Source organism: Crocodylus siamensis, chromosome 10 (genome assembly GCF_052110815.1).
Source record: "Crocodylus siamensis isolate JL-2025a chromosome 10, ASM5211081v1, whole genome shotgun sequence".
Lineage (NCBI taxonomy): Eukaryota > Metazoa > Chordata > Crocodylia > Crocodylidae > Crocodylus > Crocodylus siamensis.
Window position 1 is genome coordinate 42,385,796 of NC_143404.1, and position 220,861 is coordinate 42,606,656.

General features: G+C 48.7%; 2 protein-coding genes and 2 long non-coding RNA genes across 29 annotated transcripts; all 4 read right to left on the reverse strand.

The window, feature by feature from the left end:
* Positions 1-1,979: 1,979 nt before the first annotated feature.
* SLA2 (Src like adaptor 2) lies at positions 1,980-31,143 on the reverse strand. Of its 2 annotated transcripts, XM_090020385.1 has the most exons (9): positions 28,135-31,143; positions 26,627-26,816; positions 15,830-15,979; positions 15,572-15,671; positions 14,485-14,571; positions 12,032-12,135; positions 4,501-4,650; positions 3,892-4,024; positions 1,980-3,480 (listed from the first exon to the last, which is right to left on the reverse strand). In XM_090020385.1, the coding sequence occupies exons 2-9, from the start codon at positions 26,646-26,648 to the stop codon at positions 3,351-3,353; spliced, it is 876 nt and encodes a 291-aa protein (XP_089876511.1). In that variant the 5' UTR covers positions 26,649-26,816; positions 28,135-31,143; the 3' UTR covers positions 1,980-3,350. The 2 variants fall into 2 exon arrangements, with proteins under 2 accessions (XP_089876511.1, XP_089876512.1); XM_090020386.1 differs by lacking the exons at positions 26,627-26,816; positions 28,135-31,143 and adding an exon at positions 21,200-21,431.
* A 10,773-nt stretch (positions 31,144-41,916) lies between these two features.
* On the reverse strand, positions 41,917-129,584 carry NDRG3 (NDRG family member 3). Of its 25 annotated transcripts, none has more exons than XM_090065187.1 (20): positions 129,306-129,444; positions 125,996-126,096; positions 99,539-99,644; positions 97,513-97,614; positions 96,309-96,445; positions 90,620-90,659; positions 85,471-85,506; positions 73,870-73,975; positions 72,424-72,544; positions 70,561-70,623; positions 69,613-69,673; positions 65,874-65,960; positions 65,267-65,323; positions 57,451-57,554; positions 56,675-56,740; positions 53,214-53,265; positions 51,401-51,448; positions 50,395-50,575; positions 45,917-45,955; positions 41,917-45,361 (listed from the first exon to the last, which is right to left on the reverse strand). In XM_090065187.1, exons 5-20 carry the CDS (start codon positions 96,359-96,361, stop codon positions 45,183-45,185), a joined length of 1,293 nt encoding a protein of 430 aa, XP_089921313.1. In that variant the 5' UTR covers positions 96,362-96,445; positions 97,513-97,614; positions 99,539-99,644; positions 125,996-126,096; positions 129,306-129,444; the 3' UTR covers positions 41,917-45,182. The 25 variants fall into 25 exon arrangements, with proteins under 25 accessions (XP_089921313.1, XP_089921331.1, XP_089921310.1 ...); XM_090065205.1 differs by lacking the exons at positions 90,620-90,659; positions 97,513-97,614 and adding an exon at positions 100,853-100,993 and having other exon boundaries at positions 50,395-50,446; positions 50,540-50,575; XM_090065184.1 differs by lacking the exon at positions 97,513-97,614 and adding an exon at positions 100,853-100,993.
* Positions 129,585-141,819: 12,235 nt separating this feature from the next.
* Positions 141,820-151,936, reverse strand: LOC149856513 (uncharacterized). The gene is made up of 3 exons (XR_016438372.1): positions 151,855-151,936; positions 148,608-148,692; positions 141,820-141,929 (listed from the first exon to the last, which is right to left on the reverse strand). It is a non-coding gene; the product is annotated as an uncharacterized LOC149856513 (long non-coding RNA).
* Positions 151,937-211,199: 59,263 nt separating this feature from the next.
* LOC149856514 (uncharacterized) lies at positions 211,200-220,853 on the reverse strand. Its single transcript, XR_016438356.1, has 3 exons — positions 220,218-220,853; positions 217,955-218,258; positions 211,200-213,201 (listed from the first exon to the last, which is right to left on the reverse strand). It is a non-coding gene; the product is annotated as an uncharacterized LOC149856514 (long non-coding RNA).
* Positions 220,854-220,861: the final 8 nt, after the last annotated feature.

The following is a 220,861-nucleotide window of genomic DNA, read 5'->3' on the forward strand; positions in this document are numbered from 1 at the left end:
GAGGGAGCAGGTTTCCCCCTTCCCTGAGGAATGTAACCAGCTCAGGTTACCTAAAGAGATAGGTTAAAGGTGTGTCTCCTCTGCTGGGCCCATCCTAATCAAAGTGTCACAGCACAGAGACACACGAAGTCACGTGTCATGAGTTTTGCTTTGAACAGTTTGAGGTGCAGTTTCACAGAAACCCCTGCCTGCACCTGCCTCCTTGAAACCTACCAGGCTTCATGGCCTCAGAAGGGGCTACCATCCCTGCTTTTTTCATCTCACTCTGCCTTAACACACACAGGTGACATGAGTTTTGCTTTGAACAATTTGAGGTGCAGTTTCACAGAAACCGCTGTACCTATCTCATTGCAACTTGGCAGGCTTCATGCCCTGCAATTTTCATCCGAATCAGGCAAGAAATGACTATTTCCCCAGACTCCTTCCCTGCTGCTTTCCAGCACAAAGGAAAGTGGCGCTGCCCTGCCCTGTGGCCAGTGCTCCCTGCTGCAGCCACTTGCAGTCTGCACAGGCACAGCCGGAGCAGGCACAGGCAGCCCCAGGCGGGCTGTGAGTGGCTGCGGTGTAGGGCATCGGGCCTGGGGTGGGCGAGGGGCCGCTTCCCCACTCCCGCACTCAGCACCAGCTTGTAACCCGGCCCTGCTGCCAGCCTAGGCTCTGTGCCGGCTCCGGGCTCACCCGTCGGGGACTACCCAGTGCGAAAGTTCCGGGCAGGCAGCAGTGGCCAACACTGCTTAGTGCAGGAAGTGGGGGGGGGGCCACAGCTGCTGCTGCCACGCGTAGCCCTGACGGGTGAGCCTGGAGCTGGCACAGAGCCCAGGCTGGCAGCAGGGGCAAGTTACAAGAGGGTGCTGAGCATGGGGAAAAGCAGCCCCTCGCTTGCCCCATACCCTGCACTGTAGCCACTTGCAGCCCATGTGGGGTTGCCTGTGCCTGCTCCAAACAGCCCCATGTGGGTTGTGAGCACCTGCAGCAGGGAGTGCCAGCCACGGGGTGGGCAAGGGGCCGCTTTTCCCTGTGCTCAGCACCAGCTTCTTCCCTGCCAGCAAGCAGGGGTCAGGGTTGTGTGCTGCCCCCTGCCTGTACCACGGGGCTGGGAGGCACTGAGAGTGAGCAGATGTAGGAGCCAGTGGGAGTGTGGGGCCCGCACCGGTGTCCCAGGGCCAGTGCCAGTGGGGCCCAAAGCAGGGTGGCAGGAGCGCAGGGTCCCACCCAGCACGGGCTCTATGGAGCCAGGCCAGCTCTCCCCTCTCCCTGCTCATGCAGCCCAGCCCAGCTCCACAGACCCCTGCCAACCTGTGCCCCACTTTGGGCCCCACCAGTACTGGCCCTGGGTCATTGGTCCCATGACATTGGGACATTGGTCCCAAGATGGTGTCCAGGGGGTGGGGCACCTGTCAAGGGGCGGGGCTACCCATGCGGCCCTCGACAGCCTGCCAAAACTGGGTAAGCAGCCCTCTGCCCAAAATAATTGTCCACCCCTGGAATACACTGATGACATGGCAGGAAAGCAGCCTGCTGCAGGGCCATAGCAGCAGCAGGAAGATACAGAGCAGTGGCATGAAGGCAGGACTGCTGGAGAACTGAAGACATGATGCTGGGAAGACAGTGTAGGGAGATTTGAATGACACCACAAGGGCCAGGGCCCAGCTTGTCACTACCACTAAAGCTGCAGGAGCTCTGTGGCCCTCTTGCTCCCAGATAGACTTTTTTTATAGAAGGAGTTCCCTGTTAGAATCGGGCTCTGTCTGATTCTGTATTCTTGCTCATTATCTACTGCGCTCAAAGCAAATTTATTTTTCTGTCCTAGAGGCTGAGATCTATTAAAGCTCTGGAGAGAAGAGACCTGCCAAAATAAGGAAATTAACCTCAAAGAAGCCTTCTTAACTCCATCACCTTTTCTAGCTCATCCAGCTGATGAGCATTTTGTGCAGAGGAACCCCTAGCTTTGTACAGACCTTAGAACATGTAGCCCAAGTCTTCAGACAGTTTAAATAGGTCCAAATTTTGCATATAGCCTTTTCATGAAATGAGGGAACTCAGCCTGTATATAGTTCATTGGATACATTAAATGAGCTAAATTGGGTGAAACTCCTACCTTGTTGCTAGCACCCATCTCAGAGGGAGGAGAGGTACGCAGGTGCCATTTCCACAGTTCACTCTTCAGCTGGTTAAATATTTGGATTTCATTTTATTTGGCAGCTACACAAAACTCCTGGTTCCATTTCTTGGGCTGGGCTCCTAGCACTTTTATTTTGTGAACCACTTGAACTGGGCCATTGTTTTATCAAAGAAAAGCACTGAGATAGACATTTGGCTTGATGGACTAGATTCAGAAGAGGGAATTTTCTGCAGTATATAGGATGATTTGTTGTTGCTGCCACAAACCTAGATTATGACAGGCTGGAGACTTTAGACATCCCTTGATGTAAACCATAAGACAGGGCTGTCCAGCCTCAGAGGGACCAGGGACTGCATGAGCTATATAGCTGGGTGGGCCACCCCAGCTCCAGAGGCAGAGGAAAGAAACTAAAGCCACAGGAGCAGCTAGGGTAGTGGTGCCTGGGCAGGACCCTACAGGCCACAAATTAATTTGTTGCAGGCCTCGTGTGACCCATGGGCTGCAAGTTGACCAGTAGTGCCATGAGAGGCCCCTGACTGCTGAAATAAGGACAGGGGCTGGCAACATGGAGCAGATGGGGCCGCAAGTCCAGATTGAAGGACAGCAGAAAAGCTGTGTATGGACCCAAAGGCCACAATAGCATGGGAGTCAGGATTAAGGTACAGACTCTGGCTCTCTCTCATTCAACATAACACAGAGCCAAGCAGTCACCATGGAAGTCTTAAGTAGCCTGCATAGAAACAGCCTTCTGTTGACTATGCACTTTTGTTCTCAGCAACATCAGAGGAACACCTGGATAGTACTGAGTCTCCATCTGCTATGTGGCCCAGAGTGAAGTGCCCAGTCAGATATCGCAAGCAAGCACACCGCTCTGTAGGAGCTTACCCAATGGTGGGGGCTGAGATTTCCAGATAGCATCTTGCTCAGCCAGACTCCTACATTCATGGGGAGAAGAATTCAACCAGCAGGCACCAGGTATTTTTCAGTGAAAGGGTAAGGCCAGGGGTATGGAAGCAGCTTGGACACAGCCAGCCAGCCAAGTCAGAACAGAGACATGTTTCTGGCCATGCAGGTAATAAATTACCTTAGCTAGAGTATTGGACCAATAATTTAAATTGGGAGCATGGGAATGGGATAAATATCATAGGGTTGCAGACATGCCAGGGCAGACCAGCCCTGGCCTACCCTCTTCCACATGAGTGTAGCACTCTCGGGGGCTCTTCCATTGTCATGTCTTCTCATTCTCCAAGGGTAGCTCTTCTGTCATGAAGAGGTAGGAGCTGATGGCTTCCCGCAGGCCCAGGCTGACAGGGGAGTCCTCCTTCCCTGCAGATGGAGCCTCTGTAAGCAGCATGGAGCTACAGACACAAGAAAGGATGCTCAGCCTCAGACAGTCTACTTGCCCTCCCCCCAAATATACACTTGCACCCATCCTGCCTAACACCCAGGTCACACTGGTCTTACTACCAAAATATTCAGCCTGGAGACAGCCCAACCTCCAGTGTGAATGTCTGCCCCCCTCCACCACCTCTTTGCCTGCTGGAACTTTGGGCCCTAGCGCTCTCCAGTCCCAAGTCAGACTTCCCACCCACCCCCAGCTCAGCATCCAGATGCCGGCTCTCTGGGCACCCTGCCTGGCTACAGCTGATCCTGCTGGGCACTCTATGACTTTACTGGTGTTTATTTGGCAGAAGTAAAGTGGGATGCCCAGAGTAACTGCAGAGAAGAACAGGGCCCCTCTGTGTTCCCATCTGTAAACTGCTTCCTACCTGTCAAGCTCTTTCCAGTCAAGAGCTGGCTTCTTGATAATCACAGGTGGAGGGAGGTTCTGCAGAGGTGCTGAGCCGGCCCCTTGGATGAAGCAGGGCTCCTTCAGGAGGCAACACAGCCCACCCCCGATTTCTAGGCAATGAAGCAAGGAAAGTTAAATGGTTTTCCCATGGTCTCTGCTAAAGAGTACATGTTCCACAGAGGCATAGAATGACATGCACAGCCTATATTCACTGTATGCTTATGCACACGTACAGCCTGTGCTTACTGCACACAAGCACACAGCCTGCACTTGCTCAGTCTGCTTGTACTGTTACACCGCAAACCCATGCACAAACATTGCACATGCACAGCCTGCCTAAGATCTTAGGTTGAGAATTGAGGGTTGTGCAATGGCTACTGAGATCCACAAACTTCCTGTGTAGCCCAGGACAGAGGGGACTCTAATGAGACACCATTCTCTTCCATGTGCATGGTACCATTGTAGGGGGCTACCCTTTTGGGAAAGATTACTCCCTGTGCTGTAAACATCACACACATACTAAAGGCAGGCAGCCCCAATGTTGTGCAGCCATTAAAGATACGTAAATGTAGGACAGAGTTGTTACCAGAGTAATAGTCTACCAGGTCCTGGAGGCTGGGGAATGTGAGACACGGAGAGATGTACAGCCAGCCATTCTCCAAACGGTTAATGCGATAGTGTTTGACAGAATCCCAGGAAGAGTGGTTTGTGCGCCTGACGGACAAGGAGTAGAAGCCTGCAGAAGGAGAGCACAGGGTCACTGCTGGGTCCTAGGGATGAGAAGAGACTAAGGCCCTACAGGACAGCTCTGTGCTGAAAGTGGTAGCCTGTGGTGTTCCATGGCACTGCTGTTGCACTGCAATACACAAGCTGGACATGGCTCCAAGCACAGGGCAACAAGTGGTGCTCTGGGACATGAACTGTACCTAGGGGCCCCAGCTCCTTATCTCTGGAGGATGCTTCCTATAAATATCACAAGCAAGCTGTATTCTGATTGACTTTGGAATTTCATGGCCCAGCCAACTGAAGAGCAACATAGCACAACCAGCTGGAGAAATGTAGGCTTGACAAAATTATAAGGTGGATAGACAACTGGCTCAATAGCCACAGGCAAATGAGGTTTTGAACCGAGTCCCACAGGGGTCTCCCCTGGACCATTTAATGTTTATTAATGATTTGGAAGCTGTCACAAAATGCTTGTTGAACAAGTTTTGCAGTTGACAGAAAACAGGCTAAAATACGTAGCATGTTCAGCTTGCAGAAAAATCAATTAAGAGGGGCCACAATAGAAGTCTTGAAGTGTCTGAGGGGCTGCCACATACACGAGAAAGAATACCTTTTCTCTTGCTGCAGGGCGTAGGACACATACCAATGGCTTGAAATTGTAGTAAAGTAGGTTTGGACTAGCTATCACTGAATAATTTCTTCATTGTTAGAAGTGAGGCATCTGCCTAGGCGAGTTGTCTAAGTCTTGTTTACTGGAGTTGTTCAAGAAGCATATGGATAAGCACTGGATGCAGCATCCAGCATGTGTTGTAACGAACTGGAAACCCAGGAACTTCCTTGCCCCCCAGAATGGGATGAGCAAACTATGGCCCGCAGGCCAGATCCAGCCCACCAACTGACTGCACCCAGCCTGCAGCTGCCCTCGCAGCACTCCGGAGGGGGGTGAGCTCCACCCGTGCTGCGGTCCTGCCTGTGCTCCACAGCCCAGGCCCTGGCCAGCGTGCGCAGCTTGTGGCGGGGCTGTTCCTGGTGCTGCTCTGCTCTCACCTCCAGTAGGAGCCGCCCGCCACCCACCTGCCCAGAGCAGCGCAGCAGGAGCCACTGCCGGATACCACGGGAGCAGAGCGGCACCCAGCCAGCTGCAGCCACACCAGGGGCAGCCCCGCCAGAAACTGCACATCCAGGCTGGCAGGGCTGTTCTGCCCCCTTGCCGCCAGCCGCAGTCCCTGCCCCTGCTGCACCACTCCCAGCGAGAGAGAGCTTCAGCCAGGCGGCTCCTGCCCCGGCGCGTTTCGCCCAGCTCCAGCTCCTGGCCGCCTCCCACCCACTCCGCACCCAGCCGACGCTCTGCTCTGCTCGGAGGGCGCGGCAGCGGCGGGAGAAGAGCAGTCGCAGAACAGCCGCAGCGGCTCAGACCCCCCCCGCGAGCGCGCGAAGCTTCTGGCGGGCTGCCTCAGGCCGCGGGTGCGGCTCCGCTCCCGTCGCCTCTGGCGGCGGCTGCCTCTTGAGCCGCCCTGGGCATGTGGGGGAGGGAGGAAGGAAGCAGGCAGGCAGCTCCCGCTGGAGGCAAAGGGACCAGAGCAGCGTCTAGGAGACTACAGCATTGCCAGAAGCTGCACACGGGCCGGGGCCGGGCTGTGGGTGCGGGCTGCCCCAGGCGGGGCTCAGCCCCACGCAGATCACCGCAGGGACAGCCTCGGACTGAGTGAGCTCTGCTGCACGCGCCCCGTCTCCCCTCCTTCTCCTCACCCCAGCTGGTTCCCAAGAATTAGTGCCCAGGCAGCTCCCCCCAACCCCTGACGGGGTGCAGGGCATGGACTGCATCCATCCTGCACCCAAACACAGCTCCCTGACCACTGAACCCCATAGGCGGTTTTGGAGAGTTGTTGCATGGCAGTGGGGTCCTGACCCGGCCCACAACAGCTCATCAAAACTCCCTGTATCAGGGCAGCCCATGGGCTGCCAGTTAGAGAGCCCTCCCCTGTAACACAACTGTATGCTATTTAGACAGTAAAAAACAAACAAATGAAAAAACTAACAAAAAGCCTAAAATGTGACACAGGAATAGCAGGAGAGAAGGGTATCAGTAATTCTTTAAAGCAGATCTTCAGTCACTTAGAAGACTTGATTTTATAAATTCATAGTGCATCCACACCTTGAATACTGTGCCCAGTTTTGGTCCCCACACCTGGAGGGGTTTCCACATGAAGAGAGCCTAAGGAGGCTAGGTCTATTCTGTTTAGGAGAGAGATGCCTGAAGGGGGGCATGATAAGGGTTTACAAAATACTAAATGGTGAAGCAAAAGTAAATATGAATTTATTATTTACGCTGTCTCACAATATAAGAACTAGGGGTCATAAAATGAAAGTAGTAGATAATAAGTTTTATGATAATAACAAAAGAAGTTATTTTTTACACAACCTGTAATTAATATGTGGAACTCATTGCCACTAAATGTTGCAGAAGCTGACAGTTTAGCTAAATTCAAAAACAGATTGGACAAGTTCTTGGAGTAAAGGTGCATCAGTAGCTATTGAACAAGAAGTTAGGGGTACAGACTCTGAATCAACACTTCTTGGACCCTAAATGCTGGAGGCTGCACTTTGGAGAGGAACAGTAGGGAAAGAAGCCCTGTTCACTCTCCCTTCAGCATTTGCTCTTTGCCACTAGGTGACACAACATAGTGTGCAAGACAGACCTCTGGACTGACCCAGTAAATGGCAGTTGTTATGTTCTTATGCCTCAACAGAAGTGCCTTGGAGATTTAAGTTCCTATTAGGATTAGCTGGCAAATAAGCAAGGGTTCTGAGACTAAAATTTGGACTTGGGCACCAAAATGAGCAGTGACATGCTTATGAGTTTAGCGCAAAGCAACCTGCTTAGCTGCTGCTGATTCTATTTGGAAGAGCCCCCTGGAAGCCTTTGCCTGATGCAGGTAGGGAGGGCATCACAGGCTCCCTGGAGAAGGAGGAGCAAAGTGAGAAACCTGGTTTCCTTCATAGTTGCAGCTCCACCGCTGCCTAAACCTGGCATTCAGCTGAGTCAAGCCAGAAGGAAAAGAGGGAACTAGGGCTCAGATTAAGCTCTCTGGTGTGTTAAACTCCTGTCCTGTGGGGATGAGTGACTCAGAGGGTACATTTACATGTGCACTTTAATGTGCAGTAGACTATGTAAAAAAACCCCCATGACATTATACTAATGCACAGTAAAATAGTCTACTGTGCATTGCGCATCACTAAAAAAAACATGCAAATGTGCTACTGTGCATTAGCGCAGCCTTATGCACATAAATTTAGTACCTCACATTGGAGGTACTAAATGCACATTAGAAAAGGCATATTAATGCACATGTAAACACACTCAGAGGGAGCCAAACTGCTTCTTACAGAGTCTAAAATAGCAAACAGGCCTGGGAAAGAAGCATGTCTGAGACAGAAGCTCAGTGCAAAGGGCGACACTAGCAGATTCCCAGAAAGTCGGGGTACATGGTGTTACAAGGAACATCAGGAAAGGCGAGAACAGGTTTCTCTGCAAGTGTATCATCTTACTACAGATTGCGCTCTGCTGGGGAGCCATGGTAAGGGCAGAGGAAAGAGAATTATTTACTATGATGTCCAGGGCAGCAGTATATGTAGGGAGATAAGATTAAAAAAAGAAAAGCCGGGCCTGACAATCTGCACCCCAGGGTACTCAAGGAGCTGGCAAGCGTCATAGCCCAGCCCTTGGCACGGATCTTTAAAAACTCCTGGCGCTCTGGTGTAGTGCCCGAAGACTGGAAGAAGGCCAATGTGGTGCCGATCTTCAAGAAAGGGAGGAGAGTGGATCCAGCTAACTACAGGCCCATTAGCCTGACTTCTATCCTGGGGAAGATCTTAGAAAAGTTTATTAAGGAGGCCATCCTTGATGGACTGGCCCAGGCTAACATTCTAAGGGACAGCCAGCACGGGTTTGTTGCGGGTAGGTCTTGTTTGACCAATCTCATTTCCTTCTATGACCAGGTGACCTATCACCTGGACGAGGGAGAAGAGATTGATGTCATATATCTTGACTTCAAAAAAGCCTTTGATCTGGTATCCCACGATCACCTCTTGGCCAAACTGGCCAGTTGTGGCCTTGGCTCCACCACGATCCGCTGGCTGGGAAATTGGCTTCGTGGTCGGACCCAGAGGGTTGTGATTGATGGCAGTCACTCATCGTGGTGCCCTGTGACCAGTGGGGTCCCTCAAGGCTCTGTCCTGGGACCCATCCTGTTCAACATCTTCATTAATGATGTGGACATTGGAGTCAGGAGTGGACTGGCCAAGTTCGCCGATGACACCAAACTTTGGGGCAAAGCATCCACGCCAGAAGACAGGCGGGTGATCCAGGCTGACCTGGACAAGCTCAGCAAATGTGCGGACAAGAACCTGATGGTGTTTAACACCGAAAAATGCAAGGTTCTCCACCTTGGGAGGAAAAACCTGCAGCTTCCTTATAGGCTCGGCAGTGCTACGTTGGATAGCACTACAGAAGAAAGAGACTTGGGGGTCATCATTGACCACAAGATGAACATGAGCCTGCAATGCGATGCTGCGGCTAGTAAAGTGACCAAAACGCTGGCTTGCATCCATAGATGCTTCTCGAGCAAATCCCGGGACGTCATTCTCCCCTTGTACTCGGCCTTGGTGAGGCCACACCTGGAGTACTGCATCCAGTTTTGGGCTCCACAATTCAAAAAGGATGTGGAGAAGCTTGAGAGAGTCCAGAGGAGAGCCACGCACATGATCAGAGGTCAGGAAAACAGATCTTACGATGACAGGCTGAGAGCCATGGGACTCTTTAGCCTGGAAAAGCGTAGGCTCAGGGGTGATCTGATGGCCACCTATAAGTTTATCAGGGGTGACCACCAGGATCTGGGGGAACGTTTGTTCACCAGAGCGCCCCAAGGGATGACGAGGTCGAACGGTCACAAACTCCTGCAAGACCGTTTCAAGGCTGGACATAAGGAAGAATTTCTTTACTGTCCGAGCCCCCAAGGTCTGGAACAGTCTGCCAGCGGAGGTGGTTCAAGCACCTACATTGAACACCTTCAAGAGTAAATTGGATGCTTATCTTGCTGGGATCCTATGACCCCAGCTGACTTCCTGCCCTTTGGGCAGGGGGCTGGACTCGATGATCTCCTGAGGTCCCTTCCAGCCCTAATGTCTATGAAATTTATGAAATCTATGAAAAAAGGTAGGATAAGGGTCAGGAACTAAATCTGACTCCAGAGGTACAAGGTACTGATTGCTCTCATGCCAGACAAAGGCAGGTCAGGCTGTCAACAAGTTGTCACTTGGAAAGGGTTGCAGATGAAAGTGTTTCCCATCTGTGGCAGTTTCAAGAAGAGGAGATCTTGGTCCTTAGTACCTTATCTTGTCATTGAGGGATACCTGACTTAGCTTTCTGAGTTTGGAAAGATTTCAAGAGCATAGTCCAAATCAATGGATGGATGGTTCTCTCATGTGTCACAATTTTCATTGCAAAAAGTGGTCTTTTTTGGAGCTGAAATAGCTTGTCTCTGCTTAACCAAAAGATACAGGAAGTTTTCTGCCTGGGGACTGTACAGTGGGGGAAGAGGGTTAGCAAGAAACAGAAAACATAATATGTGTGCAGGAAGCCACAGTTCAAGGCAGGCAGTTAAGGCTACAGGTGTGAATGATCAGAGATAAGACTAATAACACCATGTCTCTCCTGCAGTGCATCGTACATTGATATACTAGTGATACCTTCAATCAGTAACTGCTTGCTTCAGTCTTTGGACTTTTGTATCTAAAATTTGGCCACCCTGGCTCCTATGCCAGCAGGCACTCACTCCTGAAGAGAATTCTTCCCATTTGATGTTAATGACACAGTAAAACAACACACCGGAGGTGGAGCTTATGGGGAATACTCATGGTTTTAAGTGGTTCATACATCAGGTTCCAGTGCTTCCATTTGGAAGGGTGAAGGAACTTGATGAGCTTAGTCTATTATGTTCCCACTCAGCCTCCTTTTTCTAAATTTAATATCAAAAGATCATTAATAAAGAGCATTTTACCATGCCCAGCTAGTGAAGGTAAAAATAAATTAGTTTAATTTGCTTAAAAAAAAATTGGTGTCGGAAAAATGGTCACAGTAGCATATTTGCATATGAAGAAAAACTTTCTGACTATATGGGTAGGGAAGCATTTAGCTCAAGTTACCTAGGGAGGATGAGAAATCTCTACTGGTAGGTTTAAGAGCAGTTCAAACATGTCTCTCAGGGACGATCCACATATGTTAGATCTTGCCTCACTGCAGGGTCTGCATTAGATGATTGCTTGAAGTATTTTCCAAAGCCATTGTTTTATGATTTATGGCAAACAGAAAATATTCTATAAGAAATTTGCCATTATGGGCCCTGGCAGTCCTAGTCTGTGCCTGAGCACTCACCTCTCAGGATGACATGGGTCGTCATTACAAGGCAGATAATAAGTCACTGTGTGCTATGGTGGGAGGCCGCTGGTAGAAATGCAGAACATGCCATTTCCCCCAACAAGTATTTTCTTCTGTTAGGTCCATTGCTAATAAAATCACCACTTTCACTGGATGTTACAGGTCAGTTCCTGGGCTGTAGCTCTACATTTTCTGTACAGGTGGGACACAACGTTTCCTGGACTTTTGTAAGGCTTAAATTGTGCCCCAGGGCTGCTTTCAGTCATGCTGGGGACCATTTTAGCTGCAGCCTGCTTTGAAGGACCCAGACATTTCAGGCTCAGCTTGCTTCCAGCCCAAGGAATGGAAAAGTAGTTTAGAACTATCCTTCTACCAGGGAGCAGGAATCTGCCCTTCACTGGAACAGTAGCCAGCTGTGTGCAGCTTAGCTTCCCTTTCCTCCCTTCACTTCCCTGAGCTGGCAGGGCTGTGAGGGGATCTGGAGCTGATTCCCCTGTCTATGTACTTCTGGAGTGTTCATGGATCAGTTTGGTTTGGTGTGCATGGAGGATTTTAAGCCCTGAGGCCAATTAATGAACAACCTTTTTCAACAATTCCTATAATAACTGCAGCACTGTGTTCTGGGCACATACAGCCAGGTGTTGCCCTTCACAGTCGTTCACCCCCAAGAGCAGAGAGCAGCCCTCTGGGAAGGTAAGCAGCTTTGTGGGGTGGAGAAAGGATGGAGAATGCCCAGCCTCAGCCAGACAATTCCCTGCAGTCCTTCAGTGGTATGGGACAGAGCACACCGCTGGACTCTCATGAGTCTGGTACCTGTGGGAAAGAGGGTGCTTAAGCTTCTGGCTCCAGGGCACCCTGTTGCAAATCTGAAGCATCCACATTATCCTCAGCCCCTCCCTCCTCTTCAGTTGACAGTTATGATGGGCCTGTCCCATGGTTTGGCAAACTCCCCTACCTTTCCTTGTCTGGCTCTCTCTGATCAGGAAGGAACCACTGCGATTGTAAGGCAGAAAAAGCAGTTCCTCAGCCTTCTCTCGGCTAATGCCCTCGTACAGCCACCTGTAAAAGATAACAGGTCCCTGACTGCTGTGCATCTGGCAACAGGCAGGTTTCTTGCTTTTAATCTCAGGGCAGCAGCCCTGTCCAAAGTGACAGTTCCCCCTGAACAAAGAGACAGGACGGAGCACGGTGTGGGGGCAGTAGTGCCTTGGCAGGGGATGCAGTGGTGGGGATCCAAGTGTTTTTCATCTCTCTTGGTTACATTAAGGCTTCACCTTTTACCCTGGGAAGTACCTAAAGAGCTCACTAGCTGGGATGTAGAGAAAGGTAGATAGCTGTGTTAGCCCAGAGTCAGGCAGAAAGCAGCCTAGAGTGGCATCTCATAGACTAATTCGGAGAGGTATAAGGTTTTGTAAGCAGCTGTTTAATTGGTTAGGTGCTAGACTAGACTATATGCATAACCAGATCTGAAGTGCAGTTTCCCTTTGCCTGGAACATGGTTCTGGCCTGACGAGAAGCATACAACAACACAATGAGCAGGACAATGAGCCCCTCTTTTGTGAGTCAGCAGAGCCATGTTGCCTCTTCCTGGTAAAGGGGCAGACAGGAAACAGCACCATGTCATGAAGCTGTAGGGCTTGAGCCCAGTTCTTGGTTGCTTAGACTCTCATACATTTTTATAGCGTTATTTGTTCTGGGAGGTTCCTGGTGCTTCAGGGAAAGACAAAATGGTGGGAGGAAACCTCAGTCCAGCATGCAACTGCAGTAACCATGACTGCACTGCAAGTCCCGCCATTACATGCACAGGAGCCTCTAATTTCCAATGGATGGAAGTAGCAGCCAGGCCTTAAGCTCACTATCTGTTGAGGGGAATGTCAGCAGTCAGATTCATGGCTGCAGAAACATGCATGCCAAACATGTTTTAGCCCTGTACCAGGAACAGTAAGGCCAGAGCCATGCACTAGGCTATATCAGCACCCAGAAAGATCAAGGAATTCAGACAAAAAAGGAAGAAGGCCCATTCTTACAGGCTTCCCAGAGAAAATGTATTATATTAAATATTCAAAATGCCTAAAACCATTGGCATTGTGTCTGTTCACAAACTGGTTGAACTGTGCAATTAACCAACAAAAGCCTGAATGTTAAGTTGCTCTTACAGGTGCAAAACCACTCCTGGGTAGGTTTTCAATTCAAATTTTATTTCAGGGAAAATTTGACCTAAAATTGCTTTTTCTAAATGATGGGCCAGCAATACTGCATGCATTTGTACAGAACCTGCTCAGAGGTTCTACAAGGACAGCATTGAGGTGATGCCACAGTACCAAAATATAGAAATAAAGTAGGTCTGAAGATCTAGTGGAAAGGATCACACTGAAAGTTGTTGAAATAGAATGCATGGGAATTGAAGGTCATGTTTGCATGTCTTCCTCCTGCTCTGTTGAAAGGAGCAAGAGACAGCAGCTGCAGTAGGATGGTACCTGGGGGAGGAGGGGTGAGGGAGGGGGCATCACATGTATATGGGCAATACGTTTTGCTCAGGGGCCTCAGATGCTTCAGGAATCTTCTGCAGCCCAGAGACCTCTGAGTTACTCCTGTGCACCACCAGAGCTCATGCCAAGACATGTTTGCCTTAGACCGAAAGTCCATCTCCCCCTTCTGCAACCCCAAATTGGTCAGTCAGAAAGGACTCTTGTCTTTGCCATCTGACCACTGAAGGAGATCCCCTAGGCCCTGAACAAACCACCAGCACAAAGGGACAACGGGTATGACTGGATGGCTTGGGGACAGCTCCAGAAGGAACACAGAGAACAGCTTAGCATGTGAATCCTGCTTTCTGGTGCTGAGATCTTCTGGAACACCATTGAGGGCAAAGTATAACCCTGACACCTCCTGACTTGCATGGGGATGAGAGGGAAGGAGTCTGGGCCATTGATAGCTACAGCCTGCACAGCAATGGCTGTCTTCGCCCTACATGTTTCCCATTCATCTCTTCCTGTCTGTCTGGCTATGGCCTTGGGCTGTAATGCAGACATTTGCCCAAGAGTATTAGTCTCCTGTGCATTGCCAAGTGTAGGAATGGAGGCAGGATGGCACTTTAGAGACTGACTGGTTCAGAGGCATAAGCTTTTGTAAGCAACAGCCTACTGCATCAGATGCCGTAGCTGTCACCTATAAAAGTGTATGCTTCTCTGAACCAGTTAGTCTTTAAGGTGACTGGCTTTACCAGGTAGAGAAATGTACAGGGACTGTGCCCTTCTTTGTGTTTGCACATACCATCACAGTGGGTACCCAGCCACAACTGTGGGCACTGCTGCAATACAAATATGATGTCATAACTTCTGCCTCAGGGTTTGCAGCCTTACTCCAGTCAGTGCTGTGCCCTTTCAGACAGAGAGCAGGAGCACCTACCTGTGCCACACTTTGGCCACATAGCTGCTGGGCACATAGCACTCTTGGCCAGATGCTAAAGACACCACTTTCCACCACTCACCGTCCCTGCAAGGAAAATAGTCTTCCATTAATTGCAATTCCACATGCCTCCAGCAGGGGAGGCTAGGTTGGTTTCTGGTGCTGAGATATTCTGGAACACTGTTGAGGGCATGTCTCCGGAGGCTAAGCTGCTGTTACCCCCTTCTGGGGAGCCACTGTCTTCACTAGGTGATGGCTCCTATTGCCCCTGCCAGCAGCCAGCCATCTGCCATCTCAGCCTGTTGTGCTGATCATGCTCCCCAATGGCAGTTGGGAGTTCCTGAACCTGAAGCCATGAGGTCACAATGCTGTGGCAGCTGCAGGCCACATGTAGCAAACCAGTACTGAATGAACACTTGCACTTTCATGCCAGTGGGCACAAGGCTTGATCTGAAGTAAGGCCTGGACTCACTGAGTCAGGTCTCCATTACAACTCCAGTCCTCAGCCAGGGCAGGAACCCAGTAGAGGGGAGAGGATCCTCTCTGAGCCAGAGAACATGTGCATGCCCTAGAGAGCTTTCAGTAAGGACTGTGGAAGATATACAATAGCTTGCAGAAATATCTTCTAGAAGTTTTGAAGGGACTGGAAGCCAGACAATAGAGAACTGACAGCCACTTCTCACTCCAGAGTCATTCTTAAAGAGGCCCTGTACACCAGGTGTGGGCAAAATGCGTCCCATGGGCCAGATGTGGCCCGCCAGGCCACGCTATCCAGCCTTCCGGGCCCCTAAAAAATTTAGAAAATTAATGTTTATCTGCCCCTGGCTGCCTGTCCTGTGGCCCTCAATGGCTTGCCAAAACTCAGTAAGCAGCCCTCCACCCGAAATAATTGCCCACCCCTGCCGTTCACCGAGTTCTGAGTTCATGGGCATGCTGCAGAGCCTGTTGCCTACCACAGAAAGAAGGTAACTCTCAAAAGACCTAAGTACCTGAGCTCTGTGGAGGGACAGGGGCCTAGGTCTGGGAAGAGTAGCACTGACAACAACTGAGCCTTTGCAGCTTCCACATCATTTTTGATCTGACTTACTCTGAAAGGACATTCAGCAACTCCCCCATCCTCAGGATGGTCTCTGTCCCCTCCCCTGAGGGGAAATTGCACAAGGCAACAGCCACATAGCTGTTCTGACCTGCAAAGAGAGGCACAGAGATATTGACATTGGAGCATTGCTCTCTGGAACAGCATCTCGTAGACAGCTGCCTTTCCCTGCTAGTGCTGGTGCAGGTGGATGTGTACGTAGAAGGCTCAGCCTTCTTGCATAGGGTATAAAGGAGTAGCAACTCCTACCTTCCTGAATAGGCACCGGAGACTGCATGGGGGTGGATGGACTGGGTTGGCCGACAATCTGCTTGCTCCTGCTGGGCAAACTCCCCATCACTTCAGGCAGACAGTAGGGATCAACACACAGCTCTGATGCCCTGTAGCAGGAAGCATAATCTGAAAAACCAACAAGAAATTTGAGAAAATATTGGTCACTTATGAAACACACAGGTGTATTGTCTATATTATATAAAGCAATTTAAAATAGCCATCTAGAAGAAAAAACAGTACTGATGACACAATAAGCTATTGATGTTGGTTCAAAAATTAGTGCTGAAGAATGAGAGGCTATCTGGAACAGTGGTCCTTACATATAGTGGTAATAAATTTAATCAGGCTCCTAACTACTTGACTTAGAAAACAGACAGAGACCAGAAGTACTGACTGCTTATTTCAGTTAAATGTTCTGAGATAAGGAATCCTGCATGCCTTGTTTTGTCTTGATATATTACCCTGTGTTTTCCTTTTCTTTAAGTAAACTGTCTGTGTAATTTGCTTCTATTTTGTTTCTCCAAGGTTGTATTTTTTTCTCTTTCTCTGTCTTAAGTATAAATATGCTTGTAAACTTATGGAGTTCGAGAAATCCTTTGAAACAGACAAGTGGGTGATTCCTCTTGCTGTATGAAATCCTCCCTGTGATCACAGTATAGCCCTAAATAAACAAAGGCTGGCTCTGTCAGTTCTGATTCAATCACAACACGAAATTTGATTTCTTCCACAATATCCATCTGCATCCTATATCAATGGAATTTCACCCCAATTAAAATTAAACATATGTAAGGTATAGGAACAGGCAAATGTTGGAGGGAGTGTGGTCTGTTTGGGGGATTCTGTCATATACGGTGGATGTGTCCCAGAATCAAACTTCTAGAAGGTTGAAGTGAAGGAAATGACAGGTGATGAGGAAAATAACAGCTATCAGATAATACTTCAGTGTTTTTACTGAACCTTCCTCAAAACTCTGTAGCCTGTAAGAGTCTTAAGGAATTGATGACTCACCTTCCAGTAGCTGCAAGAATTTCAGTTACAAAAGCCTGGAAGAGAAGTGGCACCCCTAAAATTACTGACTGATTGGGAAGTTTTAGTAATGGAAAAGTTGTCCTATCAACTCAATATTCTACAGGGGAGAAGGAAAAAAGATGCTGACTTAGAAATTTGATAGAAATTCTTGGAATTTGCTAAAAAAAAGAAAGACTCTTCTGTCTCCAAACCAGACACTTAAAAAGAAAATTGAATATCAAAGGAAAGTCCAAGGTCTATGAATTAAGACTCATGAAATGGGCGGACAAGAACCTGATGGTGTTCAAGAACCTGAAAAATGCAAGGTTCTCCACCTTGGGAAGAAAAACCTGCACCATGCTTATAGGCTTGGTAGTGCTACACTGGTTAGCACTACAAAGGAAAGGGACTTGGGGGTCATGGTTGACCACAAGATGAACATGAGCCTTCAGTGTGATGCTGCAGCTAGTAAAGCGAGCAAAACACTGGCTTGCATCCATAGATGCTTCTTAAGTAAATCCTGGGACACATTCTCCCGCTGTACTTGGCCTTGGTGAGGCCACAGCTGGAGTACAGCGTCCAGTTTTGGGCTCTGCAATTAAAAAAGGATGTGGAGAAGCTTGAGAGGGTGCAGAGGAGAGCCATGTGCATGATCAGAGGTCAGGAAAACAGATGTTATGATGATAGGCTGAGAGCAATGGAGCTATTCAGCCTAGAAAAGTGAAGGCTCAGGGGTGATCTGATGGCCACCTATAAGTTTATCAGGGGTGCTCATCAAGATCTGGGGGAACATCTGTTCACCAGAGCCCCCCAAAGGATGACAAGATCAAACTGTCACAAACTCCACTGTGACCGATTCAGGATGGACATAAGAAAGAACTTCTTCACTGTCCGGGCCCCCAAGGTTTGGAACAGCCTGCCACTGGAGGTGGTTCAAGCACCCACATTGAAGACCTTCAAGAGTAAATTGGATGCTTATCTTTCTGGGATACTATGATCCCTGCTGACTTCCTGCCCTTGGGGTAGGGGGCTGGACTTAATGATCCTCTGGGGTCCCTTCCAGCCCAAATGTCTATGAAATCTGTGAAATCTATGAAAAACAATTTGGCATAAATTGAAAAATTAAAACGCAAAGTTAAGTAGAAGATAATGAGATCAATATTATGTAGCATTCTGAAGAAAAGGAGGGGGTGAATTATTATATAGAAATGGAAACAAAAATTTAACATCAACTGAAACATAAAGAAACTGTCAGAGACTGGAAGGAAGAGAAAAAAAACACAAGATTCCTGTGGACATTGACTTGAAATAAGATAGCACTCTGGATGGAAAGTAAAGATCTTTCTTTATGTCAATTTAAAGGGTCTAAATGTATATTTAAATGTTTCATTTAGGTCATAAGCTGGATTTCTTAATAAAGGTCAAAAAAAGAAAAACCAACAAACAAATCAGTGCTCCAAGCTTTTGGGCTGCTGTCTGTAGGCTCACTCCTAGGGCTCTTCAACTGCTCCCCTCTGCTCCAGCCAGAGCTTCCCACAGTGCTCTCTCTCAGCACTGCAGGCTCTGCAGCATGCCCATGAACTCTCAGCATGTGCAGCCTTCTCAGATGCCGTATACCCTCTACCCCACTCCTAGGGTTAAACCCCTAGGCTAGGGCCCTTCCCCTTCTCCCACATCCCACCTTGCTGCTCAAATTCCCTGCTGTCAAGCCTACCTTGCTCTTATCTGGCACTGTGATACTGCCCAGCACCACCCTGCCTCCAGAGTACACACTGCAAGCCCTGCTTTCCCTTAGCTAAAGAAATCAGCTTCCCACACAAATGTGGAAGGGGTGGCTGCCCTATGCAAGCAGAGAGCAAGGGCCTGCACAAGCTGAGTGGCCAGCTGATGCAGTACCATTTCCTGCACTCCATACAGGGAAGGGCCTGTGCATGAGCTATGAAGAACAGCTTGCTGAACCCTTGGGATTGCCTGGCTATTGGAACAGCAACAGGCCATTGGCTAGGAACACTTTCCTCTCACTTCCAGTCCTCAGCCACAGTCACACACATATGTAATTTAGGATACTGTTGCCTAACTACTATACTCTAGTTGGTATAGTACACAGTGGGCCTATAGTAAATGCATGGCTGGGGTTTCCAATCCACTGGGTCCTCTGAGCATTGAGAATTGGTGTGAGGAGTCCAATATGGCTTCTTACTGCTTTGAGAAGGAGTGAAAAATAACCCCCAAACTCCTCAGTAAAACTAATTCTGTCAGGTGCAGGGACAGCAAAGCAGCCCTGAGTTGCCTGCTTCATGCAAATCAGATTGAACAGCAGAAGGCAGGCCTGCCCCACAGGGGTCAAGGCACCAGATCTTGCACTCAGCACCAGGGAGAACATGGTGCTGAGGGACATCAGAGAGAACACAGAATCCTTGTAACACTTGGTGAAGGCAATTCCCCTGGTAACAGGGAAAAGAGCAAAGAAGGGCATGACTGCGATGCCACAAATAAGTATGTCTTGAAGTGGCTCATTTTCAAGCACATGGGAGAGACTGCATTTCATCTTAAGGAGGACAGCAGCTGGTCCAAGGGTTTATTGTTGCCGAGCCTCTACTGGATAGAGATGAGGAAGGAGAACTCCCTCCCATCTTGCGTGTAAAATGAGTTCGAGGGAGAAAGGGTTAGCAAAATGAATTTCCTTGGCTTCAATCTGAAGGTCTGCCAAGGTCTCCTTCCACAGAAAATCAGCATAAAAAAGGGGAGAGAACTACACACTTACAAAGGATACCTTCCTTTGCCACATCCGGTGCACATCCAGTGCACAGGGCTGGGCCAATGCATGGGGTTGCACCCATGAACTAACCCTGCATGCTGCCTCTATGATGGATCTGGCCTGTGAACTGACTCCAGTCCACTCATCCAGCCCAGGGTCCAGAAGGTTGAGCACCACTGGGTTAAGAGGTATTCTTCCACACACCTGAGGAAATGCTGCTCTCTCATGTCCTACAAGATACAAAGGGAGGGTAAGGCTGGCCACAGAAATGAACCTCTTCTTTACGTCTGAGCTACATTTAGATCTTATGGCTTTGCTCTTCATGCACAGACTTAGCAGATGTCTTGTATTTGAGTCAGAGCAGATGCTTCCAGGGAGCCTTGGACACTGGTTTTGTACTTTCCTGTTTTATAGCTGACAGTTTAACCTGCAGTGTAATCACTGTGCTGGTGCTGTAAGAGGAGGCAAACCTAACTGTTGGTCACCTGGCCAAGTGGGCTTTTGAAACACTGTTGAACCCATCTTCAGCTGCCAGCAAGGGGCAATTGGCAGCTTAAGGCAAGAAGGCCAGTGTTCAGCTTCCAGAGAAGGTGACAGAGAAGGCAAGTTTGAAATCTTTGTTCAGGGCCTCACCATGAACCGTTTCAGGGAAACCATAGCCCCTGTTAAATATCTTGAGTGGCAAACCCCTGCACCAGCTCAGTCCTAAGCAGACAAGATGGAAGGCCGGCAGAGAGAGCTGTGCAGAACAATCAGGGCCAGCACAAAGTGCTGTTCTTAGAACCAGAACTGATGCAGTGCCTCAGTGCAATATTAGAAAACACCCAAGAACTGGAGGGAGCATGCAAGAACCGTTCCTCTTGAGTGCTCCCTCCCAAGAACCAGCCCTCTTGGAAGCTGCAAATTGAATAACTCTGACTATTTGTACTAATTAAAGAATAAACCATAACTCTTAAAAAAGCAAAGGTGCTGTTCATATGCCAGCATGGGTTACTGCCATTTCTAAGTTAAATTCCCATCACAGGATTGCTGAAGACTCTATCATACTTCCAATTGCACACTAAAACACCCCTTTCAACCCATCCAAATGCTTTATTTAAAAAACAATGACCCACTTGCTCAGTATTTCTTACTGCCTGTGTTAGGCACTGGTGCCATATGCTGGGAGGTTTTTAAAGAGCTGCTGTGCTCTGCGCCAGAGATGGCTGCATTTCAGTGGTAGGTGAAACAACCCCCAATGTGAAAGCTTTATTTCACCACCATTGTAAAGTGCTTTGAGCTCCTTGCCCAGAAGGGACAATGGGAGAGTTGTATTATCCTGGCTTTCCAACGTATGCTCACAATCCTCCCTCTTGTCTGACCTTAACTCAGTAACAGATTCACAGAATGTGTGCTGGAGGGAAGCTTGTTGGGAAACTTCTAATGCCTCCCTTGAGGAATGGGATGAGTGGCAGGATGGAGGTATTACAGAGAGGCATTATATTTAAAGCCCTTCTTTAGTTATGTGCCTTCCACCCCTTCTTGTTCAGATCATCCCTGTAGACTGGAGGGCCCTAGTCCCAATGTCTAGCTCTACTTACTTGATTCTCATTACAGTGAAGGCTCTGTGGGACTCTTCAGAACCAAGAAGATCTCATCCAACGTATGCAGTGTGAAATCTGCTGCTGCCTATGGCAGTGGGTCACTCTTGGCAGTGCAGAATCTCCCTCAGCATAGGAGTGGTCTAGCACTGAATGCTCTCCAGGTGATAGATTCCTTTGCTCAGCACCCTGGTAATGGGTTCCTCATATCTCTCCCAGGGGCAGCTGTATTCTGCTACCAGAAGTGTCAGCCAAGCCTTTTGCTGCTATTGGTTATATTGAGCATGCAGTGTTTAAGAGAGAAGGGAGCTGGCTGATGCCTCAGAGCCCACAAACCATTTACATTTCCTGTGATGTGTGCAAGTGGTGAAGAGGAGTCAAGAACGATATGTTTCTCTTTTTGTTCAGACAGCAGCTATTACAACATCCTGCTTCAAATGTGCCCCTAGAAAATGGAACACAGATCCCAATGGATCTATGTCTACTAGGCTTGGTTGGGGATCCCAGGAAAGGGAGTAAAGGAGGACAGACTTTCATCTGAAAATGGCTTGCAGAGCATAGTCAGTAAAGACCCCTCTGCACCATCAGGCTGATGAATTTCTTTGCTGCAGACCCAGCTGCTGGGTCTAAATAAATGCAATGACTTAGAAATGAGCACAGGCATACACACATGCATGCACATGTTCACTCTTTCTATGTTAATACCCATCAACATGGGTGTGCACATACCTACATGTAGACTTATGTGTGTATGCTCATGCACACATATGTGAATACCAACAGAAACCTGCATCGGAAAACACACACACAGCTGTGTGTCTATTTATATACACATTTACTTCCCTCATACTGGTAAATCCATGTACATGCATGTATACACACAGCAACATGCATCTATACCAGGGCTTCCCAAACTTTTCCTCAGCATGACCCCATTTAAACACTGGAAATTTTTTGCAACCCCAAAATAATGTAAACAAGATCAGCAAGTCAAAACTATGGCTTTACACTGTTTATGTTCTTTATAGATTTAATTTAAAACATTTACAATTATTTAAACTTATTTTTAGATTTAAAAAACAACATGGAATACAAAGACTAAAAAGGCATTTATTTCAGTTGCTTTTGTTGTGATCACTATGTTTGTTAAGTGGCCATGTTCGCCAATCAGAAAAGTTATACAGAGTTATGTAACAATTGCTAGGCAGACCATAGTTATTTTTCTGCCAGCAATGTAAGAGATAAGCGGTAGCTAGAACTTTCCACAAGGCGGAGTCCAGCGCCAGTCAGTCAGTGCCATGGGCCTATCGAAAGGTGCCTCACACAAACACACCACTGCATGTCACCTAAGCTATAAAAGGAGCCTGCACCTGATCATCAGGGTCCTTTCTGCGTCCAACGGACTCAGAACGATTCACGGCAGATTAATACGGACACGGCTCGGCCTTTGGTGTGGCCAACCGAAGAAGGACGCAGAGACCCGCCTGATCCTGGCGACCTGAAACCCCAGAAACCACTTACCAGCCAGGTTCATCGGTCTCGCGCACCATTAGGGCGCGTGACGTGTGGTGAGTTCTAGCCGCTGCACGGCTACGTTAATAGTCGCTAATAAAAGCTACCAAACCTGTTCACTGTTCTCCCGCCTATTCGTGATCTGTGGTAAGCCTGACCAGGGAAAGATCCTATAACAGCTTTAACTGTAGATTACATTTGCTGTGTTGTCATATTGTTAAACAACTGTAGCTGTCACGTATTTCAGCCATCCAGAATCAATGTGCTGATTTTACGTCAGCTTCCTGAAACATACAGGCACCTTGCTTTGGAGCTGCAACTGTCATGTGGGGATGAATAACATGAGAGTTATGTATTTATAAACAGGACATAGATTCATCATAATCAGTCAGCACTGTAAAGTGTCTTTGCAACCCCACTTTTCAATCACTGAGACCGCAAATGGGGTCAAGAGCCCAAGGCTGGGAACTGCTGCTCTATATCCTCATCCTCCTCATCATACACATTTGAACAGAACACCCCAGTGTGATGTATCTGCCAAAAGAACTAATGCAGTCTTGGAGTAGCTGTATTGAGATCATAGTCCTTCTGTATTTGTTTCCAATGGGACCACTTCAGAAATTCTGTCATGAGTTATTGTCCACAATTCAAAACAAGGTATCAATATATTGAAAAAGGGCCACAAAAATCATTAAAGGACTGGAACGTATCCATTATGGTGAAACAGTGCAGGAACTTTGGTTAATTCAAAAAATTAAGGGATGATTTGATCAATGTCTATAAGTGCCACAAAAATCATTAAAGGACTGGAACGTATCCATTATGGTGAAACAGTGCAGGAACTTTGGTTAATTCAAAAAATTAAGGGATGATTTGATCAATGTCTATAAGTACCTCCAGGGTAAATAAAAATATGCTACTGGTGTGTGCTTCAGTATAGCAAACAAGAATATAGTGGGCACATAGACTAATTTTCTCCACAATAAAGTATCACTGTCACATGTGTGTCACTATTAGGGCACAGTAGACTAATTTACTCTCCCATAGGATACTCCTGTCAGACACAAATACTATCTGATAGCGGAGTAAATTAGTGCAATTAAATGCACGTATAGACGGTAATGTGGGTGCAAATTGCGCCCAGTCAGCCAAGCTAGCAGGGGGCCTGCTGCCTGCCTGCTGCCAAGCTGGGTGGCTTGCCTTCAGGAGCCTTGTGGCCTAGGCACCTACTTCGCCACCCAATGCTGCCACCCAGAGCCCAGGACTGCCTGCCTCCCAGGCACCGGGCCCCAGTGCTGCAGGCACCTGTTGCCCAGGCCTGACCTGCCAAGGCCCCTGCCAGCTGCTGCCACCTTGGGCCCCACACCAACTGACACAAAGGGACAGGGGCTTGACTGGAGCTGTGAGGCGATAGTGGGCCTCATGGCCATGTCGAGGGACATTGATGTTCAGCGGCAGTTTGCCCAAATGACAAGGGCTAATGCCCATGAGTGCAAGGATATAGCCTGGTGAATGTAAGAGCATGGACACCAGCAGCCTGACCAGCAGTGCCAGGTCAAGGCTAAGGCCCTGAGGGTGCAGTGGGTCTGTGTTTGAGACCACAACAGGTGGTGTAGGGCAGGGGTGGGCAATTATTTTGGGTGGAATGCCACTTAACAAGTTTTGGTGAACTGTTGAGAGTCACCTGGGTAACCCTGCCCCTTGACAGTTGCCCCACCCACTGATCACCATCTTGGGAGTGGAAGTCCCACCCCTAACCCCTGACCTCTACCACTAGAAGTCTCTCCTCTTGCCCCTGGAAAGACTCCTTTTGGGAGGGGGGGATTGCCATCTTAGAACCAGGAAAAAAAACAACTCATACACTAAAAATCAAACACCTACCATATTTTAATTTTATTACAAAAAAATATTTTTGTCATGATTTGTATTTGCATACTAGAGATGATTGCATATGCCTATTGTATGTGTGTGTGTGTGTATGGTGGGGTGTATATGGTGCATGTGGAGGGGGCAGTGTGTGGTGCATGTGTGTATGGTGGGTTGCATGCATGTGTGTATGCTGTGATGTGTGTATGCTGGCTGTGTGTGGATGGTGTGTGTGTGTATAGGGGGTGTTGTGGGTCTGTGGCTGGTAGGTTGTGGGGGGTTATGAGGGGTGTGGTGGTGTGTGGGAGTGCATAGGTTATGTTGGGGGTTCTGTATATGTGGGTGCTTTTGGGGCAGGGTGTGGGTCTGTAGGGTTTGTGGGGTGTGAGGGAAGGTGGAGACGTGGGGACCCCCATACTTCCCCCCATGGTGCAGCAGCAAGCGGGGCACTCAGGGCGCTCGTGCTGGTACCTGGTGGGGCGCAGCTCTGGCCAACACTGCATATCATGGCAAGGGGTGCAGCCTCTGCCGGGTAGTCTGTATTGCTGGCACTCCCTGCATTTGCATTTGCTTGGCAGGGGAGGGAAGCCCCAGATGCTGTGCCAGCCTCCACAGATACCACCTCTGCTCCAGATGTTATGGTGAGCCCGATGAGCCAGGTCCTGGCCCAGGGGGCCAGGGCAGGTGCTGTCCAACCAACTCAGGTTGCTCCCCATCCTCCTCCATGGGGCTGGGGCCAGCAGGTCCCACACGGGGAGCTGGCTCCAGGCTAGCCCATGCTCACCCACAACACATGCCGCCACCTGTAGGGGTATCTTTGCTTATGCTACGAGTGCCTGACCCCTGCAGCCAAGGAGATCACCACTGCCATTGACAGGTTTCTCTGCATGTGTCAGGCCCCTGGCTGCCTAGCTGGGAGCTGCTGGGTACCCAATAAAGTCTTCAACTGCCTCCCACATCCCTGCATGTTTGGGGGTAGGGGGAACTCCAGTGGACGGGGGAAAGCTCAGCCAGGCAGGGCTGGGAGGGGAGACAGTGTCCATGGGGGATCAGGATGCTGTTCAGCTGTCCAGCTCTCACAGAAAGGACATGGATCTGCTGGTGGCCCTAGACCAGAGGTGGGCAAAATATGGCCCATGGGGGCCAAGCATTTTCATCCAGCTTGCGGCACCCACCAACAAAGTGTGCTCTGCCCAGCCCTTCCACCCATGAGGGTGGGACCAAGCTCCCCATATGTGTACCCCACTCTTCCTAAACACCCCTAATGCTCCTCACTCCCACCCTGATGGGCAGAAGGGCACAGCACAGCCAGCACAGATTCCAGATGGGACTGTTGCTGCTGCTGCCTGCAACCCCCAGGGACCTGCTCCGCTTCCCCAGTCTCCTGCTGGCTCCTAGCAGCTAGTAGGGAAGTACCAGGGGCAGGACTGCAGCTAGGCAGGAATGCAGAGTATGGGGGCTGGGGCTGGGGGGCTGGTGCCAGCGCAGAGCCTGCACCCAGTGGGACAGTGGCAGTGCAGAGCTTGGATGGATAGTGTGTGAGTGTGACTACTCAGGGACTAGATGGAGGTGGGGGGAGCGGTGGGTGGTAGATGAGGTTTTGGCATTGGCCACTGAGAAGCTAGGATCTGAAGTAGGGGCTGGAGGCCCTGGCCACTTCAGGTGGCACTGCACTTTCTCTCATGCCCATTGTGGGCTCTTAGGCAGGCCTGTGGTTGTCTGCCTAGGTGCATTGGTCATCCTTGGTGGCTTCCACCTCCTGTTAGACCATGACATGCTCCTGCTCCTCCTGGGTCTCCACCTCCCCCTGCAAGAGGGTGAGGTACACCGTGTGGTCCTCATAATCCACCTGGTCCATGTTGTGGCACTCAGAGCGCTAGGCCCGACTCTCCTTGAGCCAGGCCTCAGAGACAATGACCAATCACTTGAGGAGAGGCATCCAGTCTTGGCTCCAGAGATATTCATGGATGAAAAGTCATCAGGAGGGAAGTAGAATACAAAAGCAGAGACTTGAGAGTAACAAAGGATCCCACCTGGGTTTCTCCTTACCTCGTCCCTCATCCCTCATCATCCTCTGCCTGGGTCCTCCTCCTTCTCCCCGAGAACGGTCCTGGGCCGTATCCCCATGGACACCTCGAGGCCACCATGGACAGAAGGCACACCACCAGTCCGTCTCATCTACCACACTGGAAGGGGAGAGGGTGGGCCCTCACACTGCTGACACACTGACATCTGAGACCTAAAAGAGAGCCTCAGAGTAAAGACTGCATCTTGGCTAGATGTACTTTGACTCTGATGATAGATGGTAGATATATAGAATTGCTTGATTATTTGTATTTTCTTTTTCTGTTATTATTGTGTATCAATAAATTTGCCTATTATCAAATAGAAAGGTCATGGTCGTTCTGAGGGTGGGTCATCCTCTCCCCTGCCCCTCCCTCTCCCCCGGAACAAGGTATCTGGGTCTTAAATCCAGGGCCAACACCCCATACAGAAAGGATTTGGACAAATTGGAGAGTCCAGCAGAGGGCAACAAAAACGGTGAGGGGGCTGGGGAACATGACTTATGAGGAGAGGCTGAGAGACCTGGGCTTATTCAGTTTGGAGAAGAGAAGACTGAGAGGGGATTTAATAGCAGCCTTCAACTACCTGAAGGGAGGTTTGAAAGAGGATGGAGCTGGACTGTTCTCAGTGGTGGCAGATGACAGAACAGCAGCAATGGTCTCAAGTTGCAGCAAGGGAAGTTGAGGTTAGATATTAGGAAGAATTTTCTCACTAGGAAGGTAGTAAAACACTGGAACAGGTTACCCAGAGAGGTGGTGGAAGCTCCATCCTTGGAGGTTTTCAAAACCTGGCTAGACAAAGCTTTGGCTGGGATGATGTAGTTGGGGATGCTCTGCTTTAATCAGGGGTTTCCCTAGATGATCTCATAAGGTCCCTTCCAAAACTAATTGTCTATGATTCAGAGGCTCTCCTCTGGCCTGGGGCCTCAGAGATGGAGGTAATGTCCCTACCACAGGCCTGCCTAGAGATCCCGCCTGTTTGCCCAGTAGCCCTGGCTTCCTTGGGCCTAGAAGCTGTTGGCTTTTCCAGGGCAGTCTAACTCTGCCCCCATGCAATCCTCTACCGTCTGTGTAGCTTCTTCCAGGCTAGCCAGCCAGTGGCAATACACACACCTTTGGGCTTTTACTAGGATAGAGCAGAACTGTTCTAAAGTCACCAGTTCCATGATCTCTGCATCCAACTGGGAGTCTAGATTTATCCAGTAACTGTACCAGTCTTTTAGTTTTTGGGCCTCTACCATGAAACCCAACTACTCTAGTATGGCCATTTTGAGTATCTTGTAATCCTGGGTGGAATCTGTTCCCAGGATCCGGTACATGGCCTGTGCCTTCTCAGTTAATAGCAGGGCCACCCTCACAGCCCACATGTCCTCTAGCCACTGATAGGTCTCTGCCACCCACTCAAAGTTCACAAGAAAAGCCTCTGGGTCATCTGCAGGTCCCATCTTGGTGAGGACCCCACCCTCTATCCTTGGGGAACTCTGACTCACTCACTTGCATGGGGATGTGTCTCAACTCTGAGTGCTGCTTCAGGAACTCCTGCTGCTTCCTTTGGAACTGCTGCTGTTGCTGCTGCTGCAGGCCCTCTATCCATTTTAACAGGGCTCCTGTCTTCATGGCTGGATTCATCCAATGTTCTCCACCACATATAGCAGGGTGTCCCTCTGTTAGCCTGACTCAGGAGCCAACTTCCTCATGAAGGCTAGGCAGCACTTAGGCTCCATTTCCAGTCTGTTTCTTTTTACATGGAAAATGCTTGTCCCCATAGTAAACAAAGCAAACAAAATCATAAGAAAGTGTACAAATAGCAAACAAAAGTAAAACCCCAGGTCTTTCCTCAGACCTAGAGAGAGAGGTCACCCAGGCTTGGTGCTTTTCTGTCAGTATACTAGCCTTCTCTCTCACCCCTTCTCTCCTTGTATGACTCTGGGTCCCCCAGCTCTTGTTTCTAGCCCTGGTGGCCTGTCCACTAGGCAAGGCTGTCTATGACCCAGCGCTTACAACTTTTGATCCTGAAATGTATCAGAGAACTGTATGCATGATTTATGAGCATATCATGGTGTGGACATTTCTATGGATTATGTCATTATCTAGGATTCCATCAAAGAAGAACATGACTGTAAGCTTTGAGGAGTGTTTGGAGACTACTAGACCTGCAAATCTGAAATTGAACAGAGTTCATGCTGAACTCTTATATAGGATATAATCTCTACAGAAGGGGTGAAACCTGACAAAAAGAAAGTGAAGGCCATCGAAATGATGCCACACCCCCAGTCAAAGAAAGAAGTGCACTGTCTTCTGGGAATGGTAAACTGTATAGGGAAATTCATACCTAATTTGGCAGTAAAAACAATGCCATTGAGGACACTCCTTGAGGATAAAAATGAATAGTGCCAATAGGAGGAATCATGGCTTGCTTTGAAGCAACAGCTGATACAAGAGTCCATTTTAAAATGTTATACTCTTGAAAAAAAATCTATAAACATTTCAGCAGATGCACCAGAGTTGCGGGTTGGTGTAGTGATTTTGCAAAACTATGGTTATAACTGGCAACAAGTGGCGTATACATCCAGATCAATGACTAAGGCAGAAACCAGATATGCACAGATTGAAAAGCAATTATTGGGAATATTCTTTGCCTCTGAGAGATTTCACCAGTATACTTATGACCAGTGTCAAAATATACCACAAACCCCTAATAGCATTCTTTAGTGAAACATTAAATGATTTAACTTTGAGATGCTCAAGCTACAAAAATATGGTTGCAACCTACGTGCCAGGTAAATTTACGTTTGCTGGGGAAGCACTCTTTAGCTGTGCATCCTACTATGACATTATAAAGGACTTTTGAGACTGAGGTGCAAGCCTACATAGATATAATTAGCAAGTCACTCCCTACAGCAGATATAGTATTGCAAATAAAACAAATGGAGAAAGACAACTTGTGCAGACTTTTGAAAACAAAAATGGTTAAAGTTTGGCCAGAGTACAAAAGTGACTACAGTGTAGTTATAACAAATTACTGGAAATACAGGCATGAACTTTTGGTGGTAAAACAGATATTTTTAAAAAGAGAGTAAGTCAGTGATATTGAGGAAGCTCCAAAAGGAAATGCTGCAGAAGATCCATGAGGACCATTTAGGAATTGAGAAGTGTAAACAGCAAGCATGCAAACTGATGTACTGGCCTAGGATTAATAACAATATTGTAAAAAGGTAACTGGTAACTGTTTAATGTTTCAGCCACATCAACAGGCCAAGCTGCTACAGCCTCATCCAGTTCCATCCAGGACATATGAAAAGGCTGTCATTGATTTATTTGTGTGTGTTGACTGCAGGTGCTATAGGGCTTGTTCCCTTTCTGGGATGACATCTTCTCATCTGCTATGCAGGATAAGGAGTCCTATAGCACCCTTAGTCCCTCCCAGTTGGTTCATATCTCACCTGTCATGACTTTGATGGTAAGTATATATATTTTTATTACAATGATAAGTATATACTTTTCCCAATGGGAGGATGTTTACCAAGAAAACAAAGGCAGAAGAAAGATGTCTACCAGCTCTAAAAACAAAAAAAGACCATCCCTTTCTCCCCATCCTGATGCCACCTGACACCCAGGATTCCTTTTAGGGTATTTAAAACCAATCTGCAGAAAAAGAAAAAAACAAAGTCCAACTTTATCGCTTCCCATGGCTCTCACTATACTTAAAACAATGCCACTGTTTAGTTTCCAGCTCGCAATCATTGCTGCCTGGCTGCCACTCTCCCTGGATAGCTTCATGTGTGTCCCTTGCCCTCCCTGGGAATTCCTCTTGGCGTCCAGCTACAGCCTCCATCTCCAAGTTCTCCCTGTCTTCATTTTTCTGTTCCTGGGAACTCTCTAGCAGCTTCCCTCCCGGCTGTTTTCCTGCACTCTGGGTGTTCCCTCCTGTGCTGCTTATCTCTACCCTCTTGGTGTTTCCTGCTGCGCCACTTCTCTTCATGCCCTACTCACCTTCCCCAGGACCAGAAATCACTCTCCCTGAGCTCCCTCAGTGCATCTGGAGCCACCACTTGCTCCTGAAAAGCCTCTTGTTCCCCACTGTCTGCCAGTTTTCTCAGGTAAGTGTGGGGAAGAATGATTTCCCTGTGGGAAATCCCTTTTGACACTTTCTCTCTCCCGCATAATGTGCAATTTTGAGACTATCATTCCCTGTATCCAGAAGGATGCATTTTTCCCAGTAGTACTGAGAAATCAGTGATAACTAGTAGGTCTGTGTGAAGCTTCAGGTGCTGATTCGATTTGGAGGAGATTCAGCCCGATTTGTTGGTTGAATCTCCAAATCTGAATTGAATCAGGGGACTAATTAAAAGGTCCGAATCAATTTGAAGCTCTTCGAATCAATTCAGAAAAGATTTGGAGAGCTTCAATGATTTGGGAAGTCCACACCCACTGCAGCAGGGAGCTGGAGCCAAACTTGGAGCTGGTAAGTAGGGGGCAGGGGAGGGGAGGCTGGAGGAGTGGGGAGGGGACAATGGGGGGACCCCTTCCAGGCCCCATCCCCTGCCTTTTCCCGAAGCCCCCCTGAGCACCCTCCAACCCCCACCTGCTGTCCTAGCCCCCCCTCATGGCTGCCCCACCCACCCCAGCTCCCGGCCCTTTAAAAAAAGCCCAGAGTCACGGGGTGCTGCCTGGCAAAGGGGCAATCCCTGCTGCTCTCCACCACCCCATGCTGCATGTGGGGCTCTGCACGAGCTCCCTGAGCCCCCCTGAGCCCCCAGCACCCCTCCCATGGCTTCCCCGCCTGGCCCAGCTCCCACCCCTTTAAGAACCTGCCCCCCCAAAAAAAACAAAACAAACCCCAGACTCACCAACTTCCGCAGACGCCTTGGGGCTTTGGGAGGGCTCATGGCACAGCCCCCCACACAGTGAGGGGTGGGGGGGGGCAGCAGGGATCCCCTCTCTGCTGGGCAATAGTTAGTGAGTGGGGCTTTTTTTTCAAAGTGCTAGGAGCTGGGTTGGGTGGGGCAGCCATTGCTGGGGCTGGGAGAGTGGGCAGGGGATGGGCCTGTGTGATTTGGAGATTGGGCAACAGCACTGAGCCAAATCACTGTCACCCCGAATTGGCTGAATCTGAATCCGAAGCAAATACTAGCTGCTTCGCGCAGGCGTTATAACTAGCCTGAAGGCCATATTTTACAAGACATCGTATTCTAGAGGAAGTTTTTAGTGGCAATGGGCCTCAGTTCTCTAGTACTAGGCTTATGCAATTTGCTGAGGATTGGGACTTTCAGTATAGTACATCAAGTCCTAATTATCCCCAATCAAATGGCTTTGTGGAATGGTCTGTTCAGACCATAAAAAATCTACCGAAGAAATCATTTGACAGTAGGGGTGATTTTCTGAAAGCATTATTGGCAAATTGAACTACACGCCTGGCCAACGGCTGGTCACCAAGACAGCTATTAATAAGTTGATGGATATGATCTAATCTACCAAAAGATCATGGTAACAAGGCTGAGAAAAAATAAACTTGGAAGCAGAAACAAAAACGGTATTTTGACAAAGGAGCCTGGAGCATGCAGTACTCAAGTCTGGTAATAGAGTGAGTCTGAAGAATAACAGTTCAGATACATAGGAGCAGTAGGGTACTATGAAGTGCTTAGCAAATCCATGGTTGTACCAGGGCAGGGGTGAATCCAGAGGGGGCACAGTGGCATGGCCATGCCCCACTTTCTGACTGCAGGTAGGAGCAGCAGCTAGGGTCTTTTTTAAGTCCCCAAAGTAAGAATTTCCTGCTTCCCCACCCTGTTCAGAGGCATGTCCCCTCCTCTCCCTTTTCCATCTCCTTCCATGCTCCCCTCCCCTGCCTGCGGCTGCCGCTGCCTCTGGTATCCTGAGTGCAAGCGGAGCTCCTGCCTTGCTGCATGAGAGCTGGGCTCAGCCTGGAACAGCAACAGCAGTGACAGGTGGGCAGGTTCCCTTTTCCTGCCTGGTTCCCTCTGAATGTTTCTAGCCAGCCCAGGAGCAGCATCTTGAGTCAGGGCCACAGAGTCCCAGGGAAGGTGGAAGACCAAAAGACTGGGGCATCCAAGTAGGGAGGACCTTGGGATAACCTGGCAATTGGCTGTGAATTAAGTGAGTGGCAGCCATTGAGATAAGGTGGCAGCTCTTTTTGCTGTATATGACCAATTTCAGGCTCCCCTCTATAAACAAAAGAATATTTCACCCTGAAACTGGGAGAAAGGCCAAGAAAGAATTCTTCAGTGAAATTTATTTTTTTGAGAATTTGCTATTAATTGCCCAAAGGCCATATAGAAGTAATTATGACTCCACAGGTTTCAAGAGAGGTATCCATGTTAGTCTGAAATCAGGCAAAGGCACCTTACAAACTTAACTAAATTAGAGATGTATAGCATAAACTTTTGTAAACAGCAAACTTACTTCAGAGCATCTTTGATTTAGCTGGTCTATAAGGTTCAACTCTACCTTGCATTCTTCCCAGGTTCAGCCAGCCGTGATGAAAGCCTGGTATTCAGGGACTGCTTCAAGAAGAGCTCCATGTATTATGGACTGTAGCTGTGAGTTACTAACATTTCAAATATAAGACTTCTAGGTTATAGTTCAGCTCTTCAGAAGGCAGATGTGAGCAAACACATACAAATAAGGAAAGGTTTGCACAGGGTTTCTGACCACACATATTAAAGCACAACTTATAACAGAGGGCATCAGGCAATGTAGGGCCCTTGCAAGATGCAAACAGTAATCTTGTGGCTACCAGACAAAAAAGCTGGTATTTTTAACAGTTTCTTTGCCCCTGTTTTCTTGAACAGGGACCAGGATATCCCACTTACCAGAGGTAAGGACAATCTTGGGGATAGCTCTGTTAGGCCTTCAGTCAGTGCAGATGTAGTTAGGGATCTTCTGGAAGGCCTAGACATTTTTAAATCTGCAGGTCCAGATGCCCTCCACCCAAGGGTGTTGAAGGAACTGGCAGGGGTCATCATGGAGCCCTTGGCCTGGCTGTATGAGTATTTGTGGTCATCTGGCCAGGTGCTGGGGGATTGGAAACTGGCTAATGTGGTCCCAGTTTTCAAGAAGGGGAGGAAGGAGGACCCAAGTAAATATAGGCCTGTAAGCCTTACCTCGGTGCTCGGGAAGATCTTGGAGAGAATCCTCAAGGAGCACATCTGTGGGGGGCCAGCAGGGGAGATCATGCTTGGGGCAACCAGCATGGATTCATGAAAAGCAGGTCCTGCCTGACCAACCTGATGGCCTTTTATGACCAAGTAACTAAATCCTTGGATGATGGTGTTGCTGTGGATGTAGTCTTTCTGGACTTTAAGAAGACCTTTGCCACTGTCTCTCACCCCATCCTCTTCAATAAATTAAGTAACTGGGGGATTGATGCCTGCACAGTTGGATGGGTCAAAAATTGGTTGATGGGGTGGACCCAGAGAGTAGTGGTGGACGGGTTGTACTCAGCCTGGTGAGATGTGAGCAGTGGGGTCCCCCAGGGCTTGGTCCTTGGGCCTGCAGTGTTTAAGATCTTCATCAGCAACTTGGACAAGGGGGTGGAAAGCATGCGGTCCAAGTTTGCTGGTAACACTAAAATGTGGGGTGAGGTGGACAAACTTGAAGGGAGAGAGAGGCTGCAACTAAATTTAGACAAAAGTGGGCAAATGAGAATAGGATGGGGTTCAAACATAGACAAATGCAGGGTGCTGCACGAGGGAAGAAGGAATCCACAGCATACATACAGGCTGGGGAGTTCCCCTCTTAAAAGCACAGAGGCGAAACAAGATCTTGGAGTCATTATTGACTCCAAGATGAACATGAGCTGCCCATGCCAGACTGCAGCCAGCAAGGCCAGCCATACCTTGTCATGCATCCAAACATGCATCCCAAGCTGGTCCAGAAAGGCGATACTTCCCCTCTGTGCAACTTTGGTTAGGCCGCAGTTGCAGTACTGCGTCCAGTACTGGGCGCCACACTTTAAGAGGGATGTGGCCAGCCTGCAGAGAGTTCAGAGGAGGGCCACCTGCTTGGTGAGAGGGCAGCAGGACAGGCCCTATGAGGGACCTGAACCTGTTTAGTCTCAGCAAGAGGAGACTGAGGGGGGACCTGGTGGCTGCCTACAAACCATCAGGGGACATCAACAGCAAATAGGTAGAGCCCTATTCCCCCCAGCACCACTTGATGTGACAAGGAACAATGGTAATAAGCTGATGGTGAATAAATAGGTTTAAGTTAGAGATCAGAAGGCAATATTTTACAGTTAGGGTGGCCAAAATCTGGAACCAATTTCCCAGGGAAGCAGTGCTTACCCCTACCTTGGGCAAATTCAAGAGGAGGTTGGATGATCACCTGTCTGGGGTCTTGTGAACCCAGCATTCATTCCTGCCTGTGGCAGGGGGTCAGGCTAGGTGATCTGTTCAGGTCCCTCCTGACCCTAGCTACTATGAAACTCTTTAGAAAACTTTACTCCAGCACACCCTTCTCACAGGAATCCCTGAGAGGTCTAAAATACAAGGCTCCCTGTAGGACACGTAAGTCCTCTCAGTTTGAAGATAGCTGAGTGAATCAGTTCCTGCCCTTGTGTAACCTTCCAGGCCCTCTGTCAAGTGACTCCCCAATCAGATCGCTGTCAGGTGATTTTGTGTCAGGGCAACCTTCCTCTTACCTCTCTCTACTGTTCTAGGTTTGAGTCCCAGGAGTCCTAAAGGTAGGTCCCTGTGACAGCCTTTATGTGCCTTTCACATACACTAAGTCCCCACATTGACTTACATTTCTTAATACTGCCTGCTAAGCACCTTCCCCCTCCCCCCGCTTCTGTTGTTTTGTAGAATGCTACCTATACCAGCAGGCTGTGGGTGCACATCCTGCTTCTATTTGTGTTTCTTTGAAACCTATTGGTCAGTCACTGAGATAAACAGTGTGAACCGCAAGCAGAGAGCAACCGCTTTCACAGAAACAGCAGTCAGAAGGGCTTGGACTGTTTTTGAGGTTTGGGGCCTCACTGACTTCTAGGCTACTACTCCTGTGCACCCAAACCCAATCATTCTCTTCATTCTCTCTTTAAGATGCAGCACTGAGGCCTGGAGAAAGCATATTCTACTATGACCCATGGGAGTAGGTATAATATTGGTGCACAGCAGTTCAGCATGCAACTAGCTCAGCATCTTACCAGCCAGACTGTATTTGTGACTGATCAATTTTATGTTTACTGATAATGAAAAGAAGGAGCAAGTAGTATCTGGTATCCAGGAGGAAAAGGGAATTCAGGTACTGTACATGTATCCCACAATTACAGCTCTGCTATTGCTCTGCACTGCAAAGGTACCTGCTATCCAGCCCTGGGGTTGTGTGCATTTTGGCAGACTTCCTGCATTGTGACTGGGGACTAGACAAAGATAAAACTATCAAAAGGCCCCCAGGCAACCGCCAGCTAAATCCTTACAAGCACAGAATTTGAGCAAAGGACCTTTTCCTTACTGCTACTGAAACTGCATGAACAAGCTCTCTGCTTTTACAGAATAACAGACAAATACATATGAACCTTGGGCACAGCAGAGGGTGTCAGCTAAGCCTAGGGTTCTCAACTCCTGGTGGTTAGTAGGGCAGTGTGAAGCTTTGCTCCCTGGTTCAATTTAGTAGAGATTCGTCCCTAATTGGTGGCTGAATCTCCGAATTTGAATCGAATCAAAGGACCCTTTAATCTCTCCGAATTGAATGGGAACACTCCGAATTGATTCAGAGAGATTTGGAAAGATTCAGTGATTCAGACATAGACACAGCTTTAAATGTTTTTTCTACATACTTCTAGGTAGCAGGCTGCGTGAATGCTGCAATGGTGGGGTACATGGATCATCCCACAGAAGCATGGGGGGCTTCCCCGCACACTCAGCAGCAGACCTGGAAATGGACCAGAGGCACTTCTGGTCCACTTCCAGGTCTGCCGAGAAGCGTGCTGGGGGCTGCCTTTGTGCTCCCCCAGCTTGGTGACTGGTGCCTCCTGGGTCTGGGAGGGGGCACCCGGGTCCCCCCATGGCTGATCGCTGAGCCCCCCACATGCTCCCCAAAGGACCTGGAAGTGGACCGAAAATACTTCGTCGCCAAGCACATGGAGGGCCCTCCTGCACTCCTGTGGGACGCTCCATCCACCCCAGGATGGGGTTCTCTACCCTGTTCACAAGCCACGCTGGCATCTCGAGGTATGTAGAAAAAACTTTCAGAGCTGTGTCTATGTCCAAATTGCTGATTCTCTAAATCAGTATCAAATCTTCAGATTCAGATTTGGCTGAATCAAATCAGGGACAGTGATCCAAATCAATTAATTGAATCACTGTTCCCGATTCGGAGTGAATCCAAATCAAATAGGGCCTGCTTTGTACACCCCTAGTAGTTAGGGGTGAAGGGAGCAGCTGTAATTTATGCCACAGTCATAAAGCTTCTTAGGTGAAAGCAGCACAGAAGAAAACTGCTAATTTTTTAACAAAGGTGTCCAAGGCAGTCATAGTGCAAACTTTCTATACTAACAGACAGGGTTTGCCAGATCAGTTACTTGAAATGGCCAGGTTGTGGTCTTTAGTCCTATGGAATAGTCCCTGCTGGAGTTAATAGGACTGACATCATAAAATGCTAGTCAGCATGAGAAAGAGGGAGAAGCATATTCTGTCAGAGAACTTAATTCTGCCCCTACTGTCAATATGAAATCCACTGTTGCTGTCATGTCATCTCAGACACTAACTCAAGAACTTGGCAGAATCAAAACTTAAAAAAGAAACAATTTCCTAGCTTGGGACTCTAAACTGATTTGGACGTTTTAACTAAGAGCTGCCAACCTTAAAGAGTAGTTCAGGGACCTAGAGCATCTCTGAAGAGATGCAGGAAACTAGCTCCATGCCCTGGTCAAAATCACATTCATCCTTCCCAAAATTCTGTTTGGCTTCCACTTGGATGGCATTTTGTACTTCCTGTCCAAGCAATCTAATGTTACTGTGCCCTGACAAAACCTGACACCTTTTTCCTAGAAGCTGCACTTCAATGATGGTTACAATTATCTAGTAGATACTTTAAAATTAGGAGCACAGTGTAGGCAAGAATTAGCTTTTTCCTTCCTTTCTGACTTAAGATGAAATAGTGACTGCTTCTTCACTATAAAGCAGCTTGCAAAAATGCATTAATACAATCCCTGACATGTAGAGGCAAAACTGCCCTTTGCAAGAGTTAGGCCCAAATCTTTAGTGTAACTAAACTTGAGCATTTTTATTAAAGTTTTATAGCATCCTCCAATACAGGAACCACATTAAGATCCATCACAACAGAGAGTTCTTGGGATAACACAAGACAAAACTTTGCTTTTAATATTAGTAATTTCTGTACTGAATTCTTCTTTAACACTCATCACACTGGTATGGACAAAGGAAGAAGATACACATTCTTAAGAACACAAAATATGAGAAATGTCACATAGCACTAGATTTTCAAAAGACCTCAGCTTACTGGGCTCTACTGCCTTAGGAGCTGAGCTCCTTTGAAAACCTGGCTTCAGCTAGAAATCTGGTCCTAAATGTCTAGCAAAGCTCTGAACTGCAACCTCCCCTCAGTCTTCCCTTAAACTTACAGCCTGTCATCGAAAAGTCCTAGCAGGTACTGGTCCCATGGAAGATGCATCCAAAAGCTGCCTATTCCTCCCTCTTATTATGACTCCCTTACCAAAGAGAAGTGTTGTAAAATAGTATTGTTTCTAGTTTAAGACTGCTCTCCAATGGCAACATTAGGAGTAACACCTAAAGTTATGCTCAGAGCAACTGCACAGATTTGGGTTCCCCTCTGTCTGCGATCCTCTTTGACAGTTATGTTCTCCTCCTTTGCCAGAGTAACTAGTTGGGTGGATTAAAGAACACAGTGGAAATAGTATACTTGGACTTCAGTAAGGCTTTTGATAAAATCTCACCTGACACTTGCATAAGTAAGCTGGAGACGTGGGCGACATAAAATTGCTACTGGTTCAATAACCGTATACAAAGGGTAATTATAGACTATCGAAATGGCAGGAAGTTTCTAGTGGGGTTCCACAGACATCTGTTCTGGGTCTGGGCTACTTCATAGATTCATAGACATTAGGTCTGGAAGGGACCTCGGAAGATCATCAAGTCTGGCCCCCTGTCCCAGAGGCAGGAAGTCAGCTGGGGTCATAGGATCCCAGCAAGATAAATGTCCAATTGACTCTTAAAGGAGTCCACAGTAGGTTCTTACACCACTGCTGGCAGCAGTCTGTTCCAGGCCTTGGACAATAAAGACGTTTTTCCTTATGTCTGGCTGAAATAGTCTTGGAGGAGTTTGTGACCATTTGACCTTGTCATACCATGGGGTGCTCTGGTGAACAGGCACTCCCCCAGATCCTGATGTACACCCCTTATATACTTATAGGCAGCCACCAGGTCCCCCTTGAGCCTGCGCTTTCCCAGGCTGAAGAGTCCCATAGCTCTCAGCCTCTCATCATAAGGCCTATTTTCTTGCCCTCTGATCATGCGTGTGGCTCTCCTCTGGACTCTTTCAAGCTTCTCCACATCCTTTTTAAATTGTGGAGCCCAGAATTGGATGCAGTACTCCAGATGCGGCCTCACCAAGGTCAAGTACAGGGGGAGGATGACATCCTGAGATTTGCTAGAGAAGCATTTATGGATGCAAGCCAGGGTTCACTTTGCCGGCTGCAACATCACACTGGTGGTTTATATTCATCTTGTGGTCAACCACGACCCCCAAGTCCCTTTCGGTCATGGTGCTAGCAAGTGTAGTACTGCTGAGCCTATAAGCATGCAGTGGGTTTTTTTTCACAAGGTGGAGTACCTTGCATTTTTCGGTGTCGAAGGCCATCAGGTTTTTGTTCACCCATTTTCTGAGCCTCTCAAGGTTGGCCTGGATCACCAACCATCCCATCCTCGGGTGTGGATGCTTTACCTCAAAGTTCGGTGTCATCAGTGAACTTGGCCAGTCCACTTCTGATACCAATGTCCACATCATTAATGAAGATGTTGAAAAGAATAGGTCCAAGGACAGAGCCTTGGAGGACCCCACTGGTCACAGCGCACCACAATGATTGACTTCCATCAACTACCACTCTCTGGGTCTGACCTCAGAGCCAATTCCTCAGCCAGTGGACTGTGATGTAGCCAAGGCTGCAGTTGGCCAGTTTCTCTATGAGATGATCATGGGATACCAGATTGAAAGCTTTTTAAAAATCAAGATATATGACATCAATCTCTTCTTCCTTGTCCAGGTGAAATGTCACCTTGTCGTAGAAGGAGAGGAGATTGGTCAGGCAAGACCTACCCACAACAAACAAACCCACAACATACTTAACACGTTTATTAAATTATCTGGATGCTGGAATAGAGAGCTTTGTGAACAGTTCTGCAGATGATGCTCAAGCAGCGCTTCCCAAAACTTTTCCTCAGCATGACTCCGTTTATGGCCCCATTTCCTCAGACTGGCCCCTCACTCCCAACCCACAGTCCCCCCTCCCCTGTGATCCCATCTGCTGATGTTGTGACCCCATTTGGGGTCACAACCCACAGTTTGGGAACCACTGCACTAAAGGAAAGATTGTAAACACATTGGAATATAGGAGTAGAATTCAGAAAGACATTGGAAAGCTGAGCTAGAACCTACAGGATGAAGTTTAGTGAAGACAAATGTAAAGCCTAAGGAAGAATAATTATAAGCACAGATACAAAATAGGAGATATCTGACTGGATGGCGGCATCGCTGAGATGGATTGAGGGGTTATGGTGGATCCCAGACCCACCACAAGTCAGCAATGTGATGCAGTGGCAAGAAAAGCAAATGTAATTTGGGACTGCATTTAACAGGAGGAAAACATGAAAGAACTAGCCATATTTAGCTTGGAAAAAGGGTGATTAAGGGAGGGACATGATAACAATCTTTAAATACCTGAAAGGCTGCCATAAAGAAAAGGGTGAACAACTATTTTCCCTTTCTACAGAGAACAAGACACAAAGCAATGGCATTAAATTGCAGTGAGGTAGATTTCAGGAAAAGCTTCCTTACTGTTAGAACAATAAGGCAGTGAAATAAACTACCCAAGAAGTTGTGGACCTGCTTCATTGGAGGTTTTCAAGAGGATGCTGGGTAAGTATTCAACAGGGATGCTTTAGGAGTAGCATTCATGTAGTGTGTTGGACCAGATGACCCTTAAGCTCCTTTTCCACACTATAACTCTATTCAAATGTTTATATAACTCTTCACTATAGCAGCTAGCAATGCCCACAACCAGCTACTTTGTCAGATTGTAGGAAGGTAGGGATGGAAGGGACCTCACAAAGTTGTCTAATCCAGCCCCCTGCCACTCCAACCTACTCTTGAAAATGTCCAAGGATGGAGATTCCACAATTTCTCTAGAAAGTTTGACCATCCTCAGAGTCAGAAAGCTTCTCCAAATCCCCAACCTAAATTTCCTCTGCAACAGCTTAAGGTCACAGCTCCTAGTCTTGTGCCCTACAGCCACAGAGAAAAGCCTGTCTCCATCCCTTCTATTAATCACTTGTCAGGTATTTGAAGACTGATATCAAATCCCTCACCAGTCTTCTCTTCCCCATACTAAATACCCAAGGCAGAGGCTTGCAGTTTATAGTGGGGGATGGGTTGCAAAGGTTGCCAACTCTCAATTATAAGATTTAGTTAAACCAGCAAAACTTATTAACATAGCTAGTAATCTCCTTTACCTCATAAGCAGCTACCAGTATTAACTGTTTGGCAAGTCTTTTATTAGATTTTCTCCTTTTTCAGAGGTGAAGGCTTCATTTAACGGAACTTTCTGGTATTCTGCATATGAGCAGTGCATGACCAGATTGCTATCTATCCACCTCGGTGTGCCAGTGGGAAAGCTCAGTTCCTCTCCACAACTCCTCTGTAAAGTGCTCTAAGTTATATGGCAGGAAAGCATTAGAGAAGATGAGAATAACAGTCCTGTCAGTACCGTGAAATAGCAGATAGGCTTCGGGAAGTGCCTGATGAAGTGCAACACTTGGCCCAGTTCCCAGAGCATGATATAGGAGCTATCCATAAAAGATTTGCGTCTGGCATACTAATGCATGTGTAAGTGCTTGTGGTAGTTTCCCAGGGTCAAGATACATTAACAACTCATGGCTCATATGATGGCAAGCCACCAGGGTGCATCTCTTTTTCAGGCTCCGCAGGATTATAAGCATACCAACAGCAACTACATTACTAAAATGCCAACAAAAATAACATAATGAGACAGACTAACAATGAGACTCAGTTATAGCTTTATTTCATAACTGGTATAAAGTCTCCATCAGGCAGTCTCACTGTTCCATTTCCTGCCTAAAATGGAGCCGACCATGAATGTAACATTTAGAGTAGCTGGTTCCCTATGAGTCAGGACTGCACAACAGCTGGAATAGGACATTTTGCCTTGCCTCTATCAAGAGATTTGTAGCAACCTAATTACTTATCCCTTTTCTACCAATTAACAGCTTGCCTGCTGCTTGTCTAGGTCATTTGCCTTTTGCCTTGTAGCCCCACCACATGCAAAAAACAACAGACTTGTGATTTAAATGAAGACAAACAGCATATCTGCATTTCCAAGCCATTTATGATCTACACACAAAACAGGCCTAAGTGATACAGGAGTAGTCTCCGATCAGAGCCTTTTATATTCACTGGCATTTTTGCAGCCATGGTTGGAATATTCTACTCTGACAAACCATCTGGGAAGCATGGAGTCGTTCATGGATGCCAACACCATAGGAATGGTAGGGACTAGATCTGTATTATTGACCACTTCTCAACCTATTTAGTGCTAAATATTTCTACAAGTTATATCAAATGCCCAGCAACTAAGAGAAGCAACCAAGTGCTAACAAGTATCCTGCCTGTATCTGGCCCTCCTGCAAAACTGCTTCTGTAACATCTTTATGGATTAGCAAAGCCACTCTAGTAAGCCAAGGCTGCTGTAAAATAGTTTAATCCAGGGGCAGGCAAAATACAGCCTGCAAGCTGCATCCAGCACACCAGGCCATTCTATTTGGCCTGCGGGACCCCTAAAAAATTTACAAGATTCAAATATATTTGCTCCTGGCTGCCTGTCAAAGATGACAGGAACCAGGGGTAGTAGGAGCCAGGGGAAGCCGGCAGCACTCGGTAGCAAGGCCAGCCCGGCCCCACCTCTAGCCCTCTATCCCTGCATCCCCAGTTGGACACCTCTGCCTGCCACAGCTTTCACTGCTTCCCTGCATGCCAGCTGGCCGCTCTGGCACTACGTGGCCCCCAGATGCATCACTGGACTGTGGGAGCATAGGACAAGCGCCGGTACCCCGGGACCAGGAGTGACAGACAGAGAGAGCGAAAGAGAGTGTGTGTGCAGTGTGCATGCAATGAGGGAGTGAGGAGAGACTCTGTGTGTGTGTCTATGTGTGTGTGTGTGTGTGTGCGCGTGCATGTGTAATGAGGGAGGGAGAGACTGTGTGCAATGAGGGAAAGAGGGAGAAACAGTGTGCATGTGTTCACAGGGCGAGTCCCACATGCACACCCCACCATATACATACACCCAGGCCCCCAGACCCACACCCCCTCACGTACCCCATATCCACATACTCCCACACTCCCTCACCCCACACTCACACCCCCACACAACTCTACCTACCCCTCCATGCCCCCATCCCACCACAATATACAAGAATAAGACTTCATTTTAAGCTATTGTGCAATCACCGCTATGTACACTACATAAACATATGTAAATCAGGACAAAAATATTTTTCAAAATCAAATTAATGAATGTTGTAGATGTTCAATTTTTACAATATAATTTAGCATTTTTCTGGTTCTGAGAGAGCAAAACCTCTTGCTGAAAGAACTATTTCTGAGGGAAAGGGGAGGGCCTTCTGGTGGCAAAGGTCAGGTGTTAGGGGGCAGGAATTTGATCACAAGATGGCGACCAGGGAGCAGGCCACTTGTCAAGGGGCGGGGCTACTGATGTGGCCTGGACAGCTTGCCTAAACTTGGTAAGTGGCCCTTCACCTGAAATAACCGCCCACCCCTGGTTTAATCTTTTGCACCTTGCTGAACAGTGTCTCTTAATTAGTGAGAATTAATGTGTTAAGTGCTTTGACTTTTCTTGAGGCCCAGGTAAAAAAAATGACTCTGCACCTTCTGACACACAGATGATAATTATGACTATCCAGGGGTGGATGCAGAGAGGGTGCAGTGGCCAGTCACACGTGCTTTTCAAACCATGCTTCAGGAACAGTAACTGGGGACTTTAAGTCCCCACATCAGATAAGAATCTCCCACTTCCTTCCCCTATGTGCCCAGTAGTAATGCCCCTCTCCTCCCATTCCCTCTCCTCCCCTGCCAATCACTACCCCTGTCCCTGGCTGCTCTGGGGATGGGGGAAGTTCCTCTCCTCCCATTCCCTCTCCTCCCCTGCCAATCACTGCCCCTGTCTCTGGCTGCTCTGGGGATGGGGGAAGCCCCTCCTGCACTGCTCTAGCTGGACTGTATGAGGAACTAGGCTTAGCCTGGGACAGCAACAGCTATGACAGTGGGTGGATTCCTCTTCCCTGGTAGATAGCCCCACGTGTTCCCTGCCAGCCCAGGAGCAGACTCAGGGAGACAGAACCTTTCCTGTATCCTGTTGTCTGTAGCAGCACTGCATTTCACAATAGCATGCAAAGTGGCAGTGGCAGGTGAGAAAGGGGGTGGGGAGGGGATGGGAAGGGAGAGCCCACTGAGCATGAAGGGGAAGGAAGCAGGTGCCAAGAGTGGGGAGTGGAGCAGGGGGAGAAGAGAAATTCTCACCTGATTTAGGGATTTAAAAAAAGTCCTCAGCTGCTGCTCCTGTGGTGTGGTCTGTCTGTCCTGGCTAGAGGGGGGAGAGAGCTACCCCTACAGTGCCAGTTGCTACTCCTGCACCCACCCTTCCTGGATCCCTCCATTTGACTATTTAGGTTACCCAGGCATGCTGCAAATACCAAATATCCTGGGAATACAAGAAACCTTTGACATAGTTTGTACTCCATGCGTAACTTTGCAGTAGAACATGACTTGCTTTCCTCGCCCAGAGTTTTACATCACTGAGTCTCATCTGTGTTCCTGAATCTCACCATATCTCATCTGTGTTCCTAATTTCCTTCAGCAGAAGCCCAACTACGAAGCAATTATAAAACTTCACAAAACCACAAAAATATTTGAAATAAAGAGGGACACAGTGGCTGCCATCTGGACTGACATACAGCACAGATGGCACTGGAAAGAGATAGTACTAACATATACAGTAATTGGATTTGCTAAGACTATGGAATGATGACAACTTTTAAACAGGTTCTGATGGCAAAGACATACAAAAAGGACCAAAGTAATGCCAAGTACAGACTACCAAGGGGACAGTGATGGCTCTGATGAACATACACAAGTTAGACAAAAGAACGCATTTTGTTGGACAAAACGCTAGATTTTGGATGGATTCAGTGGTGAAGGATTGAGTTGTTCAGATCCAGAAGCGAAGCTCCTGCTTAGCAGTATACTTCCATGGTTTGAGGTGCATCCTGGATATCAGCTGCTTCCAGGGTTCCAGTAGGTCCCTCACCTTGGTGGGTGGTGTGAGACCAGCTGCGGACACTTTCCCCAGAGCCCACACTAGAAGAGGACTGGGTACGGGAGTGGATGAGCCTGGTCATGCTAGCTGTTGGCACTACAAGAAAGAATGAAAAGTTGCTTAAAAAGGCAGTAAGATGACAGAACTGATTAATCATAGTTGACTACTGGGGATCATTCAAGTGCAATACCTCATTAAGTAAGAACAACAAGAACTACACATCCAATCAGAAGAGTCACTATTAGCTGCCCAAACCAGTTTTCTACACCTGAAGTAGGATGTTTAAGGCCTTACTTCAAAAGGTCTGAGGTAGGGAAATGCCAGCCACATGACTGTCCATTTGCAAATGCAGCATTGAAATTGCAAATTAGAATTATGATTGCACATGTGACCTTTTGAATCAAGCCCTTAGTTCCAGGCAACTAATGAGAGCTGCACACCATGCAACAGTCAGGAACAAGGGTGAAAACCAGACTATACATGTTGCACTATAGATTAGCTTCAGCACACGGTGGGCCAGCAGGGCGTGCCATAAAAATGGATCAGCCTAGCAGAACATGCCAGAAACAGCCACAGTAATGCACCCGAGAACAAAGGGGCCATTCCACTCTACGCAGACTTGGGCAGAGCTAGATGCGCATTTGCAGGTACCTGATTCAGTGCTCAGGTGGTTGAGTTGCATATAAGGGACTGGAAACAACACAAGACCGCAAAAAGAATAAACACAGAAGAGTACCAATTACTTTTACAGTGCAACTGGGATCTGCTGTAGTGGTTGAATAGCTCTAGTGTGTCAAATCTGCAAACCAGCAGCACTTCATTCTACTCTCAGGCTTATGGCTTGTACACTGCAGTGAATGCTTTGATGTTTGTACACAAAAGCCTCTAAAAAGCCTCCTCATGGAGAAGAAATCACCCCAAAATTACATAAGACCAGGGAAAAATTTTACCCAGCTCTCTGCCAGTTAGAAAGATAGGAATTAGATCACATAAATAATATAATATCCTATGTCTCTAATGGCTCAAATCCTTTGCTAGGCTTCCAAAACAGCCGAGCAGCTTAATAAAACACTGCACTCATTTGTTTGCAGCCATCAGATTCTACTTCCCTTGAGAAAGGGGCCAAGGAGCACATTTAGTGATACTAAAGCCTTGACATGGGTTAGAGCATCATTTCCTGGTCTGCTACAGGTTTGTGGCACAGAGCTTTCCCTCCTCCTAAATGGCTGATGTCTGTGAGGTAGGGACAATAACTACAGCAGCACAGACAGTTTTAGTTAAGAAGTTTAGAGGCAGAAGTGCACAGGAAGGATCCCTCAGTGGAGATGGCTGCTGCAGTCATTGCTTCTAGGTACGTCCCGGTCATCTTTTCTGGCAGGAAGGCATTTGCTCTTAGCTCTGAAGCCTTTTAAAAAACTGTCACTCCTAAAGGTTGGGAGAACAACTCTTCCTGAGGACAGCTCAGTTCACTCGGAAGTAGAGAACATCCTCTCTCACCGATTCCTTAGCACTCCAGGCTTTGCCAGGAGATCTCTAACACTTACTTTGCAGTGTTTGCTTTAATGACTGTACTTGCTGTAAGATCTGACTCAAGCCCACAAAACCCTAATCTCAGTCTATGTAGGAGCCAACGAGGCTTTGAGAGCATGCTGAGTCTTGTGGTTAATGAAAGACAACAGCCACTCCATGTATTACACATCTTCACAGGCCAGTCTTACCTGGCAAGTAGAGGGGACTAACAAAGAGCCAGAGGCTCCCGTTACTTTAAAGGGATACTGCAGCAGGATAAACTTGCTGGGTGGCTAGTATCAGCTGGAGCTTGCTGTGTGAGGCTGCTAGAAGATAAGCAGCTAATGGGCAAACATCTAAGCAGCCCAGAAGTAGAAGCTGTGAGTAGCTGAACCAAGCCGCAGAAGAGAAGGACAGGTTGGCCAAAATGGACCACCCAGTCCCTATGGGTGGCTAGAGAGCCACCTGACATGAGGGTTAGGAGGCACATAAGACCTGTGCCTGAGACTAGGCATTCAGCCTGGATCTGTAAACAGTAAGGAAAAGAGCTCCTGGGTAAGATGGCTGCAGGAGATGGGATATCCAGCACCTGGGCTGTCTCCAAAAGCTGCGAGTAAAGAACTAAGGGAGACTTACAGCTTGCAGGGAATTTATGACTAGGGATTCAGGTTTTCTGTTTGCTGCAGAAAAAATGCAGATTTTCTCCTTTAAAGGAGGAAAACATAGGAAACCATGGGTTTCCCCTTGCAGGCTGGCACAGTTCCCCGCCCCAAATCAAAGCATTTCGGACTTTTTAACAGAGAAAACCAGGATCCTTGGTTGTCACCCAGTGTGGGGAGAGTTTGTTATATAGCTGGTGGCCCTGCATTTGTGTTTTGATTAAGAACTGGAGGACTGGATTGGACAGGGGGGTGATGTGGGGAGAGGGGTGGAAGCCACACAGGAGTGCCTGGCACAGCACTATGAAGCAGGCAGCCTAGCTGAGGGTCAGAGACCCAGAGGAGTAAGGCTGGTGTGATGTGTTAGGCCAAGGCCAGAAGGGTTAAGGCCAGGGTCAGGTAGCCTAGCCAGAGGCTTGTGGGCTGGGGCAGGTTGAGCCTAGGGGAGCTAAGACCAGTGGGAGCAGTCCAGACCAGGTGAGGGAGCCTGAGTGCAGAAGACTGGTGTAGCAGAAGCAGGCTGGCTTGGGGTTGGGGACCTAGAAGGCTGAGAGATGGGATAGAACTACAGTAGCTCTGCAAGGGCCCAGGGGTCCAAAGAGCGGAGAGCTGAGACCAGAGTAGGCTTAAGATGAGAGGGCCAAAGCCTGGGGAGGGTTAGGGGCAGGGGCCCAGAGAAAAGAAAGCCTTGCCAGGGCCAGAGGCCCTGCAGGCTGACTAAAGTGTGGGCCTCTGGATGGGCCAGAAGGCCCAGTGGACAACTAAAGTACCAACAGCAAGGCACGGGCATGGATACAGGGGTGGAAGGCCACAAATAGCCCTTAAGGCAACTGATGGCCTGGGATACCAGAGGGCCCTCCATCTAGTGCTTGAAGGACAGGACTAGGGTCAGCTGGGTATAGGAGGGGTACACTGGCCAAAGCAGGCTAGGGCTTGCTCTGGGACCCTGGGGCACCCTGCTTTTTACAACTGAACAATTCAATCAAGGCATGGCAGGGAAGAGGAGAGGGTACACCGAGGAACCAGAGTGGGGCAGGAATTGCGTGGCCACCAGGGGTCTCATGGCTACCCCTGGGGCCTGGTCCTGCTACAGAGATAGGTGTTGTAGGAGAATATTGGCCTGCCTATGTCAGCAGAACTCCAGAGTACTGTAGGCCCAGCCAACTTCTTTTAGGGGTGCACTGATAAAAATTTTCTTGGATAATACTGATGGCCGATTTATTAACCAGCCATGTTGGCTGATATCAATCTGATAGCCATTTACAGGAATGCAGTCTGGCAGCTTGGAGAGCAGTGTCCTGCTGGTAGGTGTGTGTGTGGGGGGCAGATCAAGGCCCCCATGGTGAGGGAGGGAGTGGGGCAGAGGCAGGTGATGCCCAGCTCGGACAGTGAATGCAACCCCAGGGCCGGAAGCAGGATGGAGCCGTGGGAAGTTTGTTTGGAGGGGGGCAGGACTTGGCTCCCCACTACGGCGCACACCCCTGAGGGAGGTGTGGGGGGCATGTGCCTCCCCAGATTTTGTGTGCAGGCTTGGGACCAGGGACTATCCCAGCTTCTTCCTGGGATGGGGCTGTGCTCAGGGCAAGTGGGGGTAGGGCAGGCTCAGCTGCAGCAGAGCAGAGTGCCCTGAGCAGGGGCAGCACTGGGGGATTCTGGGGAGAGCTATGGCCATCCCAAAATGTTTCCCCATAGTTCTCTCCCCCCACCCAGTAGGCACCCCTCTCAGCACTGTTGCTGCCACCTGCCCTGTGCAGCTCAGCCCTCCCTACACCCACCCACCTGAAACGCAGCTCTGGCCTAGTCCCCCTGGCAGGAAGAGTCTGGCACAGCCCCTGGCCCCGAGCTTGCAGCTCATCCTATGCATAAGACAGGGGCAGGAAAGGGCATATGCCACCCATGCCCTTCCTGGGGGGCCGCATAGCAGCTGGTAGCTGACATGTGCCCTTCCCCTCCCTGCAAGATGAGCCGCCTGCTGCTCTGTCCTGGCTGGGTAGCACCTGCCCCTGACCCCCACTCTCCCTCACAGTGGGGACCTCAACCTGTCCCCTCCCCATGCACCCTGCCTCCCACATCTTACTGGCCAGATGCTGCTCTCCCAAGCTGCTGCGCTGTATTCCTGGCTGTATGTATGCTGTTTAAGATGAACCAGAGTTGCATTCCAACAAGTCTGCAAATTATCCTAAATATCTTGTCATGAGGGCAAAGGAAAGGAAAGGATGGGGGTTACATAATAAACTGTCTTTCAACCTGACCTACTCATCTGGGAACAAGGTAAGAGAGTAATTTGAGGCCAGGATAAGCCTAACATCAAGACAATGCTCTGCCCAGGGTCTATTGGATAACGGGGGCCAATTTCTTTAGATGTCTAGGGAAGTAAGCAGCTCTAATGCCTGGCAATTGGTGAGTTTGGCTCTGAAGCTTCACTGGCATCTGCACAGTGAAAACTCGTAAGGAAGCAAATTGTGTCCCAGGAGGGAAGAGCAGCACATGCAGAGTAGTGCATGTCTTGCAGCACCACTGTTGTAAAGCATACTGCACAGCAAGCCTTGTCCCCCTCCCTGGACCAAAATTACATTGGTAGGAGGCAGCCTAGTCTGCTCTCTCAAGGACTTCCTTTGGGACCTAGCACAAAGGACCAACTACCCCACTAGAACCCAGACTGTTTCTAAACTGGGACAAATAGATGGCCCTAGAGCTGATGATCACTTTATCTATACCAAGTGCTTAACTGGTAGTTAAACTATGGTATATAACAAGCATGTGTTTTCACACCACTCATTTTCCGTTCTTGACAAAAGCCATGGAGCTCAGTAGCTGTATGGTCTATACTAAGAGAGGGGGACACTGCTCCTATGATACAAAGATGACTTATGTATCCTTGAGAGCTCAGCACAATCCACAGGTAGTCTGAGCTCCCTCAAACCAAACCTGCTCCAGAATGGGGAGTTGTTGGTTACTTACTATAGCCCATTCCCTGAACAAAATACTTGAAGGCTTCTGTCAGCTTCCCTGGCTGCAGAGAAAAACACAAGGCATTACTGCAAGTGGAATAAAGCATGTGTTTTAAGACAACTCTAATCTGCTCAACCAGGAAATGAGTTCTTACCTGAACTACCTGAGGCAGCCCCCCACAGTCTGCCATCTGCAAGAGAGAAGAGAAGGATTTTGAATCATTCTGTATAGCCAATCCTCGTGCTAGCCCAATTCCACTAATAGCTGCTTGGATGGGAGCCTGGCTAGCAAAAATGGAATAGACTACCACCTTTAAAATGAGGTGAAGCCCACATAAAGCATGTAGTACATCACTGTGAGTTCTCTCTGCTTGGCTCTGAGAACACACTGGAGCTGGTAACTTTTGGGGGTGTATCTCTGTTACCAATGAGCTGCTCCAGGTCATTTTTAGGCCTCAATGAGCAGCTCTTTCCCTACCCCAACTCTTTCCACTAACAGGACCAAGTTCTTCCTATCTGTGTCCCCTTCATATTTTAGCTTTCTGACATGCTAAGAAGTCGTCTTGATATAGACAGATGAGATGAGGTGAATGCTGAGCTGGTATAAAGGTGATAAAATTGCATCCAACGAAAGCCCCCCTCTGAAATTGGAGCAGAGTGTAGGACAGGAGGAGGGTGTGACTGGACCACCTCTGCAATTGCTAACTTTCTTATTAGATGGCTCCCTGGAGACCATTTGCCCTTGGTACAAACTCAAGCAGCCCCTAGGCTACCCATTTTTTATCAAGGCCAGAAGCATACAGTTTAGAAAACCAGGGAATTGGAACTAGTTTCTTGACCACATGCTCCCCTCTCCTACTCTGAATAATCTTGGCACCAGAAAGCCTACAGTCCAGAATACCTATCTAGACCCCTCTGAATGTTAGATTCATAGAAGGAGATTAATCTTTAAGATGGGCTTTTAGCACAGATAACATTTCTAAGACATCTGTAACAACTCTAGAGCTGCTGCTTACCTTTAAGAGTGTAGTCTTGGTTGGGTCCAGCCGTGAGTTGCATTCAACCTGAAGGGCAAAAGGGAAGATCAGATGACATCCAAAGTGTCAAATACAGAGCAGCAACCACCTTCAGCACCAGAACCATCCAGATAAGCAAATAGCCACTAGTATATTCCTCTTCCTTCGTGGAAGGGAGAAGAATGAATCAGATGACAAGGTAGCAGGTGCAGAATGGTAAAAAAGAAGGGCAGATTGAATGAATGAAAAGCAGCAGAAGACCACTAGAATAACTTCTTACAAGGACAAACTCCTCAACCTGATCTTTAAACATGCTTCTGTGTCACTTTGCCATAAGGAGAACATTACAGAACTGTGAGAATGGGCTGTGGCTGGGAAGGCGGGTGTCCATGAGACTGCTACAGCATAGTTTTCGCTCTAAAATATTTGGGAAGCCCTTTGTTGCAGCAGCAGAGTCTGAGTGGGAAAGGTTGTTGCACAATGACATGGAGGGGGAAATCATAGTCTGGATCTTGATCGGCCCAGTTCACCAACTCAAATATATTTCTTTAGGCCAGTTGAGTTCAGAAGAGTGGGTAAGGAGAGCATGTAGTGTAAGGCAGTAAAAGAGTATCTTGTGGAACAGCTAAATTGGATGAACGAGTTATAATGAAGTCCAGGAGCTGGGACCCAGATTATTTCGTGCTTTGTCACAGCCAGGAAAGCTGAGGTCTGACAGCATGCCTCCTCTGCTATAGACTGAAAAGTAACTGGACTTTTTGGAGAGTTTATCCCAGGTTCACAGTAGCAAAATCAAGGAACTGGACTCCTGTTATTTTGTTTTGGAAGAGGGCAGGTTTTTAACTGGGGGGAAAAAAACAGAAAATAGAGTGGCCAGGATGAGCTTCGCAAGGATCTAATGGCTTTCTTCAGGGTACTTGGAATTTCCCAGGTTTTTGCAAGCTTTCTTAAAACAGCAGTGAGGCTATTCCTCCAGTAATTCCTATTGTTTACATAGTGCTACCACAGAGTCCCAGGCCTGCTCACACTTGATGACTCGGGGACAAGAGACATGCCTACCCCCACTCTCCCCATCATCTCTCAGCTCCTCTATGCTGCACAAACCCTATTTAGAGCTGTCCTCAAAACAGGGTGGAGAAGAAAAGGTTAGTGTGGGTTTGCAGAGGCCAAGTCAGGCCTGAAGGCAAATAGCTCCCTCTCCTGCATCAGAGTCTGTGACCAGAAAGCTTGTATTCAGCTTACAAACATTTGTCCAAAGAGGAAGGCTGAGGAGCTCTGCCAGCCTGAAATCCCCAGCTGGTCTTGATACAGTACCAAAGGAACAGTAATTCATGATCATGTGAACCAGAAGTCCACACACCAGTCTTACAGATCTCAAGGGATAGCACCCTGCAGACACCTGGTCCTTGAAAGAATAATGGCCTTAACGGAGCAAGCTCTAAGATGTTCAGGTATAAGGACTTTAGTCAGTTCCTATCAGAAGTGAACAAGTAGCTTCTTCACTTAGCGGTCTAGCTGATAGGACTTGTATATCTGTTTCTGAGAGAGCATTAATTCTCTCAAGGGTCAAGAGGGTTAACTGATAACACTCTTGACATCCAGAGTATATAGTTGACTTCCCCTGGAAGACCACAGGGCTTCGGGAAACAGGCAGAAGCATTGGCTTTGACAAAGAACAAGCATTTCTTGTGAAAAGGCTCTGGATGACCCTAGAATATCAGTTGGTACCATGGTTCACTGAATAAGGTGGCTTTGCCAACTGCTCACTGGGATATTGGGAGAACTCTGAGTAAAAGAGGCCATATACACTTACCACAGCTTCCACAGCAGGTGAGCTGTCACCAACCACTAGCAAGGCTGGGCATCTAGGCAAAAACCAAAAGAGAAATGTATTCCTTGGAGTAGAGGTGCATTGATACATCAGTCTGATATTGGATTGTCACTGATTTAAAGAAAATTGACTATCGGAATTCACCCCCCACCCCCAGGGATTCCCTGCACGTGGGGATCTAGTACACTGGATGATATATACAATATTTTGGGTTAAGAATGTATAGGATCTATGGATTCTGATGGGTCTGCTATTGGATGGCATTGATTATTGTAGCATGAGAGATGTGTTGACAGGTTTGGCATCTATTGTTATGCAAGGCTGTGTCCCATTTGATGTCTGTTGAACAGTGGAATGTTTGCTTCTAATGATGAGTTGAAGTTAAGGGGATATTTAAAAGCTAGGAATGGAGGACCTGGGAATCTCTCTCTCAAGGTCTGATCTTTATTGAGTAGAGTATAGGTTATAATGGGTTGATGATGATTCTTGTTAGTTCAAGTGTGACATGGCTGGTGACCACCAGGAATGTGTGGTCTTTTTGTATTGTAACAGGTTCCTGCGGGGTACTTAGATGGCTCTTTCAAAGATGAACTCTATTTCTCTGTCGGTGTGTCCTTGTATAAAGTCAGATTTCAGGATGGCAAAATGGGTATCATGAGTACAGGTTTCTCTTGCTTTATGCGGGTTCTGTACGTGCAAATTTGCTCTTATGCGACGACCTTTTTATACCAAAAATTTGTTATATGCGAGGCAAATTCACTCTTAGGTGATCGGTGTGGTAGAAGCCCGCAGTCAGCTGCCTTGTGTGGTGCATTGTGGGAGTGATGTACACCAAAATACAGTCTCCTGTGTGGATCTGTGCTCCTCGCTCATTGTCTGTGACACGTGTTTCTGTAGTTGCCATCCCTAGTGTGGTAACATTCACCACCACCCTGTGCTTGTGTGTACTGTCTGCTGTTGGTGAGTACCAAAACTGTCTTGTAAAAGTGGTAGAAATGGGTCTGAGGGTCAGTACTGTCGTGGTCTTGGAACATATCCCTATTTGTTACATTGTAAAGTGAGTTCCCTTTATGCAAACTTGAGTTATGCACTGTTTTCCAGGAACACATGTACAGCATAAAGCAAGGGAAACCTGTATTTTCCTCAGAGCAGTTGTGGTGGTATCTGAGGGCTTTACTGTAGATTACCATTTTTTTAGTAAGTTTGGGATGATTGCTGGTTTTGTGGATGTAAGTATGAGGTCTGTGGCTTTTTGTATATAATGGTTTGTAGGATGCCATCCTGTACGTAGATCAGGGGTAGGCAAGATACAGCCCAACAAGCATTCTACCTGGCCCCTGGGGCCCCTAAAAATGAATATATAATATGTAATGCAGGTAAAGTGCAGGTTTAATGGAGCAGTTTTCTAAAAATTCCTTCTCCAGATGGCTCATGAAGTTGGCATTTGGAGGGGCCATATTTGTACCCATAACTGTGCCTGTTTTGGAGGAAGTGTTGACTGATGAAAGTGAAGTTGAGTGAGGATGAAGTGGATACATTGTGCAACTTGTTGCAAATCTGTGTACCAAATGTTCATATAAGTATTTCATGCAGGCAACTATGTCTTCTTGGTATGGGATATCTACAGGCTGGTGACACTGAAAGTTCCAGGTACAGCTTTCTTAGGGAGGTGGTTAATGTTCTGGACCTTGTTGAGCAAGTCTGTTGGCTTGTAGAAAACTGTGTTTGAGTGACAGGTCATTTCAGGGTGGTTTCTATGAATCCTGATAGCTCTTTAATGAGGATACTGCAGTTGGGTATGATGGGTCTGTGTGTAATTTGAGTTTGGTATGCTTTGTTCACAACCAAAGGCTGCTAGAAAGGGCTGCTTCTGAAAGTCCAGATTCTGGAATATTAATTTAATGACAAACTTATCAGACAAGAGGTCACATTTTGTAGCTTCAAAGGGACCTAGTAATTTGTCAGTGATGTCCCCTGATTTTTGTGGTCTGAGTGCAGTGCTGGTCGCCATTTTTGCAGTAGAGTGCAGGGGGTCTCCCCTTTGCCTCTGGCCAAGAGACCTCAGAAGTCCCACCCCTCCCTGGAGATTGACAGATGGCCATCTGTCAATCTCCAGGGAGAGGTGGGACTTCTGGGGCCCCTCAGCTAATTGGGGAGGTGGGGCAGCTACCGTGTTGCACCATGAAAACTGCCCTCTTCGCTTCAGGATACCAAGGCTTCCTACTTCTGTTTTCAGATCCCTTCCCTACTTGCTGGCCATTTTATAGCTTTTTTACGGTCCCTGTGCTTTTTTGCTGGGACCAGCTTTTTCATAGGGGACCCACCAAATTTCCAGTTTCTGTGAAAATTGTCATAGGAGAAAAACATATTAAGTTTCTTCCTGTGAAGTGTGGGCAGCAAAAGGGGGAACTAGAGCTTCTGCCTGTAGCACTTAAGTAGGTGGGTATTGTCTGGGTTGGATTCTCTTCTTGCTTACAGTAGTGGTGGTGGTGAAGTTTTCCATTGAAGTTAATAGGGTTCAGCCCCTAGACGCCTACAGCATTTTCTGGAATCGATCATCTGCAGTTTCACAGTTCACAGAATACTCAAGCCTACAACAGTTCTACCCCTTGGCAGATCTTAGGGGTCTGTACACATCTGAATGCTGAGGGAAGTGTGAATCAGTACAGTTAGTTCTACTTCTTGGACATGATCCTCCCTTAGCTACTGACCTCCTCTGACCACCCATGATTTAATTTTTACATTCCTCTACAGCAGTGGTTCTCAACATTTTTTGTACCAGGATCAATTTATAAACATCAGTGGCCAGTCCCAAGTCAGTACTCCTCACTACCAGCCTGCTGCCCCTAGGCCCCAGCTCCTCAGTGTTTTTAAAGTTTGTTGATCCATTTTTAAAGTTTGCTCATGACCCTTCCATTTTTCCTTGTGACCCATGGGTTGAGAAACACTGCTCTACAACATCCTGCTTTCAGCTCACTCAGGCTGCCACAGGGTTCCTCTCTGTTCTCCATATCTACCTGTCCCTGGAAAAAAATCCTGCTCCTTGCCTTGAACATTCCCTGCAGCTGCCTTCTCTCCCCAGTGGGCTACTGTGAAGATCTCCATGCTCCCTGCCATTCTTCTCTACAGACCTCAGCCCTTGCTAGAGGTAAACAAACAACTGATTTTTGTTTTATTAGGAAAAAAAGCATTTCAAGTTCACTTGAATTAAACTATTTTTCATTTTCCCCCCCTCACATAAATAGAAAAAAAATTGTTACATATCAAACAAAATCATTCTGTTCAACTGGAATCAGAATATTTGGATTCAGCAAGTGTTTTTTGATGTTTTTCTTGAAAAAAGTCAAGTTACATTTAGAAAGCAGACATACATTTTTAAACAATGTTTTGTTGTTGGGGTGTTTGTTTAAGACGCATAGAAAGACTGATGCAGAGCAACTTACTTGAGTGTTTTTGCTGTGTTTTCATTGATGCCCAAAACTGGTCTCTCAATTTCCAGGTCTCTACGACTGGAAGACGAAACAGAACAATTTTCCATCACACTACACAGGGAACCCTGCCATGGTAAAAGGGCAGTTCTCTGGAAGAGGGGCTGTGGAAGGAGATGACCCAGCTATCTCCCAGTTGAGGTCTGTATAAAAAAGTGACTAACATCTCCCAAGAGGATTCTGATGGTAAAACCTAGCAGAATGCTTTAAACCACAGGCAGGGCCTACTGCTCAGGGTTAGCACCAAATCAGAAAATGGTCTCTCCAGGCTTTAGTAACAACATAGGCCTGGTTCAAAAAGGAACAGTCTACTACTGCCACCCAGTTTATTCAGCAGAGCAAAGAGAAAACATTGATTTGCATTTTCAAGTCATAAGCTGTGGAGAACAGGAAGGAGACTCAAGGTATAATGTTAGCACTTTTGTCCCAAGGACTAGGCAAAAGGCTACTGAGACACTGTATTTAAATAGAAACAGCACTCTTCTGAGCTGGCTTTGTTTACTGATCCAGGGATAGAACACAGCTCAGCTGCAGATAAATAAAGGCTAAGGAAACTAGACCTATGGTGGTAGGAGTCATTATGAGATGCTTCAGAGTACAGCAGGTGGAAGGCTGTACATATTAGATGAGTACTTCCTTGTCTTGGGACTGTCTCCTGTGCCTTGTGCACCTAGGGGGTGCAGTAACTGTAAAACTGGCTGTGTACACACAGGCAAAATAGAGTTCTGTACCTGTTATATGAATTAAGAAACAGCTGAAGGTTATCTTGGTTAATGTCCTGTGCAATGTGAAGTGTGTATGTCTGAATAAGGTCCAGATTTGCCTGCAGTTCCTCCTATGGAGAAAGGATACAGTTAAAAAAGGCACAAAACAACATTTTGTTAAACATTTAAAAATCCTACCTGGGAAATTAACTTTGTTGAATATGCAACAGTGTACAAATCCCACATAAATCATTCACCCACCATCCCATCCCCAACAACCAAAATGCACAGATCTGCATTAAGTTCTGGGTTACACTGAAAAGACTGGCAGTGAACTTCATCTTGTTAGCTCTAACACTGCTTTCCAATTTGTCAGGATTCTTCTGAATTCTGCTTCTGAGCTCAGTGTGTTCCTTCCCAGTTTCTTGTCACCTACAAATATACTCGAGAATCTCTCCATTACAACATTCAAATTGTTAATAAACATGGGCCCAAGACAGACCTCTTCGGAGCTCCACTCAAAACCTTCTGCTATTTTGACATGGATTTGTTTATAATTGCCCCTTGATTGCAGCTATTGAGTCAGTTGTCGGTCCATCTTGTAGTATGTTATTTACTCAAATACAAGATGACTGAAGATAAGATGACTCCTCAGTAATTAGATTTCATATATGGACAATGTATAAATTTGTTACAATTGTCCAGGTACAAAATCTAAGTATTGGAGGGTTGTTTTGAATCCCCACCCCCACTGCTACAGCAGGGAAAGTGGTAGCTGGGGGGGAGGGGAGGGTTGTCAGGTGTCCCCCTTGCCCTCTGCCCCAACCTGCTTCTGACCCCTGCGGCCTTCCTGCTCCACCTGCACCTGCCCACCCCAGCTCTCCACAGCCTTTGCCCTTCCCCCTGCTTCCCAGTCTCTGCCCCCCTGTGGTTCTCTTCAGTCTCTGCCTCTTCCCCCCACCCCCAACTCAACTTTATTGTCAGATGCTGCTCAGGCTGCTCCATCCTGGAACACAACAGATGGAAACTCAGCTCTTGCTTGGCCATCCAGCAGTGTTCGCGCCGCTGACTGGCCAGGCAGGCAATGAAACAGTGTCAGCACTGATGATCAGCTTGACAGAGGAAGGACGACTCCTTGGGAAGAACTCCTCTGCTAGTTCCTTCAGTACCCTGGGATGAAATTTTTCATATGCTCTGTGCCGGGAGAGACTCCAGGCCAAGTTGGAGCCAAGCTGCTCCTGACGGGAAGGAGGAGGGGAGAGGAGGCGGCTCTGGCCCCAACCTGGGCTCAGAGCCAGTCAGTTGCAGCAGCTGCCTGCATCTCCTTCATTTCATATGCAAATATAAGAGGAGGGGCTTTTCCTCCCATGCTAGTTGGGGGCAAAAACCCCTCATCCTGTATTCAAGTAAATGCAGTAGCTTTCTCTAGCCCACATTTCTCCAATTTGCTTATGAGAAGGTCATGTGGGACTGTCAAAAGCTGTACTTAAATCCAGCTACAGTGATACACTATATACACTGCCTACCTTTCATCCACCTAGCTAGTTTGTCAAACAAGATGATCAAGGTTGTTTGGCATGATTTTTTCTTAGTAAATCCATGTTGGCTGCTTGTGATCAGCCCTTCCTTCTCCAGATGCTTGCAAGTAAACTTCCTTATGATATGCTTCAGTAACTTCCTAGGTATCAAGGCAAGGCTAACTGCTCTTAATTCTCCAGGTCCTCCCTTGTGCCTTTTTTTTAAAGAGGAGCACTACATTGGCTTTCTTCCCAGACCTCTGCTACCTTACCTGTTTCCCACGACTTCATAAATTTTATCGCCTAGGGTTCAGAGATCTCTTCTGCTAGTTCCTTCAGTACCCTAGGATGAAATTTATCAGGCCCTGCTGACTTGAGTAGAGAATGTTGTTCCTGGGAGAAAGGAGTGGATGGAGTCCAAGTAAGGACAGAGAACTGGAACGGCACAATAAAGGTTGCTGGAGTGAAACTGTTTGTGGTGCTGTTTGGGACACTGGCACTCTGCCTCCACCCCTTCTCCCCCTCTTGGAAGGTGAAAAGAAGATTTCTGAGAGGGGTGCTATGAATTTCTGGGAAAGCTAGGGATAAAGAAGAGCAAATGTCTCAAGCTCCTTGCCGCTTATGAAAGCACACCAGTGCTGGCTTCAAAGCCATACTACTGGAGAAAAACTAAATAAGCCATTGTCTTTGTGAGTCCAGAGGCAGAGCTTTCCAAGAAATGGGCAAAATCCATGACACCTTTACATCCTCCAAACAATTCTTCCCTATTAGTCAAGACAAGATTCAAGATAGATGGTTCCCTAGTTGTACCCTCAACTTCCTGTATTTTAAAGGTGTCCTCCACATGAGTCACGAACTTGCTCAATATTTTATGTTTGCTGTATAATTCTTCCAGCAAATACCTGACATATTGTATTAATACAATCTAATACCATTGCACAACTTTTGGATAGCTGTCACCTCCTTGAAGAGCTCCTCATCTACCTCTTTTTCCTGACTTGGTTGTCTATAACAATCCCCCACCATTATATATTATATACCTTTCTTTTTTATCGTCACCCGAATACATTCTGATATTCTACCTTCTTCCTCCTGAATCAGGGAACAAGTGTTTGCATTTTTGTGGTATATAACACCACCACCATTCTTCCTCCAAATCCTGTCCTTCCAAATCACAATGTACCTTTTAATGTTGAACTTTCAGTCATAATAATTGTCCAACAAAGTCTGTTATACCAATCAGGTCATAGTTCTTTTCACAGGCTGCGACTTCCAGCTCATCTTGTTTGTTTCCCATACTTCTCATGTTTGCATATATTGGGCATGTTTTGTACTTAGACCTACTTGTTTCTCTTTTGCATTTCTTACTGCTGTCCAGTGGCTCTGTGGCCCTTCCCCTGAGCTCAGCTTTTCTGGTCCTCTCCTCTCTGGATTTTTTGCTTTGCTGCTGGAGGGATTTTTTCACCATCCCCCATGGAATCTAGTTAAAGCCCTTCTTACTAGGTTGGCCACATGATGCCCAAAGATGCTTTTTCCAGTTCTGGGCCAATTAGTACCCATCTCTTGGTAGCTGTCTTCCTCCCCAGAACATCTGCCCATTGTCAAAGGATCCAAAGCCTTCATGTTGACAACACTTTCATGATGTGATGGTGCCTGCCTGGGCCCTTACTTTGAACTGGGAGGATTGATGAGAATACCATTTGTGTTCCAAGCTACTTAATCTTCCTGCTCAGTGTCCAGGGAAGCAGAAAGAGGAATTCCTGGCAAATTTTTCTGTGACATCTTGAATATGGACTCCAGGCAAAGAGCATACCTGGGACCCCAAATCCAGGTGACAAATTGGTAATTATGTCCTCTGCAGAAAGGAGTCACCAACCACCACCCCTCTCTCTTCTTCCTTCTTGGTGAAGTGGTCTTAGAGCCCTCCCATCCCTGGGGCCCTGCACTTCTTTCCTTTTAGACTCCTGGGCCCTCTAATCCTTGCCTGCCAGTGTCTTCACTTCTGCTTTTTTTCCAGCTGCAATACTGCAGAGTGCCTGAATCAATCTGTTCCTTTTGAATTCAGGGGACCTCACCTTCTGGCAGGCACAGGCTGATACTTCTTTTCTCTTTGGCCTCTCCTTTGCCAGCTTCTCATGACTTCTATCCAAGAATTCTTCATTTTCCCTGATAGTATGTAGCATAGACAGCTGTGTTTCCAGCTCTTCAGCCTTTTCCTCCAGGATGGGACACCAGCTTACTCTCAGTGCAAATGAAATGTTTCTAGACTCCCTGGGAGGAACACAAACACAGTACATCCTGTGCAAGTAACAACTGCTGATCCCATCTCTATTTATGCCTCTTATGCTACCTAGAGCAGGGGTTCTCAACCGTTTTCTTCCTGAGGCTTCCCCTAGAATGCTTTAAAAACTCCATGGCCCATCTGTGTCAGAACAACTGTCAGACTCCCCAAGCCCACACACAGAGCCCAGGTGCAGCGGGTGGGGCTCAGTGGCAGGGAGCCCGAGGCCCTAATCACCTGAGCAGCAGCAGCGTGGAGCCTCGCCCACAGCGCTGCCTGCAAGATGGAGGCTGTGGGCCTAGGTGGGGTGGACCTGGGCCCACCCCTGCTCCTTCCTTGGGACCCACCTCAGCCCCAGGGGTATGAGGCGGCTCCCCCCTGCGCCACGCCGAACTGGGCTGACCCCCTTGAAACCTGTTCACAGCCCCCCAGGGGGCCACAGACCCCCATTTAAGAACTGCTGCTCTAGAGGACACCTATGCTGTAGAAAACAAAACAAACAATAAAATCTGTGCACGTGCAGTGCATACCCACACACAGCCCCCTGTCCCCTGGGACCCTCCTATGCAGAGCCGGCCTTAGGTGTGGGCAATGTTGGGCAACTGCCCAAGGAGGGCAAAGGGGCACCACACGCACACAAATGGGTGCCATGAACCACAGGTAAGAGTGCAGGTCTGGGATGTTGCTCAGGGCCTCACACAATGCTGAGGTAGGTGGAGGGGGCCTTGGTGGGGCATAGTGGGATGCCTATGATTCTGTGTGTGTGTGTGGGGGGGGGGGGGCCAGCAGCAGTACCTGCCCCCACCCAGGGGGGCAGGGTGGGGCAAGGCAGAGCATGCAAAAAGCCCTGGGCTGGAGCCAGCAGCCTGTAGAGGTTAGCACGGGAGGGCTCAGGCTGAGTCTTGCCTGCACACAGCCAGTTGCATGTCAGGCCACGGATGAGTCCTGTGGTAGATGCACAGCGCCAGAACCTCTGTGCCAGCATTCGCTGGCTACCCATCATGGGCTCCTTCCCCCTCCACTTTGGTTCCATGGGACTGCAGCCAGTAGTTCCTGCCACAGACAGACGTCCTGCCCAGCTCTCTGGCTGGTTGGACAGAGCCCCTTTGTGGCAGGGCAGCAGTACTGGTGACTGGGGGGGAGGCATTAATGAGGGAGGTAGGGGGAAGTTCTCACCATTTTCCTGTAAACCAGCTCTGTTCTTGTGGTGAACTTCCAGGAAAACCTAGTCTCTATTAGCTGCTCCTCTGTTCGCAAGAGGCTGCCTTTTATAACGCTGCCTAATCTGGTCTTACTTGGCTCCACCTCTCAATTAGCTAGACCAGCCCCAGCTTAAGAAAAGCACTCAACACAGAGCTACAAGCACAAAGCCTGTCAATTAGTCACTCCATAACAAGAACATGTCAACTGCACAGACACCACAGATCAGGCACCTAGAATTTCTGGTCTTCAGACCACCAACTCCCAGAAAAGCCTTCTTATGGCAGAGTCCCACTGCTGAGCTGCTCCTTTCCTCTCCTCACAGCAGGTCCTCAGGCAAACTCCCTCTCAGTTGGTTCATGTTATTTCACTGTCACCCTAATACCTCTGGATTACACAAATACCTCTACTTGTCCCTCAGTATATCTGTCCGGAGAAATGCCATGGCAAGCATGCACAAAGCACATGATTATCTGAGACTCCCTTGGTAAGCCAACAACATGTTGAGTTTTGGGGCAACTTTAATCACTGGCTAAACAACTTCTATGGCCTTGGGCAGGTCTTAAAGCCCAACCCAACTTACCACTCCTATCTACAGCAGCTTGTTAGTCCAAAAAGAGAAATATTATAGCAACTTTCCATTTACCAAACAGCTGTTAAAGCAGTCATGCCTGGAATCAAGAGATTGTTTTCTAATGCCAGAGACCAGAAGGAAAAAATCTGGATACAAGAACCTCCATCAGAATGCTGTTTTAGAATACCTTTATTTACCAGGACATTTATTTTCAGAACTTGCCCCGATCACTCCATTTCTGAAGGAAACAAGCGATGGAAAGCCAAGAAACAAGCCAAAGAAATAAGTGATAGGAAAGCCAAGTGATTTAGCTGTGTAACAGGGAGCCAGAGGCTCCTGTTACTTTAAGGGGAGAAGCAGCAACAGGGAGGTTTCCCAGGTGGCAGAAACATTGCCCTTGTTGAGCTGGCTGCAGGAGAAGAGGCAGCCAGGGGAAAAACCAGAGGATATGAGTACCTATTGTAGGGCTAGTTGCTCTGCAATAGGAAGTTGGGCAGATCCCTGCTACAGGCAGATAAAACTGCTAAAGCAGTCAGAGCAGCAGTTGCAAGCTGCCCAGGAGTTAGCCATCAGGTCCTAATTGTAAAGCCCTGTGGGTGACTGGAGGGCCACCTGACTGGAAAGGGCAGGGCTTGAGAGCTATATAAGCCCAGGGCTTGAGTCAAGCAAACCGTCTGTCCCTGCACGCAGAACAGCTCTGCAGCAAGACGGCTGTTGCTGGGTGACTGGCTGCAATCGTGCTATGTCTAGAAACAGAAAATAAGGAGATGTGGGCTGGCAGAGGACTAGGACCCAGGATGGTATACAGAGGACTAGGACCCAGGGTTTTGGTATACAGACAGTGAGTTGAGAGTTTTAGTTATAGCCAGACTGCTTATATTGTTTGTTTGATTCACCAGTGGGCCGGCTCATGACTGGTAGTGGAGGTCAGAGATCACAGTGCAGGGAGCACAAGGGCTTGCACCTGCCCAGGGACAGGGGCTCAAACCACAGTGGTGATTGAGGGGCTGGGCTCAAGGTGAAGGCAGGCAGAGGCTGAGAGGGCCAAAACCTAGGCAAAAGGGATAGGGAGAAGAAAGGTCGCCTGAAGCCAAGAAGGCTAGGGCTGGAGCCTAAGAAGGGTAGAGACATGGCTAGGGGCCAGTGCCTAAGGAGGTCAGAGTTAGGGTCAGAGGCCCAGAGTCCGATACAGCAAGACAGGGGTTGGAGCGCAGAAGCCAGGTACAGTACACTAGGCCTAGGCTAAAAGGAACAAGCAAAAGAAAAGGAGCAGAGGCTGAGATGGCTAAGGCTTCAACAAGAGTGTGGAGGCCTGAAGTGACTGGACACTGACTGGGGAACAAAGTGCTCCACCTAAATATTAACTGGTAACAGCTGTGAGGCATGGATTTAACTATGGGGGTGGCTGGAGGTCACAAAGCCCATAAAGCAACAGATGCCCTGGGGCATAGACTAGCCAGGAGGGCCCATGGTCCACTTAGCTCGAGTGGGGTCTGAGGGGGCCCTGCTGGATGCAGTGCCACAGAGGGCTTGCTTTGGGACTCTGGGGCAACCTCCCTTTTTGCAATCACTATTCCAACAAAGATACAGCAGGTGGGGAAAAAGGGGAGAATACCTAGAGACCCAGAGCAGGGCAGGAGATGCGTGGCCACCCCTAAGGGGCTGGATCCTGTTATAGGCTAAAACAAGAAAACTTCCTAACTCCACCCAAATTCAGAGATGTTCCTTAGGTAAATTCCTGGAACGTAAAGGTTTCATAGTAAGAAGCAGGGAGAGAACTGAACATTATATTTTTTCTGCTTTTGCCAGAAGCCAGTGGAGACTTGTTTTGCACTGGAAATCACAGAAAGATGGAAGATGAGATTTTTGTCTTTAAGACTCAAATTTGCATTGGTGGCCAATAAACTGCTGCTTCTCCGCCAGTTCCTAAATGCAGACAAAATTTCAGCTGTGAGAGTGGCATCTGTATGTGGTAATTGCTTCTTAGATGCAAGCAAGGCATTAGGGATGTTTACGAGAGAGTGGAATTTTCATTTCATTTCCTTCCCTGATCTAGGGAATGGACTAAATCAGCAGGGCAGATGATAGGATGTGGATAGATGCCAAGGGCACAAAGTCTTAGTTGCAGGGTTGTCCAGTTGAGAAGCTAGGCCTGGTCTGTGGTAACCCCCTCTTTGGAGGAGTAGATACAAGTACAAAGGACAAAGCATACATTTCACTAGTACTGGCAACTCTGTAGTAAAAAAAAAAAAAAAAAAAAAAAAAACTTACATGACCAAAATGGTGAGCCAAGACTATGTCCACTATGTTGGTTGTCCAGCCTGAAAGCTAAAGAGGAAACAAAGCCATTTCAAGCTATTTTGCTACAAATATCTACATAAATCTTGAAAAGTAAACACAGTGAAATAATAAAATCCAGAACTAGCTGTAAAGGATGGGAAATGATATACCAAAAATTTGAGAGAAGTTTGGTTCATGTAAGAGGAGTACACAGAATATAGCTGTCTGGAGAAGGCTAGATCTTTAAAAAAAACCCCAGCAACTGCAGACTAATACCATGGTCAAAAGAGATGTTGCATATCCCTCCTGCCACACAAGACCTTGAGTGCAGCACTAACCCAAAGGAAAGCTAACCGCTGAATAACTACCTTGCTTCCTGTTGTATTCCATGCTTTCCCATTTATGTGTGACCAAACCTATCCTGCCTGATCATGTGAACAGTAGCAAACTTGGCCTCCACGGAAGCTGCAAGGTAGCAGCACGAGGGACTGCAGTCTACAATCTGACAAACTTCCTGACAGGTCTATTTTCTTTGTGTTCTACACATCCCCCTTCAGGCACTACAAGGAGGGTACACTTAGAGAAAGAAGCGTCTCACCTTGGCTACTGCCCAGTCAATCCAGCCTTTTGCACATGGATCAATATTAATAAGCACAATCCCTTCCACCAAGTCTGGGTGATTAAGCTGAAACGAGACAGCATGTGCATACTGAGCAGTGTGCGAGGAATTTTTAAGTCAGGGAGCGAAAAAATAGGTCTGAAGGCAAGGAAACTCGTGAAATGAAGATGCAACAAAATAAGAAATAAAACTGTAACTGAAAACCTGTGTGGGATGGTCATGATCAGTATTCCTCAGCACCTCTCTCAAAGCTAAGCAGTAGCTTTGCCTCATTTAGCTGAGGGGAAACTGAAACACAGAAATATGTAGTAACCTTCTGAAAGTCAAGCCTGGAAGCCAGAAACAAAACTAGAAGAGAAACCCAGTTCTTGACATTGCATCATTCCACTTCCTGTGACTGCAGGCCCAAAGCAGAAGGGGACCCTGTACATGCCATGGGGTTTAATCCTAATTAACTTAAACGGGTTTATGACATTTAAACTTGTTTATTTTGGAGCACTGCGTCAGTGTCTGCAAGCACTAGACTTTCAAACAAATTAAGCCCGATATGCAATTCCCATGTAAATTCCAGCAGGGGGAGCCAAATTCCAAATCTACCCAGGTACTGTCTTCCATACTGAATTCCAGAGGGTGCATGTTCACCACAATGTGTGATCAGTAATCACAGTCTTCAACAGAGACCTAAATTTCTTCATTGTAGAACAGTTAGAAGAAGTGAAATGGATTTAAATCAGGCATGGGGACAGCAGGCAGTACATGCACAATGTCTACACTGCTCTGCTAGTGTGTATGTCTCTGACTGGAAGAGACTACAATATGTTAAAACCATTTAATAAGTATATTTTATACGGCAGCCAGACATGCCCCTCATACCTGTGACCAATATTAAGTTAGAATTTAAATCACTGGTAGCAAGAAGCAAATGCAGCCATCTGCTGCTCCCTGATATCTTTCCCAGCCTGCTTGGACTATTGGTCTTTCACCACAGCAAAGCTGCTTATATTGTTTTAAAATATGAATTGCAGGATTTAAAAACTGGATTTTTTCTTCAAAGATTAAATTAAATATTTAATTTAAATATTTAATCTTGGCTTATGCCAAGATTCCACAACATTACTGCTACCTATCATGAGAATGGGATATGGCAGGGATTTTCAACCTTCTGGTGGAGCAGGTAGGAGGTGGGAGTCTTGCATTCGGTGCTGGCATGGGGTGGTGGATGGTGGCAGTGGCCACCGTGTGCAAACTCCCCGACCACCCCCATGTCTGGACGGGCAGGCAGCACCTGTGCGGCTTGCAGAGGGGAGCCGCTGCCCTCGCCCCACTCCTACCCCTGCTCCTGGGAGGCAACGCTTCAGGGTGGTGGGTGGCAGTGCTCCATCCCTACCCACCTGCGTGTACCCTGTCAGACCTTCCCAAGTACCCCTGGCGATACAGTTGACAACTTCTGGGATATGAAATTTAACGGGAAACAGTAAGCTTTCTGTAGGGTTTTGAACAGTTCTAGAGAACTTTAATAGAGAATTATAAACTGCCAATCTATAAGATGATTGAAATTTAACTATAAGCTTTTTTATTCTCTATTCAATTTTATAGATTCCAATTTTCATAGAATTCTATTGTTTCCATCACTATTCCATTTGAACAAATATTCTGTAAGAAAAAGACATAAAACTAATAAAAAAATCCACTGCTCTCAGCAGGGAAGAGCTGCCAACTACAGTGGCACAAAAGAGACTTCCAACTGTTCAAGGGACAATAGCACTCAGGACTGCTCTGTGCCCTGGTTGCCCCAGCTAGTGATCCTTTGCACTGGGCAAGACTGTTTCATGTATAGGTTGCTGGCAATGAAGCCATTTTCAAAATAGGTAGCACTACAGGTACACCAATATATTGGTTCCATATCGGATTGGTACCGATATAAAGAAAATTGTCTATATTGAATATTGACCTGACAGGGCCAATAATTTGGCTGATAAATGCCCGTGCTGCATGCAGCCGCAGCGCAGCATGGAGCAGAGCCGGCAGCATGGAAAGCTGCCTCCAGCTGGTAAGTCAGAAAGGGAGGGGTGAGGGAAGGGGCATGGAGGGCAGATCAACACCCCTTGTGGTGATGGAGGGGGCAGGGGCTGTCCAGCAAGGGCAGGGGAGGGGTGGGGGGGAGTGTGGGACAGAAGCGTGGTTTGTGGGGTGGGGACAGCTCCCGTCACTGCTTGCACCCGGGTGGGGGAGGGGCGTGTGCCCCTGGATCTGCGCGAGGGGTGAGCTGCAGCTGTGCAGGGCTTTTCTTGCCAAGGGCTGGGCTCGGAGTGGGCTCTGGCAGCGGTGGGAGGAGGCTACAGCCAGCCCAAATTTCACTGCAGATCTGCTCCCAGCCCCACACTACTGCCCGGTGCAGCACCAGCTTTTCCCAGCACTTGGGTGGAGGTGGGGTTTTCAGCTAGGGCTGTGGTGGGTGACAGTAAGGGGCTGGGAGCTGCAGTGAAATTTGGGGTGGCTGCCACCTCCTCCCAGCACCACCAGAGCCCACTCTGAGCCCAGGTCTTGGCAAGAAAAGCCACATGCAGTGCCGGCTGCAGCTCCATCCTGCAGCTGCAGCCTACCCTGCTCCACGCAGAGCTGGGGCCACACAGCCCCCCACCCCCCTGGGGTGCAAGCATCAGCAGGAGCTGCCCCCACCGCACAAGCTGCACCTGTGTCCTGCACCCCCCCCCGACCCCAGCTGGCCAGCGCCTGTCCCTGCCCCCTCCTTCACCATGGGGGGGTGTTGATCTGAGTTCCACTACGCCCCTTCCCTCGCCTTCCACCACACAGGACTTACCACCTGATGGCAGCTGCATCAGATATCGGATTGGTATCAGCTGATATGTCTCCTTAAATATCAGCTATCAATATTGGACCTCAAAATCTCTATCGATGCACCCCTAGTAGCAACATGCCAACTTCTGTACAGGGTGAGAGGTGGCCATAAGAGGTGCTAAGTGGCAGACGATATTCATTTCAAAGCCTTCTTCGTTTAGGGCCTTAAAGTGAGTTTTTCTGTAAACTTTGCACTTTGCCTTTGTTTTTACTTATAACCCTGAAATGTTCACCCAAGGGTTACTAAAGCTTTATTTAATAATTTTACATATAGGTACAAATACTCAAATAATCAGCAGTCTTATTTATAACATAATAGTAAAGCTAACCACCTCCACTGGTTTCCAACCGAGAGGAATAGTCCCTTCCCTGAGCTGGTTAAAAAATACGTATTCAGCAATGAGGCTGCAACTAAGGGTCAGTTTCTTCCATTCTGTGTTTGTAGTAAGCCCATCACCGTGTCAATTGTTTTGTCCAAGACACACCATCAGTGCCAGACTACTGTGAACAGAAGACATCAGACAAGCCTTCAGATAGGTACAGTGACTGTTTATTTCTTCTCCTGTAAGTGCCAGTGGTCAGTTCCTTACTCAAATGACCTCTTCAGTAGCCAAAAATAAAGGCTTCTCATACAGAGGGGCTTACCCAGAGAGGCTCTGAATTTAGTAAAGCTTCAGAGGAATTCTTGCTGTTTAACCTCTCTGTTTAGGCCCTGTGGAACTTGAAGCCATTCTCACTTGGCCATCTGGAGACATGCTGTGCTTTCTCCTCGTCTGTCTGGGCCCTGCAGAAGGGCTGTGTGGTCACAGGGGAATGGAAAGACAAAGAAGTCACCACAAGGAGCTGAAAAGCTACTTACTGCAAATCTGCTGAGGATGTATGCACCAGCTCCAACTCCAATTCCAATGATGCTTTTCAGGCTGAAATACAGACACTTCAGAATCAGCAGGGTTAATTTAAGCTCAAATCCCAAGTACTTGTGAGTTCTCTAGTCCAGTGGCTCTCAAACTTTTTGTATGAGGACCCATTTGTAAACATCAGTGGCCAGTCCCGACCCAGTGCCCCTCAATTCCCAACCCACTGCCCCCCATACCCAGGCGCCAGCCCCCTAGAGAGTGAGGGAGGGGGGCTAACGGCCCCTTGCAGGCTGAAGCTCTGACAGCCTGCAAGGGAAAAGCCACAATTTCCCATGTTTTTCTCCTTTAAAGGAGAATCCATTTTTAAAGTTTGCTCATGACCCTTTCATATGGTTTTGCAACTCACTTTTGGGTTGTGACCCACAGGTTGAGAAATGCTGATGCCAAGCTTTTTGGCAGACAAGCCACAAATTAACCCTGTACCTTCTGATCCCTTTCCCCTGTCCAATCTGCTACTTTGATTTCTGTTCCCCAACCAATTTGCTGCTCTGCTTTCCACTCCCTGCCCAATGCTCCTAGCCTGACCTGCTGCTCTGCTTTCTGCTCCCCACCCTGTATACCACTGTGCTTCCTGTTTCCTCCCCAATCCATGACATACCACACACAGAGGCTGCCTGTGTCACTTTTGGCACCTATGGTGCAGGTTGGCCACCCTCCTCAAGCCTCACTCTTCAGATTGGCCACAGTTCATTTCCCCTTTTACTCTGCTATGGGACATCAACTGCAACTGCCAGTAGAACATGTTTTCCAAAAGAAGTACACCCCAGCTGAGGCTGTGTGAGCTACGAGTTGGACAAGCCTCTTTAGGGCAACCACTGATTGCAGCAGATCCTCCATGGGTGCACATGCAGTAACCAAACAAGTAATTCTGAGTTCCACTACAGACTTACCTCAGGTGTGTTAGAACAGCAGGCAGCATTTCAGCCAGCTCATCCATGCTAGAGTACTGGTATCTAAAACCCAAGGCAGAAAGAAAGAGTCAGAGAACCTCAAAATATGTGATCAGATCTTAAATTAGAATCTACAAAGGTCATTCAAAGATAAGAAAGTCAAAGATGGTCCACTTAACACAGGGGTGGCCAAAATATGGCCTGTGAGGCCATTCTATCTGGTCTGCGGGGCCCCTAAAAAATTTAGAAAATTAATATTTATCTGTCCTTGGTTCCTGTCAAAAATGACAGGAGACAGGAGCATTAGGACCCAGGGGGAGCCCTGGAGAACTCCTGCAGCAGCAGGGCCTACCTGGCCCCACCTCCCCAGCTGGAAGACCCAGCAGCACTGGGAAACTCAAGGGGGAAGGGCAAGGGAGGACCCTGGGCAGGGAAGGAGCTGGTGCTGAGCATGGGAAAAGCAGCATGGCTGGCACCCCACATGCTACAGCTGCTCGCAGCCCGTGTGGGGCTGCCTGTGCCTGCTCAGCACAGCCCCGCACTGGCTGAGAGTGGCTGCAGCAAGGAGTGCTGGCCATGGGGCAGGGGAGGGGCATCTTTTCCCTGCACTCAGCACGAGCTCCTTCCTTGCTGGTAAGCAGGATGTCAGGGCAGCATGCTGTCCCCTACCTGTATCGTGGGGCTGGGGGGGGCACTGGGAGTGAGTGGGTGCAAAAGTCAGTGGGAGCACTGGGCCTGCATCGATGTCCTGGGGCCAGTGCCGGTGGGGCCCAGAGCAGGATGGCAGGAGTACAGGGGTCCCGGCTGGCAGGGGCTCTATGGAGCTGGGCCAGCTCCCCCCTCTCCCTGCTCGTGCAGCCCAGCCTGGCTCCACAGTCCCGTCAGCCTGCACCCCGCTCTGGGCTCCACCGGTGCTGGCCCTGGGACGCTGATCCCAAGATGATAACCAGGGGCAGGGCACCTGTCAAAGGGCGGGGCTACCCACGCAGCCCTCGACAGCTTGCTAAAACTGGGTAAGCGGCCCTCTGCCTGAAATAATTGCCTGCCCCTGACTTAGCACACACTCAAATGATCTTTTTGCAGGGACTCTGCAGAATGTCTATACATTATGAATCGTATTCCTTGAAGCCACAATGTAGAGAGAACTGTAGGGCGTGGCATATATATCAGAGGAAGAAAGGACAGAGCACAGGTAGAGCTGTGGTACTCAGTGGTACTCAACCTTCCTACCCTGCATGCTAGGTAAGTGGCATGGGGTCAGTTTGTGGGCCAGATTTTATGCATGGGGTTGGTCCACAGGCTCGATCCAGCATGAAGTTGGCAAGTGGGGTTGGTTCACAGATGCAGTCTGCCACACAAGCCCAGCCTGGTCCCACCTGCTGGATCTGGCTGTGGAGTGATCCTGAATGCTGGCCTGGCCCCCCACACAGGATTTGGTCACAGAGTGACTCTGTGCACTGGCTTGGCCCCACGTGCTAAATCTGGGTGTGGACCAACAGCTTTAATTGCTGTCACTGCTCCCTCAGTGCCAAATATTTGTACTCATGGGGAGCCCCATGAACTAGATAATACAGTCCTGTGGGCTGGAGGTGAAGCACCTTGCTTTATACCATTTGTACAATATTTGAGGTCTATTAAGAGCATGCTCTAAATCAGAAAGCTACCACCAGCATTAGCTATTACTGATGTAATCAACTTCTCTGCCTCAGACAGCACAAGTCCTGTAAGGCTGTAGTGATCCCTCTCCTCCAGTGGCTGGGCATGCACCCATTTCTGCCAGTGTGGGGAGGAATGTTGGCATCTCAACAAAATTGGGCTTTGAGAAATCTCTAGACATGACAAGGGGCTTCCTAAAGTTCTTACCCAGATGGGAAAGGGGGAGCCCCTTCCTGCTGGCCTGGTGCATCCACATGGCATACAGCAAAGTGCCGAGTGATTTCCTGCATGTCTTCAAAGTTGAAGAATGCATTAAAACAGGATTTGTCTGCAAGAGATAATAACAAATCATGAGCCCCTATCACTGCCCTAAACCCCACTACGATGCACCTTTCAAACAGCAGTACCATCTACCTACACCAATTCCCCAATGCACTGCTCTGCTCTGCATCATTTGGATGCTTAACAGCTTGGGGCATGCTGTGACTTAAGAATAAGTTAAATTCCAAGCAACTGCAATCTACAAAGCGAACAGTGCCAAAACAGCAGCCAGGACAGCTACAGTGGAGTCTAGAGGGCAGAAATAATCCCTCACCAGTACCACTGTCCAGCCAACTCCACTGTACAGCATACATCAGTGCAAACAGATACCCTGTCTATAGCAGCAGTTCTCAATCTTTTCAGTCAGGGCACCCCTCCATTACATTTTTAATATGGCAGCACCACTATTGGTTCTGTCTCAGCTTCTCAACTGGATGCTGCTGCTGCCAGATAAATTGCCCCATATGCCTGCTGCACAGCCAATCCAGAAAGGGCATGTGCCATGTGCATGCTCCTCTTGCATTAGGGCTCTCTAATAAACCTAAAGCAGACAGAGCTGGCTCAGACTGTAGATTATCCTGGCCTGACCCTCCCCATGCTCCTCCCTAAAGCAAAGGCGCAAATGTAGAACTGTCCTATATGCCTCTGCTTCTTGGAGAAAGGAATCAGAACTCATAGTTTCATAGATGTTAGGGTTAGAAGAGACCTATTAGATCATCAAGTCTGACCCCCTGCCCCAGGCAGGAAAGATTGCTGCCAGATGACCCCAGCCAGGTTTCTGTCCAATCTCCTTTTAAATACCTCCAAGGAAGGGGACAGCACCCCCTCCTTTGGAAGCGTATTCCATATTTTGGCAACTCACACGGTAAAAATTTTTTTTTCCTGATGTCCTGATGATTCTTGGAAAAAAAAAAAAATTAATTGCAAGCTTTTGGGCACAAGCACCCTTCTTCAGGCATAGAAGAAGAGATCATAAAAGTTCTGCTTCTTCGGAGAACCATTTGGGTGGGGGAGGGGGAGGAGCTAGACTGGGAAAGGCCTTAGCCAACTCTGTCTACTTTCGAGTTATTAGAGAGCCTTAATGCAGCAAAAGTGTGTGTGTGCTGCACTTTTACCTGGCTGTCACCACTACTATGGCAGTGTCTGCATCGCAGCACCCCTGAGGGGGTTTCGTGGCACCCCTGCAGTGCATTGTCTTCTAGTGGGACTCAGTTTTGCCCCACTGGACTGTAACTGGTGTCTGACCAGCTGCCACATGAAACTGGACCTTCACATGCCTGATGAAACAATGTAAGCAAGTGCACGTGAGTCTTTTAGTGCAGGAAGACTTACGGTTAAGGCCAATGTCATGGTAAGTAAGGATAACAGGTCTGTTCCCTTTTGGGGTGCCCCGCATGGTGACATGCACAACTCCAAAAGCAGTTTCAATGTTGTGCTCCTGCAGAGAGACAAGAACAGAAGCCTAGCTACTCTGTATGATGAACAATGCTAGTAGACTCCTGCCGAGAGCTGCAGGGAGTCCCAAACATGGACAGTAGCCCTCGGGCCATGGAGGAGACTTGGGCCATGTTTCACATTTAAATGGTTCTCTCCATAACTTGTCACTAGTACAGGCTAAAACCCAAACCTAGCTTGCAGCTCCTCTGAGTACACAGGCAGACTACTGACTGAAATGTTTCCAAGTGAAACGTTTGTTATGGGTTATAAGTTTGCACAACATGTAGCATTATGAGGCTCTGGCCTCTACATACTACTGCAATATTAACTTATAAAGTCTCTTGCTGTGTCAACAACTGAACTGTTCCAAAATGTCACTGGGGCAGGGGGAAAGGGGATTATTGGTGAGTTTTAAGTTGGCTGAAGAGTCAAAACCGTGCTTTGCAAGTTTTTCCACAGATACAATAGGTGGTGCCTTGAGGGAGGCATAGCTGTTGTCTAGGATGCCCTTCTTGAGGTATGCTTTCAGGGTGTCCTTGTAGCACTTCCACGAGTCCTCTTACCATGACTGAGTTAACAAAAGAGGACTTGCTTCAGGAGACAAGTATCAGCCATCCAGACACAGCAGCCAACCCAGCAGAGTTAATGTCTCACGATCTTTGTCTCAATGCTAGTTATGTTAGCTGCAGAGAGGATGCTGGCATTGGTGCAGTGGTCTTCCCATCTAATGTGAAGGATCTTCCTGAGGCAACGCTGGTGGAACCACTCCAGACGCTTAAGATGGCTTCAGTATGTCACCCACGTCTCAAACCCATAGAGGAGCATGGAGATAACCACTGCATTGTAGTGATCTTAGTTTCCATCTGTAGATCTCAGTCATTAAAGACACAGCTAAGCATCTTTCGGAAGGATACACTGGCACAGCTATGTTTGATTTCTACATCAAGACTGACTGACTAAGAGAGGTGGCTGTCAAGGTATGGGAAGTGCTTGACATTTTCCAGGGGCTCTCCACCAATGGCAATTTACTGGGGGAGGGGGCAGCTTGTGCTGGGGCAGGCTGATGAAGCACCTTGGTTTTGCCAATATTAAGGGAGACTCTCAGGCTATGACAGGCACCTGACAAAAGGTCAAGGGTGAGCTGCAGATCAGTCTCAGTGTGCACAAGGATAAGTCATCAGCACCTGAAGGTTGCTGATGCCAGTCTTGGTAACTTTAAATTTTGCTGTGAAGGAGCTGCAGGTTGAAAAACTGACCGTCCATTCAATACTCAACCCCAATTCTGGGAGAAAGGTGGTCATGGATGATAACCAAAATCACAGCAAGATAGATGGAGAATAGGATTGAGGCGGTGATGTAGCCCCGCTTAACACCAGTATAGATGGTAAATGGGTCCATGTCTGATCCACTGCCAAGGATGGTGGTGGTCCCATCATGGAGTAGCCTGAGGATGCTGATGAATTTCAGTGGACAACCAAACCTAGCCAGTACCTTACAGTAGCTTGTAACTGACTAAACTCTGCAGTGTGCTTACCTGACTTGGGATCAGGGAGAGTGCTTGGACTCATGCTTTGGGGGTCCCAGGGACTGGGGCATGATGAGTGTTTGTGGTTGACTAAGGGAGTGAGAATACAACTGGTTGCTAGAAAGATTGCTTTTATTGAACAAGCAACATAAGGCAGTTCTTTGATAAAAAGTACCAACAAAATGAAAGAAAAAGAGACAGCAGAGTTTGGCTGCATGCCAGAGTGGCCAGCTGGAGCAGTTGGGAGAGGGAAGAGGGGGAGTGAAGAACAATGGAGGTTCCTGGAAGATTGACTAGGGTGTGATAATGATGACAAAATGACAGAGTTCAAGATCCTAAGGGATGGACTGGATTGCAAAAAAGCAGACTTACAAACTTCAGGACTAGGGGGACAGAGTCCCCTGGGAGGCAAGTCTGAGGGGGAAAGACTTCAGAAGAGGTAGTTGTACTTTAAGGAAGCTGTACTAAGGGCACGGGAATTATCCTGATGTGATGGAAGAATGAAAAGCGCAACAGGAGACCAGCCTGGCTAACCAGCAATCTCTTCAATGAGTTGAAACTCAAAAAGAAATTCTAAAGAAAGTGGAAACTATGTCATATTACAGGCAATCGTGACTTACGGCATTTCGACTTACGGCGATTTGCACTTGCGGTGCTCTGCCATTTACACCCATGTTATTACTTATGGCACTGGATTCTCACACTTATGGCACTACAGGGAAATTTACGATGAGAAAAGTAGGGCAGCAAAACAAACATCCCTGGAACAGTTTCTCAAGAAGCCATCAAGTGGCCCTAAATTTCCCCAAAAATCTCCCCAAAGAAGCCCTTCTGAATTCCATGACCCTCATGAAGAAGTTCCTTCACCTTCTGATTAAATAACATTTTATTTGATTAGTTACTGTATTGCCCTGTTTAATCGATTTATATACAGTACACTTTAGAATGCTTTGTACTGTACAGTGTATATTATTTATAGTGGATTAAATAGTTGATTTAAATATGGCGTTTATGGTCATTTTTATAAAAAGTTGGGCATCTGGCCCTTGGTCAGGAACGTAACCCCTTATTATAACATTATTTCTATGGGAAAATCATAGATTTCATAGACATTAGGGCTGGAAGGGACCTCGGAAGATCATCGAGTCCAGCCCCCTGCCCAAAGGGCAGGAAGTCAGCTGGGGTCATAGGATCCCAGCAAGATAAGCATCCAATTTACTCTTGAAGGTGTTCAACGTAGGTGCTTGAACCACCTCCAATGGCAGACTGTTCCAGACCTTGGGGGCTCGGACAGTAAAGAAATTCTTCCTTATGTCCAGCCTGAAACGGTCTTGCAGGAGTTTGTGACCGTTCGACCTCGTCATCCCTTGGGGCGCTCTGGTGAACAAACGTTCCCCCAGATCCTGGTGGTCACCCCTGATAAACTTATAGGTGGCCATCAGATCACCCCTGAGCCTACGCTTTTCCAGGCTAAAGAGTCCCATGGCTCTCAGCCTGTCATCATAAGATCTGTTTTCTTGACCTCTGATCATGCGCGTGGCTCTCCTCTGGACTCTCTCAAGCTTCTCTACATCCTTTTGAATTGTGGAGCCCAAAACTGGACGCAGTACTCCAGCTGCGGCCTCACCAAGGCCGAGTACAAGGGGAGAATGACGTCCCGGGATTTGCTCGAGAAGCATCTATGGATGCAAGCCAGTGTTTTGGTCGCTTTACTAGCCGCAGCATCGCATTGCAGGCTCATGTTCATCTTGTGGTCAATGATGACCCCCAAGTCTCTTTCTTCTGTAGTGCTAACCAACGTAGCACTGCCGAGCCTATAAGGGTGCCGCAGGTTTTTCCTCCCAAGGTGGAGAACCTTGCATTTTTTGGTGTTAAACACCATCAGGTTTTCGTCTGCCCATTTGCTGAGCTTGTCCAGGTCAGCCTGGATCACCCGCCTGTCCTCTGGCGTGGATGCTTTGCCCCAAAGTTTGGTGTCATCGGCGAACTTGGCCAGTCCACTCCTGACTCCAATGTCCACATCGTTAATGAAGATGTTGAACAGTATGGGTCCCAGGACAGAGCCTTGAGGGACCCCACTGGTCACAGGGCACCACGATGAGTGACTGCCATCAATTACAACCCTCTGGGTCCCACCACGGAGCCAATTTCCCAGCCAGTGGATCGTGGTGGAGCCAAGGCCACAACTGGGCAGTTTGGCCAAGAGGTGATCATGGGATACCAGATCAAAAGCTTTTTTGAAGTCAAGATATATGACATCAACCTCTTCTCCCTTGTCCAGGTGATAGGTCACCTTGTCATAGAAGGAAATGAGATTGGTCAAACAAGACCTACCCGCAACAAACCCGTGCTGGCTGTCCCTTAGAATGTTAGCCTGGGCCAGTCCCTCAAGGATGGCCTCCTTAATAAACTTTCTAGGATCTTCCCCAGGATAGAAGTCAGGCTAATGGGCCTGGAGTTAGCCGGATCCACTCTCCTCCCTTTTTTGAAGATCGGCACCACATTGGCCTTCTTCCAGTCTTTGGGCACTACACCAGAGCGCCAGGAGTTTTCAAAGATCCGTGCCAGGGGCTGGGCTATGACGCTCGCCAGCTCCTTGAGTACCCTGGGGTGCAGATTGTCAGGGCCAGCTGACTTGAAGGTATCCAGCTTCTCAAGGTGTTCCTTCACGAGGTCAGCATTTATGGAGGGTAGGGGATCCCCCTCACCCAGATTTCCCTGTCCATAGCAGGCATGGGCATCCCATGTGACTGATGAAAGACTGACGCAAAGTACCTATTTAATAGGTTGGCTTTTTCCTGGGCGTCAGTTGTCAGTTGCCCCATCTGGTTTAGCAGGGGTCCAACACTGCCCTTGCTTTTCCTCCAGCTCCCCACATATCTGAAAAAGGACTTTTTGTTGTCCTTGATGCTTGAAGCTAGTTGGAGTTCAGTTGCAGCCTTGGCTTTCCTGGTTTGCTCCCTGCAGGACCAGACCAGCACGGAGTAATCCTCCTTGGAGGTGAATCCCGTCCTCCATCCTTTGTAGGCTTTCCTTTTTAGCCACAGGAGGTCCGCTAGGTCCCTGGAGAACCAGGGGGGCTGCTGTGCCTTCTTGCTGCCTTTCCTCCTTGTTGGGATAGATTTAACTTGTGCATTGAGGATCGCTTCCATGAGAAGCAACCACTCTTCTTGAACTCCCATCTTCCTGGGGTCATTGTCCCTGAGGGCCTGACCGACAAGCCTCTTGAGCTTGTCAAAGTCGGCTTTTCTGAAGTCAAGGACTTCTGTGTTGCTGACTGACTTGCCAGCTTTACAGTGGATGGTGAAGGTGATCAGCTCGTGGTTGCTGTCACCCAGCTTCCCATCGATCACTAGGGATCATGGAGTAGAACCTGAAATAATCTATTGTGAGGCACCTAGAGGAGAACAAGGTGATCAGCAGGGATCCTAGTTCTCTCTGTTTAAAAATAGCATATTATCTGATAAAAACTCAGCAAATTATTTGATTAAACCCCCCCAAAACTGCATTTTTCCATGATTAAAATGAAACATCAGTATATATGTATGTATTAGCTGAACACAATGTTTTATTGACATATTTACAATTTTAAAGCAATTTGGAAGCCTGCCAGTGCTCCAATCACTATAATAAAATAAACTGTAAATTCCTATACATTTTGGCATTTGATTTTGGATTTTTAAATCATGGAAAAATCATAGCTCCTCCTGTCCCTTTCACTCACCAGGATGCAGGTCCAGCTGCAGCTGTCCCCTCCCTACTTCTTGTGGTGCTTGTGGCAGGAAGCCACCTTTGTTTCTCCCCCAAAATCTCTACTCTGTGACAATTTGGTTAGGATGGGCCCACCTTTACCCTATACCCTTAGGTAACCTGAGCTGGCTACACTCCTGAGGGAGGGGGGAAACCTGCTCCCTCTGCCTACATGACTGGTATCAGCTACCTGGGTGAGGGGCTTCTGCCTGGTGGGCTAAAGTCTGCCCGGCAACTAGTGATGCATTTCAAATTGGTTGGCCGACAGCCGACAGGTGCTGGCCTCCATGGGACCAGGTGAATGAGGTCACAGGGGCTATATAAGTTAAGACTGCCCAGGAGGAGGGGGCAGCAGCCATGTGTGGGACTCAGACTTAGGAGTTTTACCATCTGAAACTGGCTCTCTCCCCCATAACTCATGAGCTAGGAACAGCCTGCCTCCAGAGGGAATCTCCAACAGCCTCTGGATGATGCTTGTGAGTAAGCTATTCGAGATCTGATTAGATATATAGCTGGCAGTAACTCAGATGCATGATCAAAAGGCTACCTCAGCCAGACTGTTTTGCTCTATGGGATGTCTATGAGATTGCTCTCTCTTGTACCCTATTTTCACCCTACCCCTGTAATCAATAAAGTTCTCCTTTGTGATTGGTGCAGGAGACTTATTGAGGGGTGGGTCTAAATTATGCCTAAGAGGCCTCTTAGGTCTGCGGACTAAGGGAGACTTTCCTTTTTGGCCCCTGATTTGGGGAAGTGCCCCAAGTGCCTGTACAGGGTTGAGTACCTGTAGGACTATTAGGCCTGTGTTTCCCCGAGGACACAGAGCTGAGAGAGTCCCTTCTCGGGGTGGTGGCATCTTACGTTACCCCCAGGCTAGTGAGTGTGCTCCAGGAAGGGGGTCAGCCGGATGCGAGGCACCCCTAAGGGAGGCACTTAGAGCCTGAAAGGTGGTCAGGCACAGTGAGGTGGGTGGCTCAATGCAGGAGTGCCCCCTACGGGCCCGCCACAGTGCTTAGCAGCTCTGATATGCCAGTACCCTGCCTATGCCATTGCCTCTCACTCCCCAACCACAGACCCCCCCTCACTCCTGCTGGTGCTCCTCAGTCCCCAGCCCTGCCAGTACCCCTCACTCTCTACCTACAGTCCCCTAGGCCCTGCTAGTGTCCTTCACTCACCACCCATGGTCTCCTGGACCCTGCTGGTGTTCTTCACTCCCCACCCACATCCCCCTGGCCCTGATGATGCCCCTCACTCACCATCCAAAGCTCCCCCTTGCCGTTGATGCTCCACACTCCCCATCCACAACCCTGCTAGTGCCACTCATTCACTACCCATGGCTTCCTGGACCCTGGTGGTGCCCCTCCCCACCCACAGCTCCCAACACCCTCAGCCATCCCAGAGGGGACTCACAGCTTCCAGAGCTATGGGGCCAGGGACTAGGGTCTGTAGCACCCTATCCCCCCAGAGCAGTGCCTAAGACCCAGCTGCCACCCATGGGAGGTGGTGGCTGCTGTGCAGAGTGGGGCATGGAGCCAGGTTTCTCTTCCCCTATGGGTAGCATGGCAGAAGTGAAGCCTGTGGGACAGGGGGGTGGGTGTGGGCTGCTCACTGTGGGGTCAGGGCTCCCCGCCCTGCTGTCCTCCCTCTGGGGCCTCCATGGCCCAGCAAGTGAGACTTGGTATGTCAGGGCAGAGTGGGACCAGGCGGGAATTAAGAAGCCATGGTGTAGTATAGATGGGGTATAAGGAAGGGAGGAGCCCCATAGAGAGGTTTTGCCTGGCAATCTGAGGTCATCGCCCTGGTGAACCAACTCCCAAGCAAAAGGAAAAAAAAAAGGAACACCAAAGTCATGGCAGAAAAGAAGGCAACATAGGAGAGTGGCTAAATGAGGTAACAATAGCGCCTCCTTAGCCCAACCACACATGGGGAAGACATCACCACACTGAGGACCTAGGCCTTACAGCACCTCTCATCAACAAACAGGAACTGGAAATAAACTAGTTTACCTTTTTTGAAAAGAAGTATTTATCCCAAACATTTATACCAAGCCCAACACCAAACATTCTCTTGCCCAACCTCATGCTCTCTTTTCTGGCCTGTGCTCTTTGCTGATCTGCTTTTTGATTCCTGTCCTTTCTGCTGCTATGTTGCCTGTCCCTTCCCCACTCTGATGTGTGCCACAGCTTGGGTGGTCAGAGAATGCGCACATGCCACTTGTGGCATGTGTACCACAGGTTGGCCATCCGTGGTCTAGGAAGCCCTTATTCCTAAGGAACAATTTTCTGGTCTTGTCCATCATCTGGAGAGGTAGAATGATATGATGGCAGCTAGCAGGATCATTAGCTGGGGAAACCAACTGGAGAAATTGCTGTTACTGTTCTAGATCAGAAAAGCAGGGAGAACTTTTTTCCAGTTTTTCATTTCTTTTGCAATCTGGCTTCCAACCTTGTGCTTGTATACAGCCCTTTGTAGGGCTGTAAATTATTAAAGAAAATTAAACACAGAGTTTTACTGTTGGCTATGGTGTATATGAAAAATCAGATTTGAGACCCGTTTCATAGATTCTATGAACATTAGGGCTGGAAGGGACCTTGGAAGATCATTGAGTCCAGCCCCCTGCCAAGGGCAGGGGTCATAGGATCCCAGAAAGATAAACATCTGAATTTCTCTTGAAGGTGTTCAAAGTAGGTGTTCGAACCACCTCCGGAAGCAGCCTATTCCAGAACTTGGGGGCTCGGACTATAAAGAAGTTCTTCCTTGTGTCCACCAGCCTGATATGGTCCTGGAGGAGTTTGTGACCATTTGACCTTGTCATCCCATGGGGCGCTCTGGTGAACAGATGTTCCCTTACATCCTGGTAAGCACCCCAGATAAACTTATAGGTGGCCACCAAATCATCCCTGAGCCTGTGTTTTTCCAGGCCGAAGAGTCCCATAGCTCTTAGCCTTTCATCATAAGGTCTGTTTTCCTGACCCCTGATCATGCGCGTGGCTCTCCTCTGCACTCTCTCAAGCTTCTTCAGGTCCTTTTCGAATTGCGGAGCTAAAAACTGGTCGCAGTACTCCAGCTGCGGCCTCACCAAGGCCAAGTACAATGGGAGAATGACATCTTGGGATTTGCTTGAGAAGCATCTATGGATGCAAGCCAGCATTCTGTTCACTTTACTAGCCGCAGCATCACATTGAAGGCTCATGTTCATCTTGTGGTCAATCATGACCCCCAAGTCCTTTTTGTCCGTGGTGCTAGCCAGTGTAGCACTGCCAAGACTATAAGCATGCTGCAGATTTTTCTTCCCTTGCATTTTTCAGTGTTAAACACCATCAGGTTCTCCGTCTGCCCATTTCCTGACCCTGTCAAAGTCAGCCTGGATCGTCCTGCTATCCTCAGGTGTGGACGCTTTACCCCAGAGTTTGGTGTCATCGGTGAACTTGGCCAGTCCACTCCTGACACCACGGTCCACATCATTAATGAAGATGTTGAATAGCGGTGACCGAAGGACAGAGCCTTGACGGACACCACTGGCCACAGGGCACCGTGACGATTGACTTCCGTCAACCTCTAGGTCCAACCCTGGAGCCAATTCTGCAGCCAGCGGATCATGGGGAAACCAAGGCCGCAGTTGGCCAGTTTTGCCAAGAGGTGATTATGGGATATCAGATCGAAGGCTTTTTTAAAGTCAAGATATATGACATCAATCTCTTCTCCTTTGTCCAGGTGATAGGTCACTTGGTCGTAAAAGGAAATAAGATTCGTCAAGCAAGACCTACCCACAACAAACCTATGCTGACTATCCCTCAGGATGCTGACATCGGCCAGTCTGTTAAGAATGGCCTCTTAGAAAAGATTATCAAAGACCTTCCCCAGGATAGAGGTCAAGCTAATGGGCCTGTAGTTTGCCGGATCCACTTTCCTCCCCTTCGTGAAGATAGGCACCACACTGGCCTTCTTCCAGTCTTCAGGCACTTCATCAGAGCACCAGGAGTTCTCGAAGATCCATGCCAGCGGCTGAGCTATGATGCTTGCCAGCTCCTTGAGTACCCTAGGGTGTAAGCTGTCAGGGCCAGCTGACTTGAAGGTGTCCAGCCTCTCAAGGTGTTCCTTCACAAGGTCAGCATTGATGGAGGGTAAAGAATCATCCTCACCCAGGTGTTCCTGTCCTGTAATTGGCAGGGGTGCCCCTTGGGACTAGTGAAAAACTAATGCAAAGTACCCATTTAGCAAGTTGACTTTTTCCTGGGCACTGGTTGTCAGTTGTCCCATCTGGTTTAGCAGGGGTCTGACGTTGCCCTCGCTTTTCCTCCGGCTCCCCACATATCTAAAAAAGGACTTTTTATTGTCCTTGATACTTGTAGCTAGTTGGAGTTCAGTTGCAGCCTTGGCTTCCCTGGTTTGCTCCCTGTAAGTCCGGACCAGCACAGAATATTCCTCCTCGGAGGTGGATCTGGTCTTCCGTCCTTTGTAGGTCTTTCTTTTTAGCCGCAGGAGGTCCGCTAGTTCCCTGCAGAGCCAAGTGGGCTGCTGTGCCCTGCTGCTGCCTTTCCTCCGAGATGGAATAGGCTTTGCTTGTGCATCCAGGATCACTCCCTTGAGGAGCAACCACTCATCCTGAACTCCCCTCCCCCCTGGGTCGTGGTCCCTTAGGGCCTCACCTACAAGCCTCCTGAGCTTGTCCTCGGCTTCAGGAAAGCTGACTTTGACTTCTGTATTGCTAACTGACTTGCCAGCTTTATGGTGGATGGTGAAGGTGATCAGCTCATGGTCAGTCACCCAGCTTCCCTTCAATTGTTAGGTCACTGATTAGGTCATCCCCTGTAGCAGAGTCATTTGCCTGTTCCCCTACCACTGTCATATATGTCAGCAATCATTTTCAGTGCCCCTCTACTGTTTACATTGGAGAGAGAGGGTGATCTCTATATAAAAGAATGATTGGACACTGACATCACCAATTCCAAAAAGACAAAAGCCTGTATAAACACATTTTAACCTTCCTGGACATACCATAACTGGCCTCAGACTAGCTGTTCTTGAACAACAATACCTTTAAACAATGTTATTCTTTTCTATTTAGTACCCTTGCTCTCTGCAACTCCATTTATAGCATCTGATGAAATAGACTGAAAATACAAGGTGTTACCTAGCCCTTTTCTGCATAATAAAAGTATTTAATACACATCTTATGTAGCACCGCAACCACCCTTGTGAGAAAAAAAGTGCTAGTGAAGCTCAAGGAAAAGAAGTGACTTTCTTGCATTTATCCAATGAATTCCTAGGAAAGATGGAAATAGAATCAAGGTCTCTTACTCCAGACATCTGTTGCATCCATCAGACTAGCTTGCTGATTAGCTGAGCATGCCGTAGCCCAGGAAAAGTGCACTCCTCCTTCTCCATTCTTCCTTCCACTCAAGCCAGCCTTCAAGTCAAATGGTTAGCACTGCATAAGTATGCATTTCTAAAAGCCAAAGCACCTGAGCGTAGCGAAGAAATGTAGGAAGGAGGACACATTGTCAAACTGTGAGGGTGCACCAGTGGAATACACATGGAACATATTCAGATGTCCAACAATTTGTCTGTGATACTTTTTCAGTCCTGAAAGTGTCTATTGGTAACAGGAATTCCCTTGTCAGCTCACTAGCTCTTCCAGTTCATTCTTCCACTACTCTTACACTAACATTCCTGAATTCTGCTGCATCACCACTTAGCATTGTGAATTTTAAGGGAAAAGTTGAACTGAGGAGATAGGCTGGTCAGCACATAATAAAACAGCTGGAAAGAGGGAGGGTGGAAAGCTGGCAACAGGAGCTGCTTCTCTAAATTGAGACTTTCAGTTCTGCTCAGTGACATCTTCAAAGACTTGGATTGACATTGTGTTTTCCAGGTCCAGTTTAGCTTCAGTGCATCACCCCAGACCAGCGCTGCTTTTCACCTAGACCATGGGTCAGCAACCTACAGCATGGAGAGTCATTTTATCTGAGCCAGGGGGACTTCCGAGGCATTTTGGCAGTTGGGACTTTTCTTGCATGGCAGAAGCACTGTTAGGGGACAGAGTTATGGTGGTGCTGTAGACTAGGCTGTAAGTGATCCTTGCTTGGAGCTAAACTGATTAAGCAAAGCCCTTCCTTCCTCTGCCCTGTTGCACAATGTTGTTGACCCCTGACCTAGATCAAACATTTTTTTTTGTACAAAGGCTGTCAACAGGTACCCTGTAGCTGCATCCTCCTTACCTGACAGTTAAAGTCCTGAAAGTTTCCGGAAGCATTCTGTCAACAAAAAATAAGACAGAATCAGCATTCAGTGTGATTTCTCCAAAACAACTGAAAAATTCAGCATCAAAACTAATGTAAGGGCATCTCTTGGAGGGCTACACTCCATCACATCAATCTGGTCTGCCAGTATTCCATCAGAAAACAAGTTAACAAAAGAAAGGATTGGCACCACACAGAAAAGTCTCTGGAAACCCATCAATTCATAGAACTGTGTGGATTAACCTGTGGCTCACTAAGCTTCTGGACAGAGATGCATGTAAAACATTTTAAATCCTACCTTTATTTGAAATGCATAAAGACCACATAAACATACAGATCCCTCCTAACAAATGCACTTCAAAATATGCTGGAGCCAATGCTGTTGTGCTGCTCCACAGCTAGTGTCTGGAGAGCAGAGTTCTACAACTGAACCGGTTGTCTGGGAAGTGTGCTGCATCACCCAGAAGGAGCTAGCATCACAGTTCCTCTGCCTCTCCAAACCACAGCCAGCTTTGCCCATACAGGATTTCAGAATTGCACTGGAGTCATCAACAGCATGCATATTGTATTCCTGTGTCCTCTAAGGTATGATGTACATAAGCCAGAAACGGTATTTTTCCATTGTGCTGCACAGCATTCATATATGAGAGTACTGGGTGGTTGGTCAAGGTCTCTGAGATAGATACTGTGAACTTTGGCCTGCTGCCTTGAGGACAAATGGAGCATTTGGTGGCAGTGCTTCCAGCATGGAACTAGAAGGAATGATTATTTCACAGCTTCTCCCATGACTCACAAAGTTCTATGCTAGTCACCTGAATGCCATGAAGGAGCTCTTTAACAAGCTGCTAAACAGTTACCCATTTACTAGGGGATACACCTTTCGACTACATCAAGACACAGTAGAGATAGTGCGTCTGAATGTTAGTAAGCAGTACCTATTCTGGGTGGCTGTTTCAGCCTGTGCGCTGCATAACTGTTTGATAGACCAAAGGCAGTGGAACCCCATAAGATTTCTAGCTGGTACCAGGCCCCAGAAACTGAGCCTCTTAAGCACCACAACTGTTGGGCTGTTCTTTTGAGAGATGGTCTGGTGAACTACTCCAATCATTTTATGCCACATGGCAGGACAAAGACTTGTGCCTTTGACTGAAGTTTATGTCAATGCACTGAAAAATTATTTGAAGACAAAGAGTCTTTATTAAGTATTACAAGTATTCAAATGATGTGTCCTGTGATCTTGAAAGAAAATGCTTTGCAAACTGTGGTAGGGCATCCTAGGGGTGGTTTGTGATCTCAAAGAAAGATAAAGTATTCTGAAGATGGCTGGCAGGCAGCTGTGTCTTGCAAGGTCAGACTCATCATGCCCCTGGGGATGGGGTAGGGGTCTGTGGGAAGGAAGCGTCTTGGGAGCTGAGTGCATTGTCACTGGGCAGAGGGACTGAAGAGCTGTTTTCCCTGGATAAGTGCTGTTGAAGACTTTCTGATGTGCATCCTGGACGCACAACTCCAAATACTCCTGGAAGGACACCACTCTAAAACTTATACCTATGCTGGTGAAAAGGTTATGTGACCTTACAGCAGAAAAGGCTGGCATGAGAATGCAGTAGAACTGAATGACAGACAAGGTTGGGGGGCTGTGACAGTGTTTGAGAAGGCCTGAGACCTGTTCACAGTATGGCTAACAGCTTGAGGAATGTTTGGAAATGCAATGGAAGGGACTAGGATTAGGCATGAGTTAGGAACTCTTGGGGGCATGGAGAATGAAGGTGTGTCTCTGTAGAGGGAATTATTTGGGACATGTGGGTTGCCCTGGCTGAGGTTGCATATACAGACCCCTGAGCTCCCTCCCCAGTGGGAGAGAGACGTATGTCTGTTGAACAAAACAGAGCGTGGCTTGGAAGATCTTCACATGCCTGTTAAGGGTGGCTATGAAAATCTAGTGTCCCTCTCCATATGAAGCTTCTCCATCCACATCTCCATACTGTTTTCCCATGTCACAGCCTCATCATTCTTCCGTCTTGCTCTTCTTCCTTATCCCTCCTCAGCCTGACAATTCAGTGAGCTGCAGTCACATGCAGAGACCTTGGAACGTCAACAGCAACACCAGTAAGAGCAGTGACAGCTGTGGGTGCTGACCCTAGAAAGACAGTAGGCAAGCTGACCCTCGAAAGACAGTAGGCAAGGAATCTTTGTTACATGACCTAGTGATAAATGAATTCCCAAATAATTTTTGCATTCCATCTTGAAAGCCTCTTCACATTTGCTCTAGGTTCCCTAAATGGTAAGCATATCTGCCTCAAGATGCTGGGATGGAAATCAAACCTCATCTGCCGACCACAAGCACTTAGGATGTTTTTGGTAGCCCCGAGATATAGGATCAACCTGAAAAAGGTGCCTTTCACTTGGGCTGCCCAGATTCTGGGGTTGACTGGAGAGCTGGGTACTTTGGTTGACCCCTCAATCCCTGAGGCTCTTGATATTTTCTTCAGTTTTACAGATCATGATCATGTGAGGGGCTGTGACCCTCCTGCATGTATCATCTGCAAGACATAGGAGCTATATGCCATGGTGGAAGGAAGCCCTGCAGCCTACTTTCTTTTATTTCTGAAGATAGGCAAGTCAGAAAGAAAAGAGTAACTTTTCAACATCAGAGTAAGGCTACGTGAGTACTTTACCCCAGGACACCAGGGAATAATAAGGCACTCTATAGATAGCTACTGGAATATCTTCAGCACCCATACGGAGAAAACTAACTGCAAGGAAGATATGAATGAATGAACAAAACACAGGCCTTACCTGCATGCTCTAAAAAGTGCAAATCACCCTGACCCATTACCTTCTTCCCTTTTTCACATGACATACCAGTGCTTTTCTGCCCATTTGGCTATGTGGAGTTTCTGTTATGAACTTCATTTTTGAAAGGACTCAAGTCTGCTGTTGCTACAGAGACACATGAATGGTGGGGATGAGGGGAGAAAGGGTGCATATGGCACCACAGGCAAGCTCTGGTAAGTGTTCCTTCCACCTAGAACCTAGCTGCATTGCTTGAACTTGTCTATATTTTCAACTACAAACACTACTTTGGCTAAAAAGGTCTTTTTTTCCCTTCAAGTTGCCTTCCCAGGGAGCTTTGCACATGTCTTAGAATACTGAAGGATGGTGAGGGTGAGGGAAAAGTGGCTGTGATCCCAAAGCCAGCATAGAGGGAAACAAGGGGGCACAAACAGGATGATGGAGCACATTGAGGGTTGAGGTCCTGCCAGTCCAGAGACTGGAGTAGGGAAGAGAGAAGCAGCTCTATTCTTACAGCTAGACATAACATCAACAGAAGGGAAGAGGTATGAGCATGCAAAAGTTAACTTTGGCTCAGAGTTGGGAGGGTCCTGTCAATCAGCAGTTGGAAGAGGGGAGGGTCCTGCTTCTGGACCACCACTTCAAAAAAAATCAAGCAGATCTGACTCGCCCCCTAAGGGGTGGGCACACAATCACGTATGATGGGAGAAACTGGGGGAGGGAGAGTGGGGAAAAGGAGGAAAGGGAGAAACTGGGGGAGGGAGAGTGGGGAAGAGGAGGAAAGGGAGGAGGACATGACCTCCTACGGATTGGCAGCCCCTCAGGTTTACATGGGGGGGGGGGGGGTTCAAGCTAACCACTACAAGGAGAGATATAACAGAGTGATGATGCAAATTACCATTGACTGAATGACTCAAAACAAGTCTCTTAATGGCCTCAGTTGTCACTGTCAAAAGAACCCTGCCTTCCCAGGGTGCATGATAGGACCCTCTTGGCATGATAGGGTAGGACCCTCTTGGCAACCCTATTGGCCTGTGGCTGAAACTGACAGTTAATTCCTTTACAGCAGACCACAATAGGCTATGTTAGCAGTTTGGTCTTCTAGTGGCCCAGGATATAGGAACAATCCCCTAAGGCTCAGAAAATAGGAACAATTCCCTAAGCTCACTGACTACCCCACAGGCTGCCTGTAGCTACTTCTGTCCTCTGCTTGGGGCCAATATTGGGCTTCCCCTTCTGTACTGACTATCTTGATACCATGAATCTGCAAATGGACATTTGCAGGTCCAGCCATACACCAAGCTCCATGCAAAGCAGGGCACTGGGTGCCTTTGACTATTTGGAGAGAGGAAAAGAGGGGGTAGTGATGCTGCCAGAGTGAGGGTTACACTGTTACTTACCAGCTGGTTTGGTGTCTGGCCATGCAGGCATTCCCTCCAAACAGCTGGCCTGGGTGCTGAGAAAATGAGGGCAGGGTAGTCAAATGGGAAGAGGACAGGAAGGTCACATGGTCCTTCATGATGTCAGCGTCATCCAAGATGTCCTGTCCCAATGGCTGCTATATCTCCTGCTTGGCAGTCCCCCATAGGATGGATTTTTTTGGATCCTCCTGAGTCCGAGTCGGAGCCAGAGCCGGAGCCCAGTCCTTGTCTTCTGTATCTTTGCTGTCAGATGGCTTTGGGTTCATCCCGAAATTGGCAATGAAATGTGGTTCTGTCACCACCCACAAGTATCTGATAGAGTTCTTCACAGTAAAGGCATTTTACCCCTCAACAGGCACCTGAGATTCAGTTGACATTACAAGTTCTTCCGTACTATGTTTTCAGGACATTTGGCCTGGGTCTGGGACTGCTGACAATGCTGGTTGTTCCTGTGAGCTGACATATATGCTGTGATCTGTTCATATATGATCTGTGGTCTGGTTCTAATGGCTCTTGATAGACTGCTGGGTACTCTCCTCATCCGGAATAGAGAAAGGAGGTCCAGGACCTCCATTCTCCTCCAGCAGGTAAAACGGAGATTGCAGAGGAAGATGAAAGTACCTTGGAATGAGTAATGGTGGAATATTCTACCCATAAGGGCCAGGTAATCAAAGAGCATTAGTTTCTGATCATCTGATGGTTATACCTGTTGTTACCATTTGAATGGAGATATCTTTAACTAAATATTGCTAAATCTTAGCTGAAAAAATTCTCTGTTTCCCTTACCTCCTAAATGACACAAAATCCATTTCTCAAGAGACAGTGGATATTTAGAAATTCAGTTTTAAATCCAGAAGGTACCACAGTGATCAGTAATCCTGACATGATACAAAATACAGTCCAGAGAATCTTACCCAGTGATTCTTGCAGGAAGCCTGATTGTTTGAACAAGATCTGATAAGAGATGAGATAGATACTGTTTATAAAAACTGAAATGTTGTAGCCATGGTGGTCCAGGAAATGTATAAGCAGCAGTTTTTTGTTATATCTTTTACTGGACCAACTGCATTTTTTTTTTTTTGACTACAGAAAAATAATAAACAACTCTTTTCTTGCACAAGGCTCCGAAAAACCAAAGCAGGTCAGAAGGCTTGGCACACTATGGATTCCTATTTGAAATTTCTGTTTTATCTAGTGAATCATGTGAGGCTGTTCATGCACCTAACAGCAGTAATATTGGGCTGCACTCCATGGGAGGCTTAAAGGATCTTGTGGCACCCTGAGGTGTGGCTGAATACTGGGTGAAAATCACTGATTTAGAAAAATATTCAGGTTTGATGATTTCAAGTTATGGACAACTTACCAAACCCTTTGTTCAGTTATTACAGTGGTTAATAATACTCTCATTAAAAAGATGTACCTTGTTTTTAGTGTGAATTGGTCTTAGCTTCAGTTTCTAGCTAGGAGATCTTAGAATGCCTTTGTCTGCAGGATTATAAAATCTATTACAGACTAAGAAATTCAGTTCTTTATTTTTTCTAATTAGAGGCAGAGTTGGTAGCAACACCTAAATTTAAACTTGCTAACATTTTCTCTTAAAGTCCACTTAAATTGCTCACTGAGTTTTCCAAACTATACTAGTCAGACTGAAGATGTCTACCTATAGGCTCAACATTTTTTTTTAATAAAGTTTTAGCTAAAACAGCTCTGTTGTTTCTAAGAGTAAATATTGTGGGCAAGGAGTGATGTTCTGGTCACCCTCAAAATACAAAACAGTCATTTTGTCAGATTCTCTACTGCCTCTATACTTTGGAGGAGAAACTCAGAATTTGGCAGGTATATTGTCCTAGGGTCAGGAAGGTGTCTTTTCCTGACCTGTAAAAATCAACTCAGATTTGGTTATATTGTAAGCTTCTGAAGCTTGCTGTTTATATGTGGTCAGTACAGGGATGACAGAAGTTAGCAGCATTTTTTTCTGCAGATTTGGCTAAAACAGACAACCAGCTTGGTTTGCAGTTAAGTGCCTTGTCTCTCAGCAAACCCCAGATCTTACAAACAGATAAGCCTACTGTCCCATATAAGTACTTAATTTTTTGAATTAACACTCTGCCTCCAAATAGTACCAGCTGATTTGACTTGCTTGCAGTTTAAGCCTAGCGTGTAAATGGTTGGGTCCTGCCTGTTTTGGTTCATTCAGATCCCTATCTAATCAGGACTGTATCAAACCCATTGTCTGTTTTTAGCATTTGACAGGAACTAGGCATAATCCAAGCCAGAGCTTCAGGGACAGTGTTTTTCATGGTCTCAATACTTTCTTTACTGGTAGTACTTTAGGGTCTTGTTACACCTTATACTGAGCCACACTAAAGTTGATGCGTGTTTAGCACTAGCTCGAGTTTGAAGCAGTAACACTGAAGGCTAGCAGGGGCCCGGAAGACTGAAAGGTACAAATTCTGCCCCCATTCCAGGTTTCTCTGTACCCTGTTTTCTCTTTTGTTGCCCCCCGTAATTTATTGGTGTTTTTAAGGCGCTGGTCGCTCTACCCAGTGGTGGCCCCGTGGTGGTTTTAGGCTTTTAGCTTTTTATGCTTTTAAGCTTTTATCCTTTTTAACCTCCAGAAGACAGCAAGCGCCGGACGCCAAGAAGGATCCCCATTCTGAATTGTTTTACTTGATGTCTTCTGGTGCTGGTCGTCCTTCGCCACAGCAATGTCGATGACCAGCGGGACTCACCCCTTCGGAGATGGTTTTCACTTCAGGTCCCTGCCCACACCCCATCAGGGGTACGGGTGCTACGCTCACCGCCAGCTGCCATCCGCAGGCGGCCCAAAGAGACTGCAATACATCGAGAACATCAAATAGTCCCGGGCTCTGCCTTCCTCCTTCCCCGCCTCTGGGGCATTACTTATTTGGGGCTGCTTGCACTGTGTCCCAGGGGAGCAGGCAGAGAAGAGTTAAACTTCCTGCCTTGCCACTGCTGATGCTGGGCTGCTACTTTTCTGACCTAGGAAGCAGCAGCAGCACCACCACCACAACCTGGGCAGGCAGTTTAATCCTTCCCTGCCTGCTCTCTTGGGACAGACACCACAGGCAACTACAAGTAAGCAAGGGATGGGGGAGGCAGTGAGAAGAAATCTGGGTGCTGGGGAAGGGGGCAGGTGGGGTGTTTACACTAGGTATAGCCTAGCACAGCTTGGATCCATTTACCATGGATCAAAGATAATCCTGCTCTGAAGTGGTGTAATTGAGCTGCATAATGAGTGCTTAAAACCATTTTCACATGTTAACATGTGGACAATCCAGGGGTTAAGAGCTCCAGGAGCCACCCAAAATTCTGTGTAACAAGACCCTCAGCCACAAAGAGAAGGAAGCAACTTGATTCAAATACAGAGGGGTGGGAACAGATTGGGAACATGCTACAGGACAGGGACAGTAGAGGGAAAGACAAAGGTAGTAAAGTTTAACCACTAGACTACAGAACCACCACTGCACTCCAGACTGTGTAAAAAAACAACCAGTTATGTACTCAATGTAGCATTCTTGACTGCCATGCAAACCATCTTCACTACCTAGTCCTACTGCTCTGATTTCTGGTCTCAAGTAGAAGTGCACTGGTCCAATACATTGGTCTAATATTGGATCAGTACCGATATGAAGAAAAGTGTCTATATCAGGTATCGGCTGGCCCTATGGGGCCGCTAATTTGGCTGATAAATGCCCATTCTGTGCGCAACTGCAGCGCAGATCAAGTCCCCCCATTGTAAGGGAGGGGGGCAGGGGCAGGTACAGGCACTGTCCAGCTGGGATGGGTGGGTGGGGCAGCCATCCCAAATTTCGCTGCAATTCTGCTCCCAGTTCCACGCCGCCACAAGGCACAGCCCTGGCTGAATGCCCTGCCTCCACCCAAGCACTGGGAAAAGCTGGGGCTGCAGCGCCGCAGGCTGGGACCGGAACCACAGCAAGATTTGGGGTGGTTGCAGCTTCCTCCCAGTGCTGCCGGAGCCCATTTCGAGCTCAGCTCCTGGTAAGAAGAGCCCTGTGCAGTGCCAGCTCCACCCTGCAGCTGCAGCCTGCTCCAAGCCACACACATCTGGGGGTATACGCCCTTGCCTTCCCAGGGTACAAGCAGCAGCAGGAGCTGTCCCCACCCCATGACACATGCCTCCATCCCACATTCCCCCCCAATGCCTGTCCCTGCCCCATCCCTCACTGCGGGGGGCATTGATCTGTCCCCACACCCCTTCCCTCCCCCCTCCTCTTCCACCACACCAGACTTACCACCTGGGAGGCAGCTGTATTGGATATCGGCTCCATATTGGCCGATATGCCTCTTTAAATATCACTACTGACCCCCAAAAATCTCTAGCGGTGCACCCCTAGTATCAAGATCTCTGAGATTAAAGGTCAAGGGATACAAACTATGGTAAGAGCTACAGATTTTCACATCACCTTGTTATGAATTACGCTCTTAAAGCCACGTGCAGTTCACTCTAGGCTGGGGCAATGATCACGCAGAGCAAGTATTCAAAGTCAAATACAGAATCTTTATTTGCTCGAGCGAGGTGCCTCTACAGAGAGGGACCTCGCTTATTAGTTATACTACTTTTTTATACTTTCTAAAAGCCAAAGCGTAAGTTCGTGATTAGCGTGTGCTCGTAAAAATACCCAATCATCTATTAACTAAATCACTATTCTATCCAATCAAGCGGCACTGTGGGTGCGAACACTGAAGTTTAACTCTCGTGAATTACATGCTCCCTATATTTTGTCTTAAGATGTTTCTTTATCTAACAAAAACAAATTATGCTCGACTTTCAAGGTTCTCCTGTTGACGAGACTCCCCTGCTGACTGGATTCAGCTAGTTTCATATCTTATTAGTAACCCTCACACAGTACCCCTTTTCCCTCCCCGCCATCTTGTAAGCGCTGTGTCTGCTTTTATGAAATGGAGGCGAAAGGAAAAAGAAATGGCCTCACTTTTAGCATTACAAAACCTTGCTTTAACCCTACAAGATTCATATACAACAACCTTCAGTTTGCAGGTAAAAAGGAGCATAGTGGATTGGAAGGAACATATTTGTTAGAAGCATCGTTTTCAAAGAGAAGATTCTCTTCTACGTTTATGTTGCTTAATGTTTGTCAAAGTTCACTAGGGTGCAATGGGGGAAGACTAATCAATTTAGTAAATATCACATTCCTGCAATCACTGCAGGACAAATTTACATCCAAACAGTAAAAAAGTGCTTGGGTTGTTTAAATAACCTTTTTACAACCTCACCAGGTTACCTTGAGATTTCAGGAAAAAGAAATGGAGCTCTGGAGATGCCCAAACTTTGGCAGTTTTCCATTTTCCAGTCAGCCCCACTACTTTCAAAACATGAATATTAAGTTGCCTGTCTCCATTTAAATTCTACTGTACCTTCTTCTCCCAAATGCTGAACCTTTCCCTATCTCCCAAACCAGGGAGAAGCCACATCCAAAAGCCCTGACAGTTGTGGCAGGAAGCCACCTTTGTTTCTCCCCAAAATCTCTGCTCTGTGACAATTTGATTAGGATGGGCCCAGCAGAGGAGACACACCCTTACCCTATCTCTTTAGGTAACCTGAGCTGGCTACATTCCTAAGGGAGGGGGGAAACCTGCTCCCTCTGCCTACATGACTGGTATCAGCTACTTGGGTGAGTGGCTCCTGCCTGGTGGGCTAGAGTCTGCCCGGCAACTAGTGATGTATTTCAAATTGGTTGGCCGACAGCCAACAGGTGCTGGCCTCCATGGGACCAGGTGAATGAGGTCACAGGGGCTATATAAGTTAAGACTGCCCAGGAGGAGGAGGCAGCAGCCATGCGGGGGACTCAGACTTAGAGAGGAGCTTTTTCATCTGAAACCAGCTCTCTCCCCCATAACTCATGAGCTGGGAATGTCCTGCCTCCATAGGGAATCTCCAGCAGCCTCTGGATGATGCTTGTGAGTAAGCTACTTGAGATCTGGTTAGATATATAGCTGGCAGTAACTCAGATGCGTGATCAAAAGGCTACCTCAGCCAGACTGTTTTGCTCTATGGGATGTCTATGAGATTGCTCTCTCTTGTACCCTATTTTCACCCTACCCCTGTAATCAATAAAGTTCTCCTTTGTGACCGGTGTAGGAGACTTATTGAGGGGTGGGTCTAAATTATGCCTAAGAGGCCTCTTAGGTCTGCAGACTAAGGGAGACTTTCCTTTTTGGCCCCCGACTTGGGGAAGTGCCCCAAGTGCCTGTACTGGGTCAACTACCTGTAGGACTATTAGGCCTGTGTTTCCCCAAGGACACAGGGCTGAGAGAGTCCCTTCTCGGGGTGGTGGCAGCTTTCATTACCCCCAGGCTAGTAAGTGTGCCCCAGGAAGGGGGTCAGCCAGATGTGAGGCGCCCTTAGGGAGGCACTCGGAGCCTGGAAAGTCGTCGACCGCAGTGAGGTGGGTGGCTCAACACAGGAGTGTCCCCTACTGGCCCGCCACAAGTTGTATTGTAATTTGTTGGGTTTTGCTATTGCGTTTACATTGCAGCTAGGACTTCAGTTGCCAGAGGAGATGGCTGTGAGAAGAAAATTGGCCACTTGTGACATAGTACCTCTGCATGCTGTTTACTGGGTAAAAGGGCATTCCTCCATTAACTCTAAACATTCAAGCTACCAGATGAACCTTCATCAGAGATAAGACTTCCTTAAGACATTTCATTGTTGAAAGAACATCAGCACCATGGAGGACCTGCAGGAGGAAGGAGCAAAAGAAAAGGCAATGCTCACTACAGCTAAAGGAAAAGTTCAAAAAGGGGCAGCCACCATTGGTTCTTTGCTCAGGAATATATTTGAGGAACAAAGCTCCTGACTTAACACAGCTCTAAAGCACTGTCAGGAAGAGACAGCTAATCATAGCTCTAAAGCAGGGGTAGGCAACATTTTTTGACCAGAGTGCCAAAAAAACCACAATGTCTACCTTGGAAGGTGCCAGAATGCTGACATGCCAGAGCCCAGAGCAGCTGTTTGCAGCCTCCCAGCTACAGTCGGCCCAAGGAGCCCAGTCTGCTTGCAGCCTCCCAGCCACCTGCTGGGAGCAGCCTGGGCTCCACAGCTGGCAGCAGCTACTTAAGAGCCCAGGCTGGCAGTGGTGTGCCAAGAAAAATGGCTTTGCATGCCGGGGGTTGCTGACCCCTGCTCTAAAGCACTGCCTGTTCCACCCATTTCTTCTCATTCTAATTGTACTTTCTATAACTGACCCCAATAAGTTAGGTGTCTGAAACCCTGTGCTCAGAATCATGGTGTAACTTGAAGGGTGAACCAAGCACAATGTACTGCCATAGTATCAGAATCAAAGAGTTCACCCACGCCTGAAGGGCATTAAAGAATGGAGATTCTCTTAGGAGTGACATCATTTTCTGCCCTAACAGCATGAATCCCAATGTCATTATGTAGGGAATTGTTCTGCACAGCCTACAACTTTGTGTGAGGTTAACTCTATGCATCCTACCAAGTTGCTAACTACACTTTCAACATGTAAACTTTTTCCATGTTGGGTTGAAACTTCTCATGGGCACTGGCACAGGGCTGACAAAAGCAGACAGTTTATTTCATTGCTATACCATGAGAATGTAAGGGTGGTATAACAGGTTACTTTTAAACCATCATTATGGCACTTAAAACAAGGTGTTAACCTGTTCTAACTACCCTCAAAACCAGGGGTGGGCAATTATTTGGGCCAGAGGGCCACACAGAGTTTTGGCGAGCTGTTGTGGGCTGGGTCAGCACCTGCCCCCTCTCCCCCCAAAAACAACTCACCAAAACTTCCTAGGTGGCTGCACTCTGCACTCAGCTAGGCGGCTGGGATGGGGTCATGGGTGGGCAGGGAGAAGCATCCAGGAGCGGGATGGGCAGGTGAGCCTGGGAACACAGGGCAGGATGGCAGGGTAGTGACAGTGTCGGCCCAGAGCCCGGAGCAGAGCTGCAATCTGCTACCCACACATCGCTGTGACGGTTACCAGTTCCGTGGGCAGGGGCATGAGATGATTGGGTCATAGCTCTGCCCCAGTCCCACAATCCCAGTGAGGCAGATGGGTCGGGGTGCCTGGGCACTAGGGTTAGTTCCGACAGCAGTAGCCACTGGAAAGAGCAGCCATTGCTGGGGTGCCAGGAAGCAAGTCTGGCCACTGTTCTGTCCCAGACTTGCTCCACACCCAGTAGTGGGGGTACCAGCTGTATGCGCCTTAGCCTAGGCTGCACCCTGCACCTGGGCCAGGCAGGACCAAGGGACCTTCTGTGTGCCAGATCCAGCCCATAAGCCATATTTTTCCCACCCCTGCTCTAAACATTCTAAAAAGTTATGCCAGCTCAAGTGATGCTTATCTCTGATCTGTTTTACACAGACTGGGCCATGGTACTATTAGTTTGCTCCAAGGAGATAAAAAGATCTACTTCCATTCCTTCAGCATCCCTGGATGCACCATTCCCAGACCTTCCCACTGCTTTGCTCTGTGGGCAAACTTTCAATCCTCTTAAATTCAGTTTCTCTGTGGGGTGGTGCTGGCCCCAAGCCAACACTCCTTGCCACTCTCAAAGATGCAATTCCAGCACACCCTGACCACTCTGAGCATGCACATGCAGCTTACCAGTTTGCTGCTTGCTCTAGCACTCCATTGGTTCAAGGAGAATAGTTAAAAGTCAACTAACTGCTAATGAGCATAGGCTTTTAGTGCTTAGACTGCAGCAAGCCCACTGGGTTTCAGATTTGCCCTGATGTGACATGCATATAGGGAGTCTACTGGGTTTCAGCTCTGCCCTGGTGTGGCATGCAGTGAGCTTCCCAGGTCTCCGCTCTGCCCTAGCATGACATACATGAAGCAATCTTGGTTGGTCTCAGCTGTCCCAGTGTGCCACAGTTGGGTTGCAGCTCTGTCCTAGTGTCAGTATTAACCCAACTTCCCCCAACCCAATCAAATTGAGTGAAACACATGCAAGATTTTGGTCCTTTATTTATTTATTTATTTTTTACTCCTTTATCCTTACAGGGCAGTTGGAGAGATGTGGTTGGCAAGTGAACCCCATGCAGGGAAGGAGCTAGTGCTGAGCATGGGGAAAAGTGGCCCCTTCCCCACACCATGGCTAGCACCCCACGCTGCAGCCACTCACAGCCACTGTGGGGCTGCCTGTGCCTGCTCAGGACAGCCCCATGCAGGCTGTGAGCAGCTGCAGCAAGGAGTGCCAGCCACAGGGCAGGGGAGGGGCTGCTTTTCCCTGCACTCAGCACCAGCTCCTTCCCTGCTGGCGAGCAGGGGGTCAGGGCTGCATGCTGTCCACCACCTGTACCATGGGCCTGGGGGGGGGGGACTGGGAGTGAGTGGGTGTGGGAGTCAGTGGGAGCACTGGGCCAGCACCGGTGGGGCCCAGAGCAGGGCAGCAGGAGTACAGGGTCCCAGCCGGCAGGGGCTCTGTGATGCTGAGGCAGCTCCCCCCCTCTCCCTGCTAGTGCAGCCTGCACTCCACTCTGGGCCCCACCAGTGCTTGCCCTGGGACACTGGTCTTAAGACATTAGGACATTGGTCCCAAGATGGTGAACAGGGGGTGGGGAACCTGCCAAGGGGCAGGGCTACCCACATGGCAGCTTGCTAGAACTGGGTAAGCAGCCTTCCACCCAAAACAATCGCCCGCCTCTGAACTAAGTCAACAGAAAGAATTTGTTATCCAGAATGTATTTTATCATTTGAGGATGGACTTGCTAGAGATTTCTCACAGCCCATGGTTCTTGCTGGCTACACAGAGATAGTTAGCTATGGTCCTTGAGTCTGAGTCAAGGAGCAGCAAATGTTACCTTATCATTCAAGAGAGGTTTGACCTCTGTCAGCTGAACATCCTGAAGTTCATCCATGGCAACAGATATGGAGCCACGTAATCTTCAAAGTAACAAACCAGTGACACTGAAACAGAAGATATGATAAAAATGACATTTTAAAATGTGCTTCCCCAAGAAAATGATAGTTGATTAAGTTCACAGCAGAACTTCCTGGATACTTTCAAACTAAAACCTAAGAGTGCCTATACACATGCTCCAATGTGCTGCAGTATCTCATGTACTCAGCATCCCACATTTCAAAATAGCAGCAGGGGTGCTTTAACTAAAGCTCATCAAAAGAACTTTAGTTAAAGCATTCTCCACCATCATTCTGAAATGCGGGACACTAACTGCACGAGACGCTGCAGTGTTTTAATTACAGAATCTCCCTAGAGCTGCTCTAATTAAAATGTACCTCCACCCCCATCCCAGAGCGCATGTATAGGCACCTTAAGCGCCTGAAACCTCCTGCTGTGTTCTCAGTGTTACAAGGTATGCTAGCAGTGAGGGGAGCCAAGTTTGTGTTTGGCTGAATCTCAGTGTGGTCCCACACTGTAAAGATACCTCATTACTAAGAATGCACAACACTCTGGCCTCTCCAATAACAGAGACTGTGTTGCAATGAATTCTCACTTAAAGGATCTGAGGGTAGAGTTCTAATGCTGGTGGCTTCCTTTTTATGCAATACCACAGAATTTAACTTAACAGGGGTTCACGTCCCCAAGCATTTTGTATGGATGAGCTCATTTAAAGATATGGCATTTTGGGACCATCCAGCTCGACACAATGCAATTTAGATATAACATAAAGAAAGGAACAAGACAGTATAAAGAAGGGAACAGTTAAGCTGTTGCTCAACTGGGATCAAATCCCAGCAAGTTCTGAAAAAAAAAAGAACAACTTGAATGGTGTTCAGCATGGTGCTGCCACTACTGGCCAAGGCAATGTCAAGAGAGAGCAGACTAAGTAACTTCAAGCTCCTCAAGGCAGAAACCATGTTTTAATTTTGTTTGCAGAAGCCCAGAAAAACGGGATCCAGGTCTATAATTTGAGTTCCTTACACACTACTCATAATATGAACAACTCACAAAATAGGTGACTGACAATACAATGGCCAACAAAAACAGATGGTGACAAGTGCAAAGTAACAATACATGAAGGGAAATTAATTACTTGTTAGGCTTTCCTGTGTTCTCCAGCTATAGCTACTCAATATAACCTTGAAAATGTTACTACTGTAACCACCAGGTTCAATAAATGCAGGCAGACAGACAATGAACAAAAAGAACTGACAATAAACTGTACTGTGGAGCAGTAAGCAACCTCAGCAGCCCATGAGTATGGTCTCCAACTCATTCAGTTACACAGCAGTGGCAGCAGTCCCCTGACACGAAGATGACAGTCTTCCAGTTAAAAAGGAAGTCATTGGTGAATCTAGAGATAACGAAAGAGGCCAAATTGAGATCCGCATGCTCAACTGCAGACGTGGCAAACAGTTGTGAGAAGAAAGAGTGGATCCTGGTGACATCAGGTTACAGCTCTTTCCCTTTGTCTCTCTCATCTATCTGCCTCCATAACGAGGCAAGTTTACTCAAAATGACTAATGCCTTGTCATATGTCATAGTGCCACTGGGGACAACTTAGTTCTTGAGTCTCACAAGTATTGATGTTAATATCTTCCCCATGAAAAACCCTGGTAATTGATTACATTTACAGAAGAGCTTCCTGGATGCACTTGAACCAAAACCCAAGAACCTAGCTCTTAGTCTAGCCTAGCCTTGACATGCCTGCAGTGAGCATTGCCAAGTTTGTTAGGTGATATTATCAACAATATTAACTAAATGCTTAACTCCAGACACCATCTCCCAAAAACACACTGCAGGAGTAGAAGCCAGGGACTTTTTTTTCTTTTTTATGTCACCACACCAGTTAAAAATTTCTCCCCTTCCCTTCCTTGCTCAGAGGCACATCCTCTACATTCTCCTCCCCTGCCCTGCCCACCACTGTTGTTGTCCTCATTGACCCAGAGGGAGGCTCCACACCTGCTCCTGCCTGCTCCAGTGACAGTCCCAGGCAGGTTTCCCTACTGCATCTATCTCCGAGGCTGGCAGGGAACACAGAGAAACTAGGCAGAGAGGGGATACCCACCTACCACTATCCTGGGGTTAAGGCATTTTTGTTCCAAAAATGCAGAATCAAATTCTGATGATGAATGAAGGTTACAGGCACTAAATGAGTTTTGAGATGACAGCAGCAGCCTCAATACTATACATCAGGTGACAAGTAGTCCTGTAAAAGTCACCTTATTAACATACGTTTACTACACTGCAGCCAGCAACCAGTTTATTCGTATATATGAAAATGTCACTGGAGCACATCTCCTAGGAGAAAGGTAATTTCTTTCCCCAGCCAAAGTTTTCATTTCCAAAATTTAACTTTGTACATAAGAGCAAACAAGGCCACTCATCCAGGCTTACCAGCCTATGGCTGACCACCCAGACTGGGCAAGGCTGGCTTCAAGTCTCTTGGAGGACCTAACCCTCTTCCCACTCCCTCTCACCAGAGTGTCTGGTCAGGGTCAGCTGACCCTTTACACCCCACATATAAACCCCCTGCACAGGAACAGAAAGAGTCTGAGCAGCGGAGTTCAATCTGACCCAAGGCTGCTTTGCTGTTCTCTCCAGCTTGCTCTCTGCTTCCACTCTCTACCTGATCTCATGGCTTTTCAACCTGGCTTGCTCTCAGACTCCATTCCCTGCTTGACCTCCTGGCTTCCTAACCCTGCTTGTCCCTGGATTCTGCTCACCCTTCTTGAACATTGTTGACAACTCAATCCCCAAGAGACTCCAGACCTGGTCACGAACATCCTGACGTGACAAGTATGACTATTAGAAAGTTAAATGAGTTAACTTGGTACATCTATTTTCAAGGTTTCCACTTCATGAAATGCACAGAAGGAATCCTTGCCATTAACTAGGGGTGTGCCAATAAAGATTATTAAGCAACCCTATCAGCCAATGCCAATCCAGTAGCCAGTTTACTTTAAAATGCAAGGTATTAAATCTTTTTTTTTTTTTTTGGCAGGCTCCACCAGCCTCCTGTAGTCACACGTATCAGCATCCCGGTGCTTAAAAATTGTGGCAGGAGTGCTTGAAGCACCTCTGCCGCCATTTTTAAGTGCGGGGAATGCTTTTAAGCAGAGCAGAGCCGAGTGGAGTGAGGGTGGATGCGGGCTGCCCGCTGTGGGCTAGGGGTTCTCTGCTCTGCCACCTTTGCCCTGGGAGCCCCATGCCAGCTGAACACCCCTTTCTGGCAGCGGGCAGCACAACTTGCTGCCCCCCCCGCTGCTCCCAGGAGACACATGGTCGGCGTGGGGCTCCCAAGGGAAGAGGCAGGAGAGCAGAGAGCCCCAAGCCCACAGCAGGTATACTGCATCCACCCCATGCACAAAACTTGGGGCGCACATGCCCTCCCCAAGGGGTATGCACAGCGGCAAGGAGCTGCTGCCCTTCCCCTACCTCCTAGACGAGCCACCCATGGCTCCAACCTGCTACCTGTCCTCAGCTCCAGGTCCCATTCACCACCCTGACTAGGCAGAACCCCCAGCCCCAGCACCCCACCCCACCCCGCTTCCCTTCCATAGCCACATGCACATGGCACCTCCTGCATCTCACTCCCAGCAACCTCAAGCAGGACTCCTTGCAGGTTTCCTCTTTCAGGTGGGCAGCATTCTAGCCTGCAGTTTCCTGAGAGAACCCAGGCATCCAGGGGCCCTGACCCCATGGGGAAGAGGAAATCCAGGTGGTCCAGGATCCTGGCCAGAAGGCATAATTATTGGTAAGTATTATTCGCTATAACAACCTAAATAAGCCAATAGCTGATAACATCATCCCCCCCCCCCTTTAAAAAAAATCAGTGCTGATCCAATAGGCAGCCAATATATTGGAGCACCTCCACCATTAACCCTCAAAATCCTCCCCTTAATATACTATAGATATTATGTGCAATATGATGTGCAGAAATGTGATATGATTCATGACCACTAAACTTTTTTTCCCCCAAAATCTTCTGCTACAAGGGCTAAAACCATGTCCGATTCCAGTGGTCAACAAAAGATGATTTTAGTTCAAATTTAGCTTTATCTTGTTATTACAGTCTACATCCTCATTAAACTTATATAGTCATTATAAAAGGAAGATTTTTAAACACCTCTTGTGGATCCTCACTGCTTTCCACACACAGTAGTTTCATATACCTGCCCAACTTTGTGTCCTTGTTTTTAGCAGACATATTTCTTTAATAAGGTTCTGCAAAGTATCTTTCTAGAACATGCAGAAATAGACTAAGTTGAAATATGGCTAGGTATAACAGGCTTCCTTCAATCCTCACTAGAGGCAAAGGGTTCTGGTACCCTGAAAGGAGAAACCACATGGGCTGGAGGCCAAGCCCTGGAGAACAGTATAAAGGAAGGGCCCCCGCAACACAAGAGGCAGACAGGCTCTGCCTGGAGAGAGAGCGAGCCATAGGAACTGACTGGGGTAAGCCTGGGGAAAACCGAGGGAGGCCTAATAAGGTGCAGGAAAGGCCAGGTTGCTGCTGGGCCTGTTCAGGAAGATTGAAGCTTCAAGAGAAAGAAACTGGCCTGAAGAAGAAAGAACCCAGAGGCCTTACCAGATGGAAGCAGGCCCAGGCTAAGAATCCAGCATACCATGCTGTCCAGCAAAGCCATAAGCCCTGTCCTTCTCTCCTACATGGAGTAAAATCAAGACATGGCAGGTGAAAGAACCAGCGACATCTGGAGAAAAAAAGTCTGGCTAGGGTGGAGCAGGGAATGGAGGCCATACTGTACCTGGAATAGAGAGAGGGTGTGAGCTATTACGCTGGGCCAGTAATGCCCAACCTTCTGGCCCTGCAGGTCAGATAAGTGGCATGGGGTTGGTCTACAGGTGCAATCTAGTATGCCACCCCAACCCTGTGCACTGGATCTGATCACACACTGGTACAACCCTATGTACAGCTTGATCCCCCACACCCAGATCTAACCATGAAGCAGCTCCATGTGCTCGTTTGACTGTATGCTGGCATAACCTGCTGTACAGGGCCATATTATCCAGCCGATGGCGTTCCCTACAGGTCTGGAAATTTAGCAGCAGGGGAGTGATGGCTAGAGAATGATATTTAGACATTTGCTTTTAGAAGCTGGCAAATGATGGTCCAGGCAAACAGCAAGGATTAACTGGTTTCTAAAGTTTGTTTGTGGTAAAGTTTCATGTCTTCACATTTTAGCATCTAAGAGTCCAAAGTCAGCATACAGGCAGGCACATACATCCTGGGAAATTAAAACATGCAGCAGCAAAAACAACGACAATGTTCCCTGAAAACCCTTAACAAGACAAGAACATGCAAAAATAAGCATTAGGTCACAATGTCTAGCTGTAACATGGCAAACAATCCCTGTTTTTGGTGAAATAACTAAATTAGGAGACTGGGAACGACCAAATTATGGTACTGGCAAACAAGCAAATTAAACTGCGTACACACGATGTGTTTAAAGAAACAAAGGGTTAGGCTAACAGGGCAGAACATGGGCAGTATGACAACCACAGGAAAACTAATCAACAGTACCCAGAAATGAAGAGTGATCAGGAGAAAAAGAATAGAAAAGGAGGGCTTCATAGATGTTAGGGGCTGGAAGGGACCTCATGAGATCATCAGGTCCAGCCCCTCTTTGCTTGGGCAGGAAAAACTACTGGAGTCATGTAACTTGAGCAAGGTGAGTGTCCAGATGCATTTTAAAGATTTCCAGAATAGGTGATTGTACCACCTCTGGGGAAGTCTGTTCCAAACCCTGGACACTTGGACTGTAAAGAAGTTTTTCCTTATGTCTAATTTAAAGTGATCCTCTAGTAATTTATGACCGTTATTCCTAATCTTCCTCTGGGGTGCCCTGCTGAACAGATGCTCCCCCAGGTCCTGATGTGCATGCCTCATATACTTATAGGCTGCCACCAAGTCCCCTTTAAGTCTTCTCTTCTCCAGGCTGAACAGTCCCATGTCTTTCAGCCTCTCCTTGTATGGCCTGCTCTCCAGACCTCTAATTAAATGCATAGCCCTCCTTTGGACTCTCTCAAGCTTCTCCACATCCTTCTTGAAGTGCAGCGCCCAGAACCAGACACAGTACTCCAGCTGCGGCCCCACCAAAGCAGAGCAGAGCAGAGCAGAGCAGAAGACTGCATCCCAAGCAAGACTAAGGATGTCACCAGTAGATGTATGTCAGTGTCTTGTCTGCTTTGCTGGCTACGGCATCGCATTGATGACTCATGTTCATTTTCTGGTCTATCACACTGCCCCCCCACACCCCCAGGGCTCTTTCAGATGTGGTGCTAGCAAGTGTAGCACCACCAAGCCTGTGTGTTGTGGATAATTTTTTTCCCCAAATGGAGCACATTACATTTCTCGGTGTTAAATGTCATCAGATTTTGATCCACCTACCTTACAAGCCTTTCCGGGTCAGCCTGTATCCTCAGCCTATCCTCCAGCATGACCGCACTTCCCTATAATTTGGTGTCATCCACAAACTTTGCCAGTACGCTTTTAACACTCAAATCCAAATCATTGATATGTTGAAAAGCACTGGTCCAAGTACTGAAACCCGAGGCACGCCACTGGTCACCATGTGCCACGCTGACTCAGTTCCGTCTACTAATACTCTCTGGGTCCTGCCTCAGAGCCAGTTTTATAGCCACCAGACCATTAAGTTGCTGAGGCTGCAGTTCCCCAACTTTACCATAAGGACATTATGGGAGACCAAGTCAAAGGCCTTTCTGAAATCCAAGTATATGACATCGTGAGCAGGTTGCGATTGCTAATTCTGTCATCCTCTGTACTCGCCTGCCACAACTTAGATTGAAAGATAACAAGAGGGATTCAGTGACATTGCCCTGCACAGAGTTAGTAAAGTCACCCAGATAGTGATTTCTCACACTTTAGCTTTATTGCGCAGCAGGAGATTTGGTGAACAGCAAGAGCCTTGCTAGTTACTTCACTAGCAAGGGAAGCCCAGGCTGCCAATAAGGGAACCAGTGCCAGATGCCTCAAAGATGCATTATAATCACTACAGTCCTGGTTGCTAATTGCCTCATTAGTGCGGCACATTCTGCACATCTGCAGCTTATGCCTTGTGCTGGAAGTGGCCCCAGCTGCTCCCTCACTGTCTGTGCCGCCATGCTCAAGGCTGCTGTTTTATCCCACCGAGTAGGGGCGTAGTCTAGTTCTTCTAGCCACCTCCAGCCTCGGGGACCTCTACTTTTCTCCTGGCTTCCCACCAAGCCACTTCAAAGAGCCACGGCTCTTCTCTGGACAGATGCTGCTGTTTCCAGGTAAGTACCTAGTCCTGTTGCTGATCCTCCACCATCCAGAGTCCTGTGGTCCTGGTGTGCTGCAGTCATGAGTCCAGCTCCTTGCACTCTTCTCTTCTGAGTCTTGGTTGCCTCATGCAAGTCTTCTGGTGCCCGAAGACAAAATGCCTATGCCCCACCACCAAATTTATCCTGGCCATGCTGGGCTAATCACTCAGCCTTCAACCCGGTGTGTGATTCTTACCTTCTGTTTGACCTGACTCAGTAACAGGGCTCCCACCTAAGACATAGAAGACAATATTTCTACCCTATTCAGCACTGCTTAGGCCTTGCCTAGAGCAGGGGTGACCAACCTGTAGCAGGACTGCCACAAGAGGCATGGGTAGCCTTGTTTGGCACAACTGATTGTGATCAGGGGGCAGTGGTACTGCTTCCCTGATGCCAAATTTCCATACCTATAGGAAGCCCTGTGCCCTGAATTTTGGATTGGATACCTGATCCTAGCACAGGGCCAGGTGGGGGCAGCACTGACCCCCACGATGCAATTCTGACATGTGAGGGCAGCACTGAGCCCCAGGGCTCAAATCTGGTTGGGGCTAAGGAGAGGCTGAGGGACCTGAATCTCTTCAGTCTCTGCAAGAGGAGACTGAGGGGGGGGGGATCTTGTGGCTGCCTACAACCTTATCAGGGACCACCAGCAGGGACTCGGGGAAAGTCTGTTCACCAGGGCCCCCCTTGGAGTCACCAGGAACAATGGCCACAAGCTGAGGGAGGATAGGTTTAGGTTAGATATTAGGAAGAACTACTTCACTGTAAGGGTGGCCAGAGCCTGGAATAGGCTTCCCAGAAAGGTGGTGCTCTCACCTTCCCTGGAGAGCCTGGATAGGCACCTGGCTGGGGTCTTATGACCCCTGCCACCCCCAGTGCTCCTTCCTGCCCATGGCAGGGGGCCAGACTAGATGATCTGTCTAGGTCCCTTACAACTCATTGATTCTGCGATTCTATAATTCTATGATAAGGAACGTAGGGAAGTGGCAGAAGGGCAGTGGTGGAAGACAGGATTGGGGGAGGGAAGAAGAGCACAGGGCCCACACTGGCACCCCCGGGGCAAGAGGTGGCAGGAGCGCTGGTAGAGGCTTCACTTGCTGTGGGCCCTGAGCACCCCGAGGCCTCACAGCCTGCTGCAGGGGCTGTAGGCAACCACACTCCCCATGCACATACCACGCTCCCTCACACACCCCGGTCATCCTCCTCCTCCAGACATGCCAGAACCTTCCCCACACACGTCACAGCCCCCCACAGCCTACATATCAACACAACTCCACATGCTCCCCAACCCCATACACACACCCCAAACAGCGACACCCACCCCCTATACCTATCCATTCCCCCACAAGCCCACCTCCACACCCTCCCCCACATACTCACATACCCACAGCCCTCCACAAACCTACATTCCCCCCCCAACAACACACACACACACACACACACACATGCAAGAGTAAGACTTCATTTCAAGGTATTATACAAATCACCTCTATGCATACTACACAAACAAATCAGGACAATATTTTTTAAAAATCAAATTAATGTCATAGTAGATGTTTGATTTTTAGAATATAATTTGGTATTTTTCTGGTTCTGATGGCAAACCCCTTGCCAAAAGAAGTACTTTCGGGGACAAAAGGAGAGACTTATGGTGGCAAAGGTCAGTGGTTAGGGGGAAGGGTCCCAAGACTTTCATAGGTTGGAAGGGACCTCGGAAGATCACCAGGTCCAGCCCCTTGCACCAAGCAGGAAAGATAACTGGGGGTCAGGTGACCCCAGCAAGGTGACTGTCTAGTCTCCTCTTGAGAATTTACAGGGTAGGTGATTGCACCACCTCTGAAGAGAGCTTATTCCACAGTCTGGATACCCGGACTGTGAAGAATTTTTTTTCCTAATGTTAAGCTTGATCAGTCTTCCAGGAGTGTGTGGCCATTACTCCTGGTTTTCCCCTTGGGTGCCCTGGTGAACAGTTCCTCATCGAACTCTTGATATACTCCCCTAGTATAGCAGTAAGCTGCTACCAGGTCCCCTCTCAGCCTTCTTTGAATTCTCTCAAGCTTGTCCACATTCTTGTTAAAGTGTGGTGCCCAGAACTGGACACAGTACTCCAGCTGTGGTCTCACGAGTGCTGAGTAGAGCAGAAGAATCACCTCCTTGGTTTTGCTGGAGATGCATCGACTGATGCGTGCCAGAGTATTATTTGCCCTCCTGGCTACAGCATCGCACTGACAGCTCATATTCATACTGTGGTCTATTATTACCCCCAGGTCCCTTTCATTCGTGATGCTAGCCAGTTTGATGTCACCAAGCCTTGATGTGGAAATTCAGACAGGATCACTGTTTGGCTAATAGAAGCGCTTTATTTTGCATGGCCATGGAAGAACAGCAAGGGGCAGCTCGTTCTCAACAGAAGCAAAGCATAGACTTCTTTATATACTAACAAATCACATACAGATCAGCCTGCCAGCCCATGTTCATCTTGGAGTCAATGATGACCCCCAGATCCCTTTCCGCCTCCATGCTGACAAGAGGGGAGTTCCCTAACCTGTAGGTATAGTGCCAGTTGTTCCTCCCGAGGTGCATCACCTTGCATTTGTCTGTGTTGAAATCCATCCTATTCTCGTCCGCCCACATCTTAGTGTCATCAGCAAATTTGAACAGGGTGCTTTTTACCCCCTCATCCAAATCACTGATGACGATGTTGAACAGTGCAGGCCCAAGCCCTGTGGAACCCCACTGCCCACGTCCTTCCAGGTTGAGAAGGACCCATCCACTACCACCCTCTGGGTGCGGCCCACCAGCCAGTTGGCAACCCATTTGACTATGTGGGTGTCTACACCACAGCCCCCCAGTTTCTTAATGAGAACGGGGTGAGAGACAGTGTCAAAAGCCTTCCAGAAGTCCAGGAAGACTATATCCACTGCTACCCCTGCATCTAGTGATCCGGTGATCTGATCGTAAAAGGCCACTAGGTTGGTCTGACAGGACCTGCCACTGATGAACCCATGTTGGTTGCCCCTAAGCATGCAGTCCCCTGCTGGCCCCTCCCGGATGCGTGCCAGCATAATTTTCTCGAACAGCTTGCCTAGGATTGCGGTAAGACTAACCGGCCTATAGTTTCCCGGGTCCTCCTTCCTCCCTTTTTTGAAGATGGGGACCACGTTGGCACTCTTCCAGTCCTCCGGTACCTCACCAGAGCACCGTGAGTGCTCATAAAGTTGTGCCTGGGGACTTGCAATGACCTCGGCCAGTTCCTTTAGAACTCTAGGGTGGAGATCATCCGGGCCGGCTGACTTGAATACGTCCAACCCCTCCAGAAGCTCCCCAACTAAATCCTTGCTAACCTGTGGCCCAGGTGTGCCTCCCCCAGGGCCTGAGGGGGGCCCAGCAGGGAGGTGGCTGTTCTGGTCCCTACTTAGGAAGACGGATGCAAAGAAATCGTTAAACATGTTAGCTTTGCCGTCTGGTGTGACAACCAAGTTTCCCATGGCGTCCTGCAAGGGCCCTACATTACCCGGGACCTTCTTTTTACCCCCTACTTATTTAAAAAATGGACTTCTTATTGTCCTTGATCTGGGAAGCTAGTCCCAGTTCCATCTCTGCCTTGGCCTTCCTAACTACCCCCCTACATCCCCGAGCAACTACAGAATAGTCCTCCCTGGTGATGAACCCTTCTTTCCATTGGGTGTAAGCCTCCTTTTTAGCAAGGAGACATTCCCAGATGCTTTTGGTAAGCCACGGAGGCTCATGTGCTCTCCTGCTCCCCTTGATCCTTGTTGGGATTACCTTCCTTTGGGCTTGGAGGATCGTCTCCTTAAGGAGTGACCACTCTCCTTGGATACTTGGCTCCCCTCCCCTCCGGCACCTCAGCGCTTCTCCAACTATCCTCCTTAGCTTGTTGAAGTCTGCCCTCCTAAAATCTAGGGCCGCTGCCTTACTGCATGTCTTTGCCACCTTGCGCTGAATGGTGAATTCCAGCAGGCGATGATCGCTGTCGCCCAGGTGGTCGAGCACCCGCATCAATTCTGCTGTCCTCTGCTTCTCCAAGTTTCTGATAGCCAAGTTCCCACCAGCCATTTGCAGAGGCTTGATCATTTCCCATATTTACATATCTTTGCTAACACAGTAAACTTTCAGCTAGGAAGGTCAAGATCTAAATACACATCCAAGTTTAATGCTCTCTTTTTATTGTCCTCATAATCCCTCTTATAACAGCTATAATTCCAGTGGGAAGAGATGCACTAACATTAGAGTTCTCTCACAGGCAAACACCACGAGCATTGAGGTGATGATCACCTGACATCAACTTCTCTGGGCTGGCCACATCATCCGGATGCCTGGCTCCAGATTCTTGAAACAAGTTTTATTCTCCCTGCTCAGTCAAGGTATACACTCAAAAAGAGGGCAGAGAAAGCACTTCAACAATATCTTCAAGGCTAACTTGAAAAAAACGCAACATTGACATCAACTCGTGGAAGACTATGACCCAGGACCAACCCAAATGCTGGAAGAGTCCGCTTGCAAGGATCTCAGTTCTTTGAAACCTTACAATGACAACAGGAGACGGAAAAGTGGGAGTGGAAAAAGCAGACAGAATCAAGAACCCAGAGCCTACCCATCTTGCATGGAAACACGTGCCCGAGGTACAACAAAGCCTATCAATCACAGATAGGCCTCATCAGCCATCTTTGGATTCACAGATAAGACAATCATCCTCAATTGCAAGGAACTGCCAATAACATTTTGGAGGCTGTAGCACAACAGAATCTGTATATTCCACCCACAAGTCAAAGTGTAAGCCTTCAAAAGACAGAACCAAAATTCCATCTACTTCACCACCCAAGCAACTGTTAATAAACCAAGAAGGGCTCTTTAAAACATTAAGCTTTGCTCCTCTAAATTTTGGATACTCCCAACATGGAGCCTAAAACAGATCTGCAATTCACACATTTTAGAGGAAAGTATTCATGCTCAGTTGTCAATCAATTTCTGGAGAATAAAAGTGTCAAATTCTAAGTATGAAAATTATTACACTGCCTTGGTATAAGCTACGAGAAGTCCCATAAACAGAACATCACCCTTAGGTCACCCATGTGAAGGGACAGGGTCTCATTATATGACTGATTAAACATAAAAAAAAATGCCAAGGGCCAGCGATCCTGAGAATTACGGACTGTTGGCACTGGGTTTATGAACCAGTCCTGATAGCTTGTTCCAGGCAGGCCCAACCTATTTAAATTTGACCATGACACCTCCGTTAGATATGAGAATTTTACTGATACACAGCAATAGCAAATAAGATTAATGCAAGCAAAGTAAGCAAAATGATTACACAATACTACTTGTCTACCAGTCTTAAGGTTTCACAGGGAGTCTGTACATCTGGCCAGTATGTGAGTGCTACCTCGTCCTTCAAACAAGAACTACAATCAGCAGCCTCAGAGGTTGGGGGTTGATGCCCACCCCCTCAACGGGTTGGGCAAGATGGGCTGGTGGTGTGCCCACTGCCCATGGTGGCCTCAGGATCCCACCTGTAGTCTCCTTCTCCAGATGAATCTTCATAAACCAGGTACCACTGATTGGTGGTCATGAACATGAGCCACCAATGCCAGACCACAGCCAGCAAGGCCAGCCATACCTTGTCATGCATCCAAACATGCATCTCAAGCCAGTCCAGAGAGGTGATACTCCCCCTCTACGAGACTGTGGTCAGGCCGCAGTTGCAGTACTGCATCCAGTACCAGGCACCATACTTTAAGAGGGATGTGGCCAGCCTGCAGAGGGTTCAGAGGAGGGCCACCTGCTTGGTGAGAGGGCAACAGGACAGGCTCTATGAGGAGAGACTGAGCGACCTGAACCTGTTTAGTCTCAGCAAGAGGAGGCTGAGGGGGGACTTGGTGGCCGCCTACAAACTCATCAGGCGGCATCAACAGCAAATAGATAGAGCCCTTGTTTCCCCAGCGCCACCTGGGATGACAAGGAACAATGGTAATAAGCTGATGGAGAATAGGTTTAGGTTAGTGATCAGAAAGCAATATTTTACAGTTAGGGTGGCCAAGATATGGAACCAACTTCCCAGGGAAGTAGTCCTCACTCCTACCTTGGGCAAATTCAAGAGGGGGTTGGATGATCACCTGTCTGGGGTCTTGTGAACCCAGCATTCATTCCTGCCTGTGGCAGGGGGTCAGGCTAGATGATCTGTTCAGGTCCCTCCTGACCCTAGCTACTATGAAACTATGCTGTTCATGTTCTGTCCCATCAGCATAATCCTCTGTTTCCCTAAACCCATCACATGCATGCATCTTAATTTAGTCATTTGCTGGTACCTTAATTTGGGCATCTCTGGTCGAACTTGGTCATTCTATCAAAGTCGGGGATTTCTCCACAAGTCACAGCTGGTCACTATAACCTGATGCTAAGTCTGCATGTTCCTATTTTGTTGTGGGTTCTAAGGTAACACAGTGCCTGTTTTGTCGCTACATTTAAAATTTTCCAGGATGTATGTGCCCCTTTGTCTGACAGTGATGAGAATGTGAATCTTTGCCACAAACAGATTTTAGAAACCTATTAACCCTTGCCACTCCCCTGCACCACTGTTCTGCAAGCCAATTTCTAAAAGCAAATTTCTAAATATCATTCTCTAGTCATCATGGACCAACAATAATAGGTGACATTAAGCCAAGCTGAAACTCCCTTAATATTACCAAAACTATAAGGCAGGGATTGGCAACCTTTTGCTGATGTGGGCCACCTATTGTGACCTAGCCCCACCCACTTCTTCTTTTCTTCTGTTGTTGTGCAGATCTAAATAAAACGGGAATGTGCTTGCAAAACCTCACATGGGGCAGTGTAACAGAATGCCATCTCTGGGGGTGGCCGTGAAGCCCCTGGAGGCCAAGAAAATTCCTTGCACCCTGTTCTTGGGACAGTCTACCCTTCTTTTGCCTGCCACACACTTGATGCACATGTTTATTAAAGTACGGGAGGTTGCCCTGATATTATACTTAGAATCCCCTGGTGTCGGGGGTTCAATGCCTTACGGTTAATGGCATGGCTCCATTCCACCTCTACACCATGACCCATGCCTTGCAGGTGTTTTGAGTCACCCATCGAGTGGGAAACTTGTCCCTACATCTTCAGGCCTTCCTTCACTTTGATGGAGTTTTAGCCTTCCCAGGTTCCACAGCAAAGGCCCGCTGTTCTAGGCCTGGCCTCTGGTCTTGCTCCTCAAGTGCTTGGTTTCTGACCCGTCTCCACCCTGCTCCAGGCTCTGGGCTTATAGCCTCAAGCTCTCTCTTGCTTCAGCCTCTGCAGCCCCACGCTTTGCCAGCTTCAGCACCTGCTTTACCTTGAGCCAGGTCCCAGTAGGGCTTAAGAAAATCAAGTGCCCCTCGGACACTAATGGGGTCTTCAAACCACCCTTTTAGTCCCAAACTATCCCTTTAACTTAAATTAAAATGCTTCAGCCTTCTGCTAGGCACACAAATCCTCATTGGGCTTAACATAAAATAAAGACCACTGCATAAAACAAAGACCACTTGTCTGCAAGTCTCTCTCTCTGCCTAAGATAGCTCTTCCTTGTTCCCAGGCCAGCAGAGCTGCTTACTTCTAGTCCCATTTTAGATTTGGGGGCCCTGCCGTGCTGCTGTCAGGAGCTCTGCACTTCACAACTATCAGGGCTGGCTTCCTTAACTGTCTCAAGGCCAGGGTTTATATAAACTCTGGCCCGAGCCCTCTTCTGGTCACATGAAGCCCCAGGCAGCTAACCTGACTGCAAGATTGTCCTTTATCCACCCTTTGTGTTGGCTGCCTGTGCTATAAAGACTCTGCCTTTAAAGAGGCTTTAAAGGGGCTGTCCTGCTCTTTAGTAACAGGGCCAGGATTCCCTGTTACAGGCAGGAATGGTGGTGGCCTGATTCCATTGCGTGGAGGAAGAACCAGGGGGCAGCCTGGCCTCAATCTGGCCATGCTGGACTTGGAAATTTGGCAACAGGGGAGGGCTGGCAGGATTGCCACTGTCCCCCTGCTGCCAAGTTTCCCAACCCATGGGGAGCCCCATAGCCAGATGCCATGACTCTGCCTGATTTGAGAGGTTTGGGGGGTTGAGGCCTCCTGCCATAGACAGTTATAATGCTCCATGTCATGCAAGTAACCAGTGCCACAAGTTAAGATCTAATACATATCCCCAGCAGCATGTGGGATTCCAGCTTCAGCTGCACACTGCTCCAGATGGGACAGACCCGCCCAGATCGGCACCAGACAGCAGAAGCAGTGGTGAAGCCTCCTGCCTTTTTGGAACCAGCTGGCACAGGTAGGAGGAAAGTGTAGCAGCACATGGGGTAGCCACCGCTTGATAGGGCATGGGATGGGCTGGCCGTGCTGCACCAGGGAGAGAAAGCTGTGGCAAAGCCCCCTGCAGCTGAGCTATATGCTCCTTTAAGACTGAACAATATTGTTGGTGTCACTGGGCATAACCCTAGGTAACTCAGAGGGATGGAAGACCATGAGTGTCGATGAAGCCCCTCTGCTCTAGGCCCAGGCGAGCCAGGCCTCCCCCTTCCTGAACCTTTGTAACCCTTTCTTTAAACTTTTTGTAACCTCCTGTAATACTGGAAAAACAGGATGAGTAGCAGACAAGCTGAAACTCCCTAAAACTGTTATCTGTGGAATGCAAGGATACCGCTCAGAGAGAGAAGGGAGGAGGGAAGGGGGTGGTAGAAGCTAACTAGTGGAAAACTACTGCAGAAAGTGACCAGGGTATAAATATACACAGTTGCAGGGCTAGGGGCGCAGGATTTGAGACCATACAGTCTCCCTGCGCCTTTTACTTGAGCTCAAATAAACTCTGTCTACTTCTCCCCCCAGTGTGTTTATTGGGATGACGCACACCGGGCAACGAACCCAATTGTTGCCTCCCTCGGGCACCTTGCGCCGGCAACAATATGCTCAAGAATAAAGCATGAATGATCTGGGCTCCAACTCAAATTTGGAGCAGGTAAAAGTCTTTGTAAAAGTACTGTCTAGAGTTTGGATTGTGTTTGCTTCTGTTTCTCCTTGTGGGGGACTGGGGGTTCAACTTGTTAAAGATATGTTACTAACAAGTTATTAATTCAATAAATGTAAATCTTCTTGAAGATTATTCTCAAAAATGCCCATATTTTGTTGCTTTGATTCGTTTCCACTCTGGCTGATATCTTTTCCACATTTGATCCGTCAACTTGCATTATGCTTCTATCATTCATTGAGAAGTGAATAGAAGCAAAAGTGTTTATTTTAGTCAAGTGTTTGATATTATTTTATTCTTGCTTTTATATTGTTTTTATTTTGGATTTTAAGCCACGCTTCCAGACCCATTTGATTGTCACTTCCTGCAACTTCATTGGTGTCAAAGGTCACGTGACATCACTTCCTGATGTGATACCACTTCCTGTGAGGTTGCTGACTATGGCTGGCAGGCCCGGTGGGTGATAAGAAGTTCATGATCTGGCCCCACATTCAAAAAGGTTGGACACTTCATCTTCTTTTGAACCACGATTTATGTAGTTGAAGGCTGCTATTCAATCCCCTCTTAGTCTCCTTTTCCTTAGACTAAATAAGCTCAGTTCCCTCAGTCTTTCCTCACAAGTCATGTCCCCCAACCCCATCACCATTTTTGTTGCCTTCCTCTGAACTCTCTCCAATTTGTCCACATCCTTTCTGTAGTGGGGGGCCCAAAACTAAATACAGTACTTCAGATGTGGCCTCACCACATCTGAGTGCAGCAGGAAACTAGCAATGGCAGATGGGAATGAGCATGATGAGAGACTGACTGTACGCTGGACCTGGAAGAACTGAGGCAGTAAAGTGGACAATCTGACTCGAGGTTGGTGACCCTGCACCAAGAGAGTGTGTCCCACTGTAATGGAAGCCTCTGGTCCTGGACAGTGGGCCCAGAGCTAACTGGCATAGCTAAAGCAAACTTGGGGTACCCATGAGCAGACACAGACCTGGTGTTCAAAAGCTACAATGCCGCAAGAGGCTGAGCTTGTGTCAGTTTATCCTGTCAAGACATGGCTGGCAAGTCGCTGAAAGGCATCACAGAAAAGAAAGGCAGCAAGACGAAGCTCTGGAGAACAAGCCCAACCCTTTCCTGGGGAGGCACACATGGTGCAATGCATGTGGCAGGAATGGACACAGCAGGGCTGTGTGCATAGTGGGAAGGGAGTAGCCTCTGAGGTGTGCAGCCCCCAGGTCTGCAGCCCATACTGCATGCTCTCCTGGCTACCTAGAAGTTGGATAGCCCTGATTAAGAGAAATGTCTGACTAGAATTAAAGCTACTTCATTACACAGTAATAACAGCCTATACCAAGATGACGACAGTGTTGCTATTCATGCATGATTTTTCAACACATGGCTTCTCATAAGGACCCAGCAATATATCACAATCCTTTGAGGTTACAAAGGACTCTTATTTTGGGTCATAGTAAGTATTTACAAATTAATTCCAGAAGAGGGACCCTGAAGTCCTATCACTGGAGGGACCTTTTTCCAACACAGTCTGCTTCACAGCTACACCTGTAGATGCTGTGAAGCTACAGTTGTAGAGCTGTTCACCTACAGAACCAGCTGAACAAGCTCTTGGCATGTTGCTGCCATCTTCAAGAAGAGCGTGTACAGGTGAAGGCCAGAGAAGCTGCGCTGGGGCTTGTTTGAGAAGGGAGCTGGAACAGCAGGCTTCAGCAAGCTGCTTCTCCAGCAAAAGCACCCATAAAAGACTTACAGTAGAATAATTTAATAAATTCCAGAAACCAAATTTGTTCAAGTGTGTAAGTTCCTGTGCAAGACAACTCAACTAGGGGAAAAATTCTCTTGCAGTGATCCTAGGGAGATGAACTGTAGAGTGATAAAAGACCATAATCTCTAGCTTCTGGCTCTAATTTACAGAGCAACAAAGAACAGACATCAGGAGATTTACAGCACCTGTAGTCTAGTTTAAAAGGAAAAAAATCAGAAGTCAAGAGACAGAGTTCAATTTTAGCTACTGACAGCTGTGGAGATCCTGAGCATGACTAGCTTACAAGAACAATGCAGTTGGTCCAACAAAATATCACAAGTCAAAAAAAGTTGCTTCTCTTCTTTTAGAATTCCAAATAAACCAGGTATTCCCTGAGAATAAAACCCGTTGTCACCACAGCTTAGATTTGAACTAAAAACTTAGACTCTACATAAATAGTGAAACAAAACAAAGGTTTACAAACCCAATAAGAATACAAATGGACTTACGTAACTGAATCAAATTGTAAGCTTCCCCTGAATCCTCACTGATCATAAGTCAGAGCAGATAAGTAAGATAGAGCCAGAGATGAAATGGACCAGTCTAGTCTCCCTTTCCTGGTGAACAACATTCAAAGCCCACAGAGAAAGAGTGCAATTAGATTTTAACCCTTCAGTGTTAAATATATATGACTTTGCTGGCTTATTTATTAGATTTATGCCATGCTCTGCAAAAAAACTGAAGGTAGCTTACAATAAAAGTAAAAACAGATAAAATTACTAAAATAAAACAGTACAACATAGAACAAATTCCCCAGAACGCCTAAAGGTTAAGTGTGCCTGCTGGAGGCCTGCCCAAATAAAAAGCCCCTCTGCAGAAAATATTATTCCTTGTGAATGGGCTAACTTCCAGAACACGCTCCTCTTGAAGATGGCAGCAACATGCCAAGAGCTTGTTCAGCTGGTTCTGTAGGTGAACAGCTCTACAACTGTAGCTTCACAGCATCTACAGGTGCAGCTGTGAAGCAGACTGTGTTGGAAAAAGGTCCCTCCAGTGATAGGACTTCAGGGTCCCTCTTCTGGAGGTGACACAAAGTTAATGGCACAAAGTCAGTGACTTCAAGCTGTGGTCTTAATGGTACTCAATCTTTTACTGATTGTCACACAGCTTTCCCAAGTAGAGCAGTTGCCAAGTATACAGTCCAATACTGGCATGCAACAAGACACAACACAAGCTGAAGTTCATAATTTGGCAGAGATGTGTCCCCATTAAATTTGCCCCATATTCACTACCTGGAATGAGTAAGCTGCAAGTGATTAATTTAATGGCAGGTAAGAGACCATGCATTTTTTAACTTGAAAAAAAAAGACAACAAAAGCTTTTGAAGGACCACATTTTTAACTCTACTTTCAGTAGAGGTGCATCAATACATCGGTCCCATATCAGATCAGCACTGATATACGGAAAATTGACAGCATCGGCAATCAGCCTTTTTGGGCTGATGTGGTCGATAATCACCGATAAATGCCACGAGCGCAGCCCCAGTGCAGCATGCAAGTGGCCAGGAACACAGCCCAGCAGTGTAGAGATCAGATGGGTTTGACTGGTAAATCTGTTGTGAGGGAAGGGTCATGGGAGGGGCAGATCGAGGCCCCTGCAGTGAGGGAGGGAGTGGGGTTGGGGCTGAGGCAGGGGCTGCACAGCTGCGGCAGGGTACAGGACAAAGCTGCAAGTGGTTTGTCCTAGGGGCACGGGGTGGGGTTCCCGCCACTGCATGCGCTCTGGGAGGGCATGGGGGACATGTGCCCCTGGATCTGCATGTGGGATGAGGGTAGACTGCCACTGCAGGCTAGGGCCAGGGGCAGTGCTACGCTCTTCCCAGCAAGGGGGCTGGGCTGTGCTCAGGGCAGGCAGAGGTGGCACTGGGAGAAAGGGTTGTGGGGACTACAGCAAATTTTGGGATAGTTGTAGCCCGGCCCCCTCCCCCCAGCCCCTATTCCAGTGTGGCTGCTGCCCGCCCCGAGCACAGCCTGGCCCAGTCCCCCACTGGGAAAAGCCAAGTGCCACCCCTGGCCCCAGCCAACAGCAGCAGCCAGCCTTCACCCCACATGCAGATCCATACCCTCCCATGTGCCCCCCCAGGGAGCAGCTCACAGCTCCACCCTGCGGGACACCCTGGCTGTGCAGTGCCTGCCCCAGCCCCACTTCCTCCTTCACCACCGGAGCCTCAATATGCCCCCCCTCACCCCTTCCCTCATCCCCTACAACAGACTTACCAGCAGCCCACACTGCTCTCCAAGCTGCCCATCTGCATACTGGCAATTGGTATCATACAACATGGCTTTTTAAAAATTGGCCATCTGTACCAGCCCAAAAAAATCTCTATCCCCTAGTTTTCAGTCCTGTAGCGGAGGTGAACAGTGATCCTTGTGGATGGAGAGGTACCACCAAGGTTCTAACTTAGTGTGTATATATTGAACTTTTTGAGCTGAAAAAATCAGACTTACAGCCTCTTACTTGCATTATTTAAAGATTCTGTTTCTAAGAGTATCTAGTTGCTTTGTTTAAAAGAAAGACAAGGAAATATGTCAGCTACTTTATATGAAAGGTATAAGAGAGTAAAAATCATCTGCAAGCAGCTTTTTGCAAGGACAATACAGCAAGTGTAACAAAGTTTTCTTTTGTGACGTTCTGAACTATTTTCAGTTGTTTCAAAAGGGCCCTTAACTTTTATCCCAAGAAAACTCATTTTAGAAGGCTAGAAATATCTCCTGGGCTTCTTATCAGTCAGAAGCTCTGCTCTTATCTAAGATTAGATGTTGCTACAGTTGGGCCCCTAGTTGCTGTGGTAGACAATATTCATCAAAGCATGTGGTATGGCACTGGGATGCCCTCTCTACTGTGCACATAACTGAACAAATCTATCAGGTACACAAACTTCATAAAGAAGCCCAACAACATCCAATACCAATATCCAGTTCAAAGTGAGGCTCTGGCTATAGCACAGATTGGCTCTTTTTCTATAGGCCAAGACAGTAACTAGGAATATCAGGAACCCTCAAGACAAATAGTGAGAGTGCAGCTTGCTGGGAATGAGCTTTTCCCCTATACAGGGATGTCTAATTTACACTTGACAGCTGGGGTCCAGAGCAGAGAGTTCAGTGAGAACTCTGTGAAGAGAGACAGGGTCTGGTTGACTGAAACAGACAGTCCTTTTAAAAGTAAAAATAAAAACAGTGATGCATCAGGGCTGGGTGAGCTCTGTCTCCTGGCAGAGGGGTAACACATCTATCCAGTGTTCCAGGAAAAAGCAATTAAGGGGCATTTTTCATGACTTTCTTAACCAGAGAATGTGCATCCTGCTATGAGCACCTGCTGGGAGAAATATAACAAGTGTGTTAGATTCATCCAGAGGTTCCAGGGGAGGCAGATTCAATCTGTGTTAAATGAGAGCTGCTCTCAGATTTGAATAGCCACACTAAGAGCAATGAATCCTGCATAAACTGGAGTCTCAGGTGCAAACGTCAAGAACTGAGCATTTAGACCTGAAATGGAGAAGAATTTTCCAGGAACAGCTTCCCCCCTCCATCCTCCCCTTTTCTGCTCCCTTTTCACGAACTCAAAATATAAGTAGTTCCAATGGAGGTGGCAGCTGATTTGCAGTTTATTCACCACAGAGGAAGAATATAATGCATATATATTGTGGTCTTTCATATTTACCTTGTAAGTTTTTCATTTATTGCTTACTATCCATTTGTTGTTATAGTAAAAAATAAAAAGACGATAGAATTTTGGACCTTTTTTTTCCCCATTAGTCACTGAGGTGCTGCTGATATTTTTATACAGTGAAGCCAGAGGGGTTGGATACTTAATACTGCAGAATCCTTACAGAAAATGGTGTCTGATCAGCAGGGATCCTGGTTTCCCCCGATAAGAAAATTGCAAATTCTAATATTATAAAAGTCTTAGTCTGTCCACAACTCTTTATCTGCACTCTGATCTGTTGTCCTGACAGCCAATCACAATGCTTACTGAAACAACTAACCAGAGTGCTCTGCACAGACAGAAGTGCCGCCATGACAGCAGGGACTGAGAGACTGGAGTGGGGGGCACGAGACCAGCAGCACTGGCTCACCCCCTGCCCAGCCCATCAGTCCTCACTGTCATGGCAGTGCCATCCCCCTCTGCCTCCAAGGAGTGTGGGTGGTAAGCCCAGCGCTGCTGTCCTCACCCCTCTCCCTGGCCCTGGCCTTGCTCCTGGGAGGCAGAGGGGGACGGAGAGGGTGAAACGGGGCTCAGTGAGAAGTAATGGTGGAGTTCCATCCCCGCTCCCCTCCCTCCCATAACAATAGCAGGGACTGAGGCACTGGAGTGGATGGGCAAGGAGGGGGTGCGCATGGAGCCAGATTGGGGGGGGGGGGGGAGGGGGGAGCACAGGGCCAGAGGCAGAATGGTGGCAGCTCCATGGCTGGCCAGCAGCACAGGGGCACTGTGCTCTAGACCCAAACAGTCACAAGACACTGCAAGGGGGTGAGGCAGTGGGAAGGAAGGAAGGGGAGGGGGCCGTGGCCAGGCTGCCTGGTGTGGTACGGTAGCCTCATCCCAAAGCAAGTACAGCCACAAGCCTCCCCTCCTCTTCCCTTGGCCCGTGCTGGGGCCAGACACGTTCCACTGCCACCTGTATGAATCGGTGCCACTGTGCTCCAGCTGGGTCAGGCCAGGGACAGCTAGGGCCCCTCCAGCAGGGCTGACGGGGCAGGTGACTCTTGGTTGGGAATGCAGGGGGCAATGGCAGTGCCAGGGGGCTGTGGGTCAAGAGTGAGGGGTACCAGCGGGGCCCAAGGGGGAAGGTACTGCAGTTTGGCACCAGAGGGGCACTGGCAGAGCTGGGGTCAGAGGGCTGGGGGTGAGCAGCAGCAGGGCTGGGGGAGCTGTGGTTTGGCAGTGAGAGGCAACAGAAAGGGGAGGGGCAGGGCCACCCTTTGGGGTCAGCCATGTAAGCGGTCCTTTGAAATTTGTCATTCATGACAGGCATTTGGCTAGTTCTCTGATAACCCCCCCCCCCCCCAATTCATGGTTAAAATGAAAGGCCCCCCACACCCATCCTGGGACCCCTCACTCCCCCTCCCCCCTCTGGCCCTGCTGATGCAGCTGCCCTAGCAAGGAGTCCCCTGCCTGAACATCAGAGTGGAGTTGCACACAGGGGATGTGAGCAGCGCAGAGCTTGCAGTGGCAGCTGGGTCACACATGCCAGACCACAGAGGTTCCAAGGGAGGACAACAGGGTGGGAGCATAAGCCCAAATCAGGCAGCACACGCCTGCCCCATGCACACATCTGGAGGACACAGGTCCCCCCTGCTCCGCAGGAGTGCACAACAGTGGGGAGCAGCCCCCCAGCTTGAGCCCACCCTGCACAAAGATCTGGGGGGCATGGGTCTCCCCCAGGAATGCACACAGCAGCGGAGAGTAGCCCCCACCCCACCCGAGCCTCTGTATGGGGGTCTCAATCCCCCTCCCCTCCTTACCCGTGACAGCTACTCTCCAACCTGCCTGGCAGCTATGTGCATTAGGGCTGTGCGAAATTTTGCCACCAGTTTTTTTCGATGCTGTTTTGACGCATTTCAAGGTTGAAACACCAAAATTGAAACAAAACAGATATGGTCGAAACAGCCTCTAAACAAAATGAGGCAAGCAGAAACGTTTCGCCATTAGGCTATAATGGGGAAGGTTGAAACAGCCTATAATTTTTGTCATTTCTGGGGTTAAAGGCACAGTGGGGTTAAACCTTGCAGAAATGCAGTACTAGCCCCTGTGGAGGTCACAAAGCCTGCTAAGTTTCAAAGAGATAGGTGCAGGGGTTTGGGGGAAACTACACCTCAAGCTGTGGACAAGCAAGACTCATGTTATGGGTGACACTGTGCATTAAGGCGCAGCAGGGTGAAAGCTGCAGGGATGGTGCCCCTGCTGAGGCCATAAAACCTGCTAGCTGTCAACGAGATAGGTTCAGGGGTTCTGGGGTCCTGCACCTCTGGCTGCTGACAGGCAAAACTCGTGACATGGGTGCTTATGCAACTGTGTTTGTCTTGGGGCATGGGGGAGGGGACGCTACTGCAGGCCTGGCTGCTAGGACCTGCTGCGGCCACAATGCCTGCCAGCTGTCAAGGAGATAGGTGCAGGGGTGTTCTGGGGCCCTGCACCCCTAGCTGCGGACAGGCAAAACTCATGTCATGGGTGCTTGTGCAACTGCTGCCTCTCATCAAGCAGCAGGACTGATGATCCCCCATTACCTGCCACCACAGACCTGGGGGTAATAATTGACCACAGTATGAACATAAGCCAGCAGTGCAATGCTGTAGCCAGCAGAGCCAACAATACACTGGCATGCATCAATTGATGCATCTCCAGCAAAACCATTGCAAAGAAGTGATTGTCCTGCTCTACTTGGCTCTTCGCAGCATTGGTTAAACTGCAGCTGGAGTACTGCGTCCAGTTCTGGGCTCCACACCTTAACAAGGATGTGGTAAAACCTGAGAGTGTCCAGAGAAGGGCTCCCATATGATCAGAGACTTGCACAGCAAGCCATACAAGGAAAGGCTGAGGGACCTGGGACTCTTCAGCCTGAAAAAGAGAAGGCTGAGAGGGGACTTGGTAGCAGCTTACCACTACATCAGAAGCTTACATTTAGGGCTCGGTTCACCAGGGCACCCTTGGGAAAAGCTTGGAGTAATGGTCACAGTCTGGACACCTTAGTTGTGAAGTATTGTTGCCTAATGTTGAGCCTGAAATCATCTCCCAGGACTTCGTGACCATTATTCCTAGTTTTCCCCAAGGGTGCCATGGTGAACAGTTGCTCACCAAGCCCTAGATGTATGCTTCTGATGTAGCAGTAAGCTGCTACCAAGTCCCCTCTCAGCAGTGGAGCAGCTAGGGGTGCAAGGCCCGAGAACCCCCCTGCACCTATCCTCTTGACAGCTGGCAGGCTTTGTGGCCACAGCAGGCCTAGCAGCCAGGCCTGCAGTGGTCCCCCCCCACCCCAAAACAGACACGAGTTTTGCTTCCCAGTGGCCAGAGGTGCAGGGCCCCAAAACCCAGAACTTCTCCTTGACAGCTGGCAGGCTTTGTGGTCTCAGCAGGGGCTAGCAGGCCTGCAGCTTTCACCCTGCTACGCCTTAACACACACAGTGTCACCCATGTCATGGGTTTTGTTTATCCACAGCTTGAGGTGCAGTTTCCCTAAAGCCATGCACCCATCTCCTTGAAACTTGGCAGGTTTTGTGGCCTCCACAGGGGCTAACATGCCTGCAGTTTTCACCCTGCTGTGGCTTAACACATACAGTTTTTCCAGTCCCCCTGCACGTATCTTCTTGAAACTTGGCATGCTTTATACCCTCAGAAGGGGCTACCATTCCTACAAGATTCATCCAAATCTGGCCAGAAATTACGAAGTTATAGCCTGTTTCAACCTTCCCTTTTATATCCTATGGGCAAAACATCGAAATGGCAAAGTGTTTCGACAGAATGGAACGTGTAGCAGCGTGGGGTCCTAGGGGTGGCCATGATCTCCCCTAGCGCCCCCTACCATGCCAATGTGATATTAAAAGCACCCTCACATCTCGCCCACCATGTCTTTGACGTTGACTATGTACAAGGGAGGATGCCTTTTGGTCCCCTCTGACACAGTGCTCTGATGGATCTCGGTCTCTGTTCTAGTTTGGGTGACTTGGTGCACCCCAGCCTTATGGGCTATGCATGGCTCCAACCACCCCTGTACCACACCCCAAGCCTCGCAGATGTATGGGACATTGTTTGGTCAATTTCACTCTCCGCACCCCACGGGCACTTCAGGCTTGCCTCGCAACCGTGTTCTCTGGCACTCGTCAATCTCTGCCCCCGCTCTGGGGCTTCCTGCACTGCCCACTCTGGAGCCTTGGGGCTCAGGTGGCCATACCCGTGCCTGCCCCCATCCCCACAAAATCTCCTCCTCCAGTCTTAAAAGCTCCTGTAGGGCTCAGGCGGCCTTGGCCTTACCCGGCCCCCCCTAATCCTCTGCTCCCCATCTCAGGGCTGGGGTCAATGCATCCCTGAATGTTGTGCCCTCTCTGGCACCAGGGTCCCCACACTACTGTGGAGCCCCTATGAGGCCTCCTCCAACCCCTAATAGCCTCACCCAGTCCTCTGGTGCAACAACAATAAAAACAACAACACAAGCCCCTGGGCTATAACACAAAGCTAAACCTCATGGCTAAATGTTCTCCAAACCACACTGCATCTCTCACCTGTGTAACTAGCGGCTCATACATCCAGGCCTTTTTCCTCTTTCCCACATTCACAGCCGATCTCTTTCCCTTAGTCAGGCAGTACTCCTCCTGCTTCCTGGCTGCCAACAGAGAGAAAGAGAGCACTCACAGCATCCCGTCTGTGTCTTATAGTAGTCAAGTACCAGGCACCTTAGTGCCCTGCTACAAAACAGAACAGCCGTTTTGACTCTAAACAAAAGTTGAAATGAAATGCTGTTCTGTTGAAATGGAATGCTTCCATTTCATACAGCCCTAGTGTGCATGTACATGTTAACAACACACCCTCCCTCCTGACTCCCTCCCCAACCCCTGCAGGCTGGAACTTTGCCAGCTTCCAGCAAGCATGCTGCAAAACTGCAAAGTTGCCAGGTTTCTCCAGTAAAAGGAGAAATACGCATTTCCCTCTGGTAAAAGGTAAAATCCACAGTTTACTCTGTTTTTCTGTGGGAAACAGAAAACACAGATCCCTGTAGCAAGGAAATACTACCAAATTTATCCTGAAAGGTCTGTTTTGCTTAATGGCGTAAACATGGGTATAATCACTTGTATCACACGATGAAGTTACCATGTTAAATTCTTAAAGGTTAATTTTCAGAAAGTCATCTATATGAATTTGCAGAGCTCAGATCAGTTAGTTCTCAGATTAAGCACTAATATTCCACAGGGATTACACCTGCACAAACCTTGCTTCCCACTCTCCTGCCAATGACCATGTTCATTAAGGCCGGGTTTACCAACTGTCCATAAATTTACAGACAGTAAGATTCAGAGTTAGAATCAGTCAGAAGCACCACTAGTGAAGAAGATGCAGTGTGATAAGTTGCCCTTGCCCAGACTCACTTGAGCCACCTTCTCTTTTGCTAAAGGATGGTTTTACAAGTAGCTCCGAATCAGATTTGCCTCAACCTGATTCTGAAATGGAACTAATAAGTAGTGCAAGTGATTCTACAGGTAGCAACAGTGAATCTGGAGATGCCGCAATGACCTCAGTGCAAGAGACTTAAACTCTGCTGAAGTACATGAATGGACAACCATGGCACATCACGCAGTTTTTTGGGTGTGCTTAAATTAGCGTGCCAATAAATTTTCAGTGCCTTCATTTTTTTTTTCACCTTACATTTAAACAAACAGCATAAGACAAGTAGATACTATTGTATATTGTCTTTACATATTCACAAGCATTCCAATAAAACTTAAATTTCTTTCCACATAAAGCTCTGAATGCAACATTTAAACCACATTAAGTGTGTTATTTTTTTTCCCTACTCAAATATTTCAGTTCAAATACTTGTGGCTATTGGGACATAAAATTAACATGGGGTACTTCTTTAGTTTTGTTTACTAAAAATAAGTCAAATAAACATGCTAAATCAGATCATGCTTTATTCAGGGCATTGGAAAATTTTCCAATTCAAAATTCTACAGAAAACCTACATCTCTAAAAAGCATTGAAATCTTACCCTCTGGAAACACATTTACTGCTTGTGGTAGGATGGATTCTTTGAATATGGATTTTAAAAAGTGGGATTTTGGAACTTTTGAAAAGTGATGCAAGCTCCTAGGTTTAGACTTATGGGGGCGGGGGGGGGGGAGGGGGACTCTGGAACCTAGTCAAACCTTTAGATGGCAACACAAAGCCCATGGTAAGCTGTCATCTAACCATGCAGATGCCTGAACTACCAAAAAACCCCACAAGTTTCTACTGAAAAGATAAAAGGGGGGAAAAAAACCCCCAAACAAGTGCCTACATTTTTTGCTTGTAAATGTTCAAAGAACCACTGAAGTCTTGTCAACACCAAAAAACTTAGCACCTCCCTCATGTACAAAGTAGCAGGATTCACAAAACAAGAAATTTCTACAGGTACCTCGCATGGGAGAACCAGTCTAATAGGTGTGCTCAGTGCATGCCCAACCCCTTTGCAAGAGACAGGAACAGGTGCATGGATGAAGGAAGAGAGAAACACACTTAGATGACTACCCCAACAGTCACACTGAGACATCTAGATTTCTCTTCCTGGCTCAATGTTTTCAAGGACTGGAATTCATAGAAATAAAAAAAACCCCTCTCATACCAAACCTACCCAATGGCCTGGTGGTTAAGGTATGCAGAGTGGAAAACTTGTATCCAAGGTCCTATTCCAACCCAGGAAGAGGTGGAATTTGAATCCAGGCTTCCCACATCCAAGTATCCAAGTGCAGTGTTCAATCTAAGGGGGGGGGGGGGAGGGGGGAAGGCTGTCAGGGCAGCAACACACCTTCCAATACTGTTGCTTAGCCCTCTAAATAGAATTTTCTGTTTTATTCATCCCTTACTTTTAACTGCAGCTACTACCTTCTTGTACAGAAACATCTCTAGATACTAAATAATTATATATCGGCCCATTTAATACTTTATATCAGTCGGGATACTAGATAGCCAACAAATTCCCCAGCCAAGGTAAGTACGTTTGAGCCAGAATCAAAATGAAGTCTTCCAACAACGCTCCTGGAGACAGGGGCCAGGAAAATTCCTGCAACAGAAGCTCAGCTGAACTGTGTCCAGCTTCATTCTCTCTCTCACCCCTTCTTTACCTAAATGAAGCCATCTCCTACCCCGTGCAGCCACACTACTACAGCTCTGCACAGCCATTTTTCCATACACCTGACTGAAGAGGAGCCCAACACTTCCCCTGACACACAACAGCAACCAGGAACCAGGATGCTGCTCAGGCCTGGGTACTGCAGGGGCCAGACTACACAGAGAACACTGGGGCCTCAGCGCTTCACGGTTCGCCTCCCGGGACCCGAGACGGGCCGGGCCGGGCCGGGCCGGGCCAGGCCCCGGGCGAGGGAAGCGCCGGCTCAGGAGTCACACGCGGGCAAAGCCGCGAGCGGCACCGGCTCCCTCCAGCTGCGCTCCGCCTGCTCTCAACTCCGCCCTCCCGCCGCCCGAGGCCCCCCTCACCCCTCAGAACACGGGCCAGGTCGGCCGCTGCCGGGCGGAGGCACGGCCGGCTACGGCCCAGGGCCCTGGACCCCCGCACCCTCTGCTCCGAAGGGGCGCGAGCGGCAGCCGCAGGAGGTGGCGCGGGGAGCTGGTCCCGCCGCTGCCCCGGAACAAAGCAGCTGCCGCCGCGCGGGCCCCTCTAAACCCGCCGCCTCGTGTCAGAGCCCCGAGCCCGGCGCGGGGGAGGGGGGGCGCAGAGGGAGGAGCGGATGAAGCCTCCTCGGGCGGCGCCCAGGCGCTGCAGGCCGCGCCGAACGGAGGGGCCGAGCGGGGCCTACGCGGACGGGTCTCGGCCGCCGTTACCTGCGCCAATGGGACCGGCGGGCATGTCGGGTGCAGAGACGCCGCTTCACCCTCAGCCTTCCGGCTCCATGGTGCTCGCAGGAGATGAGGCGACAGGGTCGGAACCTCGGTCTTTGATCGCACTTCCGGCAGCGCCGGAGAACTCACCACAAGCGACCAGGCCTTGCCTGTACTGCGCATCCGCACCTCCACGTGCCCCGCCCCGCGAAATTCCTTCCCTTTCGCACGCCCTCTCAGCCCGGATTGCGCGTGCGCCTGAGGCTTGGGCGTTTAATAAATCTCCGGAGTTAAATTGTGCGCATGTGCGTTTTGTTTCGGCACTTACTTTCTCGGCCCCCGTCTTCTGGTTTTAATGGAGCTGTGTCTCTATTGAACGATCTGCTCGCAGGATGCAAAACGTCTTCCTCCTTGCCTACACCATCCAGCCAAAGAGTTGAAAATCCCTTGCTTGCTGCTGTGCGAGCCCAGCACAGAAAGATTCCTCAGGCACGCTTTGAATTAACTGACAAAATAGAGGTGAATTTGCTTAATAGCCCTATGGGCCTGTATCGGTCTAAGTCAGGGGTAGGCAACGGTTTTGGCTGGAGTGCCAAAAAAGCCGGAAAGTCTACCTTGTAAGGTGCTGGCATGCCACAAAAAGAAAACTGGGGCAGAGGGTACATGGCAAGGTGCACTGCATAAATGTTGCTTTTTATGGTAAATACCAGGTTTTCTAAAAATGCTGAACCTGATGACAATAAATTAAACTTCATATACTAGTTCATACTAGTTTATACTCGCCTAGGGGCGAGCTACTTGCATTTCTTGACTGTGACTACACATGGCGGTCTGCCAGCAAGGTGCAGCTCACCTTGGACTGCTGGGAGATTTTGACAGTGTCCTTGCCACTGCGAGGGTGCTGGTGGGGGAAGGCAAGAAGACCAAGAGCTGCAACCCCCCAAGTTTATAGGCAGTCCTGCAGTTTCATAGACATTGTCTATGCTTATGGGAGGATGCCATGTGAGCCAGTGTGTCTTACACCGTGCTTTGAGACATGAGAGGACCCTGCTGAACATCTACTCCACCCTCCCAGCCATGAGGTCATTTAAAAACATGACCCTCAATGTCCATGGCTGCAGGAAGGGTCTCTGGAGATGCTGGGTGCTCTCCTTCCTTCAGGAGGAGGGGTACATCATGGTATTCTTGCAGAAGACCCTGATGATTCCAGCCAATGAGCCTAACTGGTGGCTGGACTGGGGAGTCAGGGTCTTTTTTAGTTACCTCTCGGCCACCTCTTGTGGGGTGGCCACCCTGTTTTCCACAGGCCTGCAGCCAGAGGTTCTCCAGGATGTTGAGGTGGTGTCAGGCCGCATGCTGCATTTCCAGCTCCAAGTGCAGGGGCTGGTCCCGAACCTTCTGAATGTGCACGCCCCTGCAAAGGACCCGGAGTTGGTGGATTTTTTCCACTAGGTGGCCACTTACAGTGGCACCCTCAGCCCTCTTTAGTTTCTGGTCCTTGGCGGGGACTTTATCATCACCCTGGCCACACAAGGCAGGGAGCAGAACCAGGTCACCGAGGTCATACTCAGGGAGATCCTGACAGAATACTCCCTGGTGGACGTCTGACATGCCTGTCACCCTAATGGTCCCCTGCCTTCACCGGGTGGGGGGAGGAGCAGGCATGCCACTCCTGGTTGAACCAAATTTATACCTCGTTGCCACACTTTACCCAGGCCTACTACTCTGGCATCCGGCCGATCCACTTCAGCAATCACCACCTTGTCTGGGCCCAGAAAAAAACATTCCAAAAACATTTATAAAACAATTCACAACAGACCTCCAAAAGTTGGATGTGCACGACACAAACAGATTGATGGTGCACCTGGCCTGGGAACTGGAGTCTTTCCCATTGGAAACTGTAAAGAATATCAATTATCTCGGGAATGCTGTGAAATGTAGTCCAAAAAGAAAGGAAAAAAAAAAGACAAAAGACCACCAACATATAAGCAGAAGACCATGAACATATATGTAGATAGCAATCACCTGTCAACCAGGTGGCAAGAAGCACTCACCCAATACTCTTGTGGTAGATAATTATTAAGCCTCTATATTAATAAAAAAGTCCACAGTGGAATGGAAAGGGAAAGGAATGAATTGAAGGGAAGTATTCACCCATGTGGCTTGTCTTTGGGACTGGGACGGGCTCCTTTTGATCATGTACTGATGGACAGAGAGACCAGACTGAATGAACATAGGCGGGTGTGAGTGACAACGATTTTGACGTGACCATGACCGTGACCAGGGGAGACTCTCAGACAGTCAGGACTACCCAATGAGAGTCCAGGGACTGAGGAGCCTGGGTGGCTCACATGCACCTCCTGCTGTAATGCATTAGGAAAGACATTCTAGAGGGTTAATTGGTATCTGACTCCTTTTACTGACATCTGCAGGGAATGACACACAGAGGCTTAAGTCACTTGAAAGTGCCATTCATGCAAACATGAATGCTGTGTTGTGCAAACAGAACTATACCACACCCAAAAAAAGCCTCATTTAAATTCTGTGGCAGTCTACATTAAATCCCATGTTGTGTACACATGCCCTATGATGTCATACGGGCATGTGATGGGGCAGGACTTCTGGTAGGTGGGCAATAAGGCCGCCAACATGATGGCTGGGGTAGAGCCTTATGAGGTCGCAGATCATGTGATGGAACAGGGTGTTCTGGGATGTAACACGGCAGTCAAGATGGCCACCGACATGGCAGCCAAGATGTCTGTCAGCATGGCAACCAGGATTTGGGCCTTCAGATGTCATAGGGGCATGTGATGGGGTGGTACTGTGGAAGAAATCAAACTTCGCGTTGTGGTTGAATCAGAACTGACAGAGCCAGCTTTTCTTTATTTAAGGCTATACTGTGATCACAGGGAGAATTCCATACAGCAAGGGGAATCACCCACTTGTCTGTTTCAAAGGATTTCTCAGACTCTCTAAGGTTACAAGCGTATTTATACCTAAGACAGAGAAAGAGATAAAAAATACACCTTGAAGAAACAAAACAATAGTAAATTACACAGAAACTTAGAAAGTTTACTTAAACAAACTATCTATGCATAGGGCAAGATATCAAGATAACCCAAGGCATGCAGGAATACACAGGGCAAGATATCAAGATAACCCAAGGAATGCAGGAATGCGGATTCCTTATCTCAGAACATTTGAATTAAGCAGTATCAGCACGTCTGGTCTTTGTCTGTTTTTCAATTACTTCTACAGGTACTTCCTGTTCCAAGGACAGAAGCACCCCAAACAGAGTAGTCCTGGGACAAGGGGTGGGGTTTCTGGTGGCAAAGATCAGGGGTTAGGGGCGGGACTTCTGGTCCCAATATGGCAACCAAAATGGTGGCCAACATGGCAGCCAGGGGGCAGAGCAAGGGGCGGGGCAAGGGGCAGGGCACCTGTCAGGTGGCAGTTGCACCCTGTAGTACCACTACACATACTACTTCCATGTAACTACTTGTTTGGATGAAAGGTAATGTAAATTTGTGTGAGCCAGTAGAAGGTAAACATGTTTCGTATGTATGATGTTATGAATATTTATTGGATAAAAGTTGTTAAATTTTGGTGGTAGACAGTATGTGTGAGCAAGTCTGTGAGTGAGACTGTGTGAAAGCAAGGAAGTGCTTGTGAGTCTTTCTGGCCTTTCCTGTTAATCATTTGTACTGCAGAACTTCTCAGTGCCTGACCAACACCCAGAGGGTTGAGTTCCAAAGTAGAAGGTAACAAACATAGCGTTGTGGTGATCTTTCTCTTGCCAAAGTACATTTTATAGAGTGGAACTTTTGAATCCCCTTGTATGTCTCAACCCTGACCACATCTTAAGCATAACTATTCAGGTAATAAGGTGGGCATATGGCATAGCAGATAGGAGAAGTATCCAGTGGCCCATGCCTTGCCTAGAGTGGCCTGCATAGTGAACATGTTGCTTTTTATGGTAAATACCAGGTTTTCTAAAAATGCTGAACCTGATGACAATAAATTAAACTTCATATACTACCTTTGTTGGTGTATATTCTTTTTTGTTAAGCATGTTGTGATGGGGAGGGAGGGAGGGAAGAGAAAGGAGAAAGAGAGGGGAAAAAAGACAAAAGGGGAGAGAGAAAGAGGAGAGGGGGGAAAAAGGGGAGAAAGAAGAGACAAAAACACAAAAGAAGAAAGAGGATGTGTCCCTCTGCCCACATCTCCCACCACTACTGGCTGCGGCTTGGGCCTGCTGGTCCAGGGCAGTGTCCAGTGGAGGGAGGCAGCGAGCGACACCCCAACAGCAGCCCGCCAGAGCCAAGGCGCTCAGGCCTCTCATCAGGCACGGCTCGAGCAGATGGACACCCTGTCCAACCCTGGGGCCCAGCCATGCAGAAAGCAACAGGCACAGAGGAGGCACTGCAGATAGGCCAACCCAGCTGGGCCCTTGGGAAAACAGCAGCCAGAGTAGAGCAGGGGCTGGGCGGGAAGTGGGGGCTGCCCTTAGGCTCTTTTGACTTGGGGTGCAGCAGGCAGGCGGGGGCGCCCAGTGGCACCCAAGGTGTCCCCTTGTGGGCAGGACGGCTGTGCAGGCTCATGCCTACAGAGCTGCATAGGGCAAGCTGGACCCCACCTTGAGTGCCACGAGGCACCCCTGCCCACCCACAGCGACCCAAGCCCACGGGGGTCCAGGGCAGTCCCTGCCTTCCTATGCCTGCCTGTGGCACCTTCCCCCACGCCTACCCAGACCCAGCTCTGAGCCCCCAGCCCCAGCCGCAGCGGTCAGCTGGGAAATACCTGTGACTTCTGCAAAGCTAAGTTCATTGAGACCCCCTGGGTACTTCTTTTTGTTCAATCTGTTTCTTTTTAATGCTGCAGAACATTATCCAGTTTCTTAAAGGATCTTCAGTGTCAGACTCCACATCACTGGTAGGAGGTACAGGCAGGGGAACATCCATAGGAAATAAGCTAGTGGGATGCTTAGAAGCCATAATGGGGATGGCAACTACAGAAACACGTGTCTCAGACAATGAGTGAGGAGCACAGATCCACACAGGAGACTATATTTTGGAGCACGTCGCTCCCACAACGTACCGTACAAAGCAGCTGACTGCGGGCTCCACCACACCAATTGCATAAGAGTGAATTTACCTTGCATATAACAAATTTTTGGTATAAAAAGGGTCATTGCATAAGAGCGAATTTGTACATACAGAACTCCCATAAAGTAAGGGACACCTGTAGTCAGGTCCGTGGGGTCTTGTTTGCAAAACTGAAACTACTTCACCAGCATGAAGTCTTAGGCATAAAATCCTTCATTGTTTTCATGGGGTAGCAGTCCTATCTAATGGCTTTACTCAACTATTCTGGATTTTTAAAAGATCTTTAATTCTAGGTTAATCACAGTAGCCAAATTTTACATCTATTACAGTAGGCACACTGTTAATCAATCACTCTTGATGTGCTCAAAAATGTGTAGTTATGCCATCCAACTGAGTCTACTTTGACTCTATTCCTTGGTGTTTATCAGATTCTATGTGCATGTCCAGACAAGCACGCATGTGCCTCTTGTGGCTTCTCAAAACAGTTTAAGATGCCACAAAAGGCACTCTGGGAACAAAAAAATGTTCCCTGCACTGCATATTTGCAGCACAGTCTCTAAATTTGAAACCTGGAAATCAAAAAAAAGGTATCAAAGAAGTATCAAGATACCAAAAAGGTATCCAAAAAAACCCCAACCCCGCAGAAAAAAGCGGGGCAAAGCACAGTCCAGAACTGTGTCCAGAGGCAACCCAGAGAGTGGGGGGGAGTGAGCGAGCACACCTGCCACCTGTCACTCACTGTCAGGCCAACACTCTTGACCCAGTTGCCTCAGACAGGGGAGACAGCTGAGTACAATGTCTGACAGGTTGCCACACTGCCAGCTCCTGGAGCACCAACCCCGCTACCTGCCTCTGCAGGAGGACAAGGAAGGGCTCCAGGGCCAAGGCATACAGCTGGCCCAACAGCAGGCTGCCTTGATGCACTCCTCGCCTGAACAAGATGGGCTCCATCAGGGTCCAGTTGAGCTTAATCAAACACTCTGCAGAGGCATACAGCACCTAGAGAGCCCACAAGAAGCGGGGCCCAAATCCAAAGGCCTGCAGCATGCCTGTGAGGTCCCCATGATCCACCCCATTGAAGCCTTCTCCAGGTCCAGGGACAGGAGGGCAAAAGACAGGCCTTCCCAGCACACTAGCTCCAGGAGGTCCCGAACCAGGTACAGGTTATCAAAGATGGAACATCTGGCCACTGTGTACATCTGGTCAGGATGGATCACATCTGCCCGCATGGACCGCAGGCACAGCCAACCAGCCTTCGCTGCCACCTCATAGTCCATGCAGAGGAGGGATATGGGACACCAGTTCCTCAAGTCCCAGTGATCCCCCTTCAGCAGGAGGGTCAGCACGGCCCTCTGGCACAACAAGGGGAGCTCCCACTTCCCTCGGATTCAGCCCAAACCGCAGCAAAGTCCAGGCCGAGGATGTCCCAGAAAGCCCAGTAAGAGTCTGCAGTCAGCCAGGCATCAGGCGGAGGATGACCAATAACTCGGCCAGTGTGAGAAGAGCCTCCTGCCACTCTTGGTTGCCCATGCTGACCTGCAAGAGTCTCTTATAGTTTCATAGTTGGTAGGGTCGAAAGGGACCTGAGCAGATCATCTAGTCTGACCCCCTGCCATGGCAGGAAAGATAACTGGGGTCAAACAACCCCAGCAAGGTGTTCATCTAACCTCCTCTGAAAGACCCCCAGGGTAGGAGCCGGCACCACTTCTCTTGGAAGTTGGTTCCAGATCCTAGCCGCCCTGACCGTGAAGTAGCGCCTCCTGATGTCTAGCCTAAATCTACCCTCTGCCAGCTTGTGACCATTATTCCTGGTCACTCCTGGCAGTGCTCAGGGGAACGGGGACTTCCCCAGCACCTGCTGATCCCCCCTGACTAGTTTGTAACAGGCCACTAGATCCCCCCTCAGCCTTCTCTTGTGGAGGCTGAACAGGTTCAGGTCTCATAGCCTTTCCTCATAAGGCCTGCCCTGCTGCCCCCTGATCATGTGAGTGGCCCTCCTCTGAACCCTCTTCATGTTGCCCACATTCCTCTTGAAGTGCGGCACCCAGAACTGGACGCAGTACTCCAGCTGCAGCCTGACCAGTGCCGCATAGAGGGGGAGGATCACCTCTTTGGACCTGCTCAAGATGCATCTGTGGATGCATGACAAGGTACGGTTGGCCTTCCTGACTGCATCCCCACCCTGCCAGCCCATGTTCATCTTGGAGTCAGTGATGACTCCAAGATCCTTTTCTGCCTTTGTACTGACAAGAAGGGAGTTCCCCAGCCTGTAGGTATGGTGCTGGTTGTTCCTCCCCAGGTGCATCACTTTGCACTTGTCAATGTTGAATCCCATCCTATTTTCATCTGCCCACCCTTGTAACCTGTCTAGGTCCAATTGTAGCCTATTCCTCCCTTCTAGCATGCCCACATCCCCCCACATCTTAGTGTCATCAGCAAATCTGAACAGGGTGCTTTTTACCTCCTCATCCAAGTCGCTGATGAAGAACAGCAATGTTGAACAGTGCAGGCCCAAGGATCCCCACTGCTCACATCCCTCCAGGTTGAAAATGACCCATCCACCACCACTCTCTGGGTGCGGCCCTCCAGCCAGTTGGTGACCCAATTGACTGTGTGGGTGTCTACACCACAGCCCCCCAGTTTCTTAATGAGAACAGGGTGAGAGACAGTGTCAAAGGCCTTCCAAAAGTCCAGGAAGACTACGTCCACTGCTACCCCTGCAGCTAATGATTTGGTGATCTGATCATAGATGGCCACCAGGTCAGTCTGACAGGACCTGCCACTGATGAACCCATGTTGGTTGCCCCTAAGCACAAAATCCTCTGCTGGCCCCTTGTGGATGTGTGCCAGCATAATTTTCTCGAACAGCTTGCCTAGGACTGAAGTAAGACTAACTGGCCTATAGTTTCCCGAGTCCTCCTTCTTACCCTTTTTGAAGATGGGAACCACATTGGCATGGTCCAGTCCTCTGGCACCACACCAGAGCACCACAAGTGCTCGTAAAGCCGTGCCAGGGGTCCTGCAATGACCTCAGCCAATTCCTTTAGTACTCTAGGGTGGAGATCATCTGGACCGGCTGACTTGAATACATCCAGTCCCTCCAGAAGCTCCCTAACTAGTTCCTCACTAACCCTTGGCCTAGGCGCGTCTCCCCTGGGGCCTGAAGGGGGCCCAGCAGGGGGGGGTGGCTGTTCCGGTCCCTGCTTAGGAAGATGGAGGCAAAGAAATCATTAAATATGTTGGCTTTGTCATCTGGTGTGACGACCAAATTTCCTAACGTGTCCTGCAAGGGCCCCACATTACCCAGAACCTTCTTTTTTACCTCCTATGTATTTAAAGGACTTCTTATTGTCCTTAATCTGGGAAGCTAGTCCCAATTCCATCTCTGCCTTGGCCTTCCTGACTGCCCCCCTACATCCCCGAGCAACTGCAGTATAGTCATCCCTGGTGATGTCCCCTCCTTTCCATTGGGTGTACACCTCCCTTTTAGCTAGGAGACATTCCCACATGCTTCTGGGATCTTGTGGGGCTTGTGAGCCCTCCTGCTCCCTTTGATCCTCATTGGGATTACCTCCCTTTGGGCTTGGAAGATCGTCTCCTTGAGAAGCAACCACTCTCCTTGGACGCCTGGCTCCCCTCCCCTCTGGGACCTCAGTGCTTCCCTGACTATTCTCCTTAGCTCATTGAAGTCTGCCCTCCTGAAATCTAGGGCTGCTGCCTTGCTGCAGGCCTTTGCCACCTTGCGCTGGATAGTGAATTCCAGCAGGCGATGATCACTGTTGCCCAGGTGGTCAAGCACCTGCAGCCCCCTCACCAGGTCATCTCCCGTGGCCAACACCAGGTCCAACAAGGCGTCTCCCCTGGTGGGGCTGTGCACCTCCTGGGTTAGATGGAGGTCCTGCATTCTGGCTAAGAACCTACGTGAGCGGTCAGACCTGGCTGACTGCTCTTCCCAGATGCCCAGGAAGTTCAGGTCCCCCATGACTACCACATCCTTAGACTTCACTACCTCCATGAGCTGACCTAAGAATTCCTGGTTGAGCTCTTCCCCTTGGTTGGGAGGTCTGTAGTAGACCCCCCACTGTTAAGTCTCCTTCCCCTCGACTGCCTTGTAATCTAACTCAAAGCACTTCAGAGTGCCCTTCCTCTGATTCCTTATTAATTGATGAGGATGGGTATTCCTCCTTAATATAGAGTGCCACACCCCCACCTTTCCTTCCTATCCTGTCCCTCCTGTACAGCCTATAGCCCTTGATATTCACTGCCCAGTCATGCGTTGAGTCCCACCATGTTTCAGTGATCCCCACTATGTCCGGGTTGGTGTCAGCTAGCAGGAGGGCGAGTTCCTCCTGCTTGTTTCCCATACTATGAGTGTTTGTGTAGAGGCATTTGAGGCCTCCTGTGGATGTGTGTACTGGCCCCCTAATCACAGCACTGCCCTGGCCCCTGTCACTACACATCCACACAGCACACACACCTCCACATACAATATACAACAGTAAGACTTTATTTTGAACTATTATGCAATCGCCTTTATATACACTATGCAAGCATACATGAATAAGAATGATTTCTTTTTTAAAATAAAATTAAAATATGTCATAATATATGTTTGATTTTTGGTATATGAGTGTGGGGGAAGGTGTGGGTGAGTGGGCGTGGTGTTTGTGGGAAGTGTATTTTAGTTTGCTACATAAAAAAGTCACTTAAATTGAAATATACCACCAAACGTTTACACTGTTACAAAATTTAATCGTAACATGCTGCCAAATGTGTACACTATTATGCAATTAAATTGTTAAAAAGAACAATTAAACCACTAAATGGTGCAATTTCCTCACATGTACAAGGGCCCTTTCCTATGCCAATGTTTACATGTGGACAGCTTTATGTATCCTTTTCAGTCGTGAGAAGTTTTGATTCCATTAAAGTATTTGGTCAAAGAATAACTAAAAATCCTGTATTTAAAGAAATACTTTTGCAATTAAAATTTAATTGCAAATGTTTTGCAGGTTTCAGCTAGTAAATAAAGTAATTTGTTTGCAAATATCTAGTTGGTCTAATAAAAGATAGCACCTCCTCCACGCGTTTCGATTCCTTTTGGCCCTAAACCAGTACAGCTACATCCTGGATACCTGGCATAATAAAATTGGGACACAAGGAATGACATTTCCTGCCATTGCTGTGAGCTAAAAGCATACAACAAAGAATAGTAGTTATTAAAAAGCTAAAGGTGTCACACAGAAAGTTAAGTCCCAAGTGTCTCAAATGTGAATTTACAGTCACATAGGAAGACCATGAATCCTGGCCCCCACTGGACTCTTTGTGAAGAGTTTGTCTTCCTGTTTGTAAGTTTTATGCTGCAAAGTAACCTAAAAGAGAGCTGCAAACTTGTGTCTGTGTGTTTTATGTGGCCTCATGAGGCGTTAACTTGTGGCCTGACTTCTGCTCCTCCTACCAGGTTCCCCCTTCCTCCTCTGGATGCTGTTTCCTGCCTCTGCCCCAGCGGGGAGAGCAGTGCTGCACACTTTGTGGGGAGCTAAGGGTGAATCTGTGACTGCACGTGGGAAGAAGGAGACAGGGATGGTATGGAGGCTATCCAGACCACTGGTGCAGAGGTACCCAAACAGATGCATGGTTCAGCAGTGGGGGGCGAGAGCACAAAGTGCAGCAGTGGAGGGGTGCCCCATGTAGCAAGGGAGATGGAGAAGCTACCAAGTTGTAACCCAACCCCTTGCTGCCATATTGGCAGCTATCTTTGGTGCCCATCTTGGCTGCCATGTTACATCCCAGAACACCCTGTTCCCATCACTTGGTTGTGATCTCATAAGTCCCAACCCCTGGCCACATGTTGGTGGTCATCTTGGCCGCCATGTTATGTCCAAGAGCACCCTCTTCCCATCACATGGTCTGTGACTCTGTGACCTCATAAGGCCCAACCCATCCCAGAATACTCTGTTCCCATCACATGCCCCTCTGACATCAGAAGGCCTGCTCCTTGATCAGGAAACCCCACCCCTCAAGCTACATGGCCCACCCTGGGACCCTAAAAGTTCAGCCCCCCCCTTGGCTGTGAGGTGGAGGCATAGGCTATCAGGTAGCAAGGGGCTGTGACCCCTCTAACAACTTGCCCTACCCACCTTGACCAATCTGTGGGGTAGGGAGATTTCGGGGCATCAAAGTTCCCCAAGCACGGCACCGAACCAATCAGGGCAAATATATGGAGGGGGGGATCTAGGCTGGAAGTCCCTGGCCTACCTCTTTTCTAAATCCTGGTGGGAAACCCTCCAAACCAGGCCACATGTTTTCTGAGACCACGCTAATGCAGACAAAACCAATATGGATTCTTACATTTTGTAAGCCTCAGACACTGTTCAGATCTCTCTCAGCAGCACTATGGATGAGAGCTCAATGGTTGAGACAGGCTCCCAGACTCCCAAAACAGATCTGGGGACCGTGGCAGACCCCCAACAGACCGCATCAGAGCCAAAGGCAGAGAGCATGGAAGTGGCAGACAAGCTAAACTCCAAGGGCTCTGCTGAGGTAACTAACATAGATTTTTTATTTTTTTTTGGAGGGAGCGAGTTTCTACCGTGACAGGGTGGGTCTGCGTTAACTATATAATCTTTTTGCAAGTAGGTGGTTGCCTTTATAGAGAGCTTTCAAAACTTACGGATTGGTGGATCTGTGAGAATGAAGGTATCTTGTGTAAACTATTTTTGTTCATATCTAAAAGAGAGGAGTTCAAGACAAGGCCGATGATGGATTGTAACAGGGGGGCCTGCTCGGGGTCTGTCTACTGGTAGGCCCGCCCACCTGTTATGGGCCAACCGCCTGCCTTCTTGTCTGCCATGCCTTGTTATTAATTGTTGTTAATTAAGTGGGAGGCTGCCCATTGTATGCCCCAATGCCAGGGGGCGCTATCTGTGGCTCCGTTCCTCCCCTACACTGCAGCCCAAGCCTCACAGATGGTATTAGTAAAGTCCTCTTTCTATTGGGGTCTCGGCACTTCTCTCTCTAGCTAGGCCTGTCAGTCAAAAAAACCCCACTAATCAGGGTTTGACTCCCAAGCTCTAACTCTCAAAAAAAAAATCACTTGGGCTCCTGAACCCTCTGTGGCACTGGGATCTACTCACCCCCAAATACTGCGCCCTCTCTGGCACTGGGGTCTGCTCACCCACAAATACTGAGCCCTCTCTAGCACTGCACTGGGCCCGCACTGAGGCCTCCTCCTTCCCCAAATAACCTCACCCAAACCACCGCTTTTAACATTCAACACAACATAGGCTTCTAAGGCAATATAATAGAAAAATGATAATACAGAAACAAGAGAGGCAGCATGCCTGTGTTGAGGAGTTCGTGACCCCTTGCGGAGCTGTTCCCAAAGATACAGAGTCGCTGTCTGTCTCAAAATTTATTCAGCATGCTGGGCACCCGGAGCGAACTCAGAGGCCCCGAATAAAACTATTAGAGGCAATTTATAGTCTACAGACGAGATGCGTGCGCAGGTGGGAATTTTCCACTGTGAAGGAAAACAAGATGTTAGGTCAGTGCGGGAAAATTCTTAATTGTTTCAAAACTGGTTTTTGGCTGCGTGTTAACTAATGGAGGGGGGGTTGTATCTCTGCTTCAGACTTTAAGGCGATGAGGCCTGTGTCTTATCGGCCTGTCCTTGAAGCACTGAGTCTGCTACACTATTATTTATGATTTTGTTAGTAAATTTCTACACCTGCTTACTTTAGATGTTCATGAGGATCGCTCACAGCATGGCGTAGTCTTCTGACAGAGACTGAGGCACCGTGGTCACTGGGAGTCCCCCTCCCTGCTGCCCCTCTGGCCTTCTCCACTTGCCATTTGTAGAATCCTGGCCTTCCTCTTCCTGTCACCTGACCCACTGGCAGGGCTTGAGCCTTATCCCCTACTTGACCTGCCGGCCATGACTAGAAGGTTCTGGATTTAAAGGAACCACCCTGTCTCTTAGTAACAGGGCTAGGGTTCCCTGTTACATGGATGTATCAGTTTGGTCTGAGTTTTGTCTGAGTCTCTGGAGCCCATGGAGCAGGCGTATGAACTTATGAAGGTTACAGAGCTGGGGCATGAACCTGTGGAGCTCACTGAAGAGGGGCACGAACTTATGGAGGTTACGGAGCACCTCTGTTCGGAGAGGATTTTCTGTGCATCTAAAAGATAGGTGTTCGAGACATGACCAAATAATCCTGTATGTGCTGCTTTTCTTTACCTGATTAATAAACCTGGTTTTACCACAGTTTAAATTTGTCTGGCATTTAAATATGCCATATGCATGTTGGCGAGGAGGGTACCATGGTTACCAGCTACATCTACATGGGAGGCTTTGTTATTACACTCCTGGAGCAGCGGGGAGTTTTGGTGGGGTGAACTCACTTTTTGAAGTGGCCAAAAGTCTGAATAAGAATCTGAACAGAAGTCAGGTGACTGCCTGGCTTTCAGATGAGGATGCTTACATCCTACACAAGTTGGCAAGAAGACATTTTAAAAGAAACAAGACTGTTGTTTCAGATGTGGATGCGCAAGGGAAGGCAAATTTCAGGGATATGGAACAGTTCTCTAAACACAACAGTGGTTTTAAGTATAGGCAGTCCTCGACTTATGATTTTTCAAATTACAATGGATGTCACTTATGAGGTTTATAAATTGACACCCTGTTTTGATGTTCTGACCTGGGTTTTGACTTTACGATGGTCAATATAGCTGCATCCAGCTGGTAAGTCTGTTGTGGTAGAAGTAGAGGGGGAAGGAAAGGGGCATGGGGGCACAGATTGATGTCCCCCACTGTGAGGGAGGGACTGGGGCTGGGGCAAGCACTGTGGCAAGCACTGCCCAGCTGGGGCCAGGCGGGCGCAGGACTGAGCTACAGTTCCTTGGGACAGCGTGGGGAGGGAAGAGGTGGCAGCTCCTGCTGCTGCGTGCTGCTTGTTTGGTGGCTCGTCCAGCGGCTCCCAGCACTGCTTCTGCCACCTGTCCAAGAGGGAATGGGAGGGTATGTCCCCCCAGACCTCTTCAGGGTAGGGCAGGCAGGGTGGCAAGGGCTGCACCAGGCTGTGCTCCGGGTGGGTGGTGGGGGCTATGGTGAATTTTTGGGTGGCTGCAGCCCCCCCCAGCCCATGCTCCGTCATCTGCCCCACCCTGATCTGGAAGCACACGCCCCCACCATGCCCTCCTGCCGCTTACCCAGCTGAGGCAGAGCGAGCGCAAGATGAAGCTGTGCCTGGTCCAGAGTGCACAGGGAGGGTGGGGAGGCTCCTGCCACTGCATGCCGCTTGTCCAGAGGCAGAACAGTGGCTCCGTCCTGTGTCCACCCCATCCCAGCTGGGCAAGTGATGGGAGGGCATAGCCCCTGCTCCCAGCCCCTGGAGGCAGCCCTAGCCCCACCCGCCCCATGTCACCCAGATCTGGGGGCACCGACAAGCGGCTGGTGCAGTGGTAGGAACAGCTGGACGAGTTGCCAGATAAGCAGCATGCAGCAGCAGGAGCCACCTCCCCCTCCCTCCCCATGCTCCCCCAATGAGCCACAGCTCAATCCCGTGCCCACCCGGCCCTGGCTGGGCAGCACTTGCCCTACCCCTTGTACCACCCCCAGTCCCTCCCTCACCACCAATTCCCATTTATAACACTGTTCCTATGGGAAAATTGTTTCTGACTTCTGACATTTCAACTTAAGACATGGTTTTCAGGAATTGTGTCGTAAGTCTGAGGACTGCCTGTACATCTTAACAGCAATAGATATTTTATCCAAGCATGCCTGGAACTTGCGGCTAAAAGACAGCTTGGCAGGTGAAATATTCAAGGCCTTTAAAAGCATATTCTCAGTGGGTCGTGTACCTCAAAAACTACAGAGTGACTGGGGGAAAGAATTTTTAAATAAACCTTTAAGCACGCTGCTAAAGCAGTATAATATCCACCATTTTGTTACAAATAACGACATGAAAGCAGCAGTTGTAAAGCAGTTTAACAGAACATTAAGATCAAAGATGTAGAGGTATTTAACAGCCCACAACACGTTTCGCTACATTGATGCATTACCAGAGTTTCTAAAGAGCTTTCACAGAACTATCCCATGCCCTCCCATCGCTCGCCCAGTCAGGGTGGGATGGACGCAGGACGGAGCCACTGTGCTGCCTCTGGACAAGCAGCGTGCAGTGACAGGAGCCGCCCCACCCACCCTGTGCATTCTGGACTATCAGTTCTGTGAAATCCATTCTGTTTCACAGAACTATCCATGCCAGGCCTGTTGATGTGAACTCCTCAACCACTCCCTAGCTATGGAAAACTGTGTACGGTGGCTATTTTAAAACAAAAGCAGCAACACCCCTGTTCAGAAAAGGAGACCACATGAGGGTGTCTAGAACCAAAGGGAGATTTGAAAAAGGTTATGAACAAACATTCACCGATGAAATTTTCATAGTGGATGAAGTCATTAAGCGAGTAAAGACCCCCCTCTATGATTACAAAAATGAACCTATCAAGGGTTCTTTTTATCTTGAAGAACTACAGAAAGTGAACCCCAAACAGGACAGAGTTTGCAGGACTGAAAAAAGTCCTAGCAAGGAGAGGAAAAGGAAAAAAGAAGCAGTTACTGGTGAAATGGATGGGGTGCCCAGCTAAATTTAATAGCTGGGTAGAAGCTTCCCAAGTCTGTAACGTTTAGAGCAAAAGAGAAATCATTTCCACCACTAGAAGGGCAAGATGAGCAATGGCGGTTTTTACATCACTTTACCCAATAATGCCTGCACTAGGATTTTCCTACAGAACACCAGCTTGAACTTTACCATACAACTTCTTAAACCTCTGGATCTCCTGGGGAGCCATGATAACACTGAAACTCGTGCTAAACTGGGGCCTACTTACAAAAGTTAGAATAAAAAATACTGATGCTAACTGCATAGTGAAAAAGGATGTGAATTCATGGCTAGGCCATCTGAAAAGAAATAATGAGGTATCTCTTTCAGCTTATCTTACTATATTCATGATGATTTTAAGCAGGCTTCTAGTTGTCTAGTATGTAACCACGTGAAATGTCTATCCTTGATTAATTAGTACGGTAAATATTCTTTTGCAGTTAACTCATGCTAAGTACAGGAAGAGTCATTCTCCACATGTGATAGATGTCTCCTCCTGAGTCACTTCTGTGTGCGCTAGTGGTTCCCTTGATTTTCCAAGGACACTCCCCAAAACCTTGTGTTTTTACTGGTTGTTAATCAGTTTCTTGATATGTTCCTAACTGAGAGCCCGGGGGACACTCATAGTTTCATAGTAGCTAGGATCAGGAGGGACCTGAAGAGATCACCTAGACTAACCCCCTGCCACAGGCAGGAAGGAATGCTGGGTTCACAAGACCCCAGACAGGTGATCATCCAAACTCCTCTTGAATTTGCCCAAGGTAGAGGTGAGGACTGCTTCCCTGGGAAGTTGGTTCCAGATTTTGGCCACCCTAACTGTAAAATACTGCCTTCAGATCTCTAACCTAAACCTATTCTCCATCAGCTTATTACCATTGTTCCTTGTCACCCCAGGTGGTGCTGGGGAGAAAAGGGCTCTACCTATTTGCTGTTGATCTCCCCTGATGAATTTATAGGCAGCCACCAAGTCCCCCCTCAGCCTTCTCTTGCTGAGGCTGAACAGGTTCAGGTCCCTCAGTCTCTCCTTATAGGGCCTGTCCTGCTGCCCTCTCACCAAGCGGGTGGCCCTCCTCTGAACCCTCTCCAGACTGACCACATCCTTTTTAAAGTGTGGCGCCCAGTATTGGACGCAGTACTCCAATTGCGACCTGAACAATGTCGCATAGAGGATGAGTATCACCTCTCTGGACTGGCTTGAGATGCATCTTTAGATGCATGACAAGGTATGGCTGGCCTTGCTGGCTGTGGTCTGGCATTGGTGGCTCATGTTCATTCTGGAATCAGTAATGATTCCAAGTTCCCATTCCACCTCTGTGCTTTCAAGAGGGGAACTTCCCAGCCTGTATGTATGCTGTGGATTCCTTCTCTCAAGGTGCAGCACCCTGCATTTAACTACATTGAACCCCATCCTATTCTCATCTGCCCACTTTTGTAGTCTGTCTAAATTTATTTGCAGCCTCCCTGTCCCTTCAAGTGTGTCCACCTCACCCAACATCTTAGTGTCATCAGCAAACTTGCAAACGTGCAAGCGTGCTTTCCGCCCCCTCGTCCAAGTCACTGATGAAGATGTTAATCAGTGCAAGCCCAAAGACTAAGCCCTGGGGTACCTCATTATTCACATCCCGCCAGGTCGAGTACGACCCATCCACCACCACTCCCTGGGTGTGCCCCATCAGCCAATTTTTGACCCATCCAACTGTGTAGACATCAATGCCACAGTCGCTCGATTTATTAATGAGGCTGGGGTGAGACAGTGCCAAAGGCCTTCTTAAAGTCCAGAAAGACTACGTCCACGGTGACACCATCATCCAGGTATTTAGTTACCTTGTCATAAAAGGCCATCAGGTTGGTCTGGCAGGACCTGCCTTTGATTAACCATGCCATTTGCCCCTGACCATGATCTCCCCTGCTGGCCTCTCACAGATGTGATCCTTGATAATTTTTTCAAGGATTTTCCCAAGACCAATGTGAGGCTTATGGGCCTATAGTTTCCTGGGTCCTCCTTTCTCCCTTTCTTATAAATGGGGACCACATTAGCTAGTTTCCAATCTCCAGGCACCTGGCCCATGGACCATGATCACTTGGACAGCCGGGCCAAGGGCACAGCAATGACCCCCGCCAGCTCTCTCAACACCCGTGGGTGGAGGACATCAGGGCCTGCAGACTTAAAAACATCCAGCCCTTCCAGAAGATCCCTTACTACATCTGCACAGACCCAAGGCCTGGCAGTGCTATCCCCAAGATTGCCCCTACCTGTGGTAGGAGAGCTGTTCTGGTCCCTGTCCAAGAAAACAGAGGCAAAGAACTTGTTAAAAATTTCGGCTTTCTCGTATGACGTAGCCACAAGATTACCATTTGAGTTTAGCAGGGGCCCTATATTACCCGGTGCTCTCGTCTTACTCCCAGTGTATTTGAAGAAAGACTTTTTGTTGTCCTTAATCCTGGTCACTAGCCTGAGCTCCACCCCCGCCTTGGCCTTCCTAATAGCCCTCCTACACTCACGGGCCAAGGAGAAATATTCCTCCTTAGTGATAGCCCCTCCCTTCCACTGGGTGTACACCTCCCTTTTGGCCCTCAGGCATTCTCGAATGCCTTTGCTGAGCCATGGGGGTTTCAGAGCATTCTTACCCCTCCCTTCTTTCTCTCAGGGACTGTCGCACTCTGAGCCTGAAGGATTGTCCCCTTAAGGTATGACCATCCCTCGTGGATTCCCATATCCTCTACCTTTTGGGCCCTCAGTGCCTCTCCCACTAATCTCCTGAATTTGTTGACGTTGGCTTGATTTATCAAAGGGGTATTGGCAGGTCCCACTGCAAAAAGAAGACAGGGCAAAGACAGCATTTGGCACCCTATGGGGTTTATATGAGTTCAGAAGAATGTCCTTTGGCTGCACGGAGCAGCTGCTACCTTTCAACGGTTGATTGATTGGGTACTGGCCCTGCACCAACAATATGCAGCTGCATATATAGACAATATCATCATCTATACCCAGGGGTGGGAAGATCACCTCAGGGCAGTAAGGGCAGTGCTGTATGAACTACACCAAATAGGTCTGACAACCAACCCGAGAAAATGTGTCCTGGTTAAGGCAGAGACCAAATACTTGGGATTTTTGCTAGGGCAAGGACAAGTCCTGCTGTTAGCCGACAAGGTAGAGGCCTTGCACCAGTTCAAGCCCCCGCAAACCCATAGGCAGCTGAGGGCCTTTCTGGAGTTAGTGGGATACTACAGGCGATTCATACCCAAGTTCGCTGACATCACCACTCCCCTTACTGACCTGTTGCGAGGAAAAGAGGGGGATCATTCGTATGGAATGCCAAAAGCACGTCTTTGAACATACTAAGAAGGTCCTCTGCCATGTGGTGCTGTTAGACCCCAAACTTAGAGTTGCCTTTCACCTTACAGGCAGATGCTTCAGAGTGGGCCTTAGGAGCCGTGCTGCCCCAGGAGATCAAAGGAGCCTCCCAACCCATAGCCTATACCAGCCAAAAATTAAATCCTCAAGAAAGAAGGTATGCTACCATTGAACGTGAGTGCCTTACCATAAAATGGGGCATCCAGTACTTTTGGTACTACCTATTGGGGTGGGAGTTCACCCTCATCACCGATCACACGCCTCTGAGGTGGCTGAAAGTCAAACAAACAGACAATGTACGCATTACCCAGTGGGCTCTGGACTTGCAACCCTTTAATTTTAAGATTACGTACTGGCCAGGAAAAGCTAACACAGTGGCTGATTTTCTTTCAAGATGCCATGAGAATGAAGACAGAACAGATTCTGGGGTGGCGGACTTGGATCCTTTATACCAAAACCCCAGGGGGTAAGTACTCCTAACGGCAAGTTAAGTGGGGAGGTATGTGAGAGCCTGGAGGGCACTCACCGAGGGCATATCCCCGGCCAGGGACATGGACCACCTCATGCTGCAACTTCCATGCTACTATGAGAACTCCCGATCTGCGCCAGCCCGGCTTTACCTCCATGCCAGGCGAAGTGAATCAGAGCCAATCCACAGCACGGGCTATATCTGGAGGCCGGGGGTGGACCTGGAGAAGGGACGCCAAAGGAGCAGAGGTGAGGAACTGGAAAGCCAGAAGCGTGGGTAAGTGCTTGGTCTGATTCAGAAGAAATGGTGGCACCCTCATCTCAGGAGTAAAGAGGAGGGTGGAAGAGGCCAGGCGCCAGAAGAGGATCCGGGAAAGACCCTGGGAATGGCAGAGGTGATGGATCCGCCTGAACCACTCACCATGGCATTTTTTTTTCTCCGTTCTTTTTTTTTTTGCTCTCTCCCATAGACATCTCTGGGGCGGTCAAAGAGTCCAAACCAAGGCCAGGCATCTGCCAAGGAAGAGAAGGGGAGTGGCTCCCCAAAGAGGCTCCACAGCTGAGATGGGGGCGGGCAAAAACCCTGAGCAGCAAGGACCACGCCCCGTCCCCAGCTGATTGCTCTGGAGGGAATCCCCAGCTACTTAAGCAGCGCTTGCCGGCAATTAAACCCTCTGCGGTTCAGTTTTAAAGTCTTGGGGAAGAGACCAGGGTGGGAAGGTGGACCACTGAAGATCTGGCGGTAACAGCCCCAGGCACCAGGGCACCAGACCTGAAGGGCAAAGGTCAAGGACTACAAAAAAAAAAAGTTGAATTGGAAAGTTGGCTCCGGGGTGGTCCTTCCTTTGCTTCTGGGTTCGGACTTTGGGTGCTGGGCAGCCCCCTGTGATTGATCTGGGCATGAGATGGGCAGTCACCACCTCCCTTTTATGAATCTCCTATATCATCAAAGTTGTGGCAGGCAGGAAAAGAAAGGGCACCAGCTCTCCCCCAGCTCGACCGTAGAGGTGCAGCCACCCCAAGGGGCCAGTGAATGTCAGCAGGACATTGGGGTATACATCCTTACATGGTGACTGCCCAACACTAACTTAGTAGAAATAGATAACCTCTTGTCAGTGAGGAAAGTAATTCATTAAATTGGAACTTTCTGAAAACTAATAAAGAGCAGTTTGATTGACAGGATTTTCCGGTTAATTACTGCTTGGGACTTGTCAGGTAGCTACCGGGAACAGACGTGCACTTTTATGTCCTGATAACATCCACCGACCCCTCAGGGAGGTTGCAGCCCACTTCTAGTCAGTCTAGGTGGCGTCCAGTGCTCTCTCTTCTCGCTTGCTACGACTTTGATGTTTAAGGAATACTGATGAGAGGGAGGTGGTGACTTCCCGCCTCCACCTAGACCAACCACCGGGCTCCACCCAACTTCCAAAGCCTTGGGGAGGGAGTGGCCAAAAGGACTAGCCAGAGATAATTTTCCCTCTCATTTTTTTATTTCTATGTTTGCCTTTTTCCGTTTTTTTCTCTGGGGCTGCTAGGCAATCCAATCCCAAGGGGAACTGGGCTCCTGGTACCACCTCAGGGCTCGTTGGGGCTTCACCCAGCTCTGGGCTCTCCCCGCGTTCTCTGCTGTTTGCCACTGCTCCTGGCTTAATTGGCAGCGCACAACCATTTAACAAGTGGTGGGAGGGGAGGTCTTGCCCACTCTCCTCCCTCTGGGCCGACTCAGGTCCCCTACCCCTGGGTCTGGCAGTGAGGATCCTCTGGTAGAGTGGAGCTTTCCCCATTTTCTTGGGATGCCAAAGCCGCACTGGGTTCGCTCAGTGCTCAGCGGCCAAGGCTCCGCCGTTCCAACAAATAGAAAAAAAAATGAAGCAAAAGAAAAAGAAAGAAAACAAATGGAATTGACTGTTTGGGGAAAAGGAATCCTCCTTCCCCTCCTCTTCAATGCCATAATGGGGTCATCACTGCTTCTTCAGTGTCTGGCCCAATGCTTGCCATGGCCTCGGGGCATTCTTTTCCTGTCCCGGGCTCCCCAGTTCCTCTCTCCTCTCCTCTCCCATCGGCTTCCTTTCCTCCTCTCACTCTGCTCCTGGCCACCGGATATTGCCCCAGCTGCAGATTGGCCCCAATTCACTTCACCTGCCGAGGTGGTAAAAGCAGGCAGGGGCAGATGGGGAGCTCCCTCTGCAGGGTGGAGATCTCGACCTGGCGAAGTTTGCCTTCCTGGTTGGGGTTGAGCCCCAGGTGATTATCTTCAAATCATCACAGGGCACTTTCTTGATTTATACAAGTAAAAGAATGCTTTGAAGATGCTGGTATAAGAACAAAGTGAAAACAGCTAACAGCACATGTGCACTTCAAGAGTGAGAGATCTCTAACACCAACTGCTGCTGCACCTCAGCTATCTTGAGATGCTGTAAGAAACAGACCATCTTTCTTGTCACCTGTTTGGTGAGAAAGCATCACCTTACAGCTAGTTACTGGATTTTTCTTTAGTTTGGGCTCACTTGACTTGACTTCCAATACTTGCAATAAATAAAGCCTTTCTGTTACTCATTGAATGAGGTGTTGTGTCAATCTCTAGGCTAGCCTGGAATCCTAGGTTTTTATGGGCTGACAAACTGGGAGGTAGGTTTAGCAAAAATACAATACCCACACAGCTGGAAAAATATCAACAAAGACACCCCTTTTGAAACCTTTTCTGGGGCTAAAAAATGGGGGTATGTCCTGCATCAGGGGTATTATTCATCCATCACTGAGTTTCTGGATCTTATGAACAATATTATTACCAGCCACTCCTACCCCATTTGAACTAGTTATGAGCTATGATCAAGTGAGCAGAAAAATGGGACTTAAAGCTAGTGATAACTCTTATGTTTTTTCTACCCATGGTGAACTAGCCCATATTTTGGGATTGCTACCCAGGGCCACTGTTAAAAAAAAAAATCCTTTATGGCTTATATTACCGGAGTATTCAATTCATTGTATCTCTACATGGACATTGTCCAACATCAGCTTCTCGGGGACTTTTCGGTTTCCTTACTACATTGTGTACCTGTAGAAGAAACAACGAGTTTGTCACTATCACATATGACAAGCCACATTATGTCCTCATGAGTCAGCATCATATTGACAGAATCAGAATTGAAATAAAGATAGATCAGAACAGACACACCTCATTTCACTTTGGGAAGGTGATTGCTAAGTGTCACCTGTGCCCCAGGAGGACTTTGGTGCTTTAAAATAAGAAAAAGCACAATGGTGGTGGTAAAAAATTATGGGGACCCTACCTTGTGCCGAAATTACTACAAAGCCCAGGCAGGATATGGTCTCCCTGGTTATCAGGGGATGCCTGTGATGTATGGGGCTGATGTGGGAGACATATTCCACAGCCTCTTTAGAAAAGCCATTCTGCTTTTGAAAAGGGGTCTGGAGATTATTAAGCCCCACATTAAAACACGGCTCAAAACATAGCCCAAGACGTGACTGGTCACATCTCCCAACCTGTTCTGAATAAGGTAGGCAGGTCAGCAAAGCAGGATGGGTCCAGTCTCATGTATATTAAAAAAAGGAGCCTTAAAAGAAAGAGAGATGTGCCACGCCCCCGATGTACAGGCCCACCCTAACCCCTTAAAAGAAAGAAGCTAAGATGCCAGCTCAGGCATACATGAAAGACCAAGAAGCAGCTGTCTGGCAAAAAAAAGGGGCGCTCTCCTGGAAGAAAAATAAATATATTTTAACTGACATGGCTTTTGTTCACAGCGGGTCTGAGGAGTGTACCAAATCTGAACTGTATCTGTTTCAAATAGCCCCCATGCAGACCAGCATTGAGAAAAGTCTGTACATTGAGATCCCCCCGCTATCAGCTATTACCAAGTCCGCCCCCCCTTGACTTTTTCATTGCTGGGAATGACGAAGATTATGTGGATTTGAACAACACACTGCTGTACCTTTGTTGCAAGATTGTAAAAGACAATGGAAGCAATCTTGATGATGGGGCAGCAATGAGTCTAGTGAATTAATGGCTGGCCTCTATTTTCAGTCAATTGGATGTCACTCTGGTAGATCATCTCATAAGCCAGAACAACAACTGCTACCCTTACCAAGGCTTAATCGAATTGGTGCTCAACTACAGTGATGACACCCTTACCACTCAGTTTTCAGCTGGCCTGTTTTACAAAGACACCCCCCAGACAACATGAGACAGTTGCGCTGGATGGTGATTGTTGCCACCGGGCTTTGAATAGTCGCTCTTGGGCAGCTTTTGCCCGGTTGGTGGATGTCATGCGCCTTCCGAGCCCATGTTGTTGCCGGAGTAGTTCTCTTCTCCCTGTGTCACCAACCCCGATCTTGCCTGCCACGACTTGGTGTTCCTCAGTAGGCAGGGCTGGTTAGTGGGACCCTTGGTGGCCCGGGTTCTGCCCGGTGGTCACTCACAGGGCTCCACCACCCCTACACCCCGGCCTCATGCCACCTTTGGTGAGTTGCCCAACCGTTATCTACGGCCTTTCCCATGGGGTCACTCTCTCTGCTGTTGCATTCCGGCTATCCATGGCTTTGGGCCCTGCTTGCCCATGAGGACCCACCCCAACAGCCCCTTTGTACTCTCATCCCTCACTTCCCTGGTACCTACCCTATGAGGAGCAATTCTGCAGTGCCTCTCCTGCTGCCCCACCCCTGGGGTATTTATCTCTATCCCCTATGCCCCTTTGCCTGGGGTAACAAAAAATAAATGTACCAACAAACTGACTAGTAAATCTATTCCTGCCCCCTTCTATCTCCACACCAGAGCCTAATAGGAAGGGAACATGCTCCTCTTGACTTGCCGCCTCCGGGCCTAACTCCCATCCATTCCTTAATATGGCGTACCTTGGCGGCGATGCCCGCCCCAACCACAAACCCCTTTAGGGCTTTCCTCGGGTCTTCACCCCCTGTGGCACCTTCCTCCATGCCCCATCATCCTGGCACTCCCACCTGGGTTCTGTTGTGCTCCCCGGTGCCACTTCAGTACTTCCTCTGGCCGACAAGCCTGTCGTCCCTCCGTCGGCCACCGTGGACCTTTGTTGGGGGGACCCCACTCTCCCCAGCCTGTGTCTGCTCCTGCTTGCCTGGCTCCTTCAGTTCAGCATGTGGGGTCTTCTCAGCCCCCAGCATCAGCCGCGGCTCTGCTCCTCAGCTATCTGCCCCCTCCACTGTTGTGGCCGCCATTTTTATCTCTGCCAGCCAGCGTCCGACACTGATGTCACCGGCCGGCCATAACTGCACAAAAAGGCGGCTAACAAGCCGCAGCGGCTAAAAGGCGCAGGTTCCTTCTCTTGTTCCACGTGTGTCTCGTCCCTAGCTGCTGGTAAGTGCTGCTCATTTACCTTGCCTCCCGGTACAGTGATAAATTAGGGATTTAAGAGACGGGCAAACCTGACTGCCCAAAGCAGAAAGATGGAGCTGCTAGGCCACCTCCACAGCGAGTTATTTTTTCAAGAAAAAATTTTGTTGAATGCTGTGGATATGAAAATTAACCTGACTTGCAGTAAACACACTTTCCGTTTGATAGGCACCCCAGTGGTTGGAAAGTCTAAATTAGCAATTGTGTACACATTGCTTTTTGTGAGGAAAGTGAAGGTAGCCCCAGGCGTCTGACTGAGCCATGTGGAGCCCTTGCTTATGGCCAGTGCTATATACACTATAGATTGTGCAGGACTGACAGTGTTTAGCATCCCTGCTGATAGCTGGGTTAGTAATCAGGAGAATCTGTTTTTGGGACAGTTGATCAAGCTCATTGCCACTGGGTTCATGGATGATGATGCCTTTAGCAGGAACTATGCTAAGAACTCCTTCAACTTTAAACATTACAATATTAATATTGTTGCCCTGTATGTTGATGGAGTACAAATCCCAGAGATATACTATGCATGAGATTAGTTGGAAGCCAAAAGGCTCATAATTTAAGCCCCTGGTTCACTGCTTGGCCCCAGCAGAGTCAACAGTCTCTCTCTCTCTCTCTCTCTCTCTCTCTCTCTAGATGTGTGTGTGTGTGTGTGTACAAACAAAAGTGTTGCTTACAAGTGTGTTTATGGAGTGCCTGCGCTAAAACTAGTAGCAGTTTCAAAAAAGGTAAAATGCTTTAATTCTGAATGAACTAAATTGCTACAGACATGTTTCTTTCACAGCCAATGTTTTCAAATTTGCCCATGTGCTCAGGGAGAGCAGGGTCTAATGCTAATGAGGTATGAAGGGGCTGCAAGGGGGAAGAGGTTGGGGGAGCAGAGGACAAGGGGGTTGTTAGACCCCAACTCCATGTGGCACCCAACAACTAGGGAGATGACGATCCAATTGCTCATGGGTCCTGTTACTCATTAGCCAGAGCAAGCAAGGAGCAAACACCAGCACACATTGCTTGCAACAGTTTTATTCAGAATGGAGACAGCTTTGGACAAGGGTCCTTCACAGACACACAGCCCGTGAACCAGGGGACTTGCCCAGAACAATAGTTCTTTCCCACATTTATACACTTTAGTTCAGGTTCATTAACATTCACTCCACCTTCATCCCTCCTCCTGTTCCACACATTTCTCCTCCCATCACAACTCTGCCTTGGTTTATGGTTTACTTCATTAGCATAGAATTCCCTATGCATTTCCCTCATTTACATGCCTCTCTCCTAAGAGCGCATGCGTAAGGCCATGAGCCCGGCTACTCCTGGTCAGTCACTGGTTCTTTCTGGTTTTTTGCTGACTTCAGCAGCCTCTCCAAGGTCTGGCTTCTACCTTATCTCCTAACAATAGCTGTTGGTTTGCATCTTATTTCCTTTTGCCAGTGATTTATTCATCCTGCATACTATTCCCTTTGTTAAAACCTACTTGCCTAAGCATCTTCAAGGTTATTTTAATACATCATTTTGCCTTGTGGTTAGCAGCTTTTGCTGAGACACAGATTAAAGCCCTGTTCCAGCTGAAAATCCAATGCTCCCCAAAAATCCACATAGTGTTACCCTAACAGGGGCCACATGACCCCTCTCCCCCAGATTTATTTTCCCTGCTGTAGCCACAGAAAGGGAAAAAATGTAAGGCAAATCTCCAATAATTACATTCTATACATGGAAAATTATAACAAAGTTATAAACAAAGTTATAAATTCTTCATATATAATTACTGGGGAGTCATTTTATAGTTAGCGTCATCTTATATTTGAATAAATACAACAGTAACATTTTTCAAGTACTGACAAAAAGAAGAAAATTTAAGGGACGTCAGAAAATTGAGGCAAATAAATTACGAAGGAAAAATATTTTTCTGTACCTGAGTGCACAAACACTAAAATGAGGAGTGTATAATCTTCCTAGAGCAACTCTGAATAAGCTGGGCTTGAAAGCTTCTATTTCAGGAGTGGGCAAGTATTTAGATCCATGGGCCACATACGCAGCTGTGCTGAGCTGTCATGGGCAAGATCAGCACCCACTCCCCTGCCCCCATGCAACAACTCCCACAAACTCCATATGCGGAATGGGGCAGTGGGTGGACAGGGAGTAGTGTTCTGGAGCAGGACAGGCAGGCAAGTCTCAGATCACAGATGAGGCAGTGACAGTTCACGGCCAGGGCAGAGCCATGATCTGCTGCCTGTATGTCCCTGCGATGAGCGACTGTTATGCAGGCAGGGGGCATGCAGGGAGAGGACCACAGGTCTACCCCAGTCCCAGCCTTGTGCTGCTGAAGCCCCAGCATCCTGAGGTCTTCTCATCCCTGCGTATCCATCTTACTCCAGGCACCACTGCCCACCAGTCTGCAGCCCCATTCCATCTGTCTGACCAAGTACAGGTCCCAGCCGGTCTCCATGGAGACCCTGGGATCATGGGGTGTTGACAGCATGGAACCAAAGCTAGGGCCAAGGCAGAGCCACAATAAGCTCCCCACCTGTCCCTACCCACAGAAACAGGGCTCTGCCCTGGTCCCAGCACCATGCTGCCACCAGCCCATGATCCTGGGTTCTCCGAGGAGACCAGCTGGGAGCTGTGTGGGCAGGATGCTCAGCCATGTGACCAGGGAGCTGCACCCAGGAACTTGGGGCGGTGACAGCGCAGACCAGGGCCTCAGGCAGAGCTGTGATCTGCTCCCTGCATGCCCCTGCCCACGAAACCTGTGCCTCTCCCAGAGACATGTGGGTAGTGGATTGTAGCTCTGTCCTGGGTCCCAGCCCCACACTGTCACCACCCCAAATCCTAGGGTCTCTGTGGCCACGACTGCCTGTCTCACTCCTAGATGCTGCTCCCTGCCCACCCACATTTCTGTCCCATCTGTCCAGCTGCATGCCCTGCCTGTCCAGGTCCCACCACAGCACTGGGTGCAGAGAGGATAAGCCAGCTGCTCAGGCAATGGGCCCAGGTTCAGTGGTGGCAGCAGCTGGAAGGAGTTGCCGCTACCAGGAAATGGAGTCTGGCCACCCCACTGCCCATGCCCTGCTTTGCACCTGGGGGTGACAGACTGGCCACATATACCACGATCTGGGCCACATATACCATGACCCAAGGGACCTGCTGCAAGCCAGACAAAATCCCTCAACAGGCCAGATCCAGCCCATGGGCCATATTTTTCCCACTGCTGCTCTATTTAGTACCTTGCCAGGCTGACTTTCCTATTTCAAGCAAGATGCAGGCTTTTCAGTGGTAAAAAAGACATAGAGGGTTTCATAGGACCTAGAACTTTCATTGCACCCAAGAGTTCCAATTTACAAAGGAAACAGATCAAAAGTCTCTGACATTACTTTTAGCAGCCACAGCTATTGCAATCCTAATCTTAAAGAAATGGATATAGAGTAATATAATCCAGGGGTGTCAAAGGTATGCCCTGCAGAGCCATATCATCCAGTATGCAGTTCTCTCCATAGGTCTCAGACTGAACCAGCACACTGCATGCAACATGCAGAGCTTTGTGCTGGATCAACCCCATGCACTGGGATCCAGTGTGTGAGGCTGGTCTGTGGGCTCAATCTGGCCTACAAGGCCTAATGAATTTGACACCCTTAATATAATCAATGTGTAGGTAAAATCCTGGCTGTAAAAATCAACCAGGCCTTATACTGAAAAATACAGGAGGAGGGGGATAGGGGAGTGAGGGTAGCTGTGCTGTTTACCTGGAATTAAAGACTTCCCTGACTGGACAAATCCCACTGTTAAAATTAGGGGTGTACCAATAAAGATTTTCTTGGCCTCCTGCATCTCATTATCAGCATCCCAGCAGTTAAAAATGGCAGCAGGGACACTTGAACTCAAGCTTACTGAATAAACTTTAGTTCAAGTGCTGCCACTCCCATTTTTAAGTGTGGGGGTGCTTTTAAGCAGAGCAGAGCCAAGCAGAGTGAAGGTAGATGTGGGCTGCCCATTGTGGGCTTGGGGCTCTCTGCTCTGCTGCCTTTCCATCAGGAGCCTTGTGCTGGCCATGCACTCCCTGTCTGCCCGGCAGTGGGGGGCACATCTCACTGCCCCCACTGCTGCCAGGTGGGGGGGGGTGCACAGCCAGTGTGGGGCTTCCAAGGGAAAGGCAGCAGAGCAGAAAGCCCTGAGCCCACAGCAGACAGCCCACATCCACCCTGTGCACAAGTCTGGGGGGGCACATGTCCCCCCATGACTGCCCCAGGGGGTTTATGCAGTGGTGGGGAGCCACCCCCCATGCCCTCTCGACAAACCACCCATAGCTCCATCCCACTCCCTGCCCCAGCCCCAAGTCTCATGAACCAACCTGGCTGGGCAGCACCCCCAGCCCCACTCCCTCCCTTACCATGGAGACCTTGATCTGTCCCCCCTATGCCCCTTCCCCATCCATATATTTATTTGCAGAAAGCTACTCTTCATACTTCCTAGCTGTATTCCTGGCCACGTGCATGCATGGAACTGCACACATGCATGCAGCACACTCTCCATCTCAATCCTGGCAGCCCAAAGCAGGACTCTTTGCAGGCTAGAATACTGCACACCTGCAAGGTGAAACCCACTATTTCCTGAGGGAACCCAGGTATTCAGGGGCCCCAGCCCTGCGGGGGAGTGGGAACCAAAGTGTCCAGGGGCCCTGGCCAAAAGGCATAATTATCAGTAAACATTATTGGCTATAATGGCTGTCCCAGGGACAACAAGAGAAACGATCCAGGACCCATGCCCATGGGACCCGGCAAGGACAGATACAAAAGGAAAAATAAAAATGGTTACTTACCTGTAGGGGTGATAACACTGGAGGGGTGGAGGAGAGAGCCTGCTCCATTCATGAGCCGCGCCTTTATTCAATTAAGGCCGGTGGGTGATGTCAGAGGGAATCACCAGCTGGCGGGATTAAAGGCAGGCACCGGCAAAGAAGCTGGGGGAGCGAGAGAGGCGGTGGAGGCTCCTCACACTGGTAGCACACTGCGCTGGCGTGATGAAAGGCAACCCAGGCAGGGAGTGGCAGCGGAGGCTGCGGGAACTCCTTGCACTGGTAGAAATAAAATCGAAGCTCCAGTAGGCAGAGAGACAAGGACAGAGACCTGGGGAAGAGAGGCTGTGTCTGACCCTCTCATCTGCCCAGTAGCTCCCAGGTATTGGGCCATGAAGACGGGCTGGGGATAAAGAAGGAAGGGAGACGTCGGGGGAGTGACATTGGGAAGAACCTTGCCGGGTACAGGCAGGAGAGCTGAGGGGATCGACTCCTATAACCCTGGAGTTGCAGGTCTTCTTTTCTTTTTCCCTTTTCTTTTCTTTCATTGGCGCAAGGGTGCCCAAATAGGCCTCAGGAACAGAACCTGCCAGTAGCAGGGGACTCTGGACACATTCGCCATCCCACTCACAGGAGTTGAGGGGACAATAGCCTAGAGCCTCAAAGAGGCAACGAAGCTCAGGAACACTCATGCTGGAGGAACGGCCACCTTAAGACCCGGTGTTTTGTTGGAGGTTGATGCAAGATTTGGGGTGTAGGGGAGGTGCAGCCCCATAAACATTCAGCTGGCAATATGATCACTCCTGAGGATCCTCTGGAGGCTACTCCCTCCATTGGTGTAATATTCAAAGTCATGGCAGGCCAGTTTAGGGGTGGTCCTTGAGGCTGTCGAATGTGTACCCCTTACGGCACGAACTAAGACAGCATGTGAGTGGGTGTTCAAAGCCAGACAGGCACAATGGCCAAAAAAAGCCAACAGCCAATAATATCATTTCACTTTTATTGGTGGGCACCTGATAGGCAACCAATATATCGGAGCACCTCAAGTTAAAATTGTTTTGTGGGACACAATGTTAATCTTAAATATAGTAAATCTATATAAAAAAAATCTTTTGAGAATGGTGGAACATACTTTGCATATGGTTGGTAGAAAGGAGATACAGAGGGAGAGAGATGTCAAGAAAAGATTTCTTATATGTTAAGATGAGTTTAATGAGATGCACAGTCCTTCTCAAATGCTCTGATAAGAGATAAGATTGGATGATTTTCTCACAAAACTTCTCGTCAGTGCCAATGGTTGCATAACAAAATACCAAAACAGAAATGCTGAACTAAATAATGATTTAGTAAAAGAATACTATGGCTAATCTAGAAATTATCTCTTTAAATATTAAAGGTATGAATACCCCTCAAAAAAAAAAGAATATTAATTGGCTAGAAGATGTAGATATTTGCATGTTAAAAGAGACACACTTTTAGAAAAAAAAATTAGTATGTTTAAAACAAAATGAATAACTATTTCTTTTTAATAACTAAAGAAAAGGGGGTAGGGGGAGGAATGATTATGTTTATGGTAAATGAGTGGCTTCTTATTGAGGTTTGCTCACTAACTTTCCTGATGGAACAAGGTGCAGGATAGCCCTTGGGTTCCAGCAGGTATCTAAATTTGGTCTTCAACAGCCCATCTCCCCTTCTCACCTGCCATGACTTGATGGAAATGTTAGAAAAAAGAGGGAGGTTTGCTGGCCCAAATCACTCCGAGCTGGTTGTGGTCCTTTGCACCCAGTGGCCTGTTTTTTGCATCACTGGCACACAGAAGCAACTGCGTTTCTCAACTGGGGTTGGGTTCAATCTTCGTACCTTAAATACTACTACCTTGTTGAACTCAGTATCTGATCCCAAACTGAGACAGCCAAAAGATCTGCAGCAAGCGATCTCCTGGCACTGAATTGGTCTGTCTTGGCTCATGAAATATTCTCAGACAGGTGCAAGGTACCGGGTCTCAGGCTTTTCGTTGCTCCCCACCCCTGCTTTGCCACCACTCATGGTTATTTGTCCTCATTTTTGGGATTTTCACAAGTCCTCTTCATCAGATGGACAGCACCTTCCTGGATGCCAGTACATCTTCAAATTTCTGGATTTGGTAAGTAGAGAGACTCTTCTGAGCCTCAAAAGGAGAGAGTTTCCTACTCTCCTCCCTTGTACCTGCCAGGGCATAGTACTAGCAACTGTGTCTTCAAAAATACCTCTGTTAGCTGTCTCTCTCCTCTCTCGCTGCAGCCATCGCTCAGAGCACTTTTATGATGTCATCCACCAGGCGTCCAGCCAGCCGAAACTGACAGGAGCTAATAAATCTCACTATCTGTGGCTCCGGTGTGCTCCGTGTTATCACCTCTTGTTCATGGCCAGGTGAGTACTTATAACTGGAGCAAGCTCTCCGGTGACTTTTGGGGTCCCTGGGACTCTTTCCCATGGGCCCTGGACTGTACTTAGTACTGGCAGCATGATCTTTACTGCCACAATTACTAATTTAAAGTAAAGGAAGTTTACAAATTCAGAGGGCAGATTCTTCATGGTTCAAGGTCTGATGGAGGAACATTTAGCCAGTCTTGTAAATATTTATGTTCCTAATAAACATTTGCTGGAAATTACAAAGGCAAACTTTCCAGAATCATGGAAGAAATTAAAGGAACTCTAGTGATAATTTAAGATTAAATTATGCAGTAACCCTGCTGAATAGATCTAAAAGGCCCAAGTTAAAACAGGGTCTGAAGCCATAAAATAATTCCTAGTTGAAGACGAATTTTAAGGTATTTGGAGGATCCTTAATCCCACTGAAAGAAAATACTTTTTCCTCACTCACAATAGTTCTTCAGTAATAAATTACTGATACAGCTCCAATGAGTAAATTCACTAATTGTACTATGGGCCCCATTAGTATTTTAGATCATGCTCCTCTGAAATACACGCTTACTTTAGGACAGATTAACAATAATAGGAAAACTTGGATTATAAATAGAATTCTAATGCAAAAATCTATGATGATAGAAAAATTAAAGAAACTATTAAAATTTATATTCAGAAGACAATCTACCTGAGACTTCACCCTTAATGTTACGGTAACGTTGCCATTTATTAGAAAAAATACATCGCAATTATAATATTTGAATAAGCAAACTTAAAAACAATTGAAAGATTTATCTTTACAGCTCATAAAGGCAGGAGAACACCACAATTCATCCCAGAAAAAGATTATTTTATTAGAACAGATAAAAATTAGGGGGCAGATGGCTGAAATTGAAATAGAAAGTACAGAAAAACAGGTCTCTAAAAATTTAATAAGGCAGACAAAACACCAACTGGACTTCTTAAGAAACAAAGACAAAAGAAAATAATTAGGGACCTACCAAATTCACAATGGAACTAGAGTGAACGGTGCTTCCTTTAATCTTTCAGGTTCCCTCACATGCAACACAGCCTCCTGCCCTCCCCGCTGCTGATTAGTGGAGGGCCCTGCTGCTCCCTTCTGATCAGCAGGGAAGCTAAAACTGCAGTTTTAAACATGGCACTGTTTTAACCTCCCTGCCAGTAAACAGCAGGGCCATCTGGGGCCCCTCACCCAATCAGCAGCAGGAGGTAAAAATGGCACCATATATAAAACCACAGTTTTTGGCCCCCTGCTGATCAGGAGTGAGCCACAAGTGGCTCCCTTCACCAATCGGGGGGAAGAAGAGGGCCACAGGGCAACCTGCAAAATTAAAGGAGTCACAGCACACTCTGCTTCCACCATGAATTTGGTAGGTAAATAATGAATAGGATTTACAGCAAACAGGATGCTAGCCTAACAAAGAAGAAAGAAATTAAAGCAGAAATCAAGGACTTTTATAAAACTTTGTGCACTTCCCAACACATCAGAAATTAGGGACTCTCTTGAGAAAACTAAATTTCCCATCTTGGAAATGGTAGACAAAGGTCTGAATTAAAAAATTTACACAAGATAGAATCTTGTTTGCTGGCGTCTTCACTGGTCCTGGTTTTTGCTGGTTCCTTTACACACTTTCTTCCCCTGAACTGCAACACACAGGTAGCAAGAATCATTGGATCTAATGGCATTTAAGTTATACCACTTGACATTTTGCTGGATTTTGGCCTTTGTTTCTTGCATGCCTATAGTACTCTATTCAGCATTGTGGTCAGAATAACAGTTTAAGATGTTACAAATTTATGTTACAAGTCTCAGTCTGAGCATTCATCATGCAGTAAGTGGAGAATTGCGTTTTGCCTGCAGTACACAAAACCAGTCTGGGCAACAGAATGAAATGAGTCCCACACTTCCCATTCCCATAGCACAGACACCATGACTACAGTTAGTAAGTTATGAGCTTTGTGTGTATGTGTGCGCTAGGGATGTAAATATAGTTTTTAAAATGATACATTTAACCTTCTCTAATTATATTGGTTAAACGGTTAACAGCAGCTCATACATAGCTCCTGCTGGGAGCAGTTCCCCAGGCCCTGAACCAGGAAGGCAAGGAAAGGAGGTGGTGGCAAGTGCTACTAGACAACACAGCTCAGGTTAAGTCTGGAGTTGGGAGGGAGGGAGCACCTGTGAATGTGCAGCTAATGGCTTAACTCAGGGGTTTTCAACCTTTTTTAATAGGTGTACCCCCAGCAGCCTGATGCGGAGCTGTGGGGGATAAAGTGGGGCACAGCCAAATGAGGAGAGGGGGAGGGGGTGATGCAAAAAGTGGTTCGTTTCTTTGGAGGCTCGCAAAGAAATCTCAGACACACACGTATTAGCAGCACAAAAGGTGTATTAGCAAATAGGGTCGGAGCAGAGTCAAAGGACTCAGATTACTCCGTGGCCCTGAGGAAATTCTCAGCTGGCATTTTATCCCTTCTCTCCTGGGCACGTGTGCAGAAACAGGAACTCTTACAGCTCATTTCTGGTTCATACAAACATGTATGTGATCATATCACTTCATCCGTCGCATGTATATTATAATTAACTACTTAAGTATGCGGGGTGGATAGGTGAATATGCATCAGCTAATTGCGCACGCTCAGAAAGTTCTTTAGGTCACCAAGAGTTGAAATCCCCCCCTCCCTTTCAAGGACACAGTCAGTTGAATTCCAGCTTCTGTAATCTGCATGAGAAGGACCAGGGGGAGTGTGGAGGAGGGAGTGATTTAGCATAAGAAAAAACTGTAACAAAGCTAGCTAAGAAAGAAAAAGTCCTTGGCAGTGTTTTTTTCTTATCAGGTACGAGATGCAAACTGTGCAGTTCTAACAACACTCCATTTCTAACAATATTCTAACAATACTCCATTTACTGTGTATTTCTAACAGGGGGAAGAGAGAGGGGGGCAGCGGCGGTGGCCACACACACAGAAGCAGCACTATGGGGTGGTGAGTGGTGGCAGCCATGTGCAAGCTTCCCTCCCCTGCGTTCAGCTGGCCAGGCAGCACCTGTTGTGCCTGCAGAGGGGCACCGCTGCCCTCACCCCTCCATGGCCCTGCTCCTGGGAGGGGGCGGCATGGAGTGGTGTGTGGCAGCGCTCCATTATTCCCCACCCGCATATACCCCCTAGGGCCTTCCCAAGTACACCCATGGTTGACAACCCCTGGCTTAACTCCACCCACTTCTTTAACTTCATAGGTTATGGGTACTAGCCCCCCCTCAGCTCCTCCTTCCTGCTTGCCCTGACACATTCTGGTTCCTGCTGGGGCACTGTGTGACTTCCCTTCCCCCCATTCCTTGCTGGACTGCACCCATGCTAAACAATAACCATTAAGCTAACTAGTTATCACTGGACTTATCAGTTAAACAATCAATTGCTTAACCTTTCATATCCCTACAATGCATATGAACATATCCAGCCTAGGAAGGTTTAGATGAGGGCTGTCCAACTTGTAAGTGGCCAGGGGCTACATGCCCCACAGGCTGCAACCATGGGAGCTGTATGCTGCCACAGGCCCCCAAGGCTAGATGCATTGGCAACACATAGAGGGTACACGTGGGTGCATGTGCACCCCCTGAGTGTGGAGGTGCATCCCTGTGAAAAGGCGTTAACAACACTGCCAGTGGTGCCTGCGGGTGGTAGCTGCTCACCACCCCCCACTTTGTAGCTGACACCGCTGGTGGTGTCTGAGGGCAGTCTGAGATCGCTGCTCGTTGCTGCCAATGCTGCCAGTGGTGTCTGCAGGTGGTTGCCGACCACCGGTCGGTGCTTGCCACTCTCCTGCTTACTGCAAACAGTGCCACTGCTGCCTATGGGAGCTTGCCATGCCCCCCCCCACCCAGCCTCCAGGGGCACGCAGCGTTCATGGCTAGATGCCATGCATCTCCCCTTCCCTCATGGCAGCTTAAACTGTGCATGCACAAGCATTCTCTCCCCAGCACAACACTATACATACACAGGTGTTCCCCCTCCCCCGCCACACACACACCGTATGCACTGGTGCTCCCCTTCCTGCCCACAAACCACCTATAAGGGGTCTGGAGAGCCTCCTGGCAGGCCACATCCCAGACCTTCCTGGGTCCAGGAAAAGGCACCATGTGTGTTCCTGTGCGCGCGCGTGCATGCAAGTGCACATAGGCCACTAGGGCAATGCTCTGATCAGTTATGCATTTGGCTTCTTTTCTGAATTCTGTTAGTTAAATAGGCCACATAGACATCTTTTTTCACTCCTATGGAAATAACAATCTGGACGTAGCAGCAGGCCCTTGTGCCTTCTCTCTGATTGGTCTTTCATTTTGTTATATTTTATTTTATTGGATAGGTTGTGAACCTTAGGTCTTACACTGTTTTTGTGGGATTAAATAACTAATATTGGGTCCTAAGCTCATATCACTGACACGTGTAGGAATTCTGCAAGGAGTTAGCACTTGACAAAAGAGCTTAAACCACAAAGAGCACCTCCTTGCTGGACCCCCCCCAGCAGAAAGTAAGGCCTTCTCCCTTACTCTGCTGTAAGCTGCAGCCTGGTGGGTGGTTGAAAGGTGATAGAGCCATTGTTGCATTATTCCAATTATGCCTGGTCCTCAAGAACTCTTCTTGGACTCCCTGTTCCTCTCATTCCCTCCAGGAGGACAAAGTGGGGGAGGTTATAACAGCATGAAGAAGTGCTTTCCCTACCCTATATGTACACACACTATGCCTAGGGGCTCTTCCCCAACTACACATGCACTGCATGCACAGACACTCTTCCTCCACCCCATACACACCCTACACACAAGTACTCGCCCCCAGCCCGCACTTCAATACAGACACTCCAGGTACTCTGCCCCTCAATGCATACACACACTGTACATGGGTGCTCCCCTCCCACCCACACACACAGTGGATTTACACTGTTTTCCATTTGGTTTATATTGCCTTTTTAATGCTATCCAACACTTTATTGGCTTTTTTTTGGTTGCTACTACACATTGAGCTGAGGTTTTCAGAGAACTACCTATAACGATTTAAGATTTCTTTCCTAAGTTGAAATGGCTAGGTCAGAGCCCAGCATTATGTATATATAGTTGAGGTAATATTTCTCCCGTGTACATTACTTGGCACTTGTTAAAACAGAAATTCTTCCATCACTGTCTGGCCTACAACTCAGTTTTGTGAGATACTTCTGCAACTCTCCTTCTGCAACTTTTCATTGTCATGTAGCCGGCTCACCTTTCAGAGCTTGGGTTGAGTCCCAGGCTTAAGATCCTGCTGTTTTGATTGGTGGAGCCTGTGGTGGGCCAGTAGGGGATGCTCCTGCGTTGAGCCACCTACTTCACTGCGCCCAACCACCTTCCAAGCTCTGAGTGCCTTCCTGGGGGCGCCTCACGTCTAGCCCTTCCTGGAGCACACCCGCTAGCCTGGGGGTAGAACTGTCACCACCCAGGGATGGGCTTGATTCTGGCTCTGCATCCCCTGGGAAACACAGGCCTAGTAGCCCTCGGGGGTACTTGACTCACTTCAAGAACTTGGGGTGCTTCCCTCACATAGAAGCACAAGTTTCATAGTTTCATAGTTGGTAGGGTCAGAAGGGATCAAAGCAGATCATCAAGTCCAACCCCCTGCCATGGGCAGAAAAGGATGCTGGGGTCAAACAACCCTGGCTAGGTGGTTGTCTAGCCTCGTTTTGAAGACCCCAAGGGTAGGGGTGAGCACCACTTCCGTTGGAAGTTGATTCCAGCTCCTAGCCACCCTGACTGTAAAGCAGTGCCTCCTGAAGTCTAGTCTGAATCTACTCTCAGTCAACTTATGGCCGTCATTCTTTGTTACTCCCAGTAGTATTGTGGAGGCTGAACAGGTTCAGGTCCTGTAGCCTCTCCTCATAGGGCCTACCCTGCTGCCCCCTAATCATGTGAGTGGCCCTCCTTTGCACCCTCTCGATGCTATCCACATCCCTCCTGAAGTGCGGTTCCCAGAACTGGACGCAGTACTCCAACTGCAGCCTGACCAATGTCGCATAGAGGGGAAGGATCACCTCCTTGGACCTGCTCAAGATGTATCTTTGGATGCATGACAGGGTGCGGTTAGCCTTCCTGATCACATCCCCATGTTGGCAGCCCATGTTCATCTTGGAATCAATAGTGATTCCAAGATCCTTTTCTGCCTCTGTGCTGACAAGAAGGGAGTTCTTCAGCCTGTAGGTATGCTGCTGGTTCTTCCTCCTCAGGTGCAACACCTTGCACTTGTCCATGTTGAAACCCATCCTATTCTCATCCGCCCACCTCCGTAACCTGTCCAGATCTAGTTGTAACCTGTCTCTCTCTTCTAGCATGCTCACTTCTCCCCATATCTTAGTGTCCTCTGCGAACTTGAACAAGGTGCTTTTCACCCCCTCGTCCAAGTGGCCAGTGAAGATATTGAACAGTGCAGGCCCAAGGAACGAGCAATGGGAACCCCACTGCCCACATCCCTCCAGGTCGAAAATGACCCGTCCACCACCGCTCTCTGGGTGCCGCCCTCCAGCCAATTTGCAATCCATCTGACTGTGTAGGCATCAACACCATAGTCACCTAATTTTTTAATGAGGATGGGGTGAGAGACAGTATTGAAGGCCTTCCTAAAGTCCAGAAAGACTATGTCCACCACGACACCTGTATTCAAGGCTTTTGTGACCTGGTCATAGAAGGCAACCAGTTTGGTCTGACAGGACCTGCCTCTAATGAACGCATGTTGATTGCTCCTAAGCATAATCTCCCCTGCTGGTTCCTTGCAGGTGTACTTCTGGATAATTTTCTCAAAGAGCTTCCCCAGGACCAAGATAAGACTAATGGGCCTATAGTTTTCTGGGTCCTCTTTGCTCCCTTTTTTGAAAATGGTGACCACACTGGCCTTTTTCCAGTCCTCTGGCACCTTGCCAGAGCACCACAAGTGTTCATAAAGCTGTGCCAGACGTCCCGCAATGACCTCTGCCAATTCCCTCAGCACTCTGGAGTGGAGATCATCAGGACCTGCTGATTTGAACAGACCTAGTCTCTCCAGAAGTTCCCTGGGTCTGTCTGGAATCCCAGTGGGGGAGGATGTCCCTGTCCCTGCTCAGAAAAATGGAAGCAAAGAATCTGTTAAAGAGGTTAGCTTTGTCATCTGGTGCTACCACCAGATTACCAAGCATGTCCTGCAGAGGCCCCACATTACTTAGTACCTTCTTTTTACCTGCTATGTATTTTAAAAAGGACTTCTAAGTAGTGGTCTCCCTTAGACAGCGGAACCAAGGGGACCCAAAGGCCACCAAGGCATAATCTAGACCCACTCTAAATAAGTCTTCCACGCTAGGTACAAAGAAGAACTTCATTGGTTATGAGGAGTAGGGTTGGAACAGGGTACAGAGTTGAGTAGTATCAGAGAAATCCCATAAAGCAAATAGTGTGGCTGGGGTAGCCTTTGATCACGCATCTGAGTTATTGCAAGCTATATTTCTAGTTAGATCTCAGGTATCTTACAAGTATCATCCAGAGGCAGGTGGAGATTCCCTCTGGAGGCAGGCAGTTGCTTGATCATGAGCTGAGAGAGAGAGAGAGAGAGGGAGTTTCAGTTGGTCCAGCTTTTCTCTCTCTCTGAATCTTCCTCGTGGCTGCTGCCCCCTCCCCCTGGGCAGTCCTTAACTTATATAGCCCTTATGACCTCACTTGCCTGGTCCAATGGAGGCCAGCACCTGTTGGCTGTCAGCCCACCAATTTGAAATGCATCACTAGTTGCTGGGCAGACTGACAGTCTCTAGCTCCCCAGGGAGCCCAAGCCCCTCACCCAGGCTTGTGATGCCAGTCATGTAGGCAGAGGGAGTAAGTTTCCTCCCTCCCTCAGGAATGTATCCCAGCTGTAGTGTGAGGCCCAGCACCCAGGAGCAGTGGTGGTGCAGCAGCTGAAAGGACCTGAGCCTTTGGTGCCCAGAGTGGGGCACAGGGTGGAGAGGAGCCTAGTGGTGTGGAAGAGGCCTGGAGAGGCGCTCCAGCAAAGGAGACTCCATCGAGCTATGCCCTGACCACCACCACCTGAGGGAGTGTGAATCATTGGGCCCTTGGGTCTCACAGGGGAAAGACATTTGGGGCAGGCAACTCCAGAGCAGGGGCTGAATGAGTAGCCCCCCACCTAGTCAAGGCCCTAAGGGCCCCTGCTGCTTCTTGGACACCTCCCCACTAAGGAACCCATTGGAAGGAGGACTATTTCTTGCCGTGGGTCAGGGACTATATTAAGGAATAGATAATATTAAGATTATTCATGTTTGTGCCTTATATTTTGTAATTGAAATGTTGTATTGTGATGTTGTAAATAGTGTTATTTAGGGTTTGACCTTGGTTATTTATTAGTGTTCTCTGTGTAAATATATGTATATGATATTTAGTTTTATGTTTATGTATAGTATAATTTAATAAATTGTATATAGTTAAGAACGTTGGGCTTGGGCTAACTCTATAGAAGAAAGAGGGATCTGCTTGAAATTCTGGCATTCCTCTTACAGGGATGCCTACCCATCCCATTCAATTGAGAATAGGGCACACTCTTGGATGTATCCGGGTTACAGTCAGTTTGGGATTTTACTACCCATAGTAGTTTAGTTTCATCTGGGAACTTTGGAATTAGACTAAGCATTCCCTTTTCCAGGTTGTTTCGAAAAATGCTGAACAAAGCCAGGTTTAGCACAGTTCTCTGTTGACTTTTCTTTATCCTGAAAAATGACCATTTAGAGCAGTGAGAATTCAGGGCAGGCAAAAAGGTCCACACCTGCTTCCAAGTGAGAAGTGTCATTCTCTACAGCCTCCATGGAGGACCTAAGCACTGAGGTTACTCCAGATTTTTGTTTTATACTTTAGGTACACAATGTCTCACAAGTGAAAGCAAACTAGAATCAGCCAGTGCATTAGACAGTACAGGTGCTTGAGCAGGGGCATAGATACAGAACAGTTACAACTCAAGGTTTTGGAAAAGACTCTTCATAGTTTGAATACATGCAGTTGTGAAGCAGCACCCTCAGTCTGGTTAGTACACACTGAATAGCAAGTTACTGAAAAATGTCCCAACAGGCAATCTCACCTAATTATAATTAATCTAAAAAAATGCCTATGTGATGAACTGAAAACTGCTGTAAGCAGAAGCACTTTCAACTTACCAAAACGAAAATGAAATGGAGAAAGTTTCCTCTCCATGTGCTTACTAAAAAATTCAATTATATCAAATATTGCCATACCAGTCACTGAAGTCAAGTTGTATATTAACAGAGAGGCTATTATAAATGCTCACAAATAGCCCATTATTAAAGTTCCACTAATTCTGTTTATGTCAAGGGTGCTCAACACCTGACGCACAGGACAAATCTAGCCCAAGAAGCCACTGCATCTGGCCCATGGACTGGGAAATTTGGCAGCCAGGGAGCAGTGGCAAATAATACTGCTATGCCTCTCCTGCCATCACCCAAGGCCCACATAGTTGGATTGGGGTGCCACTCTCCCCTGCTTCCGTTCCTCCCTTTGCAGTTGAATCAGGGCCAGGTTACATCCCTCACCTACACACTGGATTGGGGCTAGGCCATGCTCCCACCCTCTTTGGCCAGATCAGGTGCTGCCATGCTAGTCCTATATGCTGGATTAGGACCACCAGCTGGATCTGACTCACAGACAGACCAGGTACTGTCCATCTGGCTTGCAGGGCAAAAAGGCTAATATTTTCAAACTCAAAATTTTAAGACCAGAACAGACCATTACAATCATCTACTCTTGACCTCCAGCATAAGCTAGAAGAGTTTCACCCAATAATTCCTGCTTCAGGACCAAATTACACAGTTCTTGATCAACCTCTGACAGTTGTCCAAAATGCTCTGAAAAATCCAACTGGGAATGAATACCAATATTACTACTTCTTCCAAAACAAATTTTATAGCACTGAGTACTCTTAGATAGCAAGCTGTTTAGAAGAGTAATGATTGTGCAGCCAGAGTACCAACATCAAATTATTAGCATGTCAGGCATATATACCTAATTTATAAGTTTTAAAATCAAAAATAGATTATTAAGATGCATGAAATTTCAAGACTAACCCAGCACTAAAACCAAGAACCTTTCATATATGAAAAATACTTGTACAGGTTTCATTTTTTTCCATCTAGCCACAACATGTTAAAAATAAGATTTCTGGAAAACTTTCTAATTACTAGTTAAAACAGAGTGATTCAGATGAACCAAGATTGCTGATAAGTATCCTTTAACATTCAAGAAAACATCAGTGTAAGCAGGTTGCCTAGCCTGTTGGCTTCTGCAGGCAGGTTTTGCTCCCTGAGGAGCTCCTCTCAAATATAGTCTTTTAAAAGAGCAACTGAAACATGTTTACTCTATTTTGAGCATACTCAGTTTCACTTTGATTCACATATACTAGCAACTTTTAAAATACAAGATGGGAGGGTTTAAATCTGAAGACAAACTGACTTTTTTAAGGAATTTTTTGGAAAAAAAATTATAAATCAGCTTTACTAAAAAAAACAAACAAACCCCAAAACCCCTTAATATGGGCCTACATGATAAAGTCCCATTGAAATCCAAGTATTCTACTACAGGGATTTTTCACATAAAAAGAACAAGCCCTGTGAGAATAAGATTAAATATGAGCTACTTAGAAAATCACTGGAGGATTTTAAAACGTGACCCACAAATAAAAATCATGAGTCAAACAGCTGTTGTTAGAAATGAAAAATGATCTTACAACCTTACACATAAATTACTACCAACAGAAATATAAATAGGGCTTTCTATAAAAAAACAGAGCACTAAGTTATCAGTTTCAACAGTATTTTAGCTTTCATTTAAAAAAAAATCATATTTAGTCAAAACCAAGTTGAGATTCCCCTCCACCCCATTCAACATGGGCGGGGAGGGATCCCTCATCTTGGATTTGAGTACAGAGTGGGGACAGGTGGCTGCAGCTGCAGCTCTTGCCCCAACTTCTACTTGCAGTCGCTGACTCTGCCCTGTGCCATCCTACCTGTTCCTTGCCACCTCTGCCACTTGCCGCCCACCCCACCCCTCTGTGGCCACTTACCTTGATGTATGGCTCCAGCTCTGCTACTGCCCAGAATACGGACTCCAACACCAATGGCTGTTGTGGCAGTGGTGTCAGCCCCAGCCCCAGCCCTGATACCAGAGCAGCACTGGGGCCAGAACTGCTGCCACTGCAGCAGCCACTGCCCCAAGGGGCCAGACCCAGAGCCATGACTCAGGATAAGTGCTGGCAGGGGGAGGTGGAGAAGCCAAGCAGGGTGTAGGCAAGTGGTGAAAGGGGGTAAGCCTAGAAGTGCAGGCAAAGAGGGGGTGATCGCTGTCAGGGAGGGGGCAAGAACCAGGCGGCACAGACACTGAAATATGGGCAGGCAGCAAGAGGGGCAAGTGATGGGGCATGAGAGGCATGAGTCGGGGTGTTTGACTCCCCTGCTGCCTGCCCTCTGCCCTGTTGTAGCAGTGGAGGGGACAAATTTAAGTTGACCCTCCAGTAATTAGATTCTGTACATTATAACAGATTTATACATTTTCCATGTATAGAATATAAATATTGAGGAGTCATCTTAAATTCAAAGTAATCTTGGGCTTGGGTAAATAAGGCAAGTATTTTGCTTTAATGTCAATACAAAACAAAAATTTCTAGACAGGCTTCTAAATAGAAATGACAAAAATGAGGTAATGCTACCTGAGCTTGAAAACAGACAGTTCTAATGCCTGGGTCACTGCACATAAGGAAGTTCTAAAGGTGCTGGTAGGTAACTATATCTGAATATTAGGACTGTGCAAAATGGCTGTGTTTTGATTTGGTTTCAGATTCATCTGTTTTGGAAGACAGTAATTCATTTTGGTGTTTCATCTCAGCCGAATCTCCTCTGAATCTGTTTCAAACAGACTGCAAGGGAAGCTTCGCATAGCCCTACCCAGCCAGATGGGGCCTGGGGCTGGGGGTTTGGGGCCCCAGCAGGGAGCAGGATGGGGCTGTGGGTGGCTCATCCGGGGGATGGGGATGGCCACTGCCCTCCGTGCAGGCAAGGAGACTGTCACACAGATCTTTGATCCCTGTCACGCCGGGTCATGGGGCAGGGAAGCATCGCAAGTGGCGATCAAGCCTGCTGGTCCCTGCCGCATAACTCAGCTTTGCAGGGAGCAGAGATCCATGCCAGGGGTCTCCTCACCTCCGCAGCCTGCCCCGCATTGCCCCTGCAACATGGGACTGCTCAGGACAGGCAGCAGCAGCGAGGAGACCCTGACATGGATCTCTGCTCCCTGTGGAGCCAGGTCGTGCAGCAGGGCAATGCTGGTCCCTGCTGGGCAACCTGGCTCCACAGGGAGCAGAGATCTGGGGTTGTACAGGGTGAGCAGTGGTGGGGAGGAGACCCCGGTGCAGATCTCTGCTCCCTGTGGAGTCAGGTTGTGCAGCAGGGATTCCCCAGGCCCCAGTTCAATTCCCCAGCCCCTGGTTTGATTCCCCCAGCTCTTCCTGGGGGGAAAGGGTCATGCTGAGCAGCTGCCACTAGCAACAGCCTGCACAGTTTAAAAGGGCCCACCAAAGGAAAAAAAAAACCAGACAGGCTCTGGGAGCAGTGCAAGATGCACAGGTGCAAGCCTGCTGCACCCCCACTCTCCAATGCCCCTCAGTGACCCCCAACTGCCATGGAGTGCCCCCGCTGACCCCCAGCAGCTGGAGGTAAGTGGGGCCCCTGGTGGGAGGGACTAGCCCCAGACTAGCCACAGCAAGGCAGCTAAGCCAGATCCAAGGGGGGGTCTCGCCCCACCCCGGCCCCTACTTGGCCCACTCCCCCAGAGAGAGAGTAAGGACAATGGGAGGGTACCTACCAGGCCCTCCCCAGTGAGGCAGGGTACCCCAAAGCCCAGGTAGGGTCCCCTAGCCCGGGAACAGCTCCATTCCGATGGTGGGCCTACTGCACATGTTTAAAAGGGCCTGCCAAAGGAAAAAAAAAACCCAGGCAGGCTCTGGGAGCGGCACAAGATGCACAGCTGCAAGCCCTCTGTGCCCCTGCTCCCCCAAAGCCCCTCAGCAACCCCCAACTGCTGTGGAGTGCCCCCGCTGACCCCCAGCAGCAGCCGGAGGTAAGCAGGGCCCCTGGTGGGAGAGACTATCCCCAGCCTAGCCAAAGGGAGTCAGTTAAGCTGGAGCTGAGGTGGGTCTCACCCCACCCCAGCCCCTACTTTGCCCAGCCCCCAGGGAGCCACACAACTGGAGCCATGTGAACAGGCTGCACAAACAGGCACGCTTGTGTGCCCAGTGCGTGAGTTAGCGTGGAGCTTGCGCAGGACGGTGCGCAGGAGGGCCCAAGGCCCTTCCTGTGCACCCCCACCGTAGGGAAGCCAGTCCCAGCCATAACCAGCCCACCAGCGGCATGATATGGATGGGGTTTCCTTGGGGTCTGCAGCCCCCACCCTCTGGTTCATCAGAGGCCTCCACCCAGACAGACCCCATGGTTCCGGGCTCCACGCAGATGGAGCCCCTGGCTCTCGGCTGTGGGGGCTGCCTGTCGCTTTTTCAGGCTCTGAGGCCACCTCCCCTTGTGAGGTCTGCTCCCTACTGGGGTCTCTGGTGCGCCAGCTGAAGGAGCTCCAGGCTGCAGTCCAGACACTGCGTGCTATCAAGTACTGTGAGCAGGAAATTGACTCCTACTGCCAGGCTCTTCTCCCCTGGGAGACAGAGGGTAGACCACGGTCTCCCCCCAGGACAAGGGAGGACTCGAGGACCTCCCTTACTGTCCAGACAAGGGGATGGACCAAGGTGGTCAAGGGCCCCAAAACCCACCCCGCTGGAGCTATGCAACAGGTACCAACCTCTTGCAGCCCCAGCAGAGCCTGCTGAGTTGCCAGCTCCCACAGGCAACATGGGCACTACTGTAGCTACCGCCTCCGCTCTCCCCAAGACAGAATGCAAGGTGTTTGTCATGGGAGACTCCATTCTGAGGAGGGTTGAGGGGGCAATCTGCTGCTCCGACCCCTTAGCCCAGGAAGTCTGCTGCTTCCCAGGAGCCCACATCCAAGACATTGTGGAGAAGATACCTAAACTCATCCAGCCCACTGACTACTATCCCATGCTCCTTATCCATGTGCGCACCAGTGACATGGCTCGGAGTGCTCCCAGCTGGGTCATGAGGCATTACAGGGATTTGGAAGCAGGGCTAAAGGGTGTCGGGGCACAGGTGGTGTTTTCTTCGATTCTTCCAGTCTTGGGCTACGGGCTGAGGAGGGAGAGGAGGATCCAGGTAGTTAACCAAAGACTGGCGCTGATGTCATCAGGAAGGCTTTGGCTTCCGTGACCACAGCCTGCTCTTCGGTGAGAGAGGCAGCGAGCTGCTTAGAAGGGATGGCCTCCACTCTCTCCGCTGAGGAGGAGGCTCTTCTCAGCCAGACTGGCTGGCCTGCTCCACCAGCTTTAAACTAAGCCCACTGGGGGATGGGGGGACTACCACCACTGCTGGCCTGCTGAGCAACCCTTGCAAAGCCATCAGGCCAAGGCGCTTAAGGGAGCCCACCCCTGCCCCAGCTCTGGAACAACTGGCAGGCAAGGCAAGGGCCCCCAAGAGGACCCTTGCCTGCCTATAGACAAATGCCAGGAGCTTGGGGAATAAACAGGAGGAACTTGTCCTCCTGCTTAACACAAATAATTACGATGTTATAGGGATAGCGGAGACCTAGTGGGACTCCACCCATGACTGGACCATGGGTATAAACAGCTATACTCTGTACAGGAAAGATCGAGTAGACAAAAGGGGCAGGGGTGTAGCTCTCTATGTCAAGGAGAGCTATGTGTCCCTGCTAGCTGACATTGGCAACCAGGGTGGATGGCTGGAGACCCTCTGGGTTAAAATCCATGGGCAACATGGCACAGGGGACACAATGGTGGGAGTCTACTACAGACCTCCCACCCAAAGTCAAGAGCTTGACCAGGAGTTCACCAGGGAATTGGCTGAAGCCACATGCTGCAGGTCCATGGTTGTCATGGGAGACTTCAACTACCCAGACATCTCATAGGAAGAGCACTCAGCTAAATCCGAGCGGTCACAAAGCTTCCTTCTCATGCATGGTTGACCTCTATCTGACACAGGAGGTCTATGGGGCAATGAGAGGTAAAGTGCTGCTCGACCTGATACTGGTAACCGGAGACGGCCTAACTGGTGACCTAACAATCGATGGGAAGCTGGGTGACAGCAACCACAAACTGACCACCTTCACCATCTTTCGTAAAGCTGGCAAGACAGTCAGCAATACAGAAGTCCTTGACTTCAGGAAAGTTGACTTTGACAAGCTCAGGAGACTTGTCAGTAAGGCCCTAAGGGACCATGACCCAAAGGGGAGGGGAGTTCAGGAAGAGTGGTTGCTCCTCAAGGGAGTGGTCCTTGATGCACAAGCTAATGCTATTCCATTTCAGAGCAAAGGCAGCAAAAGGGCACAGCAGCCCCCTTGGCTTGTTGCCTTGATGAGGTCAGGCCAATTCTCAGGATCTCAATATTGCACTGTTAAACAGCTGGGTGTAACACAATTGCACATATACAAACACGTAAATCAATTAGGTGCACACACACACACACACACACACACACACTGCCAACTCAGGCACATACACATCCAAACCAGCCTAGGCACATGCATACCTATCACCAATTCAAACACATACATTCTACACCCCAAAAGTTAGACAAAAATCAATTCTCCATTCCCGCACACGCAGTACACATACACAGATCACTAATTTGTATATCATGCACACTATGACATATATATACACACACACACTCACCAGTTCACACATATACAACCCATCTACACATAGGTAAGTTCCTAAATTGAATGATGATACGGTATGTATGTGTGTGCTTGGGGTACCTGGAATACTTGGGGGAAGGTTAAGGTGAGAGAGAGAGAGTTAAAGAGTAGGGAGTGAAAGTCACCAGAACTGAGATTAGAACTGGTGAACTAGAGAGAAGGTGGCTGAGGACCTGAGGTTACTTAAGGTAGATTGGGGCTGGAAACTGAGGCAGACAGTTGAGATATTGGTGGGGGGCAGATAAGTGGTGGCAAGGAGGAGACAGCCTGGAAAGAAACTGAGGCAGAAACCTGGCTACTCAGGGGAAAAAGCAGTGGGGATAAGACAGTAGCAAAGAAACAGGGGGGTTGGAGGCAGAGAAAAGCTCAGGACAGGTGTTGGAGGTGGCAGTGAGCCAGAAGCAGGAGAGGGAGAAATGAGACAGAAATTAAAGGGGTAAGGAGCAGAGATTGGAGCAGGGCTGAACCATAGTAAAGCAAAACCCAACTCAGGGTCCAAATAACAGGTTTATACACAGACCCATGAAGTTATTGGTTCACACATGCCCGCATGCACACACATACACAAGCACTCACAATGGCAGCAGGAGAAAGAGACTCAGTGGAAGGGGTGGAGTCCAGGTAGGGAAGAGAAGCAGAGTTCAAGTCCTTGGTTGAAGGGGTGGGGGGGATAATAGCTACCTATCCGGGCTGGAAAGAGGTCTTTGTCCAGCAGGTGTTATCCAGAGTGGGGTCACTGGCAGGGCCTCTGGGTGGATGGATGGTGTGGCATGGTGCTGGTCCAGATGAAGAGAGCATTCTAAGGAGTCAGTCTTCACTACCTCTTTTTATGGGGCAGACTACCTCTAATCTTCTATGGGGAGGGCCTGTCCAGGCAATGTCAGTCCTGTTCCAGAGGGTTCCAGGTATTCTTACTGAGCATATGCAGCTTGGCACAATTATGGGTTGCCTCATCTTTGGTTTCTTGAATGCTGAGGGTGGTTCCAAGGGCTGGGTCCTTGTTCCAGGTATTGGTGTTGATGGTTTGGTCATTCAGAGGAAGCTATTTTTAGGCCTACTGCCATTGTCTCTCAAGCACCATCATTCATCCCCATTCATCCAGGAACCAAGTTACATAGGAGGGTAGGTGTGAGTCATGGGTTACACAACCGGGCCTGGGGACAGGATGGAGACTTGACAAACAAAATGGAAACTTGACATGACTTATGCTAACTTACATATGTGGGCCTCAATCATATAGTACCAGTAAAACAGTAATATAGGACAGTAAAAATCAACATAAACATAATAATTATACAATATAAAGAAGAAGAAAAAACAAAACAAATACAACTGCTACCAAAATAAAGTGCTGAAGCTTATCCTATGTCTTAGCTCACTTATACTTATTGTAACAAGGTTCTGATTGAGACCCTGTTGTTAAGGAAAAGGGGGGCAGCTGGAAATAATTACACCATGAGGAGGGCGGGCCCCTGGCCCTAAGGAGCCAATGGTGGCTAAACTCTGGAGGATAAAAAGGAAAGGAAGAAGAGGAAAGGTGCCTTCGTGCACCCCAGAGAGAGAGAGAGAGGAGGAGCTGCGAGAGAGATCCCCCCAGAGGGAAGGGTCTGGGAAGAGAGACCTTGGCACAGGATCAGAGGGAGTTCAGAACCCAGACTTCGCATTATCTTACCTTGACTCCACCGGAGCAGCGGTGAGTGCAGGGAGAAGCTGGGCTGTGCTGTGGGCTGGAGCTGCGGCTGACATTAAGGATCAGAGATGACACGTTGAGCCAGAGGGGCAGCGGGAGGGATTACCCCCACCCAGACCCAGAAGAGTCTGGGTGACTCCAGGACCCCAAGAGAAAAGGGATACCGAGGGCTGAGCAAGCAAGCCCCAACTGTGGGAGAGCCGTGGAGCCTGTATGCTGAAGCTGCACAACAAAAGAAGACAAGCAGCGGGAATTGAACAAAAGGAAACTTTTCATTTTTTTTTCCTCTCTTTACTTTCTTTCAGTTACAGGGTTGGGAGCGGGCTAGGACTCAGGAAAGACAGAGAAGCCCGGAGACTCCCTTCACTGGGCAGGGGTTGAAGAAGAGACCCTGTGGACCTTGATTCTTCAATGCCGACACAAGCAAGTAGGCACACTACTGCACTTACTGCGCCAAGTAAGGGGCAGGAGATTCTCTGCTGAGCACAGAGAGTGACCCAGCTGGGATTCAGGATTCACCCCCCCCTTACAGGGAAATTTCCTGTTAAACTTGCAAACCACTGAATAAAAGCCGAAAGGAGAAAACAAGTTATTCCAGCGTGGTGCTTCCTGCGGGTACTTCCTCTGGTAACAATCACTTCCTCCCTATTTTATTTCTTTAAGATCCAAGTTGTGGCAGGTGGGAAACACGAGGATAGAGGCGGTACTCCACGGACAAGCTGACACTTATCTATAGGGAAAGAGAGGGAGAGACAAAGTCAGAAATGCATTTAAAAAAAGAAAAAAGAAAAATTGGGGGTTTTGCTACAGGTTCTCCAGGGAACTACTTGGACCTCCTGTGGCTAAAAAGAAAGACCTACAAAGAATGGAGGACGGGATCCACCTCCAAGAAGGAATAATCTGCACTGGTCTGGACTTGCAGGGAGCGAACAAGGAAAGCCAAGGCTGCGACTGAACTCCAACTAGCTACAAGTATCAAGGGTAATAAAAAGTCCTTTTTTAGATACGTGGGAAGCCAGAGGAAAAGCAAGGGCAACATTGGACCCCTGCTAAACCAGAAGGGACAGGGACAACTGACAACCGACACCCAGGAAAAAGCCAACCTACTAAATGGGTACTTTGTGTCGGGTTTCATCTGTCCCATGGGTTGCCCCTGCCCATTACAGGACAGCGAGGCCTGGGTGAGGAAGATCCCTTGCCCTCCATCAATGCTGACCTCGTCAAGGAACACCTTGAGAGGCTGGACACCTTCAAGTCAGCTGGCCCTGACAGCTTACACCCCAGGGTACTCAAGGAGCTGGCTAGCATCATAGGTCAGCTGCAGGCTGGATCTTCGAGAGTTCTGGGCGCTCTGGTGAAGTGTCCAAAGATTTGAAGACGGCCAATGCAGTGCCTATCTTCAAGAAAGGAAGGAAAAGGAGCCTAGAAAACGACAGGCCTATCAGCCTGACCTCTATCCCAGGGAAGGTCTTAGAAAAAATCATCAAAGAAGCCATCCTCAGCAGACTGGCTGATGGCAACATCCTGAGGGATAGCCAGCATGGGTTTGTTGTGGGTAGGTCTTGTTTGACCAATCCCATTTCTTTTTACAACCAGGTGACCTATCACCTGGACAAGGAGAGGAGATTGATGCTGTATATCCCGACTTCAAAAAAGCCTTTGATCAGGTATCCCATGATCACCTCTTGGCAAAACTGGCCAGCTGCGGCCTCGGGTGCACCACAATCCACTGGCTGGGGAATTGGCTCTGTGGTTGGACCCAGAGGGTGGTGATTGATGGAAGTCAACCCTTGTGGTGCTCTGTGACCAGTGGGGTCCCCCAAGGCTCTGTCCTTGGGCCTATATTGTTCATCACCTTCATTAATGATGTAGACACTGGAGTCAGAAGTGGACTGGCCAAGTTTGCCGATGATACCAAACTTTGGGGTACAGCATCCACACCTGAGGATAGAAGTGTGATCCAGGCTGACTTTGACAGGCTCAGGAAGTGGGTGGAGAACATGATGGTGTTTAACACTGAAAAATGCAAGGTTCTCCACCTTGGGAAGAAAAACCTGCAGCATCCTTATAAGCTCTGCAGTGCTACGCTGACTAGCACTATGGATGAAAGAGACATGGGGGTCATGATTGACCACAAGATGAACATGAGCCTTCAATGTGATGCTGTGGCTAGTAAAATGAGCAAAACACTAGCCTGCATCCATAGATGCTTCTCAAGCAAATCCCGGGACGTCATTCTCCCGTTGTACTCAGCCTTGGTGAGGCCGCAGCTGGAGTACTCCATCCAATTTTGGGCTCCAAAATTCAAAAAGGATGTGAAGAAGCATGAGAGAGCCCATAGAAGAGCCATGTGCATGATCAGAGGTCAGGAAAACAGACCTTACGACAACATGCTGAGAGTTATGGGACTCTTCAGCCAGGAAAAGCACAGGCTCTGGGGCGATCTGATGGCCACCTATAAGTTTATCAGGTGTGTTCACCAGGATCTGGGGGAACAATTGTTCACCAGAGCCCCCCAAGGGATGACAAGGTCGAACGTTTATAAACTCCTGCAAGACCATTTCAGGCTGGACATAAGGAAGAATTTCTTTACTGTTCAAGCCCCCAAGGTCTAGAATAGCCTGCTATCAGAGGTGGTTCAAGCATATACTCTGAATGCCTTCAAGAAAAAATTGGATGTTTATTGTCACGGAGTCACAGAGGGGCTCCGTGATTGTGAGGGTGATTGGCAGGGCTGCCAATCACCCAGGCAGCCCAGGTGCCTGGTTGCCAGGGGCAACCAGGTGGTCACATGACCGGAAGGGGGCAGGGCCAGGCCTTTATAACCAGCTCAGGCCAGAGCCTGAGACACAGTTCCCTTCTGGCTGCCGCAGGAGCAGGAGCTCTGCGGCTGAGCTGAGCGGCCGGGGTTAGTGGCTACTACTTCATCGCGCTAACCGGCTGCAATGATGCAGGGAACAGGATCGCCCTAACTGGAGGTAGGATTGAGAGCCCTGGTGGGGCTTGGAGTTGTTAGGCGTGTGGAGCCTTTGTATTTATGTTATAGCCAGATGGCTTGAGTGTTAAGTTATAGTTTACATCCGGAGGACCGGGGAGGCTGTAGGGGAGCGAGGAGGCCTCAGGGGAGCTCCCCAACAGCTTGGGGGTCCCCCAGTGCCCAATTGAGGCACAGTGCCAGGGGCACTAGTGTCGGTGCGGCTGGGCATTATATTGCGCCAGGGAGGTGCAGTGTGCGGGGTTATAGACCCCAGGCCATAAGGGCGGTGTTTAGCCCCGGAGCGGGGCAGGGCCAGGGCGCCAGAGGCGCGGAAGGCAGCCCCGAGAGGGCAAGGCCCCGGAGCGGGGCAGAGACAGGGCGCCGGGGGCGCGGAGTCAGCCCCGAGAGGGCAAGGCCCGAGAGCGGGGCAGAGACAGGGCGCTGGGCGCGTGGCGTGTCGGCCCCGGAGGGGGGAAGCCCAAAGGGGCAACGCGCAGGGAGCGCAGTAGTGGCCCCTGAGGGGCAAGGCCCCAGAGAGGGGCCGAATAGCCAGGCCTAGCTAGCCACCCGAGGGCGCCGAGACTAGGGCGGCGATAGCGCCGGCCCAAGGGCGCCGAGGCCAGGGCGGCGATAGAGCTAAGGCAAGCGCGCCAGGCGAGAGAGAGCCGGCCCGAGCGTGCCGGGACTAGGGCGGCGAGAGAGAGCCGGCCCGAGGGCGCCGAGATTAGGGCAACGATAGAGCTAAGGCTAGAACCCGGCCCAAGGGTGCCAAGGCTAGGGCGGCGAGAGTGAGCCGGCCCGAAGGCGCCGAGGCTAGGGCGGCGATAGAGCCGAGATCCGGGAGAGGGAGCGTGCCGGCCCAAGGGCGCCGAGGCTAGGGCGGCGAGAGCATGCCGGCCCAAGGGCGCCGAGGCTAGGGCGGCGAGAGTGCTCCAGACTCAGACCGAGCCGGCGATTAGCCAGGCGCCGGCTAGAACCCGGCCCAGGGGGGGCCGGTAGTGAGCGGCGCTGGTGGAGCCGACACAGGAGGCGCCAGCAAGTGGCTGGGCGCCAGCGTGATAGGCCCAGGGCGTGGGGAACGGGCCAGAGATTGGGGCCCGACCCAAGGAGGCGCCAGGTGGGCGAAGAGCCCCGGTGCCCAAGAGTGAGAACAAGGGCACCCGAGGGGCGAGGGACCATACAAGCGTCCCCCGGAATAGCTGCGAGGCTTGGGGCGTGCTAAGGGGGAGGCTTGGAGGCACGCATTGCCCTTAAGGCAGGACGCTTATCAAATACCCGTCTGGGAATAGGGACGACTAACAAGACCGTCCATTAGGGAAACTGGCAGCCTCCACATCATATATCTTAACATCAAAGTCGTGGCGGGCGAGATTCTGAGGGTGCTACGTCACCCTAACGTGACGGTAGGCGGCGCTAGGGAGCTCACGGCCGCCCCTAGTTGCCGCTCCCTCACATTTATCTTGCTGAGTTCCTGTGACCCCAGCTGACTTCCTGCCCCTGAGGCAGGGAGCTGGACTCAATGATCTTCCAATGTCCCTTCCAGCCCTAATGTCTGTGTCAAATCTGTGTGAAACCCCTTGTGCAGATCGGGGGGCTGTGCTCCATGGGAAGAGCTGGGGAAATGATCGGAGGTGGGGAATCGAACCATGAGCTAGTTGTCAATATCAGAACAGTCCTTTCCTCTCCATCTTCTTAGTTTTTGTTTCCCGGCAAACCTGGCTTCAAAATGCCAGAACATTTTGGAACCTTCCAATTCATTTTGGAGTTGTTTCAGAGCCTTCCATTTTAATTTGGATTCAGTGTTTTGGACACCGAAATGGCCCAAAACACCTCCAAAATGAAATGGCTGCCAAAATTTTGCACAGCTCTACTGAATATGTATTCTCAGCCTAGAGAGCTTATAAATGGGGGTGAACAATTATTTTGGCTGGAGGGCTTCTTAACAAGTTTTGGTGAGCTGTTGAGGGCTGCAGGAGTACCCCCGCTGCTTGACAGGTGCCCCATCCCCCGTTCGCCATCATGGGACCAGAAGTCCTGCTCCGTAACCCATGACCTTTGCCACCAGAAGTTCCTCCCCTCATCCCATCAATACTTTGTTTGAGAAGGAGGTTTGCCATTTTGGACCTGGAGTAAAAACAAATTATATATTAAAAATCCTGCCTGACCAACCTGATTGCCTTTTATGACCAAGTAACTAAATCCTTGGGTGATAGTGTCGCCATGGACGTAGTCTTGCTAGACTTTAAGAAGGCCTTTGGCACTGTCTCTCACCCCATCCTCATCAATACATTAAGTGACTGTGGCATTGATGCCTACACAGTTGGATGGGTAAAAAATGGGCTGATGGGGTGCACCCAGAGAGTAGTGGTGGATGGGTTGTACTCAGCCTGGCAAGATGTGAGCAGTGAGATACCCCAGGGCATGGTCCTTGTGCCCGCGCTGTTTAACATCTTCATCAGAGACTTGGACGAGGGGGTGAAAAGCATGCTGTCCAAGTTTGCTGATGACACTAAGATGTGGGGCGAGGTGGACACCCTTGAAGGGAGAGAGAGGCTGCAAACAGATTTAGACAGACTACAAAAGTGGGCAGATGAGAATAAGATGGTGTCCAATGTAGACAAATGCAGGGTGTTGCACCTTGGGAGAAGGAATCAACAGCATACATACAGGCTGGGGTGTTCCCCTCTTGAAAGCACAGAGGCAGAACAGGATCTTGGAGTCATTATCGACTCCAAGATGAACATGAGCTGCCAATGCCAGACCACAGCCAGCAAGGCCAGCCATACCTTGTCATGCATCTCAAGCCAATCCAGAGAGGTGATACTCCCCCTCTATGTGACATTGTTCAGGCCGCAATTGGAGTACTGCATCCAGTACTGGGCACCGCACCTGAAGAGGGATGTGGCCAGCCTGGAGAGGGTTCAGAGGAGGGCCACCTGCTTGGTGAGAGGGCAGCAGGACAGGCCCTATAAGGAGAGACTGAGGGACCTGAACCTGTTCAGCCTCAGCAAGAGGAGGCTGAGGGGGGACTTGGTGGCTGCCTATAAACTCATCAAGGGAGATCAACAGCAAATAGGTAGAGCCCTTTTCTCCCCAGCACCACCTGGGGTGACAAGAAACAATGGTAATAAGCTGATGGAGAATAGGTTTAGGTTAGAGATCAGAAGGCAATATTTTTCAATTAGGGTGGCCAAAATCTGGAACTAACTTCCCAGGGAATTGGTCCTCGCCCCTACTGTCACATGGCCAGCTAGGTAGCTCACACTCCCAAGAGTCTTTGTGGCTTCCTCTTTTGTTTTCTCCTTCTACAGAGAACTATACACACATATACCTCAATAGTCTATATGTGTATTTCCATAGGACCTCAGCCCGCCAGCTGAAGTGAGGGACGAGTCTCAGAGTGAGGTTCACACACTCACGTTCTCTCCTGCCATGTTTTTGGTGTTTATAGTAGTGTATTCAGTACCTGGATGTGCAGTTCCCCCTCGTTGTCATCCACTGTGCTATGATGCTGAGAGCTCCACCATCCCCTACACCCTCACCCAGTCCACCGGTTGTCTAGTCAAACATGGGTTTGGATTCAGCTGCCAGATTCCTCCCCGGGGCCTTTACCTCAAAAAAAAAAAAGGAAGGAACTCATGCACTCCAGTCCTGGAGTATTGTCGACCATCTTCTGGCAATGAAAAAAACCCAAAACCACATCAGTGTGATTACTCTCTCCTTCCCCTGTTAATGTCCTTATGAGTGCACCTCTTGTAAGAGTCTTCTACAGGGATCATCACAGTACCCTCATCTCATTGAAGTCACCATTTATAATTTTTTCTTGTACCCCTTTTAGGGTCATTACAGTACCAGGCCTCGATAGTGCCCCTCTATTAGAATCTTTACGGTACCTTTTCTCTGTTGGGCTCTCCCAGCTGCTGACAAGATCGCAGGCAGTTCCAGATCCTGCTACTCCACCGTGCCTTCCTCTAGAGCTCCTCCAGGGAGCTCCCTCTCTGCAGGAGCCTCCTGCCAGCCCTCCACATTGCTCTCACAGATTCCTGCAGCGTTGCTCTGCCCAGCTCCTTTACTTCTGGTCCTGCGCTCTCCCCTCTTGTCTGCTGTGGGCTTCTCTTCATACTGTGGTTTGTGTTCCCAACTCCTTCCCTCCAGAAACACTTGGGTAAGAATGGTTTCAGCCGAGTCCTTTGGGGCTGTGGGTCTAGGGCAGCTGCCTCTGTCTTTAGCATGGGTTCCTTTGCCCCCTGTGGCTCTCTTGCTCTCTCACACCTACCTTGGGCAAATTCAAGAGGAAGTTGAACGAACACCTGTCTAGGGTCTTGTGAACCCAGCATTCATTCCTGCCTGTGGCAGGGGGTCAGGCTAGATGATCTGTTCAGGTCCCTCCTGACCCTAGCTACTATGAAACTATGAATCAAACTTCCACGATAAGATATTTTAATTTTATTTAACAAAAATATTTTTGTCTTGATTTCTGTTTTTCGGCATGTATATAGAGGTGATTGCATAATGGCTCAAAATGGTCTTCCTCATGTATTGCAGGGGGTGTTGAGCGGTGTGGGTGGGAACATGGTTATGGGGTTGGTGGGGGGATGTGTGTGTCTATGTGGGATGTTGGGGAAGGTGTGGGTGTGGGTGTGTGCAGATGTAGGTGGCTGGGTAAAGGGGGCTTGGGGATGTGTTTGTGGGGATGTGTGGGTGTGTATGGGGTTTGTGAGATATGGAGGGGGAGAGTGGCTGGGGGTGTGTGTGGGGGATATATGCATCTGTGTGGTAGGCTGTGTGCATGTAGCAGTGAGTGGGTCTCCCCCCAGAGGCACACAGGAGTTTGAGTAGGGGTGCATGGGAGGTGCAGTGTTTGTGGATTGTGTGATTGTGTCCCGTGGGGTAGGTGTGGTTGTGGGATTTGCAAGGAAAGGTTTGAGAGTATGCTGGGCTATGCATGGGACCCCCTCATGCACATACCTCTCCAAGCCAGTCAGCACCCACCTCCACCCTGCTACAGCCTGGAGCCCATGCACTCTGCAGCACCTCCCCACTACCGCCAGCAATGTGCAACTCCAGCCTGCCCTGTGCCCACTCTAGACTCACCCTGGTGTGAGTGGATCAGCGGGAACCTGCACCATAGCCCTGACCTGGTGCACTCCACACCTGCTCCAGACCTATTTGCTATACTAAACAGTGGCAGCAGCAGTGCCATCCGGACATAAACTGTTGCTCAGTGCAGGGGAAAAGCAGCTCTTCCCCTTGCCACTGCCCAGCCCTTCCTGGTACAGATGCCCAGAGCCTGCACTGGGCTGCCCTGCAGCTCTTCTGCTGTCACCACTGCCTCTGAGATGCCCCACAAGGCAGTGGTGGTAGGGCAGAGGACCCATAAGGCAGCCCAGTATGGGCTATGAGTGGCTGTAGCAGGAAGTGCCGGGCAGCAATAGCTCCCCAGCCCTGCTCGTGCCCCTCACTCCCCACCACAGCCCCCAACCCTACTGGTGCCCCTCACCCCCCCCAAAAGAGCTCCCCAGTCTTGCTCATACCCCTCACTGCCCCCACAGCCCCCTCACCCTACTCATGCCCCTCATTCCCCCCACAACAGCCCCCCAACCCTACTGGTGCCCCTCACCCCCACCACAGACCCCCCCATGCAGCTCATGCCCCTCACTGCCCCACCAGCCCCCCAACCCTACTGGTGTCCCTCACTTCCCCCACAGCCCTCCCACCCTGCTCATTCCTCTCACTCCCCCACAAGAGCCCCCAGTCCTCCTTATACCCCTTACTCCCCCTCCATCCCCCCAGCCCTATTGGTGCCTGTAACTCCCCCTACAACAGCTCCCCAGCCCTACTGGTGTCCCTCACTTCCCCCAACAGCCCCCCTGCTCATGCCCCTCACTCCCCCACAAGACCCCCCCAGCCCTGCTCATGCCCCACAGTCCTGCTTATGCCTCTCACTCCTCCCACAACAGCCCCCCAGCCCTGCTTGTTGCCTGGCCTCTAGCAGCCACACTGCACTGTTTATATGGGCATCCCTGAACCCAAAATGGCAGCCTTAATTAGGCACTTGGCGGCTGCCAGCTCCAGGGCCTTAAAGTGGCAGGCAGACACCGAGCCCTGCCACAGTGTCTCTCACTTCTGCCAGAGCCCCCCGATCCTGCTCATGCCCCTCACTCCCCCCACAGCTCCCCACAGCCTGATTGTGCCCCTCACTTCCCCCAACAGGCCTGCAGCCCTGCTTGTGCCCCTTGCCTCCCACCCACAGCCCCTGCCTCCCAGACCTGCCAGAGGGGGACTGGAACTGCCAGGGCTTTGGGGCCAGGGGCCCAGGTCAGCAGCCCCCTTCCCCCAACAGAAGACAGAGGCTGTTGCAGCAGAAGGAGCACAGAGACAGATTCCCCCCTGCACCTGCCTGCTGCGGGCTTAGGCAGGGGCGGCTCCTGGCCCCCTCCATCCATGACCCACAACCACCCAGCCCTGACAGAGGGGGTCCCTAGTCCTCTGCAAGCCCCACTTACCTCATAGGCTCCAGGAATGAACCAAGAGCCCGAGCCGAGCCTTGACTGACAGAGCCTCAGTCCCTTCCCTTCTCCCTCTCCTTCTCCCCCTTGGCAGGGTTGGGGGTTTCCTGCCCTTTTTGCAATCAGCTCTTGCAGGCTGGAACTCAGCCAGCCTGCAGAGTTCTTTGCAAAAGTGAGAAATCCATGGGTTTCTCTGCTAAAAGGGAAAATCCATGTTTTTGCTGATAAAATAGGGAAATCTGTGCTTTTCTCTGTTTTTCAGTGAGAAACAGAAAACCTGGATCCCTGCTAGTAACACTGTACAGTAACATATTAGCACAGGTTTTGCTCAGCATACTACTGTGCAGTATTATTAGGCTACTAAGAAGTAAACAACTTTGTTGAGGATGCCAACCCATCCTACGTCTTTGAAGAAGACCGTACAGAATGCAGAGGCAGATTTAAGCAAGGAAATGATCTCTTTAATGAGAGTACAGGAGACCCACCTCCAATACCCAGGACAGATGTCTTGACCTGGGCAGGAGGGCGCATGCACAGAGCTTAATGGGAAACAACATATAAACTGTATATCCTGCCCCATATTCTAATTTCTTCCCTTTGTCATGCTTATGTCAAAGCCAATCACCATTTCCTTTGCTGCATATCACTGCTCCACCTTTGTTCTTGTTTTGCCTATTATAATTAGTGGTAACTATCATTATCATATAATTATGCATGCATATAGACTGTTCTATGGTATGTTGTGCAGGCGCTCTCCCAGCTGGGGGTCACCCATAGGTTATCCTGCGGTCCAGAGTTCCTCTTTGTGCATGGTTCCCCAATAAAATAGGGAATCTTTAACCACTGGGATATCTATCTTACCTGCCTGTATCCATCTTGAGCTAGTTCAGTTGGTTTTTGCAATATTTGGATGCATAGTCTTGTGACTCCAGCTGTAATCTTGCATTGCTAACTCAGCATTTGTTCTTAGTTATTTGTATCCCTTTCCCTACAACTTTGTGTAGATGTGCCCTGTATCACCTGCTTGCATGCGTGTAAAACAAACATCTTGTGGCAGTTTCAAAGGCAAATATCTCTTGGTTCAAAGGATAGAAGTAGTTAGCTGTGTTAGTCTGAAATCAGGCAGAAGGTAGCCACCTTAGAGACTCCTTCCCAGTCTAGACTCTCCCCTCTTCTCTCACTGTAGTAAAACTCCACTACCAAAATCCTTCTGTGTTCTTGATACACAATCTGCCAGCACCTGTCAAATCTCTCCTTGTCCATAGTAAAAGTACACTCATGCTCAGACTGCACCACTTTTGCTACAGACTTTGAGATTTGTGTCCCTCCTCAATATAGGCCTCACTGCAGTATTGATTAATAGAAGCACTGATCAGTGTATATACAATTCACATAAAATCTTTGCCAGGCACTGACCTAAGCAGGGCTCACTGATGATGGGACCAAGTCCATATGGCTTATGCAAGGCTTAGGTTGGAACATGCCGGGAATAAATGTAAAATGACAAGCAAGTTCCTAACTTGTGTGGAAGGACTACTTCATGTTCCTAAAAGTTGAGGATACAATAAGGGGATTATCTATCTTGGATCTTGCTCTGACCAACAGGGAAGAATTGGTGGAGGATGTGAAGGTGATGAGAAATGTGAAGGAAGCAATCATGATATGACAGAATTCATGATCCTAAGGTGGGGAGAGCATGAGGTCAGCTGAACTAAGACAATGAATTAAAAAAGAAGGATTTCAGCAGAATCAGAGAGAGAGAGAGAAAGCATGGTGCCATAGCAGGACAGACTGAAGGATGAAGGGACCCGGGAGGGCTAGAAGTGCAATATTGGAAACCCAAGAAAAAGCTATTCCAACACAATGGAAGAACCAACTGGAAAAGATCAATGTGGTCACCAAGAAAGTATACCAGGAAATATCAAGAAACTGCAGGAAGAAAAGCTGAGAGGCAAAGGTAAGAAATAAGCTTTATCTGGTGAGAGAAGTTAAAACAACCAAAAGCAGGTTCTATAAATATGTTGGCCAGAAAAGAAAGACCAAGAAAGCTGTAGGTTCATTATAAAATAGCCAAGGTGAAGTCTTAAAAGAAAATGGAAAGAAGGTAGAGCTGTTCAGCAGCTACTTTGCCTCCATCCTCACAAAAAAGTTAAGCTACAACCAGACAGCTAATATGGATCATTTGGATAACAAAGGGAACAATCTGAAGGTTGAGATAATATGAGAGACAGCTGGAGAGTCTGAATGAATAAGTCAGCACAGCCTGTTCAATTTCATCCCAGGGAAATGAAAGAACTGGCAGCGGGGATTTGAGCCCTTGGCAAGAATATTTATGAAATCATGGGAGAGAGATGAAGTACTAGAGGACTGGGAAAGAGACAACACAATGCCCATCTTTAAAAAGGGAGGACCCAGGGAACTACAGATAGCCTTACTCCAATACCTAGAAAGTTACAGGACCATATTGTTGCACAAAGGCGGTTCGTTTCTCTGGAGGCCACAAAAATCACAGACACACACTCATTAGATGGCACAAAAGGTGTATTTGCAAATAGGGTCAGAGCAGAGTCAAGAACTCAGATTACTCCGAACCAACAAAGGAATTTTGCAGGGAATATTTATCTTCTCCCTCCTGGGCACGTGTGCAGAAACAGGAACTCTTACAGCTCACTTTTGTTTCATACGAGCATACATGTGGTTACATCACTACATACATCGCATGTATAGTATAATTAACTACTTAAGTATGCAGGGCGGAGAGGTAAATATGCATCAGCTAATTAAGCGTGCTCAGAAACTACAGCAGGTCGCCAAGAGTTCAAAACCCTCTCCCCACCTTTCAAGGACACAGTCAGTTGAATTCCAGCTTCTGTAATCTGTATGAGAAAGGCTAGGGAGAAGCTGGGGGAGAGTCTGCAATTTAGCATAAGAAAGGCTGTGGCAAGGCTGGGAAAGAAAGAAGTCCTTGGCAGTATTTCTTTCTTATCAGGTGCAAGATGCAAGCTGTGCATTTCTAACAATATTCCATTTCTAACAATATCCTAAGGAAGGTGTGAAGGAGTGAGAAAAAACTCACAGCATGGAGTACTGGCAGGGCTGCAGCTGGAGACTGGAAGGAAGAAAAATACCCACCCCACTTCTGGAACAGCATCTCACTCAGGATTGGAGGAGGGAGGCTGCCCAAAGGTGTTTTTGGCCCTGGAGAGGGGCAGAGAGGGGTCAGTCCCCTGCAGGCCGCAGGGAGAGAGAAGCAGCTGAGTGTTCCAGCAGGCAATGGCTGTGGAACTTGCCAGAGGAAGGCTGCAGGAGTGACCCTGAGCAGGAGGCAGGCAAGGCCTGCACACACCTGGATGGTGATAATCTCCGGAGCAGAGCTGCAGCTGAGGATCTGGAGAGAGGGAGTCCACAAGGCCTGTGTTAATCTCTGGAGCAAATGAGGGGAAAGTATAAGGAGACAAAAACTAAGTATGTAGAAATCAACGTAAATAAATTATATATACATTCTGGACAATTTATAACAAATTTACATTTTTTCCATGTCTAGAATCTGATTGGGGGCATCACCTTAAATTTGCAGTTGTCTTGGATTCGGGTAGATACTGTAAGTCAGTGGAGGTATACCAGTGTAACACAGGTCTAAGAGGAGGATTGAGCCTGTTGCCGGCACAAAGTGCCCAAGAGAGGCAACAATTGGGTTCGTTGCCCGGTGTGCGTCGCGCCAAATAAACACACTGGGGGAGAAGCAGACAGAGTTTATTTGAGCTCAAGTAAAAGGCACAGGGAGACTGTATGGTCTCAAATCCTGCACCCCTAACCCTGCAACAGCGGGATCTTTATACCCCGGTCAGTTTCACTGTCAGTGATTTTCCACCAGCTGGCCCCCCTCTTTCTCCCCTTTCCCTCTTCCTTTCTCTCTCAGAGCGGTGCCCTTGCATTCCACAGATAACAGTTTTAGCTCGCCTGCTTTCCAGAAGGACAGGAGATTGCAGGCGCCAAAGAAAGGGTTACAAAGGTTGGGCAAGGGGGGGTTTTTGGCTCTTCTGAGCCTGGAGCAGAAGGACTTCCTCGACACTCGTGGTCTTCCATCCCTCTGAGTTACCCAGGGTTATGCCCAGTGACACCAACAAGCCCAACCTCCTTATTTACATGGATAACCAAAGAGCCCAGAGCACTTTACCTGTTTTGGTGATTAGGTGAAACCTCTCCAAGTTCTGCCTGAGGATATACTGTAGTAACATTGAATTCATGCCCTGTTATCTGGAGATTTCCTGCTGTCTCTGGCATCCAAGAAAGACATTAAACAAAGGTAATTCTGAGAGATCGGCTTTAAAGACTCCCAGAGACATGGAGGGGTATGTGTAGGCTGCAGGGGCGGGCAAAGAGTAATGGAACAGAGATTGAGAGTCCCAAAGTAAGATAGCTTGGCCTTCTGAATGACTGGAACTTCACAGTTAACTGTATTACTGCTACTAAAAAATGCTGTCTTGTTTAAGAAAAGCTGCCTGCTTTATTCTGTGACCCGAGTATGTCCCCATAGTATGTGTGTGCCACAGTGTGTGTGTGCCAGTGGCCTGAGACCAGGTCTTCTAGAAAGTGCACTTAGCAGCTATATGAGGGGGGAAGTTTCTAAGTTTACTAAAGCTGGCCCTTCTGAAGTCTAACACTTTAACATCACTGGATATTATTCTCATCCTTTGCTGGATAGTGAACTCTATCAAGTGATGGTCACTATCTCCCAGGTTACTGTGTATTCACAGGTTCCCCACGAGATCATCCCTGGTGGGACTGGACACCTGGGTTAGGTGGAGGTCTTGCACACAGTGTAAGAACCTCCATGAGTGGCTTGTTTTGGCCACCTGTTCCTCCCAGCAGATGTCCAAGTAATTTAGGTCCCCCGATGACCAATGCCTCCCTTGCCTGTAAGGCACCTGACAGCTGCTTGGAGAATGCCTCATCTAGCTCATCATCCTGGTGAGGAGGTCTGTAGTAGTTTCAGTCCAAAGGGGATGTCTGTGCAATTACAGACTGGTTTAGCTTAGCCAGGTTATACTAACCTGAAAAGGTTGAATCAATTCAGGATCAGGCTTTTTTGATGTCGGTCCCTAACCCTAGGATGTTTGCCTTGACACTGGGCCCAGATCTCCACCTTGTCAAGACTGTGTCGCTGTTGTTTCCACATACCAGCTTCTTCACATTAAGTCATACCCAGGCTTCTACCACAGGAAGCAACATGCTTTCCTGTACCAGCATTCAAAACACCACTATATGTATAGGTATCAATTTAACACAATGTTTTATTGATTATATTTACAATTTTAAAGTAATTTGGAAACCTACCAGTGCATCAATAATTATGATAAAATAAATACTAAATAGCTATCTTTGGGCATTTGATTTTTTTTTTTAATCATGGAAAAATCAGAGCTTCCCCTTCCTGCTTCACTTGCCAAGATAAGGATGCAGCTCTGGCTTCCCCCCGCACTCCCTCCCAACCCACAGCCCCTCAGCCCTGCTGGTGTCCCTCACTCCCAACCCCCAGCACACCCAGCCCTGCCAGTGGAGTTGGACTGTTTTTAGTGGTGGCAGATGACAGAACAAGGAACAATGGTTGCAAGTTGCAGCAAGGGAAGTTTAGGTTAGGTGTTAGGAAAATCTTTTACATTAGGAGGATGGTAAAACACTGGAACAGAAACAGGTTACCCAGAGTTTGTGGAATCTCTGTCTTTGGAGGGTTTTAATATTCAGCTAGACAAAGCCTTGGCTGGGATCTAGTTGGAGGTGGCCCTGTTTTGAGCAGGGGGTTGGATTAGGTGGTCTCCTAAGGACCCTTCTGTAACAGGGCCCCACCCTGTTACTAGGGTGTGGGGGAGTTTGAACAGCTCCACACCCCAGAAGCATCTCTGCACGCTCAGACCAGACTTGGAGGACTCACCGGAGGCTGGAGAAACAGGTCCTGGGATGTAGTGAATCTCCCAGCAAGGGAGCTGACACAAGTGTGGGAGAGAAAGTTAGCCTGTGGCACAGTAGGAGTCCCTGACTAGCTACAGTGCTAGTTTCCCCCACCTGCCTCTGGGCACACTACCCACCTGTCTCTCCTGCCTTGCCTTGTTGTTACTTAATTGAGGTGTTAATTAAGGTGGAAGGCTGCCCATTCTTGCCCTGATGCCAGGGGGCACTATCTACAGCTCTGTTCCTTCTCTACACCGCAGCCCAAGCCTCGCAGATGGCATCCAGATGACACAATGCTCCTGGCCTACAGCCACACCAAGCTTAGGCCACACCGTCACGCCTCAGACACACTCACAGTCATACCACCTCCTCACACTAGGGCCTCACACACTCCACCCTCTTTCACAGGGTCTCTTTCTCATATCCACAACTTATGCTACCTTGCTCCTTCTTGGAGTAGGCCCCTTAGACCATAGGTTTAGCTAGTTTGTACCTTGGGTGGCAGACATACCGTCTTTTGGGCCTCTCCTGTGACCCTTACTGGGGTAGTGGCCAGCCAATTACCTGGCCGGGTCTAAGCTTGTTCTGGCCTCTTCCAGGGTCAACTCTGTACATATAAACATACTGGGCAGTAACCCTCTAGTTTTCTTCCCCCCCACTGGGGCTCCTCATCTTCACCCCCTTTCTGGGGCCACCCCTAACCAGGGTGTTCTTATCCTACACCATGACTGGTGCTCCAGGCTCTTACAGGGACTCTCACTCCCCCCCTGGAGCACCATGCCATTGTGCTCCACTATAGGCCTTGCTTTCGACCTATACTTGGCCTCCCAGCTGTGGAGGACTTACCGGGGTCAGGACTTGCCCCTACCTCTCAGACTGAGCCCCCTTACTCAGCCTCTGGACAAAGCTACAGCCTCAGGCGTCCAGAGACATACCCAGACCTACTTCCCTCACTTGGGGCTCCATACCGCCCCCCTCACTTGGGGCCATGAGGCTTCCCTCCCCAGTGGGCTCAGGAGCCCGTAGCCATGCCTGGTCCCAACTACCTTTCCTTGGGGTCTTGCATCCCACAGGGCTAAGGTGGTCTCAGCCATGCCTGGCCCCAACTACCTCCAGTGTTATGTGACCCACACAAAGGTGAGGGCTAGGGTTAAGACGCCCCTACTTGCCTTTCACCAGGGTGATAACTAGCCTGGCATTTCCTGGAGTCTCCCGCACCACTGAGAATCCCACCAAGCCACCCATTCCTGGCAGGGTGCAGTTTTAGGTCATGCCTAGAACCAGGAGCCTCCAAACCATCCCCTACACCTCCTGCCCTTACCTCCAGGATGCCAGCATCAAACTGCTCTGTTTATATGGGCAGCCAGAGATTTAAAATGGCCACTGCAATCAAGCACCTGCTGGCTGCTTAGCTCCACTTTTAAAGTGGCAGGCACTGACAGTACCTTGCCACACACCATCCCCCTTAAAATGCTTCCTTGGGGAGGTCTCCCCTGCTGCTTCTCCAAAGCAGGCTCCCCTCAGAGCTTGTGAGAACCCTCAAGTGGCAAGGACTCCAAAGGTGTTCTGCCACACACCTCCCCCCTTAAAATGATGTTTGGGAGCTTCACTTGGCTGCCTTTCCTGCTGGCTTTGGAGCAGACTACTGTAGCCACTGCCATATGGTGAGCACCCCAAAAAGGTGATCCACCACAGACAAGACTACCCAACTACCTGTGGGGGCACATTTCTCACAAGAAAGCCACTCTGTCTCCAATCTTTCAGGCCTGATCCTCAAAGGGAATTTACAGATGAGCCTATATGAACTATGACTCAATATAGACAGACACTGGATTTATGATACAATATAACCTACCTGACATCTCACTCCCCACTTTTACCTGCTACATCCCCATTGATCCTCCCCCACCTCTCAGCCTGTTCCTCACTCCCTGATGCTTCAATTTATATTTTCAGTAACTGGCTTTCTTGCATGCATACCAGCCTCTGGCTTCTTCACTGTTCATTTCATCCAGGAAGAGCAGGGGGCCTTCCTAGTGCAGATGAGATCTCAGCCCACCCACCTGTTTCTGGGCCAACCACCCACCCACCCCTCTTTCATCTGCCACACCTTGATGGAAAACCAATTTAGATGTTACCCAGGTGGGAAGCTGCCCATTTAGGCCCTTGTTGTCTAGGGGTGACATCAACTCCATACCGCTCCTATACTCCTATGCCTCGCAGATGGCATCCCAAGCAGCTAAGCTCACTTGGAGCCTCACAACTCCACTGCACCCAGCAAACCTCAGGCCTCTCAAAGATCTTACAGGTCTGGGTTTTCCCTAGCCAGGACTGTGTGCGTTTGTGGTGGCTGGAGGTTATAAGGCACCTTCTACCAGCCTTTCACAAGGAAGGTTTGCGGTCCTGGCATTTCTTGGGAGCTGCCCTGCCACCAGCAGTCTCACCAGGCCTTCTGACCCTGGCAGCGTGTAGTTTTAGGTCATATCCAGGACCTGGGACATCCTCCTTCCCCACTGCCTCAGGTCGTACCTCCAAGTTTGTCCTGGCATGGAAGCTCAGCATAGAAATGTTCTTTCCCTGTTGGCTGGTCTCAAATGGCTTGGTTGCAGCCCAAAAAACTGATTTCACAGTAATTTTGTGGTGGCCCTACCCCTTGGCACTGGGCAGAGAAGCCCTGAGGGGAGGTGGGATGAGGTGGTGGCTGCCATTTTTACTGCTGCTCTTTGTGTTGCCCCACCAGCTGGCGCCTTCCTAGGCAGGCTGCAAGTCCAGGCTGCAGTGGCAGAGAGGACTGTTGGCTCCCACTGGGGAACCAGCATTTTATTTTAATTTATTAACTATATTAAATTAATTTATTAAACATATTAAAAGCAGGAATGCCTGCTTGCCAAAAAGGTGGCATACACGCAGTGGAAGGGGGGTGCTATCTCCAAAGAGGAGTATACCTCCTCTGCTCGGGCCTGTAGGGGGCTGTCAGGAAAGCTAAGGCGCACATAGAGCTAGGACTAGCGTCCAAGATCAAGGATAATAAAAAGTCCTTTTTCAAATATATAGGGAGGATGAAGAAGGCACCGGGTAATGTGGGGCCCCTGCAAAGTACGCTGGGCAATCTGGTGGTTGCACCAGAGGAGAAAGCGGAACCCTTTAACCAATTCTTCACCTCCATTTTCTTGTGCAGGGACTGGGACTTCCCTGCTGTGATGCTGGACGACTTGAGGGGAACGCCTCCAGACCTCAGGTTGGGGAGGACCGGGTTAGAGAGCTTCTGGAGGGGCTGGACATGTTCAAGTCAGCGGGTCCAGATGCTCTCCACCCCAGGGTGCTGAGGGAGCTAGCTGGGGTTATTGCGGGACCCTTGGCATGGCTTTATGAGCTCTCATGGTGCTTGGGCCAAGTGCCAGATGACTGGAAGATAGCTAACATGGTCCCCATCTTCAAAAAAGGGAAGAGAGAGGACCCGGGCAACTATAGGCCCGTCAGTCTTACCTCAATCCTAGGGAAACTCTTTGAGAAGATCCTCAAGGAGCACATCTGTGATGGGCCAGCTTCAGGGATGATGCTCAAGGGCAACCAGCACAGTTTCATTAGGGGTAGGTCCTGTCAGACCAACCTGATTGCCTTTTATAATCAGGTCACAAAGGCAATGGATGCAGGTGTCGCCACGGACGTAGTCTTTCTAGACTTCAGGAAGGCCTTTGACACTGTCTCCCACCCCATCCTCATTAAAAAACTAGGCGACTGTGGCATTGATACCTACACAGTCAGATGGATTGCAGATTAGCTCAAGGGTCATACTCAGAGGGTGGTGGTGGATGGGTTGTATTCGACCTGCAGAGAAGTGGGCAGCGGAGTCCCCCAGGGCTCGGTCCTTGGGCCTGCACTGGTCAATTTCTTCATCAATGATTTGGACGACGGGGTGAAATGCAACCTGTTTAAATTTGCTAATACCAAAATTTGGGGTGAGGTGAGCACGCTAGTAGGGAGGGAAAGATTGCAGCAAGATCTGGATAGGTTACAGGAGTGGGCTAACATAAACAGGATGCGTTTCAATACTGACAAGTGCAGGGTGCTGCACTTAGGCAGTAGAAACCAGCAGCACACTTATAGAATGGGAAACTCCTTTATTGAGAGCACAGAGGTGGAAAGGGATCTTGGAGTCATTGTTGACTCCAAGATGAACATGGGCCTACAATGTGAGGTTATGGTTGGCAGGGCTAACCGGACCTTGTCGTGCATCCACAGGCGCATCTCAAGTAGAGCCAGAGAGGTGATCCTCCCCCTCTATGCGATGCTGGTCAGGCCGCAGCTGGAGTACTGTGTCCAGTTCTGTGTGCCCCATTTCAGGAGGGATGTGGACAACATTGACAAGGTCCAGAGGAGGGCCATCCGCATGATCCGGGGACAACAGGGCAGACCCTACAATGAAAGACCGCGGGACCTAAACCTGTTCAGCCTTCACAAGAGAAGGCTGAGGGGGGACCTGGTGACTGTCTATAAACTCACTAGGGGGGACCAGAAGGGTTTGGGGGAGACACTGTTTCCCCTAGTGCCCCCTGGCATGACAAGGAATAATGGACACAAATTGTTGGAGAGCAGGTTTAGATTAGACATCTGCAAGAACTACTTCACAGTTAGGGTGGCTAGGAGCTGGAACCAACTTCCAAGGGAAGTGGTGCTGGCTTCTATCCCGGGGGTCTTTAAGAAGAGGCTTGATGCTTACCTGGCTGGAGTCATTTGAGCCCAGTTTTTCTCCCACCCAGGTGGGGGGTCAGACTTGAAGATCTACATGGTCCCTTCTGACCCTACTTCTTTGATTCTATGATTTATTTTTTGATTTACTTACTGGGACCTCATGGGGATGAGTTTTTGTTTGTTTGTTTGTTTTGGGTTTTTTGCGGTTTCCACGAAAATTGTAAAACCATGATTTTAAGTAGGTTCCTAGACCTGGTTCTAAATGCGATTGTGGCATCCCTAGTGGAGTATGGTGTTAGGTGCTTTACTTCATCCTGCTCATCACTGGGCAGCTTATCTGGCCTGATCCTTAAACCCTAATCCCACACAGGGTGTCCTGATTCTTAACTGGTTTCAGTCAACATGCTATCCCTATCTATATCTCACATAAGCCCCCTTCTCTGGCAGTCAGGCCCTTCTCATACAGACTTGTAGTTACTGTTTATTTTAAACCAATTAAGCAAGATCTCTTAACCTCTTCCCCAGGCATCTGTTCTGGGTTTGCAGACCTACTACTCTGAAATCCAAACTATCACCATCATCCTTCTTGGTGGTCTCCAGTTTTGGCCTTCACACTCCCATTCTAGTAGGGTTACCATATTTCCAATTTCAAAAAAGAGAACACCTGTGGGGAGAAGGGGAGAAGAGAGGGGGAAGGGGTATATGATTGTGGGGAGGCAGTGATATGCCCCTTCCCCTCTCACGTCCCTTCCCCCCCCCCGAGCCCTGCTGGTGCTCTGCACTCCTGACCATCATCCTTTTGCTTTCTTCCAGCCCTGCTGCCTGCTCACACTCTCACTCACCTGCCAGAAGCTTCTGGGTCCTGTGTGCAGAGCATGTGATTCCCTGACAGCCAATCAGCATCCCGTACTGCCCCAAGCCCCAAGCAAAAGCAGAGGCAAAGCAATAACCTGGATATTTGTTTGCATTTTAAAAACCTGCCTAGATGGAAGACAAGGGGCCAAAAAAGAGGACATATCCAGGAAAACATGGATGTATGGTAACTATAACAGGTCACCCCCCCAGCGCCATCTTCCTGCAATCCGCACCTTACATGGGACACCCTTGGAGCCTTCTTTGGAGTTCTTATGTCCCACCCTAGACTCTCCTGCCATGTCTTGATGGAAATTATTATGATGATGTTCTTGTGAGCGGGAGACTGCCTATTGCATTGTGTATATTGGGGCCTTTCACCTATGCGGGCCTGACCCGTTTTTCTCTAGCTAGGCCTCCCCATCTAAACCCACTAAATAGACTTTGACTCTGAGGCTCTAGCCTTTTCCGGTGTCTTGAGGTTCATGGCCCCCTTTCTTGCCCCAATCTGGATCCCGGCCCCCCAGCCCAGACATCTAGGCACTGGCCCCACAGCCAGGGGGTTGCAAGTTCAAAATGAGGGGATGACCCTGAACTCGCACCCTCTCAGTTCAAAAAAAAAAAAAAGCAAAATAAAATTGCACCCCAGGTGCACCAGACCTCCCTGGGCTTTTTCAGATTGCACCTTCAGATGCCCAGGTCTGTGCCCCCAAAAGCTGCGCCCTCACCGGTGCCAGGGTCTGTGTCCCCCAAAAGCCGCACCCTCGCTGGTGCCACGGTCTGCACTCCATAGTGGGTCCCCAAAATGAGGCCTCCTCCTTCCCCTAATAGCCTCACCCAAGCCACCAGTCTTATTAATTAATCAAAACGAAAAAAAAAAACAGTCCCAGCTAATGTGATTGTTAGCATGTCTGTGCAGGGCACCATGGACTCCCCTGGTTATCATCTGCCACGACTTCGATCTTGTTAAGTAAATGGGGAGGAAAGTGATGATATGATAATTAGTACCTGTGGAAGGACCGCTCCATCTATTTTATAATCTAAATGCTTTTTATTCTCTCTTATTTTACAGGAAACCAGTTGGGAGGCAGCAGCTTGTCAGAATTGTCCCTGGAGTCACCCTTGTACTTCGCAAAGGATCCCTGACCCCTCAGTTGGGACGGTAAGTGCGGCAGTGCGCTTCACCCAGTTGTGGCGGTGTTGAATGTTCAATCTGCAGGGTCCTCTCTGCATCCTTTGCCCTGCAGAAGGGAATCTCCAGGTTTCTCAATCTTGCCTGAGTCCTAGCCCACCCCTCATAAACAAAAGAAAGTAAAAAGGAAAGAAAAAGAAAAAAAGTTTCCTTTTGTTCTGCTCCCACTGGGTGCTTCCCGCTGCTAATGATCTCATTAGCGGCTTGTTGCAGACACTGCTTGTCTTGCCTTTACCATGCGGGGCCAGCGTGCAGACTCTGCGGTTCTTCCGTGGTCGAGGTTTGCCTTCTCGGCCTCAGTGTCCCTCTCCCCTTGAGGTCTGGGCAGGTGTCGCCACTCCCGCCGCCCCATCGGCTTTACATAGTTGATGCAGACCATGGCTTCTACCCGCAGCTCCGCTCCGCGTTTCCCTGCACTCACCACCGTTTCCATGGATTCCAGTTAAGTCAAAGCGAGGGTCTGGGCTCTGGGATCCCTCTGCTCTCACTGATCATGCATTGGGGATCCCTTTTCTCAGATCCTTCTCTCTGGAGAGTCTCCCTCACAGCTCCTCTCTCTTGCCGTGCTGCCCAAAGGCAATTAGTCCGTGCCTCACCACTCGTTTTATGCCAGTTTTGGCGGGCTAATCACCTAAGCTTCCCTTAGGCATGTAATTTCCCCCATCTGGCAGGGTTTGCTATCGGGTCAGTCTAGCCCAGTCTTGCCTAAGTAACAGGGCTCCTGCCAGAGTCCCTGTTACAGTGATAAGGAAAAGCAGCATGTCAGATTACATTCACAGGGTCCATGCTTCAGCTCCCCACTGCTGACTCACATCCTTGCTGTGATGTGGCTGCCGTCTCTCCAGGGCTTCCGTGGTTCCCCTCTTCCCGCCTTTGGACTGCTCCTCCATGGAGCTCTCTGAGGCACTCCTTCCACTTCAGCTACTCCCCCCCCCACTCTGACCAGGGTTTTTATAGTCCTGCCCCTTCCGGTCAGCTGACTAGCTGGCCAGGCTCAGCATTTAACCCCTTCTTTCCCAGCACTCCGTGCCCAGAAAGTTCTGACCTTAAAGGGGCGGACGTGCCTTCTGGTGACAGGGCTAGGGTCCCCTGTTACAGTAACCCTTATTCTAGCCACCCCACACCTCATGGCAAACAAGCACAGAAAGCCAAAAGACAAACAACTTATCTTCCTACTGGTCTTTCTATCCCAGCAGAGCTCCTTTCCTGAGCCTAGCATGGGTCCTTTAGTTCCCCCTACCTCCATCCAAAACAGGAGTGTCAGATGGCAACATTCTACAAGCCTTGACTGTGTCTATGCCACAATCTGCCCTGCAAGCAGTGGGGTCAGTGAACCAGGGCCCCCTTCCTGCAGCAGTGTGTAGCAGTGCTGAGTGGGAATGTGTCCCTTGCGTTTCCAAAGAAACTGGCAAGTGCTGATGCTCCAGTGAAGACCACAGCCCAAAACCTCTCCTTTGCAGAGGACTCCGGCAGCAGGGGGAAAAGTGACCTGCCCCTCTCCTCAAAGGACAGTAGTAATATTCCTGGACAGGGGATGTGAGCACTTTTGAGCCCTCCAAGGGATGATTGGCTTTCAGCCAATTCTATTTGACATCAAGGGTCACTGGCTGTCCATGGGCTGTCAGTAAAAGGGAGTTGCCCCTCTGGGACAGGTTCCCACTGGATTTGTGCTCAGGTACATGGGACTTTTTGTGTTATGGGTTTTGAAGATTTTTGCTTTGTTCTGTTCTGCACATTTAAATGAAAACCACTTAAATGAGATCTGTGATTTTTATTTTTTATTTTTTCTTGCTTGGGTGGGGAAAAATCAAATACAAAGAGAAGTAATAACATTTTTCACTTGTTGCCTGTCTTCTGCCCCATCCCACAACCTTTTTCTCCCCCTCCCCCTCTTTACCCAGGATGTATTTCCTTTTCCCAACAGCCACTCAGGCCCTTGGCCACAAAGTTATCAGAAGGGATAAACAATGCTTATTTCTCAGCTGGAGCATCCACAAGGCTCCATTTCAAGCCAGGACCACTCCTTTCTTCACCTCTCCTTCATAGTACACAGCCTTTCCCAAAACTAATACCTCCAGCCTGCCTCTATTCACTGTCCCCCTGACACTCCCAGCATTTTACCACCTGGGCTGGAAGTAACCCCCTGGAGAGTTCAGTTTTGGTTTGCAAAATTTAATAAGCATGTTACTGTGGTGGACCAGTAGGGGTGCTCCTGTGCTGAGCCACTCACCTCACTGTGCCCAACCACCTACCAAGGTCTGAGTGCCTCCTCTGGGGTGCCTCACATTTGGCTGACCCCTTTCCTAGAGCACACACACAAACTTGGGGTACCTGCTGCCACCACCCAGAGGTCTGTACTGTTTCTAGGCCCTCAGGTATGCAGGCCTCCTCAGGTATGCAGGCCTGGTAGACCTTGAGGGTGCTTGACCCACTGCGAGAACTTGGGGTACTTCCTTAAGCCTGAAGCACAGAAACTAGCTTCCCTTAGCCAGCCAAGCATAGGGACTAGAAAAGGTGTGCCTACTCCTTCTCTCAGCAAGTCCACCATGCTTGTTATAGTGGAGACCTTTATTGGTTAAAGAGGGTAGGCTTGGGGTGGGGTACTAGATAGAGAAGTATCAAAGAATAACCCAGAGCAAACAATATGGCTAGGCAGGTAGCCTTGTGTCACACATCTACATTATAGTAAACTGTAGTTTTAGATAAGTTTCAGGTAAGTTACTCACATGTTCATGTGGAGCCTAGAACAGCTCCAGAGGCCATGTGCTTACTCCATGTTCCCCAATATGACTCCCCCCATTCCAGGAAGAAGGGGCCCTTAAATAACTTTTCTGACCCCACCTTTCAGGTCTAATAAAGGCAGGTGTTGTTTGATGCCAGTCAATCAATTTGAAAAGCATCACTGATCATCTCAGAGAGTGACATGGGCTCAAGTCCCTGCCCCCCATGCCATGAGGTCAGGGCTAACACAACAGAAAGGTGGAGTTCCTACCTTCTTACCTGAAATCCCTCATGGCTGGGCAACCAAACTGACAGACAGGTGAGAAGACAATGACAAAGGAAAGGAAAAAAACCCTGAAAACTGGAGGTTGGAAGAGGATTCTTGTGCAGGGACCAGGACTCCCCTACCGAGATTCAGGACAGACTCAGGAGAAACTACACCAGGCCAAGAAAATGGAGGCAAAGAAATTGTTAAAGAGGTCTGTTTTCTTTTCTGGTGCAACCACCAGATTGCCAAACATACCCTGCAGGGGCCCCACATTACCCAGTGCCTTCTTCATACTCCCTATGTATTTAAAAAAAGGACTTTTTGTTATCTTTGATACTTGATGCTAGCCCTAGTTCCGTATCTGCCTTAGCTTTCCATCCTAAGGGGAACTGAGGGACCCAACTGCCAACCCGACCTCATAGCACAAGAGGTCTGCTTCATGCCTGGGGCTCGGATTCAGGACATCACAGAGAGGATCCTGGCCTATATTTGACCCTCAGACTAGTACTCCATGGTTCTCATCTACGTGGGAACAAATGATGTGGCCAGAGGCAACCCAAACCACATCATAAAGGTTTTTGAGGCCCTGGGGGCCAAGTTCAAGGAGATAGGGGCACAGGTGGTATTCTCCTCTATTCTCCTGGTAAGTAGACATGGATGGCAACACGAGGCCTGCATTGGAGAGGTCAACCGGTGGTTAGGGAGTTGGTGCCGTCAGGCAGGCCTTGGGTTCTTGGATGATGACCCATACTTTTGCGCAGGGGACTTGCTTGGATGGGATGAGCTACACCTCTCTTCTAAAGGCAAGCATGTTTTCTCTTCCAGGTTGGCTGATCTCATGTGGCACGCTATAAACTAGCTTTGCCAGGGGATGGGGCCACAGGAGGACTTGAGGACACCTCCCAACCAAGACAGGTGATGTGCACAAGGAGTAACCAGGTATGCAACAGGGGTCCAGATAGTCCTGGGAATCGGGGGGTGGCACATGCACTAATTCAAGGCCTTAAATGCCTCTACACCAATGCTCATAGTATGGGGAATAAGCAGGAGGAACTCACCCTCCAGATAGCTAGTTCAAACCTGGACATAGTAGGACTCACAGAAACCTGGTGGGATTCCTCCCATGACTGGGCAGTTAACATTAGGGACTATAGACTATACAGGTGGAATAGAATGGAGAGGAAAGGCGGGGGTGTGGCGCTGTACATCAAAGAGCAATACACATCCTCAACCAGCAGGATGGGGTCTGAGGAGAGGCAGGCTGAAGTGCTCTGGGTCAGGATACAGGGGGGTCGTGGGAAAAGGGACTTAACAGTGGGGGTCTACTACAGACCTCCCTACCAAGGGGAAGAGCTGGACTATGAATTCTAGGGTCACCTTGCAGAGGCACTTAAGGCAAGGGATGTAGTTGTCATGGGTGATCTAAATTACCCGGACATCTGCTGGGAGGAGCAGTCAGCCAGGTCTGACTGCTCATGAAGGCTCCTTGCTGAAATCCAGGACCTTCACTTAACCCAAGAGGTACACAGTCCCACCAGGGGGAATGACCTGCTGGACCTGGTCCTGGTGACAGGCGATGACCTGGTAAGGGGACTCAGGTCCTTGACCACCTGGGCAATAACGATCATCGCTTGCTGGAATTCACCATCCAGCGCAGGATGTCAAGGGCCTGCAGCAAGGGGCCCAAGGGGTGACAATCCCAACGAGAAGCAAAGGGGGCAAGAGTGCCCAAAAGCCCCCCTGGCTCACCAAGGGCATTTGGGAATGTCTGATTGCCAAAAAGGAGGCATACACCCAGTAGAAGGGAGGGGCTATCACCAAAGAGGAGTATACCTCCACTGCTTTGATCTGTATGTGGGCTGTTAGGAAAGCTAAGGCAGATACAGAACTAGGGCTAGCATCAAGGATCAAAGATAACAAAAAGTCCTTTTTTAAATACATAGGGAGTATGAAGAAGGCACTGGGTAATGTGGGGCCCCTGCAGGATATGTTTGGCAATCTGGTGGTTGCACCAGAAAAGAAAACAGACCTCTTTAACAATTTCTTTGCCTCCATTTTCTTGTGCAGGGACCAGGACTCCCCTACCGAGATTCGGGACAGACTCAGGAGAAACTCCACCAGGCCTAGGGTCAGGGAGGACTGAGTTAGGGAACTTTTAGAGGGGCTGGACATGTTCAAATCAGCAGGTCCAGATGCTCTCCATCCCAGGGTGTTGAGGGAATTGGCAGGGGTTATTGTGGGGCCCCTGGCATGGCTTTACAAGCACTCATGGTGCTCTGGCCAGGTGCCAGACAACTGGAAGAAGGCCAATGTGGTCCCCATCTTTAAAAAAGGGAAGAGGGAGGACTGGGGCAACTATAGGCCCATTAGTCTTACTTCAATCCTGGGGAAGCTCTTTGAGAAGATTATCAAGGAGCATATCTGCGATGGGCCAGCAGCAGGGATGACACTCAAGCACAATCAGCAGCATGGTTTCATTAGGGGCAGGTCCTGTCAGACCAACCTGATTGCTTTCTACGATCAGGTCACAAAATCATTGGATGCAGGTGTTGCGGTGATTGTAGTCTTTCTGGACTTCAGGAAGGCCTTGATACTGTCTCCCACCCCATTTTCATTAAAAAGCTAGGCAACTGTGGCATTGATGCCTACACAGTCAGATGGATTGCAAATTGGCTGAGGAGTTGTACTCAGAGAGTGGTGGTGGACGGGTCATTTTCAACTTGGAGGGAAGTGGGCAGTGGAGTCCCCCAGGGCTCGGTCCTTGGGCCTGCGCTGGTCAATTTCTTCATCAGTGATTTGGACGATGGGGTGAAATGCAACCTGTTTAAATTCGCTGATGATACCAAAATTTGGGGTGAGGTGAGCACGCTAGTAAGGAGGGAAAATTGCAGCAAGATCTGGATAGGTTACAGGAGTGGGCTAACATAAACAGGATGCGTTTCAATACTGACAAGTGCAGGGTGCTGCACTTAGGCAGTAGGAACAAGCAGCATACCTATAGGCTGGGGAACTCCCTTCTCAAAAGCACAGTGGCAGAACGAGATCTTGGAGTCATTATTGACTCCAAGATGAACATGGGCCAACAATGCGAGAACATGGTCACTGGGGCTAACCATACCTTGTCATGCATCACAGATGCATCACAAGCAGGGCAAAGGAGGTGATCATCCCCCTCTATGCGACACTGGTCAGGCTGCAGCTGGAGTACTGTGTCCAGTTCTGGGAGCCGCACTTCAGGAGGAATGTGGACAGCATCGAGAGGGTCCAGAGGAGGGCCACTCGCATGACCCAGGGCAGAAGGGCAGACCCTATGAGAAGAGGCTACGGGACCTTAACCTGTTCAGCCTTCACAAGAGAAGGCTGAGAAGGGACCTAGTGGCCATCTATAAACTTACTAGGGGGCACCAGCGAGGAATGGGAGAGACCTTGTTGCCCGAAGCACCTCCTGGAGTAACAAATAACAGCCATAAATTGTTAAGAGAGTAGATTCAGACTAGACATTAGAAGGCACTACTTCACAGTCAGGGCGGCTAGAAGCTGGAACCAACTTCCAAGGGAAGTGGTGCTGGCTTCTACCTTGGGGATCTTTAAGAGGAGGCTTGACATTTACCTGGCTGGGGTCATTTGAGCCCAGTTCTCTCTCCTGCCCAGGGCAGGGGGTCAGACTAGAAGATCTACGAGGTCCCTACATCTATGAATCCACGAGATTTGAGATTCAAAGTGAAAATAGGAACTTGCACTACCTAATACAGAAGTTAGCAACCTTTTTAGACTTGGAGCATCCCTGGATAGACTCAAGACATATCTCACAAAATGCTAGCTCTTGGTTTTCATTTATTTTTTGACTGCAAAAAAAAAAAAAAAAAGAGAGCAATTCATCAGTTACAAAGAACTAAAAAGCCACAAGAGGGAAGAATGTTTTTAATGCTATGGATTCCTATTTTTAATTTCTGGATTAACTTAAAAAAGCAAGTTTCACACCTGGACAATCCAAAACAGGATGTGAGCAGTTGGCAATTATAATGTGATGGTCCCTTCCTCCCTGCTTTGTTTGGACTTTAATTGACCAACTATCAAGCAGAGATTATTTGAAGCTATACGATTAAATAGTATAAGAGCAAAACAGATTTGCCAGCAAGGTGTGTGCTCCACGAGAAACAGAGAGAAATTGCTACAGCACCACAACTAGCTTCCCACAGCAAAGGATCCAGTGAAAGCTGTAAGGAAACTGCTTCCTGGCCTGCATTGGTGAGAAAACACTCTTGTAGCTAAACATATACTCAGATTGTGGTGATAGTTCATTTATTAAATATTGAAAAGGAGTCTTTTTCTCTCATTTAGCTTTATAATCTGTTTGTGGTATTATTATTAAAGACTTTCTGCTATTAATTGAAAGAGATGTTGTGTCAATCCTTAACTGCACAAGGTTTAAATCCTGCTTTTAACTGCAAAAGATTGGGAAGGATATAGGCCCAAAGGTTGCTTATGGGAACCAGTAGAAAACAACCATGCCCTTGATTTACTGGACAAATTCCACAAAAAACATCTGGAGAAACCCAGACCAGAACCTGCAGGGGCCACTAATGATGAGGTGTGTTGTGGGGAGGGGAAAGGAAGTTGTGGTCCAACCACAGCCTGGACTCCAGGACCTCTGCTTGGCAGTATTGCCACTCATCCAGGCCCACTCCCGTGACTGGTCACCCAGGCTGATCAAAGATGTCCTGAAGCCCCCCAGTAGGGCCTCTGTCTCTTCCTCATCACTGGAGTGGCTGGCTGGGGAGGGACAGGAGTGAAGGTCAAAGGTTAGTAACACACTGTCCACCACCCTCATCCAGACAAGCCTATTTACTTGCCATAGGAAGACATGAGCTTTACACTTACAAGAAAAAACTATAAACCCCACTTAATCAGGGAGGCCACTAAAGACATAGGAACAAATTATGGGTAGGGACCTACTGAATTAATGGTGGAAGTGGAGTGCTGTGTGTTTTTTAATCTTGCAGGTTCCCCTACGTGCCCCCCTGCAACTGATTGGTGGAGGGGCCCTCTTGAAGCCCGCTTCTGATTGGCAGGGTGCTGAAAACTGTGGTTTTAAATATGGTGCCATTTTTGCCTCCTACTACTGATTGGCCAAGGGGCCACAGCAGCCTCACTGTTTGCAGCTGACTGGCGGGGAGGCAAAAATTATACCATATTTAAAACTGAGGTTTTCACTTCCCTGCTGATCAAGAGAAAGCTGCAAGCAGGCCCCTCCACCAGTCAGCAGCAGAGAGCATGTGGAAAAACCTGAAAAATTAAAGGAGCCACAGTGCACCCCACTTCTGTCATGAATTTGGTAGGGCCCTAATTATGGGGACAAAAATTGGAGAAATGGGGATAAGAGTGAGGGTCATAGGTTATCGATCTGCCCCCCCCCAGCTCCCCACGGCCCTTTCCCTCCCCCCCATAGACTTACCTTCTGGTTGAGGGTGGGCATGTGCATGTCCTTGCACACAATCACTCAGCCCTCCCAAATAATTTTTTTCTCCCTCTGCCCATGATTGTCTTCCATGATTGTCTTATCTGTGGGTCTGATCCCGTGGGATTCAAGAAGGAGATAATGAGCAGAACACACTGGCCAGCACCCACTGCCCCCTATCCAGACAGGATCCTTGTTTGAATTTGGTGCCTTATTTGAAAGATTAGGGTCTCTGTGGCCATGCTATCAGAAAAACCAATGGAATTAGGGATTTGTAGTATATGAGTATTCCTTAATATCTCTTGGACTATTGTGGAGATCTTTAGAGAGCCTCCGTATCTGTTACTGTAGAAACCATCAGAACAGTAGTTTTTATACATCTTGTACATACCTAATACACAATATTTTTGGAAATGTACCTGGGCCAATGCGATGTTCTGTATCCTTGATGGTGTGCAGATGGCAAAGACACACCAGGTTGTACAGCCATAATCTGTGTAACTCTCTGGGAAAAGGATAACTATTCTGCTTTAGCAAAATCTGAGGCTTTTGCAACCAGTATTTTAGTAAACCTACTCACAAGATGCAGAATGCATATTTCACCTCAGACGGCCAGAGATAGAACTGTGGAAGAAATCAAACATCGCGTTGTGGTTGAATCAGAACTGACAGAGCCAGCTTTTCTTTATTTAGGGCTATACTGTGATCACAGGGAGAATTCCACACAGCAAGGGGAATCACCCTTGTCTGTTTCAAAGGAATCCTCCCCCTCCCTAAGTTTCTAAGCATTTTTATACTTAAGACAGACAAAGAGAAAAAAATATGACCTTGAAGAAACTAAAACAAACTTACTTAATTGGACATCTGTGCACAGAGTAATAATGCAGGAATTTTTTTTATCTCAAAAGATATAACTGAAATAAGCAGCATTAGCACTTCTGGTCTCTGTCTGTTTGTTTTTTTAGTCAGAGAGGCCAAAAACCTGACTAAATTCACTTTAACAGGACTGAGAGAGGGGTTATACATACTGAAGTGGGAAGATGTGGCTACTAAATGACAAGCTTTTACAAAGACAGAAAGGAATGATTATTTCTGAAATAGTGGAAGGTCATACATACGATTGTTGAATTTTGTAGAGAGGCCTTGATGGAACACAGCAATACTCTTGCCCTGTTTATCAGATTGGGTTGTTGAAAGACATTTTCCAGACCATCAGTTAAATGTTAGAGTGGCCTTGTCAGCCATCTTAAGAACCACAGATAAGACAATCATGGAAGACAATTGTTGCCAGCACAAGGTGCCCGACGGAGGCAACAATTGGGTTTGTTGCCCGGTGTGCATCGCGCCAATAAACACACTGGGGAGAGAAGTAGACAGAGTTTATTTGAGCTCAAGTAAAAGCCGCAGGGAGACTGGTCTCAAATCCTGCGCCCCTAGCCCTGCAACAGTGTATTTTTATACCCCAGTCATTTCCAGCAGTAATTTTCCACTAGTTGGCTTCCACTCCCCCCACCCCATCCACCCCCTTCCCTCCTCCCTTCTCTCTCTGAGCGGTATCCTTGCATTCCACATATAACAGTTTTAGGGAGTTTCAGCTTGCCTGCTACTCATCCTGTTTTTCCAGTATTACAGGAGGTTACAAAAAGTTCAAGGAAAGGGTTACAAAGGTTCGGGGGCGGGACCTGGCTCACCCGGGCCTAGAGCAGAGGGGCTTCATCGACACTCATGGTCTTCCATCCCTCTGAGTTACCTAGGTTTATGCCCAGTGACACCAACAACTCCCCACTTTGAGAATACTCAACAAAGTTTTGGCTGAGTTTTCTCATATTCTGAAGATAAAAGGCAATTAAGTGTTTGGGAACTGGGATCTTCAATGCAGGGGTACAGTGAAGCGCTCGGGGAGGGGGATACACAGACTTTGCGCAGGAGGGCATTACAGCATGCAAATAAGGGGAGGGTAATTAAACACAACACAACACCGGTGACCAGGAGGTGAAGGATGCCCGTTCCTAGGCCTCCGAGATTGGGCAACCAGCTCCAGAGAGAATCGAAAACAGTGGGTTCATGTTCCTGACTTTTCCACTGCTCAAAAGCCTGTTCGGCCAACAAAATGTGTTTGTTAATATCTTGGGAATTTTCTGGAATATAAGTACAACATTCGTTACCGATTAAGGCACATACTCCACCTTGAGAAGCTAAAACATAGTCTAGCGCTTGTCTATTCTGAAGGGATAACAACCGAAGTTGGTAAATCTCAGAATTAAGGCTCTTTTCAATAGCTAAGGTGTCATTAGCAAACTTTGTAAGAAACACAGAAAGTTGACGGTACAGCTTGGCTAACCGGCCCACCCCATACGACGGGAGAAGAATCATGCCAAATCTGTCTCCCTCACTAATAGGTGGCGGAGTTGCATAGAGGGATCTTTGTTGTCTTGGGCGGCCAGGTGGGAGGTGGGTTAGAACTCGAAGGGGAGGGGCAAGAAACCCTATGTAGCAACTTCCATACCAGCCATCAGGTAGCCATTTGTAGGCCGAGGTACCACAAATCCAAAAAGTTTCTCCATTTCCTGCCATCCCATTGCCTCCTTTTTGCATATCTTTTGATTGGTTTTTGTACAAGAAGAAAAATCCTTCTCCAGTATCATGCCCAGAGCTATTATAAAGTGGAATAGACACATTTTGCATGGTAGTTAAATAATATTGACAAGAGCTATTTCCAGCATACCACGTATGATTGGCCGTCCGGTTTTGGGCAATACATAATAGTCCAGGTGGAACTGAACATAACTGGATAGGTGGTGGGGTATGGGAACTATTCCAAATAGGATACCAAGAAGAGTTTGAAAGACTAAAAGGGGCTTCTTTTGTACAATTATCGGCTAGATGAGGCCAACCAGGATTGCCAGTGACATTATAAGCGGGAGAATAAGGAGAAAAATTGGAACCATTGAATTGGGTGTAATTTAAGGCTCTCTCTTCTTGACAAATATCTGACCAGTTACTAGGAATGGCTTGCCATGGGAGCCCTGCAGCATGATAAGGGATTTGAGAACATATCCAACAGTTAGATAGGTTAAACTCACGGGCAAAGGTAACCTTCAATGCTTTGTAGGTGTTTGTAACAAGGTTTGCTGTGTTCCCTCCCCACCCTGCATGTAAGGAGAATGTAGAAAAAGGTAACAGGAAAAGAAAGCCTACAGTAAAAAAGAAAAACGTTACAGTAGTTTTGAAGCTTAAACTAGAATTCATACTGTCAATTCTAAACTTTTCCCCTTTAAACAGCAACTTTAGTCCAAGGTTGTCGGTGGGCTGGACAGTCCACTGTTCCGCGGGTGGAGTAGGCACCGGTTTTAGATGAGAGTGATGAATCCAGTTCTTGTGTCCGTTGACCTTTGCCGCTGTGTGGGAAACTAGTAGGACAGTGTGAGGTCCTTTCCACTTCTCTTGGAGGGGCTCATCCTTCCAGGTACGAATGAGCACGGAATTCCCCGGCTGTAACGAGTGGACTGGAGCATCCAGTGGAAGAGGCTGCAAGTCTTTAGTGTACCTATGGAGAGAAGAAAGAACAGCAGACAGAGAGCACATATACCATGACAAAATATTACATCCTATTTCCCACTCCCCTGCCAGAACCAGCATCCCATTCATAGGCCATGCCCTTCCAAACATAATCTCAAAGGGGCTAAGCCCTAATCTTCCCTTTGGGAGGGCACGGATGCGAAGCAGAGCAAGGGGCAAAGCATCAGGCCATCGCAGAGAGGCCTCCTGGCAGATCTTTGATAGATGACGCTTGAGGGTCTGATTTGTATGTTCTACTACACCACTAACTTGTGGTCGCCATGCAGTATGGAGTTTCCAGGGGATCTGTAAGGCATCTGAGATGTTTTGGATGATCTTTGAAGTGAAATGTGTTCCGTTGTCAGATTCCATCCACTGGGGAAGTCCGAAGCGGGGAATAATCTCCTGGACGAATTTTAGAGCTACAGTTCTGGCTGTACAATTGCGACACGGAAAGGCTTCAGGCCATCCACTGAATCGATCTACTATAACGAGGAGATACTTGAACCCTTGAGTTCGGGGGAACTCAGTAAAGTCTATTTGCCAAACCAGTCCTGGGCCTGGGGTAGGTTCCAAAGTGGCTGGAGATACTGAAAGACCAGGTCGAGGGTTATTCTTTTGACAAATCAAACAGCTGGCTTGTATCTGGGAGGCCAGAGGTCGAAGTCCGGAGGTTAGAAAATATTTGTTCATTAACTGAGTGAGAGCTTCTCTTTCGGCGTGAGTAGTTTGATGTAGCCATTGCAGCACTGGCCGGGTCAGGTTCTTTGGTAGGAGGATTTTCCCGTCAGTGGAGCAGAGCCATCCCTCCTTTTCTTGGAGACCAAGCTTATCGGCTAGTTCTTTTTCTTCATATGAGTACTGGGGATCCAGGAGCTCCCCCACTGATGGAATGAGGGCATGCATATGGGTGTCAGCAGGTCTCGGCGTCCTCAGGGCGGCAGCATTTTTAGCTTCTCTGTCTGCCCGGGCGTTACGCCTGGCTACATCTTGATCCCCTTTCTGATGCGCCTTACAGCGCATTACTGCCACTGCCGAGGGAAGTTGAACAGCTTCCAGGAGTCGGAGAATCTGGGGTCCATACTTCACTGGGGAGCCTTGGGCTGTCAGCAGTCCCCTTTGTTTCCATAGGCCAGCATGGGCATGCAGTACTCCAAAAGCATACCTAGAGTCGGTATAGATGTTGAGCTGTTTCCCTTTTGACAGTTCTAGCGTCCGGGTCAGGGCCACCAGTTCAGCAAGTTGAGCAGATGTTCCGGCGGGCAAACCCTTGGCCTCAACAACATCATAGAGGGTCACAACAGCATAACCTGCCCTCCTTTGCCCTTCTACAACAATGCTACTGCCATCAGTGTACCACTCACAATCAGCATTCAGAAGTGGCTGATCCTGTAGGTCTGGACGGCTGGAGTACTGTGCATCTATGATGTCTAAACAATCATGCTCTTGTTCTTCCGTTTCAGGTAAGAGAGTAGCCGGGTTGAGGGAGGGGCAGGTTTGCAGAGTCACTTCAGGGTTCTCCAACAGCTTAGCTTGGTACCGAGCCACTCGAGCCTGGGTGAGCCAGAGACCCCCCTTTGCGTCTAGCAGAGCCTGGACCATATGAGGGGTATACACCTGCACGACTCCTCCCAGCGTTAACTTTTCAGCTTCCTCAAGTACTAGGGCAGTTGCTGCAACTGCTTGTAAAAATGCTGGCCATCCCTTGGCAACTGGATCAAGCTGTTTGGAAAAATAAGCAACGGGACGTTTCCACGCCCCCAACAATTGAGTAAGCACTCCCAGAGCCATCCCTTTTCGTTCATGCACATACAATTGGAAAGGTTTAGAAAGGTCCGGTAAACCCAGGGCGGGGGCTTCCATTAGTTTCCTTTTTAGTATTTTAAATGCCTTGTCGCCTTCTGAAGTCCAATAAAAGGGGTCATGGTCTACCCCTTTTACACAGTCATATAGTGGTTTTGCCCATAGTCCAAATTCAGGGATCCATATTCTGCAAAAACCTGCCATGCCGAGAAACGCTCTGAGCCGCTTACGGTTGCTTGGGGTGGGAACCTGACATATAGCCTCCTTTCGCTCGCTTGAAAGCTGGCGCTCCCCCTGTCTTATGTGAAATCCCAGGTATCGTACTTCGGGGAGAGCAATTTGAGCTTTATTTCGAGCCACCCGATATCCTCGAAGTCCAATAAAGTTCAGGAGGCTTACAGTGGCGTTAAGGCAAGAGATTAAATCTACAGCAGCAATTAATAAATCATCCACATATTGTAACAAGAGAACTTCATGCTCATTATTCCCCTCCTCCAAGTCTTTAGCTAAGGACTGGCTGAAAAGGGTGGGAGAGTTCTTAAATCCCTGGGCTAATACTGTCCAACAAAGTTGTTTCTTAACCCTTTTTCTGTCCTCCCATTCAAAAGAGAATATCTCCTGGGGGGCGGGTCAACTGGAATTGTAAAGAAAGCGTCTTTCAAATCAAGAACTGAGAAATGAGTATACTGCCCCCCTATGGAGGCCAGCAAGGTATACAGGTTTGGGACGAGGGGATGAATAGTTTTAACCCGTTGGTTAACCGCCCTTAGGTCCTGCACCAGTCGATATGTGCCATCAGGCTTTAGTACAGGCAAGATAGGAATGTTCCAGGCTGACTGACACTCTTGCAGTATGCCGTACTTTAGGAAACGGTCTATAGTCTTCTGCAGTCCCTCTCTGGCTTCCTTTTTGATTGGGTACTGCTTGATTCGTACCGGACCTTTTCCCGGCAGTAGTTGGATATTAATGGGGGTTTGATGTGTAGCCTTTCCAGGGACCCCCCTTGCCCACACCAAAGGGCATACCTGGTCTTCCCACTGGTTCCACTCCTGGGGAGCGTTCATGGCCGAGGGTTCAACCGTGAGGGTCATTATCCATGCATTTTCAGGGGGCAATGTGAGGTTTATTTCATCCTGGGTAAAATGCAGTGATGCACCTAATCGACAAAGCAGGTCTCGTCCTAGCAGGGGTGTTGGGCAATCTGGAAGGTAGACCAATTTGTGAGAGAGAGCCCGGTCTCCCAGAGCACATTCTGCAGCAGCATACACTGGGCACTGAGTCTTTTTTCCCGTGGCGCTCACCACGGTGAAAGAGTCCGCTACGGAAAGTTGAAGAGGTTGATTTACAGCAGTCCGTGCTGCCCCGGCGTCTACCAAAAAATCAATTTCTGAGTTCCCCACCCGCATTTTTACTCGGGGTTCCGGGGGTGGGGTGGTCCGTTTCCCTGACACCCCTACTCCTGTCCTTCCGCTGCCATTACAGGAGTACAGTCTCTCCCTTTCTCTGGGCATTCATTCTTCCAGTGTCCCTCTCGCCGGCATAAGGCACACTGGTTCCATCCCAGGCATCTTTCTTGCGGGCCAGGGCACCCACGCCCACGACCCCTTATACCTCTGCCTCTCCCACCTTCTTGTGGCCTTTCTCTGACTCCAGCCTGTACTGCTGCTACTAGCATTCTAACTTGTCTCTTCCTCTTCTTCCTTTCTGAGGGTATACACCCTGTTTGCAGTCTCCAGGATTTGTGCTACAGCCATACCCATTAAGTCTTCCTTTTTTTGTAATTTCCGCTTTATATCAGGGGCTGCGCGACTGGTAAAAATACCCTTTATAATCGCCTTCGTTGCCTGGTCGTCAGGGTCTGCACTGGTATTTTGCCGAATGGCGTCCCGGATGCGCTGTAGGAACGCAACTGGACTTTCCTTCAGCTCCTGTACTATTTTGTACGGCTTTGCCCAATTATTATGTCGGACAGCCGAGTGCCTGAGCCCATGCATAAGCAGTTCTTTGTAAGAGGTAAGACGGGTATGATCCACAGGGTTGTTAGGGTCCCATCCATCTAGGGTCTGCTAGGGGAACCATGTCTGCTGGACCCGGAACATTGACAGGATCCCTTTCATGCCTCCGCTGTGCTTCCTCCCTTGCTTTGGAAATAACTTGATTCCTCTCTACTTCAGATAATAAGGTTCGCATAAGGATATTACAATTGTCCCAATCAGGCTTGTGACTAGCTAAACATCCCTCAAAAACAGAAATAAACTTACTCGGGTTAGTTGAAAATTCTCCAGCCTGTGCCTTAAAAGCCGCCAGGTCCACCGGATTAAAAGGTACATGGGTGTATACTTGCATGGTCTGGGCTGCACGCCCATCTGCCCCAGGCCGAGCTATTACAGTTTCAGCAAGTAAAGGGTAAAATCCCACTGAGGGAGGAATCTCTGGAACTGGGGGCATCTGATCTTTATATGGTGGAGGTGTTAAAGCCGAAGGGGACGCCGACTCTGGCATTACAGTGGTTGGGGGGGAATGCTGAGACTCAACACTGACAACTACTGATCCTGTCGGAGTCAAATTACACTTCTGCAAAATATCTGTCTTATTTCGTAAAGCCATAAACAATTGCGCATACAAATGTTCATTCCACTTACCCGTCCGCTGACAAAACAGGAGTAATTGGAGCATTGTATTATAGTTAATTGACCCTTCTGGAGGCCACCTTTCCTGATCCTCCAGTTGATAGTGAGGCCATTCCACTGTACAGAACCTTTTAAGGTTATTTTTAGTCACTAGATCTGACTTAAACAGTTTCCAATTTGTCAGAATGCATTCTAAGGGTGTACACCGTGCCCTGCCAACCATACTCTGTCCCTGCCCCATACTCCAGGGAGACACTGGGCATCCCCAGGTCTTAACAGGCAATGCTCAGACTGCTGAGCTTATCCTACCTTGTCCGAGGGACCGGTTCGACACCGTCGCCCACGATCGCTTCTCCACTATTTGAGCGCATTGCACCGTTGTGCCCTCCGGGGTCGATCAAACCACATCTCTGCCGAGGCCCCTGATGAAACCACCGGTGCGCGCTGGGCGTCAGTTGTTGCTGCAAGTCGTCGACCCCAGGAGGGATCCGGGCAAGGCGAAATGTTAGCCTCGAGCCCCACGTTGGGCGCCAAAAACTGTTGCCAGCACAAGGTGCCTGAGGGAGGCAACAATTGGGTTCGTTGCCCAGTGTGCGTCGCGCCAATAAACACACTGGGGGGAGAAGTAGACAGAGTTTATTTGAGCTCAAGTAAAAGGCGCAGGGAGACTGTATGGTCTCAAATCCTGTGCCCCTAGCCCTGCAACAGTGTATTTTTATACCCTGGTCACTTCCAGCAGTAATTTTCCACTAGTTGGCTTCCACTCCCCCCCACCCCCTTCCCTCCTCCCTTCTCTCTCTGAGCGGTGTCCTTGCATTCCACAGATAACAGTTTTAGGGAGTTTCAGCTTGCCTGCTACTCATCCTGTTTTTCCAGTATTACAGGAGGTTACAAAAAGTTCAAGGAAAGGGTTACAAATGTTCGGGGGGGGCGGCCCTGGCTCGCCCGGGCCTAGAGCAGAGGGGCTTCATCGACACTCGTGGTCTTCCATCCCTCTGAGTTACCTAGGGTTATGCCCAGTGACACCAACACAATCATAGGTAGAAGGAGAAAAAGATATTTGGGTGGGCTAAGTGAGTGTGTGCAAGCACATGCACATGCGCATGCCCACCCCCACCCCCAACCAGAAGGTAAGTCTGTGGGGGGAAATGGTAGGAGGAGGGGAAAGGGTCGTGGGAGGGGTTGCAGATTAAGGGCCCAGTGATGAGGGAGGGAGCGAGACAGGGGCAGGGCAGGGGCAGGGGCGAGTAGGGCCCTGGCTGGGCCAGGTGGTGAGAAAATCGGAACCTGGGTGGCTCATCCAGGGGCACAGGAGGCTCCAGCCACTGCACACATCCCGTCAGGCGCCTGGAGGGCATGTGCTCACCCCATCTGTCATGGAGGCAGCTGCCACTACAAGCTGTTCTTTGTTCCCTGCTGCACCTGCTGCTGCCCCAAGAGTGGTGCAATGCCATGTGTGTCCCACTGCTGGGCCACCCAGTGACAGGATACACATGGCATTCCACAGCTCTCAAAGTAGCACCAGCAAGGCACAGAGGCAGAGCAGAGCCCAACCTTTAGTGGCAGTCTGCCCCCGCACTGTGCACAGATCAGGGGTCATGTGCTCCACCCTGCCCCAAGCCCCTTCCCCTTCACACAGAAAGTAGACTGAAACTTGCTTGCCATGCTGGGCAGCCACACATTGGGTCTGTGATCCTGGCTGCATATCTGTGTGTGCATGTCCCTCCCACTGCTGCATCAGTCCAGAGCCTGTAGCCAAACTGGCCTACAGCCATATCTGCTTCCCTGCATCTGGGGGAGCTGAGCCCTGGTAGCCCCCTACTTCCAATGTGTATGATGTCGGGGAAATTCGCCAGCTACTGCATAGCACCCGTACACTGAAGGGTGTGCTCATACACCGAGGAGCACTGGCCACGTCCCGTCTCTGGGCTCGTTCCTAGCCACGATCAATTAGGCAGAGAACGAGGGAGTGTCCGGTATGTGAGTTTATTGCTCTGCAAAGGGGTACTCAATGTCCAAAGACAAAGAGCTCCCCCAATATGAGTTCGATAGTACTCTTTATGTTAACAGGTCATACATATGCAAATGTAAGTATACATAGGCATAAGGCATATACACATCTTTGGGGAATTTCCACAAGTCTGGGGTCCTTCTATGTGCTGTTGCTGGGTTACAGAATGTGGAACAGAGCATGCTTAAGCCAGTTGAAGTTGGTTTGGTGGTCTCCAAACTTACTGTCAACCAAGAGGGGATTTTCAAGCTTCTGCTTTTAAAAGTTCATCTCCTGCTTCCCTTTTTTATTTATGGTTGTTTTTCTTACAATGACAACGATCATCCTCAACTATGAGGGATTGCTGTCGCTGCTGATTATACTATATTGATTGTTTTCCCTTAAGAATGGTTCTGCATAACTTGAACAGAGCTACTTACAGTAAAATGCAAAGACAAAACTGCCAACATGCCCATTTTAATTTCTGAAGGCAGAAGGCCGACTCTTAAAACTGCTTAGCAGTTGGAGGGTTCATGGCTGACAAGAAGCATATACTTCAGAATAAAATAGTCAGATACCTACTCACTACATATTTGAATAGTGCACCCGCCGGGCCTCGATCATCCGGTCCCTCGCCGCTCGGCTCTGGATCTTGATGAAGGTCTTTCGCACCGTCCCAAAGGTAATAGGACTGTGAGCTCTCACCTCGGGCAGTCTTATCCCCTCCTAATCCCGCCCGCCACGACTTTGATGATTCTACCAGTGGTGGAGGGATCCAACCGTCCGGGTTTTGGTTGTCTCAGGCCAAGGGATGATGATCTTCATGAGGCTCCAACCCCCCCTGTACCTCGCCCTCTACCCAGCCTTGACGGTGTGCTGATGTTGTCTTCCGTGGCCAACCCTCCCTATGCGAGATCTTTTCCTTGGTGTCACTTGAGCCTGAATTGTATGGCTGAGTCAAACTGGGCCCTCTAACTCCCCAGCCTGCCGTAGCCCTCCGCCTTACTTTACCTTGGCATCCCAGGCAATAAAGAAAAAGGAAAATGCACCCATCGGGCCTCGATCATACAGTCCCTCGCCACCTGGCCCTGAAATTTGATGATAACCTTTCGCTCCATCCCTCAAAGGTATGGGGCCACGGTCTCCTACCTCAGGTGGTCTTCTCCCCTCCTAATCCCGCCTGCTACGACTTTGATGATATCTCAGTGGTGGAGGGGTCTGACCAT

Excerpts from the sequence above, each read along its gene's own strand:
- SLA2 (XM_090020385.1), bottom strand. The coding sequence starts at position 26,648 with ATGATGAGGGATGAGGGACGAG. Across the intron at positions 4,651-12,031 it reads AGAGAGCCAGACAAGGAAAG|GCTTCTACTCCTTGTCCGTC; the intron begins GTAGGGGAGTTT and ends CTCCTTCTGCAG. Across the intron at positions 3,481-3,891 it reads GACTGGAAAGAGCTTGACAG|CTCCATGCTGCTTACAGAGG; the intron begins GTAGGAAGCAGT and ends TTGTGTCTGTAG.
- NDRG3 (XM_090065183.1), bottom strand. The coding sequence starts at position 129,485 with ATGCGCAGTACAGGCAAGGCCTGGTCGCTTGTGGTGAGTTCTCCGGCG. Across the intron at positions 73,976-85,470 it reads TTCAGGACTTTAACTGTCAG|GAGCACAACATTGAAACTGC; the intron begins GTAAGGAGGATG and ends GTCTCTCTGCAG. Across the intron at positions 50,576-51,400 it reads CCAAGACTACACTCTTAAAG|ATGGCAGACTGTGGGGGGCT; the intron begins GTAAGCAGCAGC and ends TCTCTCTTGCAG.